At 41.2% G+C, this 288,358-nt stretch overlaps 3 protein-coding genes and 2 pseudogenes across 11 annotated transcripts; 3 read left to right on the forward strand and 2 right to left on the reverse strand.

Annotated features, from left to right (window-relative positions):
* Positions 1–16,491: 16,491 nt before the first annotated feature.
* SYN2 (synapsin II) lies at positions 16,492–141,311 on the reverse strand. 2 transcript variants are annotated; one of them, XM_087824632.1, is made up of 13 exons: positions 140,898–141,311; positions 63,364–63,421; positions 61,781–61,872; positions 59,452–59,608; positions 54,603–54,692; positions 44,864–44,926; positions 44,329–44,471; positions 39,901–39,975; positions 39,336–39,438; positions 37,846–37,995; positions 24,530–24,590; positions 20,267–20,516; positions 16,492–17,355 (listed from the first exon to the last, which is right to left on the reverse strand). In XM_087824632.1, exons 1-13 carry the CDS (start codon positions 141,296–141,298, stop codon positions 17,220–17,222), a joined length of 1,779 nt encoding a protein of 592 aa, XP_087680758.1. In that variant the 5' UTR covers positions 141,299–141,311; the 3' UTR covers positions 16,492–17,219. The 2 variants fall into 2 exon arrangements, with proteins under 2 accessions (XP_087680758.1, XP_087680759.1); XM_087824633.1 differs by having other exon boundaries at positions 54,591–54,692.
* TIMP4 (TIMP metallopeptidase inhibitor 4) lies at positions 47,254–52,902 on the forward strand. The gene is made up of 5 exons (XM_016209916.2): positions 47,254–47,414; positions 48,454–48,551; positions 48,992–49,106; positions 51,961–52,085; positions 52,705–52,902. Exons 1-5 carry the CDS (start codon positions 47,276–47,278, stop codon positions 52,900–52,902), a joined length of 675 nt encoding a protein of 224 aa, XP_016065402.1. The 5' UTR covers positions 47,254–47,275.
* Positions 89,078–89,483, forward strand: LOC107534794 (golgin subfamily A member 7 pseudogene; annotated as a pseudogene).
* Positions 91,792–92,727, reverse strand: LOC107534766 (small ribosomal subunit protein uS5 pseudogene; annotated as a pseudogene).
* A 66,161-nt stretch (positions 141,312–207,472) lies between the features above and the next one.
* On the forward strand, positions 207,473–247,179 carry TAMM41 (TAM41 mitochondrial translocator assembly and maintenance homolog). Of its 8 annotated transcripts, XR_001602963.2 has the most exons (9): positions 207,475–207,680; positions 210,385–210,567; positions 213,208–213,300; positions 220,436–220,586; positions 231,398–231,543; positions 235,819–235,984; positions 237,317–237,379; positions 239,701–239,869; positions 247,012–247,091. XR_001602963.2 is itself a non-coding variant. In XM_016209918.2 (8 exons), the coding sequence occupies exons 1-8, from the start codon at positions 207,546–207,548 to the stop codon at positions 247,086–247,088; spliced, it is 1,014 nt and encodes a 337-aa protein (XP_016065404.2). In that variant the 5' UTR covers positions 207,475–207,545; the 3' UTR covers positions 247,089–247,153. The 8 variants fall into 8 exon arrangements, 7 of the variants coding, with proteins under 7 accessions (XP_016065408.2, XP_016065404.2, XP_016065406.2 ...); XM_016209918.2 differs by lacking the exon at positions 239,701–239,869 and having other exon boundaries at positions 247,012–247,153; XM_016209920.2 differs by lacking the exon at positions 247,012–247,091 and having other exon boundaries at positions 239,701–241,443.
* Positions 247,180–288,358: the final 41,179 nt, after the last annotated feature.

Consider the following 288,358-nt stretch of genomic DNA (forward strand, 5'->3'; position numbering starts at 1 on the left):
CCTACTTTCATATACCCTCTCTCTGTTTCATATATAGAAATGACTATAAAATATAAAACCCAAAATCCAAAGGGTCCTTACATTTATGGTCAAAAAGGGTGCCAAAACAATTCAATGGAAGAAAGGACAGTCTTTTCAACAAATGGTGGTGGGACAATTGGATATACACATGCAAAATAATGAACTTTAATCCTTACTTCACACCATATGAAAATTAATTCAAAATAGATTAAAGACCTAACTGTAGGAACTAAACTATAAAAACTCTTATAAAAAATATAGGCATAAATCTTCGAGACACCTAAAGCACAAACAACCATAGAAAAAAATAGGTAAATCAGACTTCATCAAAATTAAAAATTTGTGTTTCAAAGGACACTATCGAGAAAGTGAAAAGGCAACCCAAAGAATGGGAGAAAATTTTTGCATATTATGTATCTGCTAATGGTTTAATATTTAGAATATATAAAGAACTCTTACAATTCAATAAAAAGATAAATAATTCAATTTAAAAATGGTCGAAGGATCTGAATAGACATTTCTTCAAAGAAGACATACAAATGGTCAAAAAGCACATGAAAAGATGCTAAATATCATCAGCCATTAGAGAAATGCAAATTAAGACCATAATAAAATACTACTTCTTATTCACTAGATGGCTATAACAAAAAAGCCAGATTATTTCAAGTGTTGACAAAGATGTGAAGAGAGTAGGACCCTCATACACTATTGGTGAGAATGTAAAATGGTGCAGCTTCTTTGGAAACAGTGTGGCAATTCCTCAAAAGGGTAAACAGAGTTACCATATGACCCAGCAATTCCACTCTGAGGCATTTACCCAAGAAAATTTAAAACATATGTCCATGCAAAACTGGTACACAAATATTCATAATAGTATTATTTATAATATCCAAGAGGTAGAAATAACTCAAATGTCCGTCACTGATGAATAGACCAAATGTGGTATACACACAAAATGTAACATTATTCAGCAATGAAAAGAAATGAAGTATTGATTCATGCTATAAGATGGATGAACCTTGAAAACATTATGCTAAGTGAAAGAAGTCAGTCACAAAACACCACATCTTGTATGATTACATTTATATGAAATGTCCAGCATAAGCAAATCCATAGAGACAGAAAGTAGATTAGTGGTTGCCTAGGGCTAAGAGAGTAATGGAGAGTGACTGCTAACGATACACAGTTTCTTTTGGGTATGATGAGAATGCTCCAAACTTAGGTTGTAATGATGGTTGCACAAGCCTGTGAATACACTAAATAGCACTGAATTGGACATTTCAGGTGGGTGAATTGCATGGGTACGGCAAGAAGGCAGTCATCTGCAAGATGAGCTAGATAAGTCGAGGGATATACTATATTCATAGATCGGTAGGCTCAATATTATAAACATGCCAATTCTTCCCAAATTGGTATAATCCTAATAAAAATTTCAGGAGGCTTTTTGTGGAAATTGATAAGCTAAAGAATAGTAAAGATAATGAAGACAAATTTTGGAGGGTAAAGCTACTTGATAACAAGGTTTACTATAAAGCTATAGTAATTTAGACAATGTTCTTAAACTTGGCAAGGACATCACAAATGAAATTACAGATCAATCTCATAAATACAGAAAAAAATCTAAACAAGATAGAGCAATAAAACATAGGAGTTCAGAGACAGACCTCTAGAGATTTATAATAAAGTTGTCATTGTAATTTAGTAGGTACTAAGTTGTCTTTTCATTTAATGGCGCAGAATCAACTTGATATGTTTATGAAAAATAAATAAATCTTGATTCCTATTTCCCACTATACACACTAAACAATTCCAGATGACTTGTAGATCTACATATGAAAAGAAAAACAATAAAGATTTTTTAGAAGGTAACATAGGGGAATAACTAACAATTTCTTGAGCAGGAACAGAAAGCAATCACCATAAAGAAAAAGATTGATCATTAGGAATTAAAATTAAGTATTTCTGTCCAAGAGATAAGGAAAGTAAATGAGAGGCTAAAGAATTGTAAAAGATAGAGAACAGTCCTTCTTGGCAGGCAATTATAAATGTCTACATAGAAAATCTCAAAATTTCTAAATCAGACAGCTAATGAGAGAATTCAGCAAGGTTCCTGAAGATCATCAACATTGAAATAATGACAATTTTTGTATTTCATCATCTTAAAGAAGTATCCATTGGTTCCTATTTTATTATTTCTACCAGGAATGGGTTTTTAATATTGTGAGATGCTTAGCTCTATTAATATGATGACTTCCTTGTTTGACTTCCTTTTGATGACTTATAATTCCTAATATTGAAGCATTCTTGCATTCTGGAATGAGTCCCGCTTGATCATGTTTGTTTAACATGCTCTTGGGCTTTATTTCCAAATATTCTATTTAAGATTTTTGCATCAATATTCCTATGTGAGACTGGTGTGTAGTTTTTGTTGTTGCTGTTGGTAAATTGTGCTTTCTGGTAAATTATATTTTCCTAGAACATCAAGTTTCAACTTCTTTCACTTTCATTCTCTCACAAATATGCAGTGGAGTTATCCAGAGGCTAAAGTGTGTGTGACAACAAATTGAATGCAGAAGCAGGTGAGATCCAACTGTCCTCTGTGAAGCCAGATATTAAAGAGACCTGCAAAATGCAAACAAGCCACTCTTCCTAGCAAATTTTAAAAGGAAAATATAATCATTTTTCATAAAATTGCTATTTATATTAACATGTAATGGGTTTATTATTTTTAAATTAATATATAAATATTGTTTAAATTCTCAAATTTAATATTGAATATGGTAAATGTTAATAGATATAATCCACACACAAAGAAGTTCTCTTGCCTCTTCTGTATTTTTTTAGGAGCTCCAGAAGTTTGAGAACTGTTATCTTACCAAGTTATCTATATCATGTAGGTTTTAAAATGTATTTGCATAGAGTTGTGGTTTTTAAAATTACCTTTCTTTTGACTGTCACTTTCCTCTTGCCGTTTCTTAATTGTGTCTTTGTGCTTTCTCTCCCCTTTAAAGATACTAGATTGGCTGTTGGATTGTTCGCTTTTGTTAATTTTTTCAATGAACCATCTTTTGATGTTAGTGTAGGCTTTTAAATCTCATTAATTTCTGCTTTTATCTTTATCAATTTCTTTCTTCTGCTTTTTTCCATTTATGTTATTTTCTTGCATTTTATTAGCATATCTAACTAATTAATTAATTTTAATATTTATTAACAGGCATTTAATACTATTAATTTTCTTTGAGTCTCACTTAGCTATATCTTTGAGATTCTGAAGTCTACTTTCAATGTAAGAATTTTCTAGAAATTTTGCCATATCATTTTGCATTTCCCCTTTCATCTTTGATTATGTATTTTAAATATCATAAATAACATGGTGTTTTTTTTCTTTTTACCCTCTGTGCCCCTTATGAAATATGATAAAATTTGAAATAATGGAATTTGAAAACATGAAGTTTTACTGTTTACCTGTTTGCACTTTTCAAACCCCAGGTACAGGTCCTTGCCCGGTGAGTTTGGACTAGATGCCCCCTGAAATTCCTTTGATTGAAATTCTAAGATTCAGTTATTCTAAATGTATATGTAAATTAATTTTTTTGTACAGTTGATTTTAAAATTCTTTTTTTTAAAGGGTGTTTCCTCAGATGGACTTTATGGTTTTCAACGAGAATGCAAATGCCCTCCTTCTGCTCTCACACTTGGACTGACTGCAGCCAAATAGAAAACTTCTTAAAGGGGTCGAGTTTAGAAGGGAGGGTAGGAAATCGAATGCAATTTTCGCCATCAGCCAAAGAGCCCCCTGCTTTCAGGGCCACCACCCAGTGTGACTCTTCCCACCAAGGGCACTTCACATTTGCGTTCTGCTGGGGGCAGAAATCGCGTACCTTGTGTAACTCCAGGAAGGGGAATCATGCAGCAAGGAGCCCAAATGACGCCTAGGCGTGCACTGAACACATGAAACCACCTATGCCAGCACCTCGTTGCTACCCGTAAATAACAAACCTCCTGTGTTTGGAAGAATGCTACCCCTGTAACATAATTCAGAAGCAGCGAAGTGGTGATTGGTAAGTTTTAGGTTGATAGGTTTGTTTCACGGCTCTGTTTGATTGTCTGAATTCCAAGTTTGGAGGGTTTGCCAGATGTTTTCTCAGAAACGGTGTTCTCTTTTGTGCTCTCTGATGTACATGCTCCCAGTTGGCACCTTGCTGGTATTTTACCCATGGCCTGGTACACATCTACCAAAATCCAACTTTTTTTTCTCTCCCAGTTGGCTTCCAGCAGCCACACCTTTATTCACAATAGAGTGTAGACTCCTACACTCATTTGAATATTGTATTAAATACAGTATATTTTTAAATGAATCACTTTCTTTCCTATAGAGTCGTGTCTTTGCCTTCCTCTCTACCCTTCTATCTCACAACCCTGGGCCCTTTGAGGGTTTGTTGGAAGGCAATAACATCTAACTCAGGGATGGGAGTGGGAACTCTGGCTTAGCCCTGCCTGTGGTTACAACAAGCTCTGGACAACCACTAGTAGGAAGTTAAGCTTCCCACTGATGTTTATCCATGATTATCCATCACACAGCACTTTTCCTCAGTTGCTTTAGATGTAGAGACTGGCATGAGGAATCCCTCATTCCACAATGCTACCTAAATGCTAATTTATTTTTAATAAGCTTCCTTTTCCATGAAAAAAAAAAAAAAATGCATTTCATGATCCTGGAAGATCCCACCTATTGAAGTCTTGGATTTTGTTATAGAAGAGAGAGACTTGGAGGGGCACTGCTGACAAAATGGCAATATGAAACACATTTTTAATATTCTCTACCCTTAGTCTTTGTAACCTTCCATTAGATTAATCCTGTCACTTAGAGTAAATTTTTAATTAAATGATATTTCAAACAGCTGGCATCTCTGAGGCTTGGAGCAATTATAAAGAATAAAGATACTGCCAAAGAGCCGAATCCCATTTTCCAAGGTACACCCTGTAGAACTCCACCTGCCTGTCTTCACTGGGCTGGAGGCAGTGAGCTCTGATCCAGAGGCTGACACTGAGCCCCTCCCCTGAACGTTCTCTGAATGCTTTGGCAGGCATGGCACGTGTAACTATCTGTTGAAGCTTCCTGACCTGTGCATCCTAGGTGGCTTTCAATTTGAGGAGCTTCAATGTCTTCATTTTGGTAATATTTAGTTATAATACAACTTTAGCTCACTTTCTGCTAAGCAGGAAGTCTAAAATCTTATATTTAAAGACAGGCTGGGTGGATAATCATCAGAGGTGTTGTATATTGGATAGCAGAGTTGGACTAGACCTGCGATACATAGTTTTTCAGACTTGGTGTTTCGAGAAGGGTTACAGAGATCACCTTGGGGTAAAAGGAAAATAGAGGTCAATGCAGTGGTGTGCTTGGCCTGCTGCTCTCCTTTAATAATAAAAAAATTACTTTAATCTGTCATATACACTAAGGTTTCACATAGAGTATTCTTTTAAAAAAGGGTGTTCTATTACAAAAATAAAGTTTGAAAACTATTGGACTAAAAATAATATTTATGATTCATAGAGTTTTCTAGAGAATGCACAGATCTCCCTGCCTTTCATGATTTACTCTCCATGAATCCTCAGAATCTACAATCTTTAACGGGTCTCCAGGTTCTGAAGGGAATGCTTGAGCAGTAGCCATTACTTTAAAACAGGTGGTTTTGGTGTTTCTATTTGTCCCTAAATTGTAACTAAGTTGATGACAGCAGAATCTGGCTTAATAGCTTAGGCTTGAATGTGATGTTTATTTTTTTGCCTTCTGCTTAAGCCATATAGTCCCTAAGAAGTTACAATAATAAATTATTGTCCTTTGACTTCATTAAGTCTGGCAATATTGGGTTCCAAAAAGCCTGTGTAATCCACATGATTAATAGGACCCAAACCCCTTGTAATTGCGTTGTCAGAGGCAGCTTCATGGGTGAAACATGAGTGAGGGCTTGAAGGGCGAGGAGTGTTTGGACAAGCAGAAGAGAAAGAGAGAGCATATATTTAACTTCATGAGCAGAGGTGAGTAGGCAGGAAAGCACAAGTTACATTTGGAGAATAGTGAGTAGATCATTAGTTTGGAGTAGAGGATTTGTGTAGTAGGAAGCCAAGACCATATATTGGGTTTTGTTTGCAGAGAGCCTTGATGATCAGTCATAGTATGGCCTTTATGCTCTAGGCAGTCAGGAGCTATTTTGAGTGTGTGAGTTAGGGATGTGCTTTGGTGTAAGTGACACTTTGGGCTTTATCTGGCCTACATTTTCAGAGTGAATGGGAAAAGCAGGTCTGGCTGGAAGCAGCCAGAATATTACCAACATACAAAGTTAGGGGACTTGAGCAAAGGCAGTATTTGCTTTTGAAAATAGCATCAAAGGGTCCAGCGTGGTAACCCAGTTAATACGAAGTTAGAAATCCAGGATTTTTTAGAATGCTCTCATTTTCATTCTGTTACATTTTTTTAAAAACAATTTTATTTTATTTATTTTTTAAAATATATCTTTATTGATTTTTAGAGAGAGGAAGGGAGAGGGAGAGAGAGATAGAAACATCAATGATGAGAGAGAGTCATTGGCCGGCTGCCTCCTGCACACCTCCCACTGGGGTTTGAGCCTGAAACCCGGACATGTGCCCTAACTGGGAATCGAACCACAACCTCCAGTATCATAAGTTGATGCTCAACCACTGAGCCATGCCGGCCAGGCCTGTTACATTTTAGTTGGTACCCGCAAGATTCAGTAGATCTTATAAAAAGCATTGCTGGGTTCTACTACTACTCCATAGGAAGAGGTTCTTCAATGGTTGCTCTTTATAAAGTTTTATTGGAAGAGGGTCTATAATCATATTTTCAGACAAAAATCCAGACTATTTGCTGATTTCTGTGTTACTAGACAGTTGCTTGAAAGAAAGGTTTATTTTTAAGTAAAGTGCTTGAAAGAATTTTATCAAATATTGAAAGAAATCTCATTTTTTAATAATACCGTCAGTCATTTCATAGGCCATGGCTTTTCTGAGAGAAACTAAACTCCAGCGTTTAAAAGGGGTAGTCTAAGAAGCCCAAAAAGGATTTAACAAACTAATGTAAAGATTTTCAAGTTGAGGAAACACCATTTCCTCTTCCCTGTACAAACTTCACATCTCTTCCATACTTCCCTTATTCACTTGAATTAGTCTTCTTTAATTCCAAACCATCCTCCTGCAATATTGCAATAGCTAGTTCAAAACTAGCTTTCAGAGGAATCTCACCCACCCTAGGCAAAACTCCAGAGAAGGCCTATTTTCAAAACCTTTTTGTCAGTACATATCACTCGGGTTTGCTGTAGAAGCAAACAACTCCAAAGCACCATTTGCTTATAACACAAAAATGCATTTATCGCTCACATTCGTGCTGGCACTTGCAAACCAGCTGTGGTTCTGTTCCACTTGTCTTTCCATTCTGAGACCCAGCCTGATCATTTTTGTGGCAGTGGGACAACCAAATGAGTTGGCTTTGTGGAGTAAATTCAGTTGGTTTTCATGCCATTAGCCAAAGCAGTTCCATAACCAAGCCTGATATCGGTGAGACAGGGAGGCAAACCACTTGGCAATGGGTGGGGATGCATCATCTATTTGAGGAAACTGAATAATTGGGAGTACAAAGTAGTCAGAGTTCTCTCTGATGATGACATTCATTCAGCAAGTTTTTAGGGTTATCTAGAAATGGTCTATTTATCAATGTAAAATAAATTTAAAAAAAGAAAAGAAACAAGGAAGAAAGAGACCAAAAAGCAAGGCCTTCCTTGAAATGGCAATCGTAGGAAAAAGGACCCTGTTGGAAATGTGCTCAGCGGCAAAACTCGGGCAACAGAAGTCTAAATCAGACATAAAGCCTTGATAAATCTCTGTGCTACTTCCTTGTCTTGAGACCAGCCATGGACCCATTTCTTTACTTAGAACAGTAAAACAGATTCCAACAGAACAAACTTGGAGGAGGATCTGCAAAATCCTTAAATCATTCAATAGGAGAGAAACTTAGAAATTCTAAGGAAAAAGTCATGTTTCACTTGCACATGCTCAGCCTACTAGGAAGTTACGACTCTAAAAATAGGTACAAAGTCCAGCTCATGAGGCCACTCTTAATGAAATCTTTATATCTGTAATTCTTTGATCCTACCCTACATTGAGCTTCCTTCGAGTCTTGGGCCCCTTTTGCCTTATGCTTCCTGTAGTCTGGCCTGAGTACCTCTCTCCTATCTCTTGGAAGGCCAGTGTTTCTACTTTATAGCTTTAACTACAGAGCTCAGGCTAACATCTCCATGTTCCTGAGAATCTTTTCACCTCCAACTCTGCCTCGTAGCATTTGATCTCTTCTGGAGAAATCGCTTATTTTTACAACAAAAATAATTTTACAATATAGTCACTTATTCATGTAGAAAAAAAGAAGAGTATTATTATATATGAAAGCCTTTGGAGATTAGCAACAGTAAGTAATGGCTCCTCTCAAAATCCTTTTACTAACCCACTACTTAATTGGCCCTCCATGTACTTTACTATTTAGCTGTTTGTGATGATCTGTTTAATAGCTATCTTTTTCATTAAGCTGTAAGCTCCATAATGGCAGAGCCTTTACCCATTTTGTTCATTATATTCCCAGGACCTAGGAGAATACGACACATAGTAGGTGATCAGAACATATTTGTTGATTGACCAACTGATGTTAGACTAATTGCTTAATACCTTAGGGCTTTAGTTTTTTCATGTATAAAATCAGGGAATAACCTATATCATCTTCAAAGTAAGTACCAGATGGAACTAATTTGTATCATCATTTGTGAAGTGTACAGATGTCTGCAACTTACTATGAAATGCATTAAAAACTAGATGGATTGTTGAATGCATAAAGGGATGAATAAATATGGGATAAAGCAAGAATAATACAATGTTATTTGTAGAATGTAGGTAGTGAGTATAAAAGTGTTCACTGTATAGTTGCTTCAACTTTCTGTGTATTTAAAAATTTTCATGATAAAATGTTGGGGGAAATGTGGGGTTCAGAAAAGCCTAAATCACAGACTTTGGCAGAAAAAAAGCTGAAGAAAATAATTCAATATAAAAATCATAAACAAGAGTTGAAGATTATGAATAGAACAAAGAGACAAAAGAAACACATGCAATTGAATGAAACTGCATGAACCTGCAAAAAATCCATGTAAGTAGTAGAAGTAACAAGTGTATTGTAAGAGTTTAGAGAAGAGAGAACAATCATGGGGGACAACTAAGGTGGGCAGAAACTGCTTAATGGGTAGGTGGTGGTATCTCAGCTGGGCTTTGAAGGATTTGCATGATCTAGATGGGTAATGAGGATAAGAAGGAATTTTTAAGGGGCTGAGGATAGCTGAAAATGGTAAAGTGAGTACATATGTGGAGCAAGAATGTAAGAGCAAGGACAGTGAATTTTATATCAGCTTAGCTGCAACCAAATAGGAGATAGGGTTGAAAACCAATGATGATGGTAAGTAAAATATGAGGATCTTCCTTGTATGTGTGGGGTACCTGCACATAGTACTTTCCATGCATTCATTATCTAAGTTCCTTGAACTTCTTCATAATCAATTCTCTGAACTCTGTTTCTGATAACTTGCTTAACTCCATCTCATCAAAGTCTTTTTCTGGCGATTTTTCCTTTTCTTTAATTTGAGGATTGTTTCTTTGTCTCCCCATTTTTGTAGCTCTTAGTGTTTGTATCTATATATTAGGTATATTTGCTGTCTCCCAGTCTTGTGAGGAGGGATTTTTATATTGTGAGACCAGTGGAGGCCAGAGGTGTGTTTTCCTTACACTTCTGAGCTTTTTGTTCTAGGCGTGTCACTTTTGTGGGTGTCTCTTTTGTGGGTTCTTTGGGTTCTCCTGTTGTGGTTGGGTCTAGAGTGTTGTTGACCAGTCCTTGGGAGGACTCTCCTCTCAAGTTGGCTAACTGTGTGGCTCAGCCCCAACCTCGTTGTGTAAGCTGTTGTACAGGTGCTGGCAAGGCAGGACAATACACAACTGAACTTCCAGGAAACAAGGGGTATCTTGCAAAATATCTTGACAGTCACAATGAAAACAACCCAAGTGAAAACAGAACTGGGAGAGTGAGGGGAGAGCACAAGTTCTAGAGGGAAAAAAATAGCTTAAAAAAAAGAAAGAGAAAGAAAAGTAAAGTTTAAAGGGAGAAGTATATTGTTATTAATAGTGACTAAAATTTAGAAAATAATAATAATAAGCTAAAATGTAAAAAATAGAGAAGCTACTGGGAGATAATAGAGGCAGAGAAAAGATTTTGAAAGAAGGGCCAGCAAACAATTAATGGAGAAAATAGGAATAGGATAATAGTTGAAAATGAAAAACTAAAAATACATTAAAGAGAATATCATTATCTCATTTAATCCTAACAACAACCATACAAGGTATTACTATTACAGTTGTTACTAGTAAGGAAACTGAGGTTTAGAGAAGTTTAGTCATTTGCCCAAGGTCACACAACAAACAAGTGGTAGAACCAGTATTGAAACCAGATTTGCCTGATCCCAAAGCCCAAATACCTAACCACTAAACAAAGTCCCTCCCCTGTAAATTAAGGCTGGAATCTAGGGGGGCCTAACGTGCCAAGATAAGGAGTTTGGGTTCTACTTTCTATGCTTGGAGATTCCCTGAAGGATTTTGATAATCAGAGGTTTTTAAAAGAAATAGACAAGAGATTGAAGTTAGGAAGCCCAATTAGGAGGCTGTCACAATACGAGGCACGAATAAAGGCTCTAATCCAGAACAATAGCCGTGGGGACAAAATAAAGGAATGATCTTTAAGAAGAAATAATCTGCTTGAAATAACCTCTTGCTACAAATATTATATTGAAATATGTTGAGAAATTTACTATTTAGGTGTTAAATATTCAAATAAAAAGTGTCTTCAGATCCCAAGAGTCATATTGTATTAGCTCAGTGAAACTCCAAATGAGCAGCCCAAATGTCATTCCAGGCCACTTCCCAAGCCAGTCAGGTCTCAAGGCTGGTTTGAGGGTCTTCAGAGTGCTGAGTGGCTGAGCTATCTATGGGGATCCTTTTGGCCCATTCTTCGCAAGGATCCAAGAAGTCTAAACCTGTGTCATCCCATCAGTAATCTGAAAGAACTAATCTCCCCTCCTCCAAGAACTAGACCTAGATTCTAAAACAACCAGGGTTTGTTAGGCGGTCACTAAACTTAACTGGGACCCACTGGGATGGCTGTGGTTTTCTGCATTGCAGGAATTAGCTGAAGGGTGGAAATTCTTATCAAAAGATATATATGCGGATATGGAAGTGGATGGCAATGACCAGAGGGGCAGTGTTCCCTGAGGAGCATTCAGTTACATGGGGTGTGGGGTCCCAGAAACAAATCTCTGGTGTTCCCTTCTTCCCTCTCTCAGGTTATTTCCCTGAAGGTGACACACTGGGGAAGTATGGGCCATGAAACAGAAGAAAAGATTCCTGAAAATATAGACCAGTGGGCAGGCACACACACGTGTGTGTGTGACTATATCAATATCCAAGTGAGAGAGAAAGCAAATTTTCAGAGTGATAGGGTATCCATCAGAGGAGGGAACATCAGAGAGAGTGAATAATTATATTGTTTTCCCCACATGTTTACCATCAACAAGCTTTGAAGTCCAAGGAGATTTATAGGAGGAAGAGTACCATTCAAGTGTGAGCCCAAAGTTCAGACACTTGGAAGTCACTTATAATAAGGGATAGCCTCATGGGGCTATTGTGAGATTCTAAGAAAATGATAGATGAATCAGGGCTTTATAAGCCATATAGTGCCTTTAAATTGCAAGGTGCTATATAAACTGTGAAATACTATACAAATATAAGGGATAATGATTATGATTATTTGAGGAGGAAAACATCATTCTAAATATAGTCTGTCACTTGAGAATTAGACAGTAATAAAGTTACTTTTAACAAACAGAACTTGCCTGCTGAAAGACATCTTCTCTCTTTCAAAATCAATAATCTTGATGGGACTTGACATTTATTTCAAAGAGAAACTATTCAAAACATATGAGCCTCCTTTTCTGGGATTAATTTCCTTTAGAACCAGTTTACAAGCCACACAATTATCCCATTAATTTATAGTCACACTGTTTTGAACTTTACATATTATTTAGCTTAATCATTAGTGTTAACGCCAAAAGAATTTTAAGTGTTTTTTAAAAATAAAAATTCACTCCCTAAAGCAATGATTCTTAATCTTTTGTGTGTGTGTTGAGGACCTGCCAAAATGCGTAATACACAGCAGTTTGCATGGGAATCTTCAGATTCCCAGGTAAAGAACTCCTGATCTTCCAAGAGTTACAGAATTCAAATTTAAGAGCTACAGATCTGAGGGCAATTATTTTCTAAACATAAGCAGCAGGCTTAGTGGAATAAATGTTTAGCCTCCCAAAGGAATTGTTTGAAGGAAACCACACCACTGTAGGAATGATCATATGGTATGAACGTTTAAAAATTAGTCCATTAGAGTCATGTGGGGTTTGTGTTGTCATTTCTACAGCTGCAGTGGTTTTTTTTGGGGGGGGGGGTGTCTGTGTGTCTGTGTATGTGTGTGTGTGTGTGTGTGTGTGTGTGTGTGTGTGTATGCTCATTCATTCCTAGCAGGATGCTTAGGCAGCAGCATTTGTCTCCGTAGGTGTTTACCCTCAACTCAATTTAACCAACTCAGTTTAAGAGTCATAGCCTTAGGAAAAGGCATCAATCAGTTGGACTGAAATTGCCCTAGAGGCCCACATGGTTACAGGATGAAGAAAGGCAAGCTTGGCCATCCCTTAGCTGCTCCTGGAGGACTCCTGGCCAAGAGGGCTTTGGGGCTTACACTGGTGTTCCTTTTATGATACAGAGAGGATTTCTTATGATCCTCTCACAGGCCAACCACTGTTAGCACCAGACTTGAGATGAACTAATTCACTTAAATCTTTAGAAAACCTCCTCAGAAAGGTAGTATTGTTCTCATTTTATAGATGAGAAAATCGAGACCTAGAAAAGCTAAATGATGAGAAAATTGAGACCTAGAAAAGCTAAATGACTGATAATTAAAGTCAATTAGCTAATAATTAGCAAAGCCAGGATTTAAACTCAAATTTGATTTCAGAGCCCAGGCTCTTTCCACTGCCCAACACTGTGTCTTCCCACTTATTCCCTGGCCCCTGTGAAATGCTCCTGTAAGCCTCTCCCTCCCTAGAGGGCCCCTGGAAATGAAACCCATACATTTACCTCACAAAGGACAGTGTCCCCGAATGGCCCATCAGACACCTAGGACTGAGACTCATTTGCTTCTACTACTAACTTTCTTCATGATGTGACAAGCTCCTTAAGTTGCCTGGGCCTTGGTTTTCTCATCTGTAAAATGAGAAGATAAAAGTAGATGAAACTTTGAGCTGAAAAATTCAGTGACTGAATTTTGCGCCCTCATTCCATTCTCCCCAGCCAGCCTGCCTCCCTATCCTGTGGGTGGCTTCACAGCTCACCTCTAGGGTGCCACCGTCTCTGACCACCCCAGCACGTACAGCACCTCTTGACACCAACAATACGTACTGCTTGTTGTCCATTTTACACTTATTTAGATCATCTTTTTTGTTTTCCTTCCATATCTTAACTGAACTTATCTGAATTCCTCAAATATTTTTATTTAACTCCTATATAGTGTTCCAATTTATGAATAAACCAATTTATGTTTTAATTCCTCCATTAGAGACAGTTGTTTCCATTTTCCAAAAAAGGTGCTGAGACTATTTTACTTGCCTCCTTGAGTACATGTGCAAGAGATTCTCTAGAGTGAATGCCTAGAGATGGAACTGCTGAGTCACAGGGTTTGTGCATTAGAGATTGCCAAATTGTTCCCTGGAATGGTAGTACCAGCGTATGTTCCCCCTTGCAATGTGTAAGCACTCCATTTCCCATATCCTCACCAATACTTATCAAGCTGAATTTTTTTCCAAAGTAACATTTTGACTGCATTTGTCTTATGGTACTTACCACTTTCTTCTTAATATTTGTTTATATGCTACCTTTTGACTGGACTGTAAAATTTTGTGAGGGCAGAATCCTTGCTTAACTCATTTTTATAATTCTTCCCACAACATTTATTGAGCTTAGTAAGTACACAATGAAGAGTTGTCAACAAATAAATGATGAGAATTAATTCATCTTGATCCAAGGAGATGGGGAGTTCCATGAGGGTAAGGGTGAGGTATTCTATTAATCTGGGATGAAGATATGGGTAAGGGATCCCCATGAGCTGCAGAGATGATTGCACAGTGGTCACAAGTGAGCTACAGACTAAAGGTTGCAAGGTCTATAACGGACAGTCACCAATCTTTGGAGATCCCCACTTTAGATCAATTTTTTATCATGGTATTCATCAAATATTTATTGAGTGTTGTGAGTGACAGATTTCCCAGCCTCTGAGACCATCTTTATTATGTACCAAGAGGACTGTTTCTGAATGGAACTCCCCTACCTCTGGCCCCACCCCATTACTAAGGGTTGGATAGAATCCATGTGTCCTTTGGACTAGGGTGCTGCACGATCTATGGTAAATTCCTCCCCTTTTTGTCACCCCAGCAGTTCCAGGCTGACTCATTTTCTATATAAGCCACTTGTGGTTTTTGGTCTGACATCAAATGTGGAAGAATGAGTAATTTTTTCAGAACCAGAATTATATTTGATCACAATAAGATACACTGTGTATGTTACTCACGGTTGGGATAAGGGGTCAACAATGTTAACAAGCACTCCAACCTTCTCTTACCTTTTCTTTCCCTGGGGTGGAGGGATAGATAGGTGAAGGAAGTGGGTATAGATGTGAAAAAGTTTTGTGTACATCTCTTATTTTGTTACCACATTATGTACAGTTTAATAAAATTACATCTTGTTCCCTCTGCTAGATTAATAAAAATAATATAGCAAAGTAGTCAAGGCCGTGAGTTTGGCTACTACACTGCTGGGTTCAAATTCCAGCTCCACCACAAACTAGTTGGGTGACCTTGAGCAAGTTATTGAATCTTGATGTGCCTCCATTTTCTCATTTGTAAAAAAATCACAGTACCTATAGTACAGGCTTGGTTGAAGGAATTAATGATTTTATATATGTTAAGTGCTTAGAATTTTGTCTGGAACTTAGTAGGCAGTATGGGAATGTTAGTAAATATTTCCTTGAACTCATTGCAATGTTTATACTTACATGAAATGCTCAGGAAAAGCTTTTTTTAATGAAATGAATAAATTCTATTAAGATGTATTTGGAATCAGGGGGATAGAAGTGGCTACAAGGGGTAGACTCTTGGTTGGAAATAGAAGAAACCATTATAAAGATCAATTCCCTTGAGCATAGGTGTTCCTTACCCCCCATCCTTTTGTTTGGTTTGTGAGTAGTTTGTTCCTTAGTTATGTGTGCTGTGGTTGGAGGAGAGCTGCCACTCCTGGAGGTGTCACTTAATGGGAGGTTCTACTTTTTGTTTTTTTGTTTTTTAAGTGTGAGAAGAAGGTACAGATCTAGATCCTTGAATCCTGAAAGCATGGGCTGAGGTAAAAAGGAGACCTTAGCACTGGAGAAATTCATTCTCTGACCTCTCAGCATCTACTATAAGGAGATGTTAGCAAGATAATGGCACTGTAAGGAGAGTTAGCAAGATAGTGGCATTTGGATGAGTGTTTTGTTGAGTCAGTAGAATGGGTATCTCATGTAGGAAATTATTTCAATAAAATGTTAATATACTGATTTCTTTTTATCAGTGCAGATGTATTTATCCTCACAGCATTTGTGGTTTGGGAGAACATACTCTTGAGTACCAGAGTCATGAAGAAGTTGGAGTGGAATCCCTCAGAGCCCACCCTCCATTATAGGCCTCTTCAAGGATGCCTGGGGCTTGTGGGATTCCATTCACCAGGGCAGGTCAGTCCAGCCTCATTGGCACCACCATGTGGGCTTTAGTTGAGGAGCTTGATGCACCAAACAAGTAGGTCTAACTTGGCTGCAACAGGAGCAAGGGTGCTATGCTTATTAGAAAGTCTCAATATTCAGTAAAACTGGTATAATGCCGAGTTACTGAAGGAAGTACAGCTGTACTGGAGGAAACAAATTCACTGGGGAGGTGTCAGGATGCCCAGCATAAGTGGTGTCTAAAGGACAGCCATACTCTCATACACTTGGAAATAGTCATATACTCACAATCATACCCACACATTCACACATAATGACACAAATAGCTTCACCCTCCTAGGCTTTTCCTTTCCCTGCACTCACAAACACACACACACACACACACACACACACACACACACACACACACTTCACATACACTCTCTCAGTCAAAAGGGTAGCTTAGGGGATACCTCATGGCTGAATCAAATGCTGGTTAATGCTGCCGCTTTTATTACACCAAAGGTCTTAACATTTATTTTGAGATGAACACAAAACTTGGTATACTGCTGTTACAGTGTCATGCATTCTGCACAGTGCAGCTTCGGAGCTCAAGATCACTGCAGCACACACATAAGAACTGCACTCCAGAGGAGGGAAAGGGGAAAACTGCACGTCCTTGTTCTCTCCAGTATCAGCAGACTAAAGGTGCTTCACCACAACAGCAATTGAGGAATCTCATGTGCTGGGCAGGTGTGTTTTCAACAGTTAAACACGTGTGACTGACAAGGGATCCAGGTGTAGGTAAGTTCCTAACATCAAGAGTATTTTGGGGTAAGGATATACTCCCCAAATAGGCAGCACTGACTAAAAGGGGGCATGCTTAGCACTGCCTCTGAGCTAGGTTAAGCTACCAGGAATCCTCAAGGAAGGGAATCCTAGTTTCACAAGGAAGAATAAGACATGATGGCGCTGTCACAATAAGGCCACTAAACTCACAGCAAACGATAACCTCAGAGGATGCTCTCATAACTACAGGAAAGCAGCTCTATTCTCTCTGATGTCAGGTGCCCCTCGCTGGTTAGGCACCCGCCCTGAAACCTTCACATGGTCGTTTCTGAGCTGCACGTCACTTAGCACAATGGAGCACAGGAAGGGGCCACACAAGTCAAGGTCATGGGACATCACTACCAAACGTGGCTGACTGTTGTTGGCAAATGTCTCAGATGCCTTTCCTGGTTGGGCCGGATGCCCACGTGTGTCTGGAGAGCTAATCTGAAAAGAGGCTGGCAAAGGACTTCCTCAAGCTCCTGATGGTCTCTGCTTTGGCTTCATCCTCACTGGCTGAAGACCGGAAGAAGGAGGACTCAGAGAAGCTGAAGGCATTTGTCAGGGACTGCGACTTGCTTGAAGATAAAAACCAGAGAGAATGTGAGAGGGCGGTGTTCCCAGCAAGGTAGGAAAGGGCGATGACATGAGGATACACAACTGGAACCCCCACTCCCACCCAAGGGAGACCATGGTGATGGAAAGCCAGCAGTGGTCGTGTGGCCACGACCCTGAGAGGCTCCTGTTCTATTTTCTTCACCTTCAGTGCCGCTAAAACAGGAAAGGATGGGGGCATTGAGAGAGAGGGAGGAGGGGGAAAAGGAAGACGGGGAAAAATAGAAAGGAGGAAAAAAAAGGGACAGAGGAAGAAGGGGTGACTCAGAGGGTGTTTCTTTTATTTAATGCTAAAGGGCCAGCAGACTAAATTTCAGAGGCACCAACTTGGTAAGTACTAATCTAGGACTCACATCCTTCCCCTCTGATGAAATGTACTAACTAGGGGCCCATGGACTCTTGCACCCTTTTTTCCATGAATTGTCAAGTAGTGGAGCCAGCATCAGAAGATCTGAGTCAAAGTTTTGTTTCTGTCACTCATTCCTTTTTTTTTTTTTTTTTTGCATTCTCATTTACTCTTGACCTTAGGCAAGCCATTGTCTCCCTGGCATTTGGTTTCTTATTTTCGGTATGTAGCTGTTTGGTAAAATAATCTCTAGGCCTTTTTAGAGCTTTTTATATTCTGCTTTTTTCCTTCGATTCCAAAAGAACCTTTTGGCTCAGTACGACCTCTAATGCTCAATGTATGTGATCTTAAAATGGACATAATCCCCCTTTGCAGCCTTCCTCAGAGGAGCCCTAATATGAGGTCTGTGGGGCTCCAGGTGTCCAGGGGCAAGAGACATAGTTGGCCCTCCACATCCATGGATTTAACCAAGTGCAGATCAAACATATTTGAAAAAAGAATCCCAGAAAATTCTTAAAAGCAAATTTTAATTTGCCATAAGCCAAACTCTACACTGAAGCCACGTGAAAGAAGATGTGTAAACGTACCCTGCTGTAGCCTAAGTGCAAATATAGTTTATATATATACTACACAATTTTGTATAAGGAACTTGAGTATCCTCAGATTTTGGTTTCCACAGGGGGTACTGGAACCAATCTCCCGTGGATACTGAGGGACAACTCTACTTATCAGGCCTATATGAGGTTATTAGGCAGTTTTCTAGTGGGGGAAAAAACACACAAATCACACACATTTTAGCAACCAATTTATCCTTTGAGAGAGTAGTGATTCAGAGAGAAAAACTGTGAAGGCAAGAAAGTCAAGGGGAGGCTAATCCCAGCACTATAGAAGAAGATACAAGGTCTAGTGTCTCCAGTGGCCTGTCTTCTCTCCTTCTTGACTTCTACTGTGTCTCTTTCCTGCCAATTCCTGGCTCCAGAACTCTTCTCTTGGTGTTTTAAATCTCCCAGCCCTCCCCTAAATTCAGGGTGCAGCCCCAGAAACTTCATTCTACAGAATTGTGAGCAATTTCTCTTTTCCTGCAGTGACTGTGAACAGATGTCCTGTCTTTCATTAGGGCTGGGGATGAGCCCAAACATGCTGGTCTCTGGGAGGGGGGACTCCTCTGCACCCACAGGGTGAAGGCTCTGGGTATAAGCCTCCTTCATCAGAGGCTGGCTGTATTCAATAACTTCAGCCCAGTGGCAGGGAAACCCAAAAATCTGCCCTCAAACTGGGACCAAAGTTGGCTAATGAGAGGTTGGAGAGATAAAAAAAGTCAGCATACAAAAAAAATGGGTTGAGGGGAGGTTATGGGGCATGTAAGATATGAAATGTGCCACTGGCCAGAGCTGGGGAGCAAGAGTGGGTGGTGCGCCTCCTATCATGTAGGACTAGAAGACTCAGAGGAAGTAGTCATCTGGACCACCTGAGTCCTAATCCTGGCTATGCCACTAATGAGCAGAGTGGCCTTGAAAAACAAAATTAATCAAATCTCTCTGAGCCATGTTTTCTCATCTATGCAATGACTAGACAATTTCTAAAAGTGCCTCATTTGAGCTCCAAAACCCTATAGCCCCCTCTCTCTCCCTAAAGATTCTCATCACTTTACTCTGAGAAGCACTGATGGATCTCTACCAATCTCCCAGGGCTGCAGCTGTTTGTGCTGACAGTGATGCAGAGAACTGTTTGAGGAAATTGAAGAGAGGTATCTCTGGTTCTGGGGAGAAGGTGGAACTGACCACCACCCACACCCAAGTGCTATTCTTCTCAAGTACAGCTATACTGTTTCCTAGGGGTCCTCATATCTTCCTCTAAAGCAGGACAGTGTAATTGGGGCTCCTAGAGTGACTCCTGGGAATGAGGGAACCCCAGAGGATGGAGTTGCTCGGGGTCTCTATCTGGGCCCTTCTCCAATGACCACACCAGAAACTGACCTCCTTCTGACAAAGCTGAGGGTAAAAAGTTGAAATGGATTTTACTACTTCCCTCTTTTTCTTCTGGGCAGCCTTGCAGATTGCATACCCTAAACTGTGAGTCAGAGGCAGCGAAGAGGAATAAAAATAAGTTAGAGAGAGAGATACAGAGAGAGAGAGAAGAAATGGAAAAAAGTAGGAGACAGGATTTAAAAAAAAACACCCTAAGTTAGTATAAGAATAGAAGGGGTAGTAACTCTGCCTTATTGCTACTCCCCAGGAAGAAAGGGGAGGGTCTGAGCTTCTAGCTAGACCTTAGACTTTCACTTCCCTCTTTCTTATCCTCCCCAATCAACCCTAAACAGGCCCCCAACCAAAAAAATAAAACCCCAAAACCAAAAGCACACACAAAAAAACACACCCAAAACCAAAACCCCCCCAAAACCCCCCAAAAAATATCTGTAGAGGAGGAAGAGGCCTGATTGAAGGTGCTTTCTAGCACCTCTGGAACCCAAGGTCTGTGAGGAAGGGCAGGAAGAGGGGAGGGGAAGGAGCTGCTGAGTTGTCTCTTACTTGAGCTGTGGGTGAGGCTGGGGCTTCTGTGGTGGAGCAGCCGGGGGTGGCTGGGCCTCTGCCAGGGAGCTGCTGCTGGAGGGTGCATCTCCGTGGGTGGTGGGGCCGCCCGGCAGCTGAGGAGCCGAGAAGGAGGAAGAAGAGGAGGAGGAAGAAGAGGAGGAAGGTGGCACTGATGGTCCACGGGGGAGCCGGCGTGGAGGCAGCACCTTGCCTGGGGGTTGCATTCCTTGGGGTTGCCCAGGGCCCCCTAGGTTCAGTACAAGAAAAACTTCATAATTTAACCATATCAAAGGGTTTTCTTGTTAGAATCTATGTCTCAAAGGGTGTGGTTAGTCAATTACTGAAAGGATAAGCTCTATTACAAGAAGCCACCCGAGGCTCTGAAGAGCTCTAGAGTGAGTCCCTGGTTACTCTCATACATCGATCACCACTACTGCTTCTCCTCAGAGACACAGCACCTCAGTCACAGCAGAAGTCGGGAGGACAGGGAAGAAACCATGGGGTGAGCAGCTCCAATCAGAGGTGAGCTCTCTACAGAAGACGCCCCAGACCAGAGGGACCGCACCCCTCTTCCCCAGAGGTTCCTCAGGTACAGGCCAACCTGCCCCATGATTTACTAGGAGGTCTCAAGTTCCACACAGCAGACACAGTGCAGGGCAGTGGAAAGAGCACTGGTCTGGGAATCAGAAAACCCAAGACATAGTCTACCAGTGACTCCTTGAGCAAGTCAGCAAAATTCTCTGGACCTCTGTGTTTTCAACCATAAAACTGTTAAAAAGTAAGGCCTAGTTGTACTTTTCTTTCAAGATGGTATTGTTTTAAAGATGGTAACAGATGAGAAAGTTCTTCCAAAAGTGTTCTGTGCTTTATGATCATAGACAATCACTGACTTAGATTGTGTTTATGGAGCTGACCTTCGTCCTACTCTGAGCCTACATGTATCTGATTCCCATACCCCACCAAAGCTTCATTTTAGCATTAGCTCATGCCCATGACTATGACAAAATTGTTTGTTTCCAGGAACTCTTTTGTCTTTTAGTACCATTCTCAGGGGCTCCAGTCCCTTTCAGGTGAGTATGGTAAAATTCTGCAGAAATCCAAGCCCCATTTTCCCCTGAGGATGTTGTAGGCACCACCTGGCAAAGAAGACTCCCCCACCCCCACCCCAAGAAAACCAGGATATCCTCCCAGCATGAGACAGAAAATCATCTGGTGGCCTGAAAAGGAAAAAAGCCATCCTTCCTCTGGGGATTGATAGGCAGTAAGTGTGGTGCCAATGGCTATGATTTTGCTGAGGGCAGTTATTATACTCAGGAATCAAAAGGTGTCCCCATCAACACATATGGATTAGTGGAAATGAGGCATAATTGACCTGGAAGATCTAATTTCTCAGTTGCAATCTCAGAGTCCACATCCATGGACCTACTACAAGGAGTGGCTTATAGAAACTCAACAGCAGTTAAGAGTTGTGTTGTAACTTAGAAACACCAGAACACCCGTATCCTCGGGAAAGGCAGAATTCTGTGTCTACACCACTGTGCACCCATGGCTGTCAGCCCATATCCCCACTACATGGCATGGGCTCTACTTCATCATCAATTAACAATTAATACTAGGGTTAGTTACATATAAATAAATACATAAATGAATGAATAAATGGGATTTTTCATGTTTAAGTTTCAGGTTCAAATTAGATAACTAGCAAAGATGACAGATTAGCAGATTATTTTATATTAACCAGTTTTTGCCTTCTCCAAAGTTTGGTATCACTTGTATTAGCATCTTCTCATAAAATACTGCACGTTGATAGCTTAGCATCTTGTACCAGATATCTGAAAGCTTTCCCACCTCTACGGAGATGCTTGAACAGCCAGAAACTTTACAACTTAACACTGAAGACAGATATAACTTTTCCTTTATTGCACATTAAGCTGTACAAGAGAGTCACAAAAGAGAAGTACTTCAATCACACTTCCAGCATTGGCTGAGGTTCTCCTGCTGGATCGGTACAAAAAAAGGGGACAACATCAGAAAAGAAATGGGTACAAAACACCTGGATGGCAATCCTATACTGTGATGCGGATGTCCCCCAGGCCACAGAGTTATCCCCTAGCATGCTGCCTGAGGTCACATGACAGTCAGGTTAAGCTGTCTACTTGTGTGGGGTAGTTTCTCCCCCACCCTGAGAGACCTTGGCTGATACCACCCTAGAGCCTGACTGAATTCAAATGGCAACTTTATATTTGTGGTTCACAAATGTCACATGAAAAGCACCTGGATGTTCACACTGAGAACATGCAGAGAAGCAACACCACCATCAGCTCACCACTTGGACAAAAATAAAAATAAAAAAATAAATACGTAAATGTATTCCTCCATTCTGGAAAATGTTGCTTTATTCCTTTCTCTCCTTTGATCAGACTGGGAGGTATTTAAGGACCTAATTTTTAGGCAACCCACCTGAAAATGTGTAAATGTATATATGTATATATTTACAACAGATTGCCATCATCATCTAAAGAAGGGATCACAGACAGGAACATTCACACTCAGTGTATTTCCCTGTAGCCTCAGAATTTGCCAGCAACCAAAGAAAAAACCAGGGCAGTGCCCCTTGACACATAAATCATGTTACATACTGCCAACACTAGTTATTCCTCAGACCTGGTAATCCAGAACAGTGACATATCAGTATAGAAGTGAGAGGGAATGTAAAAGTAGAGCCAGAAGCATTTCTTCTGAAAGGCAAACTGCTGGCATAACTTCCATGAAGCATGGTGCTAGAGGAGGCCACTTGGTACCCATCCCCAGCCTGGCCAGGAGATGGCAAGATGAGGCACTGAACTGGAGACCTGGTTTAAGTAACTACCTCATCATTGCCCAGGAGCTGCATGTCAGAGGAAAGAGAACAAACTGGTAAGGGTTCTTTAAGAGCCACAGCTGTGCAGTCTTTGCCCCAAACACACATAAGGTAATATCTGAGACAGTTCTTCCCAAGAAAGACAAAGCTCTTTATTCTTTAGACTCAGGAGGGCTCTCATAACGGCTGAAAACTAAAGCAGGAGTCCACCTCAGAGTTCTGTAGGCAGTGTACTGACTCAAGGGAAATTTTAAATTTGGTCTCGTATTCTCGTGTTATGGTGCCTTGGGAGAGGCCAAAAGCAGAAATGGCCAAATCCTTCCCAGAACTTTTAGTAGCTCCCTGCATTCTGTGTCCTAAATTGCTAAAGAATCATCTCTGTACATAGGTCAAGCTTTGGGAATACGAAGCAGCCTCAGTTCTACAAAAGCACACACATGGCCAATTCAGAAACAGCAACAAAGAAGAAACAACTTGGGGGACTGAGATCAACACAGAAAATACTCACAAGTTCACTTGGATATTGCACATCAGCGGCCCCATTTTTTTTTTTTGTCTAATCTCATAGCTAATAATAAAAACAAAGGGTACACTGGGATATAAAATACAGAACACATTCCTGGAAATAGCTTGTTCTTTATATTTCATGTCATCACTAAAAACACAAGAACTCTACAGGCACAGCCAGCATATTCACATATACTCAAACTGCACCAGATTTTAGCAAATGTGGAGAAAAAGGTCGATGGCTTCAGATTCAACGGATGAAGCTATGAAAATTAGACCTTGGAAATCACTTAAACTTCTATGTAGTTACCCTAGTCATGCAGAAAGAAAGCAAAAAGCACAGTTCATTGAAGATCCCAAGCACATTCATGGAGGTAAGCAGGGGTGATTTAATCTGAGCCTGGAGGCGGGGAGGAGAGGAGCTGGGTTTTATTTTTGTGGTCTTTTTTCTCCCTGGTCCACCCCCTAGTCCTGTTTCACCCCACATTATGTAATACTTTAAAAAATACTATCAAACCACCCAGAAGATAGGGTCACACTGGACTTGGGAGAGGCACAATTTTTTTGTACACTGTTGACAAACAGCCCTAGAATCACAAGTTATACAGAGAAACATAAGTGGGCATTACAAGCACGAACAGGAACAGGTAAACAACCAGACAGAGGAGCTGACACTGCATAGGAAAAACACAGTCCAGTCAGCATTGAAAGAATGCAGAAACGGCACCAATGGGAGGGTCAGTTGCTCCCCTCCCCGCTTTCCTTTCTTTCCTTATTTGTTTTTGGCTTAAAATTTCTGTTTTGAAAAATTAACTACCAATCACTTTAAGAAGCTTGGACTTGCTTTGGCCCTACTGCAATGCCATTACAGTCGAGAATATACTGTAAACAACCTTGGGGGGCTGGCCGCTGAGGTGGGGTCTTGCTCGAGTCCGGATCCTTAAGTGTTCCACTCTGGAAAACAAAAATGTAAAAGAAATAAAAAGAAAACTCTAAGCAGATTCCAAAGAGAAGCCCTGTGGCTCTGAAATATGGCTGCAGTGGGATCTGTGGGATCTAGTGGGACCTCACCCAGAGGCTTCTGCTGTTCCAGAAATGCCTCAAAATAATTTTCAGCCTCTGGGCTGATCCTGGCACACAGGTGTAGGCAGCTTAGAACCACTCTGATACACAGTGTATCACCCCCCTTTTTCATTTCACCCCCCTTTTAGATTTATAAGAAACTTTGAGTCTTCCATCAGCATCTGGTTTCTTCTATGTGAGCTGCCTGACATCCAGCTTTCCCTCATAATCACAGGCCCGGATTCCTGAAGAAAGGGAAGAATTAACACCAAACTCAATAGGGCAGGCTATGCTTTTGGTGACACCAGGGACTGGAGAAGTGGTGGTGTTGGTGAGGTGGGGGGAGCAGAGAGGGCACTGGACCAGGTGATGAGTCTAGATTTGGCTCACTTCTCATGTGGAGTTAACTCCAGGGTGGGATCAGCTCTGGAGCTGACTCAGGGGTCAGAGCCACTCTTTGGGCTGTCTAGAACTCCCATAGGGAGGGACTTGAAAAAGGGGGCAGTGTTTGCTTTCCAGAACCATTCTTACCCAGAGTGAAGGAGTATGATGTTAATGTTTGTAGAAGTACTCAAGGCCAAGCTGTTTCCCTCTCAGATAGCATCATTACATTTTACCCAACAACATGGCTTCACTCCCATGCTTCCCCTCCTCCCAGCTGTGATTCTGATTATGCCCTATCAGGATCAAAGATGCATGTGGCTTCAGTTTGTCTAACATTTGTATGAAAGGCAGTGAGCATTTGGAGCTTGAATTCAGCACAAGGGAAATGCCCTATAAAGCCTAAGGGATGCCAATTGTGCCGATGATGTCAGAGAGGGGGCTTCTGAGGCAAGGCTGTGAAACGGGCTGAGTACGTCTTCAGCACTCTCCCACTTCCTCTTTTAGTGCTCCTCTCCCCTTGTGACATGCCCCCCCAGCCCTACTGCTACATTAAAACTGTTCCTCCTCCTGTTCCCCATTTCCCATGGGGCTCCAATTCTGGCCATCTATCTTCTCTCCAGCCTATTGAGGCCCGTTTTCAGCTCTACTACCAGGAGAGCAGAAATGTTATTCTTTCTAGTATTCTTTTAATAACAGCAATGCCTAAAACTGTTGTACTAAGAGAATTTCAGATAGAAGGAGGTAGGGAGCCTTTGAAATGTCCATAGTGCCACCACATTAGAAGGATCAATTATATCTATAATCCCCAATCTCTCAAAGAACACCAACACTTCTTTCCCTTTCTTACAAGCACTCTCATGGTATCCATGAGACTTGGTCTGAGCCCTGGCACTGAAATACCCACACCCAATAAGCTAGCTAGAAAACCACTGCATCCAGTCAGCCATCATTGTTTCCCTCTTGGCATCTAAGATTCACCATCTTCTCTTGACCAGCCCTGATCAGGCCTATATCATGTCTTGCTTAGACTACTAGAATAGTCTCCTCATTCTTTAGTCTCTTCTCTTTCCAATCTGTCTTCTCCATGGCCACTTATTATCCTTCTAAACTCCTTCCCTAACTTTAACACTCTAAATAATGATAGCTAACACTATATATGTGCTAGGTAGTATGGACACTTTTATGCAGTATTTATCTTAAGCTCCACAACAGCCCTATGAGGTGGGTACTATTATCAACATCCCTAATTTTAGATAAGGAAACTGAAGTGCATCTAAGTTGCACTGTATGACCCTGGACTAATATGTCTAGGGTCATACAGTGGTGGCTAATGCAACTGGGATGTGAGCTCCCACAGTCTGATGCTCACCTTTTCTTCTCATTGCTTACAGAATAGCATCTACATTCTTCAGGCTGACATCAGGAACTTTCTTCAGCATGGTTGGAACTGACCTTTCTAGCCTTCTCTCTCCCTCATGTCCTAAGCACACCTGCTCCTACCAGGCCTGACCCCTCACTGTTTATTCTCTAGTCTAGGCCACTCCATACAAATACATTTTCTCCTTTTCTACCAATCCAGTCCAACACATCCTGGAGGTCTAAGTAAAGTTCTACCCTACCCCTAAAACATCCCCATCTGACTGCCTCTTTCGATTGTTGTCTCCTCTCTGAAATCCTATAATAGCACTTAGGAGACTTACACTACTGAAGGGGACATTTGCAGTGCTGTTTTGTTATCCTGAAGACTGCGATGATGCTTCTAAGAAGACTGCCAGATCCTTGAGGGCATGGACTACGTGTCTTCATCTTTTCATGAATTACTAACAAATACAGTGCCCCCTTTTTTTTAAAGAAAAATTGAGATGGGAATTATTTATTAAGATGTTAAAATAGCTCTGGCTGTGCCCTGGCCGGTGTGGTTCAGTTTGTCGGAGCATCATCCCGTACACTGAAAACTCAAGGGTTCAGTCCCCATTTGGGTGCGTACAGGAGGTAACTGGTTCAATGTTTTTCTCTTACATCGATATTTCTCTCTCTCTCTCTCCCTTCCTCTCTCTAAAATAGCCCTGGCCGAGTGGCTCAGTTGGTTGGAGCATTGTCCGGTACACCAAAAGGTTGCAGTTTCAATTCCCAGTCAGGGCACATACCTAGGTTGCAAGTTCAATTGGGATGTATACAGGAGGCAACTGATTGACATTTCTTTCTCACATCAATGTCCTCCCCACCCCCCTTGTCTCTAAAATCAATCCTCAGGTGAGGGTTAAAAAAATACAAGTTAAAATAGAATTGGAAATATATTGGAATATTCAAGACTATTGTCATTTTGCCAACATCATCAAGCACAGGCCTGAGCATATAAGAGGTCCTTAGTAAAAGCTTGGTAAATAAATGAGCATGCAACAACAACTACAATAAAAATCTAAAATGGAGCAGAATATAAGTCTTTTACTAGAAAAGTATTAAACCCTAGATGTTAAACCATATTTTATTTGGTATCAACTCCAGTGAGCAGCAATAAAAATGCTCAGGTTAGTGAATTAAACTTGAGGCCTGCTACAGGTACCTGTGTATCAGGCATGGAAGGTAAAGTCCAAACAAGCCTCAAAGAAGCAATAATTGCTTCCATCAAGACTGTCTAACCCCGCCAAGTTTGGGACACTTCAGGCCCAACAGTTCTTTCCCATTGAGATCTCTTCTTTCTTTTAACCTGGCTGTCAACTGGATGAGACGTCTGGGGCCAGGATATAGTGTTTAGAAATGGGAGCATGGGATACAAGGGTTGTCTTTTTACACACACACACACACACACACACACACACACACACACCTAGGCCTACTTTAAAATTGGGTAACAGAGTGACTAAGGAATTAGGCTTTTGGGTTAGAAAGACCTTTGGTTAAATCTAAACCTTCCACTTACTACCTTTGTGATCATGGGCAAGTTATTTTGCCCTTCTGCACCTGCCTTTCTTCAAAAGGTTTTTGTGGCATAAAGTGAGATTGATTAGACATTTATAAGCATCTGGCCCCAGTAAGTGCTAAATAAAATACAACAGATGCTGGGATGGTGATATACAGAGGCCTTTTCCTCTGAAGCGCCATTGTGTCCTAGGTCTCACTCCCATGATGAAATACCACCACCACCTGCAGTGGCCTTCAGAGAACTTTATTCTGTTGTAATGTTACGATCTCCTCTGGGCTCCCTGACAAGCCATCAGTGTCATGGTCTCATTGCCTAAGAGGGATATTCAGATGAAAGACAGCAAAATCCATACGCTCTGTTGAGCTGCTAGACTGGCTCTTGCCAGTCCCCTTTCTCAGGGCTTCACTCTGTACCACTGATGGCTGCTGATAAATTACCTTGGACATTGGTTGAGAACATTTTAAGATGTTCTCCTCCCAGAGAATTGTTATTTTCAAAGACAGTTATGGAAGACCATAGAGCACAAGGGCAGAACCAGGGCCAATGGGCAGAAGTTCCAGAAGGGTAGACTTTCACTTATTAGAAGAACTTTCTACAGTAAAAATAGTGCAAGAGGTTGTCTTGGGAAGTGGGCGTGTTCATGTAGAAGCTAGAGAATTACCTGACAAAGATATTGCAGATAATATTCCTTCATTATGAGATAGATTAAATGAACACCACAGTTCCTTCCAACCCTGAGAATCTATGATTCCAGGAAAACCTTTAAAATCCTATATGTAAAACTCTAATGGGAGAACTCCAGACACTCACAGGATGAACTGACAGGAGTAATTATATCATGAAGGCTGGCCCCCAGCTCTTCTCAGCCACAGAAGTATACAAATAAGATACTCAAAGATGAACTGAGCCCAAAAGTTCCCTTCCAAAAGTTTAAGGGGAAGAGCTCCCAGAGGTAGTCCTTTGGGCTGGAGCCTGGGAATGTGCCTTGGCCACCCTTGTCTGGAGCCTAGGGAGTTCTCCTGTCCTCAGCTCCACAAAGGGTTATGGACTGAAGACTTCCCAGGGGCAACAGGAGGCGGGAGAGAGTCCCCTAGGACTGTCCTGTGCCAGGCTGAGACTCTCTGGCTCCACCCACAAACCTTCTATCTGCTGGGACTGAGGGCCTATTCCCTGTGGGGATTGGCTACCATGAGATCTGTCTCCAGTCACCAAGAGCCACATGGGATGCCAAATTCCACAGAAGTCTGGCCACTCTGGCGTCACTGCCAAAGTCTGGCTTATAGCCAGCTCATTGCAGGAATTCATGGCCAGACTGAGCTGCAGTTTCCCTCAGGAAGTTGGGTTGACTTAAACAGGTAAGAATGTGAAGTCCAATGCTTGTGCCCAGCTGCACACAAAAAAGAGGGTAATAAATGGCCTTATAGCAGCATAAAGAAAAAACCCCAATAGCCGTGGGCTTAGAGACTGACAACAAGCTCAGAGGGTGTCAGTTTATAATGTTCTGCCAAAAGTCTGATGCAGCTGGTGGTGCATTGGTGTCTCAAAAAGGGGAGATTACAGGTCCACTTCTCTTTAGGCTGATAAACCTCACAAGAGAGCACTGCAACCAGTTCTGGGTAACTCTTTTAAGGGGGGCTTGGGTGGAATAAAATGGGTACAGGGAGCAGATAGGATGGTGAGAAGTGTGGAAATGAAATATTTCCTGATGTGAACTTGGCCTTACTTGATCTTTGAGTCTCAGTTTCCCGAATGGGCTGAATGTAAAGATTAAATGAGGTAACTATGAAGGCACTTAGGACTGAGTCAGCCAAAGGTACAAGGTCTGAACAAGGTCAAGGGCTGGCTTGAGTAATAGTGAGCCTCCTAGTATTAGAGGTATTTAAGCAGGGCCTGGACAATCTCTGGTCAGAGATGCCATATAGTTGCAAGCAGATGACTTCTACAGGCTCTTCTGGCTCTAGGCTTCCATTAATTCTTTCCTGAATTTTTCAGTTCTTTAGATGTCTGAAAAATGTGACAAGCCCTTCATAGCTGCAGTGTCTTGGTCCCAGAAAGACACCAGGGCTACTGGGTCTGACCAGACATGTACTGCAGGCATAGGCTTTAAGGGGTCTGGCAAGGAGAGTGTGCTGCTGTACTCCATCAAAGCTGATTGAGCTGGTATCTCGCTATGCTGAATCCATTGGGTTTTAGTGATGAGAGAAGCCAGGAAGAGGATAGGAGAGAGCTCAGAGACCCCTCCAGGTTGGCAGGTTTAGCACTCCATTAGGAGGAGAGTAAGGGTTTCCCTTATATAGGGTCAGAAGGCCCAGCTCTATCCATTCTTACCATCCCCTGTATGCTGGTAGGAGCATCAAAAGAGCATAGTGCATGGTATTGTAGGGCTGGGGACCAGAAGATCCAGCTCTCCTGTAATAAGCTGTATGACCTTAGAAAAATCATTTGTATTCTCTTTGCTGATATGTGAAAGAGAGATAGAAATACCAGCCCAAACCATCTCACCTAGGGTTGGGTGGCTCAAAATAATGGCTATGCTTTATAAACTATAAAGTGCTTTGCAAAGTAATTAAATAAGTCGGCATCGTCACTATTATTTAAATAATAATATTAATCCAAAGGAAAGAACCTCTAATGGTAGGATTTCATGCATTAGTGAAGACATTGTTAGAGAAGACATTGTTGGGTGGCTTCCTGTCACCCAGTGCATAGTTCAATGTATAGGAGATTCTGGCCTAAGCTGTACCATGCTCTCTATTTATCACTGACCACATTCCTTGCTGATCTATTCCAGCCAGCAAGGCCTCTGAAGATATAGAAAAATCATTTCAGAAACAGTAAATATTAGCTCTTGAAATGATTGGAAAGTAAATCACTGGTCTGATAGAGAAACCAAGCCCATGATGAAGGTTTGTGGTTTTTGTCAAAGGCATCTTTAATTTGTTATCCTGTGGCTTTTAGCAGACAAGCTGGGAGACAGGAGCTCCTATCTGAGGTCCCAGCAGGATGGAAAGCTGAGGAAGGAAAGACATTAAGTGACTCAGCTCTTGAGAGTTGTTGGCCAGAGTCCAGCTGCCCCCACTAAGGAGGAAGGCCTTGCTCAGCATATCTGAGACAGGAAATTAGGAAAGGGTCTCAGGGTCTGGCCCCAGGAAAGAGACCAGGCCGAGTTCCTTGCTGGACACACCACAGAACTATTCTGATCAGCTCCCCCAGGCCTCTCTCTCCCGGTCTAGGACCCTGGGGGGAATGAGGCAGCAGGAAGGAATGTGGTCAGGAGGTTGTAGGTTCAGTCAGAGCAAGGGGAAGAGCATATTTTCAGGCAACTTGAGATCTTTCTGGGATCACCTCTGCAGTCACCAATGCCCACCTTTCTTCCTCTGAAAGGTTATATTAAAGGTGCCCAAGGATGAGTTCCTTCTCCTTCTATTGTGAGGGCAATTGCTGTTTTGAGGGCAGAGCTCATCTCCTGTTTGGGGGTTCTCCCATAATCAGTGATTTCCTAAAGACATAAAAAATGTCCCATGGGGGCAGTCCATGAGACCTATGGGAGCACTGAGGGCCAGGTCACCCGAGGTCAGAAGGTCAGCTTCAAGTGATGAAAAATGTCCCTAAAAAGTTAAGACAGCCCCAAAATAGTCAGTTTCTCTTAATAGTCTGTTAAGGGATCTAGTCACTAGTGACTTTATCTGAACCTGCCTCAAATCTCCTTAGATTTTCAGTTTATACTCACTGGGGAACAAATTATCTAAAGCCATCCTGCTGTGGGAAGCAGGAAGGCCTTTTACTTGTCCTAAATTTACTTCTTCGAAGCTAAGTGAAGCTCTCTTAGTCCCATGGTTGGAATCTGAATTGTGCTCCCTCCCTAACTGCATGTCTCTTTAGACTACAATAAAACCACCTTCTCAGTCTTGGTCTCCTTACACTCAAGAGATCTCATCTTTGCAAGCCTCTGTGGCTAGAAAGATCTGGCTGGAAAAGTTTTGAGTATCTCTTTAGACCAGAAAGCCAGTAAAAAAGGACAGACAGAATGTCCCACCAGAGACCAGAGGTTATTAGGCCTCAGTCCTTGATTTCTGAACTCTCATCACTGCCTTTCCCAGGTCTGTGGCTAGCACACAGCCTGAATCACAGCATCTCAGATCTGGAAGGAGATTTTAAAAGTTACCTGCTCTGACAGCCCTAGCTCCTAGCCCACCCTTTTATAATGCCCCTGACAAGTGGCTCATCCTGTCCCTGTTTGAACATCAGCAATGATGTGGCAGCCACACACTACTTCCGAGAGCAGCCATTTCCTCTCTCAGTGTTACAGAGTTTACTCCTATCTTCCAGTAGGTAGGTTTGCCTTTTGGTACCAGTTCTATCCCATGACAGCTATCAGAGAGCTGAAGATATTAAATCATGGACTCCTTGAGACTATTGCTATTCAACTGCAGCTCCTTTAACTCTTATGAAATACATTTATCAAGTGCCTCACCTCCTGATTTTCTCTCCTTTAAGAGAAACAATCCAGTTAGAGTTTGTCCTTGGTATGCTATGATCTTCAGACTGGAAACAACATTGCAAGTGTGATCTGATCAGCTCAGGGTAGGGAAAGAGGCTTGTCTTCCTCCCGGACACCATATATGTATTAATGCTTCCAAAGGCTGGGTCTTAGAATCACTCCTTATGGGTCTAACCCACAAGCCAAATAGAAAGCCCACTGGTGTCTAAAATCCCTGCATTAGCCATTCAGCCCTTTGACCCTAGAAGCTTTTACCGAAAAAGAAAAAAGAGTGGAAGCAGTGTAATGGGAAATGAAAAAACATTAGCTACATGAAGGAGAGCACTAGGATGCCACCTCTATTGGGATGACCTAAAAGTCTGTCCACCTGAAGCTCTTTCTCTGGTTCCCAGGAGCCTCAGAAATAGCCCACGCCTCTCCAGGGCCTCAGGATGTAAGGCCAAGCTCAGATCCTAGACAACAGGCCCCAAGGATCAGTAAGTATGAGGGTAGATGGGAAAGCAAAGGCACACAGGGATGAGGTTCTGTAGTTATATTGCCTGGAGGCTTTGGCCATCACTGGCCACCAGGTGTCACTGCCACCTTGAGAACTGTCTCCCTAAACCGCTAGCGTCAATAGGCAGCCCCAGAGAGGGCAGACAAGCCAGGCCAAGGCTAAGCTGTCACCAGCTAGATAAGGCTTTGCCACTCACCTCCCTGCTTTCAGAGACAGCCAGAGTCTCTTACACTCCTGCCTCTATTCCTTTAAACTGGGCACAGCAGCTAGCTTGGGCCCACTCCTAGGACTTTGTTTTTCATGATTATTCCATCTTAGGATATGGGGCTGGCTGATAATAAGGTAAAGTGTGCCTTCTACTCACCCCACCCCCACACCACCACCCAAGCCCCCTTTAGGTACTCTTCTAGAATCAAAGAAATAAAAAACTCAGGAGCTGCAGGAAAGGATGGGAGATGGGAGAGGGGAGAGGGGAGAGAGGAGAGGGGAGAGGGGAGAGGGGAGAGGGGAGAGGGGAGAGGGGACAGGGGAGAGGGGAGAGGGGAGAGGGGAGAGGGGAGAGGGGAGAGGGGAGAGGGGAGAGGGGAGAGGGAGGAAGACAAATGGCTAGTCATATGTCTATTCTGATCTTAATCTAGAATACTGAGCAAGAAGCAGCTCTTAGGCCAGATCTCTTTCAGTCTGAGCTGCCAATCACAGAAAACAGAGGGGGGTGTGGCACTTGATTGTGTGTAATGGCACAGGAGTTAGAGAAAGCACCTAAGGTCTCAGTTCATTATGCAAAGTCCCTGCTGGGGCCCAGCTAATGGCCTTTTGTTCATATCCCTTTCATTTGCATTCTACCAAAATCATTCTTAGGATCCTAACACCAAATTCAATATGATGCTAGGGCTGTTAAAGATACTTATTCCAACTGGGAACTCATTCAATAAATGTGCACTGCAATGGCATATCAAGGGAGGAGGAGATGACAGTGGTTTGCCTGGGTAGGAGGGGTATTTCATCACAGTCATTTGTGCAGAATTACTATCACATGGCGATAATAAAAAGCAGACTGACTTAGATATGTTGTTTTTTAACTTTACTACCAATGACTGACTGCACCTGGGCAGACCACTCCCACCCACCCACCTTAGTATATCCATGATGTATTCAATGGCTACTAGATGCTAGATACTCTGCTAGGCCATAGAGATACTGCAGTGAACAAGCCCCTACTCTTGAGGAGCTTACATTATAGTTTAGTGGAAGAGACAAAGAAACAGATGAAGATGATCTTAGCTGATAGCAAGTGCTACGAATTAAAGAAGGAAGGATGGTAGTCAGTGGCAAGGTGGCAACTTTGGATTGGATGTTTGAGGAAATTTCAGTTACACTGTCTCGAAGGACCCAGCCATGCAAAAATAAGGGGAAGAGCATTTCAGAGAGAAGACACAGCTAATACAAAGACCCTTCCCAGTATGGGAAGGGCACAGTGAGCAAGAGCTGGGATGATATGAGGGCAAAGAGGCAGGTAGGGTCCTAGGTGAATTGCTTGGGGAAAGTTAGGAGTGGAGACAGATTTAAGGGGGAAAACAAGTTTTGCTTTGGTTGTGTTATATTAAAGGTGCCTTATAGACATGCAAATAAAGATGTTAGTAGGAGTTAGAAATGTGAATCTGAAGTTCAAGGAGTGGTCAGGGCAAGAGACAGCTATGGGCTGGCCAAGAACACCAAGAAATATCCATAGATCAAGTTCTAAAGCACTGACATTTAGAGGTTTAGCAGAAGTGGAAGATCCAGCAAAGGAGGTGAGAAGCAGCAGCCAATAAAGTGGAATGAAAACCAGGTAAGGGTGGGGTCACAGAAAAGAAAGTGTTTCAAGATGGAGGGAGCATTCAACTGTGTCAAGGCTCCTGAGAAGTCATGAAAGATAAGAAGAAAAGTGAGCACTGGACTTAGTGACATGGAGGTAACTTTAACAAGAGCAATTTCAGTGGGATGGTAGAGGTGGAATGCTGACAGAAATGGGTTGGAAAGAAAATCTGATGTGATGAAGAGGGGATGGTGACTACGACAATTCAGGATGATTTACTGTGAAGGGGAACAGAGAAATGGGGCAGTAGCAGGAAGAGAATAGGAATTGAGGGAGGTCTTTGTTTTTTTATTTTATTTTTTAAGTGGGAGATATTTGTGTGTTGATGTGATAATCTTCTGGAAAAGGAGAGACTGAAGATGGAGAAGAGAGGGAATACTTGAAAGCAAAAAGGAGGTGGGATCCAGATCACCTGTAGAGGGTGGGCCTTAAAGCAGATTCATGTGGGTAAAGATGAAGGTAAGCTGGTGGATGTGACAGTGGGAATACAAAGGCAATCTGGTCTGACAGCTTCATGGGCCTGGAGCCATGAGGACTGAAATGTGACCAATGGGAAGGTGCTATTCACAGGGAAAAATGGGAGGTGAAAATATGACTAGTACAGTCATGACTTTAAGCCCAAGTTTCAGCGTTTTGTCAAGTATGGTGCACTGTTGGGTGTCTTCTGTCTTTTGGGTGGCCTGGGGTCAAGGCACAAGGCTCAGGAGGAAGCTAATAGAGGATACAAGGAGACACCATTCAACAAATGGTGACAACCTCTGTGAACTCAGTCATGATTTCAATGTAGAATATAAACAACTCTTAGACAGAAATTGTATCTCATTCATCACTATAGCCCTAAGTCTATCAACTAATTTTAAGCATAAACTTTGGGATAGGCCTATGCTAGTCAGTAGTAACACAGATGAATGAGGCATAGCCTTAGCTCACAAGGGGTTGAAAGCATTTGAGAAATATTTATTAACTTAGTTTAATTTAATTATGTATACAATAATTACATACCCTTGCCCAAAGAGAGATTTGGCCTTTGTCCTCCATTCCTGAGACATAACCTATAAACTCAGAATTTCCTGAGTAATAGGAGTGTCTTTGTTATTCATGGTGGGGGCCCTTGGACCACACCTGATAGTGTAGGATAATGAGGTGACTCATGGCGGGCTCGGTGGGCCATATGCTATTAGCCTAACCTCCAGGAAGAGGGGAGCTGGAGACTGAGTTCTATCAGGTGATTGAACAATCAATCCTTATGAAATGAAACCCCAGTACAATCAATGCTTATGAAACGAAACCCCCATAAAAATGAATACCAAAGCTCCTGGTTGGGAATCTGTCCTATGTATTATCACATATGGATGCCAGGAGGGTAATACATCCTAAAGACAACTGAAGTTTTGTGTTTGGAATCCTCCCCAGCTCTACCCTATGCATCTCCCTTTGGCTTATTTTTGACTTGTATCCTTTCCCATAATACACCTGTGAGTATAATAGCTTTCAGTAAGTTCTGTGACTCCTTCCAATGAATTATCAAACCTGAGGGTAATTTGGGGAACTCTCTGAACTTTTTGTTGGTGTTAGGAGTGAGGGCAGTCTTGTGGAGGAGTGTGCCTTCAGACTTTGCAGTTGGGGTGACTCCATGTTTCCTGTGACAGAGTTCAAGGGGATTTAGAGATTATGTAATTCAGCTCCATTCAATAGGTGAGGAAAGAGAGGTCTACAGATAGGAAGTGACTTACCCAAGGTCACATAATGTTACAGCAGAGTAGCTATTAGCCCGTGAGTGTCCTGACTCCTAGCATGATGTGCTTTCCAACAATATTCTGTTGTAGCTTCAAATGTGAGGCTGAGCAGAGAAAAGCTTATCCTTGAACCAGACTGGCTTTGCTATAAGGGATTTTTGCAGTAGCCCCTATACTTAGGGAAGCTCATTCCTTACTAGGTTTTCTGCCTTGACTGACAGATTACTCTTTAAAATATTTAAGCTGCAATATTAATGTTTACAAAGTAAGGGGCTTGTACTAAAGAAGAGCTAATGCTTTCTGTGAGGTAGAAATAATTTTTTGTGAATTCTCTCTTTGTTACTGAACTTTTATACTTCAGAAATCATTTTCATATAATCTAAATTTTATTGCTAGAAGAAATGGTGGTAATTTTTTGGTTCAACCCTCATTTTACAAGCAAAGATGCTAAGGCACAGAAACAGGAAGACATCTACCCAAGGCCATCTCATAATTCAGGGGCAAGGACAAGGCTAAACTCAGGTAACAATAGGCAACCTTTATTGAGTGCTTCAATATACTATTACATATTTTAGATTTTCTACTTCATTTGATTCTCATAACAACCCTAGGAGATAGGTGCTATGGTTCAGATATCTCCTGAGCAATAGATAAAAATGTCCAAGGTCACAAACCTAATAAATGGAGGGTCCAGGATACAAAGTTGGGTAGTTCTTGCTTCAAAGTCTACACTCTAAGTCACTATTCTATTCTACCTCCCTAACTGAAGTAAAATTTTGAAAGAAAAATTTCTGATTTTCATTTACAAGTGATAAAACTTGAACCCTAAAAAGGGTAGTAACTTTCCCTCAGAGTCACATAGCTAGGAGAAGAGCTAGACTAGGACTCAGTTCTTGGATTGAGAGTTCTTACCATTTCACTATACAAAAGTTTAGTGGAGTGAAGAGTTGAGGGATATTTTTGAAAAGTGGGGTATCTCCTAGATTAGACTAAAGATCCTCAGGGGTCCTGGCTTTCCTTTGGCCCATTCTAGAGCCACAGGGCCTGAGGTTCCATAAAAAATTCAATGTGTATTTCCCACTAGACCAGCAGAGGGGAGGGCAGGGAAAGAAAGGAAGAGGGAGAAGACTCTGCATATCCTATCCAGGCCTGTAGATATATGACCTCTGTTCCATCCTATAACCACCCTAGTCTAAAGCAGTGGACTTGAGAATGGTTATTGGCTCTCTTTTGTCTCTTCCCTGCTGCTTACCTGTGGCTGCTGGGTGGTTAAGGGTCTCTGAGGAGACAGGACAGGGGTCCTGGACAGCAGCTGGTTCATCTTGCTGATTACTAGTTCCGTAATGAGTTGTTTGTCTTCCACCTGGTGTTCACCAATCAGTGGCATACTGCAGTCCATGACCTGGTGGAAGACATGGCCCAGGTTAGTAAAGGGTCTGTAGACATTAAGGGCCTGGTACAGTCTTCCAGAATAAGTAGGACTTAAGCCAGCAGAAACAGGTTGGGAATGAAGCTGGTGTTCTTCTCTTCAGCTGAAAGCCGTGTTCCTTTGCAGAAAGAGGACTGTTGTCCCCTCCTCCTTCAAACCTTTGCCATGGGAAATGCCCAACCTTCACCCAAGCCAGTGCTCAGTAAGAACGAAACATTCGTTACTAAAGGTAGTGAGTGGAGAGAGGTAGAGAGCTGGATAGAGTATAGACCCAGGTCTCAGAAGTGTGCAGGCAGGGGAACACCTGAAGACCATTTCCTTAACTCTCCAGTTAGGAGCAGGCAGTTTTCATCCCTGACTTTTCATCCATATATTCTGTATCTCCACACGTACAGTGGCCACTGAACGACTAGATTCCTGCTTTGCTCATAATCTGGGATGACTTCCCTTTTTGCCCCACTCCTGATTCTTCCTGTATCTCAAGGTCCAGATCAATGTTTTCCCACTTTAGGAAGTGCCTGCCTGCCCAAGATCACAGACAGTGTATTCCAACTCTCTCATTTATGGATGACAAAACTGAGGCCCACCCAGAGAGGGGAGGTCTCACCATCCAGAAGGCTACATGTCAAGCAGACCATGGAGCAGATTCTGAAGCCCATTTTGGGCTCCTGACACTAACTCTGCAAATACCACCAACTCTTGGCAAGGAGCCTTCCTTTCCTGCTCGTAGGAAGACTGGGCAGAAATGTGTGTGAAGGATTCATACTGGCACTGACTTTCCCTTTAATACAGAAAAAGGAAGTTAGCAAAGTTGTGTTTGAGGACCAGACTGAGTAAAGTGTCTCCAAGGCTCAGACAGATGCTAAGAAGAATCTCCTGCATGCAGGAGACCGGAGTTCTAGCCCAGGTTGTGACAATAATTCACTCTGTGGCCTTGAGCACAAATTCATAGTATTAGACCTCAGTTTTTCTCACCTGCAAAGTAAGTACATTAGATTGAATGATTCTTTCTGAGACCAAGAATGGTAAAAAACACTACATTCTTCCCAGAGGGATGATATTTGGCTAGGAGCCCAGGAACCCAGATCTGGTATCTCTTACCTATAGTGTGGGTCTGCCTAGCTGGTTGGAAACAACAGCTCCCCACTGGTAGAGGTATTCTGCTATGTACATCCACTGGTCGTGTCATCTGAGAACCACCCCATGGTGTAACCTAAATGTAGTCTGAGCTGCCCACATAGTTATTAAGCCAAGAGCTTGGCTTCCAGCCTTGAGGGTTGTCTCTTGCTGAGATACTCCTTAAGTAAACTTACCTCAAAAATGTAGTCTTTCCCATCTTTGCCATGTACAGCTTTGACAGCACAGATGTCCAGGCCACCAAACATCTCAGAGCAGGTATCTACCCACAGCTTGTACCTGGAGGAGATGGGAATGTGTCCTGAGGCTGGAGCATTAGCTCACATGTAGCCTGCTTTCTGATCACACTCTCCATGCTGCCTCGGCCCCTATCATCGCCCCTCTCCAGCTCTCCCTCCCGCCATCCCCATCAAGCACACTGTCTTATCTTCAGTGCCCTCCAGCTTTGCTCTCCAGATACCAGTCTTTCCAGGCTCCGAGCAGGTCTCACCAACTCTAGGTGGCCTTTCCTTGGTTATTCAGCCCATAGTAACTACTTCTTTCTTGGAGTTTCTATGGTATGTCCAGTCTTTATCTCCATAATTTAGCACATAACCCAGTCCTGCCTGATCTTTCTAACTGGCTGCTTGGGGCTTTGTGTTCTAATCTATATGATTAGAGGCGCCCTTTGGGCAAGACCCAATTCTTACACCTCTTCATCTATGGAAGGTCCACTCTTGCTTGGCTAGGGACTGGACTCACCTGTCTGACATGGCGATCTGCTCCAGCATTGCAGAGCCTGTGTTTGTCTTCCAGTTCCCTGAGATGGATGTCCTCCTACAAGGTCCCGCCAGGATAAGACAGGCAGTAAGACATATCAGCAAGAGGAGGGCATAAAACTTTCCAGAATTTTAGCTCACTACTGCTTTCCTCATCTGCTTCTCCCACAAACAGCCCAGGGGCCTGTCTGCTGAGCCTACAGCCTGGCTGCCTCTGCCAAACCCCCACCTACAATGCTTTCCTCCTCCCTATAAGAGTCTAGCCTGCTGCTCTGGCTCCATGGAGCCTTCCTGATCTTTCAAACAGATGAGTGCTTGCTCTCCTAAGAACCCCTATAGGACTTTGCCTGTACCTCCCTTTCAATCCTACACTTCCTTTTTACTTCAGTTATTTGGTCTAAGTCTTCTGTCCATAAGTCTGTAAGCCACTTGAGGGTATATATTGTCTTGTATTCCAAGCAGCCTATCCACTAAGTGTCTGGGCTGACTTCATACAGCAGTCCCCCCTGATTCACAGTTTCATGGATCAACCAAAGTCTGAACATACTGAATGGAAAATTGCAGAAATAAACACCTCATAAGTTTTAAGTTGTGCACTGTTCTCAGTAGCATGATAAAATCTACCAATCTATCCCACTCAGGATGTAAATCGTCCCTTTGTCCAAGTATCCACGGTGCATATACTCCCCACCCATGAGTCACTTAGTAGCCACCTTGGTTATCAGATCAGCTGTTGTGGTAACACAGTGCTTTAGTTCAAGGAACCCTTATTTTACTTACAAATGTTCCATTCATCTCAATTCATCTTATCACATAGGCATTTTATCATCTCACATCATCACAAGAAGGGTGAGTACAGTACAATAAGATATTTTAAGAGAGAGATACTATATTCACATAATTTTTTATTGGAGTATATTATTATAATTGCTCTATTTTATTATAGTTATTGTTGTTAATCTTTTACTGTGCCTAATTTATAAACTAAACTTTATTGTAGGTATAGGGAGAAACATAGCATATATAGGGGTTGATACTATTCATGGTTTTGGGCATCCACAGATAAAGGGGGACTACTGTATATACAAACTGAATTCTATTGATCCTGAAACACCCTCAAGGTTCTTGTGACTATCTCCCAATGGCTTCTGTACTAGCTCACTTATTCATTCATTCATTCATTCATTCACTCATTCATTCATTCATTCACTTAACAATTGGTTTCTGAGGGCCTACAGTATTAGCATTGTGACTCTGGACAAGTCAGTTAGCCTCTTCAGGATTAAGTTATTTCATCCATCAAATGGAACTGATGGAATCAAGTCACCAACCTCTTCTCTGCTATGCCTTCTGCACCCTCCATCCATGAGTATGTGTTATGTCAACTAGTCTTAGGCTAAATAAGAAGAAGATAACCTGGTTTCTGGCTTTGGATTTGCTCTTGACTGGCTGGGTGACCTTGTATGAATCACTTCACCTGACTGAGCCTCTCTTATACATGTGTAAACATAGTGTTGTTTTATCATTTTAAATAAACTGCAAAACACCAAAAATGTGCCTTTTAAATTATTAATCTTTACTCAGACACAGTAAAGAAGATGGGGATGGCCTAGGGGACAGAAAAGCCCTTACAGAGGCCTTCATGTGCTAGCCTTATCACTCACTACTGATTGGAGATTGGGTGTGCTAGCCTCTACTCAGGAGTTTCCAGGAGAAACCTCCCTAGATATCTGATTTCAGATACTGAGAAACCTAGTACAGCTAGTTTTTCAGAGCCCTGAGGCGGTGCAGTGAGTTAACTGTTGTAATAACAACTCTTCACACTCCTATAGTACTGACTGCTTTCCAACATTCTTCCTTTCCAAGCCTCTCACCAGAGCTTCATTGCAAGCTCCCTGTTGTGAATAGTCTGGGATTCTTGCTTCTACTTTACAGACAAGGAGATTAAAGACTCGGAGAGGTTGGATGACTTGTCCAAGGTTGTATATCTAGTCAAAGTAGATATAAGATAAAAATCCAGGACTCTTGATTCCCTTGTGCTACCCTTACCTCTACATCCCACTACCAAGCTCAGAAAAAACAAACAACTCACAATGGAATGGCTTGCAAAATCTAAGTAGCAACACAAAGACATATGAAAATAACACTGTCTTCCTAACACTGGTATTTTATAAGTGTGTTCCTGAGACAAGGCTGGGTTCCTAAAGGGCAGAGGCAAAGAGTTACTCACTTCCATTTTCCTAGCACAGGGCCATAGTACATAACAGTGTTCTCAGAAACTCTGAATGAGCAATAATAATGTCCCTTATACTTCCCACTTTCCTCTAATAACAGGATACAGGGCACAGATCCATACAGGCTACCTGGGGCATGTGGGAGCAAAGGGGACACTGAGAAGCCACTCAGTGACAGCTCAACAGATTCTCAGGACTTTCAGGACATCTGACCTCCACAAAACGACCCACATTATTGCCTACTGAGGGTGGAGCAGGAACAGCACCTTCTTTACACCAAATGTGGTGTAAAGGCTGTCTCTGGATCTCTAGAGTGAGAGCTGGGGAAGAAGAAAAGAATCTCAAACTTTATCTTGACTATTGCCAAGCCAATTCCTCCTTCTGAGAGCAAACGGATAGCCAACAGTTTGGGGAAAAGGAGCTGAGAGGACCTAAACATTTCCCCAAATAACTGACTGTCCCTTGCAAATAAAAAAGTAAGTAAATATTTTCTAAAGCTGCTCTGGTCACCTACCCTTTATCAAATATAGTTGAGGATTCTCTTATGCTTCATTTAAATTGCTTTTGGAAACTGTAATCCTTAAAAATGTGGTGTGTCTCCTTTTTAAGGATCAAGACACTCTTACTTCATTGTCATAAACATTGTGTTTATTTAGGGGATTTTTATATTAAAGGATAGGGAAGCTGCTTTCTTAGTGCCTAAGTATATTATTAATCTTTCTGCTTATTTTAGTTTTTTTTTTATAATAGTCTTTTAAATTATCCTGTCTTACACTGTGCATAATTTTAAAGCAACCCTAAATTCCTTTCTGAAGCAGAAAGACTATAAATAAAAAATTATAAACTTTTAGAAAGTAGGAATCTAGTCAATAAAGGTAAAAAAAATTTGATGCCTCAATTTTCTATAAGAGCTGTTCCCTGAATACTTATTGGGTGTCTACTATGTGCCTACTGCTACACAAGGCAGTGGTTCTGAAGAGATGACCCTTTCATTTCTGCCCAGAGAGCTCAAAGGAGAGTGATACAAATCATATGTGTGAAAAGGGCTAAACTATAGGTATGAGAAGGGAATATAGGGAAAGGGCTCCTTACTAATTCCAGCGGCAGAGAGTAGAAACACTAAAAAGGGAATAAAGGAAGAAAAATGGAAATGATGGCTAAGGGAAAAGGAAGCTACTCGACCTTGAAGTCTGCTGAAGTCATGAGTGGCAAAGATCAAACTCACATACTATAATGTTCTCTCTTTATAAAAAAAAACAAACAAAAGAACTACCTAAATTTTTTCTAAAAATGGGAGATTAATATTGCCAAAACTGGAATTATAATCCATTTGCATTCTTATTTTGTATATTATAGAAGATCAGTTAGTCTTGAAATATTTTCTTTTTCTAAATTCTACTAGTGGAAACCTTTAACTTTCCATTCTGGCAAATGCACACAGTTATGTGGAGAAGTCATCTATTCTCATAACCACTAGGCTTTTAATGCTCTGTGGTGTTTTTAATGCTATATATTTACACCAGAAGTTTCTTAACTTTTTCTGTGCTCTGGCAGCCTATTGAAGCACATGGATTTCTTTTAAGGTATAAAGTATATAAGATGTGTAAATGTATAAAATAAAGTACACAGGATAACGAAGAAACTAAATTGTTTAAAATAATTGTCAAAATAGTTATGAAAATGTTAAATCTGTGATGAGTAAAAAATGTTTCTTTATAAATAACAAATGTATTCACATGGGTAAATGTAATAGTAGGTCTAATAACTACCATGATTCCTTAGTAGTGATAAATGCAACTGGTATTTAGAGATATTTGTCACAACTGTATAAAAATACAAAAATCTCTGTGATTGCCTTTAGTGACAAAGTCATTCATGCTGCTGCTGCTACTATAGTCTGTTGTCTTTGTTCATAACTGGGGAGAATGCCAAATTTCACTTAAAGGCTAGTAAAAATAAATATTAATTTTATTTCTCATCTTAGTTCATGGACCCCTCCTCTGACTTGAAAGGAACCCAGGCCAAGACTTCCTGACTTGAAGGGCACCCTCTCTCTGTTCTTTGCCTTGTGGGCCAGATGAGGTTAAACTGAGAGCTGGCAGCTACCTGGAGGCTCAGATTCTCCACTGAGCTAAGGAGAAAGTGAAGAGTATCAGCTAGGAACCCACCCCACTCACATGTAAGCCTTGTAATTGTTGCCTATCTTCTGGACCCGGATGTCATACTTGGCATCAATGAAAGGCTCTGCTGTGGCGTAGGTCTGGGTGAGGGCTACCATGCTAGCAATGTCCTGGAAGTCGTAGTGGTTTTCCACTTTGACCTAATGTTGGAGCAAGGGAGAGAGGGAGAAAAGGTGACATACACATACTGAGAGTCACAAGAACCCAGGGCCTCCAAACTCATCAAGATGTTTCCCATCTAGTTGCAAGCCTGGGTGCCACATCTCCCTAGGAGAATCCTTCTCTCCAGCTTCCCTTCCTAGACTCCAAATCCACACTTACTGCAAAGGGCCCAAGGGACCAAGGAGGTGGCATGCACTCTGCTTGTTAAAAAAGGCCTGTTTGGGTAACACTCATGGCTTCAGAGGGGCCAAATCATCTTCTCCTCGGAAAGAATTCATCAATAGCAGAGAAGGAAGGAAAGTCCATAACTGGACTCTGAGAAGTACCCTTTTCGGCCTCAATCTCAAAGCACAGCAGGCCCCATCCTTACCTTGCCCATGCCTGAGTGAGCATGGCCGATCTTCACCACCACAGGGAATGTGGGCAGTGTTAGCTGAAAGCAGAGGAAAAAAGAATGAATTTATCAGAGTGTGCCTGTTTTTCTGTGTAATGTTACAAATATTTTTCTTGGGAATACCCTTGGAAGGGCCCTTTAAAGAACTAGTCCAAGCTACATGATTTACAAATTAAAAAACTGAGCCCCATCGAGTGATAGTGACTTGCCTAAGGTCACAGCACGTTAGTGGCAGATCTATAAGAACCCTGTTCTCCTACTTGGTACTCTCTACATCTTTAAAACTCATTGTTTCAATCTTCTCTGCATTAGACAAACCCGGGCAGGACTGGACCTTAGCCAAAGAGAATTTGAAAAAATGCTTCTCTGAAAGGGTGAATTTTACTGTATGTAAATTGTACCCTAGTAAACCATAATTACAAAAGGAATATATCTTTGGAACCTTAATGTCCCTTTTGTCATGTACCTCTTAGTATCCTCCCCTGCCCCATAAAACATCTAGCTTTCCTATACTGAATCTGTCTTTTCTCCACCTTTCACAGTCTCTTCACTGCTCTCCAACACCCCAAACTCAACCAACAAACAGCTTAGTATGTTATTTCTACCCAGCTTGGGGTTTGGAAGAGAGCTGTTATAAAAAGTCAATATGTTAATCATTTGAAAGAGATCCTTAAGAGAGTAAATTCTACCTTGAGGTAGCTGTATTTTAATAGAGGAATATTAAAAACTTAAGAGAAGAACTACTCTCCAATAGCAGGAATTTAAGCTGTTACAAAATGGCAGTGAAAGAAGTAATCTGGTACAGTGGAGGGAGCACTGAACTAGATGTCAGGAGACTTGCATTCTAGTCCTTTCTGCCACTTTACCTCACTGAGCCTCAGTCCATTTGCCGAATGAAGAGACCAGACCGGATGCTTTTTGAGATTCCATCCAATAATAACGTCAGACTCATTATTAGTCTAGGTGTTGTATGAAGAACCAGCTTGGACACCAAATCTCATCTTTCTCAGACAGACTCATCTCTCTTTCAATATCCTTCTTTTCAAACATCATTGCCACATTAAAATGAAAAAATGTCTTTTGTAGGAAATAATGTTGACTGATGAAAAGTCAGATTTCCATGGAAATCCTGTGTGACCAGATACTGGGAGTACCTGTTATGAGCATTTTAGTATTCCTGGCTGAGGCCAGCTGAGGTTAGCTCAAAGAGCTTCAAGGGGTTTTGGAAATCATGTAGTTCAACTCCATTTTATGAAGAAAATAGTGAGGCCTAGACAGGCAATGGTTGCAAAGCTGCCTAGTGATAGAGTCAGAACCCAGCCTCCTACTTACCAGTCTAGCACATGTGGCACCATCCTACTACAATAATCCCATGGGTCTCTGTATTTGGAGCCTTGGAGCACTATGCTCTGGCAGAATGGACAAGGCTCCAGTTGCACTGCTCCAAGTGCCTTGCTTCTTTGTTTTCTAAGCTGCCCCACCTTGTTATACATAAAGCATAGTGTCTCCAGTGAGTAGCAACATGAGATAGGAATCAGTGTAGCCTGTTGCTATCTGAAGAGGGCTCTGAGGTCCCAGGTTTATGCTAGGTAATGAGATATTCTGTGCTTTGAGCCGGCACCAAAAGCACTGTCCTCAGCCATCTGCAGTCTGAGGCCCTGGGTATGGGAAAGGGTTTCTAAAGCACTGGCTGCTTTCTCTGACATCTCTCCCCACCCCCAACTGACAGAGCCAAGACACACACACACACACACACACACACACACTCAACTTTCTCTGTCTTATTCCATTACTGTTTACTGTTGCTTTGGAGCCTCCTAAATAGGGCATTGAAAACACTTCCTGCAGCTGAAAGAAGCCCTGAGTAGCTTGTCTCATTCCCAGTGTGCAGCTCAGCAAGGGGTTCGTCCTTCTCTGTCACTGTCTCTTTTGCCTGTTGTTATTCCGTCTGTCTCTCTATGACTCTGCCTGTCTCACTCTTTCTGTTTCTGCCTCTCTTCACTGTTGTTCTTTCTGCCTGACTCACAGTCCCTTGGTCCTTCTGTCTTTTGCATTTGTCTTTGTTGTGCTTTCTTTTTGCCTTGACACCATCCGTTCTCCCCGTGCCTTCTCCACTTCTGGGAGGCTGAATCGCTCAGGCACGGAAATAGAAGCTAAGGGCTTCTCCTGGCTTCCTCTTCATCTTATTGAGGCTGCGGGTGAGGAGGGCCGCGGGTCCAGCAGCCACAGGTGGCCTACAGCCAAAGGAGGGCGGAGACCACAGGGCGGGATTGGCCCTAGGTCCACCTCATAAAGGCTAGGGCGAGGGGCTCGAGGCTTCTGCAGAAGCCCTGGAGGGGCTGTCTGATCCGAGAGACCCCACAGGCTTAGTCGGGGCTCTGCAGTGTCATGCCCCGGAGCCTCCAGACCGTGTTGAGCTGGGCGCTGTTGCTGCGGCTGCTGGCACTGCTGCGGCCCCCGGCGCTGGGCGAGGCGTGCAGCTGCGCCCCCGCGCACCCCCAACAGCACTTCTGCCACTCTGCACTCGGTGAGTCCGGAGGCCCAGGAGGTCCACAGCAGGGGGTGGTTGTGTGTGAAAGGTATGGGGCAGAGCTCTAGACCTGCAGTCTGGAGGGAAAGGGAGGAGCTCAAATCACGCACCGGCTGCCTCCGGTTGGGGCTGATGGGTAGGGCAAGGCCGGCACCATAGCAACCTTGCAAGCGAAGAGCCTAGCTGATTTGTAAGGAAATAAAGACTGTGTAAGGGGCCTCCATAGCGGCTCCCTCACCCCCGCAATTATCGAGAGTTATAAAACAAGTCACTGGAACTATCCTGTGATTATTCTGAACTACTGGATGGGGGAGGGGGAAGCCAGGGGCCAGGAGGTTGGGCTTTCATTATAAACATCCCTGTGTCCAAGCCTACAACTGAGCCATCAAGCACCCACCCCAGTACACTCTGAAGGCTTCCTGACTCCTTGGTGCTACCACAGCATCTCTAACATCTTTGTGCTCCTACTATGCTGTGTTGCTGTTCTTCGTGTGTTCTCCATAGACCAAGAGTTCTGTAGGATGGGAGACCCTGTCTTAATTATGTTTATGACTTGGTACCTAGTGTTAGGCCGGGCACAGAGGAAGAACTTCATAAATAGTTTTTTTATTAATAACCAAATGGCAAAAGATGAACCACCTTGGTGCAGGGTCAGATCATTTGTTAATTCAATAAACATTTACTAATAGAAATGCTGGGCAGGCTCTGTTTTAGGCCTTGAGCTACATCAATAGATGACCACACTGACTACCCTCAAGGGGCTTCTCCTCCCTCCTCTATACTGATACCCAACTCCAGCCCCTGGCACCCTGGGCTATGGAGAGCCAGACCCTCAAAACTAGCAGGTAAAAGTGTGATTGTAGGACCTAATAGGCCTGACTGCACAGGAGGAGTTTCTAGGTCCCCTTTCTCTCACACCCTCCTCCTCACAATCCAGAATTCACTACAAAATTCTCCAGGGGCTCCAGGTCATCCAGATCCCAAATGGATTGCTCCCACAGTTCGCTGAAGGTTCCCTCTTTTGCTTCCTATGCAGCGATCCGGGCAAAAATCTCCAGTGAGAAGGTAGTTCCAGCCAGCGCAGACCCAGCTGACACTCAAAAAATGATCCGGTATGAAATCAAACAGATAAAGGTACATGGGGACAGGACAGTGCTTTTACCCCCTGGGCTTCTGGGAGGAATGGGGTCTGTGTTCTGGGAAAGGTGGGGCTCGTAGGTCAGGCACCCCAGCTCAGTGATCCTGGGTGTAGATGCTGAAGTGGAAGTGGATGGCATGTTGGGAGCTGGGCCCACAGATTCTGAATGACAGTGCAGGGCAGGCCCTCAGTGTCCCTCTGGTCCTATAGCTGCCTATGCATGGGGCTGTTGGAGGTTCTTCCCCTCTCCCTGGAATAAAACAAGGTTCAGATTTTTTTAAAGAGAGAAATGATCCAATTGGGCCACCTGTGTGCATCAAATCCTGAACTAGATGTTTGCTCAATTTTTTTAGATTGAGAAATGAGAAGTTTTTCCAGTTAAAATATAAAGTTCACTCACTGACTCAATACTGCTTTTTTTGTAATTGCCTTTCAGATGTTTAAAGGGTTTGAGAAAGTCAAAGATATTCAGTATATCTATACACCTTTTGATTCTTCCCTCTGTGGTGTGAAACTAGAAGCTAACAGCCAGAAACAGTATTTCTTGACTGGTAAGTTAAAGAGCAGCAAGTGGCCCCAACAGTCTCTGTCCTAAGGAAGACAGCCAAGGAGGGAGCCAGGGCTGTCTTTGGGCAGCAAGTTGAGCAGGTGACATATTCTTGGGCATAAAACAGAGCTGTGTTACTAAGAGACAACCTCTGAGTTGGGAGAGGCCTTGGTAACCTCCCTTTCAATGCAAGAGTCCTCGTTACAGTGATCTTGGCCACTGCTTCACTATTTTAGGGACAGGTTGCTCTTCCAGACTAGGGCAGGTAGTTCCATTTTCAAACAGTTTTAATTGGCACAAGATTTTTGGTATCTTGAGCCCAAATCTGCCCCCCTGAAACTGCCCTTTGTGGATTCAGCTCTGCTCTCTTCTGTATGATGATCCCTCAGAGGCATGAGGACAACAGATGCAAACACTCTAACTCCAGGTCTGCTGGCCATGGTTCCCAGCCCCTCCTATCCTGGCCACCTTCTCCAATGGGATATAGCCTATCCCTGTCCCTTCCCTAGCACAGGACAATGAACTGGACACAACACTACAGGAGAGGTCTTAATTTCACAGAGTAAAGAGAATTGTGTGTGTGCGATCCCCAACACACACAATGTAGTCACTGTAGCCTTTGATGGCATTAGCTTTAGACAGTCACATTGGGTCACACTCTTGACTAATAGTGAGCCTGTGTGCCTAACTCACACCCCAGGCCCTATTCTAGGGGTACAGTAAAGCACAAGCCCTAACAGGAGACTTGAGTCTAACATGGTTCTGTCTCCATGAACTTGGGCCCAGGTAGGTCTCCTCCTTGCTGAGTTGGTTGGGATAGAACAGTTAAGAACTATAGAAGACTATGACTCCATAAGTGAATGAATGCAATATATATTATTTTATACTTCACGAAGAAGGTATTTTATAGTTCAAGAAGAAGGTGATGAACAGTTAGGGAAGATTTATTACATAAGTGAGATCTAGATTAGTCCTGAAGGATGAAAAATACTTACAAAGGTGAGGAAAAGAAAAACACAGCAGACAAGGAGACCAGAAGGATGAATTCCACTATCTGTCCATCCATTCAGCAATGAATGACCATCTACTTGCTGCCAGGCCTTGGACAGGAGAGTGGGGTCTCAGTAACAAGGCACAGTCCTCAAAGAGCTCACAATCCAGACATGGCTCTTAAGAACTCATAAGCATTGAAGGACACACTGGTAGGGGCTCCCAGCTCCAAGAATGTGGAATTGTGCTGATCTGGGAGCCTCTGGATGGGAGAGGCAGAGGCAGAACATGCCACTGAGACCTCCACATCCAAGGACTAACAGATAAGGCCACTGCCTTCCTTCCTAAGCACCTACTTTCTGTGTGCTTAGGTCTCTGCTAGGCACTGTGGTACATCAGTCAAAGCAGGAGGCATGCTCTTTGCCCTCAAGGAAGTCAAGTCTAACCGAGGGTGAAGATAAGTGACAAAACATGGGTATAGTGAAAAGTCATCAGTGGCATCCATGCTCTTCAAGAGAAGGCACAAGCTCTTCTGCGTCATGGTGAAAGCTCTTTGTGACCATAACACTGCTGACCTCTCTAGTTTTGTCTCCTGCCACTTGTCACTGACAGTTTCCAGCTACATTTTCCCAGAGCTGAACTAAACTACTTGCAGTTATAGAAGGTATTTGGCTGGACTGCACCCCTCCACCTCTGCACAGGATAGTCCCAATATCCAGAAGTCTCTCCTGCAAATTGTCTGGCAGGTAAACTCCTAACCATCCCTTCAAGGCCCAACAGGAGCATCATCTCCTCTTAGACATCTTTGTTGCCCCTACCCCTTCCATAGACAGGGATAATTGTGCTTTCCTTTGTTCTTATACTGCATCTTTTTATATATATATCTATCTTTATTAATTTCAGAGAGAGATAGAAACATCAATGATGAGAGAGTCATTGATCAGCTGCCTCCTGCATGGCTTCCACCGGGGATTGAGCCCGTAACCCAGCATTTACCCTGATCGGGAATCAAACCGAGATCTTCTAGATCATAGGTCAATGCTCAACTGCTCAGCCACACCAGCTGGCTTATACTGCATCTTTTATATAAACACATAGCAGTATAATTTTTGCCTACTTATCTGTCTGACCTACTTGTTTTTAAGCTCCTTGGGGGCAAAGATCCTGTCATATTTATTTCTGTATTCCTGGTCTAATAGTTGCTCAGTAAGTAAATGATTGAGTGACTAAAGTTCTAAGAGATGTGGGTTAGCATGGTCAGGGGTGGCTTTGAGGATGAAGTGGTACTGAAAAGGGTCTTTGGAAGATAGGAGAGTTTGATAAGTAAAGAAGGGGCACTTTCCTATGGGAAAGGGGAAAGATTTAACCGATATAGGTATCAATGGGGCAGAAGACTGGCCTATGTAGATACTAGGAAAGGTTGGAAAGGGAAAGGGACCTAGTATTTATTGAACATCTTCTATGAGCTCCCATCTACTGTGCTTGGAGCTTTACAAATATTCTCTCATTTAATCCTGACAATAACCTTATTATTCTCATCTTCCAGGTGAGAAGTTACATGACTTTCTTAAAGTCACACAGCTAGTAAATGATAGAAAAGGGGTTTCACCAAGAATATCACTTTAAAGCCCATGTTTTCTCTGCATCATACTAAAGGAAAAGGCCTTTATCCAACAACTCTCCTTTGTACAAACATAATCTTTGATATAAAGATTACAGAGGTTCTTCTGGTCCCTTCACTGAGCCCCATGTCACCACTGCCACCAAAAAAATATTGAAGAGGCTGCAATTCTGGGCTCTTCAAGGACCCAGGCTTCTGGAGCTTCACAGACTCCTCATGCTATGTTCTCCTCTATCTCCCCTTGAAGGTCAGGTCCTCAATGATGGAAAAGTCTTCATCCATCTGTGCAACTACATTGAGCCCTGGGAGAACCTGTCCTTTTTGCAGAGAGAAAGTCTGAATCACCACTACCATCTGAACTGTGGCTGCCAAGTAAGACAATGTGCATTTCCAAGGTCTTTTGTGGGTGGGAAAGGGTCTTTAAGCCTCACCTTTAATGTATTCCTTCCTTCATGCATGTGTTTATTCATTTACTATAGTATTCTTGAGATCTGCCATGGATCAGGCACTGTATGAAGTTGGAGTTAGGAAAGCAAGATGGTCCATAATCCCTGATCTCAAAGTACTTAACATTTTGGTGGGGAAGGCAGCCATCATATAAGGCAAACTGAAATAGTATAATTACCATTCAAACAAAATCTACTCTAATGGTCAATTTATTTAAAATATTTTAATGTAGTCTTTATAACAAATGTATGAAGAATTAAGATTTTCATTTTAAGGTAAAGAAATTAATGCTCTAGAAAGTAAAGTAACTTGTTCAACATCAGTGATAGAGTAAGGACCCTCAGGTTGGTCCATAAATGCCATTTGAGAGGCAATACTATGGTAGGAGCACAGGGGAAGGAGAACTTAAGGAATTTTGGAGACTGGGAAAGGCTTCATAAGGCAAGGGCATTTGAGCTAGGCTATAAGGATATGTATGAGTCTGAAAAAAATTATAGAAAAAGGACACCATACTCACTTTGATGTTGTGTGGCTATGACTCTAGATTACCACCTGCTATACAGTGCCCTGTACCATCTCGGTCCCCAACGAGTGCCTCTGGACAGACTGGCTGTTGGAACGGAAACTCTATGGCTACCAGGCCCAGCATTATGTCTGCATGAAGCATGCTGATGGCACCTGCAGCTGGTACCAGGGACACCTGCCCCTCAGGAAGGAGTTTGTTGACATCATCCAGCCCTAGTAGGGAACATGACCACCACATTCCTTCAGGAGTCATGAAGACCAGGCCAGTTCTCCTTCCCTGCAGAGGTCTGGCTATCACCACCTGCCTCATTGCTGTCAGACGACAGGAAGTACCAAGGGAACAGTCTGTCTAGCATTAGAGCAGGGCTGGGATATGTTATGGCTTGTGTCTGAGACCCCAGCCCAGAATCCATCAAAGGCTAGGGAAAGTAGCATGACTTTTCTATCCTGCCCTCAGCCCTTCCCTCCTGCCTCCCAAACCCTTTTAGTCTAGCTAGTACCTGTTACTAAAAGTTTTGATTCTGGCTTAGAATCAAAATAGTTCTGGCCAGAACTATTCCCTTTTCTCTCTAGGAAAATGAATTTTGTCTTACCTTAATTGATCTGATAGGGAAGAAATGGTGAATGTTATACATATGAGATGATATAGCCATCTGATGTACAATACCAGAAGACAGGTTGACAGAATCATAAACAGGCTGATTTGGAAGAATGAAAAGAGCAACCTACTATGGCTGTGTATCATCTACTCCAATCTCAGCTCATCCTGATCCTCTCTTACACTTTCATCTGTTTGGGGAAGTGACTTGCAGGGGCATAGAGTCACTTGATATGAGACCTACAAAGGCCTAACTTCCCTCTACACGCTGTAATATCCTCTATACCATTCCTGGGAAAGGGTCTGGCCCCCTAGTACACCTCTTTGGATAAGAATAGGTATTGTCTCTGCAGGTTAACTATCCTTAATGCCTTCAACTGATATCCATAAGGCTTCTTTTCTGCTTCTTTTAGAAAGTACTTCTCTACTAGACTACTAATGTCTTCATTCCTACTTCAAAAATTTTTTTAAAGCCTTTCTCTTGTAGAGTTGAAATTTCTCTTTAGATTTTGATACCTCAGAGAGATCTTAGGGGGTCTTCTTTTGAGGGAAAATTTCAGGATAGAGGACAGGAAAGAAATAACACAAGGGCCTTGGGGGAAAAGGACAGCAGATGGAGAATATACTTTGCAATTTTTTCAAAATTTTTAGTGGTCAGCCCTGCTAAATATTACAGCAAGAAAAATCCGGCTTTGCTCCCCAGCCTCCCTTCAGTTCAGTCCCCTTATCACTGTGTCTTGGGTTCCCTGAGAACTCCAAGCGTAGACCCCTTACCCTGATGTTGGTCTCAAGGATTTATTACAGACAAGGGCTTAAAGTTACAGAACCCCTCCCTGGGGAAGCTCTGACAAAGATGAAGAAGGTAGTTCTATTCAGGGCCTAAGGTTGTTATTCATCTTCTATGTGTTGTTTGATGATAAGCAAGGCCATGTGCAATACGCCAGAAGAAGGCTCTGAGCCACAGAAATGGTACAAATGGAGATCCTCTTTGGAGAAGGGAGTGAGAGGCTAATAAACATAATCTCTGTCCCAGGGTACACTTGGAATGCTAATGGCAGAGAGTCTCTATTGGCGAATTAAGCACAAATACCAACTGACCATGCCGGCCTAGGGCAGAGGGTGTGGGGACAGAGAGGAAGAAGGGGGAATGAGCTCCAAGTCTCCATGGAGGAAAAAACAACCAGCCATGCCATCTCTCTCCTCCTGATATCCTAGGATGGCCTCAGAGAAGGCATAATGTTAACCTAGTCTTTTCACAATCTTGACAAAGCCAAGGGAATGGAAATAGCAGAGACTAAAGTCCCCACTCGATCACCTACCATCTCTTTGTGGTTGGGGTAGTATGTCTGCTCAATGAGTGGGAACTTTTCTCCTCCCAATGTCTTGTAGATGGCCACCAGCTGGGCAAACTGTAAAAGAGAAGCAAATGTTTCAGCTTATCTAGACAACTTATAGAACAAACAGACAAAACCACAATCTATCAAAAAATATTTACTGAGCATTTGCTCTGTTGAGGGATTTGTGCAAAGTGCTCTGCAGATATAAAAGAAGTGTACAATTCCTATTCTCAAGGAATGTATTTTTTAATTGAGGAAAGGAGAGAGTGAGCTAACATTCATTCAGTACCTATTCAATTATTAATGATAATTCATTGAACCCTCATATTAAATTGAAGAACTGGGTACTTTATAATTTCATTTTACATATGAGACTCAGAGAGGGTACGAAAGTTGCCTAAAGTCACAGAGCTGCAAAGAGGTAAAGTTGAGATTGAAATTTGGATCTCTAATTCTAAATAACTGCATCTCTAGAGATGGCAAGTGATGAAGCTGCATAGGTAACATGGGGCCAAGTCTTGAAAGTTCAAATGTCAGGCAAAGGAATGGTATATTTTCCTTAGAGACAGTATGAAGTCATCAGAGTTTGAGTAGGGTGCTCATGAATGAAGCTGTTCTTCAGGAAGATTTTGATGGTCTTGGTATATAGGAGAGACAGACCCATTCTTTCTGGGATTTACTACTCATCTAGAACTGAACTCAGCTGGACCCTTCACCTATGAGAAACCAGGACAGCTCCACGAGGAAAAGGTGAAGTACACATACTTACAGTGTCAGGGTTGAAAGGCCTTTGGCAAATCTCCCAGTTTTATAAGTGAAGAAACTGAAGCCCAGACGGGTCACACAGTTGAGCCAGATTCATAGCCAGGCCCCTTTATTCCTAATGCATAACTCTTTCTATTCCTCCAAGTAGCTGCCTTTCAGGCTCTGCAGAAACCATGCTCTTCCCACAGGAAACACACAGTACTTCCCTACTAATTCCATTCACACACACACCCCCCCACACATCTATTCCCAGTGCACTGACAGCAGGGGTAATCCAGCATCCTTTCCTCTAATGCTACTGGGTTACTTCACAGTCTAAGGCACCGATTTCTGGAATTGCTAGAAGGGAAAGTTGTCAGATCAAACCTGCCTTCTATCTTTCAGAGAAAGGAAAGATAGATATTTTTCAAAAACTCAGATCCTATTCTCTATAAGGGATGTTGGAACATGAGCCAGTGGGGGAAAGGGGACTGGAGTAATAAAAGCTCAGAACTGGGTTATTAGAAAACTGGAGTCTTCTGATTCTTGTTCTGTCTCTAACTTGCTAGTTGTCCTTTGGCAAATGATTTCTCCTCTCCAGGCCTCATTTTCTTTATACATAAAATGAGAGAATTGAATTTTATCAGTTCCTCAAACTTTTTACCAGATACAACATCTTTTATTATATTTCCTCCCAAACCCCATCATCAAACTGCAGTTTAAGTGATCATCTGTTGTTGTCCTTTTGTGAGCAAAGAGATTTTTTTTATTGTTTTTGAAATATTGGAAAATGTTGAAATTTCTGGATCACTTCCCTTAGTGACATATGGTTGGTGACTCTAGATCTTTCAATGTCCACCAGGACTGAAAGTATGATTCATGGACTCTCAAGTCCCCAAGATGTTGTTACTGAAGGAGACTTTAGAGTGCTCTGGACCAAACATTTCCTTTTACAAATGAGGAGACTGAGGCTAGAGAAGAGAAGGAAAGCCTCAGCTCCCAGACTATGCCTAGAATTGGGGCTCCCAGGTCTCTTCTGGCTTATTGCATTCTTCGTTGTATCCTGCTGTTCTCACCATTCTATGGTTCTTCAACTTGCTTTGACTATCAAAACCAACCCCTCATACCTTTCCTGCCTTCTCTGATTCTCTCTACAACCTCCTCTGATCTTTAAGTCCTGCCTGCCCACCTCAGCCTGGCTAGACTCCTGTTCTAGCCTGAGCTCCCAAGGCTCTTCAGCATCCCGAGCCAGCTCTGCTTAACCACCTCTGTCCTGCAGCAGCCCACGTCTTGGCATAGCACCAAGGCATGTGGGTCCCTATCTTCCCAATATGTGGGAGAGTTACACAGGCACCACACTGATGCCAGGAAGGCCCACGGCCTACTCCCAGAGTCCTGGGACAGCCAAGACTAAAATGGTAGCCAGTTCCCAGGCACTAGTTGGGCCCCTGGTAGCTCACCCTATCCTTCTCAACCTTATCTCCAGCAGTCTCTGTATGCTCAAGGTACTGGGCTTGGCGTCTAACCCCTGCCTTCTTGGAAACTTAGATTAAGTCACAAGCACAGAGTCACCAATTAAACAAATGTAATATCTGATAACGGTTGTTTCCTCCATCCATAGAAAAAAAGAATGGATTTGGGACCTGGGGGTGGTATTGGGAACAAATAGGAAGATGATGTTCACTGTAACCACTTATCCAATGAATCAGGAAAGACTTCTTGGAAGAGATGAGATTTCAAGATCAGTCTGAATTTAATAATTTACCCTCATTCCTCCTGGAAATAAAATACTTAATTCAACCACAGTAGATCTGTCTCTAAAAAAACCTAAAAAGAGTGACAGAGATTTCAGATAAATTTGCAATATGATATGGAGATGTTATTTCTTTTTCTGGAATGTTACATTCATTGATAGGTCTACTTCTAGTTCCAAAATCCCAGTGTGCCCGCCCTGACCAATTTATGAGATAGCAGATGTGCTCAGAGACACAGTGATGTAAGGTAGAGATTTTCCAGCCAACTGAGCCTTTCCTCACACCAAGGATACCCACAATAAAGAAATTAAGGAAATATGAACCAAAGCCATCATCTCAGAGGGACCCCTCCCCTCATAGTCACCAAATTTGTCTACTCCCATTAACAGGCAGCGACAATATATAAAATGCCATTAGTGTGGCAGCTGCTTAGTAAAAATGAAGGGAGAACTTGGTGTCTAGCCAGGGAGCCCTGCTGTTCTCATGCGATGCCAAAGGCAATGTGCTGGGATTGTGAATGGGTGAGAATGTGAACCCTCACCAGATACCAGATCCCAGGAGGGACAAAGCCCCAGGCATAGGCTCTCTGATCCTCCCCTCCCTGCCCTCTGGCACAGTTTTGAAACACAAAGCAGGGAACCAGCTTCTATAAGAGACCCCAAATACTAGGGGACTGTAACAACCAGGCTGGCAAACTGGTGGCAGGTACTACTGTTACTAGTTGACAAAGAAACCATGGCATAGTCAGAAGGCTGATTAGTGAAATCACCCAAAAAAAGCTGATAATAGCAGAATCACCCTGTGTGGCTATGAAGGAGCCAAATTCTAGCAGGTATTGAAGGGATGGGGGAAAGGACTAGGGCATATGTGTAGTAGGGAAGGGCATGTGACTAAAGAGAAAGGGGAGGACCCCAGAAAAGAAGCTTGGTGAAGGCTTCATATGTACTCTTCTGCAAGTAGCAACAGTCAAATCACACAACTCTTTTAGCCTGTTTCTGTAAAACTTTAGGATTCCAGATGCCTCAGGCCACACAGAGGGAAAGGCTGAACAAGTGGAGGTTGGGAACCCAAACTCCTCAACCACAGCAGCTCCCAGATCTCTGACTCCTCATTCATTGCTCTTTCTCTTATACTGTCAGATCTTCCTAGCTTCCAAGGGAACAGGAAAACTGTGAGTTCAGGTATGAAAAAAAAGATCAAGAGCAGAGGCAATGTATCTATTTGGTTAAAAAACACCCCCTCCAGTTCCCTGAATGGTGGAGAGGAGTAAGGTCCAGGAACTTCAAAATCAGCCACCAGTGCCATGACTCTTGGCAAGCCAGTGTGTGATAACTGAAATGTGATTTTTTTAAAATAAAGAATAGGAGGATGTGATTAGGAGCAGGCATTTCCTTCTGAGAGAGCCAGCATGGAGCAGCAGAGTTATAGGAGCTGGGTTGCCTTAGCTGTCAGAGGGGAGGCCAGAGCACCTCAGTAGCCATCATAGGTCACTCTCCCCTGTAGTCCCAACTCTTTCTCTCTGCTCAGAAGTTTCCACTGCCTTCTACATTTCCAGACTGGCCAAGGAAGAGAATACCAGCTTCTTCCTCACATAGTAACTTATGTGAGTGGCAGTGTAATCTAGAGAAATCCTGGCTCTATAACTTTGGTAAATTACTTAATCTTTCCTGGGTCTCATTTCTCTGTAAAAAGTGATAATAATTATAATAATCTTCCTTGTAAGGTTATTGTGAGGATTAAATAAAATTAAATAGGAAAATCTCAGAAGTTGGCACCATATACTCCTTACTTTCCTTTTTTAGTTTTCATATATCTACCATGAATGGTGGAGATTTGATGATCTCTAAGGGCACTTCCAGCTCATATAAGTGTCTGATTCATATGTTTATAGATAAATATGATTTTGAGGTTGTTAAAACACTTGGTAAGACATCTGTCACTAACACCCCTCTGAGATGGATCATTCCATTGATCCCCACAGGCCTCAGGCCTTTCCAATAGTTAGACCATTCAAAGGCAAGAAACAGGTATTTTTATTGTTGCATCCTATGGCTGAGGGCAGAGTTTACAGACTTGTAAGGGCTTCTACACAGAATCTTGGTGTGACTTTGTTGTGAGGCCAAAGGTCCACTGTGCAGCTAAGGTGCCCCGGCCAATGATGATAATGTTTTCTTAAGAGAGTCTACCCTTCCCGTGCCCCAGCTGAAGCTCTGCCTACATCCTTTCAGATGGTGCCTACTGCATCTTCTTTACCAGTGGTCCCTGCTGGGGGACTGGGAGATATAGGACCTGGATCCTACCCTTTTACCTAGGGGGAAGGGGACCTCACTTACCACCCATGGCTTGTCACAGAAGTTGTAAATGGATTCAAGTGAGTTGATGCTGGGGAGGCCTGCATACTGCATGCCAATGATCAAGTGGCGGAAGTCCTCATTCTCCGCCATGCCAAATGCATGCTGCCGGATAAGCACGAAGTCTGGCCGGAAGGACCTGGTAAGAGTGTAGAGGCAAATTTGCCATTAACAAGCACCTTAGGTTATACATCACCTTGTCTCCCATTTCCAAAGCCCAAGACAAAGAAGGGGCCTTAGGGGCCACCTGGTCCAAGTCCCTTATTTTACTATTATGTATTCTTTATAAACTAGAAATGAAGTATCATGGCACATCTCAAAGGAGATTTGAGAAACATATTTCTAAAATGCCCTTATTCCTCTGGGTTAAGCACTGAGTTTTTCTAAGCTACAAATGCCCTCAGGAGGGAAGAAACACTTTTAGATCCTCACACCTTAAGTGAAAAAGAATTTTCCCTGTCACTATGGGGCAATATAAAAGCTGAAGCTCTTTGCGGCTCTGGAATTGGTGTTCCAGGGGGGTCCCAGCAACACTGTCCTGTTTTGACTCCATAAAGCTGCTCCTTAAAATAGGCAATGCCCTTATCAGGCCCCCAGGAGAGCAAGAGTTCGGTCTGGCTGAGACCAGATGCCAGACTTCCCAATGTTATTCTTCCAAAGCGGACACTAGGGAGAGGTGCAAATATTTTTTTTGCAGAACTGAGGTTGAGCAATGGCTACAGGAAGCACTGAGAGTACAGAACGTTCCCATGCATGGGGAGGCTCCCTGCATTTCACCTCTAGCCAGCAAAAGCTCTTAGCCACAGCTGCTCCACAGGACCAGGGCCCCTGTCTTCGTGCCCTTACTCTTGAGGAAACTCATATTCTCAGAGACTCAATTCGGTGGCAGCATCCACCCTCAAGGCTCTAGTACTTGGCAGTTTCACACCATATGCAATGATCTACCTGGTTCTCTGCCCAGGCACTCATCCAACCTCCACCTACAGCTCTAACCCCACCCAGGCTCAAAGATCAATCTTTTAAAGTGGGACTGGAGCCCTCCTCAGTCACTCAGGAGACTTAGCATCAAGTGCTTGAGCTGTTCTGACCTCCTAGTTCCCCAGTTTTGGGAAACTGGCTCCAGCTCTATGCCTAAAATCAAACCTTATGTCCCAGTTATAGGAATTAAGCCCTAGACTTGTGGCCAGCTCTTAAGTTTCTATACTGGTACCTGGAAGGGCCTGCCTTATTCTTGCCAGATTCCTGTCACCACCTGCTTGTGTGCAGGCATCCCTATGACTCACTCTACCTGCAGCTTGAGAAACCCATTATCTCTCTTGTAGGATCTCCCCGATCTCCCTCCCATATGGATGGACATCTCTTTCCCTGTCCTCCTCCTTAGTCTCCAGGGTGGACGAACTCAGGATGGACAAGCTCACATTTCCTGTTGTTAGATTCCAGGCACCTGAGTTTTACCTTTCCTGTCACTGGCCCAGTTCCTATTGGACACTGGAGGACTCATGTCAGGGTACTGCAGATTGATACAGGGAACAGAGTGAAGTGAAGACTCTTCCTGGAGCAAGATTCTGACATCTGAAAACCTGAAGCCACACTGAGCCCCTGTAAGAATAATACTGTGGAAATCATTTCCCCCAATCTGGAATTCTTATCACCTCCCTCACAGAAATGTTGTATTACATTTGATCACATCTGTAAATGCACAGCACACTACCTGGCATGTAAGTGCTCTGTAACTGAAAATTTTCTTCCACCCACAATGTTCCTTCTGACTCTAGGTTTTCCTATCAGAGTTATGAGTTCCCAGGGATGAGGAATATAGAAAGAACACAGGACTAGGAGTTAAGAGAATTCACATAGAACACAGGGCTCTGCTACCAACTCACTGAGTGAATCTAAGCAAATCAATGTAAAATAGGAGGTTGAACTAGATCAGAGGTTTTCACACTTCTTTTTTTTAAAGCAATAGAATCCCTATTTCCAGGGAAAATATATGCAGAGATAAAAGCACAGAGCTGCACTGGCTGAAGTGGGGCTAAAGTCCTGGAACCCCTCTGACAGGAATCCATTTACCTCGAAGTAAGCTCTTAGTCCATGAAGCTTTCTCTGCCACTGGACTATGAGCTCCCTGAGGCAGGAGCTGGTTTTTCTGCCTTCCTGTACCACTTCTGCACAGCACACATCATTAAGTTCTATACACTATACATAGCGCTATTATCCCACTCCAACACTTGATTTTGAAACTGCCTCTGCAAGCCAGAGATGGTAACTCTGGAGACAGTGACAGTAACCCCGAGGAGAGAAAGGACCTTACCGGACAACCTTTGTGCCATTCCGGAATACCTGCATATCCACAGCACAGGTCCCATCTGCATGGGCCACCAGGTTGAGCTCTGAAAATTCTGCCTGGAAAATAACAGTAGGGATTAGGAAGGTAATTTCATGTTATGTGTTTTTTACTATGGTACAAAAAGTAAATAAGAATAACAGTAGAGGAATAAGTCCATAGTCCTAACTTTGCCAAGTCCTCCACATAGCAACAACAGCAACAACATCCCATTGCCAAACATTTTATTTACAGTTTTCAAAGCATTTTCACAAACTGATCTCATCTAACTCATAGCAACTCTATGAGACAGGAAGAACAGGGATAAGGAGCAGGTAAGCGACTTTTCTAGACAAAAACAAAACAAAAAACTTATTGTTGGCAGTGACAGGAGCAAAACTCAGGTCTTCAGACTCCCAGCCCAGCATCCTTAGTGCTGCCTCTCTGAGAGCAGGAACGTGAACCAGGGAAAACATGCCCTTTATCAGTTTCAACATAAAAGCACTATGTTTTAGACTAGGCAACTGAGTTTTAATTCTGCTCTACCCCCAACTAGCTGCATATGACATTAGGCAAATTACTGATACTCTCTGGAGGGAAAGTTTCTCCCATGTATAAAATGGGAAAAACTTTGCCCTGGTTGGGTGGCTCAGTTGGTTGGAGTGTCATCCTGTACACCAAAGGGTTGTGGGTTCAATTCCCAGTCAGGGCACATACCTAGGTTGTGGGTTCGATCCCCAGTTGGGGTGCACATGGGAGGCAACTGATTAATCGATCTCTCTCTGCCCGCCTTCCTCTCTCTCTAAGAATCAATAAAAACATATCCTTGGGTAAGGATTTAAAAAGAGAGAAAATTTTGATCAACACTGCCTATCTAACAACTTATTTTAAGATCTGAATACAATGCAATAATGGATAGGAAAGTACTCTGTAAATCACAGCATACTGTGTAAGGAATGATGAGTAACTTCTATTATTACATAGAAAATACATGCATTGTTTAAACTGCACGCCCCTTCCCTCTCTACCCAAATGGATCTAATTTCTATTTATCATGAAGCAAAGAATAGAGGAAGATTAAAAAATGAGCCTTTCAGAACTTCACTGCATTAAAACAAGGAGGTGTTCTTTTCTAAGTTCTCTCTGAAGTGTAGCCTCAAGCCCAGAGTAGTCACCACTGGAGGCCACAAACCTGAATGGCAAACGTGTACTACCCAGGAATTACATGCCACCAATAACATGGAGCTGAGGCCAGTGTCCTGGGAAGACATTCCTCTAAGGTTTTCCTCAGCAGGAGAACTTTGCACTGCATGAGGACCCTAAGAGCCACACTATTTACCTCTCTATGGACACCAGAACCATGATAAAAAGTTGGAGAAATTGAAAGATACAGCCTTCAGGACTATGTTCCATAGAAAGAAAAGCCCTGGGGAAAGGGTGGGGTTGAGGAGATAGCCTGGAACCCAGTGAGGGGCACTGTACTCCACTCAGCAGAACTAGATGGTTCACTCTGGAATGACAAGAGGGATTGATGATGATGCAGATGCAGCTCTGGGCTTCAGACTGATTACCTGTTCCACTTTGATATCATAATCTCCAAGGACTTTTTTGCCCCGAAAGCACTTGGTCCTGGAATTAGAAAACACACACACACAAACAAATTAGGCTTGTACAAGTGTTTGAGGTCAGAAATTCACTATCACAAAGAAGAGCCTACAGGAGACAGAACCCCAGAATGATAGTCAAGAGACTTGGGTTAGGGTTAGAGCCTAATTTTGTGATTGAGAGCCTCAAGCAAACCTCTACCCCTCCTTTATATGTTTCAACTTACCCACCTATAAAATAAATCAAAGCACCTTTTCACTCTCAGGTTTTGTAATTTTATAACATCTCTGGTCTTTTGGGTACCAAAGAAATCTAAAAGTAGGAATTTCCCTAATATTATTCCTGGTAAAGACAAAGTCAATCTTCTATAGCTTCCTTATTTTCCCCCATCTGGTATTTCATTTTGATTTTCTAGTTGGTTTCCACCTTTGGAATTTTACTTTTAAAGAAACTTATCAATTTGCTTCTTCATACCCATACTTCCAAAAAGAATGTGAGGCTACCAGGAAGAAAAAAAAAAAAAAGAGAGAGAGAGAGAGAGAGAAAGAGAGAAGCTTGCTGAGTAAAGCTACTATAATTGAACATAAAACCTATCCTGTATTTCTGAGCAGTCAAGAAAATGAGTCAAGCCCTGGCTGGCTAGCTCAGTTGGTGAGAGTGTCGTCCCAGTACACCAAGGTTGTGGGTTCGATCCCTGGTCAGGGCACATACAAGAATCAATCAATGAATGCACCAATAAGTGGAACAACAAATTGATGTTTCTCTCTCTCCCTCCCTTCCTACTCCCCCTGCCCCAAGTCAAGAAATAATTTTTTTAAAAAGAAAGAAAGAAAATGAGTCAAGCTGCAGTACAATATTTATTATCTTTCCATTTTGTCATGGGTCTGGAGGAACCTCACATTAATGCATTAATGGCTTCAAAGCCTCTTGTAAACAGACTGTGTTGTGCTTATATTTATGTCCATTCCTGCTTTGTCCTTAACCTATCCTCCCTGCCATAAGATTTTCCTATCTGCATACTTAGGCTGGTTCTCCATTTGTAAGAAGTGTCTTTCCATACTGCCTGTTAGCTTGGCTTGCTTTCCCAGTGCTTGAAATTTCAAATTAGCATGTTTCAATGGAGATTTTCTATAAGTACCTCTCCAAAATAAAGGAATAAATTAACATATTGGGCATCAAGTTCTAAGAACTGTGTATTAGTTACTTTCAAGAACATCTCATTTAATCCTCTTAACAATTTATGAGATAGGTAAAAAGGTCTTCATTTTTGAGATGAGGAAACCAAGATTCAGAGGAGGAAAATGGCATATTCTAGGTTGTAGGGCAAGTAAGTGACAGAGCAAGTACTCACACCCACGTCTGAGTCCAGAGCCCTTTTCACTGCATACTCCTGTCTCCCTCTGTTGATTCATTCTTCCATCTTTACTCCCACCATTACAAAAACTGACATGTCATGTGTGCTGCATTGCATGTTTTTCCCCCCATTTTCCTTCTTCCGCTCAAAAGGAACTTGATGTTGTGAGCACTAGAGTTCCACTGCGAATACTTCCTACCCTGGTTCCTGTGAACTACCCAGGACGAGGCCAAGCTATTTCCTTTCCTCTGGGTTCTGGAACAGCCCGTTCTAGGAAGTTGTCATTTGTCCTATCCAAATCCCTGGCCACCCTCAAATTGCTCCTCAGAGGCACTCAGCCATCCTGGAGCTGAATCACTGAAGTCTATCCCCCCACCTCTGCCCTAATTCCTTACTAAGCTTCATCAGTTTGCTTCCAGGACCCTGTTCAACATTCATAGTTCAGCAAGCCCCTTGGGCAAGGGGCCTGTAGCATATCCTGTCCCTTTGGCTTCTGTTCCATCTTATTTCTGGGTTTAAAAAATAGTCTATGCATGGCACTATTACTACTCTGCAGATCTTGGACTCTGTAGGTCTTTGTCTAGGACTATAAAAAAGAGGAACTAGAATAAATGACCCATGGGGTTCCTTTTTTGTGTTGGTTAGGTGTGCTACCTTGTTACCAGCAATGCTTTTTGGATGCTTCCTCCCATTTTCCATCTCAAAATAGCTCTCCTTCTATGAGGTAAGTCTCAGAGATATTAACAGTAACTCCTTATTCTGTATGATGCCTTGTATCTTCAAAGTACATTCCTTGCCTTATTTATTCTTTACAACTCTGTGAAGTAGCCAGAACAGATAGTGCTGTCCATTTGACCAAAGGAGAAACTGAAACCCAGAGCAGTCAAATAATATGCCCAGATCAGAGAAAAGTTCTTAAGAGTTAAACTTAGAACTAAGAGTTTACATCTAGGTGCTTATATGCTGCCAAGTTTTTTAAATCACTCATTTATTTTGTGTGTTTGAACACTAATATTGAAGCGTATTTATAGATTCTGGCTCAGTTTATCTGCCACTTCCTGCACCTGCCCATTGACCAAGTTGGCTAATGATACTGTTTTCATGCCTTCTCCCCACCCCCACCTCTCCAATTATCTTAATGCCTTTTCCTTAAGGTAATTTGTCCTGTTAGAAATCTTAGTCTGTATTTCCTGGCTCCAGGTCACTGACCTCTCTTGGCTGAGCTACAATCTTATAAAAAAGGAGGCAAGATGGCAGAAGGATGGGGCACAAAGCCTTCTTCTGTAGAATGAGCACATTCTCCTAGCTGTTAGCCTTTGGATGTTTCGGTTCCAGGTATTTTCATGAAAAATTTTGTAGCTTACAAGCAAGCGACAGAAGTACTTCCTGATACTAAGAGCACTGTTAGGAGACAGTGTGCTAGAATCTAGAAGGGTTCTGGATCACAGGGCTCTGGAATCACAGTCTGGGTGGGAATCCTAGATGTGCCTTTTCCTGGCTATGCGACCTTAGGCAAATGGTTTAAATTAAAATATATATAAATACATATATATATATATATATATATATATATATATATATATATATATGGTATGTCATATAGTTAAGTCACTCAAAGAGTACATCAAAGCATAAAACAAAATAAATTTCCCCTTCCCCATTCCTCTCTCATCACACATACTCCCCATTATCAATGCAAGCATATCCTTCTATTGTGGGGAAAATGTGTACATATATCTGCATATATGTACATATATATGTGTGTGTGTGTGTGTGTGTGTTTCAATATGCATATGGCATTATGCTACATAAACTCTAGTTTTTGAACTTTGATTTTTACTGCACGTACAAATACATCTTAGTGATATGCTTTCTCACATATTGATGGACCTCTTTCTTAATAGTTGTATGAAATTCCATTTGAAGGTCACACAATAATTTAACCAATATTTGTTGGTGAACATTTAGATCTTCAGTTTACTGAGCTGTTTATGCTATTACAGTGTTACAGTGGCTTACATTTAAGAATATATCCATAGAATAAAGATTTTCTTTTTTTCCAGCTTTATTATAGTATAATTAACAAATAAAGTTGTATATATTTAAAGTGTACACCATAATGATTTGATATACATATACTTTGTGAAATGGTATTACCACAATCAAGTTAACACATCAATCCCATAACATAGTTACCATTTGTGTGTGTGTGTGTGTGTGTTGAGAACCCTTAAAATTTACTCAGCAAATTTCAAGTACATATACAGTATTATTAACTATACTAATAATGTTGTACATTAGGACAAATAAATTATTGCAGGATTGCTGGTACAAGGAATAGACAGTTACAGTTTCCACACTCCCCCAACCCAAGAAAAAGATTACAGCACCCTCCCTAGTGTTTGAAAGTTTGAAAAAGTTATTTCACCTCTCTGAGCACCACCCCCCCTGCCCTGACACACACACACGTAGTCATTTGCAGAAGTTGGGCACAAAAAAATGCTCAGTAAGAACTTTCTGACTAGCAGTCTTGTCAAATCAATCCAAATTCACCCCCTTGTGCTCAGTCCTAAGCAGAACCCAAGATGTACATCCTTGAAACACAGACTAAAAATACCTACGGGTGCCTGTGTTGTCAATTTCCCCCTATTGTGACATTTTCTTAACAAGCCTAGCAGCTGAGGATGTATGTGAGTTTAATGGCTTGCAGTTTCCTTGATGGACCATCTCCCCTTATTGCTAAAATGAGTAGAGGCTTCTAGATTTAACTCTTCTTACTCAAGGTACTGAATACCCTCATCAATTCCCAGCTACCTGACAACTAGGGCTTGTGAGGCTGAGGAGCATGATTTCAGAGACTTCTCTGCTAGGGCTCCCTCAAAACTTGGCCCAATCTAGGCAAACCCCAGCTCAAATGCCCCCTTTTATGCATGGGAAGAGGGAAAAAGGCCTAGAAACAGGAGCCCGGGAAACCGAGTTCAGGCTTAGTTCCACCACTTCTCAGCTCTGTGATTTGGGGCAAGTAACTGCCTCTCTGAGCTTCAGTTTCCTCATACATAAAATAGAGCTAATAATAGTGAATATTCACTATGTACTAACCACTATTCTAAGTATTTTATGTATTTCACCCTCATTTAATAATAACTGACTCACAGGTTGTAGTGAAGACTTAATGAGGCCAGATGAGAAGAACTGACATTAAAGTGTTGGAAAATCTGTAATGCTATGCAAATATGAAGTACTGTTAGCAAAATGCAACAAACATTTATGTACCAGATATTATTGCTGTTTTACTATTACCATAGCCAACATGGCTTCTTCCTCTTCTGAACTTTCACCCCACTTATTGTCTGCTCATATTCAGCTCATAGCATCATCACCTGATACCACCTTTTAAGCTTAGTTGTCTAAAAGTCTGTGACACCCCTCTCCCACCCCCAGCCTCATACCACCAGATTATATAATAATGCTCCAAAGCAAGGAACATCCATATGTGAGCCCTGGGTTTTCCAGAACATTTTGGATGTTAAATATTGATTATGTCTTGTTTTCAGATTATATGCTCTGAGCTAAGAAAAGCCTGCACAAATATAATCATTATATCTATAAATTTCCAACTCCTTCACCAAGCTGTGTACTTAGTTCACAATCAGGGCTTGCTTATTGACTGGAGATGTTAGGAGTGATGGTTTTGGCTGGACAAATGTAGAAAACCAGAAGAGGCTACTGTCAGGATTCAGTGGACTGGGTCCATCTCTGTAGGCCCAGCCATCTTCTCCTCTGTTCTTGCATGTCCATATCCGAGGGTGTCATGCTTTTTCTTCTCTATCCTTACTTACATGATAATTTGTTCTCAATCTCCATCCAACTGAAACTTAAGGACCTAAAAACAGCCTAGAGGATAAATCCTCCCTAGAAGGCTGAGGTTTACACAAGGATCAAAACCTCCAGCTAGAAGATGAAAGCACTAATAATGCATTTGCAGGTTCCAGAAGGCACTTAGGGAGGAGAAGGCTTTCTTAGAGCTCTGGAAATTAGCACAGAGTAAATATTTAGCATTGGTCTGGACATTTATCTTTAACAAGGTGCTTAGTCTCTGGCTCTCACTGTCTCTAACTCAGGCCTCGTTTCTTCAGCCTAGCATCTTTAGGTATCAATAAGTCAGGAAATAAACTAGAAATAGTAGAGTATACCTACCTATTTCTCACCCTACACACAAAGGGTAAAATCAGGACTGCTGGCCTTGAAGAGAATTTGTGAGCATCTGCTGCCACCCACTGGTAAAATGTGGACTGCAGACATGCTGCAGTCCCAGCTCACCCACCCACTTAGGCAAATGAAGGGCCAGACTCTACTGGCCCAGGGACATCCCTCCAGGTGCTTATTTGCAGCTTTGACAAACTGTGCCTGAAAATTAACAGCTTCTTCTAAAAAGTGTGTGTCTACACACCCCAACCTAGATAGCTGGCTTTATGCAATCTGTAGAAAAAGGGGCTGCGGCTTGTCAGTAACAATTTACTGAGCACCCACTGACTGGTAGGTGCTGGAAATGGAAAAATGCATTAGCAGTTGCCAAGTAGAGAAAGCACAATCTAGAAAAAGAGACCAATATCCATATGGGTAATTGCTAAGGTCCCTTTCAGCTCTTGGGATTTATAACTAGTATTCACATTCTCACCTTTCAATCTTTTCCTTTAAAAATATTTACAACACAACTAAAACAACAAAAAAAGTTTCACATAGCTCAGAAAGACATACAGTGAAAAGTAAGTTTCCTGTACCTTCTTTTCTTTTCTTTTTTTCTTTTTTATTGAATTTATTGAGGTGACATTGGTTAACAAAATTACACAGGTTTCAGGTGTACAATTCTACAACACATCATCTGTACACTGTATTGTGTGTTCAGTATCCCAAGTCTCCATCCATCCCCCCATACTCTCTTCCACTTCCTCCTCCCCCAAGTTTCCCCTACCTTCAAAAAGCTCACAGGTGAGTGGAGAGCAGCATAAATAAAATATCTTAATACAGGGTGTATAAGCTGTAGCAGGAGTACAAGCAAGGGACTGTGGGAACTCCAAAGGAGGGAGTTCTCACTGTCTGGAGAAGTCTGGGAAGGCTGAGTTTTGAGTAGGAATCTGCCACATAAGAAGGAGGAAGCAGGATTGAAAGGTGACTGCAAAGGCACAATGGCCGTTGGAGCACAGAGCAAGGCAGTAGACCAGCTGACTGCAGGGGAGGGCACTGTGGGGTAAGCAGTGAGAGCCGAGTCTCCTAAGAAAGAAAAGAGACAGACTGGCGAAGGGTTTCAAATGTCAGGCTGAGTAGCTGGGACTTAATAGCTAGCCCCCAAATTTTTTCAAAAATCTTTTTATTATGAAAAACGTCTATCCTCAATCATTATCAACATTTTGCCAATCTTTTTCATCTATCACTCTCAACTATTGTTGCTGAGACTATTGTTTGAGTTTTTTAAGGCAAATCCCAAATAACATGTCATTTCTCCTGTACATTTTTGAGCGTTATCTTTAACTGAAAACGACTTAAAAAATTTTTATTGTGGCAACACAAATTTGCCATTTTAACCATTTTTAAGTGTACAATTAAGTGGCATTAAGTACATTCATGATGCTGTGCAACCATCATCACTATTTCCAAAACTTTTTCATCATCCCAAACAGAAACTCTGTAGCCATCGAGCAATAACTGCCCATTCCTCTCTCCCCTCAGTTTCTGATAACCTCTCATCTACTATCTTTCTATGAATTTGCCAATCATAGGGTAATGACTTCTTAATAATTAATTATTATTTAATAATTAATAATAATTTAAAAATCTTTATTGAGTCTATACAGGCATATCTTGTTTTATTGTGCTTTGCAGATAACTGCATTTTCATCAAGGCAAGATCCTCCACCAGGAAAATGAAGGCTCAGATGATGATGGTTGGTATTATTTAGCAATAAAGTATTTTTTAAAAATATATCTTTATTGAATTCAGAGAGAGGAATAGAGAGAGAGAGAGAGAGAGAGACATCAGTGATTAAAGAGTCATCACTGATCTGCTGCCTCCTGCATGCCCCTAAATGGGGATCGAGCCCACAACCCGGGCATGTCCCCTGACCGGGAATCGAACCTCTATCTCCTGGATCCTAGGTTGATGCTCAACCACTGAGCCACGCCCGGCTGGGCAGCAATAAAGTATTTTTAAATTAATGAATGTATGTTGGTTTTTTAGATATAATGCTAATGCACACTTAACAGACTATAGTATGGTATAAACAAAACTTTCACATGCATAGGAAAACTAAATAATTTGTGCAATTTGCTTTATTGCAATATTCATTTTATTGCTGTGGTCTAGAACTAAACCCACAATATTTCTGAGGTGTGCCGGTATTCAAGTTTTCCCAATTGTCTCCAAATATACTATCAAAGATTTTAAGGAGAAAGGTGGCATGATCAGATGCGCCTAAGATCTGAGAGACCATTTTGTCTGTAACGCATAAGAAACTGATGGGAGTGAACCAGGGCTCAAGGTCATTTAGAAGCTGGTGCAATAACTAGACTTTAGGACTTGCTGTTTTACTGGCACATGGCAAAGCAATAGCTATTGGACAGCAATTCAATTGATCATTTGATTGATTCGGCTTAGGAACTTAAAATCTAGCTGGGAAATGACAGTGATATTAAAAAATAGGATTTAATGAAGTATTAGGAAGTGGTATGGATTCGTACTATAGATGTTCTGGAACAGTGACACAAATGAGACCTAAAATAGTCAGGTAGGACCTTACACTGGTTAAAGGGCTTCTTATCTAAAATTTGGACTTGTTATCAAATTCATGAACCATAAAACTTTCAGTACATGGAGAAATGTCTGTTATGATAAGTGGTTTAGGAATAAGAAAGAATAGAAAGAAGTGAACACTTCTGGGTAAAGGCAACATCCTGTGGCTTGTCCTTCATATTATTAATTCAGTGATTGAGTTGTTAAACCAAATGCTCTGCAACAAAAGCACTTCTTAGATAGAAAGCAAGCTGCATGGTGTCTTAGTTAACATTCATATAAATGATCTGGAAGAGAATGCATGGGAAAATTGCCAAGTTTGCAGATGGCATTCAGCTCTTCCAGGGATTAAAATGCCAAGATGATTAGGGATAAACTAAAAGATGAAGTGGCCGTGGGCAGAAAAGTGGCAGAGGAGTTTTAATGTGACTAAGTGTAAGAAAACATATTCAGGGGATATTATCTTATCAGAGGATCATGAGTGTTCAACTACAATCCAGCAAAGGAACCTAAAATAACATAAAATTGTTTTCTTAAGACATCAGTCCCATGAGATGTGACAGACAAAACACAAAAAGATCAAGAAAGTGAAAGGTGAAAAAATGTTGGTTATCATCATAAAGTTTATTGGAAATCCAACATTAAGGGTTTCTTACACTCTGACCTCATCTTGTCCAAGCCTTAGTACTTTCATACTGTATTTGTGATACAGACTATTAGGTCCACTTATCTACATACAAATGACATGATAAAAGTAGAAATAGCACCTCTCCCCCCCACCACCAAAAAAAATAACACAATGAAAAGGCTGAAATAATAAGTCGTTTTTCCAGTCTGTAAGGTTAAATATCCACAAGGATCAGAAGAATGTGAAGAAGGGAAAGAGAACATTGAGTGACTGTATACTTCATTCATCCCAGATAATCAACTTAATCTCACAATATTTCATGCCTTACAGGAATGTCATCTCAGTGTGTTACTGGTTTTATAGGAAAATGAGGCTCAGATAAATTAAGTGACACATTTAACAGTAGCAGTAAGTAGGTGGAAGAGCTAGCTGGTAAAATTAAATTTCAGCACTTCTGATGATCAGATTTAGAGACTGTATATACTTCGTTAGATGGGGACTCTGCTCTATTCACTTTCGTATTCTCAATACCTGTCCTACTGTTTGACACACAGTAGATGTTCAGGAAATGTTTATAGGGTTATTGAATTGAATACAGCTAGACATTTGGAGTTTAATATCAGAGAGGGCAACCATGTACAATCTGATAGAGTACCAAGCTTGTAGATCTCTGATGATATAAACTTAGTCCTCTGGAGTTTATAAAATTTATGAGATCCCTTAAGAAAGACAGCAATCTCAAGGTCCTGAAAATGACAAATTACTGAGTAAACACCCCAGCTGTGACTTCAGTTGGGAACAGCAAATCACTTTTTCTGAGCAGATTTTATGAAAGTCTCTATTTTGGGGAATAATTAAATGACGCACTATCACAAGATAACGAGATTATCAAATACAGAAAAGAGGAAAAAAAAGAATCCTGTATGTCAGAAGAACACATGATAGGAAGATTGGATGCATTTGTTTGTAATTATAGTGGAGCTACAGAACAGAATGCTTTGGAGTCATAGGACTGATTCTCTTTCCATGACTGGCTTATAAAATTAAATCAGGCTTATTTGATATTGGAGCAAAGTAGGTCAGTTATAAAGTGTGCTTTGGACAAACACTGAGAAAATAAATTTTCAAAAGATATGGATTTATTTTATGCCAGACAAATAGGGTTCCTAGCATTGAAAAATATCCAAGTTTAACTCCAGTGTAGGGTCACATCATACCCATAATCACCACTATCATCAAAGCTACACATTTCCATCCAGCAGTCTAGATACAAAGAAATGTCCTTTATGATTAGGCCCCACCATGTATTTCAAATTTATCTTCCACTATTTCCCTCCTGCAACACTGCTGTAGTCTTTATGTGAATTAGAAAAAAGCACCCCTTCCTCCAGGTGGACACACTCCTGAACCAGGATACTTGGCTTGGAAAGCAGAATGTGGGGCTGTGTTTCATCTTCCACTTGTATCCTCAGTCAATACCCTTGTGCTGTGGACAACCTGAAGAAGCAAATTCAGGAACCCTTCCCTACTACCATTCAGACCCCGAATAGTACTATTACCTCAATCTCCCATTCAGACACTGTTTCCAAACTACCTCTTGTCAACCTAATGCCTCTGTGCATTGGTCCACTTAGAAATCACCCCTTTCTCACAGTAGCCAAGATACGGAAACAATCTAAATGTTTGTCGATGGACAAATGGATATGGATATAGATAATGTGATACATGCATACATACATACACATATGAAAATGAAATACTCAGCCTTAAGAAAAGAAGGGAATCCTGCCATTTGCAACAATGGGGATAAATCTGGAGGACATTGTGCTAAGTGAAATAAGCCAGACACAGAAAGGTAAATATTGCACAATCTCACTTATCTGTAAATCTAAAATAGTCAAACTCAGAAGCAGAAACTGGGATAGTGGTTGTCAGGGGCTAAGGGAAGGGGAAATGAGGAGTGTTGGTCAAAGAATCTAAAGTTTCAGTTAGGTAAGATGAATGTGTTTTGGAGATCTCATGTACAGCATGGTGATGATAGTTAACAATACTGTATTGTATACTTGAAATTTGCCAAGAATTCCCAGCACCAGGAAAAAGAAAAAAAAAAAGGTGCTCTTAACAACTTTTTATGCATCTATTGAGATCATGTTTTTCTTATTAAATTTGCTGATGTGGTGAATTACATTAATTGATATTCAAATATTATATGAAACTTGAGTTCCTGGGATGAACCCCATTGGGTCACGATGCATGATCCCTTTTATATATCATAGGATCCAATTTGCTAAAATGCTGTAAAAATTGTTGTGTCTATGTTTATTGGGGATTTTGGTTTGTGGTTTTCTTTTCTTATGGTGTCTTTGGTTTGGTGTCAGAATGATGCTGGCTACATGGAACATGTTGGAAAGTAAGAGCTTTTGTGAAGCTTGTATTTTCTTTACAATAAATGGGAGAATTCAGCTGTGAAGCAATCTTAGGTTTTCTACTTTTTTTCCCAGCCTTTGGATCCAGGAATAAATCTTTATCATATAATGTTCTTTTTATGACTCCATTAGTTAATATGTTACAAAGAATGATTGCATCTAGACTTGTAAGTGGAATGGGACAAAAATCATTTTCTCATTGCTCTTATCCAAATTATTGCCAAGGTTATTCTAGCCTGAGGAAAACTGGATGGATAGTCTTCTGTTTTCTGGTACAAATTGTATGAATTACCTTCGCATGTATCCTAAAACCTATTAAAGATCACTTTTGAGGTAATATTTTTTTAAAAGTAAAAGGAATCACCTCTCTTCTCATTAAGGTCCAAAACAAGTTCCACCTCCTTTATAAAATCTTCCCTGTACTCTCCTCTTGCAGTGGTTTCTCCTTTCTCTGAAAGCTTAGTGTGAAACTCATTCAGTTGTTGCTGTCAATAGACCCAGCTTAGTATCATCCACTGATTTCTCATTTACATATAAACTGCTAAGCATTATGGAAGCATAAGAAAGTTTTATTTGTTTTTATCACTTTACTGATTTATTGCTTTACTTTGTGAGACTGCATCACCAGGGCACAGTTCACATAGCAAATTGCAGGAAGGTAATAAAAAAAGAGTTCTTCCTGGCTGGAGTGGCTCAGTTGGTTGAGCAGCATCCCATGCACCAAAGGGTTGTTGGTTTGATTCCCTGTCGGTGCATATATCTGGGTTTTGGGTTTGATTATCAGTCGGGGAGTATACAGAAGGCAACCGATGGATGTCTCTCTCTCTCTCTGTCTCTCTCTCTAAGCATGTCCCTGAGTGAGGATTAAATTTTTTTAAAAGTGTTCTCCCCTCATTCTGTTCTCATTAGCAAAGGAGTCTTGACCCTCTTTTCCCGGTCCAAGTGCAAACTACCATGGCTGGTATTACCAGCTTACTCACCACCATGGTTCTTCAGAAACATCCTTTTACCTCAAGGCAACACTTTGGATTTCCAAATCCAAACCCAGGTGGCACATTCCATTCTACAATTTTCCAACTGGCAACAATTCAGGGAGAGATGTTATTCATTAGAATAGGCACTAGTGACTGAATTTTGGCAGGCTGGGACAACTGGCACTGTCCTAGAAGAGACATTCCACAAGCTCCTAGTTACACCCCAGTTTAGCAACATGGAACCACACATGTTCTAAATGAAAAAAATGAACCTTAGATGCTATCCTCTCATTTTTATACAAGAAATTGAGGCTTAAAGAGGAAAAGTTGTCCAAGGTCATGTGGTGGGAACCCTGTGGGAACACTGATCTCTTATCAACCCAATGGTCTTTTTGTTATGCCAAGTTTAGTCCAGAATGGATCTGGATAAAAACTCATGCCTTAGTACAAAAGTGCAGTGATACATGGTGCTGTTCTGACTCTCTTCTGCTCAATGAATTTGTCCATCCTTTCAATTACTTCTAATGATCCACTGAAATGCTCTTCACATTCAATAAGCCCCCAAAAATGTAGTTTTAAAAACCAACCCAAACTGATTTTCCTGAAAACCTAGTGTTTGGATACATTCCTTTGAAATGGAGTCTATTATTCAGTGCTGTTACAATAAAATGCATTCTGTAAACCTTTTAAAATGTTCTCATCATTTACTCAATAACAAAGATTCATTAGATTAGGTACCTTCTATTTGTCCAGCAGTATGCAAAGCACTGGTTAGCAGGGTAGGGGAAGTAAAGACTATAGACTTTGTGTCACTCTGGCACAAAGAATAATAAAAATAAAAGTGTTAACAGAAGTATAGTAGCTTACTAATCCCAGAGTCCAAGCACCAGAATTATATTAACTACAGTAAAATTAATAATAGCTAGTATTTGTTAAGTACTTAGTAAGCACTAGTTACTGTGCTGACTTTACACATCTTATTCAATTAATCCTCACATCAAGCAAATAAAGGAGGTAGCATTATCTCATAATCTTACAGATAAAATAGATAGTATAGATAAGGTAATCTTACAGCAAAGACGCAGAGAGATTAACTTGTTCAAAGTCTTATAACTAAAGTGTGGTGGATTCAGGATTCGAGATCATACAAACTAACTCCAGAACAAATCTTATTAACCACTTCACACTACTTCTAAAATATGGAATTATTAAAAAAGAATTTTAAAAGAGGATTCTTTTTTTTTAAATCTCACAATGCACTAATAATTTTCTAAAATATTCACTTTTATGAGTGCTTTTCTACTTTAATTTTGGATTAAATAAAATTTTATAATAAAAAACAATTGAGATAGCAATTTCTATTCTATTTTAAAATGGCTTCCTAAGAAGTATGACTTTGTCAACATAAGAAACATCCAAACCTATAAAGAATTTTCATGAGTTTATCTGAGCCAAACTGACAACATTGCCCAGAAGCAAGATCTCAGGTGCTCTAGAGAATGAATTTTGCAGTTCTTTTATGCGTTTGAAATTAAAGAGGGAACATAAGGAAGATTACATGAAGGTGGGAGAAAGCAAGGTATAGGATAGTTAACAAGATTATGTGCTCTCCTGAGGGTGGTTCAAGTCTTCCTTGAGAGGTCTAAATTAAAGGATTATTTCTGACATTTCAAAGGTGTGTTAACCTAGATGCACAAGAACAATGGATGGGGCTTGCTTAAAAACCTTTTACTAAAGAAGTTCTAGACCTGGGCATGACTACCCACCGTGACCTGCCCAGTTAGGAATTCACCATCAGATTACCCCTTAAGGTTACTTTTGGTCACTGAAAGTAACGGTCCCCTTTTCTTTTCGTCCACAACTTTTATAATAAAAATATAGCTTTAAAAATGGATACTTAGCCCGGCTGGGCGTGGCTCAGCAGTTGAGCGTCGACCTAGGATCCAGGCGATCAGGGTTCGATTCCCGGTCAGGGCACATGCCCGGGTTGCGGGCTCAATCAATGACTCTCATCATTGATGTTTCTATCTCTCTCTCTCCCTCTCCTTTCCTCTCTCTGAAATCAATAAAGATATTTTTTTTTTTTAAAAAAAGGATACTTATACAAAACAGTACAGACAACCAACACCTGTAGATATAATTTAGTAACTGTCTTACTAATAATCAACCATTATAAATATTAATCCTCTTTTTTCTCACAGTGGCTTTTAAGAGAAAACTTTTTCTTCATCAGGCTTCTAAATAACTCTCAAACTCTTAAAGTTTTCAGTTTCTTTTTAGTTAAATTCCTTTATTTCTTTTATCACACCTTATAGGATAAAACACCTTTTTAGAGTTCCTTGTGTTCAACGGGGATTTGTTGTTTGACGGATAAAGAAATTCAGTTTGGCGAGATTAAAAGAGTTCTGGAGATTGGTTGCACAATAATGTGAATATCTTAGCACTATCAAATTATACACTTAAAAACGGTTAAAATGATAAAATTTATGTTATGTGTATTTTACCACAATTAAACATAAAAAAATTCCTTGTGCTCTTTTAGAGTTAGGATACTTAAACTTCAAAGAAATTAATTTAGAACAGATCAGGTACCAGATAGTCTATATACATGACCTTCTGTTTGTGCTATAGCACAGAGAAAGGAGTGATACATTCTGATTACAGGGCGAATGGGAGAAATTTTGTGTAGCTTAGGGATTCATCTGAATTGCATTTTCTTCATATGTAAATGAGGATGTTTAACCACATGGTTTCTAAGGGTATTTTCTAGCTCTGACAGTATCAGAGTTAAACAGTTAAGAAGATTTTAATATGTGGTGTGGAAAGGGCATTTCGAGTAGAGCAGTGGTTTAAGCAAAAGTATTGCAGTATGAATGTGTAACTCACAGAGCCAGGCTAAGTGGTGGTGCAGTTAGGGTATAACATAGGATCTGCATATGGCAGAGAGGAAGTGACAGGTGAGTGGGGATAAGGCTAAAGGAATGATGGAACCAGTTCTTGCTTCCTGGCTTGCCAGCAACTAGGAGAGGGACCTCTGAAGACCTGTGAAGCCAATCATTTGGAATCTGGGGAATAACAAAACAGAAATTTTGACAGTACTCTTGAAAAGAGATTTCTTCTTAACTGCTGTTTATTTCCCAGGTTCTAGATTCTGTACTTTGTGGATTTTCATAAAGCTGAAATCCTGAGGCCAAGAGTAGCTTCTCCCTTTGTGTTAACCATTCTGATACATAACTATGTTTCTTGAATGGCTTAAAGACTTAGTAGCCTGTCTCTCTATCATCCATGTGTAGGAAACTTAAAACTAGGTAGTCAAATCCCACCTCCTATCCCAATGCAAGAGTCTGTTCTACAATATTCATAACAAGTGGTCATCAGAAAAATTACTATTTTTCAGGGATGTGTGTGTGTGCGTTTCCAGTTTCAGACAGCTGGTTTTTAAACAGTGGTAAAATTTGCTGTCTTAAAGTTTGCTGTTTGGTTTTTGTCGGTGTGTTTAAAAAAAATTTTTCCCCATTACAGTTTACATTCAATATTATTTTGTATTAGTTTCCGGTGTACAGCATGGTGGTTGGACAATCATATACTTTATAAAGAGTTTTCTCTGATATTTCCAGTACCCACCTGTCATCATACATATTTATTAAGATATTATTAACTATATTTCCTATACTGTACTTTACATTCCTGTGACTATTTTGTAAGTACCAATCAGTACTTCTCAATCCCTTCACCTTTTTCACCTAACCCCACAACCCTCCTCTAGCAACCATCAGCCTGTTCTCTGTATCTATGAGTTTGTTTCTGTTTTGTTCGTTTATTCTGTTCTTTAGATTCCACATATAAATGAAATCATATGGTATTTATCTTTCTCTGATTGACTTATTTCACTTAGCATAATACCTTCTAAGTCCATCCATGCTGCTGCAAATGGTAAGATGTTCTTTTTATGGCCAAGTAATATTCCATTGTGTATATGTACCACAGCTTTTTTATCCACTCATCTATTGATGAGCACTTGAGTTGCTGAATGAACATTTAGGTAGGTGAATAATTCTAGACTGAGTGGGGTTTATTTCTCCTCTCAGCTTTTGAGGATATTATTCCTTTATTTTGCCACTACTTTCAGTTGAATTGTGATTTCCTATAGGATATCTTTTATTTCTGGATGCTCATAAGAACTGCTTTCTGTCTTTGCTGTTATGCCATTTTACTATATGTCTAGAAGTGGCTTTATGTTAATTTACCCTTTGGAATTCAATGTGCTTCCTAATTAAGGTCTTTCATCAATTTTTGAAAATTTTCAACCATTACCTCTGCAAATTGTTTCTTTTCCACCCTTTCCTTCTAGAACCATTATTAAACATATATTGAATCTTCTCATTCTATCTTCACGTCTCCTAACTTTGCTTTTGTATTTTCCCTTTTTGTAAAGCATCATGGGTAATTTCTGCCTTACCTTTCATTCACCAATTTTCTCTTCAGCAGTGTCTAATCTCCTGTTTAACCACCCATTATGTTTTAAATTTTAATATTATGTGTTTTTACTTCTAGAAACTGTATTTGTATATCTTTCTTATATTGTTCATGATATCTGGTTCTATCCTGTTTTTAATATTTTTGTCCTTAATCATTTAAGATATATTCATTTTAAAGCTATTTTTATTATCTTATGGTTTTAGATCTTTTATCATCTTAAGAGGGTTTGTGTTTTCTTCTGCTAGGCACCCCAGGGTATCACTGGCTGGGCATACTTTTATGTAAGTAAAAGTATCAACTTGCAGGACCTCAGACCACACAGGTAGTATACATCCAAACTCCAAAACCGAGGACAGACCTATGGTTTTGTTTTAAGGTTTTTTATTGATTTTTAGAGAAAGAGAGAGAAGGAGGGAGGGGGGGAAAGAAAAAAAATTGATATGTTCTTCCACTTATTTATGCATTCATTGGTTGCTTCTTGTACATGGCCTGACTGGGGATTGAACCTGCAACCTTGGTGTTTCAGGACAATGCTCTAACCCACTGACCCATTCAGCCAGGGCAAGGCCTATGGTTTTGGATACTCAAATAGAGACTTTTTTTTTCCTATCTAGAGGATAGGCTGAGATACACAACTTTCTTGTGTCCATGTATTGAGATTTTGGTTTTTTCTATCCACCATTACACTCAAATGCCCCAGTCTCACTTGTAGGTCTTACCTTTAAGGCCTGTCTTATGAAGACTCAAGCCTTCATTTCTTTTTCCTGTGTGGTATTAAAATCCAAGTCCCAAAGCTTCCAAAACAGATATCCCAAGAGGCTTGATACAACATCATCTTATAGACTTACTATTCAGTCTGTCTTCCTTTTCAGCCATTGGAGGGTGCTTTACTTTCTTGCAAGCTCAATTATATGTCTTCAAGAATGTTTTTATTTTTTATTCAGAGCTCTTGGGAGTTTAGACGGTAGAGAATTTGCAAGTTATAGAGTTCAAATTACTGCTGGAAAGAGAAGTGAAATTGTTTTCTTTTTCTGAGCTTCAGATAAGAAGCTCAAAAGCATATTTTAATTCAGCATACATTTATTGATCACTTACTGTAATGATTAAATTTTATGTGAAAACTTGGCTAGACTATGGTGCCCTGTTGTTTGGTCAAACACCAGTCTACGTGTGGCTGTGAAGGTATTTTGTAGATGTGGTTAATATCCACATCAGCTGACTTTAGGTAAAGGAGATTATCCTTAACAATCCTTAAAGGCCTCATTCCATCAGCAAAAAGCCTTAAAGGCAAAAACTGATTTTTCCCAGAGAAGAAGGACTAACATAGAAATCCTGCCTAAGTGGATTTCCAGCCTGCTGGCCTGCCCTACAGATTTTAGACTCAAGTCTGCAACACCAGGTCTTTCCCAAGTTCCTAGCTTGTGGCCCGCACTACAGATTTCAAACTTGCCGGCTCTGCAATCATCTAAGCCAATTCCTTAAAATATATCTCCTATTAGTTCTGTTCCTTTGGAGAACCCTAATTGGCATGCTCACTAGGAATGAGGCCCGATGAGGGACAAAAAGATGAGTCGGATTCAATCCCCTTCCTTGTCCTCACAGAATTAATTTGTAGTCTAGTGGTAGACAAATAGTTACCAAAAGATGTAAACTATAACTCAATCCACTATAATAATATAAGAAGTAATTTATCCATTTATCCCACAAATATTTATTAAGCATCTACTGTTAGTGAGATGCTAGATGACAGAGGCAAATATAAGGCAGAGAACACTATCTAGTGTGTGAATCAGGTACAGAGATAAAATATAACATGTAAGTACAAAGATAGAGATAGGTATATTCTATTATGGAAGTAGCCTTACTCAGTGTGGAGGGGTCAGGAAAGCCATCTTGGAAGAAATGATGTCTGAGTCCATCCTAAATTTAAATAGGAGTTAGCCAGGCAAAAGTGACGTAAAAATTAGGACAGGGAATTCAGGGCAAATGGACAGCATAAGCAAAGGCATGGAAGTGAGAAACAACATGGCATGTGCAAAATTGCTGTACATAAAATAAGAGGCAGGGAATAATGGGAGATGAGGCTAAAAACTTATAATACTACAAAAGAGGGAGAGTGTGTGTAAGGTTGGAAATTGAGAAAGGCTTCTTGAAAAGGTAGCATTTAAGCTTGACCTGGAAAAATGAGTAATATTTTAATAGGTGAAGATGAAGAGGAAAGAGACAAAGCACAGTACTCTCAGAGAATACATAGGATACGTGAAGGGGACACTGGGAAATAAGAATACAGAGGTAGACTATGGCCAGACCACAGAGAGCTTTGAATGATTGATGACTCTCAAAGTAGAGAATTAGATATATTACCTCAGGTCGTGGCTAGAGGCCTATGAGAAACAGAAGATGATGAGGAAATTGCGGTTATAAACACCTACCACCTCCAAGGGCTTGGAAGGCCCTGAAAGAAACACCTGGCCATGGCATTCAGCTGCCTCTGGAAGATGTAGCCAGACTAGCCAAGGGACAGGAAACATCTGTGCCACCATGACCTGCCTGAATCCGCTCTCTCACTATCCATCTTGGCACTACAAAAACTGGGAACAGAACAAAGGCTAAAACAAGCCCCAGCCTGGGTTCTAGAGAAAAACAATAACAAGAGGGGGCCAAACTGATTTACTAGAAGGGAAGAAGAGGTGGACTCTGTCAGATCTCACCAAGGAGAAGAAAATAAAAGACTTATTGTTACTGTTTTCTGTCCTTGGGAAATAAGGCTATAAACAGTAAATTGTCATTAACAGAACACAGACCTGGAAAGGAAACATAGGTTCTAGTCCAGATGCTGTCACTAACTTGCTGTATGGATTAGGCAAGTTGTTTCACTTCTCTAAGTCTTAATTTCACCATTTGTATTGTGAGGGAGTTGAACTAGGCTAGTGATTCTCAAACCCTGTTCTGTGGAGCCCCCAGGTTATCTCTGGGAACCCCCAACCCTATTTTATGAAAGCAGCTCCATTTGACCAGATTCTACACATAGGGTTCTGCCTAAAGCTTTGTTTGAAAAAAGAATTCAGCTCCTTCAAAAAAATGTGAAGAACCCTGGACTTGAATCGCTATGATCCTTTCTAATTTCAGTGGTATATAACTTTGTGATTTCATGATAAGTTGCTATTAGGGAGCTCCTAACTTAAGGTCAAATTGGGGCTGGGGGTTACATAATAAACTCATAGTAGAGGAAAGGTCCAGAGAGAACAAAGGTAGGTATGAACGTGGGGAGAGGAAATGAACCTGGGAGAAAATCAGGTATCAAAAAAGTAGGCAGTTAGACAAACAAAATAGATCCAGAGACATGGAAGCATGGAACAGACTAAGGAATCTCAGAGGGAAGGGGGGAGGGGAGTGGGAAGAGATTAACCAAAGAACTTATATGTATATCTGCATACCTCATAGACACAGACAATAGTGTGGCGAAGGTCTTGGGGGAGGGGGAGCAATGGAGGAAAAAGGGGGGACATCTGTAATATTTTCAATAATAAAGATAAATTAAAAAAAAAGTAGGCAGTTAAAGAGCCAAGACTAATATAGATTTCAAAGTCTTTCCCAACATAACTAAAATCAGACAACCATTTGAAAAGTGACTGAAGAAAAGGGTTTCTGGAAAGAACTGTGTTCTAAAATTCTGTTTTCCTGCGAATAATTAAAACCACAAATAACAAGGGTTGACTATATACATACCACAACATAGCTCTATAACAAAAACTTGTTGGTGAGAAAAATTATGATTGAGGAAGAAAAAAGAGCTGGTGAGGTATACAGGAAAAGCTTATTTATTTGTTCAATTATTACAAATTTATCAAATTTCTGCTAGGGGCCAGATACTGCTAAGTTGCTGGGATTTAGAAATGAATAAGACACTATCTTTGTCCTCAAGGAACACAAAATTTAACAGAAGAGACAGACTCATCAGTAAAATTAGATGAGATGAATTCAGTTCAAAAGAGCTGAATGTTCACAGACAAGGAAAGGTACAGTTCAAGGAACACTAGTTGATTTCAAATAATAGTTAGAGAATATATATATTCTGACCAAAAAAGGATACCTGGCACTTACACGTAAAAGAAACTTGCTTCTCTAGGGACCAAAGAAGGGAAAAATAAAAGAAAATAGTGATGACAGGAATGAAGATTAGAAACCCAGGAATGAAGAAGGGGGGGGGGGGGATGGAGACTGTGAAGAACTGCGTTGTTCAATACAGTAGCACAAGCCACATGTGGCTACTGGGCACCTGAAATGCGGCTAGTGAAAATTCAGATGCACTGTGAGGTAAAATACACACCCAGTTTCGAAGATTTAGTATGAAAGAATGTAAATCTCTCTTTAATAATTTGTTTCCTATTGATTACATGTTGAAATAAGAATATTTTGCAGAAAAAAGAATTAAGAATATTTTGGACATATTGTATTAAATAAAATATATTATTAATTCCACCTGTTTCCTTTTACTTTTTTTTATACTGTGGCTGCTAGAAAATTTAAAATTTCATCTAAGGCTCACATTTGCAGTTTGCATTATATTTCTATCAGAGAGTGTGGGGTTAAACCTTTGACAAGCCCAATGAATAAGATGACAGTATACCCCTATAACCAAAATCCTTAAGATAAAATATGAACCCTTAAACTTCCTCACACTCTACCTAAACACACTTTATAATAGGGTCAACAATATACTGGCTACTTAACAGTCTTGCATTGGTCAAAGGTCTATGAAGGAGAGAGAAAAATGGGAAAAGTCATTCAATTTTGCACCTAAACTATGAATAGCTGTTTCATCACAAACATATGGGACTTTGAGCAAGGTTTTTCATCTCTCTATACCTGCTTCCTCATATGTAAAATGGGGTAAGATCCCTTTCCAGCTATGGTTGTATTTTAATTTGTTTTCAAAAGTTTCTCATATAATATCTCACTTGACCCTTACTACAACCTTGGGGTTAAGCTGGGTGAAGATCATTATCCCCATTTTACAAGTAAACTAAAGCAAAAAAAGTTCATTTGCTCATGAACATAAAACTGAGCTGGATCCTCTCACTGTAAAGTCACTCCTCTTTCCATTACTCCATGCTACCTCTTCTTGCTCTTGCTTTTTACATAGCTCTTCCTATATACGTCCCTTTCCCTAACCAAACTAAGTTCTTAAATGCAGTATCCATGTCATATTCACCTCTGTAACCACCATATCATCTAACGCCCTCCACGAAGTAGAAGCTCAGAATTAAGACTAAGTAAAATATAGCACAGAGGGCCAAGATAGAAAGACCTGGGAATCCCCGTTCCCATTTTCCAGCTCACTTAGGGGGGCTGACTCCTGCCTCTGTAGAAGATGCTACTAACTTCTGGGCAGGAAATTCTATCCTTTCCCAGAAGGCCAAAAGGCAGAATACATATAGACAAGGGGAGAAGATTTGAAACTTGATAACTCTAACTGCAACCCCAAGGCAGAATTTTTAGCAGGTTATATAACAGATTCTGGCACTACCCACTCATGTCATCCAGAGTGCTGTTGGTTCCAGTTCCTGATGTTATATGGGAGGGTGGGTTGGGATATAGTTAGTTTTCTCTTACCTAGGTCCTTTGTAAACAATGAGTTATGAGATCTTATATGAGTCAGCACTGAGTGGTACAAAATCCACAGCAGTATATCTAAAGTAATTTCCAGCATTTCTTTGTAGATTTTAAAACCAGATTTAAATAAGACATTCCTTTTCCTTAAGACTATACCTTAGTAAGGTGCAATTTAGGAACTAAATCTGTCTATCTCAACACTGAATCAAAAGCACCTAGCAAAGTTGTCACTCAATAAATACATGCTGAATAACTCGGTAGTCATTAACTGGAAGAAACTGCTCTGTAGTTTTCTCTAAGAATAAAAACTGGATCCAATGATCTTGTACTTGGAAGCTTTTGTGAGCACAGTGATGGTATACCTTAAGCGTGTCTTTTTACATATCCATGAATGTGAGGGAAGGTGCCATATAGTTGTAATTAACTGCACTGACATTTTTATATAACTTCTAGTTAATATATTTAATCACAGAAAATTTCTGAATGAAACTGAAATTGCAATGACCTCTGCTTCCTCCAATCAAGAATGCCCTAGATTCTAGAGTTTACAGCAACATTTGTTATCAACAAGAGGGAACCCTCTCTAAAATATCAGGAACTCTTCTGAGAATCATTATCGTGGAGGAGGATAGCTGTTATTTAATGCTTTTTCCCCTCTTTCTCCACAAAACATGTAGAGCTCAGTCTGCATCCCAAGGTCTCAGAAGACTAGAAAAGGGTTAGGAGGAGGATGACTGCTACAGTCACACCTAATGCAGTGGATTGGATATTCAGGCCATTCTGAGGAAAGAGCCTCTCAGCAAAAAATTATTTGCTAACAAACCACTGACCAATCACAAAACCAGGATGAGGCCATAGCCACTATTCTTTCAGGTCAACTTTTCCTCCCTCTGTATTCCTACCTACCTTTTCCCTTTTCCTCTACCAACTATGCTCCCATTCTCTTCCCCTCTTCCCCCAGCCTTCTCTGACCATGCTCCCCATTTCCCTGCTGGCAATTGGAAATATAGCATCCTCACAAAAGTCCCTACTTTCAAGCCCAGAAATATGATTAAGGAAAAGTTTTTCATTTCCTTTTTGCCCAGGAGTTCAGGAAGATCCATAAGTTTTGCTGTCTGGGGGCTATTGATGTATTATTGCTAGTCTTTGATTTATCTAGGCCATCCCTCTCTCTCTAAAACAAACAAACAAACAAACAAATCAGCTAAGAAGCTGTCTATCTTTTCTGGATTATCGTTAACCCTTTGATCTGGACTCAATGATTTATTCAAGGCCCTGACACTCTTGGTTGAGAAATGTGTAGTTAAAAAGACAGGCACTTACCCTCAAAGTGAAATAATAATCTTAATTTAATACTTTAATTATTGAATATCTATTTTATGCTAGGAGGTACTATACTAGATGATGGGCATGTAGAGATGAGTAAGTCCAGACCCTGCTCTAAGAAAGCCAACAATTGCCCAATTTATCAAATAGTATACAGAATGCTCACTATGTACTATTTACTGTATTAACAGCTAGGGAAAGAAGTGGTATTCTGGGGAGCAAAATAATACTCTAAATAATAATCTCTCATCCTAATGTAAAATTAGGGAGACAAACATCAAATACCCTCAGTCAGAAACCCTCAGGGTTTAAGTTCTTATATAAATTGGAACTCCAGATTCCTTGCATACCTTTTCCCAGTAACTTGGTGGGTTTTTTTTAACTTCATTTTTATTGCTGACACTATTACAGTTGTCACCATTTCCCCCACTTTGCCCACCTCCACCCAGCCCCCCACTTTCCTCTGGCCATCACCACACTGTTGTCTGTGTCTGGATTATGCATCATTCTTGGCCTAATCCCTTCACCTTTTTTCACCCAGTCCCCCAATCTCCATCCCTCTGGGTACCAACAGTCTGTTCTCTGTATCAATGAGTGTGTTTCAATTTTATTTGTTTATTTATTCTGTTCTTTAGATTCCACACATAAGTGAAATCACATGGTATTTGCTTTTCTCTGACTGACTGATTTCACTTAGCATAATACCCTCTATTGCAAATGGTAAGGTTTCATTCTTTTTATGGCCAAGTAGTATTCCACTGAATATATGTACCACAGCTTTTTTTTATCTACTCGTCTATTGATGGGCACTTGGGTTGCTTCCATATCTTGGCTATTGTAAACAAAGGCTGCAATGAACACAAGGGTGAATATTTTCTTTCAAATTAGTGTTTGGGTTTCTTCAGCTATATACCCAGAAGTGAAATCACTGAGTCATCAAGCAGTTCCATTTTTAATTTTTTTAGGAATCGCCATACTGTTTTCCATATTGGTTTCACCAATCTGCTGGGGTGTGTTTTGAGAATAATATCATGCTGTCAAATCTGTCTAATGACATCAACCACATTTTCCTAGCTTGCATCTCTCAGTTGTAGCTGTTAAGTGCTAACACTGACAAAAATCACCATTCCTATGTCCAAAATTTCCTTTGATAAAAACCCATCGAGACCATCAATACTAATATGCCCACTAATATGGCTTGAATGATGTTTTTATTCTTCAGAACCTGTTCAGTGAACAAATTTGGCTTCTATGACAAAGAAACTGATACATAATTTGCTCCATCTTTCAGCAGAGCTTCTAGACAATGACATCACAGAAGATTAGAAGTGGAAAGAAACTTAATGTTTATTTTGGTCTTATTTTATTTTATTTTTTTAAAATATATCTTTATTGATTTCAGGGAGAGGAAAGGAGAGGGAGAGAGAGAGATAGAAACATCAATGATGAGAGAGTCATTGATCGGCTGCCTCCTGCACGTCCCCGACTGGGGATCGAGCCCGCAACCCGGGCATGTGCCCTGACCGGGAATCGAATCCAGATCCTCTGGATCCTACGTCGACGCTCAACCACTGAGCCATGCCCGGCAAGGCTGGTCTTATTTTATTAATGAGAACACAGAGGCCCAAAGGGGAGAAGTGATAAGTTCAAGGTCAAAGGGATTGTGAAGGAGAGGAAGGGTTATGAGGATCACCAACAGATCCTGGAGGAAAGGTACAGGGCATCTGTTAAGAATAGTAACGCAAAGTAAGGAAAAAGCAAAAAATATTATAGAGCTACTCTCAGAGCTCCAATGGCTCTTTAATACTGATCAAGAAACCTAAAAGATTATTCCAAAATCACCTCAAACTTTGGTCCAACAGCCCCTTCCCCCATTCCCTAAATGTTCCAGGTGGTCAATCAATAAACATTTATTGTGCACCAACTATGTAAAACATTTTTAAGCATCACAGGGTGTAAAACACAATAATATATGAAATATAGTCCCTTATCCCAAAAGACTATGGACTGGCTGAGGACAGAAGAAATAATACATGAGGGGGGCAGTGCTGGAGGGCAGAGGAGGTGGCATGGTTGGTCTTCTCCTCACCATGAGGCCGCAGTAAGCACCATTGTTCAGGAAGGTATTCATTCAGCAAGGATACAGCAGTGGCACATGCTGCCAGTTCCAGACCAAGTTCTTGCAAAGCTGGAGAACCAGCTTGAAAGGCACCAGTTTGAAGAAATAGTTCGAACTCTAAGTAACCTTTACGCAGAAGCAGAGAAGCTTGAGGGCCAATCATATCTTAAAGGCTGTTTAGCTTGTATAACAACATACACCATCTTCTTATGCATGGAAACTCATATGAGAAGGTTTTGAGTCTCCAAAGAGACTCAAGAGCAAAATGAGAAGATATACATTCCCCAAGGACTCCTCCTGACAGATCCCATTGGGAGAGAACTTGAGTTATTGAAATTTTCATTTATGAAGACAGAGGCATGAGCAGTGGAAGATAAACCATAGAATTAAAGATCCCAGCTCCAGTTCCATCTAACCACTGAATGATCACAGAGTGTCCCCTACCTCCTCTCCAGAGCGCCATTCCTTTGTATCTGCCGCCAGAGCCACAGTGTTATTTACTCCAAGGACTAACTTTCTAAAATTTGACACCAGGAATGACGTCTAGTCACTCAGCATCTACTTTGTGTCTCCGAATTATGTAGGACTCTGTAATCTTTTGATTAGTTTCTACGAAAACACAGTGAAGCATTTTACTTTTTTAATTGGAAGCCATTAATAAAATATGCAGTTGGTCAGCCTAAAACAAAGCTTATTTCTTATCTGCCACCAATACTAATGGTTCTTATCATAAACCCCAGGTGGCTATAGACTTCAAAGTCATATCTTAGCCAGTGTCCAATATTATTCCAAATTAATAAAATGCTTTTCTCCAAGATTTCAGTGAAGGATAGGCTGTGTCTGTGGTTTTGTTAATACATTTCCCAGATTTCAAAGAACAACATTTTTCCATGACTCAGATCTTAAAGATCTATTTCTACTGTTAATTTTCTCAAACCGAAGATCATTGGAAAAAATAATGTATCATGTTATTTGTTTTATTATAGAAATTATCCCTAATAAAGCAGTATCTGATGCAATTTCCAGTTATTTTTCTTTGGAGAATTTTGTTATTATTGCATTACCTTGAATGCTGAGAAGATGTAGTATGTGCTGCTTACTCCTTACAAAAATAAGTAAGCACAACAAAGTGGAAGCTAAACCATCAAACACATAAACATCCCTCTTGTGTCCCTGAATGTATAATAAGCAAGCATAATAAATAATTTTAGTTTTGTTATAAATGTAACTTAAGAAAAAATTTTGATAGGAATAATACTGCTCCTTTCAATTATTGCTCATTTTTAACCATCCCTACTGGCAAACCTTATGATTCATAGACTTTCTTCATATACAGTACCCAATGCACGTAAGTCCCATAATGGGCTCAAGTAAAGTGAGTTAAGTGATTTCCAACTAAAATTCTCAAGTCTGAGTCAATACTTCTGGTTCTTCTTGGGCTGCATGTTCTTAGTATTGGAGCTTCTTAGGCCCTTTATTCATCTTTGCAGTTTGAGAGTACCATATTTGGGAGAGAGTTAAGAAACATACTAGGAGAGAATGAAACAGTTAAAAGTTTTACTTTCAGAGTTATTCTAGGTGCTAATATTGAATTTAATCATTCAGATTTAATTTCTTTTATGGATCTGTTACTCAATAAATCCCATAGGTCTGTGTAATATTTTAATTGTATAAAACTCCTTTGTTACTTTATAGCCTATAATAATATGTCTGTGTGCCCTTTAAACCCATTGCAATAATTTTGCTGAAATATTAACTCATTAGTAGAACTTTTTCTTAAACAAACAAAAAGAAATAATACATGAGAAATAAAATAATGAGTGGTCAAGGGATTCCAAGTAAGTGGTACAGCTAATAAGTTTTCTGAACTCAGAGGAGCTTGAAAAGAGTTCAATAGGTAGAAGCATAGTGAGAACAATTTTGGAGAAACTAGGGCATGACTAGAATAAGAATTTGGCTGGAAGACAAGATAATGGAGACCCTTCAGGCCTGCCTGGAGCTGAGAACCTAATTTGTAGATCTTATCACTGATGAAGAGGAGATATACTCAGAGGAATCACAACAAAAGATGAGATTGGAAGCAGCAGCAAATACTAAAAAAAACAACCAACACAGTTAACCTTAGTTTCAAGAATCAGTTCTGTCACCTACTAGTTATGTGGCCTTGAGCAAGTTATGTAATCTCTATAGAAATAAGAATAACAATACCTTCCGCACAGGGTTATTATAAAGTAAACATGGATAAACACTTAGAATAGCACCACGGATGTAATAGATGAACAATAAGTGGTTGGGTATTTTTGCTGTTGCTGGTGTTAATTTTGTTTTGGTTTTCGTTTGAAAGCAGGTTTGGGAAGGGAAATGCTGGGTAAGGAAAATGTTGAAAATGTTGAAAAAATGTTGAAAAAATGTTGATGAATGTTGGGAAGGGAAATGCTGGGTAAGGAAAATGTTGAAAATGTTGAAAAAATGAGGATGAAGTGACTAAGTCCTAGACACGAATAGAGTAAGAAACAGGAGGGCTAGAAACAAATTTTCCACTTCTGAGGTGGTGGAAATTCAATGAGAAGGAGAAGGATTGGTCCAGACCTGTGGTTCTCAAACACAGCTCTGACTGGTTATATAAGAATCACTTTTTTTTTTTTTTTAAACAGGTTTAATTCACTTTATTTTTCTGGTATGGAATTATGTGGTGGCCACAGCTGGAGCCTGGGTCCTTTGCACAGAAATTCTGGTGTGGGTCTTTACAAGGTGGGTCTTTATCAGTGAATTCCTGATAGGAAGACTTGGTGAAAACAGTCTCTTTCCAGAGATCTGGGGTGAGATAGCTGTAGGTCTTAGAGATGGCATCAAATGTGGCCTTGGCGAAGTTGCCCAGGGTAGCAGTGCAGCCCCTGGCCGAGGTACAGCAGTCATCCATACTGGCCATCATCAACAGCTTCTTGGGAACAGGGGCTGAGACGATGCCAGTTCCCCTGGGGGCAGGGATGAGGCCACCAATACCGAGCCACAGTGGCCAGTCACCTTGCAAGGGATGGTGTGGGGCTTGCCAATCTTATTCCTCCAGTAGCCTCACCACACAGGGACAATAGAGAACTTGGCCAGAATGATGGCCCCATGGATGGCAGCAGCTACTTCCTTTGAGCACTTAACACCCAGACCAGCATGTCCATTGTAGTCCCAGATGGCGACAAATGCCTTGAACCGGGTCCTCTGATCAGCGCGTCTGCTTTTGCAGGGGCATAATCTTCAAAACCTCATCTTTGAGGGATGCCCCCAAGAAAAAGTCAATGATCTCAGATTCCTTGATGGGCAAGAAGAGACAGATCTCCTCCAGGGACTTGATCTTCATGTCTTTGACCAGGCAGCCCAGCCTGGTGTCAGGGATCCACTCCTTGTCCTCGGCCTTGCCTCCACGAGTTCCGTGGCCTCGGCCCAGGCCCCAACCCCAGCCACGAGCTGGGCCCTGGAAAACCTAATAATTTCTATACTAGATAGCACTTAAAAGTCTTTTCCAAACCTAAGAACCTCTGATGACAAGCAGTGAATTATGAAGACGTGAAGTACTATCTCTAAAATCCAGGCATTCAAAGATTCAGGAAATCGAGGCCTCCCCGCCATATTCCATAATTCTTTTCTATCCTCACCCAAGGATATGCTTATTGATTTGAGCCAAAAAGAAAAAAGAGAGAGAGAGATTTGTGGAAGGAAAATAAAACATTTCTATTGTTCTTAACTCTCCCCTTGAGAGAGTCTGTCGGATTACTTTGACTGCTAAATGTTGTTGATATTGAAGTAAAAAAAAATTCTACTTTCCTATAATGTCTAACCATTCCTACTGTTCTTAATTATGTCATTTGGACTAATCTGCTTTATTTTTCACCTAGAATGCCGGTGACTAAGTCTCACCACTCTCAGCACTGTTATTAACAAATCTTGCAGACTAAAGTTTGAGTTTAGCTTCTTACCCTAGGTTTGGTAGAACTGGGGTAGTGAGAGATAGGCAGCACCTTTGAGATAAAAAAAAAAAAATTCAAGTCCTTTATAAACAAATATAAAAAATTAAGGAGACAAGTCAAGTATAACAGCACTAAGTCAAAATTCAGGTCTTTTACTTCTAATCCAGTGCCATTCTCCTATCCTAATAAAGGACTAACACATGGAAGAAAGAAACTACAAAATAACATATATCAGGGTACTATAAAAGTCCCAGAGTTGGATAGTAGCAATGGATATATCTCGTCTAAAACTCCTTATACAGGCTTTTATCTAATTTATTTGTAAATACTTTTTTTTTTTTTTTTTTTTTGGTTAATCTTCACCCGAGGATATTTTTCCCATTGATTTTTTTAAAGAGAGTGGGAGGGAAGGAGGGAGAGAAACATCAATGTGAGAGAGACATCTGTATTGGTTGCCTCCCACACAAGCCTAATGAGGGCCAGGGATGGAACCTGCAACCCAGGTACATGCCCTTCACAGGAAATCAAACCCTTGACCCTTTGGTGTGCAGGCTGATGCTCTAAGCACTGAGCAACACTAGCCAGGGCTGTAATATACCTTTTTTAAACTTTATTTTTATTGTTGACACTATTACAGATGTCCTCATTTCCTCCCATACCTTTGCCCACCTCCACCCAGCCCCTGCCACCACTTCCCTCTGGCCATCACCACACTGTTGTCTATGTCTATGGGTTATGTTCTTTGCCTAACCCCTTCACCTTATTTCACCTAATCCCCACCCACGCACTCTGACAGCTGTCAGTATGTTCCATGTATCCATGCCTCTGTTTCTATTTTGTTCATCAGTATATTTTGTTCATTAAATTTCACATATAAGTGAGGTCAAATGGTATTTGTCTTTCTCTGGCTACTGGCTAGTAACAAGGTAATATTTACCTCCTAAGTTAGCCTATTTTACCTTTTGATGGCACTTTAGAATGTCTTCCTAATACCATACTTTGTAGAAAAAAGTTAACACAGGAGGCCTGAGACTGCTATCCTTAGAAGGGCTTGATTGCAAAGTTGGCCTTTGGCTGATATTTAGGAACTTGGATTTTAGGAGGGTACCATTCCCCGAACTCATAAGAATAATTCACTGTGTCTAAACTGTACCGAAATGTGGTTTATGCTAAACACCTGCCTTCCTTCTAGGAGTTTGAAATTATAGTATGTGCTGCAAGCAGAGTGGGCCTATGTAACCAGCACCCAATAAAAACTTTGGGGAATGGATCTCTAATAAGCTTCCAGACATTTCACACTTGTTATCATAACTTGCTGCTGGAATAATTGAGTACATCCTGTGTGACTCTACCAGAGGATTCTTGGAAGCCTGCATATAGTTTCCTCTGGGTTTCATCCATGTGCCTTTTCCCTTAACTGATTTTGCTTTGTAACCTTTCATTGTAATAAATCTTAGCTATGAGTGAGATTATATGCTGAGTCCTGGGAATTCTCCTAACGGATCATCAAACCTGGCTGGGGGGGGGCTTGTTGGGGACCCCTTACACACATACTGAGCCTAATTCTGTATTCCTTAGTTTCTCCCAGTGGTCCTTCAGTTCTACACCTTAGAACAAATGCTAAAGTTAATGGCAAACAGTAAGCACACAAAGAGGTCTCCAAACCATCTGTAACTAAAGAGACAGTTGACATTGTAATCTCAGCCTTCCTGGGCTGTAAGGGTGACCCCAGTTTGTTTCCAGAGCATCATAATGGGAGGTTCAAGGGCTTTGTAATGACACAAATATAGGTTCAAAATACAGCTCTATTACTATGAAACAAGTTACTTAACCTTTCTTAGCCTTGGCAGGAAATAATACCTAACATGATTGTTGTGAGGACTAATTAATACAGGTAAAACACTTGGCATTGTGTCTGGCACCTAGTGATGAGCTATAGGAAAGCTCACTAGAGGAAATAATACTTGAGTTGGGCCTTGAAGAAAGGGTGGCATATAGATTGGCAGGAAAAGTGATTACAAATCAATCAATTTATATAGTCAGACAAGTAGTTTGAACATAGGAAAAAGCTGGGACATATGTGGTGGCAGAAGGATGGGTTAGATGGCTTCTGAGATTCTCATTTTCTAACTTCCGAGCACTAGAAAGGTGCTCTGAGCATCAATTACAGAACCTTTCCTAACCCAGAAATGTATAGAACAAACTTTTTGAGTCTATTTCAAAGGACTAATCACTATCTGATCACTTCACAAGTATTCTTTCAGAATATTTGTAATTTGCATTAGTAACAAAAAAAAAGTAAATTAGGGGAAGGAGCTAAAAGCTCTAATAGCTAAAGTGAACAACCTAATAATATATATTAAAATAAGGAATCATTAAAAAGCAAATCATTTTCAGCTACCTTTTTATTGTAGAAATGCAAAATATCTGAAACAATAGCTCGTTCCTTCAGAAACCAAGAAGAGGTAATATTACATATTCCATTTTCCCTTCAAGTAGTTCTTTTCATGACTTTTTATTATGGGATACTTATAGAATTGCATTAAAAAAGACAATTGTGTGTGCACAAATAAAAGGTAGTTTTTTCATTTGTCTATTCAATGAGTACTTATCAAGCATTTATATGTCAAGCACTTCTAGGCTAATAGTGCAGATTAACCTTTGACTAAATGTTTTTGTTTGCTGTCTAAAAATACTCTTGAGTCTAAAATCCAGATGTGATAAATTCTCTCATCAGTGAAAATACACTAATAGGTGATGCTATTTACTTTCTTCATACTACTTAGCAATTAAATTATCTTTCTTCTAAACTATCACTCTTTGAATTCTTATAGCTTTATGGTTTCATGACGTATGTTTAAGTCTTTTATCTACTTGGAGTTTATTTTTGTGTATGGTGAAAGTTGGTGGTCTAGTTTCATTTTTTTGCACGTAGCTGTCCAATTTTCCCAGCACCACTTATTGAAGAGACTACCTGTACTCCAATGTATGCTCTTGCCTCCTTTGTCAAATATTAACTGACCATAATGGTGTGGGTCTATTTCTGGGGACTCTGCTCTTTTCCATTGATCTATATGTCTGTTGTTGTACCAACACCAGGCCATTTTGATTACAATGGCTTTGCAGTACAGTTTGATGTCCAGCAACATGATCCCTCCCACCCTGTTCTTTTTTCTTAAGATGGCTGCAGCTATTGGGGTATGCTTTTAAAGTAAACATCTAGGTGATTTTGACATAAGTCAGAGTACTTCACTTTGAGAAACTATGCTCTAAAATGCTCAAAATAAAGAATATATTTCAAGTACAGTTATATTATTATTTTTTAGTTTTAACACTTTTAAAATTATAGAACCAACCCGAAACCAATACAAAATAATATTGAAAGTAAACTGTAATTGAAAAATAAAAATATATACATAAAATAATATTATATAGCCAACTCAAGTTATATGCTTAGTTTAAGTATTTTCATTATATTTTTTCATAAAATCTTCCCTGATTGTCTCATAATAACAATAAAGGGGAGTGGAAAACTTAGCGACAGAAAGAGTAGAAGAGGTCAGTTCCCTGTAAATTAAGAGTACAAATAAAGTTATTGATGGATAAAATGCTAAGAAAAATAAATCTAAGTCAAAATGTGAAACTATAAATATAAAACCAACTTTCTAAAATCAAACTGCAGGTAACAAAAGGAAACTAGACTTTGAGTGGTGTGCACACAATAAAGTACACATATGTAAATTATAATCTTGTACACCTGAAAAGAAAATTATATAATATTATCAACCAGTTGCCAATAAATTTTAAAAAATAAAATAAAAGTCACACTGCAACCAAAGAAACCTATAGGTATGTTTAATCCAAGTTTATACAGTGTTCAGGGCTAAACTCAACACCACATAAAATCCTGAAAATAAAACCCTTCCTGTATCTTGTATTTCTATATGTTTAAGATTGTTCTGGTACTGCTCAGCTGCTAGACTATATTTGAAACTCATTTCAAATATCTTTACTCATGTTTCACTACAAAAACATTTCCCCTAAAAACAGGAGATTTAAAGATATCACCTTATTTTCATATCTGATGTTGTTTTCTTAGAACTATCACTCTTTTTCTGTTAGAATGAGCAATACAACTGGTCTTTTTAAAGATTAGTTGGAGGAAGAAAAGTTAATATACACATTTCCATAGAATTTTTAATATACACAAAGCATATAACTATTCAGAAGAGTGACTAACTGAAGAATATGTAATACAGACACTGAATTTAGAGAGAAATTAGTGTACTACCACATCAGCCAATGAGGAAAGTAGAGGAGTCTGTACTTTGGAACCAGATCAGGTTTGGGCTTGAATATCTATTCTGCTTACCATGAGCAAGTTATTTAACCTCTATGAGACTTGGTAGAACAGAAATAGTAATTTTGAATATTAAAATAACATCTGTGAAATGCCCTAGCACAGAGCCTAGCATAGAGTAGTTTATAAAAAACAAACAACTTTTAAAATATATACAGTTCCCTTCTTTCTCCTCTCTGCCCACTAATGCTCTTGTTCATTAGTTTGGAACACAGAAGACATTCTTTGCTTTAACCTTTATGTTATAAATAAAGATACCAGAATATAGAAACAAAGATACAGAAAGCACACCAAAAAATATATTGCTTAATGAGTTGGTATAAGGCAAACACCCATTTAACCACCATCTAGGTTAAGAAACAGAATTTTGCCTATCACCCCAGCAGCTCACCCAGTACCCTATCCCAACTTTAACTTCCTCCCTTCCTTCCTGACATTTATAGTAATCTCTTTCTTATATTTGCACCCAAATGCACATTCTTAGACACTATAGTTTAGACCTATCCATTAAAAACACACACTGTCTTTTCTAATCCCTTTAAATTCACAGGTTTCTCCCTTCATCTGTTTCTTGTCCTTATGGTTGATCTGTTAAAGAATCTAGACCTTGCCCGGCTGGGTGTGGCTCAGTGGTTGAGCGTCAACCTAGGATCCAGGTGATCGGGGTTCGATTCCAGGTCAGGGCACATGCCCAGGTTGCAGGCTTGATCCCCAGTCGGGGGCGTGCAGGAGGCAGCCGATCAATGACTCTCATCATTGATTTTTCTATCTCTCCCTCTCCCTCTCCTTTGCTCTCTCTGAAATCAATAAAGATATATTTAATAAAAATTAAAAAAAGAATCTAGACCTTTATGTTCTTTAATCAGGAACTCATGAATGCTTATCTCTTTTTGTGATGTTAACAGCTGTTGATGTCCAATGTCTAGATACATTAATTCACTAGGGACTACAAAATGGTAATACATCAATTTTTTCATTTTATGCAAAAATGTAATTATTTCTATATGCCAGCAACCAATAAAAAGATAACAAAATTTAAAGAGTAATACCATTTATAATAGCATCAAAAGAACCACCAAACACCCAGAAATAAAAGCAATAAAATATATGAAAGATTTCCACACTGAAAAACCACAACATTAAATTGAAAGAAATTACAGATTTCTAATAGATGGTGGGATACATCATGTTTATGAACCAGAAGATTCATAATTGCAAAGATGTCATTTCTCCCAAAGTTGATCCACAGAGTGGAATAAATCACAAAACCCTGGTAGGTCTTCACTATGTTCATGAAAATCCATTCTTTTTTCTGTATTTTTTTTCCCCCTTTTACTCTCTTCATTTTCTAGCTTCATAAAATAGACATTCTTTTAAAAGTTTTCTTATCAAATGCATGTAAAATATAAGTTTTCTGCAAAACTCCACCTTTGCTTTATCCCTCAAATATTGCTATGTAATGTTTTCATATCATTCCGTTCTAGGTATTTTAAATTTGCATTAATTATTTAGTAGTGTGTTTTTAACATTTCAAAATACATGGGAAATTTTTAAAATTTATTGTTTTATATTAACTTCTTTTTAAAAAAACTTTAGCTCTTTTTAAAACAAATTTTTTAATTGATTTTAGAGAGAGAGGAAGAGAGAGGGAGAGAGAGAGAAACATCAATGAGAGAGAAACATCGATCAGTTTCCTCCAGCTTGCGCCCTGACCGGGATCGAACTCACAACCTAGGCATGGGACCTGACTGGGAATTGAACCGGCAACCTTTAGGCGCACAGGACAACGCTCAACCAACTGAGCTGCACCAGCCAGGACTACATTAACTTCCAGTTTCATTGTGTTGTAGTCAAAGATCATTCTTTACAATCTCTATTTTTGAAATTTTTTATGTGCTCTCTATGACTTGTTCATATCAATCTTTATAAATGTTCCATGTATACTTGAGAAAAATGTGTACTCTTAAATTTTTAGATATAAAAATCTTCATATCCAAAAGATCAAGCTTTTAAATTTTTAATTCTGCCTTCCTGACCTATCAATATTAAACTTCTCCACAGTAATACAAGACGCTAGAAGACAGAAGCAAGAATTTTCTAAATTTTGGAGAAAAATCACTTTCAACCTAGAATTCTATATTCTACTAAATCAAATGTGTGAGAAGAAGAAGAATACTTTTGAACATGCAGTTTCTCAGGAGATTCATCTATTAGGCACCCTTTCTTGAAAAACTCCTGGAAGATGTGCACCTGTAAAATGAAAGAGTAAAGTAAAGCAAAAAGGAAAAAGTGGAATCCATGAAACAGTAGCTATTACTCAGGAGAGCAGAAGCAAAAAAAAAGAAGAAGAAGAAGTCCAAGGATTCAATAGGCCTAGATAGCACACAGTACAGATGGAAACAGGAAAGAGGTTTCTGGGAGGGAGATCTCTAGACAGGGAATGGGAGAAGAAAGAATTGGTAGATTTTTTTTTCAGATATTGTTAGTAACTGATTGTATTACACACATCTTTTGCTCCTTGTCAGACTCTCTCAGCTTTACTTGCTCTATCTTCAGCTGCCACCACAGAGATTCTGTGTGGGTTCAAATAGTTCCACCTTCTGCTACACAGAGTCTCTGGCTCCTCCCACAACTTCCAGATTCAGATGAAGTGTCACACTACAGAAGGTAGTATCCTATTTCCCTCCAAATTGCCAGACACATCTGATGATGGAACCAGAAAGGGTGAGAAGGGGAGCATTAATCTTCATGGGGCAAATTTTAACCACAGGGAGGCAGATAAAACCCTGGAAGTCAACAGACAAAATCCCTTCCCCTCTTTCCGATGAATCTATTCAGTACAGCCTAAATGAAAATGTCTGAGTGGGTGAGTAGGCAAACCTACCAAATGACCACCTCTTATCTCTTCAAGACTTGTTGTGAAGCAGTAGCCAGTACAGTAATGCATCACCTTGCATTTGCTTCCCATCTTTCCTGCCTCACTTCCCTCTACCCTCATTCTTATTGTCCTGGGATTACACCTCCCAATAAAAGATTAGCAATTAATGACTACTCAGTCTCTGTTGTCTAAGGAACATGGACCAAGTCACAGGTATATGATGGATTCTGAAGAAACATTATAAAAAATTTTTATTTATATTTGTAAAAATTATTCAAGGAAAAACATCAGAATACTATTAACTCAAGAGGGGAAAGCTGTGTAACCTTAGTATTGTAATCATAGTACAATATATCATCTAGCTCTACAGAAAATAATATTTACATAATTATAATAATGTAAACACTTATCACTGATATAAGTACAAATTGTAGAATAATTAAATTGGAATGATGGAGAGAGTAGAGTGTGAGAACTAAATTTACCTCTACCAGGTAATGAGAAAAAAGAATCACTCAATCAAAATCCTATTCCCAGCTCTAAAGTAATTATTCAGTGTGTGATCTTGCACAAGTTGTCTAATTTACCTTTGTCTCAGTCTCTTCATTTGTCAAATGGGAATAATACCTGCCAAGCCTTTTGTAGCAGAGTTGTTGCAAAGGCAAAATGAAACAATGTGTGTGGAAGCGTGTTGAAAAACAGAACGATCATCTTTCAGAATAGGCATGGGAACCATCAGCAAGTTCAAAGTAGCAGTCTGGGGTAAAAGGAAGAGGAGTGAGATATGAGTCCAAACCCCCTAACCTACCACTGTTTTGAAACTTTGAAGGCTAAACTGCAGGGATCAAGCTAAAAATTTCAAGAATGTTATGATTTTTTGGGCATTAAAAACATCTCTTTTCCCTAAGAAGGTGGAAGACACAAGTAGGCCTAGCTCCTATGGTAAACTTGATTAAATCAACATCCTAACTTGTTTTCTTGCCTCTATTCTCCCCACCAATCTCCCTATGTACTTTAGTATTCCTAACATAACTCTTTATCATGTTATCTACAGATCAGGGACATATAATAGCTCCAGATCCCTCAATTTAGATTCTATGTCCTCTCCATAAGTTTGTATTCGTTTCTCTGGTCCATTCAGATTTTGGTTTGTCTTGCCCTCTTCCCACAGTCAACTTAATTTTTTTCTTGAAAGTATAACAATTTTGTTTAACATTTGACTCCCTTCAGACAATGCATGAATTCTGAAGAATAGCAAACATGTCTTTTACTTCTCCTAAGTGCTAAGCACAGTTCTAAACAGGTTGCAGGTATTTAAAGCAAAACAAAACAGAAATAAACATGGGGACAGAAGTTAGTTACTTAACCTCTTTAAGCTTCTAGTTTCTCTTCCATAAAATGTGGATACCTTACAGAGATACTGTGAGACTTTGAAAAAGCATATATATGAGAGAGTCTAGCACAATGACTAGCATATAGCTAGCATTCAATAAATGTTTGCTAAATCTAAATACTAAAATGAAGGCAATATCCGTCTCATATGATTGGTGTGAGGATTAAATAAGGATGTGTCAACATACTTTAAAACCAAAACACTTGTCAAAGGCAAAGAATTATCATCATTAAAAAGCAAAATAGCCCTGGCTGGGTAGCTCAATGGTTGGAGCATTGTCCTGGTACACCAAGGTTGCAGGTTCAATCCTCAGTTGGGGCACATATAGGAACCAATCAATAAATACATGGATGGGTAGAACAGTGGGTTGATGTTTCTCTCTGTCTCTCTCTGTCTCTCTCTGTCTCTCTCCCGCCTTCCTCTTTCTCTAATAATAAGTAAATAAAATAAATTTTTTAAAAGTATAACATAAACAAACAGAATGAAAGAGGAGACAACTCAGAAGCAGCACCCCACATGGAAAATATATGGTGGGTTTAATAAGATATCTGGCCCCCCTTCTTGGGGAACTGAATGAATATCTGAGTTTTTGGCTGAAGAGATGGCATCCTAATGCCTCAGACACACACAAGCCTCAAAGCAGATGTTGTTGTACAGTGTGCTTCAAAGGATATTCTTTGCAACTGACCCTTTTAAGGAATATTCCCTCTGATCCAGAGAAGATCTTTGGTAAGCCATTTCCAAATGGGGTGATGCAGTAACAGTCTGACTGTTCAGTTTCAGAGCCTCAAGGTCTACTTAATGTTGGAGGAGCAGCTGGGAACTAAAAGTGCTCCATAAAATGATGGAGGTTGACCATAGGATCTCTAAGGCCTTGCAGTAGCGACATTTGGGGAGTCATTTATATTAAGAAAACTTATTGGAGCAGCAGCAATTTGAAGAACAGACCACCACTACCCCAAACTAGAAGACTAACAGTAGCTCTAGAGGAGAAATTATCAGTCCCTGTGCCCCTGCTAGAGGTGCAGAACAATGTAGCAACTCACCTCTTAGCACAATACCCCCTACTGAAAGCCATCAAGAGAACCTAAAGAAATTGACACTATAGATCCCCTTGACGCAGTCCTATGAGGTCATATTAAATTTCTGTTCATCTAGAAAGCTATAATTTTTTGCTAAAAATAGTGTGTGGGATTTATTATTTATTTTATCCTCAGAATATGAGTTACTTTTATTGACAAAACACTTAAACAATCAAAAGCAGGATTCTTGTCCAGACTTTTCTAATGACTTGCTGTATTTCCTTTCACAAGGCACTTATCCTTTGCTATTCTCCTTCTGAGTCTCTGTTTTCTCTACTTTTAAAATGAAGAAGTTAGATGAGATAATCCCAAAGGTCTACAAATCTATGAACTCATTCCAAACTGGAGCTATCGCTGTCAAGGAATCTACACTAAATGAAGGGAGTAATTAGTAGAGCTAATCAAAGGTTCTTGCAGAGAATCATAATCATTAACAGACTAAGAACCACTAAAATTGTTGTGTGTTGTGCAGGTTAAGGACCCGCTTGGAACTCTCCAGGGTACTGATTCCATCTCTGCCTGGTATATGTCCTTCCACTCCTATGGAAGTAAGCCTGTTTCCAAATTTGTCAGCCACCTAGGCAGAGGTATGGTGCAAATATATGCACTGCTCAATGGACATACAGGTGAACAAAAGAGAATGTCTTAAAAGAAAACATCACAGGACTGTAAAACAAAATGATACAAACCATGGTTTTCATTCTACATGTATTAGCCACTTCACAGGAAGTACTATACCATTTCCTATACAACCTCCTGCCCCCAGCCATCTATAGCACTCTGGTACCAGACTAGAACCTAGGTCTCTCAATCTTCAATCTAATATTCTTTCCACAATTCCTCTGTTTATCTTTTGAGCTCCAAAGTAAAATTTTCCAAAGTTATACTAAACCAGTAAGAATTCATACTGTCTTACTTGCATCACACCTAGCACAATGACCTGACATACCCTAAGTGTTCAATAATTGTTTGTTGAATGAATAATAAACATGGGACCATAAGCATTTCTAAACTTCAAGTGCTTCCAAGTTTCACCATGTCTCCTAAGCAAACTCTTAAGACCATGATAATCCTATCATATACAGAATTCAAAAGACTGACACACAAGCTTCTAGTGATTAGGTCAGCATGTGACTGCAAAATTAATAAACACCTGATGTTATGACTAAAAGTAGACTCTACTGTGTTTATTGCTGCAATTTCAGTATAGTGATTATGAACAAGGGTATAAAATTGGACAAACTCACATTTGAACTCCAGGTATCACTTACTAGCTGCATGACTTGGGCATATTACTTACCTTCCCTAAGCCTAATTTGACTTATTTGTAAAATGTGAGAAATACAGTATATACCCTCATAAGACTGATGAGAGGAGTAAACGAAATACTATATTAACGCACTAAGTAAGCACTCCTTATATTGTTTTATTTACTGTGTAACTGACAAAATGCCTTGCACATAATTAGTGCTCCATAAATGTTATCATTTTTATAATATGATATAACTAAATTGAAGACTTTATATATGAAAAATAGTCTTAAAAGAATTCAAAGAATTTTGTAGTTAAAAGAAATAATAGGGCTTCCAGTCAAGATGGCAGAGTAGAAAAATGAGGTACTTCCATCCTTCCACAACATCAAAAGTACACAACTAAACTACAGAACAACCATCATTCAGAATTGCCTGAAGTCTAGCTGAACAGAAGTCCTGTAACTAAGGATATAAAGAAAAAGCCACATGCCCTGGCCAGTGTTGCTCAATGGTTAGAGCATTGGCTCAAGCACCAAAGGGTCATGAGTTCAATTCCTGGTCAAGGGCACATACCTGGGTTGCAGGTTCAATACCAACCCCTGGTCAGGGCATGTGCAGAAGGCAACCAAATGACATGTCTCTCGCATTGACCTCTCTCTTTCTCTCTCTTTCTCCCTGTCTCCCCTCCCTCCCCCCTCCCTCTCTCTTCCACTATCTCTAAAAAAAAAGCAATAGAAAAAAATATCCTCAGGTGAGGATTAAAAAGAAAAGTTAAAAGAAGCAGCCACATTAAAACTGGTAGGAGAGGTAGAAACTCCAACAGGCTAGTCCCACACCCATATGTGGCAGTTAAAAATTGGGAAGGATATCTCAGATACAGAGGTCCTCCCTGAGAAGCGAGGGATCCTATCCCCATATCAGGACCCCAGCCCATGGTTCCAGTGCTGACAAAAAACACCCCAATAACTTATGACTGTGAAAACCAGCAGAGATTGTGGCTGAGTGAGAGAGAGGGCTTCTGGAGTTCCAGGCATTTCTCTTAAAGTGCCCATGTCCAAGGACTTACTCAGAATCATTCCCTTTGAGCTCCACCACTGGGGCAGCAGCTTGAAAGGCACCAGGGACATACAAGGAAGAACTGAGTTGTCTGGCATCAAGGCAAGGGCTGGAGGGGAAGCATTCTCCCAGAGAGAAGTGCTGGCAGAGACCATTGTTCTTTTTCGGGGCCCTCCCCATACCAGGCCACTAGGCGAGCAACATATCTGAGTCTCCATCAACCAGGCCAACACTGTTCACCCTTCCCTGGTGATTCCCTGAGACCCTGACCCACCCAACTTGTGGGCTCACTCAAGACATTTCCAGTGGTTTTTCCATATAAACAGCATGTCTTGGCTCAGCTATGGACTTTTCTAAAATCTCTCAAAGGTTCACAAACCCTAAACAAGCAGCATCTGGCCTGGGCATACCCTATACCTCTTGCTAATTGGCCCCAGTCCTGGTACTAGTGCCAGCCAGCCTGTTTGCAGCTTGACCTCTCCCAAGCACCTCCAAGCCCAGCACAAGTAGCAGCCATCTGCACATCACTTTGTAACTCATGTCAGGTGACCTCAGGCAGGGCACAGGCCTGCAGCTAACCTTGGCCTACACCTCTCAGGGGGTTCCAGAGTATGCACACACAGTGGACGGCTTCAGACCACACTGAAGTACCATCCAATCACCTCCATGAGTGACACGCTTAAGGGGCAGATTCAGCAAGCACCAGAGCCCCACTAAAAGAGAGTCCTTCTCTGTGGGGTCAGCCCCTGCACAACAGATCCTCCACCATGTCCCAGACAGTCCTCACAATCAATCAGCCTGGGGGTAAATCCCTCCCATTAATGTGCCAACAACAATCAAGGCTCAACTATAACAGGACGGTGCACACAGCCCACACAGGGGGCCCACTGGAGACACCCAACTTGGGTGACTGGGGAGCATGTGCCACTGGGCCTTACTACATAGGGCTACTCTACCAAGATGGGGAGACATACCTAATACATAGAAACAAACACAAGGAGGCTGTCCAAATGAGGAGACAAAGAAACATGTCCCAAATGAAAAGACAGAACAAAACTCCAGAAAATGAACTAAAAAAATGGAGATAAGTAATCTACCAGATGCAGAATTCAAAACACTGGTTATAAGGATGCTCAATGAACTTAGAGGGGAAGAGTAGATAAACTTAATGAGAGCTTCAATAAAGAGATAGAAAACACAAAAAAGAACCAGTCAGAAATGAAGAATACAATAATTGAAATGAAGAAGACATTACCGGCCCTGGCCAGTGTGGCTCAGTTGGTTGGAGCATCACCCTGTGCACCAGAAGGTGGTGGGTTCAATTCCCCATTGGGGCACATACCCAGGTTGTGGGTTCAGTCCCTGGTCAGGATGTGTATGGGAGGCAACCAATCTCTCTCTTTCTCTCTCTCTCTTTCTCTCCCTCCCCTTCTCTCTTCTCCTCCCCCTCTCCTTTCCTCTCCCTTTCAAATCAATGAAAATATATCCTTGGGTGAGGATATAAAATTAAAATAAAATAAAATAAAATAAAATAAAATAAAATAAAATAAAATAAAATAAAATAAAATAAAATAAAATAAAAACACATTACAGGGAATTAACAGTAGAATAGAATGGATGAAGCAGAAGATCAAATCAGCAATTTGGAACATAAGAAAGCAGAAAACACCCAATTAGAAAAACTAAAAGAAAAAAGAATCCAAAAACATGAGGACAGTTTAAGGAGCCTGTGGGACAACTTCAAACGAACCAACATTCACATCACGGAGGTACTGGAAGGAGAAGAGAGAGAGCAAGGAACTAAAAACATATTTGAAAAAAATGACAAAAAACTTCTGTAATCTGGTGAAGGATATAGACATGCAAGCCCCTCACCAAGACACATCATAATTAAAGACAAAGAATCTTAAAAGCAGCAAGAGAAAAGCAATTAGTTACCTACAAGGGAGCTCACATAAGACTGTCAGCTGATTTTCATCATTTTGAATATTTCTTGCCAGTCCCTTCTGACCTGCAAAGTTTCTCAACAGAAGGGACTGGCAAGAAATATTCAAAGGGATGAAAAGCAAGGACTTATAACCAAGATTGCCCTACCCAGCAAAGCTATAATTTAGAATTGAAGAAGAAATAAAGAGCTTCCCAGACAAGAAAAAGCTAAAGAAGTTCATCACCACCAGACCAGTATTACATGAAATGTTAAATGGCCTTCTTTAAGAAGGAAAAAAAATATTAAAAGTATGAATGAAATGGCAATAAATACATATATATCAACAATTACTTTAAATGCAAATGGATTAAATGCTTCAATCAAAAGACATACAATAGCTGAATGAATAACAAACAAGACCCTTACACATGCTGTCTAAAAGAGACTCACTTCAAATTGAAAGGCACACACAGGCTGAAAGTAAAGGGATAGAAAAAGATATTTCATAAAAATAAAAGTGAAGGGAAAAAAGCTGGGGTAGCAACACTTATACCAGACAAAATAGGCTAAAACAAAGGCTATAGCAAGAGACAAAGAAGGACCCAGAAATTCCACTTCTGGGTATTTATCTGAAGAAACCCAAAACAGTAAATCAAAAAGACATATGCATCTTTATGCTCATTACAGCATTATTTACAATAGCCAAGATATGGAAGCAACCTAAAGGTTCCTCAGTAGGTGAATGGATAAAAAAGTGGTACATGTCTACAATGGACTATGACTCAGTCATAAAAAAGAACAAAATCTTGCCACCAGCAACAATACCTAGAGGGCATTGTGCTGAATGAAATAAGTCAAACAGAGAAAGACAAATGCCATATGATTTCACTTATATGTGGAATCTAAAAAACAAATAAACAAACAATGAAAACAGAAACAGACTCATAGATACAGAGAACATTTTGACAGTTGCCAGATGGAAGGGCAGTTGAGGAGATGGGTAAAAAAGGTGAAGGGATTAAAAAGTACAATTTGGGCCCAGCCAGTGTTGCTCAGTGGTTGAGTGTCATTGGCCGATGAACAAAGAGATCACCAGATTGATTCCTGGTCAGAGTACATGCCCAGATTGTAGGCTTGATCCCCAGCAGGGGCGTGCAGGAGGTAGCCAATAGATGTTTCATTCTTATTGATGTTTCTATCTCTCTATCCCTCTCCCTTCCTCTCTCTCCAAAATCAATTTTTTAAAAAAAGAAGTATAACTTGGTAGTTACAGAAGAGTCATGGGGATGTAAAGTACAGCACAGGGAATAGTAAATAACATTGTAATAACTATGTATGGTGTCAGATGGGTAGTACTAGATTTATCAGGGTGATCACTTTGTAAGTTGTATAAAAGTTTAATCACTGGGTTGTACATCTGAAACTAATATAATATTGTATGTCAACTGTAACTGAAAAATTAAAAAAATATTTTAAAAATAATGAAATCTGATACTATCCCCTTAGGAAAGTAAAACACAGCAAACATTAATTGCCCCATTTTAAAAAGGCATAATGAGGCTAAATCTTTCACTTGGGGGGGGGGCTCACAGAAAATGCTCAGTCCACTACAGACAAATAATGGGCATTTTGCCTTTAGGACAGTAGCAAAAGGTTAGACTACACAAAGTATATACCCAATAGAAGGTTTCACAATCAAGTACCAAGGAAATTAAAACACTCTCACACCAGAGTTATTTGCTAACTTATTGAATCATCTTTAAATCTGAGCAGTTTAGAGCAAAAAGCATGTTAGTAGCTCTCTTCAAATTACAGAGAACATTCACATACTGCCTCATTAATACCTACAATGACCAAATGAGAAAGGCATCAGAACTTTCCCACTCATTTTACAAACAAAAGCAATGTCTTAACAAATCATGCAAATGATTCTGATGAACACTCAAGCTTGAGAACCACTGTCCCTGTCCATCACTCTCATCCTATCTCCTTTTGTCTCTCTATTCAACTTGGATTCCATGACCTAGTATTTCCATAACTGTCCTTTCCCTTTCATCCTCTCCACTTCATAAAACCTCAAAAACCTTTGATAAGCTCAATTATCCACCTTTGCTAAGGAAAACCAGTAAAAAACAAACAAAAAAACACACCAAAAAACACACACCCAATAAAAACAATAGAAACAAAAGAAAGATTGGCACCTCAACAAGGCCTTCAATGGTCAATAAATCGTTTTTTTGGTCAAAAGACAATGATCATTTCAAATCTTATTCATTCTCCTCAAAGAGCACCCTTTCCTCCCCCCTTCCTTCTTCATTCTCAGTAGATGACCTAACCTCCTACTTAACAAAGAAAATAGAATCCACCAGAGAGATACATCCTCAACTTGCCACCATCTAATATACACAACTTCCTGTATCTTCACCCATATTCTCCTCCATCCCTTCTGTTAAAATAATAAATCAGGTGAACCTCCTCTTATTTAAGACAAAAACAACCTGTGAGCTGGACCTCATTTCCTCTTTCTCTTAAAGGAAAGTCACATTATCAGTTATTCTCCCCTCTCCATATTATTTACCATTTCCTTAATTGTGGCACATAATTGGTACCTTAGTATATATAATGAAATACCATACCATCATAAAAAAAATAATAAGGTAGTTATTTCTGTCTTCTTGTGGAACAGTTATAAAATACAATACGCTTTCCTGAAGTTCAAACCCATATATCCACCTGCCCATAGTCATCCTCTACTTAGATAGATGTCTCCTAAGTATTTCAAATACAACATGTCTAAAATAACTCTCATCTCCTAAAATCTGTTCCTTCAGGCTCCTCTAGTGTTCCTCATCTCAGTAAACAGACCCCGTCTACCCAGGTACCCAATCAGAAACCTAGTTGACATACTTTGCTACCTCCCTTTCCTTCATCTCCCGTCTAATCAATCATCAAGCCCTGATAATCTTACCTGTTAAGTATTTCTTATATTATTCCACCTCTCTCTCTCTCTCCACTGCCACTATTTTTGTCTAAGCCACCATCATCTCTTACCTAAGTTTCCACAATAGCCTTTAAAAAAATTTTTATTGTATTTATTGGTATGGCATTGGTTAATAAAATTATATAGGTTTCAAATGTACAATGCTATAATACATCATCTGTATATTGTATTGTATGTTCACCATCCAAAGTCAAGTCTCTTTCCATAACCATTTATCCCTTTTTTACATTCTTTTACCTCCCCCACCTCCCTTTCCCTCTTGTAATCATATATGGTTGTCTGTGTCTATGAGTTTGGGGGGGGGGGTGTTTTTTTTGCTTAATCCTTTCACCTTTTGCACCCAGCCCCACTGCTCCCACCCCCGGAAAGTACTACGCTAAGTGAAACAAGCCAGTCAGAGAAAGAAAAATACCATATGATTTCACTTACATGTGGAATCTACTGAACAAAATAAACAAAGAAAATAGAAACAGACTCATAGATACACAATAGCCTTTTTAATGGTTTCCCAGTAAACATTTTTCCCCTCTTCCAATCCAGTCTCCACTAGATTACAGCCACAGCAATGATTTCAAAACAAGCATCTAACCATGGCTCTCTTCTATCAAAACTGTTATAACTTCCAATTTCTATTAGAATAAAGTGCAAAATCCTTAGAAAAGTCTAGAAGACTGTGTATGACCTAACCTCTGTTTAGTCTCATTTCAAACCACTCTCCCCCTCTCTACATTCCAGTCACATAGGGCTGTATTTCTTCAAACTATGCTCTTTCCCTTTCAGGAGCTAAACAGATGTTCTTTCTCCTGGAATGTTGTGCTCCTCATTTGTCTTGCCAACTCCTATTCATCCTCAGGTCTCAATTTAAATGTAATACCCTCAGTGAAACCTTTTCCAACCACTCAGATTTGGTCAAGCCCATTTTAATACCCCCCAATTTACCAGATATTTATTCATTTATTTATTCAACAAACATTTATTGAGCACCTAAACTATGCCAGTTGCTGTGCTAGGTGCAGAGAATATAACTGTGAACAATAGTGACATCTCTTTCCTGACTAAACTTATATCCTAGTGGAAAATATAATCATTAAACAAATGATTATTTAATTACAGTTGTAATAAATACTATTAAGGAGAAGTGCAGGGTGCTTTGATAATGAATGAATATCTGATAAATGGGGGAACTCAAATCCAGGTCTTCTGACTTCAAAGTCTGTGCTTTTTTCCCACTACACTCTACTGTAAATTCAAGCTTCACTTTTATTTCTAAGTATAACTGATTATAACTTTTTTCTTCTTAACTCCAGCAGATTCAAGTTCTGCACAGTACTCTCCCGTGACTCTGCGAGGCAACCCTAAGCTCACCACCACTCAACATGGCAGTATTGCAACTCCACAGGGCCCACAATCAGATCACTATGAACACTGTTCTGGGAGTGGGGTAGGGACTATGGAGGTAAACGACATAAAAAAATAGTTACAATACAGTGCAGGACTATGTGCAGAGGACTATGGGAACATAAAAGATGGAAAGATTAATTCTGTCTGGAGCAATAACCTAAGTGGAAGTATTCTGTATAATGTAAAACATTACTCAAATAATTATAATTAGTGGTTGCAGTAGTGTACTGATCTCTAAGCAATGGAATCCTTCAAGGACAAAAAACATCTATTCAAATAGAAAAACAGTATAGCCATTTACTTATTTAACCCAGAAAAAAACTAAAGTATATTTTCCTCACTCTTAGCATCTCATTATAATTCATTTTACAAACAAAATTCTATTTGTAACAAAGAAAAAATTAATTTATGTATTTTACTTTTTTATATACTCTTATTGCATCACTAAAATATTTAAAATCTGACATTTCTAATTATTAAAATCACATCTCAGTCACTGAGTTGTGACTGAAGTTAAAAAAAAAACGAAAATACTAAATGCAGTAAACTTCATTTAAATTCATTTTTAGCACAGATTTTGTTACACTACAGGTACATCCCCCTGGTGGTGGTACAGCGGAATGACACTGAATTGAAAGGGGACATGACTTTTTTTTTCATTGCAGTTTAAATTCAATATTATTTTGTATTAGTTTCCGGTGTACACCATATTGGTTAGACAATCATTTTCATTTTAAAAAGCGTTCCCCCTCATATTTCCAGTACCCACCTGGCACCATACTTATTATAGTATTATTGACTATATTTCCTATGTTGTACATTATACCCCCATCACTATCTTAAAACTACCAATCTGTACTTCTCAATCCCTTCACCATTTTCATCCAGTCCCCCAATGCCCCTCTCTTCTGGCAGCCCTCCAGTCTGTTCTCTGAATCTATGAGTTAGTTTCTGTTTTGTTTATTCATTTATATTGTTCTTTAGATTCCACATATAAGCGCACGACATACGGTATTTGTCTTTATCTGACTTATTTCACTTAGCATAATACCCTCTAGGTCCATTTATGTTGTCACAAATGGTAAAATTTCATTCTTTTTAATGGCTGAGTAATATTCCATTATATATATATACATATATATATATATATGTATATATATATATATATATATATATATGTATCACAGCTTTTTCATCCACTCTTCGCTTGATGGGGCACTTGAGTTCTTTCTATATGTTAGCTATTGTAAATAACACTGCAAAGAACACAAAGGTGAATACAGCAGTACCTCGGTTTTCTAATGTAATCCATTCTGGAAGGCCATTTGAGTTCTGAAACGTTAAAAAACAGAGGGATCAACAGCCAACAGCTAGGCCTCAGGATCTTGCACTCAGCAGAAGCTGGGTAGCATGTTAGACTTCCGAGGTGTGTTGGAAAACTGAAGCATTTACTTCCGGGTTTATGGCATTCATAAACAGAAATGTTCGTCAACGGAGATGTTCAAACACCAAGGTACCCCTGTATATTCTTTTTTAATTAGTGTTTTGGGTTTCTTTGGATATATACCTAAAAGTGGAATCACTGGGTCATCAAGCAGTTCTATTTTTAATTTTTTGAGGGCCCTCTGTACTGTTTTCCACAGTGGCTAAACCAATTTGCATTCCCACCAACAGTGCACGAGGGTTCCCTTTTCTCCATATCCTTGCCAGCACTTGCTATTTGTTGATTTATTGATGATAACCATTCTGACTAGTATAAAGTGATATCTCATTGTGATTTTAATTTGCTTTTCTCTGATGATTAGTGAAGTTGACCATCTTCCCATATTTCTATTGGCCATCTGCATGTCCTCTCTGGAGAAGTGTCTGTTTAGGTCCTTTGTCCATTTTTTAATTGGATTGTTTGTTTTTTGGTGTTGAGCTGTATGGGTTCTTTATAAATTTTGGATATTAACCCCTTATCATATGTATCATTGATAAATATGTTCTCCTTTTTTCATTTTGTTGATAGTTTCCTTTACTGTGAAAAACAGCATACAACTAGTACTCAATAAATATTTGCCATATTATTATCTTTTTCAGCTCTAAAGTCTTATCAATTCTATATATCCAATGTCATAGAGCACAATAAAATATAGAATATCTGTATTATAGGTATTGTTCTTATTCCTCAATAGCAGGAATATGCTAAAATTCACAAAAACTACAACTGGGTAGACTTATAGTTAAAAGGGATACCAGTTTCTCATCTAGAAATCTCAGTGGAGCCTTACGGCTACAAGAATGTAATGACGAAAGATGCTTTCTCTTCGCCGCATCTACTGTGAGGGTGAAGACCATTCTCAGCAATCAGAATGTCTACATCCCAGAAAACGTGGACTTCACTCTGAAGGGATACAGTTATTGTGAAGGGCCCCAGAGGCATCCTGTGGAGGGACTTCAACCACATCAATGTAGAACTCAGTCTCCTTGGAAAGAAAAAGAAGAGGCTCCAGGTTGACAAATGATGGGGAAATAGAAAGGAACTGGCCATGGTTCACACTATCTGCAGTCACGTACAGAACATGATTGAGGGTGTTACACTGGGCTTCCATTACAAGATGAGGTCTGTGTACATTCATTTCCCATCAACATTGTTATTCAGGAGAATGGTTCTCTTGTTGAAATCAGAAATTTCTTGGGTGAAAAATACATCCGCAGAGTTCAGATCAGGCCAGGAGTTGCTTGTTTGGCATCTCAAGCCCAGAAAGAAGAAGTTGATTCCTTTTTCTTTTTTTTTTCTTTTTTTAATATTATCTCTATTGATTTCAGAGAGAGGAAGGGAGAGAGAGAGATAGAAACATCAATGATGAGAGAGTCATCATTGATCGGCTGCCTCCTGCACGCCCCCAACTGAGGACAGAGCCCACAACCAGGGTATGTGCCCTGACTAGGAATTGAACTGCAATCTCCTGGATCCTAGGTCGATGCTCAACTGCTGAGCCATGCCCAGCCGGGCAGAATTCTTGAAGGAAACAACATTAAACTTGTATCAAATTCAGCTGCTTTGATTTAGCAAGCCACAAAAGTTAGAAACAAGAATATCAGAAAATTGTGGATGGTATTTATGTTCCTGAAAAAGGAATCGTTCAGTAGGCTGATGAATAAGGTCTAAGTTGTCCAGCTATAGAAATACCAAGATGCCGAATGATTTGTCACACTTATTTGCGATATTTTAAAGATGCAATAAAAGCCTCGTGTTGGAAAAAAAAAGAAAAAGAAATCTCAGTCGCTTGACATACTTCTATAAAACTAGATGATCATGATCCAAGATAAAAGAGGGCTCTTATTTTTGATGGGTTCTAATGCTTAACCAAATGTCTTCATCAGATTCCAAACATCTTATACCTATTTCCCCCAGTTATTTTCTCTAACGGAATGAAAAACAGTTGCACAGAATTATTTTGACCACAGAGAAAAATAATTTTAGACAGTTACTAAATTTTCTGTCACATTTCTGGAACCCTTTCCTTTTCCATAGGATCTTATTTCAAGTCTTTCAATATCCTAATTACTGAGGCAGTGAGAAAGACAAATATATATTCCACCAGGAGTCTGAGCAAATTTGACTTGAAGAATTCCCATTCTTTTTTGCTTTTGCTCATGCTGTTCATTTTCATGCCTTTACCTGTCCTCATCTGAATCCTACCTACCCTTTAAGGTTCAAATTATACTTACTTCTCTTCTGACCCTCTGATTTCATTCCACCATATGACTTTGTGAGTTGAGCATGAGGGTTATCAGCATCAGCATACTAAGAGAGGAAACTATAACTCAAAGGCTAAAAGATTTGGTCAAGTTTAGAGGTGGTAAGTGGCAGTGATATGATTTTATAAATCCACTGAAACATCAGTGGTCAGGTTTAACTATAGGAAAACATAATGACAATTTAGCGCTAAGAACATCTAGGCCACCAATCTGGACTATTCTGATTTTTTAAAATCCAGTTAATTTCAAATAGGTACAAAGATAAAAGTAAATCTATCTCTTACTGAGCCCAGTGTACTCATTTCGAATATATTAAAATAAAGGCTCAGAAAAGCTTGTGTAGAATCACTTTTTCTGTAAGAAGTGTTACACTTGCAAGTATAAACTAGGCAAAAATATAATTTACTAATTCACATATTTAAAAAGTCCTGGTTTTGAGCTCAATAGATTTTAGGAGTTCAAAGAACCTGGTTCCTCTTCATCTCTGTTTTAGCTTCATTCCTAAGAAGAACTTCTCCTGAGGACCCCAATCTTACATCCTCCTAGGTTCATGTCAAGTATAAAAAGAATACATATCTTCTCTTAAAAACTGGTCAAAAGTCAGAGTCATGCATCCAAACTGAGATTGGTGTCCATTCCTAACTCAATCTCCATGATCAGAAGAATATAATACTACTCTAATTAGTAGTCATGAATCACATGCCCATTCTTGAAGTCAGGGATGAGGTGGGCTCTGTCCAAAGCACAAGGCCTGAGTTCTGGGGAGAAGATGGCTCCCCAGAGGAAAATCTGGGCACTGGAATAAAAAGAAGGGGAAATGGCCCTGGCCAGTGTGGCTCAGTTGGTTGGAGCTTCGTCCTGTACACCAAAAGGTCGTGGGTTTGATTCCCAGCCAGGGAGCATACACCTAGGTTGCAGGTTCAATCCCCGATTGGGGTATGTACAGGAGGCAACCAATTGATGTTTCTCTCACATTGATGTCTCCCTCTCTCTCTGCCTCTCCCTCTCTCTAAAAATCAATAAATATGTCCTCCAGTGAGGATTAAAAAGGGGGAGGGAATGGACTTTGGGGGGGGCAAAACAACAAAAATCTGCTATAATCATATAACTAATTAAAGTCATATCTGGGACCAGAACTTGCATTGTGACTTTCAATTCAGTGTTCTTTCTATTATACTATGCTATCATACTATACTATTCTTCCTAGAGGAAGAAACTATAAAAGATTATCTCAATCAGCTCTAAACCTTGAATTATCTGAAGTTTAAAATATTTTGCTTTGCCTCCTAAAAGCTATTCTCATGAAAAGGTGGCTTCACAAGACTTTCCAGGAAATAATTCTGCTCCATGTGGAGAGTTTCAGCACCACTTTTCAAGATGATCTTGGCCTTATGCTCTGCCTCCCATCTATATCTGGCAGGACCAGCTATATAAAGTAGGGGGTTAATCTATAAGATTGAATACTAGGAGAATCAAAGGTTCACAGCCCAGATCTCTACCCTACTTCTTGTTAATATCTTTTAAAAGTCTACCACCAAATTCAATTGAATTTGGGAGGCCTATCAGGCTACAAGTTTTCCTAAAGAAATACAAACAGCCTAGGAAAAGAACAAAACACATTTTAATTTAACCAATATTTAATGAATGTGAAGCAAATAAGCTAGGCATTGTGGGTATAAGAATGAGCAAGAAAAATCCTTGCTTTAGAGGAGTTTGCAATTTGGAGGCAGACATGGGAATATCACAAAATTGAGGGGAGAATTAAGTAAGATAATAAATGTGAAAGCATTTTGTGAACTCTAAAATAGAATACAGATGCTAGGTATTAGTTACAAAACTTTCAATGTTTAATTATTTAACAAAATGTACTGACATGTGCCAGGTGCCATCTTAAATATAATGGGGAGATAAGAAAAAAAAACATGGTCCATAACTTCAAAGTCCAACACTAATATACAAATAAAGATTATAAAACAATTTACTACTAAATTATTTGGAAATTACTATATATGTTTGATAGAACAGAGAAGACAATGATCAATGATAGCTTAAAGGAGGAAGAAATTGAGCTAAGTCTTGTAAGACAGGTAGGTTTAGCTAGGGAAGAACAGAATAAATGCTGGGGAGGAAGATAAAACATTAAGGCCAAATATAACAAATTTCAAAGCAAGACAGTATGCCTAGACTTGAGGCAGAGCATCAGCTACTGGGGGTACCTGAATTGAGATTGCCATGATGAAAGCAGGGTTTTAGAAGAAAAACTCCTGGCAGCATTTACAGTCTAAATTGGCAGGAGAAAGACTAGAGGCAAGGACACCAACTAAAAGGCTGTGGCCCTAATCCAGAACATGTTCTCCTTCACTGGTTGTTAAAATCGTGACTGGCAGCAAGATCTGTAATTTCTGGAAAGCCACTTACTTCTCAGGCAATAATTCTGAGTCTTTCCCAGGGTTTTTTCCTGTGCTAACCTCGCTAAACCAATCACTGGACTGCATAGAAGCTTCTATTTCACATTTCTCATAATCTCAGGGCAGAAAAGGAGGCAGACATGGGAAAATCACAAGATTGAGGGGAGAATTAAGTAAGATAATAAACGTGAAAGCATTCTAATCCAATGTAAAAGTCCTCAACATGGATTGGGGAAGTCATCCACTGGCAAACACACTTCTGCTTAAACACGTCAGCCTAAGAAATGCTCATTTCACCAAAGCCACCGTCCCTGAAAACAACTGAAGTCATATATATCAGCTCCTTGCAGGAACACTTGGTTGGCCAGAGTCCTGGGAAGTTCTTCATATGGGAAGGCTAGCGTTTGCCACTGCTAGAGTGGAAGGAGGAATAACATGATCCTGCAGCTTTTGACAGAGATTCATGCCATACCCAGTAGTGTCTGGCTGCAGGGAGGCAGGTCTGAGTCAGTCTGTCAGGCAATGAAATCCTCACTCCATCTGCTCTGAGGGAGTTGTCTGCCAAGTTTGATGCCTGGACACATGAGCTTCCACTCTCACACCCAGTACTTTCTCCTCTAAGAAGTAAAACAAAATCTGTTTCCAAGCTTCATCTTTTTTCCTCTTCCCAAAGCCCAGCTCTAGGAAATCACCTGTCAACTATAGGTTATAGAACAGAATAGAGAAGCACATATTCCCCCTAATAACTACAAATAGGCAAGATGACTATAATACAACATACATTGAGCAAAGGTTGCCTGGCTTTTCCATTGTTACCACATTAGTTCCTTGCTGACACTTGATTCTCTTCCTTTATTCCTATATCTTTCTTTCATTCCCTCCTTTTTTGAATGAAATACTGACTATATTTAAAAATGTGATGTATGCAAAAACTGTAAAACTTAATAATAAAAAGAAAACACTCATGGACCTACCACTCACTTTAGGAAATAGAACTTACATTGGTAATAACTTACCATTAAAGCTCTCTACCACACCCTCCCGCCTCACCTTGGCGTCCATCAGAAGTAGTCATGAACCACAAAATGCCAATGATGGACCACAACTACAACGGTGGTCCTATAAGATTATAATGGAGCTGATAAATGCCTATCACCTAGTAGCTGTGATAACATCATAGCACAATGCATTACTCACGCGTTTATGATGACACTGGTGTAAACAAACCTAACGCACTGCCAGTCATAAAAGTATAGCACATACAATTATGTACAGTCTTTAATCCTTGATAATGACAATAAACGACTATGGTACTGGTTTGTGTATTTACTATACTATACTTTTTATTATTACTTTAGAGTGTACTCTGTACTCTTTCTTAGTTATAAAAAAAGGTTTCCTGTAAAAAAAGTATGTCGTCGAGTTCCACCCTGGCAGCCTCGTGCATCTCATGCTTACCACTTCTCTTAATTGCATCATTTGCTCCTGTGCTTGATTTAATCTCATTGTAGCCTAGGAGCAATGGGCAATACCATCTAGCCTAGGTGTGTAGTAGGCTATACCATCTAGGTTTATGTAAGTACACTCTATGATGTTCACACAACAAAATTGCTCAACAATGCATCTCTCAGAACACAGTCCTGCTTTTAAATGGTGCATAACTGTAATCACTATGCAGAATTTTGTTACCATTCATCTCTCCTATTCAGCAGCACTAGATTAATTTGCTAATCCAAAGACCTCCTACTTTTCCACTCCAAAGTCTACTTTCACTGCCTTTTCTGTCTGCAACTACACACTCACCAGTCCTTCTCTCATCAAATTCCAATCATCTTTAGGAAGCTGAATCCCCATGAAATCATTTCATTATCATTATCAAGTATTATGTACTATATGCAACTATATGTGCTACACTTTTATATGACCTGCAGCTGAACAACCAAAAAAACGAAAAACTTTGCCTCTTCGTTTTCTCATCTGCAATATAGGGCTACCACTACCTAGTATACAGTAGAAGATTAAGTGACCTTCACCTAGCACAAAGGTAGAAGTTTAAATAATATAACGTGTGTAAAGGCCTTTAGCATGGTAGTAGCACAGAGCAGTTGGTGAAATAATATGAGGCACCTTCCAACTCTCTCTGCATAATGTCAGAAGATCTACCAGACACACTTTGCAAAAAGCCCCAGCTATAAACCAAATGCTATCAAACCAAATCTAGCAATACATAAAAAGTATTATATATCATGAATGAGATTTATCCCAGGAATAGAAAGTTGGTTCAACATATGAAAATCAGTCAATGTAATATACCATATTAATAGATTAAAATACAAAAACCACATGATCATCTCAATAGACAGAAAAAGTGTTTGACAAAATCCAACACCCTTTCATCATAAGAACACTCAGTAACCGAGAAATCAAAGGGCATGTATAAATAAACTAACGCTATGATTTAAAGCTTGCAGTAAAAATGCCAAACTGGTACTTTGGAACCAGTTTATTCTTACTTGTGCTAAGTAGAAATGTGAAGGAGTTAAAATGTCTTATCTGGCCTGGCCAGTGTTGCTCAGTGGTTGAGTGTAGACCCATGAACCAAGAAGTCACCAGTTTGATTCCCGGTGAGGGGACATGCCTGGGTTGTAGGCTTGATCCCCAGTAAGAGGCACGCAGGAGGCAGCCGATAGATATTTCTCTCTCACTGATGTTTCTGTCTCTCTATCCCTCTCTCTTCCTCCCTCTCTCTAAAATAAAAACATATTATTTTTTCTTTTTTCTTTTTTTTTAAACATATTTTTTTTTAAATGTCTTATCTAATAATTTGTTGATTATATAGTTACTACTTTTATTTTTATTCCATTCTTTGTTTTAACTCATGCGGTAGTGATGTCCTATACTTTTTGATCAAACAAGTTCATGGTGAAAATTAAAATTTTAAATTTCTTTTAAGGAACTCTTAAAGAGTAAGTTATATTTTGTCAATGGTAAAGAAAAGCTTAACATTTGGGAAAACTTTGTCTGACATAGTAGTAATTGTGTGAAAAGGGTAAGTTATATCAAAATGAGAATGTCTTATAATTAGAAATAAAAAGCTAAAGGATATTTCCTTCAGTTAAGTAGTATAACTGGAACTTTTTACTGTTAAACATGGCTTTTATACATGCATGGTCTGATAATTTTACTCACTGTCAGTATTTAATAGCTTATTAACATTTTCTTCATCTCTGATGATGAATTTTAAATTACAGAAATTGTCCAACAGTTTTAATTTAAAAATTAAAGTAGATGTTGAAATAAATTTGATATTTTACAAGGTAAAAAAGTGAAAAGATGGTTCACTGAAAGGAAGAAAATATTTGCAACTCAACAACAAAAAGACCCAATTTAACCAACCCAATTCAAAAATGGGAAAGGATTTAAATACACATTTCTCCAAAGAAGATATGTAAATAGTCAATAAGCCCATGAAAAGATGCTCAGCATCATTAATCAGTAGGAAAATGCAAATCAAAACCATAATGAGATACTACTTCACACACACTATGATGGCTATACTTTTTTTTAAAAAGGACAATAACAAGTGTTGTTGAGGATGTGAATAAAATAGAACCATCTTTCGTTCTTGGTGGGAATTTAAAATGGTGCAGCCATGCTAGAAAATGGTTTGGCAGTTCCTCAAAAAAGTTAAACATAAAATTACTATAGAACCCAGCAATTCCACTCCTGGGTATATACCTAAGAGAACTGAAAACACATGTTCACATAACAACTTGTACACAAATGTTTATAGCAGCATTATTCATAATATCACAGAAGTGGAAACAACCCAAATGTCTATCAACTGGTGAATGGATAAATAAAAGGTATATCCATACAGTGGAATATTGTATAAAAAGGAATAAAATTTCATAGAAAGGAACTAAGTATTAATATATTCTACAATGTAGATAAACCTTGAAAATATTATGCTAAGTGAAAAAAGGCGGACATAGAAGAGGAAAAGGTCACATGTTGTATAATTTCATTTACATGAAATGTCTACAACAGGCAAATTCACAAACAAAAAGCAGATAAGTGGTTACCAGGGTCTGAAGAAAGGGGGCATGAAGAATGACAGCTAATGGGTATGGGATTTATTTCTGGAGTAATGAAGATGTTCTGGAATTAGATAGCTAGTGGTGACAGTTACACAATCTTGTGATATACAAACACCAATGAAAAGTTCACTTTAAAAAGGTACTTTTATGGTATGCAAATTATATCTCCTTTAAAAAAAAAAAAGCCCAGGCTACACTTTATATCAGTCTCACTCCCTACTCTGCCTCACATCTGGAAATTATCTCAATTCGCCACTCGCTACAGCATAATCTTTCATTCCCAAAGTAAGGTAAGTACTAGAATTACTTACAACTCTACTCTGCATACTTTATGGTTACTCTTCTGATCAAGTGTTGATTCTCCAAAACCTCTTTTCTGACCTTGCTGCCTAAAGTCCTCTCCCTAAACATTTTTCCACTGAGCTACAAAATTGCTGTGACTCAAATAGCACAATTATTCTGCTGTCAGTCATGAAGGGGGAGAAACATGACACAAAAATTCAAATCCTCATTTTCACTTTTTAGCTATAAGTAACTTTGGGGAAGTTACTTAACCATCTGCTCATATGTAAAATGACAATAACATCTCTTTGGAAGGGTAAGAACTCAATGAGATAATGTACGTAAAGTGCCTGGTCAAAGTAACTTTTTTTTATCAATGTCAGTTCATTCCTTCTTACTGTGTTGTAAAATGGATGAAGTTGATATTGTCCCCAACTGGGCAGGTACTGTGCCCCAATCTGAAACCTGTCCTCAACCAGGACAGGATTCATGACATCTAGGGACATCTCAAAGGTACAAATGATAAAAAGAGCGCAAATGAGTAAAACATCCATTTTAATTGGGAACCTGAGTCCCAACCTACTGCAATTCACAGGCTCATTATTCAGGCTCTGAGCCTCTAGGCAGGGAGATGGTGTTTGACAGGAGGATGGAAAGGCACGCTGCTCCAATTACCGCAAATGGAATTCATCACAAATAAACATATGTTTCCAGGAAAGAATGAGGTGATCTGTTATGGAGAAGAGCTGGGAAGCCTGAGCCACAAGGCTGACTCTAATTCTTTACACAGGAGGTAAAATTACCATCGCGCCACATCCACCACTGATGATGAGTTTAAATGGTAAGGACACCACTGAGTCTATTACAATGTGGAAATGTGCTGCCTATCAGCAGAGCCTCCCCCACTCCCCTTCCCTTTTGTTTTACACAAACATTTACACATATACACAAAACTGAGCCAATTAAGAAGAAATTAATGTAGACCCCAGGTAACCAAGGCTCTCCCTAATCAAAAACAATTGCCAAGAACTAGCATCCAAACACTGCTATGTGGATCGGGGGTCCTGAGTCTAGAGGAACACAACATTTATTAAGCAGTGCTAATTCAAATGATATTTCCAATTTCTCACTAGTCCTCATCACTATAACATTCAAGTCTCTTTACTAAGTAGCCCAGTGACCCTCCCAACCTCATCTCCTAGCATCTCTCATTCCCCTCTTCATCACTCAAAATATCTGCACCAAGGACACAGTATTTCCAAAATAGCAATATCTTTTACGCCTTCTTGCTTCATTCCTCTATTTGAAATGCCTTATTCCCTCTAATCTTCTAATCCACTTAGTTAACTTCTTTCTACCCTTGAAGTCCAGCTCAGATGTCTCCTCTGACCCTTCCCAGCCCACTAAATTAATTATAGGCAAAATTAATTATGCTCCATCTGGTCCCTCATGGTGGTCAAAGAATAGATAGCATGAAGGCCTTTTATGTATTTTTTTTAATGTTAAGGATGAAAATTTTGCTCATTTAGTTTTGCCACTCATAATATTTCACAAAGTTTTCAGTTTTCACAAAGTGATACTTTCAATTACTACAGATTGTCTACTCTAGTGGATTTCAAGTATATATTTGTCATATAATCCTTTGCTTTAATTAAAATCTCAGAAAGAAGCTCAATAGGTATACAACAAATAAAATCAGAGTTGTTCTGGTTGTCATAATATACAGAGGATCCAAAGTATCTATGACTTGAATCTTCCCACAGTTGGCCCTGAGGATGGCCCACGGAACCACTAGACCCAATTTAACTCCCCTTTTTATAAATTAGAAAATCTCAATCAAGAGAAAAAACATGTGGTTTTCAAGAGTATACAACAATTTAGTATTAGAGCTAGGACCTAGATCTCCCGCCTTCCTATTCTTGGGGGGGGGGGGGGGTGGTGAAGCTATAAGAAAACTGATGACAGAAAATTAAGAGGCTAGGCTAGCCTTAAAAATTCTATGGGTGCATCTTCCGTCAGCCTGCCAGCTGGAGCAAGGGGATGTGTCAGTATAATATCTACCTTGAGACAGTCTTAATCACCAGCTGCCAAGAGGTTCAGTGGGGAGACAGAGAAGACACAAGGTAGGGGGAGGTGCCTGGTTGGGAGTCTGTTCTTTGCAAAGCTAGTAAAATACTAGGTCTCAGAAGGGGCTACCTATATGATAGGCTTTCAGAGTCAGCAAGAAGAGCTCCTATATATCAAAGGGAGGGAGGGAGGGAGGGAGGGAGGGAGGGAGGGAGGGAGGGAGGGAGGGAGGGAGGGAGGGAGGGAGGGAGGGAGGGAAAGAAAAAACACCTCATTGAAAAACTGCAGTTTCCATGTGATGTGCCTGGTTTGGATTCAAGCAGATCTAGGTTAGATTCTGGATGGCAATTACAAGCCACCTAACTAACTTGTGAGCCTCAGTTTTCTGGCCTATAAAAATCAATGCAATAACACTGATCTCAGAGTATTATCTTGATTAAATGAGACAATGTAAGTAAAAATACTAAGTACATAGTATATGGCAGGCATTCGATTACCAGTAGTCCCTTTCTCCCCTGTTCAAGTTTCTTATAACATAAAAGCCTTTGATATTTTGAGTTATTATACAACTCATTGTGGACTGAATATTTATGTGCCCCCCCCCCCCAATCCATATGTTGAAGCTGTAATCTCCAATGTGATGCTATTTAGAAGCTGGAGCTTTGGGAGGTAATTAGGTTTAGATGAGGTCACAAGGGTAGAGCCCCCCCCCCCCCCCCCCCCCCGTGATAGGATTGATGTCCTTATAAGGGGCTGAAGAGACTAGGGCTCTCTCTTTCCACAGAGGATACAGCAAGAAAGCAGCATCTACAAGCCAGGAAGAGGGCTTTCACCAGAACTTGATCCTGCTGGCACCCTGATCTTGGACTTCCAAGCTCCAGAACTGTGAGAAATAAATTTCTGTTGTTTAAGCTACCCAGTCTATGGTATTTGTTATAGCAGCCTGTTAGTTGGGGGTATAAACTGATAAGCTCTGTAAAGCTCCATAAAGTTGTTTGGTAGTATCTACTAAATCTCAATATATGCCATAACCTGGCAAATTCCACTCTTGGGTAGGAAACAAGAGCTTATATTCACCAAAAGACATGTATAAGAACTTTCCATAGCAGCATTATTCATAACAGCCCCAAACTGGGAATGACTTAAGTATCTATTAACAGCAGAATGGATAAATTGTGATATATTCATACAATGGAATACAAATGAGCAATAAAAATAATGAACTAATGCTCCATACAAGAAAACAGGTAAATCTCATGAACATAATGTCAAACAAAAGAAGCTAGATTCAAAAGAGTTTATATTGTATGATTCTATTGCAATAAAGATCAAAACCCAGGCAAAATTAATGTGATAAAAGAAGTGAAAATAGTGGTACCTGTTGGGGGAAGTGAAGTAATGACTGAAAGGCGTATTCATAGAAGCTTAGCAGGTGCTGGTTATGTTGTATATTTGTGTACTTTTATACTTCAATTTTTTTAAAGTTTACATGAAAAAACAAACCTCTGGGAGAGATAATAGATTGAATGTAATAAGGTCCCAGAGCTCCTTTAGTCTAGGGCTATATTCTCTGACATCAAACCACCAAGTAAGCAAATCAACAAGTAAATTGCCAAAAGACAAGGCAATTTTTTCACATAACATATTTATAAACAAATGGTAGGGAAAACATTCTATCTTACCTGTACTCATAGAAATATATATTAAAATAGTCAAATACAGCTTTTATACCTATATATTAACACTTAAAAAGATGCTAATACTGTGTGCTAAAAAGTGAGGTAAAAATGGTTGAAAACTTCAAACTGGAAAAACCTTTTATAGAAAGCAGTATAGCAATGTCTATCAACAGCTACATACAGCATCACAATCTTCGATCAACTAGTTCCTTTCCTGAAAATTGAGGATGCTCATGGTTTTACTATGTAATAATAGTGAAAAATGGAATTCAACATGAGTTCTCTCATAAAAATATAATTGAAAAAATCAGGTATAACAGCTATAAAAATATAATTATTAAGACTATGTAACTATGTAAAAATTATCTAGAAGTGAAAAAAACATGAAATTATAGCTAGACAACAACCCCAATTATGTAAAAATGTTTGCATATGGACAAATATTGGAAAAGAATATAGAAAATTGTGAAAGCAGTTGCTTTATTACTATGGTAAAATTATGAGAGAAACATACATGTTCTACTTAAAACTTCCTTTAATCATGTTGATATAACAATAAACCACACTTTATCACATTGTTTGTTTAATTGTCTGCCTTTCCAACTAAACTATAAGCTTTGTGAAGACAGGACAATGTCTCTTGTTCTCACAATTACAGCACCAGTTCCTATTGAATAATTCATGAAAGAATGAATGAAATATGTGGGAAACCTCAAAATAAATAAATATCCCCAAGAAGGGGAGGGGAGGTGAACCATTAAAAACAAAAGGCTGACCTCTAGTGACAATTTCTATGCTCTAACTAAGGGAAAAACCAAATCAATCCATTAAAATGTCTCTGGGAAGTCTTTTTTCCCAGAAGGCCACTACCCAGATTTTAGCTCTAAACAATCTGGAGAAAAAGCACAGGATCCTGGGAAATAGGCATAGCAGCAGGGTACTACCAGGATTTTCAGGAATACATGGAGTCAGAAAGGACAAGAGCTTCACATCCTTTCTCTACCCCCAAACTCACTGCCCTTGGATTCCCAGAAACTTCCATATAACTATAGCTGAAACTAAGGGAAGTGTAGGCTATAGGGGGAGAGGCTGGCTATGTGAAAAAAATAGGTCAGCAAGAATGTCTCTTTAGTAGGAACTTAAGTCTGACACTACCCTGAGCTCCAGCTAAGAAATAAATTTCCAAGTTCAAGGGAAAATAAGAAGCTTTAAAGGAACTGAGCTCTGGAGTGAAAATCCCCTTTCTTGACAACTTAAAATCAGTCCGAAATATACCAGAGGCACCAGAAGGACTCTAAGTCATGAAAGTATTATAAGCATTAACAAAAACACATAGGGAAAAGAGACAACCTTTAAGTTATTTTTCAACCAACCTACGCAGCACCTGTCACAGACCATACAGGCTCTTTTCAGCTTAAGCAATTTTTTATCCATCTTTGGTGCTTTTGGGGAAAAGCATCATAATTGACTAATGCAGAGTTTGGAAAAGAGTCTAGCTTCATGGAGAAAGGGGCACTGAGTAAGGATAAAAGGGTAGAAAGAGAAGAATCCAGATTTTACATGCAGCTCTACCTATTTTATGTTATAACTTTAAGCAAATCACAATCCCACTGAGCCTTGGTTTCCTGTTTCCTAATCAAAACAGAAAACTATACCAACTTAACTGACAAGGTTAAGGTGACAAATAAATGAGATGATACATGCAAATCAAAGTATATAATAAATTATAAAGTTTTACTTAAATATATGACCTTATTACAGAATCACAAATGCTACATTCCCCTTCCAGTGTCAAAGTGAAGTTGAGTGCATCTTCATAGGCAGGTGGCAATAAAGAATGATTCTCCTTTTTCTCTAATCTTAGTGCTGAAATGTCACTATTCATTACTTAGGGTTAGAGAAGTTTTTCTATTTTCTACCTCCTATGAAAACACAAAAATCTGAAAAGGGATTACCAATAACCATTAACAACTCATAGTTGAGCTAAGATTAACTCAGCCTGCTGAAAACTAAAATCTAAGAAACAGGGACGCCAACTACAATTTGGCCTACAATTCTCAAGAACCTCCGGATTTCAAGTTTTCAGTTTCACTGTCTACAACCACCAAAATTTCCCCAAAATATCCATAGTTCAGCACTTACAAATCTCCCAGACTATTTCTTGCACTAAAAAATAAGACCTTATGTTCCAATTTTGTTTCAGAAAATATGTGCACCTCTGGAATGAGTCCTAGGTCATAGGACATACGTCCCTAGACAAAGAATAAAAGGTATCAGTGGTGAGAGAAGGCACAGAAAAGTAAAAATACTCAAATTCACCACCTCCACAGTTCCAACTAGAATGAGCAGCGCTGATACTAGGGAAAAACTATTTTCCCCCCTATATTCTTACTCCTAAAAACTAGAAAAATTTACCATGGCAGTAATTAAGAGGATATTAGGTGGGGAATTCTTCCTCATATCTATATATATTTAGTCCATATATATTTAAATCTGTTGTGTGTGTTATGATTTGCAGTCTAACCTCACAAAAATCCTATGAAGAAAGTAGGGCAGGTATTACTACTCCAATTTTAAGAATGAGGAAATCAAGATTAAGAGAATAGCAACTTGCTATGAACTGAATTAAACCCAGATCATCTGACTGCAAATCTCCTATGCTTTCTAGAACATCATGATTCTTCTTGAAGTCTTATTTAGCTCCATTCTCTCCAGATAAGATAAATACCAGTTCCAACCAACTTTCCTGTCACCACCTTTCATGGCACTATTCCCTCTTTTTTTGTGTCAGCAGTTTCTGACACAAGGTAGCACTAAAGAGAATTCATTAAGCTAAATACCCTTGGAAAACAAAGATGTTTGTTAAATGGCTGGAAGAACTGATATACATATATTTTAATATATCTTTATTGATTTCAGAGAGAGGAAGGGAGAGGGAGAGAGAGAGATAGAAACATCAATGATGAGTCATCAATCAGCTGCCTCCTGCACGCCCTTGACTGGGGATTGAGCCTGCAATCTGGGCATGTGCTCTGACCAGGAATTGAACCGCAATCTCCTGGATCCTAAATCGATGATCAACTGCTGAGCTGTGCCCGGCAGAGCAGAACTGATATTCTTGCCCACTTAATACAACTAGATTAGCTAACCACCTAGCTCTGCAGCACTTGCATCTTTATCTAGGAATCCCATAGAAAAGTACACAAGCTCCAAAGTCAAAGACCTGAGTTCTAATCTTGATTCTTACCACTCCCTGGCTATGTGAGCTTAGGTACCCTTCCTGCGTCTTAATTCCTTCATATGTAAAATGAGAATAACATTAATTACTGCCCTACAAATACTACTGGGTGGAAGATTAAACAAAACAATGAATGTGATAGTGCTCAAAGTATAAAGTTTCTACAAATAAGCCATTGCAAAAACATCTTCCCCAGAGACTGTTTCAAAACACTAGTAATCAGTGTTTTCTAAACTATGAACAACAAACTACTGCATCCAAAATTAAGGAATATTCATCTAGGTTTGTCCTAATTTTCAAAATTATTTTTAGTGGCACGGAAACTTGTCTACTAATTATTTTACTTGACTTGAAGTTTCCTATAAATATTCATATGGTAAAGTGTTGTCTTAAAGCTGCTATGAAAATCTGCTTGGCATAGTGTAACATTTATTGAACATTTCTCATGTGCCAGTCCCCATGTTAGACATTTTTGGAGTTTTATTTCAATTGATTCTCGTAACAACCCTTTGAGATACTTTATCTCCTTTTTATAAAGAAACTGAAATTAAAACAAAAAATTACCCAAGATTAAACATGTGTCTGTGTCATTAAGGAAAGGAAACACCAAGGTGTTTAGTGGGAAGGAGAAATTGGGAACATTGTTATCTAGTGATTACAGAGCATGCAATGCTCTGGGTTAAACAGAGTCCTAGGTTCAAATCCTGGATTTACCACGAGCTTTAGTTTTCTCATTTGTACAATTAGGTTAATAAGGGTAATCTATTTCATAACCTAGTAAATGGGTTAATATATCTACTTAGAATAGTGCCTGCCTATCATATAGTACACCCAATACCTTAGGTATTATCATCATTTCTCCTACCCTGCTTATTCAAACTTATCTTCCCTGCCCGAAATCCTACCTAGCCTAAATCTCCTGTACACACATCTTGCTCATTGTTGTTGTTACGCTTTCTCTTCCTTTTAAATGAAATACCTCTCTCCTTTCACTAAATTCCATTCAGACTTCAAAGCCTGGTTCAGATCTACTCCTTCTATGAAACATTCTGATTTCTCCAGCCAACAGTTATTTCTTCCTTCTCTGAACAACTCTTTACATTGTCAAACAAACCAACCTTTAGAAATCACTATGAAGATAGATGATTTAGCCCAAATTCCTAATTTTTGGAATAGAAGTTGAGGCTTAAAGAGTTAAATTGCCTATGGTGACACGAAAAGTTAGTTGGCAGAGTAGAAACTTGAATGCTGACATTTTAAATGTTTGCATGCTCTTTCCACTATACTATGCTAATTTTGCTTCCTTGAGATTCTGTACAAGTTCTCAAAATTAAAAGTATATATTCTATAATGATTCAATTCCAAGTATTTCACTGGTTTTAGAGACTTCATGGCAATTAACACGCTGGACTTAGTATCTATTTGCTGATTGATTAGCAGGTCAATCTTTCATTGGTGCCCTTTTGTCCAACAGTTAAAACTTTAATGAACATAAGACACTATAGAACTTAAATTCTCACCATTAGCTATTTAGCAGAGGGTGACAGGGACTGAAGAGGGAAATATATCCGTATGTATCCCTAGAGTTGCATCACAAGGTCCAAAAAGAAAAGATACACTCTATATCACTGGAACCTGGAGGAATAAAAGAAACACAGTCTTCAGCTGTGTTATCATTTGTAGTATTATTAGAGCCCTACAAGGATTCACGTCCACAACAGAGAAAGGGAAACTCTGTTTTCTCCCACAAAGCCCAAGCTTCTTTGTACAGCATTAAATCAGGCTAAAGCTATTGTATAAAGTTGCTAGGTGACCTGAACAGCAAAATAAATAGGTATATATCCTGGAAAGGGATTATAGCTTGGGAGGACTGGAATGGAAGAATGTCCTAAAGAAAAGAAAAAAACAGACCCTAAAATTTGAGAAAAGGTCACGTATACAAAGACAACTTAGTGCCTAGGCTAAGAGAGTGAGGAAAAGAAGAGTGCAATAGCTGTTCTCCAGAAAATAAGAGTAAGCATGGGGTATTTCTGCACATCAGAAAAGGGTGAGCTAGAGAGAGGCAGAGCAGATACATCGTCATCTTTATGTAAGGGAAGGTGTGGAAGATTCTTAACATGGTACCAATAATTAATATTTTATAGCACTTTAAAATTTATAGAAAAGATATTAATATATACACCAGTTCTTACTGACTAGTCACTTTGGTTAATGCAGCTATTGTTTGTTTATATTTACAGGGAGTTGAAGAGTTGCTTTCCTCATCATTCACATTTTCATAATTTTTTTCATAAGTCATTGATTGGTCCAACAAATAATTACTGAAAACATTCTTTGTCATACCAAATGCTGGGGATACTGAAATTAAAGTTATAGTCACAGTCATTGTCCTTGAGGAGATCTTATCGTTTGAAGGTGGGGAAATGAGAAGACAGAAAAATAAACCCTGACTATAATACAATGAGTTAATTGTTATGAGAAATAAGAAAATTTATTATGGTTTCTAACACAAATTGAAAGAATTTAAGGAAAGATTAAGTCTAGTTCTAACTCTAGAAGAGACAACAACTGAATTGAGGCTTGAAGATCATCCAAATTGTCCAGGCAAAGACACACAGAAGAAAAAATGTCCTCAGGTAGCAGGAGTAGTATAAATAAAGATGTAGGGGCATGGCACATTCAGTTAAATCTAAGTAGTTTATCATGGCTATATCAAAGTGAGTAGGGAATCGAAGAAAGGTAAGACTGAAGAAGTAAGCAGAGTCAGATCATGAAGGGATTACTATGCACTTTCAACATTTTTCACTCACAGTTCTGTGATTTTTTTGGTTAATCCTCACCTAAGGATATTTTTTCCATTGATTTTTAGAGAAAATAGGAGGGAGGAAGCGGGGAGGGGGGAGAAACAATGATGTGAAAGAAATACATTGATTGGTTGCCTCCCACAGGTGCCCGACCCAGGCCAAGGATCCAACCTGCAACCTAGGTACATGCCCTTGACTAGTGATAAGGGAAAAATGGCTGGCAGTTTCCCCTGGGGCCTCCCCTATTGCCATCCTGCTAAGTTCCCTGTGCGACAAAACAGAAAGGGCTTTTCCCCACCCTAAGCAAGGTACAGCTGCCACGTAGGCGGAAGCATGTACGGTATATAACTCCTTGCCTGACTGTGCTCGCGGCTCAGGCTCCTCTGGGCCACCAGGTGCAAAATAAACCTCCTGAACCCCGAGCCTCCGAGTGCCGCTTGGTCTTTCTGTAAGGTGAATGTCTCCGGCTCCCCAACACTAGGAATCGAACCCACAACCCTTTGGTGCCCAGGCCAGTGCTCTAACCACTGAACCACACCAGTCAGGGCCACCATGCTGCTTTAATTCTCCAAAACAACGCTTTGGATAACCTAAAGGAAGTTTTTTCACAAAAGAGAAAGAAACAAGAAGCTTGGGTGGCCCAAGATTAAAGTTTCACACTGAAAGAAAAGTTCTCTAGATATGGCAAGAAAGCAGAATTAACTTCAGAAAAATGGGCTCCTTAAGAGCCAACCATCAATAAAGATTAAGGAAGAGAAACTTGGTCTTCAGTTTTATTCCATTTCCTATACTCTGCTCAAAGCTGCTGTAGGCCAGATAATACTTTCCAGTATTGTGGACTGCTATGGTTCTCATTCAGAGCTAAATCTCACAAGAGTTATGATTTGGATTGGTTGAAAATTAGTAATTAAGTTAATTTGTATTTCATAGAGTATAAGTAGGAGCAAAAGTATTCTAAATCTTATTATATTTGTAGTGAATAAGCATAACTTCCAACATAATAACATATATCTCTAATCCTAGAATACTTCTTTCTGTCCATTGTTTCCTTCTATCCTGTTTCTCATTCTCTGGATCCCTCTCCTCAACTCAATTTGGCAAAGATTATGTGTCAGACGTTCTGCTGGATGCTAAGAATAAAAAATAAATAAATAAAAGAATAGAATAAAACACTAAGCCTGTCTTCAAAGAACTCACTATCACAGAAATAGAGAGCATTGTGTTGAGTCCAGTGATAAAGATATCTACTGAACTGAAAAAGGCCACGGAGAGGGCATAGGTGCCCAATATAATCTAGAGGGTAAGAGGATTCAGAAGGATTTCTGAAAAAGGAAATATTCAGCTCAGTTTCAAAAGATGTATATGAGTTTAGTCAAGAAAAGGAAGGAAGGAGGAGGTGGGACAATTGCAGTAGGAGCATAAACAAAGACAAAAAGAAGGAATGCCATAATGAGTGTATGGAACTGCAAATAAAAAGTACTGCTGAAAATTGAAGTTCAGAGATGGAAATAGTTGGAAGGAGGTTAGAGAAGTAAGCAGGCATCAGATCACAGGAAAGCCATGAACTTTACCTATAGGACATGGAAAGGCACTAAAAAGCTTTAAGCATAGGAATGAAAAGGTCAAATTTGCATTTTAAATAGTTCATTGGAGCTATTAAGTGAAAATCATGATGAGACTTGCAGAAGTTCTAGGTGAAAGTCAATGAGAAATTGAAACAGATGACCATTGCTATCCCCAGTCAAGATAAAGAATACGAGAAGAACTGGAATAGGAAAGATAAGGAATTCAATACTGGAACAAATGACCTTGAGTTACCTTTAACCATCCAGATGGAGATGTCCACCAAGCAATGAACATTTCTGAAGATCAAAGTTCTGGGCTAAAGATAAAGATTTAGGGACTGATTACATTTAGGAGATAATTGACATATGTAGAGTGAAAAAAAGAAGTGGGCAGAAAATAGGGTCGTGAGGAACACCTACATTTAATGAGGCAAAGGAGAAGAGCGAGAAGGGACTTGAGAGAACAAAGAATGCAGAAGCCAAGGGACTTTCAGGTGAATGATAAACCATGTCAGACTTATCAGTGAAGTTATAGACTGATACCTTCCTTTGGATTTACCAATTAGGAAACCTAGCAAGAAGAATTCCAGCATCATGGAGAAGGCAGAAGCCCAATTTCAGTGCAGGGGGGCAAGTATGAAATAAGGAAATAGAGATAAGGTTAAGATTTTTCTTTTACATCTGGAAGAATGATTAAGAAGATGAGGGGGAGTTTTTGCTTGTTTCTTTATTTAAAATGATGGAGCAACTAGTAGAAGCAACCAGCAGAAAATGAGATTATAAACAGGGGGTAAAAGGGATAAAATTTTTAGCAAAGTCATGGAGAAGGCAGGAGGGAGTAAGGTCTTTTTTAAACAATATTCAGTACTCTCATCCTCTGAAAATGGAACAAAGAAAATTATGTTGAGGTAAGAGAGAGAAGCAGAATAAGAGCATTCCAAAGGCAACTGTGTAATAATAGCACAGAATCCATAAAGTCAAACATGTATTCAGGGGAAGGGTAATCCAATGTATAGAAAAAGTTTGAGAGTATAGCAAAAGTCTGACAGATAAGCTGGAACCAGGTTGTGAATAAGCCTAATGAGCAACAGTGTGTTAGAGAAGACTGTTACAAAGGAAACTGACTTTATAAGATATACGAATGCTTTTGTTTTGTTTAGGAATACTCTGAAAGCAATGTGAAAGATGCATTGATAGGGGAAAAGAACACAGGTACTACTTTTTAAAGCCATTTTGTATATTCCTCTCCTTTCATTTCCCTTTGTAACCATCCTTTCTTAATTAGTTACAAGTAGAAACTGAAGTAGATCTATTACAGAATTCATTTCATTTACTAAGTATAATAAAGATTTATGTGGCCCATCCCTAATTGTTAGATATAGCTGAGTCAATTTGGTAATGTTTCTCTCTCAAAAAAACAAAACTTTTGCAACAGCATGGGTGGACCTGGAGAGTATTATGCTAAGTGAAATAAACCAGTCAAAGAAAGACTAATAGCATATAATTTCACTTATATGTGGAATCTAATCAACAAAATAAAATAACAAACAAAATAGAAACAGACTCATAGATACAGAGGACAGTCTGACAGCTTTCAGAGGGGTGGGGGGTTGGAGGGCTGGGTGAAAATGGTGAAAGGATTAAGTAAAACATCAACAACAACAAAAACACACCTCACAGACACACACAACAATATGGTGATAAAAGGTGACATAAGGAGACTTGACTTTGGGTGGTGAACACACAATACAATATGCAGATGATGTACTATAGAATTGCACATTTGAAACCTATATAATGTTATTAACCAATGTCACCCCAATAAATTCAATAAAAAATAAAAAGAAAAATAAATAAAACAATTTCACTGAAAAAATAATTAAAAAATTAAATTACATTGCCTTTTTAAAAATACAATAGAAAGCCTCCAATGATTTGTCTCTGAGACAGTAATCTTCAATTAAAATAAACAAAAGTGTGCAAAATCACCTACCAATAAAATTTGGACAATTCAAAAAAAGGGACCAAGATAGATTGGGTACCTGCATTTGTAAACATGGAAGGATGGGACAATCACTAGTATGACTCTTTACCCTTTACAGAGTACTTTTTCAGAATCTTATTTTATTCAATTTTCACAACAATGCTATGAGATATTGTTATCTACACTTTACTCATAAGGAAACTAATTTCTGTTTGTTATTGCAGAACCTAAAATAGTGGCTGGCATATAGCAGGTCCCAAAGAAAATTTGCTGAATGGGGTGGGGTAGGGGGCTGAGAGGTTATGTAATTCTAATAGGGTCATATGGTTAATGATGGAGTCAGATCTCAACCCTAGGTCTTTGGACCCTCAATTCTATATGTTCACGTTGTTTCATTCTGCTAAAAAGACAAGAAAAGGTTTAAGATGATTGAATATAATCATAATCTGCTTTATAATATTAAACGAACTGACTAAAATTTCAGAAATACCTCCTGTCAAGCAATACCAAGGCCAGTATACTTCCTTCTATTCTTAGTCCTGCTGCATGAGCATCCTTGGAGTTCAAGTATCTGTGGTACTTGCTCACTTTATTCTCTCCATAAGTTACTCGCCCTATTCCACAGTACTTCCTCCTGCTGCACTGAAGTAGTGTCTGCAGAACAGAAAAGCCTTCTATATCATCCTCTCCTCTCTCTAAAAAGCTATGTGTAGCCTTCTAGTATTCAATTGCATATGTGGGAAGCTAAAACAAAGAAGGACAATGCCACCCAATGAGCATGCAGAAGGTCTCACAAGATTTAAAGGTATACACATAGTGTGCATGCCATTAAACACACAAAAAAATAGGATGCAACTCTCCATCCTGAGACCACTGAGTTTAACCATACCCTAACTCTATGCACTGGATGTCATCCTGAAAAAGCTGTGTAAATACAAAAATTTGGTAAATTGAGTAATTTCAAAAGTAGTGGGGCACTTATTTAAATGAATCATGTGGTAAATCCTTTTACAAAAGAAAACTTTTTTATTAGAAAAAATCATCTTCTAATTTTCTGCTGGCAAATTTATCTCTTTTTTATCTGAGTCTATCAATCTAAGTTCAGATCCTAATGCTTCAGCTTACTAAGTATATAATCTTGGACAGGTTACTACTTCCATGAGTCTGTTTATCCGTCTATGAAATGGATATTCTATCTACTGCTCAGGATCATTGTGAAGATAAAATAAACAACGGGTATGAATATGTTGTGTAAACTGTAAAGCACAGTGCACATGGCAGGGATGAAGAAATAAATGCTACTACCTTGAACAAGTCACTCTCCTTCTCCAGATCAAGATTTCCCCCATTTATAAAGTAATCCAGAGGATCTTCCAGCTCTAATAACCTAGAATTCTAAGCTATAAGCTACTGCTGCTATGAACAATGAAATTCTATGAAATCAGTATGTTTGTATTACTCAGAAACAGAACCACATAAATAAAATATTTAGCAGAGAGAAGCCTCAAACCTCACTTGAGCTTTTCCCCAAATTTCCAACTCAGATATTTTTCTAGAGCCACTCACAAGCACTGGTCCAGACCCCTGCACTTTGAATTCCCCTATCCTTCGTGAAAAGCCAAAAGTCAGACAAGAAAAGAATAGAAACAAGTGCTACCTAGCTAATACATCAGTCCAGTCTCTTCATTATTTCCCTCCCTCCTGCCACTGTACTTTCTTTATACTACCCACTGCCTGGACTGAACCAAACCTATCTCTTTTGATTCAAATTCTTCAAGGCTCAGTTCAAATCTCACTGCTTCCATTAAGCATTCCCTTCCCACTTTAGCCCATATCCATCTCTCACTCATTTAAATTTCTATAGTAATACATTGCTGTGATACAGATTAAATGATATTTGTATTATCTGGGATATAATAAAACATCGGAATATAATTGTTCAATAAATGATAGCGGTGTTGTTGCCACACCTTTAGCACTAATCACATATCCTTTAGTTCAATGCATCTTTAATGAGCATGTGAATCACCTGGAGATCTTACTCAAATATAAATTATTCAGTAGGCATAGGTGAGACATGATGATCTGTAGTTCTAAAAGCTTCTGGTTGATGCCAATGCTGTTGATCTTAGGACCGTACTATGAATACAAGGGGTAGTTTTCAGTAAGCTTTTAAAACATGTATTCATTTTATCTACCCAAATGGACAGAAAGGTCTTATAAAACAGATATAATGTTCATTTTTTTTAGCATCTACACCCTCTACAGAGAAGGTGCTCAACAAACATCTGTGGATTTGTCATATCTGCAGCCCCTAGATAATCTAGATAATCTTTAAAATGCCTGTGCTGTACTGATTTTCAAATCAAACACTGAGACAAGCCAGGATAAAAAAACTCACTTGGTCACTGGGATTGGATTCACTGGAAGGGGGCCAGAAGAAAATCTGAGAAAAAACTCACCTCTTCACCAGTGAGAGTGTAAAACACAGAAAGAAAAACAACAACAAACATATACAAACGGATGCTTGTTCCTTGTCTAAGCACAAAGATCATTTATTAAAGTGCAGTCTTAACTGTACTTCAAATTAATGTATGAGCCTTAAAAGAAGATGCATTTTCAGAATATATATATGTGTATATATCATATAATTAGTGGTTTACATATATATCAACCACTAATAATAATTACTAGTAAGGTATACAATGAGCTTGATTTCATTTTTTTAGTGAAAGGATTTCAATAATCCTTTAGTGTGCAATTAATCTAAAGATCTCAGGCAAGCAATAAAAACACATTTCAAGCAAAGCAAATGAGAGAAAGAGAGAAAGAGAGAGACACTCTCCAATTTCCCCATCAACTTGGTCAGTGGTAAGGTCCACAAATTCCACTGCCCAGTTACACTGATAGAAATTCAAAGAAATCTGCTATGTATTAAGGGTGCTCTGAGAGGCTGCCTATTTTAATCCCTTCTTTTAAATCTCCAATTATTTAAATACTTGTTAAAATCCTCTTTACTTTAGCATTCTATAATTCAGATGGGACCAATATGCTTAAATTCTACTGAGAGGGTACACTCTGACTTCCTATTCAAGTACCAGGAAAATATATTGGGCATATAATGACACCTGCTCACTGCATACTATCTAGGTAGTTTAAACTGTGAGACTAATTTACTAAAATCAGCCTCTATAGCAAAAAGCACCTTTAAGTCACTATGCTTGTCATAAGCAGGCACCTGCTCCTTAACTCAAAGGCCTTTCAATAAAGTTCTTCATCAATATTTAACCAAGATGGGTGGTTGTTTTTTTTAATTTAGAAACATTAGAAGACAAACTGCAATTCTGAGAACTGCTATTAAGCACAGAAACACAGGAGCACAGAACTGCTGTCAAGCACTAGACTTAAACTGGGTTTATGAGTTTTAATAAATCAATGTTATTACTTCAGAGAAAATCAGAAAACAGTTGGGAGTCAGCCCATAGGAAAGTGGCTTCCATTGCTTCCCTCAGAAGTCTAGTCTTCAGGGCAAGGCAAATTCTCTGTTTCATGCCAGGCAGTCTTCCTAGAGAATAACTGTATCCAAGGAAAGTTCCCAATCTCAAGCCACTTAAAGCTGGTAGAACTAAACACAAATCTACAGCAGCCTCATCATACCCATACAAATGAGTATCTTTCTACCTGTGGGTACCTAACTGGTAAATCAGACCCCAAACAAATGGCCTTCAACTGGATAAATCAGGACAAGGTGCAGGAGGATCAGATTCTTGCATAGAAAAATGAAGCACCAACATCATTCCCATCTCTCCCGTCGTTTACCTGGCCTTTCTTCAAAACTCCTCTTTTGTGATGCTTTCTCCAATAACTCTGGGCCCTCACTAATCACTCTATTCATTGAATGCCTTAACTAATAATTCTAGATTCCTTGTTGTTAACCGTTTCATGTTTCCATTTTGCATCCTAAACTTGGGTGTGAGTTCTCAATAAGGCCCCTCCCTACACTGCCTAGCCCCTAAAGGGAGCCTATTATTATTATTGCTAATAATATAATCGTAATGAAGCAATAGTGAAGCAGTGTAGTGGCAACAGTAGAGTAAGTTCAAATCCTGGTTCTGTCATTTGCTGGCTAAATGACTACGAACACATTACTTAGTTTTGCTAAGCCTCAGTTGGTGGTGAGAATTCAATGAGATATGTATTGGAGCACCTAGTACAGGTTTTGGCATTTAATGGGATCTCAGTAAAGCTTAGTTACCTTCCCTTCCCACGAACAAGCGCTTGTTGCTTTAAACTGAGTTAGAGGAATTCTCCTAGGAGGCTGTCAATGACACCATCATTTATACTCTCATACTTCCCCCATTACACTCTTGCTTGAGCCTTTGTCATTTCCTAACAAAGGTCCCTTCAGATTTTCTACTCCACCGTCTTGAGAAAAAGCCAACTACACAAGTCACCCAAATGACTCTTCAGAGTGGTCACACTGGGGGTCAGTGGGAGGGCATCTCCACATCTACCTCTCACTTCCATCACACCCACCCTGGCGCTCCCCCCCTCTTGGGCCACCCAGTGAGGAAATGATAGAGAGAGAAAAGCAGTGAAGCAGGAAATGTAGATAAACAGCTCTTGCAGTCCCTCTGTGCCTCCCTCTTGGGAGGAAACACTCGGGTCCAGTCTCCAACCTCAACTCCTGTGAGAAAGAAAAACATATAAAAACAACCCTTCCCATATTCCAGAAAAAAAGCAACCCGGATTTCTGGCTTCTTCATTTCTTCAAATCCTTCACCAGTCAATTCTACCATCACCTCCCGCCCCAACCAGATCTCTTTTTACTTGTGGCCCTTTAATGATCCAGGATATTTTGCCTCGGTTATCATCTTTCCAGCTGGAAAAAGCCACCATCATTTCCATTCCTCACACACACACCAAAACCAAAAAAATCCATAAACCTCCTCCCTGCTACACAAAATACAAAAATGTCATTATTCTTGAACAGTCTTCAGCCCTGCTGCACAGGAGCAAGCCCACGTCCCTGGGCCTCCACACCAGTGATTTGATCAATCTTGATGTCAATATTGATATCAGCCCCCATTGGGCCAGGTGAAAAATACTCCTCTCACCCTCTCCCTGAAAAATATCCATTTCCTTTCCAAATTCACTCGTGCCTCCTAAAGTAGAACCTTTTTTTTTTTTTTTTTTACTGGTTTTAAATATCCCTTCGGCTGTCTGGGGCCATTTCTACCTCATCTTTTCTGTGCCGAGGCTGAAAAGTCTGTCCCCTCCATCCGCCCCTCAAGAACAAACTCTGTTTCTTAAGACTCTTCCCTGTTGCATAAAGTAACTGCTTCTGTTACGTGTCTTGGAGGATTTGAGACAACTGAGGAAATCTTTTACCTCAGGGTTTACCTTTGCAGGTGACCAATGCCGCCTCCCACTATAAACACCCCTCTTCCCCCGCTCACCCCCCCCCACCTCCTGGCTACTGGACCACTTAGACCTTCCTTTTTATTGGTCTAAACTGTCACGCTGGCGCCCTGGGGCCATCTCCTCTGCGGCCCCCAGCTCCCCAACCCCGGGAGCTCCTAGCGGCGGGGGCGGCCGGGCACCTACCAGTCGGTGTGCGGCTCGTCGACCACCAGCAGCACCTTGGCTTTCCTGGCGACGGCGGGCGCGGGTGCTGGCGCGTCCACCAGGCCGGCCGAGGCGGCCGTCTGCTTCACGGCTTGCGACAGCGAGCTGAAGAAGCTGCTGCCCATCGACGGCGCCGAGGTCGCCTGAGGCGCGGGCTGCGGCGCCGGTGCGGGGCCCGGCGGCGGCCTCCGCTCGGGGCCCGGCAAGGTGGCCGAGGGTGCCGACGAGGCCGAGGCCGAGGCCGAGGCCGAGCCCTGGCCGGGGGGCGGCGGCGGCGGCGGCTGCTGGGGCTCGGGCCGCTGCAGGTCAGTCATGTAGCCATTGGGCAGGTTGGCGATGAAGCTGCTGTCCGACAGCCGGCGCCTCAGGAAGTTCATCATCTGGCTTAAGGGACTGGGGGCGCGCGGGGCGGCGGGCCGGGCGGCGCGGAGGGCGAGTGTGAGGCGGCAGCTGCAGGGCTGAGGCGGCCGAGGGCGCCCGGGCTCGGTGCGCGGCGCGCGAGCCCAGCAGACAGCCGCGGCGGACTGGGCCAGGCGGGCCAGGCGGCGCGAAGCTCAGCGCCGGAGACCGGGCGGGGGCGGGGCCACACGTCGCCCCGCCCCTCGCCGCAGAGCCGGCTCCGCCCCCGACTCGCCGCCTGCGCAGGGGCCGCAGCCGCGGGCTTCCCGGGTCTGCGGGCTTGGATGCTGCGCACAGCCAGGCCTCCCGCAGCCTGAGTGTGGCTCAGTGCGGAGGGCGCGGGAGCCAGTTCTGCTCCCCAAGAATAGGGAAAAGGGAGTCGAAAGCACCTACCACCTTTCGGTTGGGAGTAAAGGGCCATGTCCCACATGAGATGGGAGCGCAGGAAACTGCCCCCACTCTCTTCGGAGGGAAGAGAGGTGTTAGCCCCCCTGCCCTGAGGTGAGAGAGGAGCCATTCCCTGTGCACGCACATACACACACACATACTGTAATGAGAAAGAAAAACCACCACCTCCTTTCCCAAAGCTGGGGAAAAGGTGTCATCGCCCCAACCCCCAGGTGAGGAAGGAAAGAATAATCTGTTCCCACTCACACACACACACATCCTATAATGAGATGGGAAAGAACTTTACTCCCCCCCTTGCTCAGTACTGGGGAGATATTCACCCCACCCCCACCCCAAGTGATGGAGACAGGTCCTAGGAGGGAAGGGTCATCTCTACTTTGGGGAGGCAAGGATGAACAGATCCCCTCCACCCAGTCTTGGAAGGATGCTGTGGCGCATTTTTGGCGGCTGCACTTAAGAGTGACCCACCCAAGAGCATGTACTTCTCTCCCTCTCCTCCTCTACCAGAGAGAGGAAACCATGTGTAAGGCTAGGCCCCAACACACACACACACACACACACACACACACACACACACATACACACACACACATTACCAAATGGCATATCTAAGACTCCCCTAGCCCTTCCGTGTTCGCCTCTCTAACAGGCATTGGTGCATCTGATGTAGTACCAAGGTCATTTCTTCAAGATCTTTCTATTTGTATTTTTCCAGTTCACCCATTGGCCAGATCTGCCTGGATCTCTATGAAGACTTCTCTGATTACCACTTTCCCATGTGTACTGCCTGAATCTTGTGTGACACCTAGACCTTTGTTTTCACATCTAGTGAGATATACTTAGTCCCTGTGTTATAGTGGAACAAGACACAGCAGTTACACTTTACTTTCAGACCACTCTGGGTGATCATGAAACCTTGGGCAAATTAGCCCTCTGAGCCTCTTTTTCCTCAGCTGATAAAGGAAATAACTTTTCAAAGTTGTTACACGCAGTAAATGAGATCATGTATGTAAAGCAAATGGCACACAGTAGGTATTCTAGTAATAGTGGCTGGATTCTCACAAAGTATTTATTGGGCTGAATGGAATTAATGAGCAACTTGCCATTAATATTGGCAGGCAGTTCTTGCTTCCTACATCCTAGCTGACATTCAACTTGTAGCCTGGAGCTGCACATCCAACTCTGAGCCAGAGACCCAGTGACGTCTGAGAGGTCTCCAACCAACTATGATAATACATTGGTCTTCCCATCTACCATGTGCCAGGCACTGGTTAAGAGCTAGATAGACTGATATGAATGGGAAGTGGCTCCTGTCTATGGGAAGTTTACAGTCTATGTGGGCTAGAGGAGAGAGTGAGGAAGATAGACACAGGAACAATTAACCACAATAAGACATGGCAAATGCTATAATACAGTTGGGTAAAGTGGTTTAGGGGCACCGAGTGAGGGTTTCATTCTGCTTGTGAGGCTTTGAGATGGCTTCTCAGAGGAGGTGGCATTTGAGATAGGTCTTGAGGCAGCTGCAAGAGTTTACCAGCAGAGAAGTGGGGAAAGCACTCAGGCAGAGAAAGCCTGAAGGAATGCTAGGAAGCCTTCCCTCAATCTTACAGGGTAGGCTAAGTGTTTTATCGCCTGTACTTGGCTTTTTCATAGCCCCTCAAGAAATTATAATATTCTGGTGACTGGAATGTAAGCTTTTCAAGGATAGGGTTGTGTATTATTCATCTTTGGACCCCAACATTAAGCACAGTGCCTGGCACAGCTGTTTGAGAATCAAACTGTACTCTTACCCAACTCAGTTCTTGTGTCTATTGGAGAATAAAACAGATAAATCACACTAGAAGTATTTTTTAGAGAATCAGAGGAATCTTTCCCAAAGGCATGAATCTCTAATGATGGGATTTCAGACACCATCACTTCAATTATTTTGGAGGGTTGGGTTATCTTTTTTTATATTTCACTAAGTAATTCCCCCTACCCATTAAGCTTGTAGTGTGTGTATAAAATTTAGAAATCAAACAGTTAGCAATCATGTTTTGAGCACCTAAAAGTGCAAAGCATTATGTTAGCCACTGGAGGGTGAAGGAGATTTAAGGATGAAGAAAACTCAAGTTCTGCCCGTAAGAAGACAGCTCATAAACATGTGAACACATAACTAGCAATAGCAGAGCAGCCTGTGAGTCATCAGAAAGTGGAGCAGGCCGTGGGTGTTAAAGGAGACAGATGAAGAGGACATCTTTGGGGTAGGAAAAGATTCCACAGGAGAGGGAGGACCCAGGCCTTGTAAAATGGATGGAACTCAGATAGCCAGAACACGGTGAAGGCAACCAAGACAGAGGAGATAGCAAGATCAAAGTCAGGGAAGCTGGGCTGGATAAGTTAAGAGAATGTATAGATCTACTCCTTGAAGGCAAAGACCTTCTCTGTATTATCACTATATTTCTTGAGCCTTGGAATAGCTCCTGAATGTGGTATGCATCCAAATACTATTTGTAAGAGAGGATATTCTTGTGTGTGTGTGTTTAAGTGTTAGTGTCCATCCAGTTTTCTTTGTAGCTGGCAAGCACTTCAAGGTGAGGAATTCTGTTTTCTGCTTCTCTTGGAATGATCTACAAAGCCTAAAATAACATCCAACACATAGTGAGTGTCCCAATTTTGGATGCTAGATCAGAATATTCCCAGAGAACTGCTTAGCTATAGATGCCTTCATTGGTACAATGGAAGACCACAAGACCATTAATCAAATATTCCATTAATTTGTTAAGTTATTTTCTAGTAGGTTTTAATATAAGAATATTACTCATGGAAAAACAGGCTATTTCCTTATAAATGGGCATGGTGGTCATTAATCAGTTGTATATGATCAGAAGATTTTCATTAATTGGCATAACTGTAAAATCACATCTGCCTAAACCAAAGTCCTCCATGTTTCACTGAGTCCTTGCCAAGAAGTGTGTTTGCAACATTTAAAGACACTTTATTATAACTGGGCTTGGGCTTTTAATGAGCTGTAATGAAAGTCTTTCCCTTATCCTTACCTGTGGATAAGGTATCCTTATCTTATCTAGCTTCCTGATGCAGGGAGAATATAGCACTATTTGTCTATTTTATGTCCTGCCTTTCCCCTGGAATTGAAGGGGGTGCAGGATTTGGAAATACTACAAAATATAAAATCCTGGTGCAGTTAGGACTTTTTCTGCCTATTTCCCTCTGAGACCAGCCAGCCATTCCCCATCTCTAGGTGGAAGGCATTTCTCCCAGAGCAATCAGTGGAGGGGTGGGTCTCCCTCACCTTTTTAAATCATTCATGGGCCATCTAAGCCAACTGTCAGAATCTCAGAGGTCTCTTTCAGTTCTAGAAGCCCAGGACACTTTGAGGTTCTTCCTTGTGTAATCTTTATCTTCCCATTGAATTGTAAATACAAGTAAACATCTGGCAACTGCAGATGAAATAATCCTGTTAAAATTAAGAACCAATTTAAATGCTTCATCTACTGTCATTTGTCTCTTCCCTTGAGCAACAACAATGCAGCGGAGAAAGCTCACAGGGAGAAAGGCTGAGTACAAGACTGAGGAGAAACTGAAGTGCCTTCTGCAGACAGGACTGAAATACAGAGCTTAAAGGAAAACCTGGGGCACGGAGCACCTGGCAAAGCACTGTTGGCTGGGTATCCTCCCAAACAAGGAGGTTTGCTGGAACATGCCACCTGTGGCCCTTGCTTCTCAGGATCAGGATCCCATTCGGACCCATCAGCCCTAAAGAGCAGTAGAAAGAGTTTGGGATTCAGAAACTGTGGGTTCTAGTCCTGGCTCTCTCACTAATTGGCTTTGAGATTGTCAACAAGTTACTGAGTTTTCTGTGCCTCTTATGTAAACAGGGAAGGATAGGTTCTGCCTTGGGCCTCTCATGTAATAATATGGAAACACATTAATGACAAACTTTAACTTAGTTCCTTTTATGTATCTTGTTACCTGTCATTTGAAGAACCCTGTTGAACTGAAAGTTTGCCATCTCTATTCAGGTGGCCTTCTTGACAACTGACCCTGGGGATGCTTTCCTTCCCCAACACTTCAAATTCTCCAAAGGTGGCCACTTCAGTCGGTCCAGTTTGCTATAATTAGAAATCACACAAATATAAGTTTAACTTCTAAATCTGCCTCATGGTAACTTTAAACAAATCAAAGTTTAATGATCACCATGGTAACAATTATTATAACAACCTTAAAGGACTTGTTTGAGGACTAAATAAGATCAAGTTCATGAGTATATTTTATAAGCTGTAAAGCACTGTGCAAATGTTAGCTATTAATATTTCTGATGCCAGGGGAATCATAGAACTCACCAGTACCACAACTAAAATACGAAAAAGGACTTCCCCCACACATCCTTGCCCCAGTGCTACATACCCAGGAGAATTCATGTGAGGCATGAGGTCGACCCTCCGCAGTTACTCCCAGCCTTAGTCATACCTGTTAAAATAAATGCAGCAACCACTTCAACTAATGGCTTCTACCTTGCTGGGTAACCTTGAACAAGGCACTTAACTTATCTCTCCAGGCTTCCATTTCCTAGCCTGAAAAATGAGGGAGCGGGAGCTGAGCTGGGTGATCCCCAAGGTCTTGTGTTGTGAGATTCTTTGGGCGGAGCCCCATGGGGGAAATAAGCACCTAATGTTACCAGGCTGAACCAGGGAACACAGGGGCCGAGTCTGGAGAGCAAACACTGAGCACTGACAGCTGGTTTTAGGACGACAGAAAAAAGCAGGGGCACTCAGAAGAAACACGGGTAGCGTGAATTCTAATTCCAAGCCTTCCTCTGACTTAAGGGAGTCCGAAATGGTCCTCTTGCCAAGTCTGCCTTTCTCTGACAGTATTGGGGACACAGTCATAACTGCAACCAATTAGATGCTGAACTACATGCCAGAAACTGCCCATGTGTTATCTCATTTAATCTCCCATATGGGAGGCATTAAATATTTCTTTTTTACCAATGAAGCATTAGACTTCAGAAAGTTATACCAAGTAACATGAGATCTTAGAGCTAAAAAGTAGTAGAGCTGGAAGGCTCTGCTTGCCTGCAAAGTTCATGAGATTCACCGTTAGAATATAAGGGCAGGGCCTTTAGAAAGGTGCCATTCATTAGCAGCTTGCCTAATAAACACATTTATCAAAAACCATAGAAAAAATAATATGCCCTCCTGAACTCTCCTCAGCATCCCTGCCATCTCCCTTTGCCTCAAATCCTGCAGACACAGGAGGGTTGGCATCCTGTATAAACATTCCTGCCCCAGGAACAAGCTAGCCTCACGCAAGAAGATAGTTGATGAGACAGCCCTCCCCCCCTCCACACACACACACCCAACTCCTACTCCCACCCAGCTTGGACCATAGCTTCCCACAGAGCAGCTCTGGCCTCTTCGGATGCTTCTGCATTGGTTGTTGCCATGGTGATAGAGGAACATTTCTGTCACGCACACATGAACGGCACAGAGTGGGTTTCCCCTGCCTAGGAAACTCAGAGGATTCATCAGAAATTGTTTTCCAGCAGCATCCACACATTGCTTCACCAACAAATGAAAGAGCATCCCTTCCATTTAGCATTTGACTTAACCCAGGAACAGGCCTGAGCTTTCTGTACCAAGATGGTGCAGAAGGCAACCCCCTCCCTCCACCTCTGGTACAGTTCCTCTTCAAGGGGGCACCCTCCAGGTGGTTAAAAGAGATATTCACAAGATGCCAATGAACGAGCTGTTGTATTTACAGAAACTGGGCAGCTCCTGCCTCCCCAGTCCTTCTCAGCCACTCCCAGGTTGTGGACCAATTAGATCTTTAGCATCAGACTCATATGGGTTAATCCTCTGCCTCAGCCACTTATTAGCGAGGCAATCTCAAGCAATTTCTTTAATGAGGCTCAATTTACTTATCTGTAATGTGAGTTAATCTTTGAAGGAAACTAAATGAGAGTATGTATAAATAGTACACGACAGTGTCTGGCACATGGTAGGTACATGTTCATGATAGTAATTATTTTAAAGAAAGAAATGTAATTAAACATATGTTCTGATTTGGAGACAAGTATTTCAATCCCTAGTTTACCACATAATAGCTTAAGGGCTATATAATATTCTGAAGTCAGTTTTATTTTGAGTTTCATTTTTTCATGTGTAAAATGAACAGGTCAGGATAAGATTCATAGGCTCAGGACTTATGAGATTTTATGTGAAGATTTTATTTTGACAATATACTTATATCTCTGCTGAGAATCTGAGGATTTGGGCTAAAAAGAAAAGAAAAAGACATCCTCTTTATCAGTGAAATGGCATGAGGTACTAATGGCATTAATCTTTAATGTAAATAAATATTTGTATATTAAGAGGTACCTTCTCCCCACCCCACCCCAACCACATTGTATGAGTTCCTGTATAACTGTCCCCAGGGAAAGGTTCCTTAGTGCCAGGGCCAGCTCTGAGCAGATGGCCCCATTTCTTCTCTTGAAAATAGCCAGCTCCAGGCATGGGAGAAAAACAGAGTCATAGTCCAAGGTCAAACACTTGACTGCTGTTTTAATGAGTGTGATTCAGCCTGAAAGCCGATCAGCACTCTCTCTCCATCCCCTCCTCCTCACCCTGCACATCTGCAGAACTCCACCAAGGCTAGAGGTCCTCTGGATGCCTGAAGGCACCTGGCTGGCTTGCTGGTCCCCTAATCCTAATAAGGATGAGTCCATATTCCTATTTCTCCGTTTTTATCTTCTCTTCCCTACACTGTCAGTGTCAAGAGAATGTCTTTTCTCGTCTCCAAAATAGCATCTGGTCCATTTGAAGCAGGCTAGCAGTAGGCTCTCTGCCAGCACCCTCATTTCTTGGAAGATAGAAGCCATCTCTTATCCAATTATCTAAAAGGCCCCTTGCCTGATGATTCATCTGACCACTCTATCATGAGCCGGTCCTGGGTATCCTAAAGTCACCTTGAAGAGATCAATAGTAATGACTGCTTAACACATTGCCTTGAATTCTTACAACTCCACAAGATAGAAATCATACTCTCATTTAAACAAATGAGGAAACAGAGGCTCAAAGAGGGGAAGTGACTTCCCCAAGTTCACACAGTCTGTCACAGCAGAGCTGAGATTCAAACTATACCTCCCAATTTTAGGATGAGTAATTGAACACTCACTTCCCACTTACTTTTCTACAAGTGGGAATAGTGAATGCTTTGGAAAGTTCTGGGGCTGAGAAAGCACGGTGGCCAAGGGTTCCAGAAAATCAGCCCCTGTGTCATCTCTCATATGCCTCCAAGCCTTTGCTCACACTGTTTTCTTTGCAGCGTGGTGCAGTGGAACAACCACCAGCTTTGTGGCAGACAAAATTGTTTTGCAATCCTGACTGTACTACTTGCAGCTTTATGACCTCAGACAATTTATCAAATCTCCCTGAGGTTTTCTTCCTCTGTAAAAGTAGGGCTATCTACCTCATAGCATTGCCATGAGGATTCGAGCTAAAAGGGCCTAGCAGTTGCTAGAGATTATAACCAGCTTTTTAAACGCAGCTCAGGCACCACTGCCTCCATGAAACTCTCCCTGACTGTGCCTCCCTCCTCATGCCCTAACATTCATTCATATTGTTTTCTTTCTTCATTCAACAAATATTTAAAATACATAAATAACTCAATCACAGTACTCAGCACACAATGCTATAATGATTAAGTCATATACTCTTTTCCTCACTAGATCTTTCTGAGGGCAGAGATTGTGATTTCTGAACCCTGAATTCCTAGTCCAGGGCCTGGCAGGAGGCAGGAAGGAAGAAAGAAAGAAAAAGGAAAGAATAAAAGGAGAGGCAAAAGGAAAAGAAAACAAGGCACAGGACTGCTTAAGAAAAGATGCTCCAAAGAAATAACACATCTCTGTATCCAGGCAGAACAAGAAAAGCACCTGGTCCTTCCCCAGCCCCCTCTGCAAATGCTCCCTAATTCCCCCATTCACGGGAGCAAACAACGGGATGGGAATATCAATGACCTCCTGAAAAGGAAGCCACAAATGAGCAAGTAGTGAGTGGTAAGGCACAGCTGCAGAAAGGAAATTTCCGTCCATGCAGCCACTGGGCAAAGACAGCTGTCCCAAGCCTGGTAACAGAGTGTGTGGGCTGCAGGCCGAGCTCCGCCCACCTGCAGCAACTGCTGCTGCAGCCCAGGCAACAGGCGTGGCAGGTGATGAAGGGAGCGACCAGCGCAGCAGGAAGCCAGGAGTCGCCCAGGTAGGGGACGCCTGAGCCCCAAAGCCCCATATAGCTAGAGCTTGGAGCCCTGAGCCTGGGGCAAAAGGCCCAGGGAAGAAGGCAGGAGGGTTTTCTTTCTCCCTGCTCCCCAGACAGTGCTCCTGCCCACCACCAAATTATCTGAGGGACTTTTTAAAAATTCCACTTTAAACCCACTATCCTTCCTCCACAGAGCATAGCCAGGTATTCATGATTCTCCATACTACCTTTCTAGCACATCTCCTAGTCTCCCTTGACCTTTCTTTCTCATCCCCAAACAAAGCATGCTTTGTCATGCCTCTGTGCCTTTCTGATACTGTCCTCCCTTCTGAGAATGCACTCTGCCGGTGCTTTGCTGGGTTGGGGTCAGTTTCCCAGAAGCAGAGTACAAATGGTTTGCTTAAGAGTTGATCCCAGATGCCAGGAAGCCAAGAAAAGGTGCATTAGTGAGCAGGTTACCACTTTGGGCAGCTGGGGCAGAATCCTACTGAGCAGCATTAGTGGATAGATATTGTAGAATACATCTTGGAGCTGTTCCACTCCGTGGTTGAGAAAGCTAGAGCATTTTTTTTTTCTCACCAAATCCCATTCAAGATTGGTTGAGTATTGCTCCTGGGAGTGTTAACTCCCCCAGCAGCTTGCCCTGTGCAAGAGCCAGGCCCATCACTCCACCAGAGGAAGCTCCCAAGTAGAGTTACAGGGTAGTTACAGTTACCATCGGCTGCCTTTGCCAAACTAGCTAACTACTCCTTATCTTTCAAGGCCAAGCTCAAAAGCCAATAACTCTGATCCCAAATAAATTTCACAGCCCCCTCCTCTATATTCCCAGGGCATGTTGAACACAACTCTATTGAATCTTTATCTTTATTTATTATAGTGACCTTCTTCCTCTTTTCCACCAGACTATAGGCTTTTCTAGGGCAGGAATTGTGGCACATAGGTAACAGGTGCTCATTAAATATTAGTAATGGTTGAGAATGCTAATAAACATTGATGAATTCCAGTATCGGCCCAAGATTCAAATTTTCTGGGAGGACACCTGACACCCTATTGAATTTTGTGATTTGAGGAGAAAAAAGAGTCATGTCTTTAGAGAGTATAATACTAAATGCTTCCTCAATTTCCTCAAGGTGATCAATTGTCAAAAATCAAACTATCCTAAGATCTCAGTTTGAAGCATCATAAGCTCTACTTTGCCACCCTCTGCCCTGGTGTGGACGGACAACTCACAGTGGATGGAAAGGCATTGGATTCATACAGAGTTGTAGTTGTTTATAACATATATAACATCATCAACCTGTCTTAGTACTCATGGCACGCATCCTAGAGGAGCTTAGTTGTATGGATAGGGCATTCCCTCTGCCAGAACCTCAGCTGCCGTCTCTGTCTCAAGGGCTCTGGGTCTTGCCTGCAAGCTGGTGGCAGGAACTAGAACTCAAGTCAAGTCAGATATGATGTTTCCCAAGATAGCCTGAGGCAACTCTGCCAGAGTGGAGATTTAAAATTGTCCTCAAAACAACAGCCAGTCAGGAAATATGAGGGAAAAGAAAAAAAATTTATAATAGCAATAAAAAAGATAGATTATCCATCAGTAAACTAAGAAAGATGTATGCAAATTCTATTTGAAAAAAATTAACATTACTAAGGAACACCAAATCATACTTTTAAAAAAAGATAGGTATATCATTTTCTTGGGTAGGAAGACTCAATATCATAATGATGTCATTTCTCCCTAAATTAATCTGTAAATTTAATGTAATTCTAGTAGAAAAAAAAACACCAACAGATTTGGGAAGGGGAATACTAAACAAGTTGATTCTGAAATTCACATGGAAAAATTAAAAATCAGCAATAGCTAGGAGAATTCTAAAAAGAAAGAATAGAAAGGGAGAGAGTGGCTCTACCAGATATTAAAGCATGGAATTAACCTGCAGTAATTTAAACAGTGTGGCACTTGAGCATCAAGAGACAGAATAATAAGTAGAAAGCTCAGAAACAAACCCAAATATATCCAGAAATCTAGTATAGAATAAGTGTGGCACTTCAAATCAGTGAGCAACAATTTTATTCAATAAACATTGTTGGAATAACTGAATAGTTATCCTGGGAAAAATTTAAATGGGATCCGTATCTCACACATTACAGCAAAACATTTTCAGATGGATCAAAACCAAAATAGTAATAGAAGAAAATGTAGGGATTTTTGTTTAATAATCTTGAAGTGAGGAAAGCTGTCCAAGAATGGCATGTCTCAGCCATAAAATTTTTAAGTAGATAAATTTAACTGCCATAATGTTTCTCCATGGAAAAACCTTCACACAGTCAAAAAGCAAAAGACAAACTGGGAAAAATACTGGCACTTTATACCAAAGGTATAAGACTAATTCCCTTAATACATTAAAAGCTTCTACATGCCAGTAAGGAAAAACAACAACAATTCTATAGCAAAACAGGGAACAGACATAGAAGGACAGAAGTACAAATGACTTCTGAGCCTCATGCATCGTAAGAGAACTGAGTGATAGGGAAGTGCCCGTATGCTCTTTTGTGTCTCTAAATTTGTACCATCTGCCTGTAATATCTGGTTTTACCAAAAACAAAAACCCAAGCTCAAGAAAAAAAAAATTATTTTTTGATAATAATAAGACCCTGGGTACTAGCTGAAAGGACAGCTGTGGGCATCAAAGGCATACATGGAAAAACAAGTTGCATAGTTGGTCACTGAGAGAGTTAAAAGCACTGTGGGAAAGCACAGTTGGGTGTTCAATCACTTCAGCTTTGGTGTTCAAATTCTAGATTTATTCTGTGCTAGCTGTGTGACTTTGATAATTGCTGTCATTCTATGACCCTCAATTTCCTCACCTGTGCAATGGGAGCAGTTGTAGTCATCACCTCAGGGTGTTTTGAGGTTCAAAGAGGTGATGCCCAAAAAGTGCTTAGGACAATGTCTGGCATATAGTTAATGCAAGAAGGGCACTTGCATGTGCTTGGAAGAGAATGGGCATGACAGCTTAGTGACCGTGCAGGACAGGTATAAAGTCCTAAACCTCTAACTTCTCCAACTTGACACCTGTTAGTCTCCCTGCTGGCAGTCATAAAGTCACCTGCTCTGATCTCAGAACATCCATAAGAAACAGGTAACCCAAATCCCCTTTTGTAGTTATTCTCCGTACTCCCCAAAACCTTTGATACCCAAGAATTATAGATTTCCGTTGACTTGCACAGGGCTCTCCGGCCCTGAATTCTCCTAGAAAACTCTATTAAGGCTCCAAATACACTAATCTGTAATTGTGGCTCAGTTCAGCTCATTGTAAGAGTTCAATATGTCCATTTTGCACTGTGCCTTGCTGTTCCACTCCAGGATCTTTCAACAAGACCATTCCACCCACTCATCATATTCTTGCCAGACCTTAAAAGCAGGCTATAAATGATAGCTGATACCCTAGGCAATCCCATAAAACCAGTCGATCCCCACTGCTATGTGATCCCAACCCACTCTGACCAATCTGTCTCCCAGGTCTGAACTCCTGGCTCCATTCCCAGACTTTGATCTCTGTTTCTGGCTTCTTCTAGATTTTTTTGTATCTTATCTCTCCTCTGGCCTTTTGACCTCTTGGCTCCTGAATAATTTTTGATTTGCATAACCATTATAGTAGTTAAGGACTGTACCTTCGTTCCACCAATAAAAGGGACTCAGATTAGGCTGGCCCCCAACAGAATTGGGAAGAACATGCAAGCTTGTCTCTACTGCCTTTCCACTCCAATTTCAGTGCCCCTGGCCCAGACTTGATACTGTTCTTCCTCTCTGGGCACTATCCATAGGGCTTTACTCTTTGTTAACAATCACCAGTATCTTCAAGACACCATCTGACAAGGTTAAAGAATGATTGACCCTCCCCCTGTGTCATAAATCTCCTAAGGAGTTCTGAAGACCTGCAATGCCTCCAAGGCCCTGAGGAAGTTTTTATTGTATCATCTGTCTCACATTTTCTTCCCCAACCTTTTCTTGGGCACTTTCTCCCACAGTCCATCCACATGGCTGCCATGTTTTCACATGACTCACACTCTTGACTATAGTTAATTGGTTAGCCTGATTCAGACCAAGCCAATCTCCCTTTGTCTGGGAGTTGTTGTTGTTTTAACTAGATTAAAGAATAATAACTAGTTCTTATGGTGGTAGAAACTGTACGGCAAAATGCAAGACTTATTGAAAGCCCTTTTTATCACCTGTTCAAGTCTTCTGAAAAGCACATACCAAGGTGGAATTAGACATGGAAGAGATTTCTTAGGGAAACACCAGTGAAGGATGAAGAGTGGGATCCGGAGTAGGGCAGGGGGACCTCAGACTGCAATGAAAATCTAACACCTGAAAAGAAAGAGGATTGGTTAGGAAGAGTCTCTGACTGCAGCATAATTCTAAAAAAGTTTGTGCCAGGCCTATGGGGAGTTGCCAAGCCAAAGTCGTTCACTAGAGGAAAGAACCAGCATCAGAACCCTACCTGCTCAGTGTCGGCTGGAAACAGTGTCTGGAGGAAGTGTGGTCCCAGCAAAATGCTATTGTGGGTCCAGAGGGGTGCAGCGAGGCCTTTCAGTTAGTCAGGCTGAAACTAATGATGCTCAGAAAGTGAAGTGGCTTCACCAAGGTCAAACAGGAAGGATGGGACACAGCTGGGATTCAAACCCAGGTTTGGCTAATTCCAAAGACAGGGTGTTTTGCAACAATACTGCTTCCCTTGCTAAAGAGTATTAACTTGATTCTGAGGCAATGGGGAGCCACCAGAACTATCTAAGATCTGTGTGATGCCCTCAAGCTACGCTGCCTCAATAACCCTCTTCCCCACTTCTCTGGTGTGCAGAGCCTAAGAAGTAGGCTAAGGTATTGCTAGAGTGACATGACAACATTGGATGGGAGAGACCAACTCAAAATCAGGAATGAGTTTGGAGGTAGATGACAGGACATGATCTTAAAAGTATTCTCAACTCAAGTATTACAGACTGTTGTACTCTAGGCCCTGTGGTCTGTATTTCTATTGCATCATCTTGCCCAGTTCTCCTGTGTAACACCCCCCGCCCCCCCCCCCCCGCCTTGCACAGGAGAATTCAGAGAAATGTAGGATCTTGCTTAAGGTCACTGAGCTAGTTGCCCACAACTAATCCAGAAGCATCAAATACTTCTTCCTTACAGACTATTCATCTATTCCAGAACTTTCCCTGCTTTACCTTTTGCCACCTTCCTTATTTATAGTCAATGTAAATTCTTTCAAAGCAACTTACACCTTTCTTCTCCAAACTCATTGTATAAATGAGCCCCCTCAACCCCAGAATGGGGACATGTTTGTCTTCTCTATCTAGCCCTGCTCTTGGTGGTTTAGACTGCATGCCCCAGGACCTGGTCCTTTTTCTGGCTAGCTTATGGCTCAATAAACCCTGTCTTTTAGGACAACTTTCAGCCTCAAAGGTTTTTGTTTAACATACATTTTTCTGACTCTTAACCTCATGTTCTTTTCACAGCAGAATGCTTTTCTACAGTTTTTACCTTAATCAATTCATTCTTCTTTCCTATCATGGCCATGTAACAACAGGGGGCAGCTATCTACAAGGTCTGTGTCAAACCCTTGGTTTTACCAACTATGCAAATATCTGCTAATGGTCAGGACCCTGCCTGTTTTGTCAGGCTTTTTCTCTTTGATCAGTTGTGTTTATAGGTCTACTGCACAGATAGGTCTGTGCCAAGCTGAAACACAATCTAAAGTAAGCTGCTTTAGGAAGAATTTTACCCATAAGATTAATTGGGGAAATTCCCAAGCATTAACATCTTTTATGAGGTTCCTCAGAGGAGGAATCACTTTTTCCCCAATCTGTGTCATTGGTGAGAAAGCACTCATTATCTCTGTTTTAAAATCTGAAGGGCCATTAAAATGTACTCTTTGAATTTATACTCTGATACTCTTGGATCTATAGCTGAAAGTTCTCTGACTGAAAATTGGTAACAACTTCTAAACTAGCTGTCAGAAAAATGTGGTAATTGGAGAAAAAAATGAGTCTGAGGCATCAGCATGATCACACCATTATGTAAACTGTTTCTTTTTTCTTTTGCTTCACCCAGAGGTGAGAAAGGACCCCTCTAGGAAAAGGAGCATGGCCGGGACTTCTCTGACTGAACAGGAACACTAGGACAACTGAGGCTGCTCCACCGATGATCACCAACAGGAGAGGGATATGAAAGAGAGAAGCCACTGGGAATTAAGAAGTCTCTGGAAGGATGTTCAGTGTCAGCCTTGTTCAAAGCATGTCCGGCATGGATAAGCTCTAGAAGGATTTAACACTAGGAGAGATTCAGAATGTTTCAAAAATATCATCTGCCCAGCGGCCAAATCCTCAATTCTGACCCTTCCTACCTTGCCTCACCTGACAGCAACTTTGGTTAAAAGCTAAAGCTGGGCAGAGGGGTGGAGAGACTTGCTCAGGGTCACGAAAGAAGAAAGTGTCAGATTTGGGGCTTTTTCTCAAAGCTCCTTGTAGCTATGCTTCCCATCTATGTTGTATTTGTAGGTGATCTTAGAGAAATCAGTTCTGCTTCATGCTGTCTTTATCTCAACTCAAAACAAAAATGTATCGTTGACCCTAAGGGTCTCCCTCCAGTCTAAATTAGTTCTTCAGCAATGTATTTAGAGAAGAGGTTTGTCATTCAGGTCCTCAGACTCTACCTCCCATTTTTCACCCTTTTCCTTATTTCTCTTGCTCTTACCCCAAGACTCATCTCAGTCGGCTCCTGTGCTGCCTCTTGGTCCCCTCCCTTCAATTAAAAGCTACTCTCGGGAAAGAGTGCACCTATCACGTTGAAATGCTTAAGCAATTGCATTTCGACAAGGATGTGTAAGAATGGCCTAAGTTAGAGGCGAATATTTATTTAATGGTAGAGACCGTCCAATGGGGGGAGAGTAAATCTTGGGAAAACAAAGTCCCCCCAGGGCACTCAAAGTCCTGCCAATAGAGGACCACCTACATGCATTATAAATCAGAGCCATTTCACCAACTTTATACATTTGGGCCAGTTTCAGGAAAAGGCGGCATGATGCATCAGAAAACACAGAGGACCAGGAATCCTCTCTAAGAACTAGAGACTGTATCTTATAACCTCCTGCTTAACATTCTAGAATTCAGGGTGGATATTTTATATTCAAAATCATTTATTCAAATATTTACAAGATGCAACAAAAAGGAGTTGGCCCCCATCCACAATGAACTCACATCTGATGGAGAGAAAAAAAAAAATGCAAAAGCACACAGATTAGAATATGGTGGAATAAATGATAAAATAGAGTAGACATAATGCTTTATAGGCTTATGTAGAACGGCCACTAACATCTGTCCTTAGATAAGGAAAGGCAACCTCTAAGGGCTAGCCAGGTAGGGGATGTGATATGATGTTCCTGGCAGAGGAAATTACCTATGCGTGCATGAGAGAGTGTGATAAGCTAGGTCAGTGGGTCTTAACTATGATCACATATTAGAGCCGTCTGGGAGACTTTATTACTGTTTTGGGTTTTTTTCCTTTTTATTGAATTTATTGAGGTGACACTAGTTAACAAAATTCTACAGGTTTTAGGTACACAATTCTACATCATTTGTATGCTGCATTGTGTGTTCACCATCCCCAGTCAAATCTACATCCATTATCAGGGTGAATTTTTAAGGGTCACAGTCCTGCAAGCAGTCAGACCTGGATTAGGGTGCCATCTCTGCCACCTACCATCTGGATGAACTTGGCAAGTCACTGAACCTCGCTAAGGCTTATTTTCCTCATCTATATAATGAGAATTAAAGGCACCTACCTCAGAATATTATGAGAAATCCAATAAATATTAATTATTACAATCATTGCCCCCTGTGAAAGGGTGATCAATTTTTCCTCATCCAGCAGTCTGTCACCTGATAGTTGGATAGTCTTTCAATAAAGTTTGACAGTGAACCTTCCTTTAGTTTTACTGAATTCTCTAACCTAACTTCAGGGCGAAATTTGTGTCCAAAACAACCAAAAGTCTATTGAAAAGAATAAAAATGATTTCTTTCTTAAACAAATGGAGGTTTAATATTCTAATGTTTCACCATAGCATTTATGAGTTACTGAAATTAATTGGGTTCTGTATTGAAAGAAGTTTTCATAATCAGCTTCCTGAAAAAGTATTTTTAAAGAGAAATCAGTATGTCACACCTGGTCAGCATTATAACATGATTAGTTCTTAAATTAACAAGAAAGAAAAAAAATCACATTTTATTAAGTCTTCTTGGGAATAAAATTGGATTCTAGCAGCTCAATAGTTTGTAACAATTCGGCATGAATCATACCCAAGAAACTGTTCAACAGAAAAGTGTATAATTTGTTCATCAAAAGTTAAAATGTTTGTCATATGTTAAAACACCTCATTTCTCTAAGTGGTTTTTTACAGTATCATTGATTTCTTCCCATCCCCTCTTTTTAATGCACAAATAAGTGCCACTTCTTTGTAAGAAATATAGATCAGCAAAAAGAAAAGAAAATCCCCCAAACCAGAAACCTAGAATTCATCCTTGATTTCTCCACACATCAGAACAATCGCCTGATCTTGTCAGTTCCAGCTCCTTAATAGCTGTGGAATCTGGCATCCCTCCAACACACTGCCACTAACGGAGGCCAAGTCTTCATCCTGTCCGACCTAACTTTGAACTACTCTAAATGTGATCCGTGGACCAGCAGCATTGGTATCACCTGATAACTTATTAGAAATGCAGAATTGCATGTCCCACCCCAGACCTATTGAATCGGGATCTGCATTTTAACAAGATCCCTGAGTAACTCGAATGTACTTAAAGTCTGAAGAGCACTGCACTAGACCAGGCCAGGAGTGGGGTCCAATATTCTGCATTCTAACGAGCTCCTACATGATGCCAGGTGTGGCTCTTCCACAGGCACACTTTGAGTGGCTTCTCATTTCTTTCCCTGCCCCCAGCCTGGCCTTCCTCCAATCCAATCCACAGTTAGCCCACAAAAGAATCTTTCTAAAGGATATTTGATAATGTCACTTCCCTGTTCAAAACCCTTTAATGGTCCCTGGAGTGGACATTTGTTTAATTAGTAGCAGTAATTATAATAGTAATAATTGTTGCTGATGATTTGATTTTTCATCGCTTTAGAGTTTGGTTGATCCCCTTCCTAGTTTGGAAAATCCCCCACTCTCTAACTCTTGATGGAAGTCAAGGGTGACCTTCCCATGTAGAAGCTGAAAAGCCCAGATACACTTTCTATCTCAGAACTTCTGGCAACCAGAGAACTGGGCACATGACCTAGGTTTGGCCAAGCTGATTCCCTCTCTTGGGATTTTAAATCTGGAGTTGATGAAAAGAAGCAAAGAGAGGAGCAGCTCCAACACTTGTTTTCTAGGGGTCAGAGTGATAGAGATGTCCAGGGCTGGAGGTATAGACCATGAAAACTGGAATGTCCTGTATTCAGCAGTGAGAGTGGCAGTGTCCCCAACTCTCTGGTTCTGAGGTTGACTTTTGCCTATAATTCTGGCTGTATAATTTCCTTCTGTTCCTGCTTTCCAATCCTGAATCTCTAGTCTCTTGCTGGAAATTCAGAGAGCTACCCACTATTCTTTCAATTAATTCCTTTCTTGCATAATCCAGAGCCAGTTTGCAACTAAGGCCCCTGACCAGTAAGGCTAAGCAGCCTTGAAAATCATGTCTAAACCCCTTAAGCTTTCCTTCCTCATTTTTGCATAAATTAAGGTAATGGTATCTGCTGAAATGCATCAACTCTCAAATCTCAGAAGCTGAACACAATAGAAGATCGCTTCTTATTACACATACTCAACATGTGTGTGCTGATTGCCAGGTGGTTCTTCCTTAACAAGCCAAGATCTTTCTACCTTGAGGCTCTGCTATCTTCAGCACAGCTTCCAAGATGGGAGTCTGCCTCACAGGCTAGTGGAAAGGGAAAGAATGTAGCAATCTTTATCTGTGATTACAATTAGATGTAAGAGCAGGTGGAACAAGCCCTTGGGGGCTGGTGGCTAGGTGGAGAAGGGTATCAGAAATTAGGGAAGGAGATCTGGAAGCTTCTAGTAGAATTCTAGCTATGTCAGTCAAAAATTTTTTAGGTTACAAATAACAGAATCTTCCTCAAAACCATCTTAAGCTGGCTAACAAAAAGGAAAGAAGTTTATTCTAAGAATAGAGCAGCATGTAATGAACACCTATTGTATTTATTGTCCTGTATCCAGTCCCCCTTCCTCTAATAATAGCTCCATAGTTTCTTTGGGGAGCCACCTTTCCCCACTTTCAGTCCATGTGATTTGAGTGGAACGGACCCCCAACCCATGGAACCATGTCTGGCCAGTTCGGCATTTCATCGTTTGAACACAGTGATAGCCTCAGAGCTGGGCATAAACCCAAGACAGCCAGGGGCTTGGTGGTGAGTGAGACCTTTCCTAGAAGTTCTGGGAATGAGACGCTCTCTACTGGGGATGAAAGTGTAATAATCTATGCCTGGGATTTCCAACAGCCATCTTTCTACATAGATGGAAAGATCCTGCCTGACAGCAACATAGAAAGAAGCTGACACCAACATAGAAATAAGTAAATTCAAGGAGTAGAGACAGGTTCCTGACAACATCGAATATTGGATCCAGCCTTGCATAAAGCCTGTGTTATTCTTAAGCCAATGGATTCTCTTTCATTTAAGCCAGTAGGAATCAAATGTCTATCACTTGCTTCCTAGAGTCCTAACACAAGCAAAAAGTGTAACTGAATAATCCAGAGAGTCAGTCTCTCTCTTACTTTCCCTTTCTCTGAAGGCCCATCTATCTCTATTATTCTGTGTCTGCCTCATTCTTCTCTCTACAGAATGTCAACCTTAGTATGTGTTTGGCCATTAAGGACTAGCCCATAGCTTCCAAGGTTATATATCTTTATTTTGAGTGACTACCCCAACTCAAATCCAATTCTAAATTCCTGGGAGAATCTGAGTGATCCAGCTTGGGTAAATTGTCCAATCCCGATCCAATCAGTTATGGCATAGGAGGCTTTGCCAATTTACATAAATTTCTTAAACCTCAGTTTCTTCATTAGTAAGATGAGAATGATAGCAATACCTACCTCTTAAGTTTATTGGGAGGAATAAATGAGATCATGCATGTAAAGTTTGAGCACAGTACCTGGTGTGTAGTCAATACACAATAGCCCTGGCTGATGTTTCCCAGTGGTTAGAGCATCGGCTTATGGATCAAAGGGTCATGAGTTCGATTCCTAGTCAGGGACATGTGCCTGGGTTGCAGGTTTGATCCTGGGTCTCATTTGGGGGGGGGTGAGAGGCCAACCAATTGATCTCTTTCTCTCTCTCTCGCCCTCCCTCCCACTCTCTCTAAAAATATCTTCGTGTGAGGATTTAAAAAAATTTTTTAATACACAGTAAACATAGTCCATGAAAATTATATTTCATTGGTAATGATGATGCTCGCCCTCTGTCCTTGGTCTCCTTAGATTCTGCCTGAAGTCAGTGTTGTGCGAAGCCACAGGGGGCAATGGGAGCATTAGCTGTGGATAAGAGAAGGATTTGAGGCAGGAAGCCAGACACAGATGATTACAGAGATACTTCCACCCAGGAGGCAGCCTCTGAGTGTACTGAGGGAGTGAGAGAGAGTGCTTGAAATTTGGCCAAAACACTTCTCCCTCCAGCTAAGGGAAGCTCGGTAAAGTAGCTCTTCTCCTTTAAACTGATGCTGGCTTCAGAGAAATTCTCAGTCAGCTCAGCTCTATCACCTGGTTTTCCCCTCAAGCTCGTCTACACACACAGACAGAGTGGAGAATTCAGAAAGGCTCACAGTGGTAGTGTTGGAAGTATTCTCTCACTGAATCCCCACAACAACTCCCATTCATTATTCCTTTTTCATAAATGAGAACACGGAGCCTCAAAGAGGTTAAGTAGCTTGGTTAAGTCTTTCTGGCTAAACGAAGTCCATTACTTTTGTGACCGTGGCCATTAGTCATACTTCTCAAATAATTGGTATAAGCCACTTTTCACCTGATTGAGCAGAGAGTAGTTGCAGGGGAATTAAACATAGAAGGTAATTTCTGGAAAGTAGGCAGTGGCTAAATTTTAGGAATTGGCCTTTATGCTGTGGTAGAGGGAGTTACTGATGCTTGGAGGGAAGTTATGCTAAAAGACAAGCTCTTCCCCTTCTCATACTGCTATGGACTGGATTGTTTCCCCCAAATTCATATGTTGACACACTGCCCCCCAACGTGATGGTATTTGGATGTGGGGCCTTTGGGAGATAATTAGATTTGGACGAGGTAATGAAGGTGGCCCCTCATGATGGGATTAGTACCCTTTTAAGAAGAGTCATAGAGAGTTTGCTGTCTGTCTACCATGTAAGGACACAGTGAAAAAGCAGCCATCTACATGCTAGGAGGTGTTCTCATCAGAACTCAACCACACTGGCATCCCGATCTGGGACTTCCAGCCTCTAGAACTGTGCAAATATAAATTTAAATTATTTAAGCCACCCAGTCTATAATATTTTGTTATGACAGCCTGAACTGACTAAGACAGATTTTGGTTTGTGATCATCAATTTTATGTGTCAACTTGGCCGGGTCATGGGGTGCCCAGGTGCTTGATGAAACATTATTTCTGGATATGTCTGTCGGGGCATTTCTGGAGGAGATTAATATTTGAATGAGTAGACTGAGTAAAGTAGATTGCCCTCCCCAATGTTGGTGGGCCTCAGCCAATCCACTGAAGGTCTGAACAGAAAAAAAGTTTGAGTAAAAAAGAATTCTTTCTCTCTGCCTGCCTTCAAGCTGGGGCTTTTGTCTTCTCCTGCCTTTATACTAGAACATGGACTGGAACTTGGACTGGAACTTATACCATCAGTTTTTTTGGTTCTTAGACCATCAGACTCAGTCAGACTGGAACTTTATCATTACCTGTCCTGGGTCTCCAGCTTGCCAACTGCAGATCTTGGACTTCGAACCTCCAGAACTGTGAGAAATAAATTTATGTATGTAAAGCCACCCAGTCTGTGGTATTTTGTTATGGAAAAAGCTAAGATGCATACCCAAATCCAGACCCATACCTAAGCCACACACCTGAGCTAAGACATGCAGTATACCCAAGTCTAGACCACCTTTGGAGGTTCATTTTCACCTGTTTTACTTAGGTGCGTGTACAGGGAGGGGAAAGGAGAGGAGAGGTTTTATAGCTGCAGCTCTAAGGACATCCCCCCTCCATCACGGTTAGCAGGATAGGCATAATTCCGCCCCTAAGCAAATAAGTTTTTTGGCCTGAAGTTCAGGTGGACTATCCAACCTACCCCATGGAAGGCTGGGGAGGAACCAATTACTGGGATTGGATACAGAGCCTCTTCCCCTTTTCTCCATTCACTTTGTCACTGTCTTAGTCCAATTCTTCATCAATGTCTGTCCAGGATTCTTATAACAGCCTTCTGGTTGGTCTATGTGCCACCGATCTCTTGTCTCCCATTTACCTTCACCATGCAGCTAAAGAAATCTTATCTAGTCTTGTCCCTTTGTTTCTCCGTGATTAGGAACATGGTCTTTGGAGCCAGACTGCCTGGATTTACATCTCTACTCTGTTCTTACTGGTTGTGTTGCTTTACTAAGTCACTAAGTTTCATCATCTGTGAAGTGGGGTTTGTGATGGTTTGGATGGTGACCCCTCAAAAGATATCCTAATCTAATGAACAAAATAAACTGACAACCAAAATAGAACTAGCAGCATGGATACATGATACAGACTGACAGATCTCAGAGGGGAGGGGGTGGCAGGGGTACTGGAAAAAAGAAGGTAAAGAGACTAGACAAAGAAGTATGTGCAAAGCCCATGGACACAGACAACAGGGTGGTGAAGGCGGGGGGGGGCTCTGGAGGAAGGGGGGCAAAGGAGGGGGAAGGGGGTATTTGTAATAGTGTCACTACCAACAACAACAAAGGATATGTCCACATCCCGATCCCCAGAACCTGTGAATGTAACCTTATTTGAAAAACAGGGGTCTTCATAGATGTAACTAAATTAAGGGTTTTGGGATGAGATCATCCTGGATTACCCCGTGGCGCCTAAATCCAATGACAGGTGTCAAAGATAATTGACCATAAAAATAAGGGTGTTTTTTTTCTGGATTCCGTATTCTATTCCACTGATCTATATGTCTATCCTTATGGAAGTCTTTATTATTATTATTATTATTATTATTATTATTATTGAGATAAAACATGTATCATAGAATTTGCCCTTTTAAAGTTCATAATGCAGTGGTTTTTAGTATGTTCATAAAATTGTGCAACTATCACCACTGTCTCATTTCAAAACATTTTTGTCATCTGTAAATCCTTTTTTGACCCTTTCTTCCCAGACAGTAGCTTTCAGTGATGGATGGGCTTTAGTTCGCTGTTTTGTTTTGCTCCTGTAGCTACTGTCACCACCTCATTCAGGTTTGTCTGGGATCTTCTTGCTTTTAAAACTGAAAGTCCCACATCTCAGAATCCCCTTGGTCCTGGGCAAACTGGAACAGCTGCCCACCTTACCTATGGGATACATCATCAGTGCCCTTCCCATATTCCATACCACTTGGCAGTGTACCAGCTGCCTTCCCACTGACGTTTCTGCCAGTCCCTGCATCTCTTTGTGTAAAGGCTTTCTCCAAAGCCTTGGAAGCCTGCTTTGCTCAGGACAGCAGGATGGAATTAAACCTTGCACTACAGGAGCAGCCCTGAAGGTAATTGGAATATCGATGCCCCAGCTCTGTCACCTCTCAGGTGGGGTAACTCTGAAGGTGAGAGCTTTACACTGGCTGCCTTGTTCCCCAGCAAGATAAGCTCCATTCACCCACAATGATAGCTGGCTTGATAAAGTGCCCCTTACTGCCTGCCTTCCCTTGCGGTCGTCTCACTTCCCCATTTTTTTTTTTTTAATACATCTTTATTGATGTCAGAGAGAGGAAAGGAGAGGGAGAGAGAGATAGAAACATCAATGATGAGAGAGTCATTGATTGAGCCCGCAACCCGGGCATGTGCCCTGACCGGGAATCGAACCCCGATCGCCTGGATCCCAGGTCGGCTCTCAACCGCTGAGCCACGCCCGGCCGGGCTCACTTCCCCATTCTTGAATTTTTATTTCAGGGTATGCTTCTAGTCAAATCCAAACTAAGCCCCCACCCCAAATGTTTAAAATAGACAATTCATACTTTCTAATATGTAAAGTATTATGCAAATGAAACTTTCTATTCCTTCTTCCAACCAGATTGCTACCCATATTGCCCTCCATATAGAAATTCTGGAACTGCCACCATTTTGCTGAACAGATCTTGATAACCCCTAGACCCCCTAACACACACACTCCCCTAATCAGAACTTAGCCCACCTTCAGTCTTTAAGCTTCTCCTTAGGCCCAGAGCAGGCCTACCTCAGAGCAGGAAACTTTCTAATCATTACTGGCTGGGCTCCATCTGATGGCACAGAAGCAGATCACACTTTTTATTTCTGTTTATTGTCAATGTCAGGTCCTCTTGGCAGGCAAGATCATGCCCCTGCCTATCAGTGGTGAGTGCTGTCTGAGCCCTCTGAGAAAAATGGATCACAAACTAACAGCAGTATAAATGCACAGCAGAGAAAGGAAGAATTATGAATGCAGGAAGCTAGAGCAAAGCAAACCCAGGAACAATGGGACCTGATTGGAACCACACCAAGGGGACCCCCCATTGCCCAAAAATCTGTTCCACAAACCAGACATGTGCATGAAATCCCACCATTAGAGAGCGTGCCAGATTGTATTTTCCAAAGACAGCTGCACCAATACATATTCATCCCACATGTTCTTTTTATAATATGACTTTAACATTCTTCCATTGAGAAGTAGGGTCCATGTTAACTCCCCTTGAACCTGGGTAGGCCTTTGATATGTGTACAAAAAAAAGTGGGGTTCAGTGGAAAGAAACCTCACGGGGTGACCTGATCTTAAATTCGTAACTGGGCAGTTCATGGTGGATAGTCATGCTTCAAGCCTTTAACTTCTTCAGTGAAAGGTTTTATGCCAGTCCTGTCCATTGTTCTTATACATCTAGGTTACCAGACCTTTGATATGCCAGAAGTAATAACCCTCAAATGGGAAATTAACCCTAGAGAGCACATAATCTTAACTATCCTGTTATCCAATCCCCACCTTGCTTTCTCCCCCCTTCATATAATCTTCCTAAGGTTCCCTCCTTAATTTCTAATGCATAAAAGAAGTTGCAAAACTGTTATTCTCTGGAGCATTTGAGATCTTGCTCCCTAGCATATGTCATTAGTTTGGCTCAAATAAACTCTCATAAAAATTCTCTACAGGTTTGGACGTTTCTTATGTCAACAGGTACTGTCTCAGCCAATGAGATGACTCAGAAACAACACTGCATGAACTCCAAGACTAGATCATACAAGGCAATATGAGTTCTGCCTGGCTCTCTCTTGGGATGCTTGTCCATGGAACCCAGTTACCATGTTAAGAGGAAGTTCAGGCCAGATGGAGAGGCCACAAGTGGGTGTTCTAGCTGGCAGCCAGTGCCAACCAACAGATGTGTGAAAGAATGAGCCTTCAGATGATTCCTACTTCCAGCCTTTGAGTGTTGTAGCTGAGAACCAAGACATCATGAAGCAGAGTCAAGACTTCTCTTTGCCCTGTTTGAGTTCCTAACTCACAGAAATTATTAGAGATAATAAATAATTATTGTTGCGTCAAACCACTAAGTTTTAGGCTTATTTGTTACGTAGCAATAGATTACAAATACATAAGTGAATTCCACAGTTGCACTAGAGAGCATCCCCTCTAAATGCAAACACACCCAGATGGGAAAACGTATGACCCTAGATGTAGTCATTCACACTTTAGTATAAGTCCCTCATACTTGGCACCACTCCCATCCCCTAGAAAAGAGATAAGACTAAAAGTCTTAGGAAATGGTAGCTGTAATGAATGTAAGAAACTGAAGGGGATGAAATGGACATGAGGCATTTTGTAGGAGACCTGGACTTAAAGCCAGACAGGACTGGGTTCTAGTCCTATCCCTTTCTGACAGAATATCCTCTAATGTATACAATATCTGCCACTTATTAGCTATATGACCTTGAGCACCGCCTCAGTTGCTTCATTTATAAAGCACTTATAATAATACCTACCTATCTCCCAAGATTACTGGGAAAAGCAAATAAGTCAATTGTTTCGAAGGTAAATTGTCCATATATGTTAAGAAAATTGCAGGATGTGGTGGATCCGAGCAGGACTCATCAGATCTGGGTTCTAGTCCAGGCTTTGTCAGTAATTCACTCGGCACTCCCCTCCCATTGTAGCCCTCCACAAGGCTCATATAAATATCCTGCTCTACTCTAAACCCAAGAATCCCTAGTGCAAGAAGGTCTTCAGCCATCAGTGACAGCAGAGGGTTTCAGAATCTCCAAGTCACCAGTCCAGGTAACAAGGAAAGGTCAAAGTCAAAGCAAGGTTAAAGCAGGGTCAAACTAGCAATGTGAGAAGCCAGTTATCAGACAAGGGTAAGGGGTGCAAAGGAGTCCCATTGTCTAATATACCTTTACAGCTATTAGACCAAGGATGCAGCTCATAACTGGTAATGGGGCCATCCAGGGCCAGTATAACATATTATTTAGAAGCTTAGGCTCTGAAGCCAGAACACCTGGGTTCCAAATCCCAGCTCTCACACCAATTAGCTATAGCAATCTTGGGCATGTTAGTTAACCCTTCCACGCTTCAGTTTCCTCATCTGTAAAATGGAAGCAATACAGCACTCTCTTGATAGCGTTATTAGAAGATTACATGAGCTTGTGCGGCAAGAGTTTTTTCACGCCTAGGAAGCTGTCCCCTAGTGAGGCAATCCTGGTTGGTGTTTCCCAAAGTGAGGAAAATGATGATTATAGAGCCAATTTTAGGAGGTAAATTCACAGATCCTTCAACTTAAGATCACATGTCCCCCTCCGAAAAAAAATAAAATTACTTTCAATGCAGTTTTGATCTTTCTGACTATACCAAGGAGAAAGTGTCAGCTTGGTGCTAGTAAGTCTTTAACACCTCTGGAGCATGTGTTAACTTGCCAGACTCCTTTTTTTTTTAATTTTATTTTATTTTATTTTATTGTTGACAGTATGGCAGATGTCCCCCAATTTCCCCCCATTTTATCCCTCTACTCCCAGCCCCTGCCCCACCCCAGACCTTCACCACACTGTTGTCTGGGTCCATTGGTTACGCATATATGTATGTGAGTTCTTTGTTAATTTAGACCCCCTCTCTAACAATGCAAAGTTCAGGGCCTGGAGCTCAGACCATTGCCAGGCAGCAGTATCTAGCTACAATCTAATAACATTTGCTTTTGTTATATTTATTTTTATAGTTACTCTCTTTTTATGTGAGTGATTCTGGTTTTACATTTATAGCAGTAATTTCAAGTTTTCTTTTAAAGTAAGTGTATTTTTTTTAAGTAAATCTATTTTTGAATATTAAATATATTATTATAGATGGTGTTTGGAGGTGGAAAAAAATCATGAAGGTGGTACTTAAAAGATGGGAAACATGGTATTAGGTTGCAAAGGGCAAACATGGATAACATCTCCAGGGAACTACGTGGATCTACTAACTACAAAAATACATTTCCTAGTCCCAAATTGTGTCTCCACAGTCCCCTGGATTTTTTTCCAGGACCTCATGGACTCATGCTGCTCTCCTGTCCTTTTAAATGTTGCCAGAATGTAAATTGGTACAAACTTTAGATAATTTGGCAAGCACATTCTCTATAAATCAGCAATTCCATTTTTAGGAACTTAATAAAATAACCATAGATGCGCTCAAAGATACATGGCTGAGAATAATTGTGGGCTACATTGTTTATGATAGGAAAAAAATGAAAACCATCTAAAGGGCCAACAATAAGGACCATCTTAGCAAATTATAGTGTATTCAAAAAATAATAATATGGCACTCTGTACCAAGTACTTTTCCAAGGACTTCAGATATGTTAATTCATTTAATCCTCTCAACAAGCCTATGAAGTGAGGAAACTAAAGCACAGAGAGATTAAGTTTAATTATCTTGCCAAAGGTCACACAACTAAGAAGTGGCAGAGCTGACATTTGAACTCAAGACCATCTAGATCCAGAGTCCATGTTCTTAACCACTACGCTGTAGTCCTCTTATTAAGGCTGATGTAGATGAACATCTATGGACATGGGAAAATATTCCTAATGTAAGTGAAAAAACAGGTAGGAAAAAGGCCTGAAAAAACATACATCATAAATCAAAAGAGGTTATTTCTGGTTGATGGGATTATATTACTTTGGTTGGTTGTTTTTTTCTAATATGTGTTTTTCAGGTTTTCTGTACTGAATGTTTATTATCTTTGCAATAGAAATAAAACTTCTAAAGAGGTGACTTTTCTCCTCAGTTCTCCCATTCCTTTCTGCTTCTAAAGATAAAATAATTGGTTCTTCATGATGACAATAAAAATGATGATGATGGTGGTGGTGGTGGTGGTGATAGCCAACATTTAATGAGCTCTTAATATGCTCAAAGATTGGCAAGCATGACCTCATTCATTCTTCACAGCCAGGGCCACCATGGAGGGCCTCCCAGGCTGTGCACTGCACTAACACAGCTCTAGATGTCACCACTCACGTATTGTCTATGTGATGGACTGTGCTGTGCATGGTGCTGCTTGGACCCATGCAACATGGCCACACTATCAACAACCCTAAGAAGCATTTCATTTCCATTTTTTGGAAAAGGAAATTGAGGCACAAAAAGGCTAATTACCTTGCTCCATCCCACCCAGCTGATGAGTGGAACCATTATTGAAACCCAGACAGTCTGACTTCAGGATCTGTTCACTTATTTTTAATTGCAGAGAGGAGATATAAAGGGTATGGCAAAGAAGACAAAGTAAAATCAGAATATCTGGGAAAAGACTGCAGAACCAACAGAGGCATTGTGGCAACATGAACAGAACAGTGGACTGGGAGGCAAGGCATCCACGTCCTAGTCCCTGCTCTGTCCCCATCTAGGTATGTGACCTTAGATAAGTTCCCTCTTTTCCCCTCTGGGCTCAGCTTCCCCATCTGTAAAATGAAGGAATTAGACAAGATGATCTTTAAGATCTCTTGCAGCTCTGAGAGTCTACAATTACAGATGGCATCCCAATATGGGCCCAGAATCGTGCCCTCCCACTCAGCATGGACCATTCTCCCTCCTGCTCGCTCAAGGCAGTTTCTCTCCAGCTGACCTACTTTGTGTGTGTGGGGGGGGGGGGGGGAGAGAAAGACAGAGAGGGGAGCGAACGAATAACCAAAGGTGTGCCCTCCTGAGAGAAGCAGGCTTTTCTCCAGCCTGCTAATGGTTCAGACAATGCCCAGCTACCTGCTTGTGATGCCTCTGCTCCCTGCTCCGCAGAATGCAGCAGGCTTAAAATATCTGATGGGGTGACAGTGCTGTGTTAACGCACTGCTTTTAGTTTTTAATTATGTTGGTGATTCACTCTGACTTTCCAAACATGCTTTGTTAAAGTCATTCTTCTGGGATATTTAGGATGATTTATTAAACAGAAAGCAAGGTGCAAAACAGTGTGTTCAGGGTGAGAAAAATAATTTAAATGTACATTTTTGTTTGTTTGTGGAGAGAGAAAGAATGAATAACTGGGAGGATCATTTGCCTCCCAGGAGGGAAACCAGGTGGGGGTGGGGATGGGAGTGGAACAGAGGTAGGAGGGAGATTTTATACCTTTTGAATGTTCATGGGTTATTACCTAGGCAATTTTTTAAAAATCCACAAAAGGTATTATCCCTCCATCTCAATACCATTTAATTCTGACTCTTCTCTTTCCAAGATATTCCTGGCTGTATTAGTTTGCTAGGTTGCCATAACAAAGTACCACAGGGTGAGTGCCTTACACAATAGACATTTATTTTCTGACAATTCTGGAGGCCAGAAGTCCAAGATCAAGGTGTTTGCAGGGTTTGTGTCCTCTGAAGCCTCTTCATGTGACTTGTAGGTGGCCATCTCCCTTTTACTAGGACTATCAGGAGAGGAGTGCTCTTTTCACCAGAGTTGCTAGTAGCCATTTGCCATTGCAAGGGGAGAGCCTGCCTGGGATCTTGGTGACATTGTTTGAGCCGCTGGATCCAGCCTTGCCTGAAGTGAGCCCTGAATATCTTAGTTATATGAGCCAATAAGCTTTCCTCATTTCTTACACCAGTTTAAGTTGGGTTTCTGTCACTTGCCAGCCACATGAATAGCACAGACAGGATTCGTTCTCAATGACTTCTCTCCACTTGTAACTCTACCCTTTCTTTGCAGCCCAAGGACTATTCACTGCTAAAAATCAATTCATCAAGCAACTTGCACATGCATGGCTTTCGGAGTCTACAAACCCATTCACAAAACTGAGTGTGTGCATGAAAACAGCTATTGGAGGAGGGGAGGGTAAGATGAAAGATAACTAATGACTACACTTGCTAGATGTTTCCTAATGTCGATTCTGGCCCGGCCAGGACACTTCACTACAAGGTGGCTGACGCTGTGATCTGATACCAACTCCAGTTGGTGTGCTGGGAGTTGGCTCGTACCAGCTAACAGGATTTGTTAAACATTTGGAAATTTTGCAGCTGTTTGGTAAATTGTTGGTAGCTTGAAATCGGCCATGGTGAACGTATTTAGTCCATGGATATCGCCAAACTGTACAAATCAAGTTGTTGTTGTTTTCCCCTCCGAGGGTCAGTTTACCAGCAAACCATGAACTCTGGCCTTGATTCAAGTTTTCGAAATGGCCAGTAAGAATGACTGCTAAACAACCACCACCACTACCCCTATTCTACTTCATAGCACCTTCTCACCATGCTGTGAAGTAGAAATGATTTTTCACATCCTACAGGTAAGGAACTCAAGGCCTGGAGAACTTGAACTTGTGGTCAGGTGGCAGAGCTAAGGAATAAACTCAGGTCTTTGGACCTCATGCCTAATGCTGTTTCTCTGACATCCCAGGGGTAGGTGACTGAAATATCAAAACAGGGTATAAACAAGTAATTTGGTCAGTGGGTATGAAAAAGCTATTTCTAGGAAAAGAGCTTTTTAACAATGTCTTTCTGAACAGAGGTGGCCAATTAGCAAAGCAGTTGCCCAGGGTTTAGCAATAAAACTACATATTTGGTCTGCTGAGAAACACAGCATCACTTCTAACAAATTATATACCTCAAATTTGTACAGAATTTTTTTGGTTTATAAAGCCCTTTCAAATATGTTACCTCTGTAGATCAACTCTTTTAAAATGCTCAGAAACTTGGCCCCTGTGTGGCAGACGGATTAACCCAAAACCCACCACCAACACTCTTCTTAACTTCCCCCACTAGCAAAGTCTAGAAAAACTAAATATTTACTTTTTCAGCCTCCCTTAGAGACCTACAGACATGTGATCTAGCTCTGGCTATTGAGATTTAAACAGAAGTCTGCTTTCCTGATTTAAAAAAAAAAAAAGTATTGCCTTTCCCCTCTTTATTCTGCCTGAAACAAGGACATATCTGGGGCTATAGCAGCCATTTCGTAACCATGAGGTGACAAGACAAAATGTTAAACAGAGCAGAGCAGAAAGAAAGCAAAAGCATGGATCCTTGATGGAATTACTGAGTCTACACCAGGCTACTTCCTTTGAATCTTATGTTATGTAAGAAAAATGGATCTCTGCCCGGCTGGCATGGCTCAGCGGTTGAGCATCGACCTAGGATCCAGGAGATTGCCATTCGATTCCAGGTCAGGGCACATGCTGGGGTTGTGGGCTCGATCCCCAGAAGGGGGCGCGCAGGAGGCGGCTGATCAAAGACTCATCGTTGATGTTTCTCTCTCTCTCCCTCTCCCTTCCTCTCTCTGAGATCAATAAAAATAAATTTTAAAAAGAAAAAGAAAAATGGATCACTTATTTGGGTATTTTGTTACCTACAGTGGAAACATCCCTAAAAATACTAGAAATTCTACTTCTAGAAATTTATCATAAAGATCATCTATAATAAAGAAAAAGAGAAGTCTAAATGTCCAATAGTGGGAGATTGATGAATAGATTGTGGGGTAACTATATAATGTATGTTATTCAGTTAATAAAAGTTAAATTGCAGACAAGAAATTCTTAACCTCTGCTCTTGAACAAGTACCCTTAAATTATACACAGACAGATTTGTGGAGTACATAGTACATTTTCTATCCTCAAGGTTTCAAAAGAAGTTTAAGAATCACTTTTACAAATTAACATTTGTAGACATAGAAAGATGGTCACAATATATTGGGGGAACAGAAATTGACAAAATAGTGTGTCCAATATTCTTCCATATTGGAAAAATTACATACATGTTATAAATGTGTGTAGGTGTGGTAGTGAGCTAAAATGTGCAGACTACATACTTGATTATCCAAAACAGGTAAGTTTTATTTCTTTCTTTAAACTTACCTCAGACTATTATCTCGCATTCCTGCTAATTTTAGAAAACTTGATCTTGCAATTCAAAGTAACTCAGACACTTCCAAATTTAAGGCAGTTAGTTCAAGTTCCTCCCCATTTTCTGCTCCATCCCTGCTTCTCTAGTACTTTCATGAACAGATGTACTGTCCTGGAATCCAAAGGAGTGGCATCTAGTCCTGCACTACCCTCTGCTCTTCCCTGATCTTTGCAGTTCATCTTTAACACCGGCATCTGCTGCGAATGTCTGTGGTTCTGTCCTGGCTGTCAGTTGAGAAGTGTGTCTTCCTGGTCCACCTTGTTCCAATTTTCCTCAGCCCATTTGGTGCCCATCACAGGGATCCATGGCAGGGGGGAATCTTAGATGCTTTCCCATCTGTAAAAGGATGCTTTCCGCCCTACCACCCCACCCGGGCAATGGTTACTTTGCCCCACAAGGTAACAAGTTTGACATGGAGCAACTTGAATGAACTTACACCCTGGAAAGAGACCCTCAAGTGTCTTCTGTTTTTGTGGTTGTACTAAACCTATTTACGATCCTTAATACCCACTCCCAGTCGCAGGTCCGGGGTAGAGCTCTGAGTCCCTTCTCAACATAGGTGATGTGTCACCTCTGGTGTCATACCTTCAGCGCTTCCTTTTCTCTCCAGATATTCCAGCTCCTCTCTCTCTCCCTCTCCCTCCCTCTCTCTCTCTCTCTCTCTCTCTCTCTCTCTCTCTCTCACCTCTATTCTTCTTTTTTCTGGGTTTTATCTTCCAAACACTGTTCTGAGGCTTCCAGGTTTGCTATTTTATATATAAAATCAGACTATTGCAAATCTATAGATAAACATTTTCTTTTTCTGTACAAAAAACAAAAACAAAAAACAAACAAACAGGCTCTTGTAAATCAGAAGTTCTTTTATTCCTGCTGTAGATTTTCTAGTCACTTTAGGAGTAGCCTTGGCGTTTTGTTTTTCTATAGTATTTATTGTTCCTCATTAACAGTGCCTGGAAAAGGCCCATATAGTGGGCTTAGGACACAAAATGTACAAGGTAGCAACCTCTTAATAATTTAAAATATTTTCCTGCTATGTATGCCTTGGAAAAAAAGATCTGAAAAGATGCATGCTGAGGTGTTATCAGTTTTGTTCTCTGGATGATGGGAGTGTATTAATGTAATAGTTACATTGAGAGTTACAGAAAACCCAACTAACAGTAGCTTAAAATAAAAAGTGTTTATTCTTCTCACAGAATAAGGAGTCTGGAGGTAGGTGGCTGCTGGGATGGCTCAGCAAGACAACATTGTCAGGGCCAGCCATCTGTGCAGTTCCCTTGGCCTTTCCCTGTGGTCTCAAGATGGTTGCAACTCCACACATTACAAGGGACAAGAGATGGTATGACCCCCATCTGTTCACTAGAACCAGAAAAGCAAAAGCCTTACGCTTTCATCTCGTTGGCCAGACCTGGGTCACATGGCCACTCCAGATACAAAGGAGGCTGAGAAAACAGGGGAGGGAGGGTTAGCATTGAGTTAGCCAACCGATGATGCCAACCACGAAGGCTATTTACACTATTTTTTCTCCTTGCTTCTCTTTGACTTCTTACTTTTTCCACTATTGACAAATATGGAGTTTATGACAAATGCTATATTTAATTAAATACAAAACCAGTGCTTAGAAATCCATTACAGTGCCTCATTTGATACTCCCAATGCCTTGTTTTAAGAGAAAGTAAAGCTTAGAAGTAAAATGATTTTTTTCAAGAACACATGGCAAATTATTGACAACACTGAACGAAGAATACAAGTATCCAAATTCTCTGATTTTTCTACTCTGCCAACTTGCTGTTAGAGATCAGGAAGCTTATAAATAAAACTCCAGTTATGCTAGTGAAGGTTAATTAGCACAGGCACAATAGTCCTAATTCCCACGTTTGAGCAACATGGAGGTGGGTTCCCATTAAGCCTATACTGACTGTCCACATCTCTTTACCTTCCTCCTGTCTCCTCTTTCCTCTGTCCTCCCTCCTCACACTCTTTGCCCAGCTTTCCCCACCTGCCGTCCCCAGCAAAGTGTCACTCAGTGGAAAGAGCTCCAGCTAGCCTTCAGCTACATCTGATTCCAAGCCTTGATTCCACCACTTAATACCCATGAAACTTTAAGCAAGTTGCTTCAACTCTCTGGGCCCTGAATTCTACATCTGTTAAATGAAAGTGGTATTAACTTACTTACCTCATAGGACTAATTTAGGATTTATAAAAGAGCATAAGTGAAAGTTTCTTGGGTGCTATTTGATGTTTGGTATGTGCTCAGTTAATCACAATAATAGTAATTATTGTCAACCTCTGCTCCTTATCAACAGAGCTGTCACCTTACAGCGTCACTTTGGATTTAAAGTAAGTGGATTTAGGAGCAGGCTTTGAAAACCCAATCAGTTTGCTAAGTAGAGAAACTTCTCTTAATATGTGTAGTTTTGAGCACAGATGGTTGAAATCATGGCTCTGACACTTGTTAGCTGTGACCTTGGTCAAGTCACCTAAAGCCTCTGTGCCACAGGTTGATTGTTCAGAAAATGGGGATGATAATAGCATTTACCTTAGAGGGATGTCGTGAGGATTCAATGAGTTACTATATGTAAAGCATCTAGAGCAGTGCCTGATATATCAAAGATGTTACATAACTCTTTGCTATTAATATTATTATTACATTGTATTGAAAGCCTACCATATGCCTAAGGTCATGAAGCTAGCGATGAGTGAAGCCTTGATTTAAACTCAGCACTGTCTGATTCAAAATTAGCTCTCCTAACCAGTAACCAGCCTTTGTCTACCATTTCTAACTAGCCCTTCCCTTATCCCATCCCCTCCTCTTCACAGCCCAATCCTTCCCTCACGTTCCCAGGATACAGGTCTTTGTCTCATCCTTGACCATTCTTGTCACCTTTTATCTTTACTTCTCCTTCTTCAGAACTTTCCCTTTGCCACAAGCCTGGAGCTGAGGACTGACTGTATCACCAGCTGTATCAGACCCAACTCCAATGGCTTAAACACATTTTTATTTTCTCTTCTCTTTTTCTCACCTAAAAGAAGTCTGAGAGCGGGTAGTTCAAGGCAGGTGTGATAGCTCCATCATCAAGCAGTGTTGCGTATCTAATGGCTTCCATCCTCAAAATCGCCTCTTGGTGACAAGACTAATGCTGTGTTTCCAGACATCACAGCTGTATTCCAAGTAGTCGAAAAGGCCAAGATTACACGAGGTGACTCAGCACAGTCAATGGCCTTGAAAGAGCTTTCTGGAAGCCCCACCCAAGTTCTGTCATTTGGCCACTCATCTTCAGGGGAGACTAAGGAATATAGGTTTTCATGTGGGTACATTGTTACTCCCAACAGAGTCCTGTGAAAAAGGAGAAAGAAGGAAAATAGTAACTGGGCAGGCAGCTAGCTCTTGCTACCATTCTATCCTCAGAAGGAAAGGAGAATGGATGTTGCTTAGGCAGTTAGCTGTCTACTACTCCATCCCTAGAATTCCTTCTGAGGACAGTCCTGTGCATGGTTGGGAAGGATTTTCTGATGAACCACTTAGGCAGGTGATAAGACACCCAAGAAGCATGGTCCAATAATTATGGGTCCCTAACTCAGCTTTCAGGGAGCAGGGTTCAGGTTATTGGCACACAGGCCTTTTGTTTTGCTGAGTGGAGATGTAAATTTGATTCCAGAGCTGTTTTGCTTGGACAACAGAAAGACTAAGTACTGCCAAGAGGAGTCCTATTTGTTTTCACTCTTAACACCCAACAACATTCAGCCTCTTCTCTAAATACCCTTTTAACAAATATTTGAAGAATAATGGTTTCAAGGGATGCCAAATTATTTGCCTGCCTGAGATAGACATTACTTGCGTTCGCCAGTCTCTAAGGTCCTCCTTGCCCTCTTTCTGAGCCCTCAGGAAGAGTATACCACCCAGACTCCTTATAACTAACTACACAGGGCTGTGTGCCTAGATCTGCTCAGCGGGCTGTAAGTAGAAGTGACATGTGTCACTTACAGGCCTAAGCACCCAAGAGCAGATATGTGTTCTTGTCGCTTCTCTCTTCCCCTTCCCGTGGTGAATGTAGAGGTCTTGTGTTGAGTCAGTGGGCTCCCAGAGCTGGAGCTACCTAGATCATGGAGTGGCAGGTATGGAGGACCCTGACCTGGGGGTGGGATGGGGTCTCAATGAACTCTGACTAATCAAGGAATAAACTTGTTCATAATAGCTCAAAAGTAACACAACCCAAATATTCATCAACTGATACATGGGTAAATAAAATGTGGTACACAATACAATGGAATATTATTCAGTAACAAAAAGGAAAGAGCTACTGACATATGATATAGCCTGGACAAGCCTTGAAAACATTATGTTGACTGAAAGAAACCAGACACAGAAAGCCTCATATTATATTATTCCATTTATATGAAATGTCCAGAGTAGGCAAATCCACAAAGACAGAAATTAGATTAGTGGTTGCCTAGGGCTGGGGTTGGGAGAAGGAATAGGGAGAAGCTGTTAATGGGTACAGAGGTTCTTTTTGAGGTGATGAAAATGCTCTAAAATTAGATAGTGGTGATGGCTGCACAGCTCTGTGAATAGAGCAAAAGCCATTTGCTGTATCTAGTGAAATTACATAAATGCATGTTAATACCGATATTAGCCAATATAAGGTGCCCTAGATGCAGCACAGGCCAAAAGTGAATCTTCCCAGAGGTTAACACGCACAAACACACTGAATTGTACATTGCACGCTGAATTTAAATGGGTAAATTTTATGGCATACGAGTTTTATCTCAATATAGCTTTTTAAAAATAGAAATACATTTTTGTTAAGTCAGCCTAGCTTAGTCGTGCCCCAGCTGTATGACCTAGAGCAAGTCACTTTTCTTCTCTGAAACTCAGTTTCTTTCTCTGTAAAATGGAGACAATAGTATTTATCTCATTCCATCAAACTGAACACAAAGCGGCTAGCATTGTATCACACAACAGTAAACCCTTAATACATGACAATAATAATAATAATGAAAACAGAGCTTTATTTTCTCACTTAATCCTGACAATAATTCTTTGAGTAATATAACTCAGTTTTTCCCAAGCTTGCTTGGTTATAAACATTACCTGGGAGAACATTGTATAAATACAGATTCCCAAACTCTCATTCTGGACATTCTGATTCAGTGGGACTGGGGTGAGGCTTGTGATCCAGGAGTTCGAGCAAACTCCCAGGTGATATCCATGCAGCTGGTCCAAGGAGCACACTGAGTGCAAGGGGTTGGCCAAAGGTTAGCTCACTGGTCCTCAGGTAGCTGCTCATGGATGTCACTAAAAATGCTGAGGCCTGGGTCCTGCCCCACAGATTCTGATGTAATCAGCCAGGGGCTGTGGGCTGGGCATTGGAATGATTAAAATCTCCCCAGATGATTCCACTGTATAGCAAGGTTTGAGAACCACTGGCTTAGGTAAAAGCCATATACAGGTGACCATTGAACAACATGGATTTGAACTGTGTGGGTCCACCCATACTTGGGGTTTAATAAATATATAGTCGGCCCTCCATATCCTGAAGTTCCCATCTATGGATTCAACCAACTGTGGATCAAACAGTATTTTCCATCTGTGGTTGGGAGTCTGTGGATACGGAGGGTCCACCGTATGCATTGTTCTTCACCATCTTATGTAAGGGACTGGAGCATCCACATATTTTGGTGTCCCCTGGAGGTCCTGGAACCAATCCCCTGCAAATACCAAGGGACTCCAATTGTAGTTTAAGTTTTCGAGGAGTCACAGATTTTCAGCTGTGTGGCACTGGTGCCCCTAACCCCAACCCACCTTGTTTAAGGGTCAACTATAGTTAGTTGACCATAAAAGCCAACTAATAAATGGCCAAGCCAGGATGTGAACCCCATAGCCAAGTATTTTGTGAGAAGAGTATAAAAATGCTAATTAATATTATTACTGATATAATCATTATTTGAGCAGAATTCCCAGAAATAAGGCACAAAAAAGTAACATAAGACTGGGGTCAAAATCTGGGACTTGCAAGCATGAAGTGGACCAGGCCAGCATCCTGAGCAGGGTGCAGTGTCAGAGAGCTCTCTACTCCTACTCTTCCAGCTGTGGGCAGACAAAAGCAGACAAACGGGGCTGTGCGCCACTTCCCTCCCTCCCTGGCACCCCTCCAAACGGCATGAGCAGCTGCTGAGGCCTGAGCTCTCCTCACACCCATGCTTACAGCTTTTTGAAAACGGAGACAAAAGCCAGGCTACTGGGCCTTATGTGAGAGAGGCACAATTGAACAACCGTGAAAAAACTGAAACAGCCCTTAACTCAATTTCTTACCAATTATCCGGGGGAAATGTCTCCAAAGGGATAGACATTCATGGCCTGATTAACTAGAATGCCAGACCACCGGAGACAGACAAACATTCCAACCACAAAATTCATTTTGAAGATTCAAAGCAGAGAGGGATGTCAAAGAAGACTGGTTGTAATTTCAGAAGCCATGAGAGGCACCATTTGATATGAATAATAAAAACAAAACCTTTCATTCAGGGAGGGCCTGCACATGCCAGACTCCATACCAAGTACTCTATGTATTATCTCATTTAATCCTTGCCACCTCCCTGTGAGGTAGGTACTCTTGGCCTCTGTGAATAGGTGAGGGGATTCAAGTTCACAAGCCCCAAGGTCACTCAGCTATTAAGTCCTAACGCTAGGTTTGAACCCCACCCTGGCCCTTCACCACTTTTTATTTTCCTTTCTAACTCTGTAGCTGAGCCTCACAGATCACTGCCTATTTTGGCCTTTAAACAAAGACATATTCTTCCTCCGACTATGCAGTGCAATAATTATCCCCACTGAGCCCAGCTGTTCCTCTGTACCCACATTCATCTCTCCAAGTGCCTGCTCTCCAGCGAGGAAAGGACTGACTTTGAGATGGCTGCAGGGCCCCAGAGAGAGAAGCAAATGAATGTACTCAGCTTTAAAGGGTGCCAGCACCAAAGAAAGGGACGTTATTCTGAGCAGCTTGTCTTTGGTTTTCCATCAGAGCTGTTTTAATTTGCCATAGGGATCTGGAAAGACAAGCCCTGTGTTCCAAAGGCTTCGTGCTGAAACAACTACAGGTGTGGTCATTTGATTTCCTATCTTAAAAAAAGAAAGAGAGAGAGAGAAAGCAGGTGACATTTGAACCAGCTGGCAGACTTTTGTTCTAAAGAGCAGGGTTGTCACTGTTCTTTTTTGTCCCTCCACCGCAGGGCACCCATGGATCTGTGTCCTCCACCAAGGTCATTCCCAGGATACAACATTCTCTACCTTCCCAGGCTGATCTCTGAAGCCTGAAAACCCTTTCATGGGACAAAAGCTTTCCTTCCATAATTAGAGACAAGGCTTAAAGGCAAATAGCCCGGAGGATGGCAAGGTGAGGTCTTTGCAGTCAGCAATGACCTAGAATCATCACAGATTCTGAGCCTGCCCTTTAGCGACACAAAACCAGGAATATGTTGGCAAGGGCAACTGTGAGCGAAAGGCTGGGAGTAGTCCTCAATGTTAGGCTTTTAGCTAGCTAATTAGCAAGCAGAGAATTTGAATTGCCCTTTTTTTTTTTTTTTTTTTTAAACTTTACAAACTAATGAGGGAACCTCTTCCCTCAAGTTCAGAGCTGGCTAATAAGCAAATGAATAACTGAAGTCCATGGTGGATTTCAAGCTCTTTTGTTGGCTCAGATTCATCTTGGTTTGGAAATTCTTCAGCTAGCAAGCATACAAGAAAACAGTCTGGGAGACCATCTTGATTTTTTAATCATCTGGCTGCAAAGCCCAGACATTAATCTCTTCCCAGTTCTTTCCCTAGCTATCAAGTGTAACCTTTGTTTCCAGGCTTCGGTTGCAAATTGGTCACATAATAGGAATAATAGCCAATTGTGATAGAGTGCTTACTAATTGCCAGACACAGCTTTAAGAGTTTTATATGTATGAACTCATTTGCTCCTTGTGACAGTTCTATGAAGCAGGTAGTCTTTTCATCTCCAATTTACAGGTAAGAAATCAGGACACAGACATTATTAGGTAGCTTGTCCAAGGACACAGACAGTAATTAGTCAAGTCAGGGTTTGAACACGGCCAGTCTGATTTCAGAGCCCACATTTTTAAAACATTTTAATTGTTAACACCTTCTAGAAAGAGAACAGACATACAGGGAAATGCACAAGTTATAGGTGTACAGCTCAAAGAATTTTCACAAAGTGAACATAACGCAACACCGATACTCAGATCAAGAAACAGAACATGATCAGACCCCAGAAGTGCCCTTCTGCTTGGTTCTAGACCCTGCCCCTGCCCCTGCCCCTGCCCCAGTGTAACTAGTAACCTGATTTCCTACTACCTAAGGTCTACTATATTTGTCCATTTTTGAACTTTGTATAAATATAATCATATAATATGTAAGCTTTTCTGTCTAGGTTTTTTAATTCCTCATGATGTTTGTGATTCATCCATGCAGTTGCCTCTCTGTCCCATTCTGTAGGTCTGTCTGTCCTTGAACCAATACCACACTGTCTTAATTATTATAGGTTTGTATTGCATCTTCACATCTGGGAATAACAGAGCTACGGTAATTAACACAGCCTTGCTCTTCTCCAGGATGGCTTTGTCTCTTCTCAGCTCTTTCCAAAACCTGTCAATCTCCACCAAAATACATGGTGGGATATTTTAAAAATTAGGACAATGTGAAAATTATGAGCAAATTTGGTGACAATTGTCATTTTTACAATAGTGAGTCTTCCAAATGAAATATCTCTCTAATTTTTGGATCTTCTTTAATTTCTCTCAATAATGTTTTGTAGGGTTGTTTTCTTGAGTCCCAGACATTGTCCATTCAATTTATTCCTGGATATTTGATGTCTCTTATGCAATTAAAGGTTTCTTTGAAATTCCATTTTCAACTTATTTGTTGCTAGTATTTAGAAATAAAATGATTCTGTACACTGACCTTGCATCCAATGACCTTGGTAAATTCACTTAACTTAATCAGTTTTTAGTAGATTTGTTTGGATTTTTTACATATACAGTCATAATATCTACAAATGGTGACCTATTTGTTTCCTCCTTCAAATAACTATGCCTTTCATTAATCTTTCTAGCTTTGGGGCGCATTTCTAAAGTACTATCCTAGAATTCAAATTGCTATGCAGAACATCAGAGCTATTTGTGAAATGCACTCCCCTCCCAAGTCTGACATTCCTGGGATCCCCCAACACGTAATCTTTACTCGTGTTCATCTATCGGATTATGAATGCTTTCTGTCCCAAAGAACAAAAAACCTGACATTTGTGGCATAAACAAGTAGGAGGTTGTTTTGTTTTGTTTTGTTTTGTTTTATTTTGCCTGAGTCACCTAACAGAGTCTAAATATAAGTGATTGGTGCAGCTCCATTTGTCAAATCCACACTCAAGGCAGAAAGGAAAGGGACCAGGACCCTCATGTTTATACCCTAAATACTTTCCCTGAAGTCCCCAGAGCATATGTCCCTTAGAGCACATTGACCAGAACTAGATCACATGGTCATTCCTAACTAACTTCAAGGAAGCCTGGGAAAGTGCGGTATGGAATTGTTATAGTAACTGACTTAGACCACATCCATAACCTTGGCCAAACACATTGTGCCTCAACAAAGTAGTAGTTCAGTTAGCAAAGAAGAGGGAATAGTATTTGGGTAGGCAACTAGCAGCGTCTACTGTAGCTCAGATAGACTTACCTCCACCATGAAAGGCTTCTGCCTGCTCTCTCTTGCACCCACTGGGTGTCCCTATGTCTCCTCTGGACATCTTCTGCCGGAACTGAATCCTGCAGGTGGTCGAGCTGCCCTGTAATGTAGCAGCCAAGCAGGGTGAATGCTTCTCACTTCCTTTTGGGCTACCCTCTGTTAGAATTGTCGCACAGTAATGTTGTTCACACTCAAAACATTCTAGAATTTTTTAGTACAACATATTGCTTACAATTCTCTCCTTTGCAAGGACCTCAACACAAGCGTCGGAGGCTGAGCCCAGAGACAAGAAAGAACCACAGCAGTGTGTACACAGTCCCCTCTAAGGACCAGAATTTACTAGTGAGTCAAGCTGGTTACACTGGGAGCAGCCCCCGCTCCTTAGGATGAGTTCTTTCCCAGGAGACTCTAGTGTTCTGGTGAGCCAGGATTCTGATCTGAATCCCCACTCAGGCTCAAGCTGGGACCTGGCTACACACATTAAGTAAGCTAAAAACTAGAAAACCATTTTGGCTTCAGAACACTTTTGAGCTCGGATGACAAAGCAGTATTGATTTTTTTTATTTTTTTATTTTAGCTAGCTGGCAAGTCAAGAAACCTGGGATCTAGACCCAAATCCTGGTACTGATTGGCTAATTAATCTGAGGTAATTTCACTGCCCTGTCTGGGCTTTGATTTTCCCAACAGAAAACATAAGAAAGTTGGACCAGATGGCCTCTCATGTTCAACCCAGCTCAATTCTTATTAGAGCCCACCTGCTAAGGGAATGCCTCAGTGGGCCCTCAGTATTTGTACCTCAGTATTTGTCAGCTTAGATTCTGAGTAGCCTAGAAGGAGGTCCTAATATTATCCCCACATTAAAAATGAGGAAACTGTGAGTCACAAAAGTAAGGTAACTTGCCCAGGATGGCACAGCAGTGGGTCAGTATTTGAATATAAGTCTGTCTCGCTGCATCACAGGCTCTGGACCACTATGCCTTGCAGCCTCTACCAATGCTGGCTCCACATTCCCTGAGAATGGAGGCCCTGGAGCCACTGTGCAAGCCTCAGCGACAAAGCAGGTATTCTTGCCTCTTGGTGGAGTTGGATGAGCTCCCAGGTGAGGCGCAGGGCCGTCATCCACTTACCAATCCCGCCTGTGCATTATCTGCCCACATGATTACAATTTTCTGCTAAACCTTCAGTTTTTCTCTGCTTTCCACTACTCTAGGCTTCTTATTTTATGATTTCAATACAGTACATGATTTACTGGAAAATTGTCATTCCCAAGACTGCTCAGCCTGCTACAGAAGTCACATTGTTCAACCCACAGCTGAGTTGAATGGGGGAAGTAAGTGCGCCCTCATCTCCAAGGCTCCAGGACCGAGAGAGCGGGAGTCGCCGCACCTGCCACCGGCGCTGGCCACTCAGCGGGGCAGCTCGGCTCTGCCACACGGGGGGCTGTAAACACACCCACGTGCATGCATTCTCTTCGCATCATCTCCACGGGGGCTGTACACCTGCCAGCGATGTTCACCTCAGAATTTGGTGAGAACTTATGTTGTATTTGCAGAGCTCCCTCAGTTTCCCCAAATGCAACCAGCCTCTGGGAGGGCAAAAAGCAAGGAAACAAACGGGAGTGTTCAGTTTATTGACCAGTCTCTGAGGCAAAGGCAGCCAGGATCCCAAACTTCTGAACTCTCCACCTGTCACAGCAGCCTGTTCGTGAGAGAGATTTGCAGAAATCTAAGCGATACCCATTTCTTATCACTTTCTCGTCTCCTAATAAGCGTGGTGGCCCATTGAGGAGCAGAAAACCCCTCTTTCCCTTTTGCCTGAAGTTCTCAGCCAGTGCTGCTTAAGTCTCTTTGGTGAAATACCGTTTATTTTTCCAGTCTGTCATGGACTGATAATTTTATACAATACAATAAAAGTGAATTAGTAGAAAAAAATAAGAAAAAGGGCATACAAAGTAAAAGCCTGAATATTTCATTATTAGATTCAATAGAGTCAATAAATTCAATCGATTCAATTAGATTTAATAGATTCAATAAAATTACTCTGTCAAATTGCTACACAAATTTCCAAACACTCTCAATTTCTATTTCAGTTCTTACCTTGTTGCAGATCAGTTCAGACAGCATACAGATCAGTACTGGTCCATGGACCACAATTGAATAGTAAGTACTTTGCCAGACCACAGAGGAGCAAATATGTGGCATATGGTCACCAGTTCCCTATCCCACAACCACAGCAGACATTGCTAACTGATCACAACACTCATTCTTTTTTAAATTTTTTTTTAAATTTTTTAATTTTATTAAATTTATTGGGGTAACATTGGTTAATGGTGTTATTTTAATTTCAGGTGTACAACTTTATAATACAACATCTGCATACTCCATTGACAGCACTCATTCTTGAATACATCCCCAAATTCCTCTTCAGCACATTCATCCACTCCCAAATCAGACTGAAAATGCAAAACAAAAATTATTTGCTGTCCCTGGTTCCCTTTTTCCAGCCCCACACTCTGATCCTGGCTTTTCTGACTCTTGTGTAGAGCTGTTCTCCTGAGCCTTCCACTCCTCTCTCTCTCCCACTCTCTCCAACATGGGACCTTTCCTGGGGACCAGAGCTTGCCTGATAGGGAGGCAGCCCCAGCATTGGATTCATTGGAGAGAAGAGAGAGAAGTGCAGTCATGAAATTTCAGGGGAAGAAAAGACCCGGAGAGTTTCCCACCCCAACCAGTTCTATTTATGATCTTTTTACCACCCCCACCCCACCCTCCCAAGTATGGCCTAATCATGTGCTTTGAATCTTTTACTGGAGTTGCCATCTGTGTAGCACCTGCAGTGTATCAAACCTTATTTTAGGTGATTATTTTTGATGTCTCAGTTCATCATATAACACCCTTATGAAATAATCATTATTATATGCTCATTTTAACAGAGGATGAAACTCAGAGAAAATGACTGCTCTGGGTCATGCAGCTGTGAGTGATAAAGCTTGGATACAATTGATCTCATCTCCAGCCAGACCCTGCTGTGGAGATGGGGAAGACAAACTTGAGCTCCCTCTAAAGGTGACATCATGTAATCCATGGTCTTCTCCAAACGGTGTTACCCGGCAGGAGAGGCAGCATTTCCCCCTCCCCACCCCCAGGTGGCAGTGGAGGGCAGACCAAGGCTCAAACTCAGCCTTTTATTTTAAAAATCATTGATGTGTGTTGAGGAATTACAATGTCCGCTCCCACAATCCATGGATGTTGCTAGGGCAGTTCATTAGACATTATTCATTTGCTCCTCTGAGTCCTGGAATCTTGACATTTTAAGGTAGGAGGCTACAGAGTATCCACCCAAAAATACTGATGGAATGAGTCAGTATTTTATCAAAAGCATTGGCTGGAGAATTCACCCATCTGGCCTCAGCAATCTGGCCTCCTAGACAACTGCGGAAATAAATAAAACCAAATAAGAAAATGAGAATAACAATTGCTACTATTTATTGAGCTCCATATGCTGAACACCATGATAAGCATATATATGTTCCTAAAATCCAAACAACAGTCCTTTGCACTCCTTCAGTGAAGGGAGATTTCATACTTTATGAGAGTAATTTTTCACAAGGCTTTAAGTCATTTGGTATAGAGGCAGATGAGTAAGGTGGGCAATGGAACTAACTCAGGGCTATATTTGATCCAACTGGAATGATGACTACAGAGCAGTAAGATCAATTTCCTATGTGTCTCAGAAATTAGCTAAAGAGGGCCCCTGGAAGATTCTGAATAGTATTAGGCCTCCAAAAGAATATTTGTAATAAAGGTAACATTTTTTTCTCCTTTGCAAAAAAAAAAAAAAAAAAAGCATTTATTTGTTTACTGATTTTGTAAAGGCCATTTATCTTTACTGTAGAAAGTAGAAAATAGAAAAGATCAAAAACACAAACATAAATTATTTGTAATTTCCTGTTATTGTTTTTGTTGTTTCCAATTTTGTTGCCATTAAAATTATGATGCAATGAGTATTTTTGTATTTATATATATTTTGCACATTCCCAATTACTTCCTTAATTAAATTTCTAGAAGTAGAATTTCTGGACCAAAAGTGTACATTTTTTTTAAACTTTCAAACTTCATTGCTAAGTAGGTAAGTAAAAAATGTTATTTTATTCTAAGATGAATGTTTTGATTGGTAATAAGATATAACATTTTATAGACTCAGTTGTTGCTTGCATTTGTTCTTTTGTGGGTTGCCTGTTCATGACTTTAGCTTATTTTTATATTGAAGTATTTATCTTGTTTTTTAAAGGACTGCTCATATGCTCAAGAAGCCAACCCTTTGTATGTGATGTACTTTGCTTTCCTTAGTTTGTTATTTGCCTTTCAATCTTTAATGATTTTTTAATTACTTTTTTTTTACTTTTATGTAGTCAGATATATAGATCTTTTCCCATATGGTATTTGTCTTTGCTTGTGTACTTTAAAAGGCCTTTCCTACATGGAGATAATAATTCACTAAGACAACAGCTTTGCAGGGAACAACATGTTTTTGGATGTATAAACACTGGTATATTGTTTTAAAAGTCTCAGTGCTTTATAGTTACACTTTTTAATTTATTCATTCATTTTTTTTTTTTTTTCAACAAACATCCAATGAGTTTCCCTATTTGCCAGGCTCCCTGCCAGTAGTTGGGAGTGTAGTGTTGAATATTTTAAGAGCCCAGAGATCATCCTGACTCTGCTCTACTCTGGCCTAAGCCAAACTTGGCAAACCAGAAAGCAACAAGAAGATGGAAAAACTGGTGTCCCTCTCCTCAGTCTCCTCTCCTTCACCTCAGTCTGTCCCATACATGTTGGCACTTTCTGGAGTTTTTGTCTAGGACTTCTTTTTCTCTCACTCCTCACAGAGTCCCTGGGAAATCACCTCCAATGACTGTGGGACTATGAGGCCCCCATCATCATAGCTATATATGTTACCTTCATCTCTATTTGTGGATCCCACAGGAACCTCAAACTCAACATATCTCGGTTGGAGCTCATCACTATATTCACAAACCTCTCCTGCCTTGTTCAGCTCAGTAAGCAGCCCCTCTATCTACCCAAGGGTCAAGCCAGCAACCTGGGGGCCACCCTTCATTCCTAGTCTCTCTATCGCCTCTGGCATCTAACCAATCATTAAATTCTGACATTATACACCCGAACATATTTTATCTTAATTTCTTCTTTCCAAACACACTACACTGATCTTACTCTGGGCCCTCTCATCTTGTACTTGGATTACTGCCCCAGCCTCCTAACCAAACTCCATGACTCCTGGCTAGTCCTGTTCCAACCCATCTTCCACACAGCAGCCAGAATGATCATTTTAAAAAGCAACGCGGACCATGTCACATCCCTCCTTCAGCTGGTTCTCACTGGGCTCAGCAGAAAGTCTGTGCTCCTTAGCCTGGCCTAAGACCCTCTGTGATGTGGCCTCTGCGAACGTCTCTAAACCATCTGTCATCTCCCTGGCCCATCCCTCTCTCCTCATCATTCCAGCCGCATAAACCGCTTGCAACTCCCTGAATCTACCAAGCTTTCTCTGGCCTCCAGGGCTTTTCAAAAGCCGTTTTTCAAAAGCTGTTTGGAACTCTTTCCTCCGGCATATTCGCCTGGCTAACTCCCATTTATCCACAGGGCTCAGTTTATATAGCATTTCCTCCAGGAAGCCTCATTTGAAATCCAGCCCCATGCCCAATGATTTGATTAATTGTTCCTTCTCTCTGCTTCCACAGTCTCCCTTCTCACTTATCTTAAATACTGCACCACAATTGCCTGCTTACCTGTTTGCTCCCTCTTTAGACCATGGCATAGCTGCATGGGTTACACACTGCACAACTCACAAGAGACAATGATGCAAAGGGTGGCCCCTGAGGTTTTGCAGTGTATACCTTACATGACTATCTGGAAGCCGACCTGTAACCCCCTGGAGGAGCAGGAGGACTTACCTTGTTCATTTGCATGTAACACAAGTGCTCAGAAAATAACTGTTGAGTAAATGGATGAATAGATTGATGATGAATGGCTCGATGAATGGATAGATGGATACAAAACTTGCTCTGGGGTCTCCATGTCTGTTGGCCAATGAAAGTCCACATGATTCATTATCTTTGTCATCACCCATCTGCCCTGCTCACCTGTAACTAATTCACCACATCGCCTGGTTTCCAAGCAGGTACCTTATTTATAGGGGCTACTGCTTGTATTGGTTAAAACAAAGATTTATTCTTCTTTTATTGCTGCCCTAATTCCTAGGAGTCTCCTTAAGGTTTGATCAGGAATGACTGATGAGCTGGGATTATGTGCATTTTCATTTTGACGTTATCAAAACTTGCAGAGCTGTTATTTCCTTTGACCCTCACAACAATCCTATGAGGCACATAGTTTTATCCCCATTTTATAGTTGTAGAAATGTAGGGGTTGTCCCTTGCCCAAGAACACAAGAGCTAGTGACTTACTTCTATAACTCCAGTCAAGCTCTTGTCACTGCTAACTGTCCAGGTCAAATTGCCAAGCATGGCATGCACCCTCCTTTGCCAAGTGAAGATTGGGCAAGTGTGTGATATAGTACATGATCAGTACACACAGGAAGAGATGTTATCACTGCTCTGGGGAGCAGGGGATGCCTAGGATTTAAAAGCAGGTAAAGAATCCTGGCAAGTAAAGAATCTTCATAGTGCATGGGCTCTTCCATTATTCAGAGTGTGACCTTGAACCTGTTACTTCCACATTCTGAACTCCAGTTCCCTCTTTTGTATTTATTTATTTATTTATTTATTTTTAGTCTTAGTTTTTATTGATTTTTAGAGAGAGGAAGGGAGGGGGGAGAGAGAAACATTTATCAGTTACCTCCCATACTTGTCCCAACCGGGAATCAAACCTGCAACTCTTCGGTGCACAGGATGACACTCCAACCAACTGAGCCACACAGGCCAGGGCCCCTCTTTTGTTAAACAAGTTTATTACTCATGCCTGTTGGAGCTGTGGTGTGGATTTAACGAGATACATATGTGAAAGCACCTACCACAAGGAGAGTCCATTGTAGATGCTCAATAAAATGTAAACTTTTTCTCCCTTCCTATTCTTAGTACCTGCCCTCCCAAGGCTCAGTCCACCTGTGAGCATATGGTCATGATATTTATGGCCCGTTTGTGTGCAATGTAGGGGCTCAGATCAGCAGCACCCATTGAGGTGATTAGAATGGAATGGAACCATCGTCTTAGCATCTGCCCATGTTCAGGTTGAAGGCTTGGGAGAAGATATCTAAGGATACAAGTTTATGGAGTTACATGTTACATGTGGATGTTGGAAGCTCAGATCAAAGCCCAAACCCTCTATCTCAGAAGGATCAAGAATGTCCTTGGATGTGAAATGGGAAGTTGTTGGTGTAGTTACCCTAAGCCAGAGACAAAGCAGCTGGACAGGGACCGAGCTAAGCCATGGAGCACAAGTGGGCATTATTCCCATGGTACCCTACTGGGTGCTGTTGAAGGAGATACTCACTGCTCACCAGCAAGAGGACACCAGAGCCTTAAAAGAGAGGTGGGAAGTCCACAGACATTGACTCATTTTCCAAATGCTGCTGTTGCTGGTGAGAGACAGCGTTCGTGCAGGTAGAAGCTGGATGGCCAGCAGAAGTTATCTCGTCCCTTGTTCATGTGGTCCTTTCAGGCCTACATCCACAAAGGCCCTGCCTCCTGATGTCCTCTCTGACTCTCATTCTCCCCTCTAGTGCAAAGAATTCTGTAGTTTAGAGGACAAGAGGCCTTGACTTGAGTCCTCAAATTTTCCCCCAAACGCGTTGAATATGGGAAACTGGTTATGCAGAAAACAGTAGGGCAAGATTGTGGTCACAAAAATCTGATTCAAGACCTCCATTTTAGCAGTAACTTTAAAAAAAATCAGGTTACAAAATAACCAATAGTATAGAAAGTAATCTGAAAGATAACTGAGCCCTGGCCGGGTAGCTCAGTTGGTTAAAGCATTGTCCCGATATGCCAAGGTTTCAGGTTGGATCCCGGATCAGGGCACATACAAGAAGCAGCCAATGAATGCATAAATAAGTGGAACAACAAATCGATGTTTCTCTCTCTCTCAAAAAAAAAAAAAAAATCAGTAAATAATAAAAAAGAAAGGTAACTCATTTTCTTCTTTCTATTTTTCTATATTTTCCACATCTCCATGAACATGTGTTGCTTTTTAATCAGAAAAACAAGTTGCTATTTTTAAAGAAAACAATCTGTACATTATGGTCTCATATTAGTAAAATAAAACCTATAATTATATATAAATGCACATATACATTTTACATAAATACATTAGACATATCAGCAGTTACTTATTCAAAAGAGAAAAGACCAGAAGGCTGGGCATCAAAATGTTAGTTACCAATATTTCTGTGCAGTGGGGATCTAAACAATTGTAATTTTCTTCTATTTACTGCTCAGTATTCTTGTATAATAAGCACAAATTACCCTTGTATTTAGGGGAAAAAAATTTTTTAATCCAAGGCTTTCTGACTCCAACACCAGGATTCTCTCAGAGCAAATTGTCAGTGCCTATTTTAAAGCCCTTTTTTTCTAGCTTTTTCCAACAAGCCATTCCTGTCTTTCTGTCACATGTGACTAAGCCCTCACCCCATTCCACATCATCCAAGAAGGAACCAGACCTTCCAATGAAGAGCCTCCTGCAAAGCTGCCAGATGATATCTCTGATTCAGATTTTGCCTGCAATTGTGTTGTCCTAAATACAGACTAGAAACACAGTCTCTTTCACTAGGTAATAGTTGAGCTCTAGCTAATTATGGTATGCTCCTCTCTGGATTTTTGACTATAAGTACGTGTGAGGCAATGTTCCCTGTTGGCTTTTTAAAGGATTATAGAATCACACAGACCTAGGTTCAGTGCTGGCTATTTCCATTTCTTACCAAGTCTATTGACTTCGGGCAAAATATTTAACTCCTCTGGGCTTTAGTTTCCCTCTCTCTAAAGTTAGAGAAAGTAATGAATGCCTCTCAAGGGTCTTATGAGGAACCAAAAAGAAAACATATGTAAAATTTCCCAAAGTGCCTAGCATATAGTCACTCTGAATTAGAATTCCCGTCTTCCTCAAAGAATCACAATTTGATTCTGCTAGTTCCTAACAGTGGGCTAATTAACCAGCCTTTTTTGCAACCTGTTTCCTCATCTGTTAATGAGGAAACTTCATGCCGAAGCTCACCTTTGAACACGAAGATGAGCTGCCCACATGCCTCTTCAAGAAAGCGCCAGCTATCAGCTCCTGCAGGGTGGGCTTCAGGGCATCCCCTCACCCAAAGACTATTGCAATGGGAATGTAAGGCCCACTGCAGCATAGGGCGGGCCAAGGCCTTGCCACATCTACATCACAGCTCAACTTCTCCTTCTGCACAATTCATCTTCCCCTCTCCCTTCCACAGCTAATGATCCCTGATAAATATCCTGCGTGCCAACCCCCACCTCAGCGACTGCTAACAGAGAACCCAGTCTGTGACGGCAGGTGTCAGGAAGAGTCTGAGAAAGCAGGAAACAGGTGAGGGTTTGGAGCTAGATCGCTCGCCAATGAAGACCTTGTCCCTAATGGTAGGTGAAGAACAGACAGTACAAGGTGACAGTGGTCCAGTTGTTAAAACAGTCACCTGTGGTGAGCTTGATGGCATGTGCTGGTGGGAGGAAAGCAGAAGCTGATATGATGTATAAGGCGTTTGAGAAATATCAGCAAGAAGTAACTATGAGGACAATGGGACTGGTTGAAGTATTAGTTTCCTAGGGCTGCTGTAGCACACAACCACAAACTTGACATCTCAAAACAATAGAAATATATTCTCTCACAGTTCTTTTTCTTTTTTTAAAATTTATTTTTTAAAAATATATCTTTATTGATTTCAGAGAGAGGAAAGGAGAGGGAGAGAGAGAGACAGAAACATTAATGATGAGAGAGTCACTGATCAAGCCCACAACCTGGGCATGTGTCCTGACCAGGAATCGAACCCCGATCGCCTGGATCCTAGGTCGACGCTCAACCGCTGAGCCACGCCCGGCCGGGCACTCTCACAGTTCTGACGGCCAGGAGTCCAAAATCAAAATGTCAGCAGGGCTGGTTCCTTCTGGAGGCTCTGAGAGAGAATCTGGTCCATGCCTCTCTCCTCGTGGTTGCCACTCCCCAAGACAAACAGTACTCCCATTTGGGATCTGCCACCACCTCTCCTGGCCACCAGGTCTATAGTTAGGTGACATGCTGGGCCTGGTAAGGAAGGAAAGAGACCATATCCCCAGAAAGCTGTAAGACCCAGCAAGCATGTGATACAAGAGCCAGGGGGGTACATATAGGGCTGTATTCTGAGAATGGTTGATTAAGGGAACTTATGATCAAGAACATAAGACTGGGTTCTGGAGAGCTGATTGATTTTGAAGTACTCTCCCAAGATGCAGGAATTAACACCCTAGCATTGAACTCCAGGAGACATGCAAACTCTCCCTTAGGATGGTTCCTAAAAGAGTGGGGAAAGCTATGGCCCGTGCTAAATGAAATTGCATTTCCCGTGGCTGACCACAAGATAAGGTATAAAACACTCGGGGAAGTGGATAGGCTGTGACAGACCAAAAGGCCCACCAGAGGACTATGTTCCATCGGAAGACCCGGAGGCTACACTATCAACCAAGACTGTGAAGAATGGGTTTGTGAGGGGACACCAGCATCACTAAAAAGTCAGAGATGTATGGCTTTCCTCTGTAAGACAGGACTGACAGTAGAAAAAATTAGTAAGAACTAGGCTCATCACTCTGGCAGGGTGGCTCAGTTGGTTGGAGCATCATACACCAAAAGGTTGAGGGTTCGATTCCCAGTCAGGGCACATACGTAGGTTGTGGATTTCAGTCCCCATTCGGGGCATATACAGCAGGCAACCGATTGATGTTTCCTTTTCACATTGATGTTCCTCTCCCCTGCTTCCTCTCTCTCTAAAATCAATAATAATACTAAAAACATATCCTCAGGTGAAAATTAAAAAAAGAAAAAGAAACAAAAAGTACTAGGTTCATTGATAGCAGTAGAGATGATAGGGCCCCAAAATAGAGACCAGGTGGTGGCACTTAATCGCCAAAAGCCAGGCGATACAATGATCACAGGGCACAGCAGGGCTGACGTGGCAGCCAAGGGGCCTGGCCACAGAGCCGGTTAACAGTGCACAATGCCTGGGACAACAGAGATGGGCAGCTTGTACTTTCAGAAGAAACCAAGGAGGGGTGGTCTGGAGACACAGGACAGCTGGCTTAAGAAACAGCCCGATCCCTTGTCCAGTTCCAGGCCTAAGCCAGTTTTTGGACCTAGAAGTCACTGAGTGAACAGGAGACCAGGCTCCCTGAGGAAACACACAATAATGATCCCCAAGGTCTCTCCTAAAGGGACGTGCAGCCGTTTCCTCTGGGGACAGGTGGATACACACACATTTTGAGGACTGTTGAACGCGGGGTCTGAGCCGGCATTGGTGACTGGAGGCCAGGAGTGCCATTCTCCCTCTGCTAGCGCGGGGCTTATTGGGACGTGTGATAAACAGGGCCCTGACTTCAGAAACCAGGAAAATGACTTCGTCGGCTTTAAGAAGTTCTTCATATTCCAGTTCCTGCTGCCTCTCCAGTCTCATCTCTCACCACTCATTCCACTTACTCCACAGGACTGGGCTACTTGTATTTCCTTAATGCTTCATCTCCCACCCCCACTCTCTTTCTCAATCTCAGTATCTCTCTCTATCTGTCTCCGTCTCTCTCTTATCTCTCTTTTATCTTTCTCTAATCGCTCCCTCTCTTTCTCTCTCCCACCACCCCCTTAAATCTCTTCCTTTTGACTCTCCACTGTCTCTCATCTCTCCTGGCCTGTCTCTCTTCATCTCTTTCTATGCCCCTCATCTCAATCTCTCTCTTTCTCTCTCTCTCTCTCTCTCCCTTTCTCCCTCTCACGCGCGCGCACACACACACACATCCATCCCAGGCTCTGCACAAGCTTATTCACTAGTTTTAAATGCTCTCCTCTTCCCCTGCCCTTCTCCTAGCTAACTTCTATTTGTCCTTCAAACCCATTTCAGGAATCACCCCTGAGACTCAGGGGAGCCTTCTTTATTCTCTCTGTGCTTGCCTAAACCACAACGTAAACTAGACTCTATGAAATAATCAGGACTCCCCAAATTGATCTACAGATTCCATTCAATCCCTTTCAAAATCCAAGCTGGCTGCTTTGCAGAAGCCGAAAAGTTGGTTCTAAAATTCATGTGGAAAGTCAAGGGATCCAGCATAGACAAAGCTACAGTAATCAAGACAGTATGGCACTGGCATACGGATGCACATATAGATCAACAAAATGGAATTCATGGTCCAGAAATAAACCCTTACATCTAGGGTCAATTGATTTTTGACAAGAATGTCAAGATAATTCAGTGACAAATGAACAGTTTTTTCAACAAATTGTGCTGGGACAACTGGATATCCATATGCGAGAGAATGAAGTTGGAACTCTACCTCATTATACACAAAAATTAATTCAAAATAGATCAAAGATGTAGATGCAAGAACAAAAACTATAAAACTCTTAGTAGAAAATCTTGGATAAAATTTAAAATGTTTTCCCACTAGGGAAATGTAAATCAAAACCACAATGAGACATCACTTCATACCCATTAGGATGCTTATAATAAAAAAAAAAATAAGTATGGCAGCTTCTCAAAAAATTAAACATATAATTACTATATGATCCAGCAACTCCATTTCTGGATGTATACCCCAAATAATTGAAAGCAAGGACTCAAACAGATATTTGTACATCCAATGTTCATAGCAGCAGTACTCACAAGGGCCAAAAGGTGGAAAGAAGCAATCCAAGTGTGCATCATGGAAAGGATGGATAAAAATGTGGCCTACACATATAATGGAAGATCATTCAGCCTTAAAAAAGAAAACAATTCTGACATATGTTTCAACATGAAGTACTTACAGTGGTCAAATTCACAGAGACTGAAAGTACAATAGTAGTTTCCAGGGACTGGGGTAAGGGAGAGTTTTGTTCATTTGTTAGTTTGTTTATGACAGACTTTACTAAAGGTTGAAGAGTTGAAATAATTTACGATTGCAGAAAGAGAAACAATTTCATTAAATATTTAACATTCTTATTCTTAAGAATCTTTTCTAATTAAATTTTTTATATTTATTGGGGTAACAATGGTTAATATGAACACACAGGTTTCAGGTGTGGGTTTCTATGTTAAAGATCTGCATATTGCTCTGTGTGCTCACCACCCAAAGTCATATCTTATCCCATCACCATATATTAAGATCCCCCTTCAACTCCCCCACCCCCTTCCCTCTGGCAACCACCACACTGCTGTTTGTGTCCACAAGTTTCAGTTTTATATCCCACATATGAGCAAGTGTTCTTTTTAATGGGTACAGAGTTTCAATTGGAGAAGATGAAAAAGTTCTGGAGATAGATGGTGGTGATGGTTGTTCAACAATGTGAATCTACTTAATGCCACTGAACTGTACACTTAAAAATGTTTTAAATGGTAAATTTTATGTTGTGTATATTTACCACATAATAAAAAAAAGAATGTTTACATTTGTCTAAGCTTCTCATTTTGTTAAAAAAAATAAGATAGCATGTGAATCATTATAGGTCAAAACACTATTAAAGTCACTGATACTAAATTTGAAGGCACCGAGAGGCCCATGTACCTCCCTGGACCTTGTGGCTTCATCTTAAAAATACAGTGGAGCCCAGCTGGGCGTGGATCAGCGGTTGAGCATTGATCTAGGATCCAGGAGATCACAGTTCGATTCCCGGTCAGGGCACATGCCCAGGTTGCAGGCTCCATCCCCAGACAGGGGCGTGCAGGAGGCAGCTGATCAATGACAACCCTCTCATTATTGGTGTTTCTATCTTTCTCTCTCCCTCTCCCTTCCTCTCTGTGAAATCAATAAAGATATATATATATTTTTAAAAAGTAGGTGGCCCTGGCAGGTTAGCTCAGTTGGGCTAGAGCATTGTCCCGATATTCCAAGCTTATGGGTTTGATCCCCAGCCAGGGAATGTACAAGAATCAACCAATGAATGCATAAATAAGTGGAACAACAAATCTACGTGAGGTTATTTTCTCTCACTCTCTCTCTTTTCCCCTCTCTTTCTAAAATCAATAAAAATTTAAAAATTTTAAATTTAAATATTAAAAAGAAATGAAACGGGTAAGACTATATCAGCCCTACTCCTAGCTTAGCATCTCTGAAAGCTTGTGGACTCCAAATGTAATAATAATAATAATAAAAAGATCCTGTGGTACTGTCAACAATAAATAAATTTTAAAAATAAATGGAAAAGATCCTGTGGTTACTTTCAATATTTCCAAATAAAATTATTCATTTACTTTCCAAAAGCCTTCCCAGAGCAATAAAAAACACCAGGCATCTCTCTATCTTGCAGGCTGGAATTATAGGACTTCGGGGTATATTTGCAGGTTATTAGTTGTTGTTCTTATAGAGGAGGGAGGGAGGGATTCAAACAGCTTACATAACAGCTGCTCCTGGTGCAGGGGAGGCACTGTCACTGTGGGGACTAATTGGAAAAGTACCTCAGAGCCGGAGCCACAAAGGGCACAGCAGTCTGAGCATGGGCCACACCCCCTACAGCTGGAGAAGAATGAAAGGATGTCACCCTTGAATGGGCACATGATGAGTACCTGTGGTGGGCAAAAACACCATCACAGTTGAAGCAGTGGTTTTGCTTCCGCAGGTGGGGAGTGGAGGCCAGAGAATTGTCACCTAACAAGGTCCCAGGCAATGCCAAAGCTGCTGGTTTGAAGACCACACTTTGAAAACCACTACCCTCCTATATTGATCAGGATAAGCTATGCTATGCTACAGTAACAAATAACCCCCTAGATCTCAGTATCTTAACACCATAAAAATTTATTTCTTGCTCACATCTCAATCCAGTGCAGTTTGGATAGCCCTCCCCTATATTGTACCTGTGCCAACTTCACTGTGGAAGAGAAAGAGAGTCCTGGGAAAGTACATGAGAGGTTTTTAAGGCTGATGCCTGGAAGAGGTTACATCACTTTTCCTGCCTCCCATTGGCCAGATCTCAATCACAGGACCTCAACCTAACTGGGAAATGTAGTCTCCCAGGGCATCCAGAAAGAAGGAAACATGCAGCATTATCTCTGCCACCAACCTACCACTGATTCCCAATGTCCCTCCCTTCCTCCTTACTAGCAGATTTTTTGTAATACATTTGCTTTTTTAATTAAAATATATTTGGCACATAATATTTGTAAATTGAAGCTGTACAGTATATTGGTTTGATACATTTATATAGTATTATAATATGATAGTCACTGTAGCACTAGTTAGCACCTCTGTCACATCACATAATTATCATTTCTTTTTTGTGATTGGAATAATTAAGACCTAGTCTGCAAGTTTGATAATTATAATACAATATTGTTGTATATAGCCACTATACTGTGCATTAGATTTCTAGGATTTATTTAGTATTGGTTGCAAGTGTGTACCCTTAAACAACATTTCTCCCATTTCCCCCATCACCAGTCCTTGGGAACCACCATTTAACTCACTGTTTTTATGAGTTTGGCTCTTTTAGATTCCATACATAAGTAAGACCATACAGTATTTGTCTTTCTCTGTCTGACTTATCTCACTTAGCATAATGTCTTCACGGTCTATCCACGTTGTTGCAAATGGCAAGATTTCCTTTTCTCTCATGAGTGAATAATAGTCATAACAACATTTCAGTCAACAATGGACCGCAAATACGATGGTGGTCCCATGAGATTATAATGGAGCCGAAATATTACTATCGCTTAGTGACGTCGCAGTCATCATAACATTACAGCCCAACGCCTTAGTCACAGCTGTCAATATAGAATTAGAGTACGAAGAATAGTATTTCTGTACAGCTGTACAATGTATTTGTGTTTTAAGCTACGTTTATTACAAAAGAGTTGAAAAGTTTTTTAAAAGTTTAAGTTTATAGAGTAAAAAAGTTACAGTAAACTAAGGCTAATTTATTATTTAAAAAATATTTTTAAATAAATGTAGTGTAGCCTAAGTGTACAGTATTTATAACATCCACAGCAGTGTGCAGTAACGTGCTAGATCTTCACACTCACTCACCACTCACTCACTGACTCACCTGGGCAACTTCCAGCGCTGCAAGCTCTGTCCATGCTAAGTGCCCTCCCTATACAGGATACCACTATTTATCTTTTATACTGTATTTTTACTGTGCCTTTCCTATATTTAGATACGTTTAAATACACAGATACCATTGTGTTACAATTGCCCACAGTATCCAGTGTAGTAACATGCTGCACAGGTTTGTGGCCTAGGAGCAATAGGCTAGACCATACAGCCTACTGTGTAGCAGGCTATCCCATCTAGGTTTGCGCAAGTGCACTCTATGTGATGTTTGCCCAGTGGCAAAATCACCTGACAACATATTTCTCAGAGCATGTCCCCATTGTTAAGCAGGCATGACTGTGTCCACCACGCCTTCTTTATCGGTTCATCCGCTGACAGGCATTCAGGTTGTTTCCATATCTCAGCTGCTGTGAATGATGCTTCAGTAAACATGGGGGTGCAGATATATCTTCAATATCCTCTGTTCATTTCCTTTGGGTTTATATCCAGAAGGGAAATCGCTGGATGCTTCCTAGCAGATGTTGTTTCTGCCCAAGACACGTACTCTTACCACTCCACCCCAGGAATCGAACCCGCACCCTTTTGTGTACTAGACAACACTCCAACCAAACTGAGCCACTCAGCCAGGGATACACTAGTTTTTTAATAAATGGAGAAACTGATATATTACGTTTATGGATCAGAAGACCCAACATAGTAAAAAAGTAAATTCTTCCCATATTGATCTCTAGATTTTACATAATTCCAGTAAGAACCTCAGTGAAACTTTTGCAAATATAGAAAGCTGATTCTAAATATAGGAAAGGCAAAGGAACTAGGATACAAAACAATTTTGAAAAAGAAGAATGAAATTGAGGGAATCACACTACCTAATTGTAAAACATTATGAGCATCCATTAATCAAGACAATGTGGTACTAGAAGAGGAACAGACACATAGAGCAATGGAATAGAAAGCTCAGAAATACACTCAAATAAAATATAACCAATTGATTTTTCACAAAAGTGCAAGGACAATTCAATGGGGGAAATGACAATCTTTTTCAACAACTGGTGCTGGGAAAATTATACATAGATATGTGAGAAAATGAACCTTGACTTAAACTGCACAACTTACATAGAAATTAATTCAAAATGGATCATAGATCTAATCATAAAACTTAAAATTATAAATCTATAAGAAGGAAGTATAGAAGAAAAATCTTAGTGCTTTAGGGTAAGGCAAAGAGTTATGAGACATGACACCAAGATTGTGATCCTTAAAAGAAAAGGTTATTCTCTGTTGATAAATTGGACTCACTGGAAAATAAAACTTTTGCTTTGTGACAGACATTTTCAATAGCATGAAAAGATTAGCAACAGAGTACAAGAAAGTATTTACAAATCACATATCTGACCCAGAAAACTTGTATCCATAATATATAAAGAACTCTCAAAACTCAATAGCAAGAAAGCAATTTGACAACAACAAAAACAAAAATGAGCAAAGGATTTGAATAGATACTTCAACAAGGTGGCCATCCAGATGATGAATGAGAGCACGAAAAGATGTTGGGGATGAAGGAACTGGTACACGTAATGGCATTTACTGCAATGGCATTTACAGGAACATATGCATGTGTTCAAATTCACAGAATGATATACTAAAGAAAGTTAAAAAAATTATGATAATTTAAAAAATTAAATTAAAAGAAGAGTAGCATAATAAGAGTACTGTTCTCATTGGGCCTTGGTGTTTCATACACAGAAGTACTAACAAAGAGGTGTTTGTGCAGCAGCTGTGATATTTCTTCCTCAATCACCTCCGCCTATGAAGGGGCCAGACGATGCCCAAAGTAGTAGATGCCAAGTGAGAGGGTCAAATGCTCAGACCCTAGAAATGTGGAGAGTTTCATTCTAAACAAGACGATTGTTCCCAGAGTTTTGTCAGTTTTGGATCTGAACAAAGACATCCTCAGAATCAAAAGCACAGATAATCTTGAGTTTTTACAACTACAAATTATAACTACACAAGTTATTCATGTGTTAGGAAGCTCCTCAATTTCTCTCTTAGGTTATGGGATCCTCTGGTGCCTTCAGGCAAAAGAAATCTATGTAATTAGTCTTAATTGGTTTGGGACACTGAGATGATTCTCTGAGTGCAAAGGACTGCTTGGCACCAATGTTTCCCAAATTGATGCCACAGAACATTAATCCCAGAAGATGCTGAGAGAGGAGGGTGGACAGAAGGAGAAGAAGAAAACAGTCTGGGAAACTGAAAAATGCTACACGTTCAATTTTCTCTGGGAGATTATTCAATGCATATTAATATATGAATGCTCTGAGAAATCCCACAGCAAAGAAATCTATTTGCCTCTTTTAACCTGATTTCCCAAAGTTAGTTAACAATGGAATTTTTATTTTCAAATAATTCCAAATAACAGTTCAATAAAAACCTACTTTGGGGACATGCTACTCTACACCAAACCCAAGTTGCAGATTTTGGTGGCTGGAGACAGATTTGGTATACAATAATTAACTCTTTCTCTTCTGCCTAGGCTCTTTGCCAACTCAGTTTATCCCAAAATTCAGGGCCAGTTTTACAAAGCGATAAAGTAGACAGTCACTGACTGGTTTGAATTTCAGGGACAGTAAATAATAATAATGATGATAATAATAATAGCAAACGCATACACAGTACTCAGTACGTGGCAGGTATTTTCCCAAGCACGTTGTGCATGTTAACCAGTTCAGTTGTTGTGACAACCCTGTGAGTAAGCCCTATTGTTATCCCCATTTCATCCATGTGGAAACTGAGGCATGCAGCTACTTGCCCAAGGTCACACAGATAATAAGTGGCTGAGCCAGGATTCAAACCAGGCAGCCTGGAGCCAGAGTTTACACTCTTGATCACTGTATATTATACTGCCATTTAGAGGAGATACCTGCTTCATTCCCTGAAATCCTACCATTATTCATTCATTTCTTTGGTGTTAAGAGTCTGTGGCCTTCCAGATCAAAACTGGAAAACACAGTGCCCTCCCGGAGTGCGAATTCCAAGATCCGGTGCAGAGGTGGTTCTTTCTCCCTAGAACGTTTTCATTCTTCTTTCCTATCTAGTGAACTTCTGTCCATCCTTCAAGATCTGGCCCAAATAGCAACCCACCACCGCCATCCAAGAAGCTTTCTCAGGAAACCTGAAGAGCTGTCTTACCACAGCTGTGGTACAGATGTTGTCTATATTTTCCTACAATTGCTTTGTATATATGTTTATCTTTTTGTCACCAGCCTATGACATTCTCAGTTACAGAAGCTTTGTTTCGGCACTATGCTTGGCCCTAAATGGTAGAAAGATGAATAATATGTGGTTCCTGACTTGAGAGAGTCCCTAAGCCTCTTCTTGATGGACATATCTGGTATTTAAGACAAAGGCTGGAGAGTTATAAGCAAAGAATTATATGGGCACAGAGGGACAGAAAATTTACTTCTGAAGAGTAGGAAGAGTGATATTTGAGCTGGGACTAAAGGACAAGGAAGATTTCAGTGGGAGCATGAATGAATCCCTTGGGGAAATGAAAAATTTGTGCTATTTTTATGGTACAAGAGGAAAAGGGTTAGACTTGGAAACTGTATTGGCAGGCCTGCCGTTAGCCCTGTGACTTCAGGCAAATCACTTTCTTTTTTTCTATGCTTCAGTTTATCCCTCTGTAAAATTAGAATAGTATCCACTCATTTCCCAGGATTTGTTTTTAGTTTTTCTAATTTTTTAAAAATATCTTTTTATTGATTTCAGAGAGAGGAAGGGAGAGGAAGAGAGAAATAGAAACCTCAACAGTGAGTCACTGATCGGCTGCCTCCTGCACGCCCCCTGCTGGGGATCGAGCAGGCAGCCCAGGCATGTGCCCTGACTGGGAATCGAACCGTGACCTCCTGGTTCATAGGTCGAAGCTCAACCACTGAGCCATGCTTGCAGGGCAAGATTTGTTTTAAGTATTAAATAAAATCATGTCTGGAAAATGTTTTGTGTAAAATGCTAAATGTCATAATTGTGCTTTCTAATCCCTCTTGTACATTGCCTCTTAAGAACTAAATAAGATGGAGAACATTTATTGAGAGCTTACTCTGGGGCAGACACCCATCTATGTACTTTCTGGATGCTATTTCGTTTACTGTCCTAGCAATCCTGTAAGGTAGGTTCCATTACTATGCTCATCCCACAAATGAGTGGGGAAGGCACAAAGAGCTTCAGTTGTCTTGCCCAAGGTCATACAGCTATGAACTCCTGGGGTCCAGATTCAAATCCAGATGGTACCTCAGAGACTAAAGATGTATTAAAGATGCTCTCAGTCTGGCCAAGTTATGATATGTCAATCAGCTGCCAATGGACAGATATGACAGGGTGACCCTCCTCTGATGAGATGGAGATGGAGATCCCTCTTCTTCACTTCCATCAGTGAATAAATTGAATACGTGGTTAATTGTAAAAAACACAGAGCTTGGATTTTTCCCCAAAACATTTTCTGTCCTTTACTTAAAAATTGATTAGAAGAAAAATCCAGGCATAAAAGTTATAGAGATTTTACAGGGCTTTTAAAAAAAACAAATAGAATAGGTGAACATTTTCCTAGTGAAACTTTGCCTGACAAGGTCATTGTTAAGAAATACAAAGCCAACAGCTGGATAAATCAGAAAAATGAGGCCCCATATTCACCCAAATCAAGTGGCATTTATCTGTATTTGAAAATGGCTCTCTAACGTTTTTATTTCATTGGTGTGAGAGTTCCAACAGAACCCTAAAGCGATTATATAGAACACTAGGGCTTTTTAATAGCTTTTAACTTCACAAGCCACAGTAATTTAAAAAGGAGCGGATGAACTGCTAGGAGCAGGGAGATTTCTGCTGGAGAATACGAATGTGTTCTCTGCTACATTGCTTCTGCCTCTTTCTGGGGAGAGGCAAATGCACACAGGAATGTGATGGAACTTTCCAGCTGGTGATTTTCCATTATCAGGAGGAAAGTGTTTGTGAAAATGACTGATAATTAGGTGTGAAAGTCTGTAAGACTGAAAAATGGAAAAACATTGCAGAATCTTTATTTATATCAAGGGCTGAACTTGGCACAATCTATTGGAGGGGATTTTAACAATGTGCTGACACTGTGACCCAGCAATTCTACTTCTAGTAATCTACTTTATAGCAACTTGCACATGTACACAAAGGTCTGCATACAAGGATGTTTGCTGTAGCACTGTTTGCATGTATGAAAAATGGAAATACTCTATATCTGTCCATATGAAAATGTCTAAACAAATGGTGCCATAGTTTAGAAAAATTTGCTGTTAATAAATTGAATGAGATAGATCTATTCTGACACAGAAACATGTCCCTGATATGTTAAGTGAAAAAAAGCAAATTGTAAAATAATATCTATACTACGATTCCATTTTAAAATGTTTTTAATGTTAATATATTCATAGGAAAACATCTGGAAGAATATGTACCGAAGATTATCAGTGGCTATCTCTGGGGATGGTATACATATTTTTGTAATGTTTACATTTTTATAAGTATGGAATACTTCTGCAAAGAGAGGGGAGAAAAACAAAATAAAGTTGAATTATTATCAAAAGGAAGGAAAGCAAAAATAGTAACACAGCTGGTAGAGATTTATTCACTATCTTTGGGTGAAAGGTTTCAGTGTAATTCTGCAGTAAATGCATTTCAAATTCTGGCAATTGGCAAGGGCGATATTCAGTCAGAAAGAACCAGAATGATTTTGCTCACATAGAGGGGCTGCGTCTCCCTCCTGCCATCCTTATCCTGGTCCTGGTTGTCCCTTTAGCTACTGCTGCTGCTCTCTAGAAACAGCTGACTTACATTTCTTTCTCTGGCCTCACAAGCCACCTATTTTATTATTATTTTTTAAATATGCTTTTACTGATTTTAGAGTGAGGAAGGGAAAGGGGGAAAGAGAAGCATCAATGATGAGAGAGTCATTGATCAGCTGCCTCCTGCATGCCTCCTATTGGGGATCCAGTCCACAACCCCGGTATGTGCCCTGATTGGGAATCAGCCATGACCTCCTGGTTCATAGGTCGACACTCAACCACTGAGCAACACTGGCTGGGCAAGCCACCTATTTTAGGAGTCACTAAAACAAGGTAGCAAATAGTGTGGCCTTTGGAGTTTGGGAGCCCTGGGTTCAAATCTCCTAACTGTGTGAATTTGGGAAATTTGCTTCTCCTTTTAGGCCCTATCTTTCTTTATCTGAAAAATGATACTCTTAGAGAACCTGTCTCAGGGAGTCTTTGGAATGATGAAAAAAGATAAGTATCGTAAGTGGTTGGGAACTGTAAATAAATAAACAAATGTCACTAATTATTATTGTCACTGTGTCCTATCAATTCTTCTTTGGTAGAATCTCTCCCATCTATCTTCTGCCTGATAAACTCCTACTCATCCTTCAAAGCCTGGCTCAGATGCCATCACTGTGAAACCTCCTCAGGCCTTCCCTTGCACACCCAGAACTGATTAATGCTCTGTCATCAAAGGTCCTGCAGGGTGCTGGGCACCCAACTTCATACTGCACTTTATATTCTGGGTTTGCTTGTCTATCTCCTCCACAGACCCTGAGCTCCTGCAAGGCAGTAGCCCTGTTCTAGTCATCTCAGATCCTCTGTACTTAGTCTCAGTGCCAAGTCTAGGGTTTGAATTCAAATAATCATTTTTCAAATTGAATTAATCCCATCCCTGCTTTTATCACTCCAGGCCAGGCGCCTTTAGTTCACAGTGTAACTATGGTAACAGCTTCTTGACTGAGCTCTTCTTTCCCCACTCCAATCCAGGCTAACATTTGAGCCCAATAGGTCTCTGCTCAAAACACTTCCAGGACATAGTAGAATTGTAGGATGTGGACCCAGACCTATGTTATAGCTCCGTTTTTGCCACAAGTCGATGTGATCCTAAGCCCATTGCTTTTTCTCTCTGATTTAGCTTTTTCATCCCTAAAATGGAAGCAATAACCGCCTCCCACAGGACAGCAGAGGGGAGGAACTCAATGAAAAATATCATGTGAAGTGCATCAACATTATCCAAATGTAGCTATTACTACTTCTTTTATTTTTGAGAGGCAGTGTACATAAGGAAGAAGGACAGTATCTGAAAAGCCTCTGTCCTGGAAGTCAAACTACATCCTGAATGGCCCTGTGATCTTGAGCAAGTTTCTCTAGTTACACATAAAAAGGTGAGCTCTCACCTGGGGTCCTGTTTATTATCAGGAAACATTTAATGTGCCCTTTTGTGAGACTAATTCGCAAGGCAAAGGGGCAGAAACTCTTCTCCACCCTTAATATTAAACAGAAATATCATTGGGGTAGTCCTTTACCATTTATGGAGCACTTTCATACCCATCACTGGACTTAAAAAGGGCTTTAGAAGGAGGAAATCACAGCCAAATTTTAACGGTGATAGTCTCTGAATGGTGGAATTGGGCACAAAATTTTCTTTGTGGTTTCCTAAACCTTGAAAATCCACAATTTTGGAGCTGGATATAGGTAATGGTTGCAGAACGCGGTGAATATACTAAATGCCACTCAATTGTACGTAAAGTATAAAATTTTGTTATGTGAATTTCACCTCATTAAAAATCTTCTGCAATATACACGCACGATTTTATAGTCATTTATTAAAATACTCAAAGGCAGTTCAATCAGCCGGCGACGCTTCCCTCCGCCCCTATTTCCGGCCTGCGGCGCGCTCCTCCGGCCGCCAGGGGTCTCTGCAAGGCCCTCGCGTCCTCCCGCGCGGGCGGGCGCCTGCTTTGGCGCCTTTGTAACGCGTGTGCGTGCGCCAGGCGTGGCTGGGGTTGGCCGCCGGCCCCCCAGGACCGTCACCCCGGCCCTTGCGGCTCCCTCCAGTTGCCCCCTCCGGCTCCAGCCTTCTCCCCTTGGGGCCCGTCCGGGTCTTTCCCCTCCCCATCCTTCCCCGCCCGCCCCGGTGTCCCCTGCCCCGCCCTGCCCCGCCGGGGGTGCCCGTGCGCGCCTCGGCCCGATGGCGCTGCAGGCGCTGCAGAGCTCGGGGGTGGCCTTCCGCAGGATCCTGTCTCACTTCCCCGAGGACCTGAGCCTGGCTTTCGCCTATGGCTCTGGGGTGTACCGCCAGGCGGGGCCCAGTTCAAACCAGAAGGTGAGCCCGGCCTGGGGCCAGCCCCACGCCCAGAATCGGCCTTTGCGCACGAGTTTTCCTTTTGCTTCGCATCGCTCCGGAGCCCTGGAGCTGCCTGGCTGCTCTGCGCGCTCCACGTCTCAGCGAGCGAAGTACAAACTCTATAAAAGTGCTCCTAGTATAACAATAGTGTGAGCTGAGTGTTTAAGATAAGTAGGAGTCCACTTCCCGTCCAGAGCAGGAGATGCAGTTATGCGGAGGGGAAAGCTGAGGCAGAAGCTTGCTTGATGGTTGAATGGAAGAGAAATATTTGCCAGGTGCTGGTTCAGTGTCCTGAGCCTTGGCCGAACACGTAGTGCTCCGAGAAGCTTTACAAAATACTGATGCCTGGGTTCCACCAGCGGAGATTCTGATTTAATTGGGCTGGGCGAGGCTTCAGTAATTTCAGATAATTTCAAAACCTTCCCAGGTGATTCTAATGTACAGCCAAGCTTCAGAGCGACTGTCCAGAGCTGTAGGAGAAAATACAAAATGATCTTCCTGACTTCAGGAAGTGGAGGGACTGGTGGTAGGGCCAGGGCAGGTGCAGTGAAGTGCACTGGGGAGGGAAAGTTAGTGGGTGACCAGTATACTTACCCACACTTAGGGCATTTAACGAGGCTCTTTAGGATTAGGCATTATTACCCTTCTGAGTCCGCTGAGCACAACAGCAGCGAGGGTGCAATTTTCCTTGTGATTGCAGATTTTTCTCTGAAAATAAAGTTTGCTTCCAAGGTGGAGACAAGATTCAAGACAGCAGAAGAGTGGCGGGCAGATACTTTCCATTTAAATGAAGCTGTTGGCGACTTTTCTAACAGGACTTTAGAGCTTTTGCTGAATTAACATAGAAGGAACAAAAGTCTAAATAGAGTTGTCCACTGTGTGTGCAGCTTGTGTTCTGAACTGGATTTATACTTGCCGTAGTTCATGCATAGCCTAACAGTTCATTGGATTTGGATACCTGGCTGTAACCTGTCTGGCCATCAGTCTATACTGTTGCTTGGATTTGCTGTTTCCTACCTACACTAGTTTTTTTGTTGTTTTGTTTTTTATCTTCACTCGAGAATATGTTTATTGATTTTACAGAGAGAGGAAGGGAGAGAGAGAGAAACATCGATTGGTTGCCAACCGAGGATCGAACCTGCAACCTAGGTATGTGCCCTTACCAGGAATCAAATCCGAAACCTTTTGTGTACTGGCCGATACTCCAGCCAACTGAGCCACTGGCCAGGGCTACACTAGTTTTTAAGTAATACTTTTCTTTAAACTGACAGCATATGAGAAATTATAGATTATAGGTATATAAATTATAGCTTACTGTAGGCTAGTTATCTTTTTAAAAATATTAACATAATTATGAATTTTTTAAAACATGTCCACCCCAAATCTTAAGTATCACCAGTGGTTTATGGGTCACATTATGGGAAACTCAGAGCAGGCCTTAGCCTTCTGATTTGATAGCCACCTCTTCATTTTTCCATGAAAATTTTCCTTTGAGCAGAGGTAGCATTCCCTCCAAGAAAAGGTCCTTTGCTTTCCCTCACTCCTATTTCCTACAGGTTAATAAGTCTTGTAGATTCAACACCTTAAATCTATGTCAGATCAGTCTCTATACCCTTCAGTGCCTTAGTTTCTTTTCTCACCTGGAATCATGCAGTTAGCCTCCTATGTGCCCTCCAGCCTTTATTCTCTCCTCCCTCCAGTGAGCTCTGCTGTAGGAAAATTTCTTAGCATGGCAGCCAGCCTCCCTCTCTAGTCTCATCTCTCACCACTCCCCTGCCTGCATTCTGTTCCTGCCATAGCAAACTAGATGCAGCGCACAGAACAAGCCCGCTGCTAACACCCACAGGAGTGTTTTCCCTAGACAGGACTCCCCTTCTTGGTGCTTCTCTTAATACTTCCACCAGGCCTGCTTAGGTCTTGCGCATTTTTCAAGACTCAGATTTATTAGACTTTTGAAGAATGTAATTTTATAGGAAAATGTACACTTCCTATTCTGACCCAGTTTTGAGTGAAATTAGTACATTTTGCATTCTGTCAAGTCCATTTGCTGATAATGTGTCTATTTTCCCAGTAGACTTGGTGCTCTTGACCACAACCTCAGGATCTATCAGAGCTCATTGTACATCCTCAGTGAGTGGTTGGTGAGTGGGTGAGAGTTAGAATAACATTTCCCTCTACATAATACCATATAGAGCTTACCTACATGGGGTTATTTTATCTGGAAGGAAAGGGGAGCATATTCAGCAACATTCATATGAAAGGCAGTGTAGAATAGTGGCTCAGCACACAGAATTTGGAACCGGACTGTCTGCCACTCACTAACTCTGCATCCTGGGGCAAGGAATTTACTCCACACCTTGGTTTGTTTGTTTTTTTCCCTATACAATTGGGATAGTACCAGTGCCTACCTTGTATGATTTGTTTTGAGGATAAAATGAATTACTGTATGTATAATATATAAAGTGTTAAGAGTGTTGGCACAACAGTGCATGTTAAATAAGTATTATTATGTGTATTGATGAAAACAGAGCTGAGGTTGGTTCCAGAGACTTGCTTAAATTCTGATGAAAACCCCAGGTCTTTTATTAATCATAATGGCATAGAATTGTAGAGCTTTCCACTGTTACCTGGATGCCTTTCTAAGAACTAAAACTAAAATCATTCTCTTTTCTTCACCTCCCAGAATGTCATGCTGGACTTTGTGTTTACAGTAGATGACCCTGTTGCATGGCATTCAAAGAACCTGAAGAAAAATCAGAGCCATTACTCTTTCCTAAAAGTTTTGGGGCCCAAGGTTATCACCACTATCCAGAATAACTATGGCGCTGGAGTTTACTACAATCCGTTGCTCATGTGTGATGGTAGGGTAAGTGACTTTGGGCTTTTGTCTTAACTTGGGTTGTTATTAACCTTTGTTATTAGAATACTAGTTAAATGTGCATGTTCTTGCGGTAAGGAAATGTTCAAGCTCCTGCTGGATGAAGATGGTCAAGTGTGACTGTCATTCGCCTTTGACCAAGTGGCTCTCAAATTTCAGAGTGCATCAAAATCCCCTAGAGTGCCTGTTAGACCCAGATTGCTGGGCCCCACCCCAGAGTTCCTGACTCCATAGGTCTGGAGTAGGGTTTGAGGATTTGCCTTTTTTGTAAATTGAAATATAATTGTCATATAATATTGTATTAATTTTAGGTGTACAACACTAATATATGTATATATTATGAAATGATCACCACAATAAGTTTAGTTAATATCTATCACCACACATAGCTATATTTTTTCTTGTGATGAGAACTTTTAAGATTTACCCTCTTAGCAATGAAGATTTGCATTTCTAACAAGCTTCCAAATGATGCTACTGCTGGTCTGGAAAACACACTTTGAGACCCAGTGGTTTAGTCAGTTGGGAAGAATAGGCAGGCACATTAAGGATCAGAGTGGAAATTAATCTTATCTATATGGAGGGGCTGACACTCCCAGGAAGAATTTGGAAGTGAAGAGGATGTCATAGGTAGTTGGGAGCATGTGGTGCCAAGTGGTAGGAACCTCTTGATGCCAGCAGGTTGGTGGAATCTGATGATGAATTGTTGGAGAGAAGGTAAGATGCATGGATCTCAGCAGAGGATTGTCTGACGGCAGGAACCCTGCTGAACTATATTTCAGATAAAGAGGCCCAATCTCTAAGAGGATTGCCAAGAACTAGGCAGGATCCCAGTTTAAGAAGACCCAGGGGGAGTAAATCAGATGCTTCCTAGAGATTAGCTGGGCTGAGGATGACATAGGGATTCCACCAGCCGTGCCAGCTCTGCTCAGTGCTGCTGACTGCTTAGAGCAGTCACACTTTGATGTGCACCTGAAGATCCTGTTGAATGCAGATTCTGATTCAGTTGGTCTGGAATGGAGCCTGAGATTCTGTAATTTTTTTTCAAGCTCCCAGGCGATGCTGATGTTATTGGTCAGGGGACCACACTTTGAAGGCCAGGAGGTTGAGTACTGACTGAGAAGGATTTTGAAGACCTGTCTGAACTTGGCAGGAATGAATGCTTTGATTATTGGTAATGTTTGCATAACCTTTGGGCCATGGGTTTAACTTTTTGGTTGAGATCCAATCCTTCTCCACCTGTACTTTGGAGATGGAAAAACCAAGGATCAGAGAGAAAATAATTTCCATAAGCTCATGCAGCTAGTTAGTGATACGTCCCTGACCTCCATGCCAGTGGTATTTCTATTACCTCCCAGCTTTTACTTGCCTGCAGCAAGAAGGCTTTCAGCAATACTGTGGCTATAGTGGAGGGGAGGTTATTCAGCACAGCCTTCCATGTCTACTTTAGTCATGCCAAGCATGTAGCTTTGTTCTTTGTCCATAATTAATATTATGCTGAGCCTATCTCTAATTAGTAGTTTCATACAATATTAAAAGCTCCAGTAACCAAATATTTGAGCATAATTATATGCCAAAGGGACTGTACTTTTTAATTAAAATTCTTTAGCTACTTTTTAGATATTTGTATCCTGAGAAGGCTGTTGGGATACTGAAATTCAGCAAAGCGAAGCCAGAGATATTTGTTGAAACAAATGAGATTTTGTAACCTGGAACAACTGCATTCAGGGTTTGTACAAATTACTATTGCATGAGCTTGACCATAATTCCATTTCAGCATTGATAAAGAGGTTTTACTTTTGGATGTAGCTTTGTAATTATAAAAGTGTTTGGATAGCCCACAGTGAAAGAAAAATTTACCATGTAAAAGATGTCAGTAAAAACTTTTAATTATAAACAAAAGTTCCTTGTACTTTGTAATAAAATGAAAGTCGGAAATCTAGACTAAAATTCAGGGACCTACCGGGCCGCCATAGCTCAGCTCAACCTGTGATCCAGGAGATCTCGGTTTGTTCCTGGTCAGGGCACATGCCCGGGTTGCAGGCTCGATCCCCATTTGGGGGTGTACAGGAGGCAGCCAATCAATGACTCTCTCATCATTGATGTTTCTCTCTCCCTCTCACTTCCTCTCTCTGAAATCAGTAAAGACATATTTTTTTTTTTAATATTTTTTTTAAATAAAATTTAGGGACCTAGTTTTGTCTCTGCTTCTAAATGCCACCTTGGACACATCATTTATTCTCTCTGAGCCTCAGGTTTCTTATTTCTCAAATGAGAAGCATGAAATACATGATCACTCCTCAAACTGTGCTGAAGGACCAGTTTTTTATTTCCAGTGCATTGAGGACCAGTACTAGATAGCCTCTAAGAGCCATTTTGCCTTTTAACATCACAAGAGTCTGAGTTAAAATAGTGGTCACTTTACCTCATATACCTGAGGTATATGGAAACTTATCCTTTGGGAAAAATTTTGGTAGAGATGCATGTATTTACAAAGTAAACATTTTGAGTGGCTTTGGAAATAAAGGTACTACTCTGGGCAAAAATGCATTTCTTTATATTTTGCATTTGCATAAGCAACAATGTGGCATTGTGCTCCTTTTCATGCCCATTTCTTTTCTTTTCCAGCTTATCAAATATGGGGTTATTAGCACTAGTATTTTGACTGAAGATCTCCTCAACTGGAATAACTTATACATTGCTGGACGACTCCAAAAACCGGTGAGTATTTTACTGGCTGCCACAATTAGGGATATCTCTCCTCTCTGAACCGGACTTTACTGTGATCTTTGATTGCATTGAGATGGAACTCCAGGAAATAGAAATGAGTTTCAGGCTCCTTTTCTTCTTCAAGAATTCATTTCCAAACAATATCTAGATATTATCTACGCTACTCCTGCCTGCTCTCTAAAGATTCTTCAATTGTCTGGATGGATCAGGCTCAGAATTAGTCCTTTGGGCCTGGAGAGGATGGCAGAAGAAATGCCCAATGCCTCAGTGGAGCTTCTGTCAGCTCGACCCAGGTCACCTTCTCTTCTAGAATGTAAGTGCCATGGGGCATTGTTTGTCCACTAATGTATCCCAGCAGTGCCTGGGACAATGCCTGGCACACAGTAAGCATTCAGCAAATATTTGTTGAATAAGTGAATGAACCAGGAAGTGATGCTGAGGGGAGTGGAGTCTAATCCCCTTTTTTTATCTTCCTCAGGCCAATGGTGAGATCCTCCTTGGGCTTGAATAGAAACAGAAAATAAACAAAACAGGGAAAAGGTAGAGAGGACTTGAACTTTTGACTTGTATTTGCAAATGTCACGTTTCTTCTTTTTTGCAGATATATAGTCTATTTTCTGAGAAAAGATCTTTTCATAGTTTGAGAACTATGCAACATAGTCACAGTTGCTAACCCCGCAGCAAGGAAAAATTTTCTTTGTGCTATCAGAGGGTCTCAGGCCCCAAAAGAGAAGACATAGGTTGTTCTCAAATGTCTCCCATAGAGTGACTATGCTGCTCCTCCTTTTGTCAGTTATGGCAAAAAATTAGTGATTTATACAATCTTAGCTTCCTTGGTTGTGTCATAAAAATCTCTATTGATATATAGGGGTGGTTAAGATTTTCTTGCCTTGCATCTGGGCTTAAAGTTTAATAGTTGTTACTCATTAAAATGTTCAGAAATACTTGATAAAGGCAGTAGTTTCATGAATATATTCATTTGTAAAAATTTGTCAAGCTGTACCTCTTAGATTTGCATACTTTATGTAATCTTTACTTCAGTTAAAATATTATCTTCTAAGTTCAGAAACAATAAGCTTACCAAAATAATTTCATATCTGTGTAGATGAATTTCTCATTTCTAGACTGGATAACTAGTAAAGCTCATAATTCAGCTGATAAATATAGTTGGAAAATTTATAGATATTAATTTTTTTCCAAGTTTTTTTTTAATGTGTTTTTATTGATTTCAGAAAGAGGAAAGAACTGGAAGAGAGAAACATCAATGATGGGAGAGAGTCATTGATCGGCTGCCTCCTGCACTCCCCCTGATAGGGATCAAGCCCCGCAACCCGGGCATGTGCCCCGACCGGGAATCAAACCGCGATCTCCTGGATCACAGGTTGCTGCTCAACCACTGAGCCATACCAGCTGGGCAGTTTTTCTTTTTTTAATTTACAGTAAATGTAGCTTGACAGGAAGAGTAATAAATGTGGAATGAGAAGCTTTGGGTCTTGTTCATTCCTGCCGCTTGTTAGCTATTTACGTGAACTTGGGCAACCTGTTTTATCTTTCTGAACCTCCAGTAATTTATCTGTAAAATGGAGTCAACAGTATTTACCCTGCCTACTTCAAGAACGTGTTCGGCCTCGCCGGGCGTGGCTCAGAGGTTGGGTGTCGACCTAGGATCCAGGAGATAGAGGTTCGATTCCTGGTCAGGGCACATGCCCAGGTTGCGGGCTCGATCCCCAGTCGGGGGCATGCGTGAGGCGGCCAGTCAGTGGCTCTCTCATCATTGATGTTTCTATCCCTCTCTCTCCCTCTCCCTTCCTCTCTCTAAAATCAATGCAGATGTGTTTGGGGGGAAAAAAGAAAAAGAAAAGGCAATGGCTTATTTAAAAAAAAACACACAAAAACGTGTTCAAAAGTGGAAGCAGAATGGTAATGCTGGAAAGGAAAGAGGTGTGTTAGAACCAGACAGATACACAGTTTGGATCCCAGCTCTGGTACTCCCAGCTGTGTGACCCTTTACCAGTGACTTAGTCTCCCTGAGCCTTGGAACATTATCTTCTATGGATAAGGCTGATCACACTGACCTCAAAAGACATTTGAGAAATACCTAGATCTAAAATGCCTGGCACATAGTAGACACTCAGGAAGTGCTCTTTCACTTCCTTTTGTCCTTGCCCATCTGAGTTATTTTGAGATAAAATGAAATAGTGGATGTGAAAATGTTGTTATTCTCTATGCTATCCTTTGTGTTTGGAATATTTCAATTAAAAAAAAAAAGATTTTAGAAAACTGAAAACACCATGAAATCTCAGAATGTAAGCACTGGAAATGACCTCATTTCATTTAAATGTCATATATCCTGATAAAACAACAATTCAAGACAAGTAGTAGCAGCTACATTTATATCATGCAAAATGGCATTTCTCAGCTAACTTGGAGAAGAACGTGTTATTGATAACAGTGACTCTCCCTCAGGCTTATTAAGCTTCTAGCAAAAGAAAATCAGGATAGCTTTGAAAAATCATTTGGAAGTGTTGACTATAACACATGGCAAAAAAAGAAATAAAGAATAATAAATGGGTGAATTAACTCTTCCACCCGCTTCTGCTTTTAGTTTTCCTCTAGTGGAAAACACTGTTAACCATTCTCAAGATAATTGTCTGTAAACAAACTATTTTTACCTCTAGGTGGCAGCAAATATTAAATAAACAATTATGATGGGGAAAAAAGGGTTGGTAGCATTTTAATAAAAAGAATGGGTGAATGTCTTAGGAAAGAATTGTGAGAATATGAGTGTGAATTCTTTGTTTTTATGTGTTTTTAAGAAAAGAGTTACATTAAATTATCTAAAGCCCCAAAATTATTGTCCATATTGCAACTAGAATAGAATTTCTCAGTCACTGGCGATTTAAGTGTTCAAAATATACAGATAGTATAGGAGCTCTCTGTACTTTCCATTCAATTTTGCTGTGAATTTTAAAATGCTCTAAAAAATAAAGTTTGTTAATGCCTGGCTGGGCGTGGCTCAGCGGTTGAGCATTTACCTATGATCCAGGAGATTGCAGTTGGATTCCGGGTCAGGGCACATGCCCGGGTTGTGGGCTCAATCCCCAGTGGGGACATACAGGAGGTAGCCAATCAATGACTCTGATCATTGATGTTTCTCTCTCTGTCTCTCCCTCTCCCCTCCTCTCTCTGAAATCAATAAATACATATTTATAAATAAATAAAATAAAAAATAAAGTTTATTAATAAGAAAGAAAAATAAAAGGAGTACCTTGCTTTAAAAGATTGACATTTCTGGAAAAAGTTGAGTGTAAGTTAAATTTCTATCATACTTTACCATTAACTTTCTTCAAAATTGTGGAGATAACCCATTTTTATTTTTAGTGCAGCCTTAAGTTTCTGAGTCATTTACCAAGTCATTTTCCAAGTAAAGGACAGTGAAATTTAAAATATTTAATACCTTGTGGCTAGTCCTTTTTAAGTCAAATGAACTCTAAAGTAATAATAGTCATTTCCCTAGTTTATTTAACATAAGTTTGGATTTTTTTATTTCATATTTAGTGTATAGATAATTTGGCTTGAATTTTTTTAAAGCCTTCACATTGACATACAATAGTATTTTGCCACCTTGTTAAGAGGATTTAAATTTATTTTTATATATTCATTCAATATGTTTTCTTTCGTTTGTTAGTAATATAGCTTTTTAAAAATAACAGCCTAATTGAGATATAATTCACATACTATATGATTCAACCATTTAAAGTGTACAATTCAATGGTTTTTAGTATATTCACAGTTTTGCAACCATCATCATATTGTAGCTATTGATTTACTTTTTGTGGATAGAAAAATCCCAGCAATATAAAAGATTCCTGACTGGAGATAAAAAATCTGGCTTACTAGCCTTGGCTCTGCCCAGCTGTAAGCAAATCTTTGCCTCTAGCCTTTGAAATGCAAAGATTGAGCTGTTCATTTACTTATTTAACAGACAACTAAGTTTCTTCTCTCTGTATGCCAAAGAAATTTTTTTTAAAAAGCACCACACTCTTATCTTGGAAGAGTTCGTAGTCTAACAGGTAATAAATAAGGTTTCATCCAGCTAGAATGTTCAGTGTTTCTTTTTGGCCCTCAAGCAGTGACCGTTTAGAAAAATTAGCCTTTCTGGCCATTTGGAATGGAAAACTTCCATGGGAAGGGTCATTTGGTTAGTGGTTGGGCATTTGAACACTAGGTAGGGCTGTGTTCTTTGTGACTCTAACTTCACCGTTTGCAATTCAAGTACTGTCTCCATGTGACTGTATTATAGAGGAGAGACCACATGTGACTTTCCCTTTTTTTCTGTCTTGAAAGATACTCACAAATCTCTCGAGTTGGGCTTTTGAAAGTCCCTTCAAGTGTTGCCCCTTCCTCTCTTCAGTGAAGATTTTCTCCTTGGCAGTAGTGCTAATGCTATCTATGCGGTTCAGATGGGGGCATTTCCAGTAAGATACAAACAGCTATTCACAAATCTGAGGGCTTTCTTTTTTTCCCAGGCCTCTCTGGCAGTGTCCCAGGAGTTCACTGGCTTTTCATTCTGAACAACAAATAACAGTGCTGCTGAGACAAGTTCCTAGTTCACCTTACACTGGAGAACCAGATCAGCACAGTAGCAGAGTCTTCTGAATTGACATTTTTTCCTTTGAGTAAGGATGCTTTTATTTACACTCTCTTAACCTTAACTAGCAAACAGACTGCTTTTTCATAACCTAGGTAGAACAACTTTCTTAGAGAATAAGTGGTATCACATTGAATAGGAAAATACTTTGATTTGTTAGCATCTCAGAGCAGCTTCTGTTTTCTTGGAGTTCCTGTAAAAGCTACCAAAAAAGAGGGTGAAGAATGATTGCGCAGGACCTGGTGAAGGAGGAGGAAGAATAGAATTTGGAAGGGAGGTCTGCAGAGTTTTGGACCTAGGTCCTCACTCACTGTGCCACTGCTTGTCATGGGGAAAGCTTTTACTCAGGGCCTCAGTTGCCATGAGTAAGATGAGGTTACCTTCCTCCATTCGTGATTCTATATGGAGTACAAAGTTTGGGAAAGTTATTCACGAAATAAACATAGGAGTTCTTAGTAGGACCTTAACATTTGTTTTAATCATCTTTAAAGAAAAGGAGTCAACCAGAGCAGATCCCTAGCTGAAGGCATGAGAATAATTCGAACTATTTAGAGCTGGGTTTGCCAGGCGCAAGGGCGTTACCCTCATTTTGCCTTCAGCTCATTTTGCAACCTTGGGCAAGCCCTGCTACTGGGCTGCTCCATGGTTTTACTTTCTGCAGGTGATTACAATAATAGTAAACTCACCCAGGTGCTGAAAGACTTAATTAAGGGCTGTTAAGTCCTTGTAATTACAAGGGAGGAGGCGGCAGTACTGAATAAAGTGGCTCACCTAACTAACAGACGAGAGGCTTTTGTTGTAAGTATTCCCTTAGAAAAAAAGTAGGAACAGAAGGTAAAAGGTAGAATTTAGGTTTTTAAGCCTGACTTCTAAAATAGTTATATCTTATGATATTGCCTTTTACAATTAATTTTTTAAAACTAACTATACCTTGAGATATACATTAGTCTCTTTCCTTGCTGTCTAATAAAATTTAACTTGGAGCTTCTTATATGTATGTGTCTTTTATGTACCATCTTCATTTTGTCAGAAGTTATCTCTTCTTGACAAATAAAAGGCAACTTAAGCCCTGTTTTCTAGAATAGGAGGAAAATTTGGTGCCAGCAGTAAATGGTTTAGAGATGGTGGATACATTTGAGATATGTAGAGTTCTTATTAGGGACTTCTAGACCCTTTCTTACTTAGATAATCAATCAGAAGGAGTGTGATGGTTTTAAATAATTATGGCAGGAGTATAAATTGACACAACTCCAAAGAGCAATTTGGCAAGTTTACTCCTAAGTAAATACCTTAGAGCAGTGGTACTCAAAGTGTGGTCCCTGGACCAGCACCAGCAACATTACTTGGGAACTTGTTAGAAACGTATGTTTTTCAGGCGTCATCTAGGCCTACTGAATCAAAAACTCTGGAGGATGGGCCTAATAATGTGTGTTTCAATAAGCCTTTTAGGTGATTCTGATGCTTGTAAAAAGTAAGAACCTCTGGCCCAGAGAAACTCTTGCAGTATGCACCAAGAAACACAGAAGGAAGCTCACTTCAGCTAAGGGTTCATATGTAATATCTCATTTAATCTTCCCAACAACCTTAAGAGCTTGATTCTGTTATTAACTCCATTTTACTGATAAGGAATTATGCCCATAGCCACAGAGCTATTAAGAGATGGAGCTGGGACTTGAACACATTCTCTTAACTTCAATGCAGTCTTTAAAACCTAGAATCTCAGAACAGACTAGAGCAATTTATGTTTTCATGAATTTGGGGAAAGTCAAAGACAGCAGCTTCTGCTGTGTATTCAGGAGAAACAAATGTTTTATTGATCAAGGCATTTACTAGTACAGTGGGCACCTTACATTTATTATCTCAGTCAATCTTTGTAATAATTCTTCGATGCATGTTCCCATTTTATAGATGAGAAGTTAAGTAATTTGCCCAGATTCACACAGCTAATAAATACCTGAACATGAGCCCATACCTGTACCCAAAAGCCGTGTTCTTTATATCGTAGCTAATTTTCTTTCCTTTTTCCTTAGTCAAGGTCAAAATCAGTTCAAAATAGAGTGTGAACTACTCAGATTATGTATGGATAACAGAAGAGTTGAGTTCTAAATAAAGAAGTAAAACTTTGCCTTTGTCCGCTATAAAATTAAGTGAAGATCAATGAGATTGTAAAATAAATATTAAGTTTCCCAAAGGACATTTATTCCATTTCTACTGACTTCTTTTTCAAACCCCATTTAAGAGAAATATGTATTTGGGTGTGTGGTTTTTTTTTCCTGTGTCATGATTTCTCTGAATTTGGCACAAAACAGGAGATTCTGGGATTGCTTATTAGAATAATAATTATTTCGTATCAACTGGCCTACTATTCCAAGATCTTCAGGGCTAAGTTTGGTATAGTTCCATTGCACATGTAAACCCCTTAGCTTGAGCAATACTCTTCTGGAATTTTTCTTCTGAATGTTCTGCTTTTTTCAGGTGAAAATCATAGCAATGAATGAGAATGTCCTTCTTAGGTCAGCCCTAGATAAAAACCTGAAGAGTGCTGTGACTGCTGCTTTCCTCATGCTTCCAGAAAGCTTTTCTGAAGAAGACCTCTTTATAGAGATTGCCGGACTCTCCTATTCAGGTTAGTAGGTTTAGTACCCATATTTTGATTTGTTTGAAGACCATGCAAATACCCCACTTCCCACTCTACACTGGAGCTGCAGCGACCTTAGTCCAGAATCCCATTATTTCCTCTGTAGTTTAATACAAAAATCCAGTAATTTGCCTCCTTGCCTCCCAAGTCTCTTCCTTTCCCCATCTGTAAATAAATTACCCCAGGGTATGCTTTTTGTTGTTGTTATTGTTAATTTTTATTTTGAAACAATTTCAAACTGACAGAAAAGTTCCAATAATAATACAGAAATCCTATGTACCCTCTCCCTAGATTTACCAATTTTAACATTTCACCACATTTGTTTTATCATTCTCTCTGTATCAGGGGGTTTCAAACTTGAGTCTGCAATCCCCTGGAGGGCTTGTTAAAATAGACTACTGGGCCCACTCCCAGACAGCTGATTTAGGTCTGGGGTGGGGCCCAAGAATTTGTATTTCCAGCAAGTTCCTGGGTAATGCTGATGCTCCTTCAGGGATCCCACTTTGAGAACCACTGCTCTCGCTCTATATGTAAACACTGTATTATGGTTTTGGGGTTTTTTCTGAATTATTTGAGAGTAGTCCACATATCATGTTCCCTTCAGGCCAAACACTTCAATATGTGTTTCCAAAGAACAAGGGCATTCTCTTACATAACCAGTATAGTTTTCAAGTTCAGGAAATTTAACACCGATTCGTTACTTTTATTGAATTGACAAATCCATATTCCAAGTGTTGTCAGTTGTCCCAATAATGTCCTTTATAGTATTTTTTTCCCTCCAGAACATGACCCAGTCAAGAATCATATAGTGTATTGAGATGTCATATCTCTTATATCTTTTAATCTGGAATACTTCCTAGACTTTGTTTTGTCTTATATGACATTCACATTTTTGAAGTCTGCACACCAGTGATGTTTGTGCCCTGAAAAGCAGTGTTTTCTCACTTCTGAACAATTTATGGGGAGACATTTGATGATCATGCAGATATCCTGCTTCTTTTTTTTCAAATATATCTTTATTGATTTCAGAGAGAGGAAATGAGAGGGAGAGAGAGAGATAGAAACATCAATGATGAGAGAGTCATTGATCAAGGCCGCAACCAGGCATGTGCCCTGACTGGGAATCGAACCCCAATCTCTTGGATCCCAGGTTGACAATCAACCACTGAGCCACACCCAGCCGGGCCAGATATCCTGCTTCTTATCAAATTTTCCCTCCCAGGTTGAGTACCATTGATGATTCTTGCTCAAACCCATCTTATTACTATGTTGGTTACAAAGTGGTAGCTTCCAAATCCACCTCTTCCTCCACATTAAGGAAAAGTTTTCCTCTCTTCCCCATGTGTTTATTTATCTAAATATTAGCTTTCTTTCCCCTTTCCCTTAACCACTTGTGTTTCTCAGAGATGTCAGGGGCTCCCTCAGAGGGCAAGAGGAAAGCTGAGAGGAGCAAGCCCTGGCACCTCACCCTACTATGACCAGAGGAGTGTCATACAGATCTGCTTAGAGTGTTAAGGAGCTTTATAAAATTTTATTTACAAAAAAGTCATCTTCCACTTAAAAAATAGTTTGTAAACCACTATCTTAAGTAAATATCCTCTCTTCCAGCTTTTAAGTATGAGTCAAAAAAACTATGCTCAAAATATTGCAACAGCAGTTTGTTCATTTTCTGAATCCCTGTACGGATAAGATTTCATGGAAATGTACTGCTTAGAGAGACCTAAAAGGTCCCGTTCTTCAGTGTCTTTTCCAAAATGTGTCTGGCATGACCAGAGCTATAACTGTAACACCAGGAGAAAGGAAGTGAAATAACCTCAGTCTTCAGTTGCTTACAGCTTCAGGTGGCAGCATCCCTGCTGTTCAACAAAAGGTGTAGGGAGGGGCAGAGAGAGGTGTGGCTCTGTACCTGGAAGAATGGGTTTATATGCAACATGTGGGAAAGGGGTCATTTTGTTAAGGTAATTCCCTCAGCTTGCTCCCTGTGAGAAAAGTGGACCAGAAGTCTTTTGTTGACTTATGGAAGAAAATGCAGAACCATTCTCTACTTTGCCCACACCACAACCACTCTTCCATTTTTTCCCATGTCATCAACATCAGCATAGTGTTAGGCACCTTCTAGGAGTTTTCTATAAATTCTGAACATTCGCCAAAGAACTTTGTCAAATACCATAACTGCTTTCCCCTATGAGCAGACTTCAAATTAGCATTTAGGCTGCTATTAATCTGTAGCTGAATTTTGCTTTGACTCCTGGAAGAATCAAGTTTTATACTCCTGGTTCCTCCTGTGCTCTGAGACATTTGCAAGTTGTTCAGTAAGTACTTTCTGACTCATAACAGTACCATCCTCTGTTTTGTTTCTTTTATAATAGTTATCTGCTGGATAGCAGCACTGTACCAGACACAGAGGTAGGTCGGTAGGTGGGTAAAGAGATAGATAATTTATTCCACCATTGAATCCTCACACAATAGCCCTGGGTTTTTTTTGACAAATGTTTATCCTTCCATGTGCCACACACTGTACTAGGCCCTAGATATACTCTAGTGAGCATGACATGAGTGAAATATTTCATGGATTTTATGCTCTTTTACAGAGAGACAGACAATAAAGAAGCAATAAAGTAATTTCAGATAGTATTAAATGCAATGAAAAGAAAATAAATCAGGTTGAGGGTAGGGCCGTCTTTACAATGGAGAGTCAGGGAAGGCCCTTTGACTGGTAAAGTCTAAGCTGAGATCTAAATAGTGATAAAAGGCAGCCCTGGGCTCTTGGGAGAAAGGCAATCAGAGAAAGGGAGTTGCTTCCCAAGAGCCAGATTTCAAATCCTGGTGTGTCTGACTCCAGCTGTCTCAGCCTCTAGTCACTCCCATTTCTCATCTAGTCTCCTCTTGTTTTCTTGCCATTATATTATTTATTGCTTAACCCAGATTTGGATCTGAGAATTTGGCCAAATATCCTACATTACTCATTACTGCAAAACTTAGGACACAATACTTGGCACATCCTCTCCAGAGGGAGCTGGTTACAACACTGCAGTTTCTAGCTTATGAATGAGACATTTTCCAAAAAGTCTTTTATAAGCCAGTTGTTTAGAACTGGGAACATACTTTCCCATTGAAACAACATTATATATGATGGTTGTTCGTAAGCAAGGACACAGTATAATTAATGGTTACCTAGCCTATGATATGCTTGAATTAGACTAGAATAGTGAGGATAGGGAAGGATCTAGGCCCTGCAGGTAGATATCTTTCATAGGTATGGGACTTGCCACAGGCGATGTGTTGAAAGGCAAGCTTTTCCTCCTGCCTTTCCTAGGCTTCTCAGAACCCCTGGAACCGATCAGATTCTATCCCTTTGGCACAACACCCAAAAACCTCCCAAGCTCTCAGAATATTCCAGACTTTAAATTACGTATCAATCTCATTTTATTTACAACTTTGACCTTTGTTTTTCACCTGTTTCCAGTTGGGAGATAACATGTTGTCCCTAACTTGTGAAGTACAGCATTTCTCCCTGGAGGGGGTAGAGGGGTGGAGGGAACAGAAAAAAACAGTGTTTCTCCATGTTATTGGACAAGTTCCTGCTGGTAATTACTGGCAAGGCAAGATCTATCAGTATTACTAGTTGTAATAATAGCCCTTACATTTAACATAGTATTTAAGGATCGCTTTGACGGCCCTGGGGTCAGTATTTATGGCATTATTTTTGTAAATGATGGTGAGAAAGGAGTAGGTGGAAGATGAGAGCCTGCAAAATTGGGGAGGAGAAAGCTTTCTAATCCTTCAGTTATTCTTAGAAGTCAGCATTTAAGTGACTAGAAAAAGAAAACCAAATAAACTTTAAAGTTCACCTTGAACTTTCTTATGTAAATACAAACTATTAAAATGACTAATTTTAGGTAATGATCCTGGTTTAACATTTATCAAGTGAGTCAGTACTTCATACCTTATAAAGAATTGGAGATAGTTTTTGCTCTAAGGAACTTCACATTAATCAGCATATGCAGTCAGAGTGAGTCAGTGGTAGACTTACAAAATAACACGTGACAAAGGAAAGGGGTGGTATGAAAGAGCATGGCTTGTTTAGGGAAGGAGTAGATTGATGTGACCAAAATCCAGGCTTATGACAGGAGTAAATAGCACTTATTATTTTGTGCCAGGAATGTCTCTCAGTACTTTGGAGTTAGTAACTAGTTTAAACTTCACAACAGCCCTTTGATTTGGGAGCTGTACTCCAGCCACATTTTACAGAAAATTGAGTCCCAGATCTGTCCCAGGTCAGTTGTCTGGTAAGTTAGTAGGTGTTGGAGCTGAACTTTTATCCCACACTCTAACCGTTTAACTTCACTGCTTCTCTCGTATTTTGGAGAAGAGGTTAGACCCAGGCCAGGTTGGGCAGGGCATTGAATACAGAGTGGAAAAATAAAGGAATTTGACAAGCTGTACACAACTAGGAGCCACAGAAGTTTTCAGGCATAGCAAGATAGTCTGAGATTTGTTGTTATAAAAAGATCATTTTGCTAGCACTGTGCAGGAGGGAGAAACTAAAAACAAGGAAAAGTTTATTCATTCAGTAAATAATTACAAGAGTCTCCTATGCCAAGCACTCTTCTAAGCTCTGGAGATAAAGGAAGTAAAGAAGGCAGGCACAATCCCTGCCCTCGAGGGGCTTTCATTCCAGATGAAAAGTCAGACAGCAAACAGTGGCAGCACTAGTGTAGGGGAAGAAGGTGGAGGTCACTCTAGGAGGTGACATTTGAAGTGAGCCCCAACAGGTGAGGACCATGAGGAGAGCCCCAATGAGAGCTGTTGAGGCAGAGAGGAGCCTGCTGGGAGTATAGTTAGGACAGTGTCCATGTTCGGTCACCCTTGTGTCCTCAGTCTCTGGAACACTGTGTGGCACATAGTAGGCACTCTGTACATACTTGTTGGATGGACAGGGAGACCAACAGCTGTGAATGATGATGAGAGCTTAAATGAGAGCAGTGCCTCAGTGAAAGTGAGCAACTTAACATGAAAATAATCAACATTAAACCCTTAATTACTTAATTTAAGTGTCCCATTTTGAACCTTGCTTTGTATCTTTTTTTTTAAATTTTTTTCTAATCTTTATTGTTGAAAGTATTACAGATGTCCCCCTGTTTCCCCATTGACTCCCTTCACCCCACTCCCGCCCCCTCTCCAGACCTCCTGCCCCTCCACGTCCATCCTCTCATTACTGTTAGTCCATGGGCTATGCGTATATGCGTGTAAGTTCTTAGGTTAATCTCTTCTAGCCCCCTCCCTTCCCTCTGGAATATATCAGCCTATCGCATGCTTCAATGTCTCTGGCTTTTTTTTTAAACATATTAATTCATTTCAGCCTTAGTGAAATGTTTAAAGCTGGGGTTCTGGAGTCAGATGCCTGAGTTCAGATCTTAATTAACTTTCCATCTTTGGGCAAATTTCTTATTTCCTTATGGCTCAGTTTCTTCATCTCTAAAGAAGGTTTTCATATAGATTAAATTAAATGATATAAAGTGCTTAGCACAATACCTGACACATAGTAAATGCTCAGTAAATGTTAGCCGTTATTATTTGTTTGCCTGTGTTACACAGCCGCTTGATGTAATAGACAACAGAAAGGTTAAGTACTATATTCAGACATGAGTCCGAATATTAGCTTTGTAGAAGTGCTTGAACCTTTCTGAGACCCACTTTTCTTATTTGTAAAATGGAAATAACTATCCCATAAAAAGGTTTTCAGTGAGATAGTATGTATAAAATCCTGCAGTATCGTGATACCCCATTGATAGTTGGTGCTCAGAAAATGATTACTGTTATTATTTATTATTATTAAGTCTTATTGCTGCCTACATAGGTTTTCCCAAGTTGGGACACCATGTTTTGCTCATTCAGTGATTGACGGGCACTCAGGTTGACTCCATTTATCATTGTTTTATTAATGACACTGCTGTGAATCACTTTGGACAAATTACTTTGGTAGCAGAAGGGGCTACAGGCGGCTCTGACTTTCTTGGACATGTTCTCCAAATGGAATTATGTAATAAGAATTACAAAACTTGTTACATGTTGATAAACAATGTCTATCAGAATTAGCAGAATACTGAGGTCAGGTAGATTCTTTTGGCCCTTCTCTGTCCTTAGGAATGAAAAACACCTTCAAGCACTCTTGTGTAAGAGAGAGAATGGGTCTCTTTCAATGACAAATTGTCTGAACACAGGCTCAGTTACTTTTAGGAATGAAACAAAGCAGTGAAGAAGTTTAGTTTCCAGTTGAGTGATTCTTGGAGGAAAAAAATGAGAAATGGGTGCCAGCACTCTCAAGTGTGAGTAAACATCCCCATTTCTGGATCCTGGTAAAAGTCAGTAAAGAAACTTTTTTTCTGGGGTGAGAGCTATTAAGATTTATTCCATGATAGTCACACTGTCTGAAAGCTTGCAAGCAGTGTCCTTTGATGGCTTGCATATTGGAGACTGGGGATTTCAGTAATTCGGAAGCATATTTCTCTATGTTTGGCAAGCTTGAGCTTTTACTGAAGCCTCAGTAGGAACCCTTTGCACTTGTCACTTGCTAATTTCTGAGAATGCAGCACTCTTGAAGGGATATTAATTGTCAATAATATCTAACTTTTATGGATACTTGCTGTTTTTCAGATATTGTTATTTTTTAACTTTTTTATTTTATTTTTCAATTACATGTAGCATTTAATATTTTATATTAGTTTCAGGTGTACAGCATAGTGTTAGACAGTCTGTAGACAGAAAGTAAATTATCTTTGCATAGGGCTGAGAGTGGAAGGGTGGAGGGAGATGGAGAGTGACTGCTAATGGATACAGGGTTTCTTTTAGGGAGGCCAAAATTTCCTAAAATTAGATGGTTGCAAAACTCTAAATATACTTAAAAACATTGAATTGTATACTTTACATTGGGTGAATTATATGGTATATAAATTATATCTCAAAAAATCTGTTAAAAATCATATTTTGCCATATCTACCTCCAGTTTGGGCTACTATTCTTAGACACTACTACCTAAGAAATTCCCTACTTCTGTAACCTGCACTGAAGCTCTGTCTTCATGTCACTTGCTGCCTTAGGTAGAGTGTCTATCTTTATATCTCCAATGTCTAGCACAGCTCCTCATACTTAGTAACCACCCAAATATTTATTAAACTGAAATGACAGCAGTATTGCAGTTTAAGAGGGGGAAAGCCAGTCATTATCTTCAAAGACTCGGCCTCCTCTACCCCCTATCCTTTGTCCATCATGTATATACATATATACACATACACATCACATATGTACATATATACACATACATGTGTATGTGTGTATACATATATAACAACAATATTTGCTTTGCTGTTTACAAAGAATTTTCAAGAGCATTAACTCATTTAATCTAAAAGCAACCTTGCGAGGTTAGTATGATTGTTACAGCCATTATACAGAGAAAGACACTAACTCAGAAAAGTTAATCTCCAGTCACCATGGGACATTGCCAGCCGTGAAAGCCAGGGCCTTTCCACTGTATGTCACAGCCCCTCACTTCCTTACATTCATAATAAGGTCCCTGACCACTGATGGCAGGCCAGCTACAGATGGTTTACAAGGTTTTCAGAGTCAAAGAGAAATTATCCTTTTGGTTACCCATTTTATTGGATTGGCTTGAGCAGTCAAGAGTTAAACCCATCAGTAGAGGCATAAAATAAAAGTCAGCAGTCAGTTTTTCTCAATTTCTGTGTTTTGTTGCAAACATCTGTGGTGGTTAGAAAAATTGATTCTTATGATCAGATGCTGGTTCATGCTGTGCCCATGATTTTATTTTATTTTTTTCTGAAGAAATGGATAATAAGCCCATTTTCTTGCTGTTCCCTGTGGCTGAGCTAGTTCTGCTGCACAGCAGTTGGAGAAATTCCATTCAGCCAATATTTATGGATGTGCCTTTAATGTGCCAGGCAGTACACAAGGAGCTGAGGAGGCAGAGATGAGTAAGCCCCAGTCCGTATTCTCAGAAGTCATAGTATTTTCCAGGCCCTTAGTCATGGCATGCAATTTGGATTAGTTTGCTTTTACATTTTGGTGAAATGCAGTGCCTCTCTCAGAAAGTTGCTATCTATAAGAATTTTTTTTGGTTGAATATACAGGAAGAAAAGAAATGACACAAATGTGTAGGACTCAAAAGTGATACAAACTGATCTTTCGCTTCAGAGCCAGCCATGCTAGATTCAGAGTCTGGTGACATTTCATCCCCTCACAGATCAATAGAATTCATTTATAGACTCTAAATAAAAGTATGAGGATTTACACAATTGAAACCCAGCTTCCTCTCCACTCACATTTGCCAAGTCATCACATCTCTGCATTCTGTGAATTTATTTTAAAATGCCAGAAGTAATACGTCAACATTGCAGAAGTGAGGGCAGTGGAGGAAAATGACAAAGTAGAGGGTACTAGTCACCTCAAATGTCACTACCCCAAGACTGAAAGGCGGCTGGATCCTGCACCTCAGTCTCCACGTTTGTGAAACTGGGAATGAGACTAAACGAGTAGCGCATGTAAAGCACACACTCCCTCAAAAGCCCACAATAAATGCGTATCTTACTAGAGCAAAACCAAATGTTTGTATATAGTCCCTTTGTCTTGTTTTTCCTGTTTTCTTTTACGAAGTTGTTTTCTTGTACTTCTGTATCCTGTTTCTTATCATTCCCGTCCTGCTCCGTGTGATTACTGTAATTTTTAATAGTTGTACGTTGTTCCGAGGTAGTGTATGGGTGGCTGTCCCATCATAGCTTATCCAGTCCCCTGTTGTTGGACTTTCATTGCTTCAGTATCTCAGTATTATAAACAGTGCTTCAGTGAACAGTTGTGTGTGTAGTATACTCACTTAGCTCCTGGGAAATCTTAGGCGGTGTACTTCATCTCTGTGTCTTTGTCGCCCTGATGCTAAATGGGGTTAGACTGGGATCTGCCTGGGAGGATAACTGTGTGGCTTAAATGATGTAATACAGCAAAGCACTTGGAACAGTGCCTGCCACTTACCAGATGCTCAGTAAACTTTACCTCTTAACCTCAGTTTGGGTTTATTTCTTTAGGCTCACTCTCCAGAGATGGGTTTTAGCAGTTTATGATGTCAACAGCAGTCATCCCAGGTTTTAACTATTTACCTCTCTTTCCCTTTAAAATAATAGTGAAAAAACAAGTCCCTCCATATTTGGGCAGCTTGTTATGACCAGAACTCACTTCTGCTCATTGCCCTGAAGAGTCAGATCTCATGTCACAAAGGTTGGGTTCCAGAGGCTATTTGTATGTTTTCCTGAGCTTTTAGCCCCCAGCTGCTTTCCACCAAATTATAGCGTAAGTTGGTCTTAAAAACCAGGCATATTTTATTCCTTGCTGATGTATATACTATTGGGTAGCATTTTATTTTTGCTCTAGGAAAATCTGTTGTGGCACATAATGATTTTGATGATCCTCCTGCCCTCCACCCCCCCAAAGGGTAATCGTTTGTCCTGATTTGCCCAGCTTGTACTTATCCCAGTGGAATTATTCATAGTACCCCCCTTCGCCCTCAAAAGTGGCCTAGTTTGGATGATAAATTGTCACCTCGTCCCAGGGGATTCCTCAGCAGCTGGGGGATCTACCTGTACTCACTACCTCACTACTTTCCGAGACAACTTTCTATCTGTCCAACAAAGGCTTCAGCCACGTTGCTTTCACCAAGCTTCACCTGGGAGGTCCTCACATGTGCCCAGCCTTGAATTAATATTAGCCCAATAGGCATTCACTCAAGTTTTCCCATTTTATCACCTCCCCCCCCCCCCCCCCCCAGTATCTTGCTGATAATAATTGTCAGTGTCATAGGCATGCCAGGGCCCTTTAAATTTGTTTTAAAATTTGTTCTTTGTCCTTCAGAATGATTTATTTTGCAGATTAATTCATTCTACAGGCAGATATACCATTTCTCATTTCTCTCTACTTAAATTTTAAAAATTAGCCCTGGTCAGGTGGCTCAGTTGGTTGGAGAATCGTCCACTACACCAAAAGGTTGTGGGTTCGATTCCTGGTCAGGGCACATACAGGAGGCAATGGATTGATGTTTCTCTCGCACATTGATGTTTTTCTCTCTCTCTCTCTCTCTCTCTGTTCCCCTCCTTCTCTCCCTTCCACTATCTTTAGAAATCAATAGAAAAAATATCCTCAGGTGAGGATTAACAAAATAATAATAATCTGCTTTCAAGTTCATCTTAAAATGTAAACAAGATACTAGGACTTTTAACTCTAGCTGCTCTTGCCCTTATCGAGTATAATAAGGTGTTTATATTCATAAAGCTGCTTAAAAGCCCTTGTTGCAAGCACAGCAAACAGGTCCAAGCTGAGTGGGCAGTAACAAGGACATGCCTGAGGTGATACTACACAGAACCCCCATCTCCATGCTTGATCACAGGCAGAGTTTTGTTCACAAGATGAAAGTTTGTAAGTACAGAAGTTTATGCATTGGAAAAACAAAAACAAAATCATCATCAGCTTCTTGATGATGATTACCTTTTGCACTTAAGTAACTATATATTTTAGCTGTCATAAGGACTTTATGATTCGAGAGGCTTTCTTTTTTCCCCAAACAAGTGCCTGCATTCCTTGGGCAGTGTGTTCACGGTTTTAAGGAGGAAAGGGAAATGTTTTGAATGAGGGATGCTGCCATCTTGAACTAGTGCAGGATCGGAGTGGGGCTGTAGTCCGTAGGTCAGAATGTGGATTATCAGTGGGAAATTTGTTTTTCCGTTTGTTTTAACCAGGCGACTTTCGGATGGTGGTTGGAGAGGATAAGACAAAAGTGTTGAATATTGTAAAGCCCAACATAGCCCACTTTCGTGAGCTGTATGGCAGCATACTACAAGAGAATCCACAAGTGGTGTATAAAATCCAGCAAGGCAGACTGGAGGTAACTGTAGAAAGTAACTTCTACCGTTTCTAAGGCTAATATCTATTTTAAGGGGGAAAGTAAGGGTTAGAGCAATATAACTAGTGTGATAACATATTTTTAAAAGTAAGTTTTATATATAAACATGCTTAAAAAGGTAACAAAATAGATTGGTAATAAGAAGCTACCTTTGGAGAAGGGAACCAGGGCTGATGTGGGAGCGCAGCTTGTCTTCACGGTATATATCTCTTTTGCCGTTTGAAATTCTTACTATGCATATTAATTACCAGTCAAAAACAAGTCAAAATAAACTCTCAGATTACCTTCTTTCTGTCCCCAATTTCATTTGCCTCCCCAGTGGTAACCATCCTGACAGTTTGGCATTTATTCTTCCAGACTTTTTTGCATGCATTTTTTATATATTTGTACCTATACACATATATGATGTGGTTTGGTCTTTTTTGTGTGTTTGGTTTTTTTTTTACATAAATGGACTCATGCATATTATTCTGAAGCTTGTTTTTATCCCCCATTTGTTATATTAATTAGTTGTGTGTTTTTTAAAATATATCTTTATTGATTTCAGAGAGAGGAAAGGAGAGGGAGAGAGAGAGGTAGAAACATCAATGATGAGAGAGTCATTGATTGGCTGCCTAGCCCGCTACCAGGGCATGTGCCCTAGCCAGGAATCGAACCCCAATTGCCTGGATTCTAGGTCGACGCTCAACCGCTGAGCCATGCCCGGCCAGGCTAATCAGTTCTTGAAACTCTCCTTTCAATACATTAAGTAAAACTTTCTTTCAAGGTACTTTAAAAATAATATTAAGTATTTGAAAATAAATATTAAAGAACTTTTCCTTGGAGAAAAATAATTTGGATTTAAGATTTTTTTAAACTATAGAAACCTCAGGGTTTTTTTTACATTTTTAGCATAAAGAACACTGTATTTTACCCTTTTATGCTCTTCTTCCAACTAATAATTATTTTAAATGTAAGGAAGGAATAGAGAGTATCATGAAATGCCCAGAATACCCACTGCTCCACTGAGCAGATTTTCCATGTTTGCTTCAGATTGAGGTTTTCCTGTTTTCAGTTTTTACTTTTCTCAAAGTGATGCATATACATGGTTTAAAAATCAAATGGTACCTCACAGTTTGTACGTTAGAGTTCCCTGCTATATACCTTCCTACATCTCAGTGCTACTTCCTAGAAGTCAGCTGCTTTCATCTCAGTAGCTGATTCTTCTGATGTTTACCTCCGTATTTCTAAATAATGATTTGACTGTCATTTCTTGATTTTTAAAATTTTATACTTTATTTTTGCCATCGCCTGTGAAAGATGAGGATATTTTACTGTTATGCCACCCTCATCAACACACACAAGCACAGATTTATTTTAAGGAAGTAGCTCACATGATTGTGGGGAGAGCTGACAGGTTTGAAATTTGCAAGGCAAGTTGGGAAGCAGGAGACCCAGTGTGGCAGTCTTGAGTCTGAGAGAAATCTGGAGACAGAATTCCTTCATCCTCCAGAGGCTTTAGTCTTTTCTCTTAAGGCCTTCAACTTACTAGATGAGGCCCACCCACATTATAGAAGGTAATCTGCTTTACTCAAAGTCTACTGACTTAAATGTTAATTACATCTAAAAAATACCTTTACAGTAACATCTAGATTAATATTTAACCAAGCTACTGGACACCGTAGCCTAGCCAGCTTAATGCGTTAAATTAAACATCACACCCTGCATCTTTTAGGTCTACAGGTGACACTAATCTCCATCATATCTCCCAGGATGTTTTTATTTTTTAATTAGTCTTTTGACTAGGGGGTGAGAATGGCAGTTTCAGAGGCTCCCACTTGCCTTTCCACACTATCACAGCTTCAAAATGCCACCTTTGAGTGTGCATTCTAGAACCATTCCTGGTACCAATTGTGTAAGATCAAGACGGAAATGAAGACCTCATTTGATCTTGTGGTGACACTGTGGAGCTAGGTGGCCCTTCTTAGTCCCAACACCTGGCAAAGAGACCAGGCCTTTGTACTCCTGCATTTTCCAGTCATTGGACACAGGCAGTTCACTTTAGCTGAGGACAGTTCTGGGAGGGGCTCTGAGAAGGTGCCAGCTGCCAGTGGATTGAGTACTTTGGCCCTGAAGCCAGGACCTGAGTGATGCAACACAGCATCCACCATCATATCTGCCTTTTAAAATATCAGCTTTATTGAGATGTAACACACATACCATAAAATTCAGTGATTTTTTTTAGTATATTCACAGAGTTGTGCAGCCATCACCACAGTCTAATTTTAGAACATTCCCATCACTCTAAAAAGAAATCTCATTCTCATTAGCAGTGCCTAGCTTCTCCTCCCCTCAGGCAACCACTGATCTACTTTCTGCCTCTGTGGATTTGCCTGTTCTAGATACTTTGCTTAAATATAATATGTGGACTTTTCCCATGTCTGCTTTGAAAATGCAATCTCATTCATTGCTTCTCATCATTTAACTGAATGCTTTCTCTTTCATGTCAGTAAAACATGAAGAATTAAAGAGTAAGGATAATTAGACAGAATTTAACAATTTATTTGAACATGTCAAGTAATATTTTGTCTAAACATGTTTCCAAGCAAAAATTCCAGTACATTCTTTTCTGTGAGAGAAAGCAGTGAAAGAAAGGATGCTTTTTTCTATCTATTTATTTATTTATTAATCCTCACATGAGGATGTTTTTTTCCATTGGTTTTTTAGAGAGTGGAAGGGAAGAAGAGGGAAAGAGAGAGTGATAGAAAGAGAGAAAGAAACACCAATGTGAGAGAGACACATCAACTGGTTGCCTCCCACACGCGCCCCAACTAGGGCAGGGATGGAACGTGCAACCCAGGTACGTGCCCTTGACCAGGAATCAAACCCAAAACCTTCAGCGCGCAGGCCGATGCTCTAACCACTGAGCAACATTGACCAGGGCACAAATGCTATTTATTAATTCCTTATAGTATTCAAGCCATTTTGACATCTCTAAAATTCCTGAAAGTTTCATAGGTAAAGTCTTATAGAAATACATGATCCTTTTCACTAATCTCAATATTTGGCTCCAAATATGAATGCATAAATGTCATTTCTAGCATATTTTACAGAAAAATCCACTTTTTGGTCATTTAGATCCCACTCTGTCTTATTGGCTGTATGATCCTGGCTGTGTTATTCTGTGTCCTTGTGTTTAAAATGGAAGAAGTAGCCCATCTAGCGTGGCTCAGTTGTTGAGCATTGACCTATGATCCAGGAGACTGGTTCGATTACCAGTCACGGCACATGCCCAGGGCTGTGGGCTCGACCCCCAGAAGGGGGTGTGCAGACTCTTATCATTGATGTTTCTATATCTCCCTCTCACTTCCTCTCTCTGAAATCAATAAAAGATATATTTGAAATAATAATAATAAGAATAAAATAAAATAAAATGAAAGAAGTAGCCCTAGGTGGTTTGGCTCAGTGGTTAGAGTGTCTACCCTCAGACTGAAGGGTCCCAGGTTCGGTTCCAGCCAAGGGCATGTACCTCAGTTGCAGACTCGTCCCCAGCCCTGGTCAGGGTGTATGCAGGAGTCAACCAGTCACTGTGTCTCTCTCACATCAGTGTTTCTCTCCCCCCACCACCCCCCCACACACGCTCTCTGAAAAGCAATGGAAAAAATATCCTCGGGTGAGGATTAAAAAATAAAATGGAAGAAATAATTAGAGTGCCTGGATTTTCTGGGGCCTCAATGACTGTTAGTTGCAGCCTTACTTCCTTTAACTGTTGGATTTAAGGCAAATAGAAATTTTAAAACTGAAAATCAGAAATCGATCCTTGGAAGAGGCATTTGTTCTTTTCTCTGTAAAAATGGAATATTATAGGTAAAGAATTGGTTTTTATGAAGGAACTTGGAATCCTGAACACTTATGCATTTAGTTTCAGAAAGGAGACTATCTCCTTAGCATGCTGTCTAGGATAGCATATGGGTTCATATATGTTTGTGTGACTTTAAAGAGAAGTCATGGGGCCCTGGCCAGGTGGCTCAGTCAGTTGGAGCATCATCCTGGACACGAAAAGGTTGTGGGTTCAATTCCCAGTCAGGGCATGTATGGGAGGCAACCCATTGATGTTTCTCTCTCACATCCTTGTTTCTTTCTTTCTTCCTTTCTCCCTCTAAACATATCCTCGGGTAAGGGCTAAAAAAATTAAATAAAGAGGAACCACAGGCCTTTGAATATTTATGGAATTCAAAGTACTTTCCATCAACCTCATCTTTTTTTTTAATTCCTTAGATAGATAAAAGCCCAGAAGGACAATTCACGCAGCTAATGACATTACCCAAAACCTTACAGCAACAAATAAATCGTATTATGGACCCTCCTGGAAAGAACAGAGATGTGGAAGAAACTTTTTTACAACTTGCTCATGACCCTGACTGCGGAGATGTGGTACGACTAGGTATGTTCATGAATTTGACACTGAGAAAGTGCTGGCTGTGGGTAGAAGGCAAACTTTGTTTGTGACTGTGATGTATTCTTTATTCTTTCTTACCTGGTGAGATCAAGAGATAGATTGCTTCTAGAAAGAAGAAAGCACTAGCAATCCCTGGGGGGTTCCAAATTTAAATTCTCATTTGTTTGAAGTAGGGTGGTATAAACGTATTTTTCAAATTCCTGGATCCTAAATCACTGCCAAAGGGGGAAAACAATGTTTCTTTTGGTCCCAAGAGCATAACCTCTAGCAGTTATTGCAAAGACAAGTCTGTGTTCTTCATGGTGGTCTCAGAAGGCAGGAAACTGGTGACATTTTTAATGCTTTTATGACATCAAGAACACAGCTTTTATCAGATGACTTTAAAAACACAGCTTTCATCAGCCGACTCCCATTCGGTGTGTCTCATAGTGTGTTCAGCAGGTAACCTCTGACATGGCCTATGTTCTACGCATTATTCCCAGGGCCTCCCTAATATTTACCAAAAAATCTGAACCTTGTCTTCAGAGACCCACTTCCCTTTGAGGTGTTAAAGGTAATTTATTAAATAATTTTGAAATTGAAAATGACTCCCTCAGATGAGTGCATTCTCCCATTTCATTGACTAAGTACTTGACCCTCCAAGGTAGAAGCCATTGTGCTAGATATTCACAGTGACAATACTGAACATTAACTGCAATAGGCAGGCTCCACACACACTCTCTCAGTGACCTGCCTCAGGTTGTTAGAGCATATGTTTAGGTCACCAGATACCTATTCTGAAGATAAATATGGAGGCCTGTCCTTTGTTGTTTTTTATTTTAACATGATTCTGGTCACGATGTGATCTCTGCTGCCTTTCACAGGGCATGAGAGAGGCTGTACTGTGGATCCTCACTGAGGAGTCCTCTATGTGTGTTTTCAGAATGGAAGTTTTATTCCTGGGCAGAAACATTTGGGTTTTTATTTGGGTTTCTTTTTTTAATCTTTTTACATCTTGGACTTGAGAACAGCAGCCTTAAGTAGATTTAAGGTCATAAAGTGACCTTTGAAGGTCACCTAACCCACCCTGTTTTAAAGTGAGGATACCCAGACCCATTTGCCTGTGCCCATGCCACTGGCTCGGGGACGCGGCTGGCAACTCCAGTCTCCTGGCCCTCAGTCCTGATACCCTTTTCACTGTCATTCTATGACACCAGAACAGATAGATTTGCTGGTTTTATTGGATAACTGAAAGAATATTTAGTTTCAGGTTTTAAAAGTGTTGAGATGACTAACATCTGGCTTTTTTGGCATCCTTGCTGGATTTTTTTCTCACAGGGCTTTCAGCAATTGTGAGACCTTCTAGCCTGAGACAGAGCATCAAAGGCATTTTCACTGCCGGTAAGAACTTAGAAAATCCGTACTTAATGAAGCTGCTGGATTGAGGAGCCTCAGCGCCCCTGGTTAAAATGTAAAGCTTTATCTGTATCCTGCAGGTACTTGTGAAATACTGAATTTTGATGGTCATAAACTAGGATATTGCAATAATGTACCAGATAGGCAGACAGCACTGTAATCTGGTCGTCTAAAAAAGTCAAACCATATGAGGTACTCTTGGAAGGCTTTACTCCCCCTCTGAGTTTTCTGAATAACTCCTTGTGTGCAAGTTTGTCCCTCGTGTTTTTATTTATGAAAGTTACACGTGCATATCATTGCAGAAACAGCAGCACCTTGCCCTTCTCCCTCACTTGCCCTTCTCCCCCACTTCCCCTCTCCTGAGACAACTGCTTCCAACTCTCTTAGTGGGTTATTTTTGTTTTCACTCCCAGTTCACTAAATAATAAGCTTATATTACTGCTTCTTTGCTTTTCAATTTTAGGCATTATCTGTTGACTTCTCACTATGGTAGATTAGAATTCAACTCTTCCACCCACCTTACCACACACACTCACCCCTCCAATCCCTCTGTCCTCCTGGTACAGTTATATTGCAGCTCTGGTTAGGTCAGTCTTCAGAGTTTATGTTGTGTGACTGTGTTAATGAGATTCATAGGTGAGCCACATACAACGCTTTTCCTTCTCTACACAACGTTCTTGGCCCACAGAGATTGCCTTTATCTGTTTCATGCAAGGGATACCTTCTTTCCCGTGTCTCATTCTTCTGTCCTCATGGTGCACACTCTCGTTTTGGTGAAGCACACCTTACAGTAATTTTCTGAGAAAGGGTGCATGGGAGGCAGATTTGGAGATCATGTATGTCTAAAAGTATCTTTAGTCTACCCTTCCACATAAATTGAGACTTAGGCTGGGGATAGATTGGAAATAATTTTCCTTTAGAATTTTGATACCATTGCTCCAACTATCTTCTCACTTCTAGGGCTGCTGTCAAAGTCCAGATCCATTCTGATTATTAATCCTCTGTGTATGTTCTTTCCAGAGGCCTGGTGGGTCTTCATTTGCCTGCAGGGCTCTGATGTGAGTCTGTCTTGACCTGTTACGATACTCATTGCTTTTTCAGTTCGATCACTCAGAATATAAGAGAATTTTCATTCTTTTTCATTTTCTTTTCATCTGTTTTCTCTCTTCTCTTTCTGGAACGCCTTTTATTCAAATATTGGACCTCCTAGACTAGTCCTTTGGTTTTCTTTCTTTTCCCTCCTATGTTTGATCTCTTTGTCCTTTTGTCCTGCTTTCTGGGAGATTTTCTCAACTTCAGCTTCCAACCCTTCTATTGAGTTTTTTATTTCTGCTATTACATTTCTAATTTCTAGGAGCTCTTTTTCTTTCTTTCTCTTTTTGACTGTTATTGTTGTTCTCTGAATATTCCATTTTTATTTTATTTTAAAACATACTGTTCTTGATTTTTGGACTTAAGCATTTGAACCGCTTTGGATATAACCAAATTGCCCTCCCAGGTAGTTCTGTCAATCCCACTAGTAATAAGTGAGAGTTCTCGTTTCTCCCCATTCTTTCCAATGCTTGGTGTTGTCAATGATGGACTTCTCTAGTTCTTTCTTTCTTATGTAACCATCTGCTGAACGTCTCTCATGTGTTAGCCACACAGTATACAAAGTGAACACGAAACACTATCCTGCCTTCAAGAAGTTCATAGTCTAGAAAGGAAGACAGGCATGTAAATAGAAATTTGCAGTAGTACCAGGGCATAAAATGGCTCAAAGGTAACACAAAGATGGGAGTGATCTTTCAGCCTGATTCTGATCCCTGGGTTGAGATTGCCAGGGAGCTGGCGTGGTCACGCCTCTTTACATGTCACCCCAGCCACTTGGATACACAGCTGAGTGTTTGGCCCCAAGGACACTCTGTGGTCCTCCTGAATCTTTGGAAAGATTCAGCTGAAGAGTCAAGAAAGATTTAGTAGCACATACGCCAGATAGACTCAGTTGAAGATATTTCTACCACCCAGGGGTACGTAGCTTTGCATTTCCAATTAAGATATTCAATCTGTGTTTCTGCTGATTTACCCTGGCAAGGCTGAAGAATAGGTGCTTTTGTTTGGGTGGTTCTGTGTTTTGTATAATTGCAACTCCCTTTCTATAATCCTCCTTGGGTGAGGCTGAATGTTTGGGGGGTTTTTGGTTTGTTTTCCCTTTTGGGGTAGGGAGGGGCTTCCTGTAATATAAGTAATTACTCACTTATTGATGGTTTGTTGTTGTTGTGAGAATGTTAGTATGATGGGGTTTTTTTTAATTCTTTTTCTTATAGAAATACATACTAAAATATTTACAGATGCAATGACAGGATTCTGAGATTTGCTTCGAAATAAAACATGGCAGAGGAAAGTGGGTAAAGAGTAGATGACATGGATTGGTCATTAGTTGATACATTTTGAAGCTGGATGAAGATGCATGGAGACATGTTATACTATTCTTTTGTAAGTTTGACTTTTTCTGTAATAAAAGGTTTTCAAAAATCAATCATCATGCCCGGCCGGGCGTGGCTCAGCGATTGAGCGTCGACGTAGGATCTAGGCAATTGGGGTTCAATTCCCGGTCAGGGCACATGCCCGGGTTTGGGGCTTGATCAATGACTCTCTCATCATTGATGTTTCTCTCTCTCCCTCGCCTTTCCTCTCTCTGAAATCAATAAAGATATATTTAAAAAAAAAAAAAATCAGTCATCATCATGAAACTGCAAGCTGAGATGAACCTTTGAGCCTCTTTTCACTCATTGTTCCCAGTGACCAGCAGAGGGCAGTGGGTAACACCTCATAAAACACAGCCCAGATCTCCTTGTGGCCATGGAGTGAGTGCCCACTGCAGGTTCCCCTGAGCGCTTGGTGCTTGTTTCCCTTTTCCTTCTAAACACATTGTATGCGGGAAACGTATTTATACGTTTTACATTGACTGGTAGTAGAGCGCGCGATAAAAACTACCTGCAAACAATGTGTAAAGATAGCTCATCGGATTGAGGAAGTCCAGAGTATCAGAATGTCTGTAACCGGCACTGAGGTTGCAGAAATTGTGGAAAATGATGAGCATCCCTTCAGAGTCTAGGCTTACTTGCTTTATGCTCTGGCTTTATGATGGTTGTGGGTTCAAATTCCAACTTAACTACTGTGATTTAGGCAAGTTACCTAATTTTTCTGAGTTTTAATTTCATGGGGATAATTATACCTGCTTCGCCAGGTTGTAAAAATTATATCTTAAATATATAAAAGCATCTAGTACTGTGCCTAGTTTTTTTCTTTTGGTATCATTACCTAGAAGTTTCCTGACCTCTCTTTAGAACATGGCTCTTTTCACTGTCATGTTCAAATAGCATTAGTCCCTTAACCAGGCCTCCAGCTGGAGTAAACTAGCAGTGGAAGGAACTGAGTGGCCGATTTGCCTGTTTCTTTTCCCTCTAATGTCACAGCGAGCTTTAGAACCTCCACCCCCTGCACTTTGTTCTTTAGAAGTCCTCCTGTTGCAGTTGTAGCTATTGTTCTGCTTGCTTTTGCTAGGGCCATCTCCCCTGAATCTCCAAAGTTCTACCTCTGTTCAGTTTTTCAGACGGCTCATGTGGGATGAGAAAACCCCAATGTATTCGGGTGAGATTTTATTCCTCCGTAGCCATTATCACTGTGTTTCTTTGCAACCTCCTGCTCATATGGGGGTAAAAAAGGAAGGATCAAAAGCAGATACTTTTTTTAAATCCTACTTTCTTTTAATGTTTTTTTATTATTATTGATTTGAGAGAGAGAGAGAAACATCGTTCGACTGCCTCCTGCACACCCCCTACCTGGGATCCGAAGCCTCCAACCCGGACATGTGCCCCAAGCGGGAAGCAAACCGGCGACCTTTCTAAAGTGTATGGGACGCCCGGCCGGGCGTGGCTCAGCAGCTGAGCGTGGACCTAGGATCCAGGCGATCGGGGTACGATTCCCGGTCAGGGCACATGCCCGGGCTGCGGTCCCCAGTCGGTCCCCAGTCGGGGGCCTGCAGGAGGCAGCCGATCAGTGACTCTCTCATCACTAATGTTTCTGTCTCTTTCTCTCCCTCTCCTTTCCTCTCTCTGAAATCAGTGAAGATATATTTTTTAAAAAATACAATAAATAAAAAATAAAGTACATGGTATGAGGCTCAACCAACTGAACCACACCAGCCAGGGCTAGCCTGAGTTTTGATCATTTAAAAAATAATGTAGACTTCTTTTAGGCTGTGCTGTTGGTAGAACGGCGTAGTTCTCCTCGGGGTAGCAGGTCAGCAGCTGGAGCCAGCCGGCTCAGAAGTAGCTGAAGACTGTTCAGCCTCCTAGCACCTGCCTGCTCCTCCTTTCATAGTAGCAGCAGATGGCATCACATCTCGTGCTGGGAACAGAAGACCAGCTAAGCAAACTGTCATATTCTGAGAAGCAGCAGTCTTTTATGTTTCTAATGGGTTTGGAGAGAAGTGGAACTGTTGGAGTACTCTGTGTGGGAACTGGGAGAGAAATGGGCAGTGGGGGTGGGATTTAGTGATTAGACTGAGAAGTAAGCAGGAGCCAGACAAGGGAAGCCCTTAAAAGCCGTGAAAGGGAATTCAGAGTTCCTTTTGAGGGCAGAGAGGCTATAGAAAGACCATTAGAGAACTGAGAACCGACTGAAGGGAGATAAAGCTATTTCTTGGGAAGCTGGTTAGATATGGTTGCAGCCAGCCAGGTGAGGAGTCATGCAGCCTGAACTCGAGTCACTGCAGCAGAGGCAGAGAGATGAGATGCCAGCAATATTTAGAAGGCAGGTTGCCAGGTCCTGGTGACTGGAGGGATATGGAAAGTGGAGGAGAGAAAGGAGTCACTGCTTACTCCCCGGTTTGGGGCTTGGGAAGCAGTAGATGGCGGCGCCATTTCAGGAGGTAAGGAAGGCTGGGAGAGGATAATGGGTTTAGTTTTTGAAACCTTGCTTTATTTATCCCCACCTGACTTTCTGGTCAATCAGAATTAACTCTGGGGACAGGCACCTATTTACTTCTCTAGCTTCAAAAGATTCAGCTGGATTAACAAGACAGGTTTAGTCTTCTTCCTAAAAGGATTCTGGCATGCCTCAGTTGATTCTAACCAGCCTTTCCTGGCACATAATAGAATGGATCATCCATTGTTCTCTGTTTTCTGATTTCTTAAAACTAAAATATTCCAGTATTTGGTACTTATATATTTAAATAAGAAGAACACATAAGATTTTTTTTTCTGGTAATGTGCTTATCACTTCAACTTGAAAGTGTTTAAAATAAGTTGTACTTCTGCTTCAGAATAGATTTTCTTTGTGGATATATCTAAGTATGGTTAGAAATTAATTGGAAGAATGCTGAGGACTTACTGGTTTTCTCTCCTAAAGATCTGAAATACAGGATTGTGGGAAGATAGAGCTCTCACAACCCACTCATACCTCTGCCTCACATTGTTTCCTAGAGAATTTTGTCTGTCATTGAACCCGTCAGTTTAAGGTCATAGAGGCAATTCATAGTCTTACATTGGTAGTAACTTTGCTGTAGGTCATGTAAAACAATCTGGAAATCAACAGAAGAGAAACCCTAGGAGCCATATATTAAAGTCGGTTTCTGTACCCTTCCAAAACAAAATCCTGACTCTAGATACTAATCAGAATTCTTAATGACGAGTAAATAAGGATCTGTCTAAAGAAGAAATATTTAAAGAAATGTAGAGAAGGAGCAAAGACAATGGTGATGGGTCTCAGAGTAAAATTTCTCTCCTAGGAGGCTGTCTTCCCTCAAGACGTTTTCTAAATCAGACTCCCTAAATCGCCATCCTTTTTTAAAGAAAGGAAGCAGAGACCAAAAGTAAGCTTAATGTAGGCCAAGTAGAATTCTAAAGATTGTAAACTCTGTGAGGGCAGAGACCATCGCTGTTCATAGCAGCATCCCCAGCAACTCGCTCAGTGCCTTATTTATATAGGTGCTCAATAAATACTCATTCAGTGTATTTCAGTGACTGAATAAATGAAAGATTCTAGGTCTTCTGGTAGTATGGAAAATCTCCATGTGTACAGAAAAGTGCACAAATCATAAGTTGGTACATTTTCACAAAGTGAACACACCCATGCACCTAGAACTCAGGTGAAGAAATAGAACAGAACCAGTCCCTAGAATCCCCCTTTGCCACAGTCAGAGCCACCACTCCTCCAAGAGTAACTACTTACTATCTTGACTTCTGATGCTTCTGTTTTGCCTACTTTTTTAACGTTACATAAATACGTACTCTCATGTCTTCCACTCCTCATGACATCTGTGAGATTCATCATGGTGTGGGGAGGAGCAGTAGTTCATTTGTTCTCATTGCTTCCAGACCACTGTGTGAATATATACAATTGATCCACTGTACTGCTAACGGCTTCTTGAGTTGTTTTCTGTTTGGGCCATTACGAGTAGTGCTGCTGGTTTTGTGCCTGACTTTTGGTGAGCATATTATGCATTTCTATTAGGTATAAACTTAGGTGTAGAATTACTAGATCATAAAGCATGTGAATGTTTAACTGGTATCTAGCAAACAGTTGTCCACATTACACTCCCATTAGCAGAGTTCCTATTGCAGCACTTCCTAGGCTAAAACTTGATATGATGTATCTTTTTCATTTTAGGCACTTCTGGTAGGTGAGTAGTGGTATTATACTGGAGTCTTAATTTACATTTTCTTTTCTTTTTTTTAATATATCTTTATTGATTTCAGAGAGAGGAAGGGAAAGGGAGAGAGAAATAGAAACATCAATGAGGAGAGAATCATTGATCCGCTGCCTCCTGCAGGCCCCCAACTGGGGATCGAACCCACAACGCAGGCATGTGCCCTGACCGGGAATCGAACCGCGGTCTCCTGGATCCTAGGTCGACGCTCAGCTGCTGCGCCATGCCAGCTGACTAGTAAAGCTGGGCATTTGTTCATATGCTTACTTGGATTTCCTCTTCTGTGAAGTGCCTATTCTCATCTTTTGTTCATTTTTCTGTTGAGTTGTCTGCCTTTTCTTGCTGGCTTCTCTATATAATCGGAATATAGGTCCTTTGTGGAATATATGTAATGCAGAAACCTCCCCCTCTGGGGCTTGTTGTTTCACTCTCTTAATGGTGTCTTTTGGTGAAAAGAGGTTCTTAATTTTACTTAGTCCAGTTTAACCATTTTGTCCTTTGTGGTCAGCAGCTTTTGTATCCTGTTTAGGAAATTTGGCCTATTCCAGGTTCCTGAAGTTTAAGTCCTCCACCTTTGTTGCAGTTAGAATATTGAGGCAGAAAGGACCATTTATTCTGATCGGTTGGTTCTTACCCTGTTGCAAATCCTGGCTCCCTATAAAAATCTGGCCAAAACTTTGCACCCTCTGCGCAGAAGCGCACATGTGCATCTACACAGCAAACCGCTACAGTTTCAGGGAGTTCACAGACTGACCTTGAAGCCTGTCCTTGGGCCCCTCGTTAGAGAACCCCTAACCTGGTCCAGGCCAGTCACTGTGCAGATGAGGAAGTCGAGGCCAGAGACGGGGAGTTGCACTGTAAGTTTGTGGCCCAGCGAGGACTGGAATTTGGGCCTCTTGACTGCTATCCCAGTGGTCTTTGTAACACAGTTCTCTGCTGCAGTCTTTCTGAGAGTATCACTCTGGCAGAGCCACTGAATGGAGAGATTGTATTTAATTAAGGGAGGTTTCCATGGGCTACCAGGGAAAAAAAAGGCTACATGGTGTCTCTGATGTACTTTATATATTTACCTTAAATGGTAAACTCCAAGGTGTCTGTGAGTACATTTTTTAAGTTGAACTGGGACTTATCATGGTCGGTGCATCTTCCTGCAGCTGTGACTCAGTGCCCCAGGGTTGCTGTGTTGAACCTTATGCAGCTACCTGTATTCTGCTTAGTGTCTTGATTGGCTCTGACTAGCATTTTAAAAAGCACCTTACGTAATAACTTTCCAGTTTCAATGCTCAAGTGGGTGAGGTTTACCAGAGTGTTTGCTCCAGGGAGAAAATTAAAAGGGGTGGAGGCAAGGAAAGGAGCTCTGAGTTTCTTAACTAGGCTCTGTCTGTTTGCAAGTAGTCAGTCAGTGTACAAGCCAGGCCAGAGTTTCTAGAAGTATTTGCTAATGATTTTACTGGTACCTTGCCTTTTAACCTGCCACTGCCTGCAGTAGCCTCTTAAAAGGTCCTAAGTGGAGTAGGCAGCTTACATGTAACATGGCCAGGTATATTCTTTCTTTTTTTTTTTTTTTTTTTAAATATATCTTTATTGATTTCAGAGAGAGGAAAGGAGAGGGAGAGAGAGAGTAGAAACATCAGTGATGAAAGAGAGTCATTGATCGGCTGCCTCCTGCATGCCCCCAGCTTGGGACCGAGCCCGCAACCCGGGCATGTGCCCTGACCGAGAATCAAACCCCAATCACCTGGATCCTAGGTCGACGCTCAACCGCTGAGCCATGCTTGGCCAGGCTGGCCAGGTATTTTTAGGAGTCTCTAGAACTCTCTAATCCTTTTACCTCATCAGCAATGTTTACAAAGTGCACTGCTAGGGGTGTGCATTTCATACTCGCAGCACAGACCACAGTTTGTATCCCATGGTGAAAAAGACTGGTTGGATCTTTGGGCCACACCCTGAAGCACAGACTAAATGATCTCATTCTCAACACAAAGGAAGTCGAGCCCATAATTCTGTCTGCAAATAGGATCCTATTAGATCTGACAGACAAGTAACATCCCACTTATTCTATCCCATTTTACTTCTTTCCCATAAGCTCCCCAGAGAGCTTATCCTGTTTCACCTGGTACTTGTGATTAAGTGTGCAGAGGGTGGGGGAAGATCAGGTATCTGAATTAGGTGCGTCTGTTCTGTCATTTCAAAAACATTTACCAAGTACCTACCATAGGTGATGAGGAGACAGGGATGAATAGAACAAGGTCCCTGTCCTCAAGGAACTCCCAGTCCAGGCAGAGGGACAAGTTAATAAACCTGTTCCTGAGCCCCGTACAGAGGGGTGAGTGCTGTGCTGGGCGTCAGCACAGGTGGTGTGGGTGTAGGAGGAGCAGTGTCTGAATTGGCCCGGGGAGTAAGGAAAGCACTTCTAGAGAAGAAACCTGAAAGGGGATATGATGTCTGCTCAGCAGAAAGTGATGGAAACAATATTCACTCTGGGCAGATCATCGGCACACGCAGTGACACTGAAGCAGTGAGCTGGGGTTGGTTGGGATGCAGGCACTGGGAGTTAGAAAGGGGCCAAGGATGCTCACTTACATACAGATCTTGTATTTGTTCTTCCTTTCTCTTAGTTTTTAAGAACTACTAAATTCAAAGGCCGCCAATATGCTAATATCTCAAAAGATTCATTTATCCCAGAAACTCAGGTACCTTTGACGTCACATCACCGTTTTAATAAATGCCTAACTCACAGTCTTTTCCCCTCACGATCGCGGTGACCTTTAATAACCCTTGGCTCCCAGGGTCTCCTAAACAGTCAGCCCATCACTGCTGTACTCCAAGGACAAGTCTCTGGTCCAAATATCACAAAACCTCTAGCTGAGTATCCACTAAATAAGCCTCAGTTCTCTCACTGTCTCTTCTTTTTCTCTTTTAGGCATGAAGAAATCATTGATTTATAGTTCACGAAAACTGCATAAAATGTGGAAAGGATGGCTGAGGAAAACATCCTGATTTTGCTTGCTTTTTATATGTGCACAAATAAAGTGTTCCTTTTTGACAAAACAGTGTTTGTTACTTTGACCGGTTCCTTGAATTTGAAGATACCTTGGTTTGCATAATAGAGCACATCCTCAAATAACATTGTTTCTTTCAATGTCGTTACGATGTCGATAAGGGGAAAAACTGATTCCTGGCTGGATCACTATGTAGCTTGACATTCTCCCCGTGCCCGTGGGTTTTCTCCCGGTGCTCTGGTTCCCTCTCGCATCCCAACGATGCGCACGTGAGGTTCATCGGCAACTCTAAATTGTCCCCGTCCGAGTGAATGCTCCCGCCCTCGCGCCCGGCGTTGGAAGGGCACCCTGTTTCCATTGCTCAGTGCTCTAGTACAGACCCTTAGGTTCTTTTGTAAATTTGAACAATATTTTTAGGCTTACTTTTTCCACCTTTGGGTTCAGCGCATTCAAACCCAAGTTAGAAACCCCATGGTATAGTGAAAGGAGCCCAGGCTTAGGACATGACCAAACCATGTTGAATCTCTGCCCCACCACGGACTAGCTGTGTGACTTTGGGCAAGTTATTTAGCCTCTGAACAGTTTCACTGTGAAACAGGGATACTATTACATATAATAATTTGGCTGTCGTGAAGATCCTGTGAGCTAAGTGTCGTATGTGCTAGGACACTGCCTACTAGCCTTCAGTAAATGATTATCACTGCTATCATTATTTTGTATTACTGTTTTGTTGCTATTTTCTTCTATAAACCTTTATGTTTCTTTGTGTCAGGCTCTTCCTCAAGAAGCTAAAATAATTCCCCACTACTTACAGGATAAAATAAGAATTTCTCATTACGCCTAGTCAGTTCAGAGTACCATAATAGGGTATCATACTGGGCTTATAAACAGAAATTTATTTCTAACAGTTCTGGAGCCTGGAAGTCTGTGATTGGGGTGCTAGTATATTTGGGTTCTGGTGAGCCCTCTCTGGATTTTAGAGGGCTGTTTTCTCATATCCTCACATAATGGAAAGAACAGAGCTGAAGTAAGCTCTCATGTCTCTTCTTACAAGGGCACTAATGCCATTCGCAAGGGCTCCACCATCCTGTTGTAATTACCTCCCAAAGGCCCCATGCCTGAATACCATTATATTGAGGGTTAGAATTTAAACATGAATTTGGGGGAAACATAAACATTGATTCCATACAGGCCTATTCAAGACCTTCTGTTAACAGGCTTTATTTCACTTTTATCTTCTGCCTCCTGTCTCTGATATGGCTTTTTATATCCTCAACTACTTTGAAAATAGATACTCAGTAGAGGACAGAACATTAGTGTCATTTTCCAGCTGGGAATACCTGAGGCCCCAAGAGAGGAAGTGACTGCCTAGTATCATAATGTCTGAGTAACATAGCTGAGACTTGAACCCAGACCTGCAAGCTTTTGTCTAGTGCCTTTTCTCACATGAATACTTGAGCCTTTGTGTTCTACTTCCCCTAGCTGTATTCTTTCCTCGATTCATTTTCAAGTGTAGATATCTAAGTGGGGATTCATCTAACAGGTATATAAGATGAGAAGTGAGACTTCATCTGAGGAAAATGGAATTCTTTGGCAAGACGTAGCTCTTCTCAAATTCCAGAAGGCCCCAAAAATAAATGTACTTGAGAGCCAGACCTCTTCCTAGCTGTGTTCTTGGGCAAGTTAACCTTTCTGAGCCTCGGTTTCTGTGTCATAAGGTAAGGATGCTCATACCCATCTGACAGGTCTGGTGTTAGAACTAAATGAGGTAATGTATTAAAGCACCTAGGTTAGTCCTTGGCATATAATAATAGTTAGTTTCTACAAGTTGTTTTGCTATTGAATTCAGATGGTGAGTTTGGATAGCTAGAGATAATCCCACATGTCTAAGTCAGAATTCAGTCAGGAAAACAAACCATCCTAGGTATATCAAATAGAGGGGATTTAATAAGGGGAATTTATTACAAAAATGTTGAAAGAACTGGCAAACAAAAGAAGGGGTATGCTGGGGGAGGAAGAAGGGATGACTCCCAGAGGTCAGGAGGCAGTTAACATCCCTGGGCTGGAATCTCCAAGCAGATCTGCGTACTGTGTTGCTGGAGATGCTATCTGTGTTGGTTTCAAAATGCATTCACAAATTTTTTGGCTCCCCTCACGTCAGTAGGTAGAGCATAATTCTCCTTCCTTGAAGATGGGCTGGCCTGAATGACTTGATTCTAACAGCTAGAATACATCGGACAAGGTACTCTATGACCTCTAAGGTGAGGTCCTAAAAGACGATACACCTCCCACCTGGCTCTTTCTTAGAACACTCACTCTTAGAATCTAGACACCAGGTTGCGAGGAAGCCCAAGCCGTGTGGAGAGGACAAGTGTAAGTGCTCCAGCTGACAGTGGGCATCAGCTGCCAGACAAGTGAATGAGCGAGCCTTTGTGGTCTCCTGCTCTAGGCACTGCCTGACTGCCGCCAAGTGTGGGACCCCAAACTGTAACTGCCTAGCTGAGCCCAGCCAACTCCTAGAACCCTGAGGGAGAATACGGAAATGATTATTGTTAAAAGTCTTTAAGTTTGGGGAGACTTTTTATGCAGCATTAGGTAGGTAATTGGCCCAATGCCCCTGCCAGTGTGAAAGATGCCACCACTGCCCAGATGCCACTGAGGGACCATGAATAACTGCTGCTGCTGATGAAGTCAAACCTAGGAACTCCCTATCCCCCACCCTTGGATCTCCCCATTGACTCCAACTGGCAAAGCTTATTAGGTCTCCTGGTAAGAAAGCCTGGGAAATGTACTTCACAGACACCCACCCCCAGCAGTGTGGAGTGGAATGCAGAAGAATGGGTGTCCGGCTGAAGCACACCAGGTAAATTATTGCATATCCACCGCTCCAGTGACTGAATATCTATGTACACCCTTCAATTAATACATAAGCTTTCTACAATAATGGCGGCCTCCAGCTTCCGCCTGACATGATGAAACTATCCTTTGTACTTAAGAAAACGCTTTTAGCCCGGCCGGGCGTGGCTCAGCGGTTGAGCATCGACCTAGGATCCAGGCGATCGGGGTACGATTCCCGGTCAGGACACATGCCCAGGTTGCGGGCTTGATCAATGACTCTCTCAACATTGATGTTTCTGTCTCTCTCTCTCTGTCTCCTTTCCTTTCTCTGAAATCAATAAAGATATAAAAATGAAAAAAAATAAAATGCTCTTTTGTACAAATTTGTATAATGAGCAGAAAAGAGCATTATATCCATCTCTGGATGATGCTAATTCCTTTTGTAATCACACTCTCACCTGGCCATCGGATAACCTAGAAACCAACCTGTAAAGTTAAACCACCACTGACACTCCTTGTAGAAAATACAGCAGATTGAAGGTTAAATAGATACGTGCCTGTCTGTGTTAAGGAGATAAATAGAAGTAATGGCAGCTATTGGCTGAGCCCTTACAGTGTGTCAGGCACTGTCCTAAGCACTCCCTATGCACGTATTCATTTAACCCTCACCACAGCTTTATATAATAGGGATTCTTATTATTCCCTATTTTATGCCTGAGGAAATGGAGGCACCCAGAAGAAATACCTTACATACAGTTTCACAGGTAGTAGATGACAACCAGGATTCAAAACCGGGCCATCAGTTTCCAGAACCCTCCCTGTTAACCTCTTAGCTAAACCGTCTCTCAATCACGTAGGATTCGCCCACTGAAGCGTATGAATAGAGGGAGCAAGTGATGTCCAGCCTGTTACTTTAAGGACATGTAAGTTGGCCCAGCCTGGCGTGGCACAGCGGTTGTGCGTCGACCTAGGATCCAGGAGATCGCGGTTTGATTCCTGGTCAGGGCACATGCCCGGTTGTGGGCTTGATCCCTAGTCGGGGGTGTGCAGGAGGCAGCCGATCAATGACTCTCTCATCATTGATGTTTCTCTCCCTCTCCTTTCCTCTCTCTGAAATCAATAAAGATATATTTTTAAAAATAAAAATAATCTTTCCTTTAAAAAAAAAAAGAAAAAGAAAGAACATGTAAGTTACCCAGAGGAGAAGGAAGAGTGTCCTAGACAGAGGGAAGTGTTTGTTCAAAAGCCCTGAATGAAGAGATCACAGTATGTTCAGGGCACTAAAGTTAGCTCCAAATGAATAAAATGCCAGGCAGAAGTGAAGCTGGAGAAATGGCTGAGGCCAGATAATGAAAGGTCTTGATACGGCCCGTTAGTGTGTTAATCATTATCCCAGAGCAATGGGGTTGGCAGAATTGGATTTGCATTTTCTAAAAACCATTATGGCTGGAACATAGAGCATGAATTAGAAGGGACAACAAGATTGAGATCATCTAACTGAGAGATAATGGTGGTCTAGGGCAGAATTGTTGAGAAGGGACTGAAAGGGACAGACTCAAGTGATGTTTAGGAGCTATACCCAGTACAGCTTCATGGTTGAATACGGAGAAGGCGGTGCAAGGTTTCTGGCTGGGGCAGCTGGGAGAATGGTGTACCATTTCTCAAGTTAGGGATTCAGCAGGAGAAGCAGATTTGTGGGTAGCTTGTGGATGGTGATAAATTCAGGCCCAGGTTTGCTGAGTTTGGGATGTCTGTGGGAGATGTTCAGTAGACAGTTAGCTACACAGGTCTGGGGCTGGAAATAGAACTGAGAGTTGGCAGCTAATAGACGGGAGTGGATGAGATTTCCCCCGGAGTCTGTAGGGTACAAAGAGAAGAAAGCCAAGGGCACAACACTGGGGAACACCAACATGAAAGAAAAAGGCAAAGAAATTTGAGGAGTAGTGGAAAGGTCAGAGGAAAACCAGGAGAACTAGGTGTCAAGTCATACAGGGGATGGTGGGGAAGCATTAAATTGTATTACCGTTCCCCTGATAATTGATTTTCCCTCCCTGCAGTGTCCCCTCCCATGGGAGGATCAATTGTCTTCCCCCACAGACATCAAGTGTGGCCTTGTGACTTGTTTTGGCCAATACAGTGAGAATGTAAGTGGCAAGTGTCACTTCTGAGCAGAAACTTTAAGAGCCAGCCCAGAGTTTTTTAACACGTCTCATTTCCCTCTTCCATAAGACTGGCAATGTTCCAAATAGAGGCTACTTCATCAGTCTGGGTCCCAGAATAAAGATCGCCTGGAGCAGAACCATGATGCACAATCAGCATGAGTGATAAATATTTAGTGGTTACATCCTCTGAGACTTTGGAAGCACTTGTTATTGCAGCATAACCTAGCCTATCCTGACTAATACAGCAGAAAGGTACAATTCAGTTGGAAGGTTCAAAAAAGGTTTCACGCAGTCAGCTGATTTTCAATGGGGTACCAAGGCATAAATAGGGGACAGAATGATTTGTTCAGCATGCGGTGCTAGGACAATTGGATATCCATATCAAAAGACTGAAGGTGGAGCCTCACCTCATATCACATATAAAAGTTAACTCAAATGGATCAAAGCCTAAATGTAACAGCTAAAACTATAAAACTCTTAGAAGAGAACACAATTAAATCTTTATAACCTTGGATTAGTCAATAACGTCTTAGACATGACACTAAAAGTGCAAGCAACAACAAAAAGATAAATTAGATTTCATCAAAAATTAAAACTTTTGTATTGAAGAGACAACCCATAGAATGGGAGAAAATATTTGCAAATCATATATCTGATAAGGCCCCCTTGTACCTACAATGTATAAATAACTTTTAAGAATATATTAATGACTGTTACAATTCAAAACAAAAAAACAAATAACCATATTTTAAAATGGGGAAAAGATTTGAAAGTACATATCTCCAAAAAAAGTACACAATGGCCAGTAAGCACATGAAAAGACGCTCAACAACATTAGTCATCAGAAAAATGCAAACTAAACCATGAGATACTTTTTATACCCACTATGTGGCTAGAATAAAAAAGACAGAAAATGGCAAGTGTTGGTGAAGATGTGGAGAAACTGGAGCCTTCTCTGCTTGTGAAAATGTAATATACTGCAGCAGCTATGAAAAAAATCTGGCAGGGCTTCAGGTGGTTAAACATAGAATCACCGTATGATCCAACAATTCTACTTCTAGCTGTATAGCCTAGAGAAATGAAAACAGATGCCCACACAAAAACTTGTACATGAATATTCATAGCACCTATATCCACAATAGCCAGGAAGTGGAAACAACCCAGTGTCCACCACTAATGAACAGATAAACAAATATGGTATATCTTATGCAATGGAATATTATTCAGCAATAAGAAAGGATGAAACTTTGACGCATGCTACAACATGGTTGAACCTTGAAAACATTACGCTAAGTGAAAGAAGCCACACACAAGAGACCACATATTGTATAATTCAACTGATATTAAATTTTTTTAAAAAAAGATATCTTGCCCGGCCGGGCGTGGCTCAGCGGTTGAGTGTCGACCTAGGATCCAGGCGATTGGGGTTCGATTCCCAATCAGGGCACATGCCAGGGTTGTGGGCTCGATCAATGACTCTGTCATCATTGATGTTTCTCTCTCTCTCTCTCTCTCTCTCTCTGAAATCAATAAACATATATTTTAAAAATAAAAATAAATAAATAAATAAATAATATATCTTTATTGATTTCAGAGAGGGAGGGACAGGAAGGGAGGGAGAGAGATACAAACCTCAATGATGAGAGAGTCATTGATCAGCTGCCTCCTGCAAGTGCCCCACCAGAGGTCGAGCCCCCAACCCGGGCATGTGGCCTGAACTGGAATCAAACCTCGATCTCCTAGATCATAGGTCAATGCTCAACCCCTGAGCCACACCAGCTGGGCAGTATTAAATATTCTTTCTCTAAAGAATAGACAAAAGTACAGAAACAAAAAGAAGGTTAGTGGTTGGTTACCTAGGGTTGGAAGGGGGCAATGGGAGGCTTGGAAGTGACAGCTAAGGATGCAGGGTTTCTTTTTAGGTTATCGAAAATGTTCTAAAATTGATTGTGATTATGATTACACAACTCTGTGAATATGCCAAAACCCACTAAACTGTACTTAAATTCAATGGTTTAAGTATGTTAAATGGCAAATTATGTGGCATATGAATTATATCTCAAATAAAGCTGTTAAAAATAAAAGAAAGGTTTCACGGAGGCGAAGGCACTTGCGATGGCCTCAGAGGAGTGGTAGGAGTTGAGAAAGTGGAGAAAGAACAAGTGAAAAGGGCATAAAGGTGGAAAAGTAAAGAGTGACAGAGAACGGAGAGTATGACTTTTGTTTGTTTGTTTGAGAATTTAGGGTTTTGTTTTAGGGTCTCAAACCAAAGCTGCCTCTATCTCTAAGCCAAGCTAGATTTTAGATCACAGCGACAAATCAAAGGGCGCCATACCCCCTTCGTTTCCTCTCAAATGCTGTGCCAAAAAAAATACCTGGTTATTAGCTACATTGCTTGCAGCCCTCCACTGGAAAGCAGGATAACTCAGAGCCGGTGTAAGGTTTCCTCTTTGGGAGGAACAAATGTAGCAAATAATTTGTTTTTTAAATTCCGGAGTTATTCCAAAATATGAAGCTAATTGGAGCAGATAACTGTGACTGCAGAATAGCCAGGTCCTGGCCACCTTGAGGAAACTCTAATGCTGAAAAACATAGCTGAAGGGAGAATTGTTCATATGCACGTGGACAATCTCCAGGATAGCGGCAGGGAACGTGAATATGACAGAAAGGAAGACGGTTAGCACATCTCCAAAGCCCACAGGGAATGTCGGTAGGTCTCTTGGAGACAGTAATAAGAAAAGTATTCTAGCTCCTGGTCTCAAGCTCAAGGGAAAGGCGTTAGGTCAGGGGCAGTCCAGTCTCGGGAGTCAGGCGATTGCAGGCTCCGCCCCTGAGCCTGAGGCATGCGGTTGCCTCATGGAAAGTGCTCCCTTTTCTGCCCATGGCACAACTAGTTGATCTTGTGCTGGCCACACTGAACTCAATTTCTGCTTTTGTGGGCAGGGTGGAGGGCCTGCCTATGTCAGTGTGGTTTGATGGGAAACTTTCCAGGTGTACACATAGAGGGAAGAACATTTTCTGATTCCAGGGAAGAAAAGAAAACAACCCCCAGGGTTATGGCTTCTAAGGTGGTGAGAGAACTCTCGCTTGCTCTGCTTCGTCCAGGAAGTCTTCCTGTGCATACAGTGTGCATTCAGCAGCTGGAAGCAAGGCTGCTCAAACCTGTTATAGGTGGCGGAGCACGTGGAAGTCAGCTTCCTTTGCAGAAGATGATCCAACACTGGCATTTCTATTGCTCATTGTATGGACCATGATTTAACTCAGAATATATGCATGGATTTAGCATCTGGGTTGGGCTAGAAACTCCTGCTTAATTTATTGTGCATACTGTTATAAATGACAAAATCACAGCCATAAGCATACCGGCTCATGGAGAAAACAAACTGTTGAGCTACTCAGGTTCCAGCTTCTAAGTGTCTTCATGGCATTCATTTCCAATATCCTTTTGCCAATAGGTTTGAGTGTTCTGCTAGTACCTATAGTAGTCATCAAGTAAAAATGTTGGGAGAAAAACTTAATATTGACAAAGTACTAGTTATTGGCTCTTATGTGTGTGGGTTTTTTTAAAGCAAATCAAAAAGGAAAAAAAAAATCCTATTTGGGGGACTTTGGAGTCAGAAAGACCTGGGTTTAAATTAAGAACAAGGGCTGTGTGACATTGGGCAAGTTACTAAATCTCTTGGAAACTGCTTCCTCTTTTTAAGATGGCAATGATACCTACTTGGCAGAGTTATTCTCAAGATTAGCATTAATGTATGGAAACCCCCTGGCACATAGTAGGAGCCTTACTAAAGGAAAGATATGGGTAATATTACTGGCATCAGAACACTTTCAGCTCCCAAAACACCTGTATTCCACGAGGAGGGGAAAACTGAGCTGGAAAAGGCCTGGATACGATGGGGCTGTAGCCCACGTTCAACAGGTGAGGCAAGGGAGACCCAAAGAGAAGGCCCCAGGCCCCAGGCCCCAGGCAAGTGTGCTGAGAGCCCCGAGCAGCTTCCCCGCCGTGCTGTGCTGCGGCTCTTCTCTTCTGCAGACCCTGAGCCTTTCTAAAGTGCCCCCACGTTGTCCCCGGAGGCCATCGGCTATTGCTTGTGCTCTTCTCCTTTGGTAGCCAGCCAAGGGCAGAGAATGTGCAGTGACTCACCAGGTGAGCCGGTCCCCAGGCCCTCGTTCCTGTTCCTGTTAAAGAAAACACGCCCCTCCCGCCTGTGCCCGCACGTTTGTGTTTCCTCTCAGGCTCGCTCCTCCCACTGTGGCTTTGCTGTCTGGAGGAGCTGTCAAGGAGGGTGCCTGATGCTGCACAAGGTCGCAGCTTGAGATGCTGTTATCGTGGCCACTTGGAGCAGGGAAGGACCCAAGGGCTCAGCCTGGCCCTGGGCTGCAGAGGGGGAAGCTGGCCGCCCGTCTCAGGGCTCCAGAGAGCGTGTTGGGGCAGAGACAGGGGCACTGGGAGTGGAGGCAGACCTGTCAGCACCTGTCTGTGAGTCTCTAGGGACACACACACACACACACACACACACACACACACACACACACACACCCCTGGGACAAGGGGAGACAGGAGCAGCACAAAGGAACCCGGGCGCACCTCAAGGATCATGCATAGGTTTCACAAGCTTCAAGGCCTCTGTTTTGTTTAAAACTAAGCCCAATGCTTTACAGACGCTGATGGGTCGATTCCCCTATAGGGCTATTCCCACTCTGGGCATGCGCTGTTCTGCTCACAGCTCCACTTGCCTCCAGCTCAGTGGCGCTCAGCTGGGCAGCTGGCCCGCCAACCACCTTCGGGAACTTCTATTATGTCACCAGCAGCCAATCAGAGCAGCAGATTGGTCTGGGATAACCGGTGTTACTACGGTAAATTGACAGTAATCCCAGCCAAGAGGAAAGAAGTTTGGCAGTTTTCATCAGCGGGCAGAGTCTTTTAAACGGCTTTTTGAAAGCCCTCCTATTTTTATAAGGCCACTCATAAACCTCGGTGTCTCCACCCTGTGCTGACTGATGAGCAGGCTGCACACGGAGGTAGAAAGCCGGTGTGCAAAGCCTGCAGCAGACCCCAAAATAGGAGTCCCTGCAGCCCGAGAGAGGCCAAGAAGGGCACCTGCTCCTAACCTCCCAGCCCTGGCTCTAGTCCAGGACCACCTACGCATCCCACCTCTTGGTTCTAGGAGGTGCCCTGCACATATTCCTTACTTAAATCAACTGGAATCAAGCCCTCCTGTCTCAGGCCAGATGATCTTTGCCGAGACTTTCTGCCTCGTTGTCTAGGTTTCTCCTTGCCTTGGCTGTGGGTTCCTTGGCAGGACTGTCACTGGTTTAGACTCCACGCATCCACACTGCTGTCACAGGGTCTGCTGAGGCCTGAAGGAGCGGTGTGATTTGGGCTGGACAGGGAGTCCTGGCTCGCCTTGTAGGAAACACTGGCCTGGGGTGGGAAGCGTAGTTCCACCTTCCAGCCCAGCCCACATTGCGCACCCGACTCTTCTTGAAGTCTAAAGATACCTTCTGCCTCAGTTAAAAGTTACACTTCCCTTGCTCCATTTTGATTTTCACCACTAATGGGGTAACTTCCGGATAGTCCGGTCTTTTTACTTTCATTCTTCCTTTGGTCTAACCTAGGAGTCAGTAAACCATGGCCTTTCAGACAAATCCACTCTGCCTATTTTATTTTATGTTTTTACATGCTTAGAGAGAGAGAGAAGCATCGATGTGAGAGAGAAACAGCAATAGGTTGCCTTCTGTACAGCCCCTGACTGGGGATCAAACCCACAACCCAGGTACGTGCCTTGACCGGGAATTGAACCGGCAACCTTTTGATACACAGTTTGATGCTGAGCCACTCCTGCGGGGCATACTCCGCTGGGTTTTGTAAATAGGGCTGTTTTAGGACAGAGCCAGGCTTATACATTTAAGTATTGCCTATGCTGTTTTCACACTATAACAGCAGAGTTGAGAACTTGTGACAAAGATCATATTTTGGCAAGCCCAAAATACTTACTGGTTGCCCCTTTACAGAGTTGACACTCCAACCAACTGAATCACCAGGCCAGGGCAGAGTGATCTCTTAAACACTAGATCCAATCACAACATTCTTCTGCTTAAATAAGTAAATAAAAATCCACACTATAGGTAGAAGCTCCTTAGTGTGGCTCTACGCAGCCTGGCCCACACTTCCTCCCATCCCTACTTTGCACCCTCCACCTTGGTTCATGCTGTGGCTGATGCCTAGAACGCCCTTCTGCTTTCTCCCTCTGTCAAACATCTAAACATTCTATAACACCAATTCAAATGTCACCTCCCCCATGCACCCTTCCTTAGAGGCCCAGCAGAATTGAGTCCTCCCTCCTCTGTGCTCCCTTAGTTCTTTAGAAAAACAACCACCACTGTATTGCCCGGATTGCAGTGTGTTTATGGGTTTTTATTCCCCACTAGAGAGTGAGCTACTAGAGATCAGGAATCTTGTCTCACTGCCTTCCTGCTCCTGCCAGGAAAGTAGATGAATGATCTGGATGGTAAGTTAAGTCAGAAACAGATTTTTATAAAAATGCCCAGAACCCTATCTATGCCACCTCTCATGATGGACTGTCTGGTTTCTTCTTCTCTCTGGACTTCTGGTAGCTGGAATATCATAGGTGCTCAGAAGATGTTTAATGAGCGAGTTTGTAAATAGATACAGTACATATTTTTTCTTCTAACATCAAACTTCAGTAAGCACACTGTCACATTCACTTTATTATTTTTAAAAAATATATCTTTATTGATTTCAGAGAGAGGAAAGGAGAGGGAGAGAGAGAGAAACATCAATGATGAGAGAGTCATTGATTGGCTGCCTCCTGCATGCCCCCCACTGGGGATTGAGCCCAAAATTCAGGCATGTGCCCTGACTGGTAATCGAACCTCAGTCTCCTGGATCATAGGTCTAGGCTCAACTGCTGAACCACACATCAAGTATATTCAGGACTTTTAAAAGTAACCTGCCTCCACAAAGAAGATATACAAATGGCCGATAAGCACATGAAAAGATACTTAACATCATTAGCCATTAGGGCACTGCAAATCAAAGCCACAATTAGTTACCACTTCACACCCACTAGGATGGCTATAATCAGTAGGAGGGATAACATGTGTCGGTGAGGAGTGGAGTAACTGGAACCCTCTTACATTGCTGGTGGGAATGCAACATGGTGCAGATGCCGTACAAAACACTTTGGTAGTCCCATAGAGTTACCCCATGACCCAGCAATTCCACTCCTAAGTATATACCCAAGAGAAATGAAAACATGTCCACACACACACACAAAACATGTACAGCAAGATTCATAGCAACATTATTCATAATAGCAAAACAGTAAAAACAACGTAAATGTCCATCCACTGGTAAATGGATAAATAAAATGTAATATGTATTCCATACAATAAAACATTATTCAGCCTTAAAAATGAATGTAATTCTGATTCATGCTACAAGCTGGATGAACTTTGAAAACATCATGCTCATTGTGTGTGTATATTATATTTAATGTGGGATATCATGAGGATTCTACACCAGAGGTGACCTGGTTTTGAATCCTGTCTTTACCTCTTTTAGTTCTGTGGCATTGGATAAGTTTCTTAACTTCTTTGAGTCTCAGTGTCATTATATGTAGAAAGAAAATTGTAGAATCTACTCCATAGAATTGTTGTGAAGGTTAAAATTACATGAATAGCTAATTCATGTAAAAGGCTCGGTAGAATACCTGCCCCATATTAAGGACTCAGTAAGTGGTAGTTATGATGACAATAATACCAAGGATGGTGATTTATACACTATTGTCCCTGACATATATTTGTAGGTGACTGGGGTTGGTAGTAAAAGCCTTGAGCCCAGTAGGTCCTTGGGTCCACTTAAAGAGAGCCAGAGAGAAGGCTTCTGTTGTCAGTTCTGCTAGAGGAACAATCAGAGGAGAGCAAAGGCCTGGTTACTTTGGAGGCTCAAGCTAATATTCTTTGAAATGAAAGCTATAGAAACAGCATGGAAAAACCACAGGCGGGATGAGGCCAGCAAAGGTTTGCATCCTGAGGTCAGCTGAGTCAAGAAGCATTTCATACAAATCGTGATCCCATGATGACTGTATTTTCCTTGCAAAAACTTAGGATACCTATCCTTAAAAAAGCTTTTTTTTTTTTAATGTGTGTGATTCGTGATGTCTTATATATGAAAAGGCCTATATACAACCTAAAATTGGTTATGCATCTTCTCAATCATGTTTATTTTTAGAAAGTAAGATTATTTGACTTTGGAAACTCAGCACACACCTGAGCATTAAGGTTGTATAACCTTGGGGATAACTGTTGGAAACTGCTCTGCAAACATGCGTCGGGCCCGCACCTCACTGAGCACTGAGAATGCCAGACAGTCCCAGTCCTCAGGCGTGCACAGTACTGAACCTATAAAATGCAAAAAACAAGAAACAAAAAGACAGCAACAAAAAGAACCACAAAATAGGGATCTGTAATCAATATAAAACAGTGATTCTGTGAATGTTTTATCATATTTGTCAAAGATAACATTGAAACAAAATGATTATGAAGGTCATCTTCATATGTCTGGTGCTTGAAAAGTACTGTTATAGAAAAACAGTAGGATAATAGAAGTAGTGCTGATATACTAGGCAATACAAAGATTAGAAATGAGGAAACCTGCCTCTGACCAGATAGCTCAGTTGGTTAGAGCATTGTCCCGATACCCCAAGTTTGTGGGTTCAATCCCCAGTCAGAGAACATACAAGAAGCAACCAATGAATGCATAAATAAGCGGAACAAGTCAATGCTACTCTCTCTCCCTCCTCTATCTCTCTCTAAAATCAATCAATAAATTTTTTTAATTAAAAAAGAAAATATCTGGGTTTTGGTACAGGTTCTGCAACTTACCTGTTGTGTCTTGTTAGCCAAGTCACTTAACCTCTTTGTGCTTCAGTTTTTTCATCTGTAAGAAATAAATAATAAAGCCTACCTCATTGGTTTAGTGTGAAATTAAGTAAAAGAAAGTGAATTGTATTCAAAAAGAAGGTAACATTATAGGAAATTATAGATAATATTCTCAGCTGTGAGCTGTTTACAGATAACCCAAGATCATAGACTTGTATTATTTCTAGATGTGTTTGTTATTGATATCTTAGGACAAAATTAGAGTAGGAAGTAAAAATTCCAGAACAATAGAAGGAGACCACTAATTCATTAATGCCTCCATGTTTTGTCTTCTGAGAGCTTTAGGGTCTTTAATGGGTAAAAGAAAAATGTGTGTCTATACTGGGAAGGCAAATGCTCATCAATTAATAATGAGTGCTTGAAGCGCTAGGTAAGGAGGGTCACGCAACAAGGCCCAGGCATTAAGAGACAGTTCTCTGGCCTGGCTGGCGTGGCTCAGTGGTTGAGCATCCATCCAGGAGATCAAGGTTCGATTCCCCATCAGGGTACATAGCTGGGTTTCCAGGCTCGATCACCAGCAAGGGGGTGGGCAGGAGGCTGCTGCTTAATGGCTCTCTCATCATTGATGTTTCTATCTCTCCCTCGCTCTCCCTTCTTCTCTCTGAAATCAATAAAATAAAAATAAAAATATTTTTTTAAAGAAAGAGTTATCTGACCAATTGTGGTATTTGTCATGAGCACAGGAAAGGGAGAATAGGTAAGAATTAAGTGTTCACTGATCTTACGTTTCTAAAGAGAGGGTCATTGTGTTAGCTTGACAGGGGGAGAATTATGATAAATCTAGAAGACAGCAATGGGAGTCCAAGGTTAAGTCATTCATTCAAAAAACATTAACTGAGCACCTATCTTTGTGTGCAAGGCACTGGTGATAGGGTGATAAATGAACCGTATTCCTCTGTTCTAAAAAAGAGTGCTCTAAATAAGAGTCAGTAGACTGAGGTTAAAATCCTGTTTCCACAATTTGACCTATGACTTTGGGCAAGCAGTGAAGTCAGCATTGTAAACACTTACAATCCCACGTAACAAGTGGGCTAACAGAGGTATGCGCAGAGGATCTGGGAGGCTTCTGGTCAAGATGGTGTCATAAGGTCATGCTTTGAGGCTTTCCCTGCTCCAAATATATAAAATTATAAAGTATTAAAAGAGAGAAAAAAACATAGCCACCGTAAAAAATAAATCACATATCTCTGTGGAGAAAACATGAAACACATACATGAGTGATAAATGGGCTGCCCGGCTCGGCATGGAGAAGCAGGCAGAGGTGACCAGGAATCGGGCGTTTGTGTAGTAACAGGAATGGCAAGGGCACTGAATACTAAGAAAGGCCAGACTTAGGCCCTCTGGCTCTCTCTAAAAACTCCTAATAGAGCTCCAATTGTTTCTTTAAAAAAAAAAAGTTTGTTTTTAATGATTTTTTTTTTTTAGAGACAGAGGAAGGGAGAGGGAGAGGGAGAGAGAGAGAAAAATGCGCATCAGCTGCTTCCCACACGCACCGGGACAGGGGACTGAACTGCAACCTGGGCATGTGCCCTGACCGGGAACCCAGCCATCCCTTCGGTGCACAGGATGACGCTCAGCCAACTGAACCACACCAGCCAGGCACTAAATGTTTCTTAAATGTCCCCTTTCCCAACTAGGTTCAGTTCCGAACCCACTGGGACCATATCATTCTTTTAAAGGTAATTTTTCAAATCCTCACCCAAGAATATTTTTTCTATTGCTTTTCAGAGAGAGTGGAAGGGAGGGGTGGGGGAGAGAGAGGGAGAGAGAAAGAGAGAGAGAGAGACATGGACATGAGAGACACACAGATTGGTTGATTCCCGAACTCTCTGGCCTGGCCGGGAATCAAGCCTGCAACCAAGGTACGTGTCCTTGCCCAGAATTGAACCTGAGACTTCAATAAAGTGTCCATGGGCCGACACTTGAACCACTTAACCAAACCAGCTAGGGCTAAAGGTAATTTTTTTCATTGGTTGATTTGAGAGCGAGACATCGATTTTGTCCCACTTATTTCTGCATTCACTGGTTGCTTCTTGTATGTGCCCTGACCGGGGATCAAACCCGCAACCTTGGAGCAACTGAGCCACCTGGCCGGCGGACTATATCGTTCTATTCGCCATCATATCCTGAGCACCTGCTCAGTGAACAGACATGTAAGAGACTCTCAATGGATACATGGCGTCTACATGAATGATTTCCACCCCGCACTTAAGGAGTGACATGCCCAGTGATTGAAGGGAAGTGACACAGAATGGCTTCTAAATCTCAGAATCAGAGCAAAGATTAAACATCCCTGTGATTTACTTCGGAGTGACTTTTAGATGGGGAGCTCCTGATGGTCTAAAGGTCTGAAGAATAGATTTGAAAGCATTGTCATTTTGCTGTCTGTGGCCAGCAGTTAATCAAACCCCAGTGGGGCCTGATTCCCATGCGGGGAATAAACAAGGTGACATCATGGTCACACACTCCCGAGGGATTGCGCAAGTTGTTGGCTCTGTTCGCTGGTTGGAAGAGTCTGTCCTTGCTCTCTTAGGCTGCTAATCATCTTTGTAAGGCTGATGATTCTATAGGTCTCCAGGGATGGGTGACAAACTTCAGTGCCCCGGTGCCCTCCCCCCCATGTGACCCTCGGGATCTAGCCCTCCCTTAGGAGGTGACGGCCTCCGCTGCGCCCGCAGAGTTCCAGGAGAACAGCGCTTCTGCTCACTGGTTCTCAAACCCTGAGCACACTCAGAATCTCCCCTCGCTTTCACTTCAACATAATAGCAAACACCCCTCTAGCACATCTAGGTTTCTAAAACTTTCCTATTTATTCTTTCCCTTTTGATCATGGATCTTATGCTCATTGAAGAAAGAAGATAGATTGATGACTGCAATGTTTCACAACACAGATACACAAACAGACTCAGCTTTAAACGATCTGGGCAAGTTATTTCGTCTCCTTATGCTTCGGTTCTTTTCCGTAAAATGGGCTAATAAGAGTAACTACTTCATAGGAAGTTTGCAGAGGTTAATTAATACATGTACAGTTATAATAGTTCCCAGCAAATAGGTAATCACTAAGTGTTAACAATTTCTATTACTATTATTGTTATATTGTATTTCATGAGAGGAAATGTGGTCTATTTGAAAAGACATGGATGGGCTTTGGAATCCAGAAGACTAGATTTCTATCTTGACTATCAGTTACTGGCTGTGTGACTGCAGGAAAGTTATTTAACTTCTCAAAACCTTGATTTGGGCATATATAGAATAGTGATTAGTACTAGTGACATTGTGAATATTAACCGAGAGACTACCTGGAAAGCACCTGGTGAAGGCCAGGCACACACTAGACGCCCAGTAAATGATAGCTTCTGCCTGTTACTCTGCATGGAAAATGCCTCACTTCCAATACGTAATAAATGAGAATTGCACTGAAGTATACCAGGAAAGAGGGGTCAAGGAAGAAGGGAAAGGCGGTGCTAACAGGCACTGTTGGTAGCATCCCACAAACAGTAGCTGTTCAATGACTGTAGAATTACACCTATTGCGTATCTCAAGGCCAAGAAAGGGAGCTAACATTGATTGAGCACCTACTATGTGCCAGGCACTTTAAATAAGCCCATTTAATCCTCAGAAAGACCCGCAAAAAAGCGATCATCGGTGTATTTTACTGATAATAAGAGGGACAACATGGCTGCTAAGGTGTCACAGCGAGTAAACCGTAAAGCTGGAGTTTTAATCCAGGACTGTGTGATCCCAAACATGGCTCTGCCCCCTATTATGTGATACTTAAGCATCTGATGCTCGTCATAAAGGTGAACAGAGCAGCAATTATTTGAATATTAATGTAGCATATACTAAGGGCAGTAGACGTGTGACTGGGGCTATTGGGTTTACAGGTCTTGGAGGGAGACAGATAAGTCAACAGGCAATGTTCCCTTTTATGACAAGTGCCAATCGAAGGGAAGCACATGTGCCGCACCAAGAATGGGACCAGTGACCTCTTGGTGCATGGGCGGGCACTCAGCCAACTGAGCCACACTGGCTGGGCAGGGTGGCCGATCTAAGGTAGCTCTCTCTTCCTCCTATTACTGATTTATTTCTTTTATTGCTTGTAGCATTATCTGAAATCTTTGGAACATTTTCTTGTCTAGTTGCCTCTCTCCACATACCCCCTCCCTCCACTAAAATGTAAACTCCATAAGGGCAATGAGCTTGTCTGCCTCATTCCTTTCTGTATGCTCAGCACCTACCTGGGTGTCAGGCACCTAGTACACACTCAGTAAATACCTGAGGAATAAAGGAGTGGCCCAGGAGGGGGTGATGTCACAGCAGCCTAGTGCAGTGCTCTCAGTTGAGGCTGCTGGCATCAAAGTCAACTCAAGAAGCTTTGTAAATGTACAGATGCCTGCCCCCTGCCCCAGTCTCATACCCATCAAATCTAAATCCCCTGGGTTAGTGTAAAATTCTCCACTTTGATGTACTCAGATAACAGCCAGGGTTGAGAACCTTTAGAAGGGAATTTCAAGAAGGGTCAACAGTGGCAAATGCAGCTGGGAGTTTCAGTGATCTGAGGACTGAACGTTCAGGCTGCATGCTCTTTGGGGTTGAGCAGGTCAGTTCAAAGCATGGAAGAAGCTGCTCAGGTGGAAATGTGCTGGTTGCCATCCAGGGTCTACCCCCCTCTTCTACCAACAGTGCCCTGATGGGCCTGTGGGGATCCATTCTCTTCATTCTCAACCATGTGGTTTGGGGGACTGACCCCACCAGAGCAGGAGCTTACTGGTTTTGGTGATATGCTTGCTTCCCACAGCATTCAGTTCAGGGCTGTGCACAGCCAAGGACATTCAAGAAGATGCTCGCTCGGGCTCCTCAGTGAAGACTTCTGGAAACTCCTGGAAAGACACTCTCTCCCTCTGGATGCTGTGGTGTAAGAGTATGTGACCTGGACCTGTGGTTGCCATATTGCTACCACAAAGCAGAGTGTGGAGCCAGTGGATAAACCAGGCCCTATGGGGGGGAGAGCTGAGGGAAAGAGTAAGTGAGGCCCCAGTGGCAGGTGGATCCTTGGGAGCAAGCCCTGTCTGAGCAAGTTCCCTCTGGACACTTCAGCTCCGTGAGTAAATAAGTTCCTCTTATGGATGAAAAAGAGCTCTGACCGATACAACTAGTATGTCAACCTGTGCGTCTGGCGAATTGAAACTGAATGGGGCATTTTTTGAGAATGAACCAAGCCTTCAACAGATTTGATTGAACTAAGATGTGAATCTAAGCCACAAGTCTTCTGTCATTAGACCGAGGTAAGCAATTAGAACATGTCACAATCAGCCAGTATTTTCAGAGGGTTAGACATGGGTCTAAGAGGGCCTGAAGCCTAAAGTGGGCTTGATTCTGCAAAGTACATTTGATGCTTAAACAACATTGGGATTAGGGGCACTGACCCGTCCAGTCAAAAATTTGTGTATAACCTTTGACTCCACCAAACTTTAACTAGAGCTGTTGTCCCTCAGTATCCGCAGGGGATTAGTTTCAGGATCCCCCACAGATACCAAAATCTGCAGATGCTCAAGTCCCTTTTATAGAATAGAGTAGACCAATGTATACAGTAGGCCCTCCGCATCTGCAGACTCCCAACCGCGGATCAAAAACATTATAGGTATTTATTGAGAAAAATCCACGTATAAGTGGACCAGTGCGGTTCAAACCCATGTCGTTCAAGGATCAACTGTAGATGTTTTACAACTGCTTCAGTACAGAGAACCCTTTTCAGAAACAGACACTCCACGAAGCCTTTTGCTCACCTGGGCACACACCAGGCTAAGATGATCATGTCTAACCTGATAACAGCAGTCTTAATCAAAGTCAGTTCTTGCCATCATTAGAAAGCAACATGGGAACAAGCAGATCCAACAGATCCAAGCTACCGTGGGTATGAACGGACGCTCCCTTTTGCTTCATATCTGATCGGTGCACATCTGTTTTGGATTGTACATTGTGTGTGTGTTTATGCTTTGATTCATGGCAACTTCTCTGTTATGGAATTGATTTGCACTGAACACAACTGTAAATAAAAAGAAAGAAATTGCTGAAAGAGAAAAAAGTCTGCCAGCAGATCCTGATGAACTGGAGTAACAATGGGCTGGCTTCTATGTCTTACCTACGTAGGTCAGAGTTGCACAGAATTTAGGGACTCTCCTGGGGAGACCCTAATCATTGTAAAACAAAGGAAACAGGCTTTGGTGGCCAGGACCTAAGCTCTATAAATATAGGATTCCAGTTTCCAGGTTTGTAGTCAAAAGACTTTGGAGAGAGATTTAGGTTGAAGTCCTAGTTCCACCACTTACTGACAGTGTGATAAGAAAGGCATTTAACAAATCTGAGTCTCTTTGTTCAACTGTAAGCATGAGCACAATAAAACCTACTTCCTCGGATGCTGAGGGTCAAATGATAATACGTATGTGACAGTGCCAAGCAAAGTACCCTCCAGGCTCTCACTGTGGTAGCAAAATGCTTGCCACAGATTCAAGTCTCACACTCTCCATATTACCATCTGGATGACCCCACCGGTAGCTCCCACAGGAGAGAAAGCTCTCAAAAATGTCATTTTCTGTTTCTTTTCCCCCTCTATTATTTTGCTGCTGCATGTAAAAGTACAAAAAACATAAACAACATTAACACGAGACATTCTAGTTTCTTTGAGGCTGAAGAGTGGGATTCTAGTGTTTGAAATGTAAATATGTTTTGATTGATTTTAGAGATAGAGGAAAGGAGAGAGAGAGAGAGAGAGAGAAACATCAATGTGAGAAACATCGATCTGTTGCCTCCTGTACATGCCCTGTAGTTCACATCTCCAAGAGGGCCATGGATTGTGCCCCGACCAGGGTTCAAACCTGAAACCTGGGTATGTGCCCTGACCAGGAATCGGACCAGCGACCCTTCAGTGCATGGGACAATGCTCAGCCAACTAGCTACGCCAGCAAGAGCTATTCCATTTTACAGATAAGGAAACTTTTGTTCAGAGTACCAAAGTGACTATAATAGTACTGGTCACAGCATTGTTCTTCTTGAAGATAAAGACAAGCAATTATTTGAATATGAATTTAGCATATACTAAGGACAGGAAAAGTGTGACTGGGGATACTGGGTTTACAGGTCTTGGAGGGAGACAGATAAGTCAATAGGCAATGTTCCCTTTGTGACAAGTGCCTTAAAAAGGAAGCGCACGATGCTAGCCTGTAATATTTGGTAAACTGAGTCGTTTCAGAGACCGGGAGCATTGAGTATAAGGAATGGCTAGAAATGGGGCTGGAGAGGGAGATTGGTTAGAGTTCTAAGTTTCAAACAACAGAATCCACTCAAGCTTATTTTAGCAGAAAATAAATTTGTAAAAAAAATACTTGGTAGTTCACATCTCCAAGAGGGCCAGAGAGTGGGGTTTAGAGGCCACTGGACCAGAAACAATACACAAACCATCCCATAGGACTTTCAGCAAAGATCCCATTGCGACCACCCTGCTGGTATGGTCCCTGGAGCTCACCAGCTGCAGTGACAGCCCCTCAAACGTCCATTCTGGCTGGCCCCCACCAAAACTGTTTTTTTTCTGCTCTCATCTTTATCTTAAAACGATTCCTCACACAGCTCACTTCCCAACAGAATCTTTCATGGTTGTGTCTGACAGAGCATCAGCTCCCCCTGTGCAAGTTGGGGAAATGCGTTTTCTGGCCTCTCTTTTCAGTAGGCAGGACTCATGAGGGAGGGAACCCCCCCCAATAATAGAAAGGGTTCAAAAAGCAGCGGGAATGTTTACACAAAAACTTGTATAAGAATGTTCATAGCAGCCTTATGTGTAATAGCCCCAAACTGGAAATAATCCAGATTGTCCTTCAAGAAGGGAATGGTCCATCCGTAGCACAGAGTGTTACTCAGAACAATGGGTATGAACTACTGATACACACAGTAACTCGGGTGGGCCTCCAGGGAATTGTGCCGAGTGAAAGAAGCCAATTCCCAAGGATTGCATACTGTGTGATTTCATTGACATAACTTTTGGAAATGACAAAATTTTAGAAATAGAGAACAAATTGGTGTTTGCCGAGGGTCAGGGATGGGGAGAGGGCACAGCGAGAGGAGGTGAGGGTGGCTATAAAGACGGATGTCCTGCTCTATGTCTTCACGGTGGAGGTGGATACATGGGCCTACACACAAAACCAGATGTTGTAGAACTAAACACGCACGTGCACATATACATAAGTGAGTACAAATAAAGCTGGGCGCTCTGAGTAGGGCTGGTGGATTGTCTCCACGTCAGTATCCTGGTTCTGATACTGTACGATAGTTTTGTAAGATGCTAGGACTGGAGGAAACTGGGCAAAAGGTACATAAGTTCTCTCCTTATTATTTATTACAATGATGTATGCATCTACAATTATCACTATAAAAAATAAAAAAGCAGTGGAAAGCCAGAAAACACTAAGGATTTGGGATTTTAAATGCTGTGGAGAACTACGAAGGGATTTTAAGCAGGAGGGACACATGTCTTCATTTAGCACCTATTTTCTGTCCAATGGCAGGATAATATCATCCTGGTTTAAGTTACAACTGTGACATTTTAATTTAAAATAAAATTTAAAAGATCTGTGTTTTTTTTTTTTTTAACCTGATGTAGTTTCCCAGAGTTTCCAAGAAGGCAATTTTAGGTCCAATATATGAGCTCTGGTTCCTTCTGCAGCAGAAATAATGAGGATTTATTCTTTCATTCCTTTCACATGTATTTATTAAGCATCTGCTATGGGTCAGGCATCGTGCCAGGCACTATAGACGCGACAGTGAGTAAGACAGTCCTGCCTTTGAGAAACTGCATTGTCAGATCCCGGGGGCAGAGGGGCAAACAACATTGGTTCTTATAAAAATGGGATCTACTTGAGTATTATGTAACCTGAAGACTGGGATAAAAGATCCAGAGTCGGAGCAGTGGCCTACCTGCAGCGTCACCAAAGTCACAGGCTCCTACTATCTTTTTGCTCCCTCACCCTTAGCACATGGCTCCCACGCTCAAGCTTACATCCTTGTTGAAAGGTGGACACTGCAGCTCAGCTTTAATCAGAAGGAAGGAGAGCAGGGGGGGCCTGCCGGCTGAATTAGCGAGCTCCCCACGCCCTGCTGGGGACTCCCCAGGGAGGTGCATCGTCAGCCTCCGTCTGCATTTCTTTGGCCACTCCTGTCTGCAGGGAGCTGGGAAATTGGGATTCTCTTGCCAGGACAGGGAGAGAATGGATCAGGGTTGGCAACTAGCAGTCTCCGACACAGGGATTTTGTAATCCAGATGGGAAGGTAAGCCTGTAACTAGTTAGTAACTACTGGTGTGTGTCATGGAAGTATGACATAAAGGCCGCAGGGCCACGAAACCAGCCTTGGCACAAGCAGGGAAGGCTCACAGAGGAAGAGACCTTCTGAAGAAACGCCCAGGAGAGGGAACTGCACTACATGTACCAAAGCGTGAAAGGGCCGGTCATGTTTAAGACAGAGGGTAGAGTCTAATGGTGCTGTTTGGAGTATAAGGTACTTTCAGGGGTGTCAGGAGAAGACCCTAGAAAAGTAGGCTTAGACCAGAACAGGAAGAGCCTTGAATGCTGTGCTCAGGAGTTTGGCCTTGGTCCCATAAAGCAGTAGTTCTCAAACTTTTGCATATGGGGCTTATTAAAATGCAGATTGCGCCCCCTCCCCTGCCTGAGTGTCTGATTGAGGGTGTCTGGGATGGGGCCTGAGAATTTGCTTGATCCTTTCTGACAAGTCCCCACTGACCAGGAGACCCCGTTTGGAGAACCATTGGTATAAGGAATAAGAGCTGGACAGGAGTTTTCAAGTAGGGGAATGAAGTGATCTTTATTTATTTATTTATTTATTTATTTATTTATTTATTCATTTATTTATTGGAAGGATAGTCAATGGAATCAACCTGGAGACTGAGTTATCTCCTACAGTGTGTAAATCCCTCAGAAACAACAGCTCCCTATGAGCACAGCCCTAAAACGTTAGAGGGCTGCCCCCAGGGACATCACACTGCTCAGCACAGATAGCATTAAAAGCAAAGGGCCAGCTGTTGAGAGGATCTGGGTTCCAGTTTTGTCTCTATGACCAACTGGTTATATGAACTGGGACACACATGTTACCCAATCCGAATGTCAATTAGTACATCAGTAACAATATTTAGTACCATTTCTTAAATAGCGACGCAATCATCTTGTTTAATATAGCTGTCCTGAAAGATGAGTATTATTGTTCCAATTTACAGATAAGACTAAGGGAGATTAAATAATTTGCTCAAGATCCCAAGACTAATAAAGGATGGGGTTAGGATTCAAAACCAGGATTCCTTTTTTAACTCCAAAGCTTATGCCCCTAACTACTTTGTCATGATTTCTGAAACTGTGGTTTACAAATGCATTTTTAGGAATTTATAAGGTTTCTATGAGACTTTTTAAAATTCAGTATTATTAATGTTAATCTTTTAAAAATTCATTTAAGCAAATATTGGATATCTGAACAATGCTTCTAGCTGATTTCAGACCTTGCATCTGCATTGGTGTTTACAGTGACATTGGAGCCAAGTAGAATTTTCCTTATACCAAGGGCATCAGTCGTCTTCGTTTGTGAATGATGAGCCCATGCAACGTAAAGAGCAAAGGACCTCAAGACAAGCTGTATGAATGGAGTGTCCGCTATGGTTTTAATGGAGAAAAGAAGTAGAAAAGTTAAGTCATTAAGTGGCCCATGGAAGTTAAAAAACAAAGACATGAACCCATATCAGTCAGTTCCATATTCACATTACTAATAGCTATTTAGTTTCACGAACATCTGCCATATTAAGTTAATGCTATTATTTTCAACATTGCTGATTTTGTGCCATTGCTTGTATTTAGCTTGCAAATGTGTTTGTGTTTTATAGTTCCTTAAAAGCTACAAGTCTCTAAGGAGTTTATACCTAGTTTTATGGTGTACTTATTTGAGTTACATGAGAACAAAAATAATATAGTCAACTTCTGGGAGTCTAGGGGAGCTTTTGTTCATGAATGGGGTCTGCAAATTACTTAAGATTAAGCCAGGCTTCTGGGTTTTAGTCAACAGAAATGGTCTCTGGTTAATATAAGCAGAAATGGAGTTTATTGGCTGGATATTGGGTGGCTGAAGAACGGAGGGGAAGGCTAGAGAGCCAGACTCAGCAAGTAGTCAGGAGCTAGGGAGGGTGGCCAGGGCTGCCCCCAGAGCTGTCTGTGGTGGAAGAAGCTCTGACTCATTCACTACTTAGGTCCAGGCACTGCCAATCCAGAACTCTTGCTGCTGCACCACCAAGCCTTCAAATCACTCTTTCAAGAGTAAAGATCGCAGGCGGGAACATCCAGTTGGCTGAGCCTCAGTCATTTGCCTACCTCCCGGCTGCCAGGGAGGGGCCATCTGGCTTCTTTTGACTTCTGTAGAGCCAGACAATGGAGAATTTCCCCCAAATAGGAAGGACCTCTAGATGCTGAGGAGCCAAAACCCAGACAATGTCCACTATGCACCCTCCCCTATAAAACAGAGACAACGGAACAATTCCAGGGAGGTCAGCATTAAATAAAACCACCTCATGAGCACCAACCATGTAGCTCTGGCCACATGTTTACAGATATTGTTGAGCAGTGTTTAATGAGGTCCCACTGTGACCAAGATCAACGATAAAAGGCCCAGCTTCCACCACTGGTATTTTTGTTCCATGATCCTCACGACAGATCAGGAGGGAACCACACAAGGACATTTAATAGAGAAACCACGTCTTCCTCAAAAAAAAAAAAAATTTTTTTTTATTTTTTTATTTTATTTAAACCAGCTTCTTTGGATATTATAAAAACAAGCTAATAAAAGGACTTTGGCTCCGTTTTTGGAGTTGAAATTCAGAAAACATAGTTTTTATCATAGCAGGATTTTTATGTTCCCTTCCTCCTGGGCTAATCACACAACTGGTTTTGCTCCGAGCATGAGGGATGGGAAGCATTTGTCCAGGTCTCAGATGGCGCTTGCTAAAAATGCTTCCCTGCAGTGCTTCACATGTGGCTGCAATTAACTGTGAAGAAAACCTGCTGCACAAGGAAAAATTCTACACTCTGTGCTCCATATTATGAAACTGTTACCCTTTCTTATTTTGGTCACAAGTTCTCCACTTTGAAGGTGTTTCGCTTTGGAAACTGCACAGGAAGTTCTTGATTGTCCATTGCTTTCTTTGCAAAGGTTTGTGTATGGAGAAATAGGTTTGTTTTTCTCCCTGCTTCTCCAGTTACCTGAAGGAGTTGTGTGTGGGGGGGAACCCGCTTTGGCTACTGCATGATTTGCCCACCTCCCACCTCTCTGACCTCACCCTACCACTCTTCCCCATTCCCACTCCACCTTGTGCACACTGGCCTCCTGGTTGGTTTTGGAAGGTGCCAGGTTCTCTTGTGCCTCTGGGCCTTTGCACTTGCCTGACACATTCTTCCCCATATAGACATATGATGTGCTTCCTCAATTTCTTTCCAGTTCCTGCTCAAATATTTCTTATTATGGAAGTCGTTCTGCTTCTAGTAATCCCAGTCCCCATCTTCCCTGGTACTTTCTCATTCATGGTGCTCTAGTGTTCTCCAGGAAACCTGACACACTGTGCTGTGTACTTACCTCTTTATTTTCTATCCATACCTACTAGAATGCAATCTTCATGAGGCAGAGGCTAGTCTTCTTCCTTGCTAATCGCACTTGCCCAACACATAGCAGACACTCAGTAAACTGTGTGTGGAATGACTGAATGCATGTACTAGTAACAGCTGTCAGCTCATGAGTAATAGAATTACAAACATCTCTAATAAAGGAACAAAGCTATGCGGTTGCAGTTAATGCATTGAGGGTCAAAGGCAATGAGGGGCTCATACCACTATATGAGGAGGTGTTAGGCTCAGAAGCCACTGGGTAAGGGGGAAACACAACATTTAAATCTTCAGTCTTGACCCCCCCTCTGAAGTCCTGGCTCATATACCCAATAGCCTTCTTAAGATTTCCCTTTGGATGTCTAACAGTCAGCTCACACATTGTGTCTAAAAAAGAACTTTTGGTTACCCCTGTTCCCAGTATAAATCTGCCCCTCCCCCAACTTCTTGTTTCAGTTAATGACCACCTCCCACCTTTGCTCAGGCCAAAGCCAAGGATTCATGCTGGGTGTCCCACTTTTTTTCAACCCCTACGTGTAATCCATCAGAAAGTTTGCTGACTCTACAATGACAGAAATGGCCAGTTGAACACAAAGATCTGTCTTCCCTTTCCATAGTGCAGAATTGTTGATGGGAAGTGGCTGCCCACACAGGGACTAAATTTCCTAGATCCCCATCATTCAGGTGAAATCACGGGACTAGTTCCCATCAATGGGATGTAAATGGAAGTGCCACAACCAGGCCCAAGTTCTCAAGGAGCATGTGTGCCTTCTCCATGTTCTCTTTCTCCATCTGTTTGCTGGGTGAAGACGATCCTGCAAAGGATTCTGGGGCCCCTGGGATTAGCAGAGTCAAGAGATGAAAGAAGGATCCTGGGTCCCTGAGTCACCACTTGGAGGAGAGCCACTCACTCTTTTAGAATACCTGTTAGGACTTTATGTGAAAAACAAGTTTTGGGGATTATCTCTTATAGTAGCTGGCATCAACTTAACTAGTATATTTATCTACAACATATATCTCACATCTGTCCTCTTGTCTTCTTTAATCTCTTATTCTATTCTGAACCACTATCTTCTCTCATCTGAAAGACTGCAAAAGTCTCCTAATTTATCTCTCTGCTGCTATAGACTGAAAGTCTGTGTGCCCTGCAGATTCATCTGTTGAAACCTAATCCCCAGTGTGATGGCATTTGGAGGTGGGGCCTTGGGGAAGTGATTAGGTCATGAGAGCAGACCCCTTAGGAACGGGACTCTCTTGCCCCTTCCACCCCGTGAGAATCTAAGAACCAAGAAGCCAGTCCTCACCAGATACAAATATACTTTTTAAAGTACTTAATACTTTTAAAAACTCTGATCCTTTTTTTTTAGAATTCAGTTAAGGCTTTTCTCTTTTTTCCTTTCAGTTCTATTGCGATATAATTGACATGCAGCACTATATTAATTTAAAGCGTACAGCATAATGGTTGGACTTACACATATTGTGAAATGATTACCACAAGAAGTTTCATTAATATCCGTTACCCTATATAGATAAAAAAAAGAAAAAATATTTTCCTTGTGATGAAATTCTTGTAACAGCTTTCAGATATAGCTTTAGCAGTGTTAGCTATAGTTATCATATTGTACATTACATCCCTAGTACTCATTTATCTTATATTTGGACGTTTGTAACTTTTGGCCACCTTTACCCAGTCCCCCCTCTTCTCACCCTCCACCTCTGGTAGCCACAAATCTGATCTCTTTTCCTATAAGTTTAGATTCTTTTTTTCTATTTTAGGCTCCACATATAAGTGAGATTATACAATATATGTCTTTCCATGTACACATTTGTTTTAGAAACACATTTCTAAGTAGACATCATCCCCAATGTATAGGTGAGAAAAATGGAAGTTTGGGCACTCTCCAAGTTTGCACCCAGTGCCATGCAGCCAGAAAATGGTGGGACTGCCCTGCCTGGTTTGGGTCAGTGGTTAGAGCGTTGGCCTGAGGACTGAAGGGTCCTAGGTTCGATTCCAGCCAGGGACACGTACCTCAGTTATAGGCTCGATCCCTCGCCCTGGGGGCTTTCGGGCAACCAACTGATGTGTCTCTCTCACATTGATGTTTCTCTTTCTCTCTCTCCCTTCCACTCTCTCTCAAAAGCAATGGAAAAAATTTTCTCAGGTGAAGATTAAAAAAAAAGAAAATGGTGGGACCACAGTTGGAACCCTGGCCTGTCTGATGCTGCAGTCTCAGCAATTTTCATGTGTCAAGGGCTTCTCCATCCTTTGATAATTTCAAAAATGATGTTAGAACCCCAGTAAATTCCAATTCCACAGGGTAGCCCCAGGGGATGGGAAACCAAGAGGAGATATTTTCCTTCTGAACTGAAGTGTTGACCTATGAGAGTAGATACAATGATTTATTTAGAGACAGAGGGGTCTTCCCTGGGTGAACTTAGTGGTATTTTTGAAAGATTGTTGAATGAGTAGTCAGGCCAGCTGTTCTGAATCCTGGTTTTGAACTACTCAAGCAGTTGCACTGAGGCAAATGTTCTACCCTCTGCGAGCCCCCACTTCGTCCTCTGTAGAGTCGGGTCACCCGTGTCTTCCTCACGGGTCACACTGCATTAAGTGAGAATGTTCAGCGTGGTGCCTTGCCCATAGTTGGCACCCAGTGATGCTGATCTCCTTCCTTCCTGTTTACTTTCTTCCTGCCTGTATATAGCACATGCTTGTAAGAGCTGAATACAAAAGAAGAAATTGGAACCATGAGAGACGTGGCAATCTCGATTTGAAGAATTTCTCTCCAAGGTGGTGGTGGTGTTTGCTTGAATCCACACTCAGAAGAAAAACATATGCTCAGTTTTGTTACCAAGTCAAACCATTCTGTCTGAGAGGTAGCTGGTTAACTGTGGCCAAATTCTGGCTGGCCTTGAATCCAGCATCTGCAACATTCTTTTCTTTGGAAAATTGCTCTTATTATCTCCCGCTCCAGTCCACTGAAGTTTGTCTCTGAGAAAAAATATATCGACAAGCTGAATTGTTCTTATAGTATTTGAAGGAAAATTCCTTGTGTGAGGACAAATCCAATTTCTGTGTCAGTGTTACACATCACTCAGAGATCCGAGGTCTGAGTAATTGTTTTGGCCACAAATCTGGTCTTGCTTAAGGGGACTCATTCAGAGCCATGCTGTGAAAAGAGCTGATGTTCATAAAAATGCTCACCACTGACTCCTTGACAGGTTTCAAATGGTACCTCCCTGAACCTTGGAACATCGCCCTCAAGCACAGCTCTTCATCAAATTCCTCAAGTGGATGGTTTAGGTTACTACCGCTCACAGTGGCCCCATCACTGGGCTCTGTCCAGCTGGTAAAGGGTAAAGTCTATGTTGGGTCATGGTGGAGGTGAGGCTCATTTCTGGGCTCTGAGACAGTTGAAAGGGAGGGAAGGAAGGAAGGAAGGAAGGAAGGAAGGAAGGAAGGAAGGAAGGAAGGAAGGAAGGAAGGAGGGAGGGAGGGAGGGAGGGAGGGAGGGAGGGAGGGAGGGAATTGATTGAATGCCTGGCGTTGTTAGATGCTTACATATACATCTGCTTGAAAATTTTGTAAATGTTTTAACCTTCATAGCTCTATTATTTACTGCATTCTGATCCTGTGACCATTCTTTGAAATCTGAGCAGTAGAGGACAGGGCAAACCAGATCTGGGTTTGAATTCTGACCACCTGCACTAGAATGATAGGTCAACTAGTGCAGTGTTTGTTTATTGCTGTATCCTCAGTGCCTAGAATAGTGTCCTGCACACAGTAGGGCTTCCATACTTATTTGTTAATTTGAATTACCAACTAGGCTTCTTACTTAGCCTCTTTAAACCTTCTGTTTCCTCAACAATAAAAGTAGGAAAATAAAACCTACATCATAGGATTTTTAAATTATATATTTTTTATTTTGAGAGAATTGTAGATTCACATGTAATTTTAAGACATAATACTGAGAGGTCCTATGTAGCCTTTTCTCCAGCAGTAACATCTTAACAAAACTTAGTACAATATCACGATCAGGATATTGACATTGATCAATTCATTGATCTTATAGGATTTCCCTTCTAGGCTATTTATGTGGATTAAATGCAATAACATAGTCATAATGCTTAGCACAATACATTCATATTGTAAATACTTAATGACATCCTTTCAGGAAGCAATATGGTATAGACCAGTGCTTCTCAAAGTGTAATGTGAATATACATCACCCAGGGAGCTTGCTGAAATGTAGATTCTGATGGGGTAGGTCTGAGTGAGGCCTGGGAGTCTTCATTACTAGCAAGCTCCCAGGGGATGCCTGATGTGAAGTTGTGAAGTGATAGGTTAAGCACGTGGAATCCAGAATTGGACTGCCAGGGTGTAATTCTAGTTGCACCCTTACTATCTTTAAAAAACTCGGACAAGTCATTTAACATCTCTGTGCTTCCTATTTATTTGCTAAGTGGGAATATTTATAGTCCCTACCTCATAGGGCTCTTGTAAGGCATAAATAATCATCTTAACCCACTTAGAACAGTGCGGGGATCATAGGAAGTACGCTCAGTAAATGTCGAGTATTGTCATTTTAGATCATTTCTTATTCTGTATTCTCTCATTGAAATAATATCCTTTGGGTTTTTCCACTGGTTACTTTGGTCCCCAGAAAAGTAGAAATTCACCTATTCTCACTCTATGAGAAAAGAGGGAAGTTATCACTAGAAGGGGTTTTTAGAGCTCTTCTAGATTAAAAAATGTCGAGCGTCTGGCTCACCAGTTCCTATCCCCAGCCCATAGCAGACATTGCTCATCAATCTTGATGCTCTTTTTTTTTTTAAATTTTTTTATTGAACCTCAAGTATGGTTTTAGAGTCCTTTTTTTTTAAAAAAAATATATCTTTATTGATTTCAGAGAGAGGAAGGGAGAGGGAGAGAGAGATAGAAACATTAATGATGAGAGAGTCATTGATCGGCTGCCTCCTGCATGCCGCGAACTGGGGATCGAGCCTGCAACCCGGGCATGTGCCCTGACCGGGAATCGAACCCCGATCGCCTGGATCGTAGGTCGATGCTCAACCGCTGAGCCACAGCCGGCCGGGCTAGAGTCCTTCTTAAGAAAGGCTCCAGGCAGAGCTGGTGCTCAAGACGAAACCTGTGTCCCAAACCTGAACTGGTCTGAGCTCCTCACAGATATGGAGCCTTAGACCCAGAGGTGTAAAATGATTTCCATGGGCTCACACTCTCACCTAGAGACTGAGTCTGAACTAGAACCCACATCTTCTGTGCTCTTTGTGGAACAAGTTGGAAGGAAGAGAAGGAAGGAAGGGATTCATGTGAGCACATTATAAGCAAAGGGACACGGGGTAGAGCATTGAGAACAATGAGAATCTGTGCACTGCGTATGCACATTTCAGACTGGCAGCTGTTGGTGTTTCCCTTAATCCCCTCCTGAAAGCATGACATGGGAGGGCAAATGGAAAAATAAACTACTTATTAGGGATTTGGTGTGGAAAATTAATTTTTACAATACTAACTGGGGATCCTTAAAAAACCCTAAGGAGTGATCAGGAAGGTGAAGACCTTATTCTTACCTAATTAAACTCCTTAGAGCCTTTCATTTCACGCTGCATTTGGTCATCGCAGTCTTGCTGCTGTCCCACCCCCGCCTGCTCGCAGCTATGTTATATACCCCGTAGTTCGGCCTCTCCCCGAGTTCTCCCTTTTCTCATCACTGGGCCATGGCTCATTTCAGGGAGCCTCATGGACACGCGGCTTCAAGGTAGATCAGATTGCAGCCATTTCTATGGATTAGTCAAAGAGAATAATCGGATTCTCTCTCTGAGCAATTTGAACTATGAAGGGATGAAAGGAGTCAGGCACCAGCGAGGGCAAAAGCCAAAAGGGGTCATAGAGACAGTAATAAGGGAGCCGAAGCAACGAGGAAGCTCCTTGTAGAGAGATGAGAAAGACTTGAACCAGGGGAGGCGCAAAGAAACAGAGAGGGAGATCGGCCAACGGCTTCGTGGCCCACAGGAGGGTCAGAACAATGCTCCATGCAGCATCCTTCTGTCCTCTGGACTTTCTTTTCCTTTTAATGTTTTAATATAATAAATTTTAAACATATGCAAGAGTAGACAGAACAGTATAACAACCCCCCCCCCCCGCCCCCCGCACACATCAGTCAGCCCTAATCATGATCAACTCAGTGGCGATCTAGTTTCTCCTCCTGGGTTATTTTTATTTTTTAAAATAAACTTCTGGTGCATTTACAAAACCCTTGGTGTGAATCACATTCTTATCAGTGGTCAATGTACAGCCTGCCTTTATTTTCATAGTTAGCTACTTAAGTAGGTTTTTTAATTTTTATTTTTAGAAATTTCCCCATTTTGCCCGGCCGGGCGTGGCTCAGCGGTTGAGCGTCGACCTAGGATCCAGGCGATCAGGGTTTGATTCCCAGTCAGGGCACATGCCCGGGTTGTGGGCTCGGTCAATGACTCTCTCATCATTGATGTTTCTCTCTCTCTCTCCCTCTCCTTTCCTCTCTCTGAAATCAATAAAGATATATTTTTTTTAAAAAAAGAAATTTCCCCATTTCCCCCTTCAACTCCATATATATATATGTTTTTACTGTGGTAAAATACTGCACTTGATCTCAGCCAAAAGGCTGAGGAGCGGTTACTGTGGTAAAATATACATAACATAAAATTTACTATTTTAACCATTTTAAGTGTATAGTTCAGTGGCATTCACACTGTTGTGCAAATATCAGCCCAAAACCAAGACCTTGACAGTAACCTTCATCTAACCAAATGATTCCACCCCATGCAGTCCCCTCCCTAGGTAACCCTCATTCTGCATCTTTGCATACTTATTTCTTTACTTCCTTTTTATATAGTTTTATTGCAGGTATATGTACGCATACAATTGTTTTTCATTTTCTTCACATTACTAATTGTATATTACACTCTATGCCATCTTTTAGAACTTACTTTTTTTTTCTTCCACTCAATATTCTCACGACTTGTCCCTATTATTGCAGGTCACTGTAAGTCATTTGTTTAGGCTGCTAATACTCCAATGTGTGAATAGTCTATGTATCGGACATGCTCCAGTTCCAGTCCACATCTTGACAGCACGCCCCCCCATTTTCTTATGTTAACCTGAGTGCGTCTTTACTCGGCACAACTAAAACAGCCAGACTAAAACAATCCTGCGTAGATGCTGCCAGAGCAAAGGCACATTCATGCTGATGGAAGGGAAGCAGTGAGATTAATCCTTGGAGAGGTCGAAGACTGGTCACATCCATGAGAAAAGGGCCTCTGTCCCCATGATTTATCTGCAGAGTGAGGTTCGCGCTCAGCTGTGATGGAAATTAAAGAGGAAGCGTTAGGACCTCTACGCTGACCCAAAAAACAAAAATCATTTAGCAGCATACAGATGGCAGAGTTGTCATGAAGATCAAATGAGATAATGATATGTGGGAACACTTTGTAAACCCCAGAGCCTTTTTATAAACGTGCAGTTGTAGTGTTGCTGCTATCATTTTTCATTTGCACTGTCTGGGCAGATCATTTTCCTGTCCCTCCACGATTAAGGTGGGCCCCTGCTTATAGAGGTGTCCCGGCAGGACTGGACAAAGGCGGGAAGAGAGGAGGGAGATGTGAATATTCATTGAATAGGTGGCCTAGTCCTTAGTCCCTGCAATGGCTCTTCAAGGTAAAAATTATCTCTAGTTTACAGATGAGAAAGCTGGGCTTGATAATATACCCAAAGTCCTCTAACTAAGGGAGGTGGGGTTTGGATTCAAATCCAGGTCTTCCGACTCTAAGGCCCTTTTTCTATCTTGTCACACTCCCTGAAATCTGCCCAAGCAGTCCCCACTCTTTCCTCATTCACTGTCCTAATACGGCAGGATGACAACCTCTTTATGATCTTTCTTAGGGCCTCCCCCAGCCCCCCAGCCTGAGACTATTGACGAACTAAAATGGAGTCTAAGTAAAAATACCTTCGGGAAGACTGGGAGCCTCTTGGCTTTAATCTGTGAATTTTAATCTGGGAACCAGGCGAGAAGGGGCAGCTGTGCTCGGGTAGGCTTGTCACTTGGGTTGCCCGGTTCACGGTGGCCCTGCGTGGGGTGGAGGAGAGCGGATTTCACAAGGGGCCACCAGACCCGGGCTCTGGTTCGGCCGATGCCTCTGCCTGCTTTAGGCAAACCATCCACTCTCTCTGTAAAATGGAACTAGGAAGGCCCAACGGGGGCTAAGATAAAAAGTTCATGTGCTGTGACTTTACGTGTGGGGATGAGGTAATAGAAGGGAAAACCGTTTGAAAACTGCAAAGCATTTCCCCCCAGCCTTAATGTAAGCTGGTATTTGTTTTTACGGTTATCATTCCCTCTCTGCAGAGCCCTTTCCCAGAGAAAGCCCTGTATGTAGCAGGAGCCCCCCAATAATGGCTGAGGCTTGAGAAAAGCAGCTAGGAGACGCAACATGAAGCCATCTAAAGCAAACCAGAGGAAGTCCAGTCTCTGACTATTTATTTTATGAAGTTAACGGCTGGATATGTTAAGCAAATGTTTTCTTAATTGTGGCAGAATGAGAAAACAATGGGGAAGGGCTGCCCGGGACGGGGGGGGGTTCCACCCCACCCCCAGCCCCCACCACTAAATCTCTAGAGAATGACAGGAAAAAATTAAAGACAGGCCTTTTCTTTTCGTGGTCACATGTCTACACGGCTGCTGTAATAAGAACCTGCACCAATTAGAAATGTTTCACCTCCCCCTCGCCCCCCCCTCCGCGCCCCCCCCCCCCCCCGCATAGCTCCGAGCAGACTGAGCTGTGGGCTCCAGGAGTTTGCCAAACACGCAAACACTGGTGCGCGCGAACGGCTGCGGGGGACCCTCTCCCCTGGGACCTCCGTCCCTCCCTCCTCGGCTCCCTCCCTCCCACACTGTTTTGATTTTCCGGGACTTCCTCCTGTGGGCGAGGGAGGGGGAAAGACGCTGCGGAGCGCCGGGCGTGAGTGTGCGCGCGTGTGTGTGTGAAAGTGGGGTGGCGGGTGTGAAGGGCTGTGATGGGAGGAACCCGAGCCGCCCCCGGGCGTCCTGCGCCGCAGCGGCCGTCCTGAGCCCGCGGCACCTGAGCTCCCGCCTCCACCAGCTAGTGCGCCCCGCGCCCTCAGGTACGTGGGGTCGCCCGCCCGCCTGGGCCGCGCGGCTGGGTCGCGTGTGCGGGGCGGGGAGGGTGCTTGGGGCCCCAGGTCGGCGCCGCGTGCAGCGTGGAGCCCGGGGGGGCGGGGGCCCGCGTGCGCCGCGGGCTGGCGGTGAGCCGGTGTCAGCGCCGGGAGCCGGGCGCGGGAGGGGTCTGCGCGCCCTCCGCGGGCGGCCCTCGCGGCGGGTCCGTGCCGGAGGTCGGGGCGGCGCGGGGGGTAGCCGGGCGCGGCGGACGCGCTGCACGTCTGGCGCCGACCCTTGGCTGGCTGGGGCGGTGAAGGGGCGGCTGGGGCAATGGGTACGGAGCGTGGCTCGCCCGGGGACGTCGGTGTCACGTGTGCTGGGGTCCACGGGCGCGAGAGCGGCTGTGTGCGTGTGAGGAACATGCCTGGCCCACGGCAGCAGGCACCGGGGAGCACGGGAAAGGTTGGTTTGTGTCTGTGCGGGTGCACGCAGGGTGTGTGCCCACTGGCGGGGCCTTGAGGACGGGAGGTGTGGGAGACGGAGGCTCCTCCGGGGGTGCCCAGCGCCGCACCAGGCCCTTGTTGGCCGTTGGCTCCCGGAGCGCGTCGCTACCCGCCCGGTAGGTGCGAGCCGCCTCGGGGCGCGCGGCGGCGGGGGAGGGGAAGTGAGCCTCTCCCCGCGCGCTGCGCCCGGCGCCCGCCTACCTGCGGGCTCACGCGGGCTCACCTGGGCTCGGCCCCACCTGCTCGGTGGGAGGGGCGTGGCGGGGGCGGGGCCTGGCGGAGCCGGGCAGAGGCCGGCAGAGCCTCGGAGAGAGCGGGCGGCGCCTCATTCCAGGGATTCCTCGGGCTCCCGCGCTCGCGTCCGCCGCCGAGCCGGCCCTGCGCGCGCCGTCCGCCTGTGCGTGTGGGTGTGCGGAGGGGGGTCGGTGCGGGAGCGCGGGCGCGAGCGCGCCACTGCGTCGGCGCGCCCCCGGAGTGCGCCCCGCGCTCTCGGCGGTCCCGCCCCCGTGCCCGCGGGGCCCTGCCGGCCCGAGGCGGGCGCGCCCAGAGCCGCCGGGCGGTGAGTGCTGGGGAACCGGGCGGGCGGGCTGGCGGGACCGAGGCCGGGCGGGGGGTGGCCTACCGGGGACTCGGTCAGGCTGGCGCGGATCGGGACCGAGGGCGCCCGCCTGCCAGGAGACGGTGGCTAGTCCTTGCGGGGAAACTTGAGGCTCCCGGTGGGAACCGAAGCGTCTCGGCTCTCCGAGGGCGAGGTGCAGCTCCTGGAGGGGTCCCGAGTGGAAGGCGTCCTGGGAGTGGGAGGCGCGGGGCCAGGAAGTGGGCCCGGCGCCCCGCATCCCCTTTGGTCCCGGCCGGCGGCGCTGGAGGGCAGTGCTGCGGGGCCGCGGGAAGGAGCTGGGGATGGGCGGCTGGGGCCCGGCTCTCCCCTCTCTGTAGGCTTCCTGCCCCCCCCTCAAAACCACACCACACACTTCCCGCACCCAGTGCAGGCCTCGCCGAAAAGCAAAAGGTCTCTCCTCGTTTTGTGTGTGTGGCTTAAAGTCTCCTTTGATTCATTCCGCTGAGAAATTTAAATGTCTTAGGTTAGGATGACAGTACTTGCTTTTGCTATTAACTTAGTTTTATACGCTTTACTGGCATGTGTTCGTCTACTTAAGCTAGGTGATTAAAAAATCGGTTTCACTTTGATCACGGGTGCTGTATGTTTGCTGGTTGTATTTCCTTCTCTGGTTAATAAGAACCAGCAGCCTGCGGGCCGGGGGTGGAGATCGCTCTTCTCGTTTTATCAGCAGCTGGCTCCCCCCCTTTACTTATAAGGTCCTACCGCCAGGTTTGTCGAGTTTGAATATCTTTTCCTAAACCCAAGCCTACCTTGATGAAAATGAAGGCTCGCAACTGTTTCCTCTGAACACACAAAAACATTAAGTGTTAATTATTCTGTTGGTATTTAAAGGTCAGTTTGGCACACCGTTTTAGCATACCAAACTTCAACTCTGTTCCAGTCTCTGGAGTCCACAGACTTGTAATATTGTTTCCTGCTTGCAGCTAATGAAGTCTGCGCATGACTGTGAGGGGTTTAGCTTGAGCAGTTTAAAGAGAGCTTTGGGGTCAGCAGCCTTAAGGCTGTATTTATCATCTCTAAATGCCAGTGCTCTAATTTTAAACAATGGGTTTAGAAATACTTTACTAGGAAGTTTGTTGTCTCATACTCAAGACATAGTTTTGTGTGTGTGTGTGTGTGTGTGTGTGTGTGAGTTTTCTTTGCATTTCTTGTCTCATCTGGCTGAAAAGTCACCTCCCCCATGGTAGAAATGGTGTAAACCCCTCAGTTTGTTGTTTAATTTTGGCAAAATTTGTATCTCAGGCTGATTTCCCCAGCCATGGTTTTTTCACACTTCTGGGCAGCCTGCCTTTGCTTTCCATTTGGAAGGGAATGCAAACTAATTTTTGTGTTGACCAAAACACAATACAATTAAGAAAATAATTCTGCTATAAATAGCCATGAACTACATTCCAAAACTGTGTGTGTTGTTGTAAAAACAGCTCTGGTTTATTTCTGGAGACTTGAGTTCAAGTCTTGATTTTTTCACCTAGTAAGTTTGGGACCAGAAAAAGTTACTTCTATTTAACTTTTGGGCTTTATTTCCTCTGTAAGGGGGTGATGATATCTGTTCCGATACATTACAGAGTTTCAGGAATTAGAGGGAATAATGTGCTTTGAAAAGTATTTGTGTTATTTATAAAAGTCTTTGAGGATGTGAGAGCTTCATAAACACAGCCGTTGCCACTTACCTCCAACTGATTGAGGACCAGGACTTTACCTTAAGGTTTTAACGGACATGATAATTATGAAACTAAAACTTTCACTTTTAAATGTTCCGTTTGATAAGAGTTCTGTAATGGGAAATTCCTTTTATCTCCTTATGGAGTCAGCCTTGTTACCAACCTCTCTGTGGTGGTTACCAAAACAAATCCAAAGAAAGATTTTACTTTGTGTCTTTTCAGGTATCTCTCCTGGACAGTTTTGCTGTGCAGCTTTTAGTTTGCCTTAATCAAATAAATAAAATAACCATAATAAAAGTTGTTTTGCAATTTTGAACATGACTTAATAAAATAAGAAGTGTAAGTTCAGGAGGTAAAAGTCAAATACAGGGGTAGGCAAAAGTAGGTTTCCGGTTGTGAGTATGCAAAGCAGTTTATTCTTGTATTATTTATTTATTGTATTTATTATTATTACCCTACTTTTGCCCACTCCTGTACATTGGTAGAGTTCTAATGTAACCAAAATTCTAACGCTGAGTGGCGATTTTAACACATCAAGTTGTCTGTTTTTGGCCTGTGTTAAATAAGCTGTTGCAGCTATGAGAACCTGGTGACAGGGCAAGTTTTTTTGTAAATGTGTTAAAAAGTTTATGCAAGAAATGTGAACTGAGGCTGATTAGTGATTCTTTTAGGGAGCCCATCTAAAGTTATGGAATGAATCTATATGTGGTAGTTTAATCAAAGAGACAAATAAGTGCTGCCAATCAGTCATTCTGTAGCCATTTAGGATCTGTCCATATTAAAGCAACAGCAGTTTAGGAATTGGACTGCAAGATATTGTTAGTATAAACTGCCAAGGATGGGAAGGGGGGGTGCTAACACCAGAAAAATTCTTTCTACCTGGATTACATTATAGCTCTTTTGCAAGGGAGGAAAATCTTATATCTCATGCCGCAGGTGTGATAAAGACACAGTTGGTCTTCATTATTCTCATTTTTGGCGGACTCCGTAGTTGAGAATTTGTCTGTTTATTAAAATTTTTGTATGATTCCCAAATCAGTATTTGCAGCACTTTTGCAGTCATTCATGCACATGCTCAGAGTGGTACAAAATGTGAGTCTCTGAAATGCATGCTCTCAGGCGAGATTGAACAAAGCAGCGCTCTGCCTCCTCGTTTCAGCTCTCATACTGTAAACAAGTATGTTTTTGTGGTCTGTTTATTGAGTGCCATGGTTTCCTCATTTGGGGGCTTTTTTGTCGGTGGTTTTGCTGTTTAAAATGGCCCACAAGCATAATACTGAAGTGTTGTCAAGTGCTCCTAAGAGCAAAAGCTATAATGTGCCTTACATGAAAAATAAGTGCATTAGATAAGCTTTGCCCAGGCATGAGTTGTCGTGCTTTTGGCTGGGAGTTCAGTGTTAATGAATCAACAACAGATATCAAATAAGGTGCCTTTAAATAGAAACACTCGTAAAACAAGATTATGTATTGATCAGTTGACAAAAATGTTGTAACCAGAGGCTTGCAGGGACCTAACCCTGTCTTTCCCCTAGGAGTAATGGTTCGGTATTTGCTAATTCATTGTTCACAGAGACTTTATAGAACATAACTACTGTGAATAATGAGAATTGACGGCACTTACGGATGTAGAGAACTAGAGTGCTTCCTAATGATACAATGTATCACGGGTTAGAAGACTTTTTCTAGGCTCTGACTAGGCTGAGAGTTGGATTTTGGAACAGTGCAGTTAGATCTGGGGTATGATGGGAAGTTTGCCAACTCGGATTATGGTGCAAATTCATGTATCTTATTCTTGGGAGTAACAAGTCCCCGAGAGGATGAGGCACCTCAGTGCTTGTGAATAGGAAAGTCTAAGTATCCAAATAAAATAATGGCAAGAACAAGCATATCCAGAGTAAACTAACAATGCCTGAGTTTCTCTTATTTCTCATGTGCTCTACAAGGCTGAGGTCTTGAAAATGAGGCAGATTCACAATAGCCTAAATATGAGGTAGAAAAGGATACTTCATTTTTATTTGACAACAGTGTTGCAAAATGGTGGGAATTGGTAGTCTGCTCAAAGAGTCCACATGTGAATTTTATTTTTCCTCCTTGGGCACAGTGGTGTCAGTGTGGGCCCAGCATACATTACTTTCCAGGGGATACTACAGGGAGATGGGTGAACCTCAGCCAGCAGTAAGAATTTTACACCAGCACTGGGCAGCCTCACATAAAGGTCACGAAATAGGCTTTACCCAAAGTTTGGTTTTGCAGCTTTAATCCTAAATAGGTGGCCCTCCACTGACCCATGGTCACCTTTCATATAGTCCGTGCATTTGCGCAGTTTACACTGATACCAAACTATTTTATAGTAACCAAGGATTTTAGTTAGTGCGTGGAGGCACTGTTTGGCAGCTCCTGTTGCCCAGGTCAAGATGACTAAATATCACACCCCTGCCTCCTTTTGTCTATAGAGTCAAGTCTTGGGCCATTTTAGCATCAGAACACCTAAAGTGGTTGGTTGAGCATTCATTCATTCATTCATTCATTCATTCATTCATTCATTCATTCATTCATTCATTCATGGGTTTCCATCCAGAGTGGTAGCCTAAGCTAACTGGTACCTCAGTCTCTTGATGTGCTGGGAGGTGTAGCTGAGCAAAGACAG

Source organism: Miniopterus natalensis, chromosome 15 (assembly GCF_054644295.1).
Source record: "Miniopterus natalensis isolate mMinNat1 chromosome 15, mMinNat1.hap1, whole genome shotgun sequence".
Classification (NCBI taxonomy): Eukaryota; Metazoa; Chordata; class Mammalia; order Chiroptera; family Miniopteridae; genus Miniopterus; species Miniopterus natalensis.

Coding starts and splice junctions, on each gene's coding strand:
- SYN2 (XM_087824633.1), bottom strand. CDS start 141,298: ATGATGAACTTCCTGAGGCGCCGGCTGTCGGACAGCAGCTTCATCGCC. Junction 61,873..63,363: donor ATGATATCAAAGTGGAACAG/GTAATCAGTCTG, acceptor GTTATTTTCCAG/GCAGAATTTTCAGAGCTCAA. Junction 44,927..54,590: donor AAGAGATGGTAGGTGATCGA/GTGGGGACTTTA, acceptor CTCTGCTTTCAG/CTAACACTGCCCACATTCCC.
- TAMM41 (XM_016209918.2), top strand. CDS start 207,546: ATGGCGCTGCAGGCGCTGCAGAGCTCGGGGGTGGCCTTCCGCAGGATC. Junction 210,568..213,207: donor TGCTCATGTGTGATGGTAGG/GTAAGTGACTTT, acceptor TTTCTTTTCCAG/CTTATCAAATATGGGGTTAT. Junction 237,380..247,011: donor CAAAGGCATTTTCACTGCCG/GTAAGAACTTAG, acceptor TTTCTCTTTTAG/GCATGAAGAAATCATTGATT.
- TIMP4 (XM_016209916.2), top strand. CDS start 47,276: ATGCCCCGGAGCCTCCAGACCGTGTTGAGCTGGGCGCTGTTGCTGCGG. Junction 47,415..48,453: donor CTTCTGCCACTCTGCACTCG/GTGAGTCCGGAG, acceptor CTTCCTATGCAG/CGATCCGGGCAAAAATCTCC. Junction 48,552..48,991: donor ATGAAATCAAACAGATAAAG/GTACATGGGGAC, acceptor ATTGCCTTTCAG/ATGTTTAAAGGGTTTGAGAA.